This window comes from Prionailurus viverrinus, chromosome D3 (assembly GCF_022837055.1).
Source record: "Prionailurus viverrinus isolate Anna chromosome D3, UM_Priviv_1.0, whole genome shotgun sequence".
Taxonomy (NCBI): domain Eukaryota; kingdom Metazoa; phylum Chordata; class Mammalia; order Carnivora; family Felidae; genus Prionailurus; species Prionailurus viverrinus.
In genome coordinates this window covers 89,956,967-90,245,324 of record NC_062572.1, presented here as the reverse complement: position 1 = coordinate 90,245,324, position 288,358 = coordinate 89,956,967, and the positions used below count along the sequence as shown (strand labels likewise).

Here is a 288,358-nt window from a genome sequence, read left to right as displayed (position 1 = left end):
TGGTGAGTTCGAGCCCGGCATCAGGCTCCCTGCTGTGAGTGCAGATCCGACTTTGCACCCTCTGCCCCCCACCCCCACCCCACCCCTCCCCTGCTCTCTCTCTCTTTCTCTCTCAAAAATAAATAAAATTTTAAAAATAAGCCTCATGAGGCATAGATTAACATTACACTTCTGTTTTCTGTATATTAAAGCTTAAATATCAACCAGAAGAAAACCCAACAAAGCAAATACTCCAATGACAAAAAAGAAAAAAAACAAAAAACAAGAAACTACAAAAGATGATCGTTGGCCGGTGAGGAGGAATGTAGTTTACATTCTGGGAGAAGAAAATAAGGAGTCGTAATTTCCTGAAGATAACCAATTAGTTATTGTTGTTGTTGTCGTTTTGTAGGAAGGTCCCCTGAATAAGATTCTCTGGCCACTTCTCTTCCAACTCTCCTGCTTCTCACGTCTTTGTCAGGCTGAGTTATGTCTTCAATAAAACCGCCAATGCATTAAAATTCTAAAGCCATCAGTCACTACCCATGCTTATCATTATTTTTTTTAAACCTCCCAGCAATACCGGAAAACGGTCGCCAAGAGTATATCTACATCCTCTTTGCTAGATCTGGAAAAATCGAGATTTGAATCATGGCCCATCGGCTTGTAACCCGTGTGACCACGGGCTAGTTACCTAACATCTTCATTGCCTCAGGTTCCCCATCTGTAGCAAGATCCTCACGGTGATGACCACAATGGTTGGTTGCGGGGAAATCCAGGATAATAAAGGTAAAATGCTCGGAACAGCATCTGCCAAAAAGCAGCCACTGCGGAAGGGCGGCTGATCAACGTGAGATCAGGTCCGCAGACACAGACGCGTAGGTGGAGGGAGCCAGGAGTTTTGCCCCAAATGGGGATCGAGCTGCCCCCACTGCTGTTCGCACTTGATCTTAGCCAAAAGGCCGAGAAGCGATTGCCCCACTGCTGTTCGGAATGCCGTTATTTGCAAGACACCGAAGACGGCGGCAAATTCAAGCACTTATGTGATGTGTGACTGAACTACGGAATCTGTTTCCATGCATAATGGAGACATATTCCTCTAACTAATTTCCCAGCCATTTTATTGTCTCCAAAGAAAGGTGAAAATGCGTGACACTCTAGAAAACCCACAGATGCCATCTATTTGGAAGCTGAAGACCCGAGGCCTAAGAAACGTTTGCTCTCTTTTTCTCTTCTGAGCATCCGCCTCCAGCTTAGGGAGTGAGTGGGATGTTACAGCAAATTTTACTTTCTTTAGGGGACACAAGGGCAGGAGCTCTTCTCATGAATACAAAGGAGGATAAGAACTGTATGGGTGGAATCTCATGCTGACTACCCGGAATAGAATCTGCCTGGGCCAATCAGCATTATCCTGGTGTTAGGGTAAATCATGTGAAATGTTTACCCCACGAAAGGATGCGGGCACACAAAAAGTTGTGGCGATAACCTATAAACAAACCCGTAATGACTCAGACTAAGGAAGTCCACACCCCTTATCATGATCTAAAAATTCCTGTGGGATTTGGGTCCCTGCCTATCATTACAAACTCATTTATTTATTTATTTATTTATTTATTTATTTATTTATTTAAAGTGTTTATTTATTTTGAGAGAGAGAGAGAGAGAGAGAGAGAGCAGTGGAGGGGCAAGAGAGAGAGAGAGAGAGAGAGAATCCCAAATAGGCTCCGTTATGTCGGCGCAGAGCCGGATGCGGGGCTCAGACTCGTGAACCATGAGCTCATGACCTGAGCCGAAATCAAGAGTCAGACGCTGAACTGACGGAGCCACCCAGGCATCTCTGCAAACTTGTATCCACTCAGTCCACTCTAGAACAATGGTTGTCTTATTAGATTTGGGGTGCTTTTTTTTTCTTTTATCTTATTAAATTTTCTTTTTTACTATTTATTTATTTTTGCCAGAGAGAGACAGAGCATGGGCAGGGAGGGGCAGAGAGAGACGGAGACACAGACTCGGAAGCGGGCTCCAGGCTCCGAGCTGTCAGCACAGAGCCCGACGCGGGGCTCCAACCCACGAACCACGAGATCGTGACCTGAGCCAAAGTTGGACGCTCAACCGACTGAGCCACCCAGGTGTCCCTTGGGTGTTTTTTGGGTTTTTTTTTTTGAAACATGTTAATGTCATTGTAACCTTAGCATCCCTGTTCTTACTCCTATTCCTGGAAGGTTTTTCTCCGGGACCCTCAGAAGTATTTATTCTTTTTCTTACTTTATTCAGGTTGTCGCTGAGATTCAAGCTGAAACAGTGCAGCTCTAAGTAAACATTTCTGTTACCTTGGGGTCAGTTACATGCACGGACACCACGTTGTGTGCAAGGCCACGATGGCAGTTTCAACTTCTGTGAGCCCACAGCTCGTGGTGCCCACAGAAGCATCATGGGCAGGGGAGGCACATTCAAGTCCATTTTCTGTGTCTTTCAGGGTCACCCCCAAAAGGTTCTGTAGTGGTACAGCTTTCCACATTCAGGTGGTGCTCATGTGTCCCAGAGACCCCTCTGTGAACCGGGCTCAAGTTTGTTCCCTGGTCATTGGTGGTCAAGATACCACCGGTGGCCCCAGGTCTGGATTGAAGCAGAAGAGGCAATTTCCCCAGGGCTGATGCTGAAGGAGCCTGCGTCACCTGCTCTTACACCGTGATCGTACCTTCTGGATTAGCCTGAGCTGGATATGTTATACATCGTGTCCGTTTGATAATAGATTGCTGCTTTACCCCCCAAATGTCTGGCTAGATGGGCCAGATGACAGCCAGTTCATGATGGAAGCTCAACTCACATGGTCACCTGATAGCCTAGGGGGGAGTGTTCAGTTTCTACAAGGCCAAACGCTGTTTCTCAAAAAGGAAAAGCTACTTTCAGAAGAGGGCACAGATTTCCTCCAGAATCTGAGAGGTCTGTGTGGTGGTTCTAGAATTGGTGCTTGCCGGGGACTCCAGACAAAGGCCCTGTTTGTCATGGACGCCGGGAGCATCATTGGCCCTTGTTGGAGGGCAGGACCGCTTGTACTGGGACCTGACATGCTGCACAGCCCGTCCTGCTTGGGGGCCCATTTGGGGCAGGCAGTCTTATGGGCTATTCTGTGCACAGGTCGAAGTAACGCTCCTATAGGGCAGATCAGATGTTGCCTCTACATTCGTATCTTAACTTTTTTAAGTTTATTTATTTATTTTGAGAGAGAGAGAGAGAGAGAGAGGGAGAAAACACGAGTGAGGGAGGGGCAGAGAGAGAGAGAGAGAGAGAGAATCCCAAGCAGGCTCCACACCACCAGCACAGAACCTAATGGAAGGCTTGAACTCATGAATGGTGAGATCCTGACCTGAGCTGGAACAAAGAGTCAGACCCTTAACCAACTGAGCCACCCAGACATCCCTCTCATATCTTCATTTTTTAAAAATGTGACACGTTGTAGGCATTCTACAAAAAAAAAAATTATTGTAAAGCATACAGAATTTGGAAGTGTGTGCCTCCAGAAAATACACAATAGTGCTGAAATGGCAACTTTAAAAACCCAAAGATCCCTTCCAATAGTAAAATTGTATAATTCCATAAATTATTTTTGTTTCTAAGATATTATTTTCAAAATCATGTATTATTGACAAAACACACTGTTCTGTATATATTCTTTGTTTTTATAAATGGTTAACAAGTATATTTAAAGTAGGATATTAAAGGTCATTTAGATCACAAAGACTTGTGTTTTTTCCTGGCAGGAATTTTTCTTGAATGAACAGCAGAGAATTTTTTTAAGTCTGTGTTTTTTTCTTTTAATGTTTATTTGTGTATTTATTATAATTTTTTTTAGTTATTTATTTTGAGAGAGAGAGAAAGAGAGAGAGAGCAAGAGACAGAGAAAATCCTAAGCAGGCTCCGGGTTGACAGCCTGACGTGGGGCTCAAACCCACAAACCATGAAATTATGCCCTGAACCAAAATCGAGAGTTGGACACTTAATTGACTGAGCCACTACAGGGGCCCTAAGTTTGTTTTAAAGCAGATAATAACTGAAAAAGTATATATATTAAATATATATTATATTAGGATAAGTGATTACTTTTCCCAAATTTAAAAGTCTATAGATTTTCCAGGAGGAACCTGTAGGTGTTCAAAGTTATATACTTACAAATAATATTTAAAAAATTTATTTTTTATGCAGTGTCTCAAGAAAGCAACACTTTTACGATGTATGCACCAGGTTCATGATGTAAATATGTCATACAAGTAAAATACTTACACATTATATGATGAAATAATCATTTAGAATGAACTGATTCCTTAATAAAATACACATATACCACCATTGAAAATGATTATTTGAAATTCATGCTATGTCACTGAATTTTCAAAAGTCGAATTCACCAACAGAGTTGAACCCAACGTAAAGCTCAATGGTCACGACTTCTGAGCTTAACTGAAACATTTAAAAATGTACAAGAGGGAGAAGCACCTGGGTGACTCAGTTGGTTAAGTGCCTGACTCTTGATTTCGGCTCAGGTCATGCTCTCACTGTTTGTGGGTTTGAGCCCCGTGTCAGGCTCCGCATTGACAATGCAGAGCCTGCTTGGGATCCTCTCTCTCTCCCTCACTCTCTCTGCCCCTCCCCTACTTATCTTCTCCCTCTCTCTCTCTCTCTCTCTCTCTCAAAATAAATACGTAAATAAAAGAAAATTTAAGATGTACAAGAAGGAATTCAGACTCTTAGGACCTCTGCAAACAGGCACCAAACGGGTGGACCTCATCTATAGAATTTTGCCCATCCTATCTGCTACTTCCTGTGCCGAAGATGTTCAATATGCATTAATGAAGTGAATGGATATAGTCTTCACGCACCATGACCCACGAAACGGCCCCTCCTTATGCTCTGTGTTCCCCTCCCTCCACCCCGCCTTATCCCTCACCCACCGCAAAGCTGGTCCACTCCTGAACAGAAGTGCTTACTTCGCCGTCCGGCCCACCATGTGCCCTCCCCGTGTCTCTCGTCACTCATCGGACTCAGCTGTCTTGCTGTCGTTCACTCGGTGCCGCTAGCTTTATCTTATCTCTGCAGTCATACATACGCACCGCCAGCCAAGTGTGTAGTCGATGATACATAAATTGTTTGGGTTGTTTGATTGATGTTTACAGACACAGAAAGGTATTTGACTTTTTCGTGTTTACCCTAGGATAAGCTAGCGTAAAAGATTCAGTGTTGCAAAGCACAATGTGAATCACATACCAGAAGCCACATTTTGATTTCAGAGAAGTCATCCTGGAAAACAACTTGCCAAGTGCTCATTTAAAGATTATTTCTTTTAAAAACCGGATTATTCTAGGCTATCCATAATCTTACAATCTAAGAGGAAGCATGCAATGTGGGTATAGGGATAGTGCCAACTTCAGGCAGATACATAAGTGCATGACACTTGTCAGCTTCACCTTTTTGACTCACTTAAAAATCATTTAATATAACTATAAAATTCCATGGAAATTTACCAAAAGCATACTGAAATAGCCATGGTATATTTTTTAAAATATCTAAACAATACCGTAAGTCTTCACCGTGCGGCTCAGGGCCAACCAAGACTTCCGTGGGGTTGGACGGAACACAGCGCCTGCCTCTACCCACCTCTCCCACCAGGTAGACCCACATGGGCTCAGGGCTCGTTTGCTTGGTTGAGCTGCTGAATCCTCCAAATGGTCACTGCTGGACAGAGGAAAAAGAACGGTCTCCCTAGAGAGGGTTTGTGGGTCAAGCTGCATTTCCCAATGCTTCGATTTGTCTCCGGGCCATCTCTTCGACACATCACCTCCTGTCTCTTACACCTGTTCAGCATAACTCTCAGCTGGCACTTTGCTGGTTTGTGTTGCTCCTGTAGGGGAGTAACCAAGCCCTCCTCCATCCTTCCAGAGTTGTGTACCTGTTTATTGTATCTTTTGCCACAGTTATAGTAATTGCGCATAAAGAGTTATTTGGGGATATGAAAGCCCAAACCGGCACCTTGAGGAATCTGCTGAACTCCGGGTATCTTTCTTCGTGTCCCTGCCATGAAAGAGCAAACTCCTCTTCCCAGGATGATTGGAGTCAATGACCCCGGCCGCATACTGATACTTTTAGGTGCCTGATGGCCTACCAGGATGAGGAAGCCAACATGACCGGATGGCAGCCATCACCTGGAATGCTGTGATCATTTGATCATTTGCTCTGTCCCCTGGCACAGCGTGTCTCCCCTGGGAACCAGGACCTGTACAAGCACAGCCTGAATTGGCCAGGACAGGAAGCACGACTTACCCAATGGGCCTCTTCTACCAAAGGTCGTGCTGGCCCGAGATCGGAGTAGACACCACGTCTTCCCAGACAATTGCTCATGGAGTCCCATTTTTCTTATAGAGCAGGTTCCCTGGTCTGAGGTGCTTCTGGGCGAGACCCTGCGACAACAACCAGTCTGAGCACTGGTGCAGTGATGCTGTGCAGCTCCAGAATGTGGCCCATTCTCAGGAAAGACAAACAGTTCCCCTCCAGAGTGGCAAGTGTCTGACACAAAAAGGCTATCATCTCATGGCCGGCTCATTTTCTCCAAGGTTTGTACCTTATCTAGGCTCTGCCTCAGTTTCTGCTGCTGGTTGCTCAGGCTTTCAGCAGTGGCAGTAGCTAAATCCACTTTGGCGAGTAGGTGACCACATTGTTGGGCTCATCCCTGCCCCATGGTCGCTCCATTCGTGGGCAGATGATGCAAGTACAGAGGTGAGGAAGTTTAGAAGGTGGCTGACTTCCAATCAACGAGTTCTCCCATCTAGCTGGCTGCCTGGGCATCTCTTCGGCACTGGATGCTCTCTTGCATGTAACTGATACAAAAAAAATAATAATAATAACCTCAAAAACCTTCCTTTTTGCCTCCCATCTTTCACTATTGTCCTTTCAAGGCTCCGGACAGGCCAGACAAGCCATTCCTCTGTGCAGGAGTGGATGTTTTTCTCGCCTGTGTCTCTTCTCCCAATGGGTAGCAATGTGTACTGCTTACAGTTGGCCTCCTGGGAGAATTTCAGGGTCACCCCTGAATGTAAGGTTAGTGCTAGTCAGGGCGTTTTTGGTCTGAAATAATATATAGAGACCCATTCCTTGGACCAGGCTTAAAATATTTCTTCCTCTGCCAGTTGGTTGAGGTGTGCCTTCCCATCCCCATAAGATCATACGTGTGATAATATCAGCATTCCAGAGGCAGGTAAACATGGGGTTTTGGAACGTTCTTTTGTGTAACTTCCCGTGCCCTTGGGCCTGCTCAAGGTTGATGCAAAAATGTATAATATCCCTTACATGGTGGATTGTTGGCGAGCCTCCCGGCCATCAAGCCTTGTTGGGGGATTCGGCAATAGCCATCTCGTGATGCTGAACACCCTTGGTTAGATCATCATTTGTCACTTCTCAGGTAGGGGTTTAGTCACTATCAGGGCCTAGTAGCTGCCAGGACGTGGTTTGGGAATGGGAAATAGAACTTTCCTGAAGATGGCATGGTCTTGCGGCAGACTCCTAATGGTCTGCAACTGTGGCTTAACTGCCACATGGTGGCCTCATTGTCACCACACAAGAAGGACCACTGGGGCTGCCACACCAAAAGACCCAATTGGCAGATACTTTTGAACTGCAGCCTGAACCTGCTTCAGTCTTTTCTTTCTTTCAGGTCCGCTCAAAATCAGCGGCCTTCCAGGGCGTCTGGGTAGCTCAGTCGATTGACCGTCTGACTCGTGGTTTCAGCCCAGATCATGATCTCACGGTTCTGGGGATCGAGCCCCGTGCCTGGCTCTGTGCAGGTGGCAGGGAGCCTACTTGGGATTATCCCTGTCTCTCTGCCCCTCCCCCACTCTCACTCACTCTCTCTCCCTTATAAAAGAAATAAATAAATTAAAAAAAAGGATCAGCAGCCTTCCAAGTCGTCCAATAAATGGGCAGCGGAAAGTATGCTGTCTCAAGATCGAAGGAGGCCTGCCAAGGGCTGTATTCCTTTCTTAGTGGTAGCTGGGATAAGATGCCATAAGTTGCCATTTAATTCTGATGTGCTCCAGCACGTTCCAGACTACCAGACTCCTAAAAATTTCACTGGTGTGGCAGGTGGACCCTGAATATTCATGTGGTTTCTCTCCTCGTCTTTAGTGCGAGTATGACTCACAAGGGCATCCAGAGTACATTCCACTTCAGGCTTCCATGTCCAAATAAGTGATGAAGGCGAGATTTCTGGCTCTGGCTAAGTGTCAAAGTCAGCAAATACCACTGCCTAAAAGGAACTACAAAATTGGACAAAATTGGTAACAACAACACAGCACTCTGGAAATTGACTAAAGGCAAACAATAACCTAAGAATCTCTAGGGCCTGAAAAAATTCCAAATTTCAGGAAAAGGCAACTGGAGTTTGCGGTACTCTGGCCTGAGGGTGATTCTACACCCTGCCTTCAGCTTGGTGATGCCGAATTTCTGCCGTGGGTACAAGATACTTCTCTGTTAACGTGGGTGGGCTCATCTTTCAGAAGCGGATGATGGCCATACCCAGCAGCTCTGTTCATAGCAGTAACTTCTTAGAGTCAACAAGGGGCAAAGGTTGCCAAATGTTGGGCTCTCTTAGCCTGAGGCTGCCATCTCTTAGCAGAGTCCTGGTGAAGACTGAGCATGTGCATAGCCACAACCAGACAGGCACCAAGATATTACACGTTCCGGGCCAAACCTGAGCAGCATGCATGAGCAGAGGAGACCTGGACCTTGGCTTCTCATCTCATTTTACAATAAAGATACAAGAATTCTTGGCAAAATAGCTTGTTAAAGCGTCGGGGCAGAGAATATACAAGATTAGCCTGGGACACACCAGAAATAAAGAAAGTGCTCCAAATAATGATACTAATAATACAGTAATGAGTGTATGTCAAGGGAAAATGGATCCAACTGACAGAGCTCTCAGTGGATAAAGCTAGAACAATAATGCAATAAGAAATATATTCTTGAATGGTAACCCACAATATAAGATAAATACCCATGAGTCCTTACTGATACAAAAGTGGTAAATAAGTAGATAAATGAGGGAGACAAATTTTCCATGCACGGTTTCAGATTATGTGTGTAGACACCAGGCCTTCGAGGGGGCGGAACATAACTCCTTATCTCTTAAGTGTTGAGTGCACACAGTGATTTCCTTTCAAAGCGCACAGTGTGGGGAGGGACAAGAAGAACAGATTCCTGGTGAGAAATCTGTCAGACACCCTCTCAGGGTTCACGTCAGCAGTGGTCAGGCATGTTGGTAGCGTGAGCTCGTGGGGGATGATGTGATGAGCGCCATCTCTGGTCTTCATCCCCAAGACCCATAACTGGTATTTTACCAAGCAAGCCTCAATTAAAGGATCTAGGCTGCTATAGATACTAGCTGACCTGTAGTCCTCAAAACTGTCAAGGTCATTGAAAACAAGGGAAATCGGGACACTCACTATTTGGAGGAGATGAGGGGCCTTGGTGGTTCAATGTACTGTCATATTCTGCATGGGATCCTGGAATAGGTAAAAATCAAGGGTGTTTGGATAAAGTGAGTCCTTTTGATAACAATGTGTTAGTCTTGGCCTGTTAACTATGAAAAACATATTTTATTATAATGTAAAGTGTTAATGATATAGGAAATAGGATGGGAAGTATATAGAGGTTCTAACTTTTGACATTATTATTGTTTTTTAATTTTTTTAATGTTTATTTATTTTTGAGAGAGACACAGAGTGTGAGTGGGGGAGGGGCAGAGAGAGAGGGAGACACAGAATCCGAAGCAGGCTCCAGGCTCTGAGCTGTCAGCACAGAGCCCGATGTGGGTCTTGAACCCATGAACCACAAAATCATGAGCTGAGCTGAAGTTGGACACTTAACCAACTAAGCTACCTAGGTACCCCTACCTTTTGACGTTATTTAAACCTGAAACTACTCTAAAAAAGTTATTTAAAAAGTAAAAAAAAGAGGGGCATCTGGTGGCTCAGTTGATTAAGCAACTGGCTTTTGATTTCAGCTCAGGTTATGATCTCTTGGTTTGTGACTTTGAGCCCCGCTTTGGGCTTTGTGCTGACAGTGAGGAGCCTGCTTGGGTTTCTCTCGTGTGCTGCCTCTCTCTCTCTCTCTCTCTCAAAATAAATAAATAAACTTAAAAGAATAATAAAGAAATACAGACATGGGGCAGACGTGAGAGCATCCTGTTTTGAATGCCTTATCTATGCAGACACAGTTCCATCCATGGAGGTCAGAAGCCTTACTGGCCGGACACACTGGAGTGCAATTCCGTCCAATCATTGGCTAATTCTTAAAAATTCAGACATAAAATTAAAAATGAGAATCTATATAAACAAAGAAAAAAAAGTGAATGGAAACATCAGGCTGTTTATTACAGAAATACAGAGTTCACTGACTCAGCCCAGGAAGTACTAAACAAAAAGCAGCAGCAACAATTATCAGACTACCTCCCACCTCTCCTTCCTGCCTTCTCTATGCTTTTCCCTTTTCCATTTACTTTTCTGTCTATTCTGTCTTTCCTCCAATACTCCTTATGAGTCAACTATGGTACTTATTATAGAACAGAGAATTTTAAAAAGTGAATAAGGATCTTAGACAAACTAAAGTGTTTTGTTTTTCTCTAAGTGTGTATTCATTGACACAGAGAAATAGACTATTGAAGTATAAAAATATGGAGGGCAGCTTTAATGTTGCCCTTCATTGCCCTTAACCTGTTGGACCCATTGGAGGAGTTCCTTGGCCCAGGGGATGATGAAGGCGATGGCTTTTACCAGCCTAGTGAAGACACGGCAGATACTGAAGGCAGAGAAGAGTCTAAACAGCAACCTAGCAGCTCAAATCCACCACACTCTCATTTCAAACAAAAAATTTGGCTCCAATTAAACTGGCTTATTGCAGTCAGTTGCCTGCTTTTAATTTAAGCCCTGGGGCATCAGCTAATTTAGATGGATGTTAACCAATGCGATAAAGTCCAATTACAAAATGGCAGATATACCCATGACTTACAACTGCGCGCCCGAGGACCTCACATCTAGTAGTAAAAGGAATTCATGAAATGACCACAATACAGTAGGGTCATGGAACATTCCTAAGAGCTATGCAACACAGAAATGAATGGTCCCCCGATAAGTACTTGGGCTTCTCCTTCAGTTCAAACATGAACCTAACTTATTACCATGGGGGCATCGTAACTGCTTGTAGAAACTCAAAAGACAACACATAAATAATCAAGAAGTAGTCATTTCTAGTTGCAGAAGGGATGATTACACAATCTACTCTTTGCCAAACCGAGAGCTTCCATTCACGTTTGCTGATCGTGATAATTCCGCACCTGGTTATCACTGAACACATTTGTTACTCATGAAGGGAAGTATGGCTGCAGGAAGTCCAAGAAGTTAAATGACTTTTCCAGGTCACGTGGCAGGAAGAGAGGGGATTTGAGCCCACACCTGAGAGACCCTAATATTGAGTTCCCTGCCATTGAACCACCATTCTTGGCAACCAGCACAACTCTTGAGTAGAGCTCAAGGAACACACATATTGTACCTACAGGATGCTTGCTTAGCTGTACCGATCAGGGTCCAAGTAGAATGCTGACACCACACAGAGATGTGTGGTGACCTCTGAGAAGACAAAAGCCATCCACGTGGCAGTGCCGTAGAGAGCTACTCCTTAGAAAGTTTAAGAATAAGGAGTGGGGATGGGGAAAAGTAGAGTTTAGAAGTTTGAAAGGCGGCCCCTCTGTATGGGCTACAGATATCTAAAAATGGCTCTATTATAGGCCTACGACCCTCACTCAGGAGCTCACAGGAGGAAGCCCGGCCTATCTGTCAAAGGAATAATGTGGTTTGAAGAGACCAATGCCAAAGCACAAAGCAAAGTCTACCAGGATGGGTTTGAAGCAGAGAGAACTGTAGCTTGATAACCAATAGACTCACTGAGGCTGTATTTCCAGGCCCCCAGATGCCCTTTTTGCAACTGTGAGAAATTCTTCTCATGGGCGCAACTGGCTATGAGTCGCGACCGTTACTGAAATTAACTCATAATCAGGAGCTGCTCGTAGGTAGACATTTTGTTCTCCAAATGCCACGATTTAACAAAAAGAATTCAGAACATAACTGATCTGATACATCATGCATGTTACATTTTATTTATAAAACGATAGTTAATTTTAACCTGCGCCCCAAAATTAGTGCAGGACTGTTGGTATTTTTATCATAGACTCGCAACTAAATATAGTTCCTCTGCTGCAAACTTACATAAAATATTTACTTAAGCATAATTATACCACAAAAGCTTGTTCAAATGCCAGGCTCCTTTGGGAGATTTTCACAGTTGTCTTATAAGTAGACAGGATGGTTAATCATAGTGTAATTACTCTGACCTCAAGCCACATATATCTTTTTATGTATCGTGCTATTTATAACTCATTTTGGCAGATCAGCCTCTCAAATGTATAGGAGCCTATTTAGTAAGATGAATCATCATTATTGTCATCCAGAACAGACATGCCTAAGAGGTAACTCCTGGACTCCACCGAAATGCACAGTACTCTTCTGGAAACACAGAGGACTATAGGGAAGCTCTCAGGCACATCACGAATTCACATTTGTATAGAGGGTAAGTCACACACACATGAACATTAGATTACTCACAGTATGTCATGAGACTCAAATGTATGCCATAATCTGTAAGTGTTATAACAACTGAAAAGAGAGAGAGAGAAATTCCCTACGGGACTCAGCGAAGTAGAAAGAAGTAGAATTTGAGTTTGACCTTGGAGAATCATTGGCCTGTGCTCTCTTCCCCCACCCTCGCCGAGCACTGAACTAGCACTGGCTCAGACCACGTTAGCTGTCTCTCCCAACATTCTCTTGAGTTCTGCGGCGGGGCTGGGGGTTGCCTTGCTGGTCGCTGAATATCTAGTTTGTTTGAATGAGCAGAATCCAAACATTTTGTGGGGAGGCAGTGAATCACACAGTAGTGAAGAAAGGTCAGTTGCTTGTGTTCTTGCTCGGAGTGCCCCCAGGAAAACAGGCATGCAAACGAAAAGGACCTTGTGCTACCCACGAAGGGACACTACCCACCTGTTCCCAAGACAGAAGAAACACTCTCCCAAGCCAAGGAAACTGCCACCTAGACTGTCAGTTCCGCGAGTCTTCAAAGTTGTTTCACGCAGAAAACCACCACTGTGATCAAGATGCAGGGGGCGCCTGGGTGGTTCAATCAGTCCGACTCCGGCTCAGGTCATGACCTCGTGGCTCGAGAGTTTGAGCCCCGCGTCCAGCTCACTGCTGTGGGCACAAAGCCCGCTTCGGAATCTCTGTGTCCCTCTCTCTCTGTCCCTCCTCCATTTGTGCGTGCACTTGTGCTCTCTCTCTGTCTCTCTCTCTCAAAAATAAACATTAAAAAAAGGTGCAGAGTATTTCCATCACCCCCAAAAGATGCCCCAGGTCCCTTGGCAGTCTGCCCTCCCTCTGTCCTCAGCCACAGGCAACCACTGTTTTCCTTTCCATTGTTACAGATGAGTTCATGTTTCATAAAAATGATATCATATGTTGCAGGACACGTGCATGATTTGGTGACTGGTTTCTCTCACGCAGCAAAAGGCTTTTGAGTTTCGTCCATTTTGTTTCAGGCATCAGTAGCTGGTTTCTTTTGATTGCTGAGTAGTATTTGTGATATTATAGTTTATAATAAGAAATACACATTTGGTCTTCGTCCTTTCTGACGCAGGGCTCTTAAAAACCCTGGAATCTTCTAAGTGGTGAGAGCGATAAAGGTGTCTTTTTTTCTGTTAATGCGGTGACTTTTGAATGGGGGCTGGTTCCCAGAGAAGTCAACCCTGTGATTAGTGGATTGCAGTTCTCAGTTCTACTCTGACCTGTGGGGAAGGGCCAGGGGCCAGGGGTTGGATCAATTGGCAATGGCCAATTTAATCAATCGTGTCTGTGTAATGAATCCCAAAGGGCAAGGTCCAGAGATTTTCTGAGCTGGTGAACACAGGGAGATTCAGACAGAGTGGTGCTTCCGGCCAGCTTCTGTTCCTTCCCACATACCTGCCCCTGAGCATCTCCGCCTGGCTGTGCCTGACTTACATCCTTTAATAAACTGGTCATCTCGTGAGTAAAATGTTTCTCTGAATTCTGTGAGCCACTCTAGCAAACTCACCAAACCCAAGGAGGGATCATCGGAACCTTCAATCTACAGCCACTTCATCAGATCCCCTGGTGACAACCTGGGCTTGTGATTGGCATCTGAACCGAGGGGAGTGTTCTGGAACTAAGCCCTCAACCTGTGGGATCTGATGCTGTCTCTGGGGAGTGTCGGCATTGAGTGGAATGGTAAGACACCCAGTTGGTGTCCCGGAATTGCTGGATGGTGTAGGAAAAACACCCTCATAAATACGACTCGGTACCAGGATTTTCGTATTCAGTTGTACGGGTTGTTTGTCTATTCAATTACTGATGGATATCGGCGTCGTTTCCAGTTTTGAGCTATTACGCAGAAGGCTACTGTGAACCTTTTACTGTACATCTTTGTGGACATGACAGTTTTCGTCTCTTTCGAGTAGATGCAGCTCTTTCTTCTTTATGGCATTATTGTTTTGGGCCACTTGGTTATAGAGGTGGAATTGGTCTCTAACCCATTTAGTTATGTGTCGTAAAAGGTAAAGCTGATAAGCTATGGATGAATGTATAAAATTACACTTTCCTCTTCGATTATTTAAATGATTTTATGTTTGTTTATTTTTAAGTGTTTTTTATTATTTTCAGATGACCAAAGAAGCTATTCACTGATAAGGGCAACTGGTCTACGTAATCGGACTGCCTTATAAACTGACAACCGATTTTTTTTTTTAACGTTTATTTATTTTTGGGACAGAGAGAGACAGAGCATGAATGGGGGAGGGGCAGAGAGAGAGGGAGACACAGAATTGGAAACAGCCTCCAGGCTCTGAGCCATCAGCCCAGAGCCTGACGCGGGGCTCGAACTCACGGACCGCAAGATCGTGACCTGGCTGAAGCCGGACGCTTAACCGACTGCGCCACCCAGGCGCCCCAGTGACAACCGATTTTAAACTGAGTTTTGAATAAAAAGCATCTCAGGAGGTAGTTAGGGCACACAGTAGTCTAACTCCACAGCTGGCCAAGCTGTGAGTAATATCAGACCTCATCTGAAGTGATAATATACGCAAACTGTTGTGTCTCAAGTCAGGCATTGCTTGGAACATATTGTAACTATTAAAACATTTGCTTCAGACAACAACCAGAGGTAGGTATTTTTATTTCAGATAAGGAAAATGAGGCATTAGGATGTGAAGTAATTTGCCCGACATCACAAAGCCAGTAAGCAGCAGGCTTCGGGGGACAGTGGGGAACTCTATCCAAGCTGTCTTTTCCGGAGGCCACACACCCATTCTTCAGTGACTTTACTAAACTTTGCTGATTGAAGGAAGGAATCATGACTTATCTCTCTGTATCTCCAGTGCCTACTAGATTGACTAGACATTCAATAAATATAACATAGTATGCTTTAATAACTCAAAAGTTTTCTAATATAAAGCTCTTGTAAAAAAAATTGATCTTTTTTTTGTATTTCATTAACATTTTCAAATAACATTACTCATCATACATATTTTTTTAATTTGTGGGTTTTTTTAAGTTTATCTATTTATTTGTGGGTAGGGGGATCAGAGAGAGAGGAAGAGAGAGAATCCCAAGCAGGCTCCCCACTGTCAGTGCAGAGCCCGATGCTGGGCTCGAACCCATGATCCATGAGATCATGACACCGAGCCGAAATCAAGAGTTGGACGCTTAAGTGACTGAGCCACCCGTGCACCCTGCGGATCATATTTTTTTAGCTCGTTTTTTTTGACAAACACATGAGTCAGCAGATCTCTCTCAGAAATAAGTAGACTGTAGGCTATGTGGACTCTCTCCATCCATGATGATTTACATCCCAGGAAAACAGCCTTCAAGGTGTCCGATCGACCCCAGCTATTTGTACAGAGCAGACAGGTTTGCTCTGAGGTCTGAAAACCTAACTCCGTTCGTTCGGTTGAATTCCGCATATACTCAGCTTTTACCTCTCCTTTTGGGATTAAAAAAGAAAAAAAGTTAGAGAAAAAAGGAACCAAAGTTTAAAAGAACAGAAGGCGCCTCACATTGAGGAACCGCTATCCCCAGGAAATTTCTATTTGTGGGCCAGGGTTTGCTCTGCCAGGAATAGATGATGCAGTAGTGGAACCAAGTGACTCTAACCTACTGGCAGTGCTCAGGAGGCATAATGGAGGCGAGATTCCCAGGTCCCCTCTCGCGGGCTCACGGAAGCCTTTGATGCCCCTGGGGCTGCTGTTGTCTGGTTTCTACAGGTGGTCCAGAAGGATTTCCAATGGACCGCATCTCTGAGTGGTTTACACTCACTTGAGTCAAGTTGCTTTCACCTCCTCACTCTGATCTTACCCCCAGGAAAAGAAAAGCCTTACAATCACTGCCACGCGAGTCTAGCTCTCTGAGGGGAACGGTGTGCAAGAGGAGCCAGGATTCTGGTCCATGGGTGAAGCTTAGGCCATGATGAAGCGGTAACTCAAGGACAAATAACCCATCGATCCTCATCCTGTTAAATGATTTGCTGCCTACTTTCAACCCCCCCCCCCCCTTATTTACATTATCTCAGGCTGAGCAAGATATTGGATTCGAATTACAACTCAGAATGAGAGAGATACTGAGATCAGGGAAGGGATGTATCTGTTCATTGAAAACTACTGTTGCTGCCTGCCCACCATGACTCTGCTGGGAAATGGAACCAAATGGAAGGCTGAAAGTGCTGCCTGGAATGCACACCCATCACCATGTTCCTTTGAAGTGGGTTATGGGGACAGTTGACCCACATTCATTCTTCACTAACGTAGGGAAGGAGAAGCTATTCTTTATAAAACAAATTCAGTTAAAATAATAAAGATTAGCGGTCCCTGGGTGGCTTAGTCGGTTAACAATCTGACTGTCGGTTTTGACTCAGGTCATGATCTCATGGTTCATGAGTTTGAGGCCCACATTGGGCTGTGCTGACCGTGTGAAGCCTGCTTTGGGGTTCTCTCCCTGTCTCTCTGTCCCTTCCCTGCCCTCTCTCTCTCTCTCTCTCTCTGTCAAAAAATGAATAAACTAATAAAAAAAAGATTAAAAACTTTCAAAATGATAGAGCACCATATAAATGTAGGAAATTTAATATAACTCTACCACATATTGTAAATATAGAGCAGAAATTAAACAAGAATTGCTTTTTTCTTTCCTAGTTCCTAATCTCCACTTCCATTCTGAATTATGTGACAAGTTAAACATCATGTTTGGTCTTAAAAAGCGTGAATAAAAGGGGGTTTGAAATAGCAATCAAATCATTTAAAAGTATGGAGATTGAGGGGTTATTTGTCCTTGAGTTAATTAGCCACCGTTGCCTAAAATTTCATCTATAAATGGAAATGTCAGCGTTCTTTGTGTTTCAATTACATTTTTTCTTGATTTCCAGGCCCCCTGGGTGGCTCAGTCGGCTGAGCATCTGACTTCGGCTCAGGCCGCGATCTCACAGTTCCTGAGTTCGAGCCCCGCGTCGGGCTCTGTGTTGACAGCTCAGAGCCTGGAGCCTGCTTCGGATTCTGTGTCAACCTCTCCTCTCTGCCCCTCCCCTGCTCGCACTCTGTGTCTCTCTCTTTCAAAAAAAATAAATAAACATGAAAACAAATCTTTTTTTAATTTCTTCTTGATTTCCACAGGTTGTAATTTTTTTCAGTGTTTTGTATTACTAAAAAGTCTATTACACTGACAATATTGATTTTAATATTTCTCCCTTAGACTTATAACTGTGTATGTGACGGGTAATGCTCACAGTTGCAAACCCAATAATTTATTGATAAATACATGGTACTCTTCAAAGACTAATTAATATTTCAGTAAAATAACATTTATAGCCTTGTATTAAAATATTAACACTAAAATGCTGAATTATAGAACTGGTTATTTTTTTCAAGATTTTCTATACGAACACACAGAAATGGGCAATATAAATACTGAACGCCACAAAATTAAACTTTGATCTAAATTAGACAGTGTGTTGGGGCACCTGGATGGCTCAGTCACATAAATATCTGACTTCAGCTAGGGCATGATCTCGCAGGTTGTGGGTTCGAGACCCGTGTCGGGCTCTGTGCTGACAGCTCGGATCCTGGAGCTGCTTCAGATTCTCTGCCCCCCTCCCTCCATCTCTCTCTGTCCCTTGCCCACTCGCACTCGATCTCTCCCTGTCTCTCGAAACTAAACATTAAAAATAAATAAATTATCAGTGTGTCGCCACACAGCTGAACTTTTCAAAAAGTAAGTGATTTTAGAGGTGCCTCCGTGGCACGGTTGGTTAAGTGTCTGCTCTTGATTTTGGCTCAGGCCATGATCTCACTGTTCATGAGTTCAAACCCCATGTTGGGCTCTGTGCTGACAGTGTGGAGGCTGCTTGGAATTCTCTCTCTCCCTCTCTCTCTGCCCCTTCCCCACTCACGCTCACTCATTCTCTCTCTCTCTCTCTCTCTCTCTCTCAAAGAAATAAACTTTAAATTTTTTTTTTAGCGTTTTTATTTATTTTTGGGACAGAGAGAGACAGAGCATGAACGGGGGAGGGGCAGAGAGAGAGGGAGACACAGGATCGGAAACAGGCTCCAGGCTCTGAGCCATCAGCCCAGAGCCTGATGTGGGGCTTGAACTCACAGACCGCAAGATCGTGACCTGGCTGAAGTCGGACGCTTAACCGACTGCGCCACCCAGGCACCCCACAAAGAAATAAACTTTAAAAAAAAATAAGTGACGCTATATGGAGAAAACAGGTTAGCCTGGGAAAAAACCACTTTAAAAGTGATATCTAGGAGTCATGAGAGGGGAGAAAAATCGCATAGTCAAGAAACCACATGTGAGCGTGATGGACTCAAGCTGCATCTTCAAGAAACCTAAACTTTGGATGGAAGAGGAAGAGAAAGCAAATTCTAGGGGAGTGGAATGGTTTGCACCAAATATGGAAACAAGAGACCGTAGCCTGTGCCTGGCACCTTTGGACAGCCTTTTTGGCCAGAGAATGGATTTCACTCGGGAGCATAGAGACAAATAAAGTTGAAAAGTTAGGTTATATGCTCTTGTTTTTAATTACAATAAGACTCTTCTGGCATCATACAAAACGGCCTATTTCTCTGCATGGTTGCAAGGCCGTTTTGGAAGCTAACGTGAAAACGCTTTGTCCCGGGACCACTCAGTGTCTCCTTTTCACTTATTTCTTCCTGGGTAACAGAGCACAGGCTGCAGGGGAAAGAACAGCCATAGAAACACGACTGGGCTAGGGAATGGGAAAATGGGAAAATGTCTCTCAAGTTTACGAATCGATGCCAGAAGAGAGAAGATATTTTTATGATACTTTAGTCTAAATGACATTTGCTCTGGGTATCCGTTGGTAACCAGATGCCTTTCTGTCTATGCCGGCTTTTGAAACTTCCTTTATGACACTTATCCCAATGTGCTGGGTAAATGTCCTTTTCCCGGTCTGTGTTTCTTCCTAGATGTCTATCGAATGAAAACCACAAAATGTAAGTGATGTGAAAAGGAGAAAAGGGAGTTTTCGCTCCACTTCCGAAAAGAAGAACAAAGACCCTGGTAGGAAAGACCCTGCTTATCAAAAAGACTCCAAATGCTCCTTCACTTCCTCCCAGCCTTCCTGGAAGGTGGGTTTTCACCCTGTCGCCAGTTCGGAAATGGGTTGTGCCTGGTGATGCCATCATTTTGGGGCCAAGGGATTAAAAATCCAGTATTTTCCTCCTGTTTCTCTTCTCTTCCAGCAGTGCCTGTAAGAGGTCTTGGGACAAGGAGATGATGAGTCTTAAGATAGAAATAACCCACACATCTGTGAACGTTGCCGAACCCACGAGAGAGTGTGTAAGGGTGAGAAATAGTCACTGTTGTGTTTAACCAATGAGATTTTGTGGCTTGAGTGTTGCAGCATTAATTATTCTGAAGGGCATGCATAGGTTCCTAACCGGTTTAATGCTGGTTTCTCATGCTTCATTCTGAAGAATATTTCGAGTCTTGTTTAAGGCCAAAATAAAGGTTTGCTGAAATGTAAAGTTGCTGGAGAAATTAATGTTTAATTGTTAAGTACCACCTCGCCATCACTTGCACAAAGAGAATAATTATAATCAAAGGGAACCTAAATTTAAAGGTCAAGGCCGAAAATAAACCCATCGGAGGAGACATTTACACGAAGATCATGCAGCCAATATCATACGGGTAAATTGAGATCTTGAACTTCTAATACTCTGCACGTGTCACATAAGTAAACAACAAATAAATCAGCCCTTCAATAATTCACTATGCAGCAATTCCCGTTGATTTGTTCTATGCGTGTTCAAAATATTTTTTGATGTAAATGTAGCCATTATCCACAGTGTATATCACTACTTTTTTTTCCCCACAAAAGCCCTTGAATACGGCTATCGCATTGGAATTGGATTCTCTCGTTTCGATTTCTTTTTTAATTTACATTCAAGTTCGTTAGCATTCAGCACAATCATGATTTCAGGAGTAGATTCCGGTGACCCGTCCTCTCTGCATAACACCCAGTTCGCATCCCAACAAGTGTCCTCCTCTGAATGGGATTCTTTAGATAGTTCTGGCAAGTACATGCAGAGAAGAAATTGGTTTTTGTTTGTTTGTTTGTGTTATTTATTTATTTATTTTTAGAGAGACAGAGAGAGTGCAAAGAGGGGAGGGTCAGGGGAGAGGGAGAGAGAGAATCTCAAGCAGGCTTCACACCCAGCACAGAGCCCGGCGCAGGGCTGGATCTCACCAACCGCGATACCGTGACCTGAGCTGAAATCAAGAGTCAGATGCTTCACCGACTGAGCCACCCAGGCGCCCGGAGGAGGAATTGTTTTATAAACCTGACGTGTTTTTCCAACGTAGCTGCATTACTTTCGAGTAAAAGGTTTGCTTTTGAGAAAAACGGGGTCATCAGCGCCGTGCGAAGAAAACTATTCATGCCAGAGTTTACTAATCAAAACAAAACAAGCAACCAGGTCCCCCTCTCCACCCTGCCACTGGCAAGAAACCCAACCAGACCAAAAAAAACGTGTTCTCTGGAGTACATTAAGAAATACTCTAAAAATCATACGAGGAAATTACTATCGTTTCTCCACCATTATGCTAATTGATATAGCTGTAATCGTTAAACATGATTCCCATGTGACTTTACCGAAAATCGCAAGTAGAACAAGGCTGTAAGATCCAAGGGGCTGTGCAGAAAACGTTAACACAGCAGGCCCAGCAGGACCCTCCAGAGGTCTCCTCCTGCTTGGCCCTCGGATGCTGTCGGGGGATGTGGATTTCAGGAAAGCTCCCCCCACCATTCCTCAATGAGGGTGGTTCACTGGTCCGAAACTTTTTATACAAATAATACGTCTTATGTTGAAACTGTTTTCCTTCTGAGAGTAGGGGATTTTGGCCCTTGCCAGCAGAGGGTGTCTACGTGATGGGCCCCCAGGAACCACCCCGGGTGTGAATCTCCAAGGAGCTTCCTGTGTAGACATTACCTGTGTTGTCTCCTCTCGTGGCTGAGGTTCAGAGCATTCCATAGGGAGGACTCTAAGAGACTTGCACCTGTTTTCTCTCGGATTTTGTCCCAAGTGCCTTTTCCCTTTCTTGATTCTTCTTTGTGTCTTTTCACGGTAATAAATCATAACCATGAATATGAGGATATGTGGAGCCCTACGACTCCTCTGAGGGACCCCCCAACACAGTGACAGAAATTGTTAAACTCGTGCATCTGTCTGTGTGCTTATTTCTGTTAGTTCTCGTGTACTTACTCATCTGGAAATAGATGGAAGTTCTGTGAATAAAGAATGAAACGTTCACAGAAAAATAAGACATAATTTATATGGCTTCTGAAAAATAAGGTATGTACAAAACAATAAATAGAAGTCACAGTTAGGGTTCAAGCTACACATTTGTCTTTAAAATAAACATAAAGGTCTTATTTCATATATCAACTTGTGGTTTTATAATTCTACAAGCAATTACTCTGCTGGAAAAAATGTTTTATAAATATCAAAAGAACAAGGATTGGTTTATAATTCATTTTCAAAATATCCTCATGTGCGTGGGCAATTTCCAAGCTTTTATTTTGCCCACTTCATCTCGTAGCTTACAGGTGCCATAGTCAACTTATTAATTGTATTACAAATTTCTTTAAATCAAAGGAACTGCTATTTTGACTTCAAATGCTTGGTGTCCTTTTTGGCTTTATTTAACTATAATCTACAAATTTGAACTTTGACTTTTGAGTGACTGAAAGACGTAAAAGAATTAGCAAAAATGTGTTACTCATCATCCGTTTCTATCACCACATTTTCAGGAGAAAGTTAAAGAGATGCTGACTGATAGGATTGCTCTAAACCTATTCCACGCTGTCGCGTTTTTATGGCTGGTTGGTTATTTTTAATTGTACGTTATGGAGATTTTATTTGCATTTCAGCTGGCAAGTTCCTTAAGTGAAGAACTTTGAGGTATTTTTTATGAATATCACCCGGAATTAAATTAGAAGTACTCAACTAATATTTTAGGTTGTTATTCTAGTAGTGACTTCATATCACATGTTCCAAGGGACATCAGAGCTGTCGACCATGAGAAATTAGACAGAAGGGACTATCGTAGACCAGTCCATCCTGAGAGCAAGAGCACAACCTTGCAGAGTAGGACACTCTCTCATAAGGGCGATAATGTGGGTGGACAGGGGGTGGGTTGGTAGATGGAAAATTGATGGTTGTAGTTATTAGACTCAATTTGCAAGACTCCTGAAAATTTCCTGTACCTTCTTTTTGGTTCTCACGTTACTTTGCTTCTGCATTTTCTGGTTCGTCCATGAGTGACCCATCCATGGTCGTGACTCTGGACCATTTCTTGAATTTAGCAACTACTATCCTACTCTATCTCGGCAGGGCCTTGGGCCCAAGCAGAACCAACGTGCTGGAGCTTTGAAACATCACCGAGTCCCCAGAGCACGTGAAGTTGGATTTCTCCGGACTTACCCACCGCCCAGCGAGCCTCAGGGACTACAGTCAGCAGTTCTAGTGCACTGGAAATTTGAGTTAAGGACGACGGTCGGCCCCATCTCCAGGCACTCTGATTTAATTCCAAGGCCTGGCTGAGGATAGGCATTTGTAAAGCCTCTCCAGGTTCTGGGGATGTATAACCAGGAGGAGCCTTGATAGACAGGGTGATCACAAAGCTTGCTGCTCTGATCAGCTTTCTCTAGCAACTGTTGGAGAAATGTGTGCGTGGTAAAGCAGCTTAAGGCTTAGGAGAAGAAGTGACAGAAAGGCAGATCTCCGAGCACACAGTAGCCAGTGGGGAACGGGGAGATGAAGTGATCTGCGCAGCAGTGACGGGCGCAGGCGTGCTGGGCAGGTGCATGGCTCTCGACGAACTTTGGCCTCACTGGCTGTGGGATCCTCAGACTTCAGGTCCCACATCTACCCATCAAGCGAGGGTAATACTACTTTCCTCTCAGGTTTGTTGTAAGAGTTAAAAGAGATCAATAAGCGTGAGTATTAGTCTGTAAAATAATCAGTGTTTACACCAAACATCAGTTAGGAATGAGTATAGATGTAACGTAATGCTCTAACTCAGTACCTGCGTTCAGAGGACTAGAGTCTGCGTCCTCGGCCTGTTGCAGAGCTGTGGGATTTTAAGTGTGTACCTCAGCCTACCTAAATTTCATTCTTTCTGCCAACAGGTATCACAGGTGTCCTATGAATAAGACCTGAGATATGCATGCTGAGTGTTTATTACCGAACCCCTCACCTGCTACTGGCTGGGTGAGGAAGCTGTCCTTGTTATTTGTATGTGCCCATGACATCGCCTATAATATAGCTTCTGACAATGTCATCATTATCGACAGCCTAAAGCCCAATGCCTTAAAATCCAAGATTATTTTCGCCATGTTGAGGAATAAAAACTGTAAGAATCAAAGTAACTATTTTTCCGCGCTGTTCCTTTATTTAAGATTTCGTGCTCATCAAATTGGAAAGAGTAATGCCATTCCTCTATCTGAATACAGGGTGGCGAAGTTCACAGAACCTTAGCATGATGCCGAATGCTTGTAACTGTGAACTCCTTTAGTGTGGGAAGGAAGCCTGAGCTAAGTCGGAGCTCCGTGTCCCGTGGGGGAACATTGTGGATATGCCCGCAGACGTTGTATTTCGTTTCCTACTGTGTAAAAAGTTAACGTAATTTTACCTAAAACCATAAACCTCAGGTAACCTGATACAAATTACCTTTTAAAACTTGTGGTAAGAGAATGAATAACAAATAAGATGCGTGCTAATGATATTAATACACAAAACATATTTCAACAATACGAAAAGGGATGTTGACATGTGTAAATGACCATATGAATGAATGGCACGCATAATTCTCGATTTGTGGAAAAATGCTGCTTATTCTCTTCGAATATGATAACCACCCCCCCATATTTTCTAAGAAAAATGATTATCCTTGGAAATATAGTTTTTGTATCATATTCTTTTCATTTTTGTCCAGCTCAGTCCATCTCACAAAGCTTCAAAATATGTCATTTTATTTCAAAGTAAACAAATGTATGCTTACCTATTCACCTTGTAATTATTACAGAAATTACCATTTTTTGCATAAATTTAAAAAAGCAATGACCATATACTAACACATCCTATCCATTGAGAAAGGAAAAATCACTGAACAACTAGAATTTCTTCTTTAATGAAATTAATATTGCACTACCATTATTTTGATTATTAATCAATTATCAGTGATTGTCAGCATCTTAAAATTCAGTAAAGGCTAGTGGAAGGGTGAGGAACATGGCATAGTACCCCTAAGAATTGGATTTAAATCTTGCTTCTCTCAAAGATAAATGTCAACACCGTTTACTTATTTTTAAACCAAATTTCTTAAATGTTTATTTATTTTTGAGATAGAGAGAGACAGTGCAGTTGGGGAAGAGCAGAGAGGGAGGGAGACACAGAATCTGAAGCAGGTTCCAGACTCCGAGCTGTCAGCACAGAGCCCGACGCGGGGCTCGAACTCACCAACTGCGAGATCATGACCTGAGCCAAAGTCGGTCGAATGACTGAGCCACCCAGGTGCCTTTATATCAACACCTTTTAAAAGCAGTTGCTTTTGTGAACATCAGTGTACATATTTGTAAAGTGTGAGAACTGACCTTGTTCTGTGAAGTGTCTTCCAATAAATAAATCGTTTAATGCAGTTCAGAAAACAGTGAGTAAATATCAGCCATTTATTATGATAAGGCCAGTAGTTTAAGCTTCCTCTTCATATTCAATTGGTCAAGCAATTAGCAATATTTAAGCAATCATTCACCTGTACCAAACAATTTTATATAGAAAAGGGACCTGTCTTTTAATAAGAAAAATAATTTATGATTAAAGCAACCACTCATAAGAAATCTGCTTAGTAAATTTAAGTTTTCTAAATTTTTATTTTTCCTTATGTGCTCACAATTTCAATAAAGTGTATAGTGTCTCTCATGTATTTGACTTCCTAAACACATATTATTTTTCGTTTCTCATATGCCATTATGTAATATCTAATTTGCGTTGTATAATGGTCTATGAAAGATTCCCAGACTAACACTCATCGTATGCCTCGGGATAAATTGTTCTGGAAATGATTCCCAGTTCCTATTTTCTGGATGCTCACTGAGCACAGTGTTGACAATCCTCAGCGTCTTTTTCATTCATCAGTACTCAGCAGTTGAAAGCAGTGATACCCCTGGACGTATTGGTCAAAAATCCCTTTCCAGAAAGACCTAAAATTCATCAGTCACATGGGAATTTAACACAATAATGGATATTATTTTCCTATGTTACTACTTGCTTATATTTCCTAATGCAAAAGTAAGATTATTATGGGTAGTAAACTAACAACGAATAAGAAGAGTGGCTCATTGACCTATTTTAGATTGTTTTTATAAGAAAAATATTTTAAAACATTATCTCCGGCTCTAGAAGACCAGCATTCCCACCAATAACAACTAGAAGAACTGTGAAGGTGACCTTAAGAATCTGTTTAAAGGCATCTGAGCCTGACCAGGGCAGCGCTGATATTAGGGTTAATGTCATAGAGGGAAAGGGTCCCAACTTAGGCAACACTTTTGCCTTTGGGGTATTTGCTGATGTTAAGTAACAGTTGACACTGAGTAGAGCGTTTAGTAATCTCAAGAAGCAGTGTTGGGAGCACAGAAAGATGGAATTCAGGAATCCACAAGGAGCATGTACCTCAATAAGCATACCACACTTTTAGTTTGGATCCAGTAATGACTGCAATGTAAGAATAAAAGCAAACCTGGTAAGCCAGTTCTCATAAAAACTCAAAGCTACTTTTAATTAGCCGAATTCTTACTTGGTACATGATGATCTGCCCTTATTCTGACTGTTTGCTGTAGATGTATAATTCCTTCTCTGAGCGAAAATAACCACGCCTAGATTCTTAAATGATCTTTATAATTTTTCAGACACAACCATTATTCATTGGGAAATAGCAATGCACAAGAAATTCAAGAGTTGGCTAAAATCAAAAATAAAGATAACGGTATAAAAAGACCCATAGGACATCACAATATTGCAATTATCAATAACTTAATCATGAGTAATCTAGAATGTCAGGAGAGAATAAAACACTATGAAAAATGATCAAGAGAAATTCTACAAGTGAAAAAACATAAAAACATAAGTTAAGTCAATCAGTAGTTTTAATACTAGTTTAGACACCCTCGGAGAGAGGAATAGTAAACAAGAGATAAGTCAGAAGAAAACACGCACATCGAGGAATAGAGATAAAAGCCTGAAATATACAGAAAGAAACGGAAGGTAAAAATTGAGTATAACAAAAAAGATCTCAAACAACTGTGTTTGGAATTTGAAGAAAGAGGAGAGAGAAGAAATGAGATCAAAGCAATATTTGGAGACGTAATGAATGAAATTTTTCCTCCCAAATATTAAAAACTCCACATGAAGCTCTATAACCCCAAGCACTGTAAATATAAAGAAAACAAAGAATCCTAAAAGCATCTACAGAAAGACTGCCTTCAAAGAACAGGCGACTTCTCAACAGATAGAGGAAACTGAAGGAAATGGATAGATCAAAGTACCTCAAAGACGAAAACATTGTCAATTCAAAATTCTATACGTGGCAAAACTGTCCTCAAAAAAGGAAGTAAAAATGAGGATTAATGAACAGCAGACTTGCCTTAAAAGAAGAAAAGAGTTCTTCAGAAAGAAGAAAAATGATCCCAGATGGAGGTATGGATATGAAACAAAGAATACAGGGACACTTGGGTGGCTCAGTCAGTCAAGTATCTGTCTCTTGATTTCATCTCAGGTCATGATCTCAGGGTCGTGGGATCTAGCCCCATGTTGGGCTCCGTGCTATAAAGATAGAAGGTGAAAATAAACATATTGCAAAAGATGTAAGTTGCAAATATGAACCAAAGGAAAGCTGGGAACACTATGCAAACAACAAATTCAGTATTCTTTAATTTCTTTAACATATATTTAGTTTTGAGAGACAGAGAGAAACCGAGCACAAGTGCGGGAGGGGCAGAGAGAGAGGGAGACACAGAATCCGAAGCAGGCTCCAGGCTCTGAGCTGTCAGCACAGAGCCTGACACGGAGCTCGAACCCACCAACCAGGAGATCATGAGCGAGCTGAAGTCAGATGCTTTTACAGACTGAACCACCCAGGTGTCTACAAACTCAGTATTCTTTAAGAAGAGAGATATTATTGAGATCGAGACAGTTCAAAATATGAAAGGATCAATACATCAGAACCAGGTAAGAAGTCTAAATGTGTTTGCATCTAGTAATATAGCCACCTGAAATTAAAGGTATCTGAGCAAGTGACTCGTCAACTTTAAAATGGAATTTTGTGTAATTGTGCTAAACTACAATTTAACCTTTTGACTACCTCTAATCTAATACTGCAGGAAAAGAATCATTCATCCGTTTCAGTGACTGTCAACTAATGAAACAATTTGAAAAAAATTAAAGTCGATGAAGTTCATATCATTTCTCCTTCCGTTCTATAGTTGCGACCCTGTGCAGAAATTTTCATTATGCCGTCATTTTAATAACATAGCGATGCTTTCTGTGGGATGTAGACTCTCTGCCACTATTGTTTCTAGTATATAAAAATAACTAATATTAAAGATAATAAAATTAAAAGCAATTTCTGTATTGTGTCTACAGTTTCAATTATAGGGAGGTTTTGAGAGATTTTTAAAAGTTACTTAGTGGGGTGGCTATGTTCATTAAACCTTGTCAAGGATGATTTATTTTCTTTTTTAAAAAAAATTTTTTTTGTAACCTTTATTTATTTTTGAGGCAGAGAGAGGCAGAGCATGAACGGGGGAGGGTCAGAGAGAGAGGGAGACACAGAATCTGAAACAGGCTCCAGGCTCTGAGCCATCAGCACAGAGCCCGACGCGGGGCTTGAACTTATGAACCACGAGATCATGACCTGAGCCGAAGTCGGACGCTTAACCGACTGAGCCACCCAGGTGCCCCAAGGATGATTTATTTTCATGCTAGAAAGATTTCAGTCAGGAAGTTATGAACTGTTATGCAAATTGTAGATCAGTAACGTTTACCGAAGACGATAGTAAGAGAATATGGACACGCCCTCCTGGTGTCTCTTGTTATTCATTGCACAGATTTTAGTGCCACACTGTGCTCCAGGCAGGGGTCTTGGGCTGTCAAGACCTCGCCCCTGTGGCCCATCTGGACTTGCCTGACTTCAGACCTTGACCTCCTCTCTTCTGTCACGGGACTTATGCAGTCTCGTGCTGGATAGCTAGTTTTGTAGCTGGCACATAAACTATGACTTTTTAGAGGTCTATAGGTTTGAAACATACTTTTCAAGTTATAATTTCAAGTATTAAATATTCTACCCTCTTAAAATAGTGATTCATAAAGAAAATAATGATAAAAATGCTGTTAATTTTAAGATGTTAACAGATTTTTCACACCCAAAATGCTCATAACCATTTTTTAATAGATATTCAGTGATTTCAGTGAGTGGTGGTGTCACTTCATTGTCCGTTACTTTGGTTATGAATAAAATGCTGTTTTCCGTTGATATATTGATATATTATCAATTTCTTTTGCTAGGCATTGAAAGAAACAAACATGAGAGAGAAACATGAATCAGCACTTGACTTGGTCCAATCAAATAAAAGGCTCTCCTCCCAAAGTTATGCTTTGATTATTGTTCAGTGACATAAAGTGAACTTTCCAGAAGTTTTTGCAGAACATGGTAGAAATGCATTTCCACGCTGCCAAAATAAGGGCGGCAATTCTTTCTTTGCTTATTTGTTTATTACATAGAATAGGTGGTAACACACCTTGTATGATTTTAGCGACCTTATTAAGCAATAATATTTTACCTTCTTTCTTTTTCTTGGATATTCCTATAGACTAACGCCTCATTCCTTTGTTTAAAGAGTTCGCATTCTCTGTAAAAAGTAGTCTGCATGTGTGTGTTGAGTGTGGTGTGATTCATACAAAGAGAAAAAAGAGAGATGCCGTATATTTTCTACACACACTGAATTTAATTTGAGACGAGTTAACATACACAAGCACGGCTTCTCAAAGTTCTGAATGGGCACCTCCAGTATGTCTGGGGACCCTAGGCTGTAAGAACCCATGGTAAAAAAAAAAGCCCACAGAAATCATTTGTACACCTTTCTTTAATCATAAAATTAGTGAGAATCTGTTATTGCTTTGATACTTTTTATTTTCCACTACATACAAACATATTTTTTGTTGTTTCCTATACACTTAAAAGAAGAACTCAATATTATTTGTTTAGTCTTTGAAAGAACAGAAACCATTAATGTGATGCTCATTGGCTTATAAATATCTAATTGTAGTGTTTTTTTGCAGTCAATTTTACATTTATACTTATTTATTAATGTTTTTGGGGGGGCTGAAATTCTTTTGGGGGAAACTCTGAGCAAATTAAAACTGCTACACTTTAATAGGAAATATATAGCCATATGGCGGACAACCATGCGAAATGACTCATGGTCAATTATAACAAGGATGTGACACATGGTCCTACTTACAAAAAGATAACAGGATTATTTTCCAAGTTGTGGTATTTGAAACTGAAATTGAAGAAGAGCGGAAAAGAAGTGAGATGTAGATTTTAATCAGTCATTAAAGAGTTATATTTGGGATGATTCGAATGCTATATATAGTACAGAACCCAACTTAGAATCAGTCTGCAGGTCTCTTCGTCATGCGTTTAATGAGTTTCTCTGGGTTCTTTGTTGATGGTAATGCTCATGTAGCTACAGAATGATAACAAAATGGCAGCTGTCATTGGAAACGGTCTTTTGAGTTTTTATCATCTCTTACGCAGTTGGAACGTGAGGGCTCTTTCAGTCCAGATCACCTGCTACTGGCCACAATTCTTTTTGCGGCCCTACTGAATAAAAACAGAGCAAAAAGCTAACATATGCTTTCTTCTTCTTCTTCTTCTTCTTCTTCTTCTTCTTCTTCTTTTCCAGGAACAACATCACCTTGTACAAGTCTGTATATTCAAAGCCATGGATCCGTCATTTTTTCTAAGAATGCCATAAAATTATCAAGTTATGTTATAATGATGACTCTGTTCAACTCATCACGACACCGAAAGAAGGAGCATATTGATGAAAATGCTAAGAACGTATCAACCAAGACCAAGATCAAGTGCAATGAATGGAGCGCATGTCATTTAAATACATGGCAGATATTTATACGGAGGGCCTCCTACCTGTAGGTAGAGGGGAGACACGTGTGATCAAGACAGCTCCTATAAAAGAGAACAATTTTCAATCATAGAATAGAATAGAAATTCCAGGCTTCAGAAGACATAAATAAAAGAATGTTCCCTAAAGAAGGTTAACTTTAAGACAGATAATTAGTGAAGAGTAATAATTAGCCGAGGGAAGAGGGTAACAGTGGGATGGGAACCAACTGAGGCTCTGGTACAAGTTTTATAATAGCGTTAGTCATAATGATAATAGCTAAAACTTACATACCACCTACAATATATACTGGGTGTTTTTTAAGTACTTTTCTTAAGTTATCTTACCTAGTGCTCACGAAACTTTATGAAGGAAGGTACTATTACTGCATCCATATTGTGGATAAGGAAGCTAAAGCCCAGAGATGTTAATTAACCTCCACAAATCACACAGCTAATATTTGGTGGAGCCAGGAGTCTTACTGAGTCTTACTATGGCCATTGTCTTAAAGCAGAAACCTTTCTGGAGTGTCAAAAAACCTTTAATCATGACACCTGTTGGGGTACCTGGGTGGCTCAGTCGGTTAAGCGTCCGACTTCAGCTCATGTCACAATCTCGCGGTCCGTGAGTTCGAGCCCCAGGTCAGGCTCTGCGTTGACAGCTCGGAGCCTGGAGCCTGCTTCGGATTTCTCTCTCTCTCTCTCTCTGGCCCTCCCCCGCTTGTGCTCTGTCTCCTGAAAATAAATAATAAAAAAACGTTAAAGGTTTAAAAAAAGACACATATATATCCCTCCTTTGTCATGAGAAGGCACATTTCCAATAAAATCTTGCTTTTTATGCTAGTTTCAAACGTTTCATGTATTTATATTGTTTTTATTATCTGTATACCAATAATAATTATGATACAACAGTTCAGAAGAAAAAATTAATAATTTAGGGTCACAAGAAGATTTTAAATTGTGTGTATATATACATATGTATATGTATATATACACACATAAGTGGAAAGATACTATGGATGTTGAGTGAAATATTTTTAGAAATCAAAGCATACTATATTAGGATGGGATACTGTGGGGGAGGTGAAATACATTCAGAAGTTCAGAGAGGAGAATGCAATGATGTAAAATTCATAGCTGTTAATGAGGGTATTTTATTCTTTTTTTTTTAAATGGACTCTGGTGAGCATTGAATGACATTGGTGTTTATAATCTATAGCATATATTTAGGTGAGATAAAGTAGCTGTGGTTCTTAATGGCATCTTTTACAATATTACAAAATACATCCTTTATAACTATTTAAACTCGTGATGAAAACCTAAGATGCCGATTTAAAATGAGAGGTGAGGGGCACCTGGGTGGCTCAGTCAGTCCAGCACCCGACTTCAGCTCAGGTCATGACCTTGTGGTTCATGGGTTCAAGCCCCATGTCGGGATCTGTGCTGACAGCTCAGAGCCTGGAGCTGCTTTGGAATCTGTGACTCCCTCTCTCTCTGCCCCTCCCCTGCTTATGCTCTGTCTCTCTCTGTCTCTCAAAAATAAATAAACACTTAAAGAAAAAAAGAGAGAGGTGATACTCAAGAACTTAGTAAAAAGAAAAAACAAAACACAAAAAGATGTGCTTTCTCTCCCAAACGTGGAAATTATGTTCTTCCTGCCTCTTTCCTTCACACTGAGGAAAAACGAGATGCCCTCCCATGTGGCCCCATCCAAGGGAAGGTCACAAATCACCAACCAGCAGGTGTTAGGAAGAACGAATTGCTTGTGAAGTTACAGGTATGAGAAATTAATTGAAAAATGGTTAAATTACGAAATGTTTTGGATGCCTGTATCTTTGCAGGACACATTCAGGTTCTTAGGAATGATTCACGTGCGCTCTTGGGACATTTTAGCAAATATGTTTTCAGAAGAAAAGACCCAGGCTAGACCTGTTCTCCCTTTCCTTTTCACTTAAGTTCAGCAGTGGAAGTCACTTAGGAAAAGTGTTTGGAAACGTATCTTCTGAGATTGTCAGGAGCTTCAGAATGTCCGAGGTCTGGCCAGCTGCCACGGCAGTGTTCCCGATTCAGATGAAAACGAGTTATGTAGGAGGCGCTAACCCAGGGTGACTTGGGAATGCTAATTATGTCAAATTGGGGGCTCCGGAGAGTTAAGTACACTCTACAAGCCCCTGTCAGGGTGACACATCTGTCAATTTGCTTTATGCCATAATTCTAGAAGTTATTGTTGCTTTCCAACCGTGCAAAACTTTGTCTGTGTTTGTTCCTTTCACCCTGCCTCATGGCGGAGAGAGGGACTAATCCCCAGAGAATGGAAACGCTTCTCCAAGACACTGTCTTTTTATGTTTTCCCACGTGTACCTTAGGTGAAAACAAAACTAGACAAAAAAAAGAAAGGTAAAAACTTGAAAGTTCAGATTTCAAACTTTCTGAAAGCAAAAGTGAGCCTCCGCCTGGCGTGGGATTGACAAAGGACGCTCTGAGAAGGAGACAGCAGCATCGGGGTCACCTGGAATGTGTTCACAACACAAATTCTAGGGCCCAGAACGACTGAGTTAAAGTCTCTGGAGGGGCGCCTGGGTGGCTCGGTCGATTAAGTGTGGGACTCTTGGTTTCAGCTGAGGTCACGATCTGATCTTGAGGTTTTGTGAGTTCGAGCCCCACGTGGGGCTCTGCGCAGCCAGTGTGGAGCCTGCTTGGGATTCTCTCTTTCTCTCCCTCTCTGCCCCTTCCCCGCTCCTGCTATCTCTGTCTCTGTCAAAATAAATAAAGAAAGTTAAAAAAAAAAAAAAGTCTCTGGGGTGGGGCCCAGAAGTGGGTGTTTTCGCCAGCCCTCCACACGAATCAGATACACACTGAATTTTGGGAACTGCGGGGCTGGAGTAATGCCCCGGCTCGTCTGAGAGATCAAAGCCTGGTTTGAATCCCAGCCCCGGCACTCACTGTACACAGGGCATCTGCTCATTTACTTTTCTCCTCACAGTCTCAGTTTGATACCCATACATTGCACAGGATATTGACTAAGATGACATTCTTACAGAGAAGAAGGGGCAAAACACCTCTTAGAAGGTACTGTTTGCTTCTCAGTCCCGGAAACCGAAGTGCCATACGATGGGAGGGGGGAAAATGGAAAATATTTGGAGCCTTAGGACAGCAGACACTGTTAGCAGAGCCAGATTTGGGCTGACATACGCATCGTGAGAAAGAGAGTTGCTCCTGCTGGCTGTTTTTCACAGATCGCCAGCAACCCACCCACCCATGCTAAAGGAGTGGTAAGTTTCCCAAAATCGAGCCTGGCGAGTTTTCCCAACCTGTCAGGTGTGTCCCCTGAAAACCACATGGAGATGAATGGAGCTTCAACGTGTTGTGAGCATTTAACATTCACTGCTCATCCCATGTGCTTGTCGTAAAGAGCACTGAATCAGTTAAATTAGTGACTATTTTGGAGTGGTGAGTCAGTGTGGGAGTCTAACAGCTATTCTCTGTTAGTGACTGTTAATTTTAAGAGAAAATGTCCCCTTTTTGGAACAAACAAACGATGTTTTCAGAGACAAGACGTTGAGGAGATGGGATGTCTCTTCTGTCCTGAAGGGAGAGCTTCCCAAATCAACCTGGTGTCCTTCAGGAATGCACGCAGAGAACCCATCAGAGAAGCTTCCTTATGACTCTAGCTAATATTTGACCTGCCTGCTCTCACCCTCCCTTTCCCTCCTTTATTTTTCCTTATAGCATCGATCGATCGATATCTGACCTTTGAAATATGCATTGCCAGATACGTGAGTTCTACAAAGAAAGGATTCTGCGTGTTTGTTCACTGCTGTATCCTCCGCACTTAGAAACGTGCCTCAATATAGTGGCTGCTCAATAAACAAATATTTGTTGGGTGAATGAATTATTCTCTTTGCTATTTTCATCACTATATGATCATCAACACACATTTTCAATATAGTTTTTCATCAGAAGCTAAATGTCCTTGCCCCTTAAGTTCTATTTTGAACAGCAACGATTCCAATAACTACATTATCAGAAGCCTATCGTCCCTATGCGATGAAGAGTTAAGTATCCCTTCTTAGCTAGAATTTAACACTGCAGGCCATTTTCCTTTCTCTTTTTAAAAAATGTTTTTAACGTTTATTTACTTTTGAGAGAGAGACAGAGAGCGAGTGAGCAGGGGAGAGACAGAGAGAAGAGACACAGATTCCGAAGCAGGCTCCAGGCACAGAGTCCGATGCGGGACCGGAATCCACGAACCATGAGATTGTGACCCGAGCCCAAGTCAGACGCTTCAGTGACTGAGACACCCAGGGCCCCATTTTCCTTTCTATCGGAAGCACTACAAAACAGCGACTTAAGACTTAGGCCTCTGTTTCCATGTCATTCTTTTCTTTTCATGTTCGACATTTAAAACATAGCGAATGAAAGTACGCGATGACACTTGAAAATACAGGAGAAGAAGATTGTTTAGCTTGCTATGGTAAATTTCGATTTGGAATAAGAAAAACAAAAGAAAGTCAGCAATCCACAGAGCTTGCAGGGGAAAAATGATTGAGAGGAAGTGCAGAGAATAGAGTAAGGCATCAATTTGCTTTTGCAACCTCTGTGACAGGACAGTCAGGAATGCCAAGAGCAAACGAGGAAGAACCCAGAGAGCGACAGAAGAGTGCCCTGGAACTAGAAGCTCCTGCAGGAGGTGTGGGGTGTGGGGCGGGGGATCTGCCCCCCCCCCCCAGCCACCCCAGGGTGAACGGAAATCTTGGGCTCCTTCAGAAACGTATTCATGTGGTATTTCTTGAAAAAAGCAACCACAGCCTATCACTGCTCTCAAGCAGCTCAGGAAAGAAGAAACTATCAAGGATTATATTTATGGTTCTGCAGCCTGAGAAAAGTTGAAACGATTTTAAAGGAACAAAATCTGGGAGAAAATAAAGACACGAGCTTTCTGATTTTACGTCAACAAACGACCGAAGGGAGACTAGTTCTCATTTCTTTTTCAAGTAGTTCTGTAGAATTTGTCACTGATCTTCTTCCCAGTTTCTACTGTATTTTTTCAAGAATACTGTCAATAGGCCATACGTGCAGGACGATCGGAATGGGGAATCAAAGGCGTGGGGGAGATAACTCTGGGCCATTGCCCACAGATTCCGGTGTCACCAACAATTCTGTGGTGGAATTGGGAGGACAGGTGAGGTCATCAGGTCAGGGGTCAGGAGGAGGGGCTTCCCGAGCTGGAATATCCCACCCATTGCCTGAGCCACTAGATTTATAGGCAAGATTGTACATTATGTGTTATGATCTGAAAGGTCTTAATTAGGGAGACTTTTCGCATCACTTCTCATGGACAAAATCTTGGGTTTGATTACAGTGTGACTAGGGTATTACTCTAAATCATGCCCTCCCTTAGAAGGTACGATCTGGGTTTCCACAGTGTGACCTCTAGCCTGCAAGAGCCCTAGGACACACACTCCTGTGCACGGATGGTATTTTATGATGGAAGCTTTTATGCATCCTTTTCATTGACAATTCCTTCAATTGAATTTAAACAGTGTTTAGATTGGCAGATGCCTTGAATGCCGCAAGCTTAATTACCAATGCTGTTTATCCTCAGTGTCTTCTGGTTTGAGAATCTTCATTCATCTGAAAAGGAATATTTTGAACGTGTTATTCCATCCTTTCATTCATAAGGAAGAAGCAAGAAAACCCCTGCTGAATAAAGTAGATTCGTCCAAGAAAAAGTCACACAATATCTAAAAACTTGTGAAGGTATTTTGGGCAGATTGGCATGTATGAGCCAGTCGTCCACGGAGCCTCTGGGCAAAATCCATAGAAACCAACACGTAAACACCCATCAATCATAATTTATTTCCGTTTGAATTCGTTAAATTTGTATGAAAGTAGCGAAATATATATTAAGCAAAAACTACGGTTATATGCACACGGGGACAACTCACATTGTAGAATTAGTACTCAAGAAATAGCCATCTAGACCTTTGTCAGTAAAATGGAAATTCGAAGAAAACTTAGATATTGTAGAAATATTTTCTCAAAGGGAGGAGAAAAGTGAGAACACAAAATTTCTTCTAAAATAAAATTTTTATTCGGTCTAGATATTTAATGTTGACTTTGATTGTTCTCTATCTCTCTCCTTCAACACCATCTTTTTTAAAAAAATGTTTTAATGTTTATTTTTGGGAGAGAGACGGAGTATGAGTGGGGTAGCGGCAGAGAGAGAGGGAGACATAGAATCAGAAACAGGCTCCAGGCTCTGAGCTGTCAGCACACAGCCTGGCATGGGGCTTGAACTCACAGACTGTGAGATCATGGCTGGAGTTGAAGTTGGACGCTTTACTGACTGAGACCCCCAGGAGCCCCTCCTTCAACAGCATCTTAATATCAACTCCCAATAACGTTTGAGCTAATAACGAGAAGTATCTCCTAAGGGAATAAACCTAAACTGGCATCCTACAACATTATTGCAAATGATATTTGATTCCAATATTTGGTCTTCAAGGTCATATTTATTTGAATATTAAGTTTCGGTATTCATACCATAATATGGTCATTTAAATCTATGGGGAAAAGATGGGTTATTCAATAAATATTGTGATAATAAGGAAGCCAGTTAGAGAAGAATAGCAATGGATCAGAAGTTTACAACTTCTACCAAAATAGATTCCAAAGGGATTAATTATGTGGAAGAAAAACAAAACAAATCATAAAGCACTAAAAGAAAATATAGATTATGCAAAATTTGGCATATGGAAGATCTTTGTAAGCATGAAACAGAAATCAAGAATCACGCACACACACACACACACACACACACACACACACAAGACACATAGAGGTGGTTCCCTAAAATATTGTGATATTCCGCATGGCAAAACGCTATCACAAATATAAAAGAAAGTAAAGATGATAATGATGAAAATCACTTGTGTCTATCATGGCACCATAAACTTTGTATTCCTAAATATCAATAATAATAATTAAAGATAAATAAACCAATAGGAAAATGAGGAAAGGAATGGTCAGAGGTTTCTTCAAACAGGAATGACTTTTAATCAACACAAAATATTATTAATCTCATTGATCGTAAGGAAAAAGAAGCTGAAAAGCACAATAAGATAATATTTTTTCTAGCAGTTAAAAGAGATCAAACGGTTTGGTAACTATTGGCAAAATGTGAGGAAAGAGGCATTCTCATATTCCATATTAGTTATTAAGAGATAATTAAGAAAACAACCAACCAAGAAAACCACAAAATGCAGTGGATTTAAAAAGATCGATGTTTATTTCTCTATTTTGGCAATGTCCACCCATCTCAGGGTCTTTGTGCAGCTCCCCTCCATGAAGTCATTAAGAGACCCAGGTTTATTCCATAGAATTGCTCAGCCATCCCCTGGGAAGACATTCATCCATCCATCTCTGTATAATGTAAGATGGATTGTCGCTCTTTCTGCATTCTGATAGAATGGGGGAGAGAGGGGCAAGTTTTAGGGTTCACGATTCCCTTCCAGTCCCTACCCAGGACTTTCCCCACTTTGTGCCTGATAGGAGGAAAAAGATAGTCATTAGAGAACCAAATTGATGACAGGTAGTCCCAGGGATTCGCTGAATGTAGTGAAACACTTGTTTCCACGGGAATATGTCTGGACCCCTTGACCACAAGTAGAAGGGAAGATAGTGAGTAAGTGTGATGAGTGTTTCCTCTCCTACACTTGGGTTTGACCTGGGAACGTTAAGGCAGCATAGCCTCGAGCTGCTTGGGCCCGTGTACCGTCAGGTCCTGATGACCAGCTGCTACGTGACCAGAATCAGTTTATCAAATTAGACTCACAGGAATCTGACATTTTGCTGAGGGCAACATTAACTAATGGTTTCAAAGCCTGAATTCACAAGACACAAAGGAAAGATCTGAAACCATCAACTGAGCTCTCCAAGGTCCTTTCTCACCACCTTGACATCCTTTGGTCTTGAAGAACACGAAAGGTCCCTAAGCAAGTTGTGCAGTTTCTATTACTTATATGGATGAGAGTTATTTTGTTATGAAAACATTTTCTACTCAGTTATGCAACTGCTGTAAACTCATGTGATATTTTCCAAGGAACTATGCTCCCTCGACCCTCAGAATGCAGAGGGTTTATCGCAAGTAATTCTAGACAACCAGGTATATCCTGCTTACAGTGCTTCAAAGATAAGCGGTCATAATAGCAAACACTTGTTATCTTCTTGCTGGAATATCTGATAATACGATGTTGACAAGCAAATAGTTCACTCACCTTTTTTCTTTCTTGGGGGCTTCCCACTGGTAATGGGAGAGAATAAAGCACAGAATTGCTGCTTAATCTTTTCCATCTCAGATGTCCATATCTAAATATTGTCACTTGTCTCAAAAATGCCCCCTACAATATTCTGATCCTCATGATCCACACATGACATTTCGTTTTCATGTCTCTTTATTTTGCCCAACTCTCTAGAAGTCTCTGATTTTTTTTTTTTGGCTTTTGTGAGAATAACATCTTTATGAAGTTCACATTGTTTATCCTACAGAATCGCCTACCTTCTAAATTTCTCTGCTTTGTCTTTTTTTTTCGTCAATATAGAACACAATTAAAACATTCTTGACAAGAAAACTATGCATTACTACCTATATTATGCTATGCACATTTTTACTTTTTTATTTCCAAATTACTTATTACCAGTCATTATTGATAGGATGCAGGGCTAATGCTACTCATCGACTGATGAGTTAAATTGTTAACACCATGAATTAACTGTGCCTTGAGAATTTAGTCATTAGTACAAAAGAAAAACTCTAAGGGACATGACTTTCACATGCATCTAAATGCTTCATTGGAAGCATGATTACTTAGATATGCAGCTTTTCTCAGAACCGGGAATTCTCGTCTCTGAATCTAAACAGATTCTGGATTGATAAAGCAGTGGAAAAATGACCTACTTAGGGTGAGTATTGACTACAGCTGGTGCCATTCAAAGTTTGATTTGCATCTCCTGTTTTCAAGAAGATAAACAAATGATTGCTTCTTTCTTATCTATATAGTTCTTGGAGTCTAAAATCCAGATCAAGGTTTGTATAACCTTCTGTAGAATACTTTATTGATTCTGTGAACATGTTGGGTGCCTAGGGGGTGTCATGAGTGGCTATTTTATGACCTTATCATTTTACTAAACTCTCAGATAAATTTCTTGGTGATATTTATATCATGGCCATTCCTCTTGATATAAAAAAACATTTATTTGCCTCTTTATTGAAATTTCACTGTACACTTCTAAACTGAATGTGATTCTCATCGATTTCTGTCCTTTTTTGTAAGTGAACTCTTTGCGGTAGAGTGCTGGGTAATTTCTTCTTAAGACTATAACTTTGTACATAATACCAGTTGGCGTTAGTTTGATATTGAAAGGTTTTCCATATTTGTAAATTTAACAATATTTTCCATTGGAAAATGTTAGCATCTTACACCCATACTTCAGGAGGGTCCTTTACCCTTAATATTATTGAGTCCTTTAACTTCTCAGGAGTGTATCCAACACGCTTTTATAATACTTCATATTTTCTCAATATGAGACCAAAACTGGAAAGTACTTGAAGATGCCCATATATCTTTCCATGTCAAATCAGCATTTTCTGATTATTAAAAATGAGTAAAATATATTGTGTACTACATTGACATTGATTATAGTCATTCATACAGATGACAAGACATTAGATGATTATTAATTCCAGCAATAATAATTGTTTTGTAACCAAGAGTGAATTTGCATAGTTGGAATAGGTACTGGGCGTCTTTCTGTTGAAATGCAACAAAAAGAATATTGGGGAGAAATACAATTATTTTAAGTCATAGAAAATGAAATGCTAGAAAATCATATTTCAATAGCTTTAGAGAGAACGATGCTTCTTACTTAAGAACACTATCTTAAGGCATAATTTCTATCATTAAAAAAATTAAACTTTGATCAGCTATAAAAATATTTCTGGAAATAAGTGACATCTTGTTTATTTCTACACTAGCATCCACTGAAAAGAACTTGTGATGTTGGCAACTTTCAAGAATAAAAGAGCCCACTGGTAGGGTATGGTAACAGGTGAAGCGGACAGGGAAACATTAGAAGAATGTGAGTATAACTCCTATTTTGAGATAATTCACAGAATAAAGAATGACTGTCTCTACTAAGGGTTAAAGAATGGAGTGTTTTTAACCTGCAACCAAAAGAAAAATGTCCACTTGAATCTCACAGTCCTTCACATTATTACAGGTGACTGTCACAGTATAATTTAATAAACACTCTCAAGATTATGTCTAGGCACATACACTCTTTAGGGAAAAGGTGAGTAAAGTTGTATTATTAGATTATTTATTATTAGCATAACTATTTAAGTTTATTCCATTCCATTTTTATTTTCTAAGACTTATTAATCAACACACATTTAGCATCTAAAAGCTAAGCACTAACATAAAACTTGATGAAATAAAGAATATTATGTAGGTCATATCTTTAGTTTGATATTTGATTTAGTCCCAAATGCTCTTGTGTTTGAAATGAGTTGTCACAGGATTAAGCCAATCACAACAGGTTAAACTCATTTTTGCTTAAGTTTTCCAATACTTGAGTTTGAGTGTGGTAATAATTATAAAATGTATGTAATTTTACTAATGTGTTCTATGTATTCTATAAAATTTTATGATCCATTTGTTTAGATATTGGTGATACAGATTTGGGTTAACATTTAATTGATATATTTTCTGTGCTATTTTTTTATTTTAGTGAGAGGGAGAGAGTGTGTGTGCTGGGGAGAGCAGGGAAGAGAAAGAGAGAGAGAGAGAGAGAAAGAGAGAGAGAGAGAGAGAGAGAGAGAGAGAGAGAGAGAGAGAATCTCAAGTAGGTTCCACACTCAGTTCAGATCCTGACATGGGACTCAATCCCACAACCCTGGGATCATGACCTGAGCCAAAATCAAGAGTCAGACGCTCAAATGACTGAGCCGCCCGGGCGTGCCTATATGCTATTTAGCACATGTATTCACTATAAATTAGGTAAAATATTTTTTCTAGCTCAAAATAATGTTTATTATAAAATAAATCTTATATCCTGAAACTTCTGTCTTCCTGGTATCCAAATAAAACTGAGGGGACCCATGAACACAAGTCCCACTGACTATCAGAGCCTGATGACCCAGGGACCTGTCCCTTGGATGGAAGCACAGAAATTGTGGTACAGATCTAGGCAGGGTGGACACATCCTTTCTCAGACTGAGTAGGATTTTTATTTGAGAATAGACTCCTACTCATTCTACCACTTTGCTTATTAAATGGGACATTCTGTTGCTCTTTTCAAAAACCAGGCACCATCAATTTCTGAACTGAATGGACTTTGCTACAGTCTTGGGAAATTTCTCCTGATCATATTGATTGCCCTACTCTGATAGTCTCTTCCCAGTTTTCCTACAGCCTCTTGTCAAATCCAAATTCAGTCTGTTTCCCTGCTTCTTCTCTGCAGTAGGTTTCTAAAATTTTTTTATATATTTTTAAATGTTTTTATTTATTTTTGAGACAGAGAGAGACAGAGCATAAGCAGGGGAGGGGCAGAGAGAGAGAGGGAGACACAGAATCCGAAGCAGGTTCCAGGCTCTGAGCTGTCAGCACAGAGCCTGAAGCAGGGCTCGAACTCACAGACTGTGAGATCATGACCTGAGCCGAAGTCGGACACTTAACTGACTGAGCCACCCAGACTCCCCTACAGATTTCTAAGTTTTAAGGTCTCTAGGTCTTCAACTTGAAATATAATAACTGTATAGATTGAGTAATAGCAGATAGTAGAGTTTACTAGACCAACAAGCATTCCATAGATTGCTGCTTGATATGTGTGGGCGACAGCCAGATGGGTTCTGCCCTTGACTGTTTATTATAATATTTTATCATTTACTTGTTAGGATATAAAACGCCAGTTAAAGAAATATATCAATAGTGCAAAGCGAGGAGGCTGTCATGAAGAATGGCTACAGAAGTATTTACAATGGACTTTGAAAAACTATAATGAAAGACCAAAACAAGAAATACAAAATGGAAGAGGGGAAAAAAGTCCAATCTTGAGTATAAGTGTGTGCGTACGTGTGTGTTTAAGGAAGAAGCATTGCAAGATTGAGACAGTGGATTCTGAAGTTAAATAGAACTGGGATCACATCAGTGAAATAATCACTATTTCTCTCATGAGTTTGGTCAATTATTTATTTCCTAAGACGCAGTTTCCTGTTTCCTAAATGGAAATGTGAAGATTAAACAGGATGATATGCATAAAGTGCTTAGCGTAGAGCATAACACGAAGTAATCACTGCAGAGATATCGGTGGGTATTATCACCGTCACCATTATCAGTGTATGGAAGAGAATGAAATTAAAATCAATTCATTAAACAAAGGCTGGATTAATAGTTAATCGCAAGCATAATACGAGCTGCCGAGAGAGGTGAGTCAGTTGTACGCTACTTATCAGAAAAAATATAGCTACCTCAAGGCTGGTAAACAACCTCTGTTAGCTCATGGCTGGTGCTTCTCGAACCTGGATGTGCACATGAATCACCTGGGAATCGGAGCACATCAGACGCTTGCATAGACCTGGGTGAAGAAGTCTGAGACTCTACATGCCAACTTCTTAGCGGGTGTTGACGCTGCTGGCTGTGGACATTAGCAAGAACTGGTATGGAGCGTATGTTTCACGCTAATTGCCAAATTTGAGGAAAAATGATACTCTTTTGAGGATATTCTTTCAAGGAAAGTGATGAAGGAAATGAAAGATTAGGAATGGGTTCGTATTACAGAAGTAATCGAAGGCACTGGCTGTAACAGCCTAGAAGTTAATTTTCCTTAAATTATGTGAAAAGCATTACAAATAACTTATTAAATCTTCTTTAAAAAGTGCTTTTTCCTGGGGCACCTGAGTGGCTCAGTCGGTTAAGCATCCGACTTTGGCTCAGGTCACGATCTCACAGTTTGTGGGTTTGAGGCCCACATTTGGCTCTGAGCTGACAGCTCAGAGCCTGAAGCCTGCTTTGGACACTGTGTCTCCCTCTCTCTCTCCCCTCTCCCACTCACACTGTGTGTCTCTCTCTCTCAAAAATAAATAAACATTAAAAAAAAATTTTAAGTGTTTTTCCCCCATCTCCCACATTTTTGAGGAATAGGAAACTTGCAGGGACTTTAAAATACGAATTTATGCTACTTAGCAAATGTCACACATGAAAGTGCCAGAATTGATTAATTATATGCTCTATTTTGCTAATGTCATCTAGTAAGCTAAAGGTCTAAAGTGAATTTTATAGCACTATCAGCAATAGTCAAAGTATGGAAAGAGCCCAAATGTCCATCAACTGACAAATGGATAAAGAAGATGTGGTATATATATATATATATATATATATATATATATATACACAATGGAATATTATTCGGTGATGAAAAAGAATGAAATCTTGCCATTTGTAACGATGTGGTTGGAACTAGAGTGCAATATGCTAAGCAAAATAAGTCAGTCAGAGAAAGACAAATATATGATTTCATTCATATGTGGAATTTAAGAAACAAAACATGAATATACAGGAAGGGAAGCAAAAACAAAACAAAAACAAAGACAGAGACAAACCATAATAGATTCTTAAATACAGAGAACAAACTGAGGCTGCTGGTGGGGTGTTGGGTGGGGAGATGGGCTAAGTGGGGGATGGGCATTAAGGAGGGCTCTAGTTGGGATGAGTGCTGGGTGTTATACATAATTGATGAATCACTAAATTCTCTTCCTGAAACCATTATACTATACGTTAACCCACTTGGATTTAAATTTTAAAATACGGACTTTGGGAAAGAGAGAAAGAATGAAAGAAAAAAAGAATGAAAAAAGGAAGAAGAAAGAAAGAAAGAAAGAAAGAAAGAAAGAAGGAAGGAAGGGAGGGAGGAAGGAAGAGAGAAGTAAAGAAAAAAAGAAAAAATTACTGAAAAAATAAAGGTCTAAAGTTAATTTTAAATATTCATTAAACAGTCTATGATATATACATCATTGGTTTTCCCTGGAAATTCCATAAAATAGTCTGCATTTGAAAATTCACACAAGTGTATACACAAGTATATATATATAAATATCTACTTATGATATAATAAATAAAGCATAAGCAAATAAAAACTGATTTATGAAACTAGCTACTGTAAGAGATAAACTGAATATTCTAGAAAAGCAAAGATACAACATAAATTAAATTTTGTAACAGTGAACTAAACTGAAAAAAATCCATTAAGATTCTAAGAGTCAGATATACGGTCAGGTTCTTTTTTTTTAAGTTTATTTATTTATTTTGAGACACAGAGGGAGAGAGAGACAGAGCACAGGAACAGGGGAAGGGCAGCAGTGAAGGAGAGAGAGGCTCCCAAGCAGCCTCAGCTACCAGCGAAGAGCCTGATGTGGGGCTTGAACCCACGAACCATGAGATCATGACCTGAGCCAAAGTCAAGAGTCGAATGCTTAACCAACTGAGCTACCCAGGTGGCCACATTCTGTATCATAGTTATTTCATTTCTCAGAATAATTTGTCGTGCTTTATTCCCAAAATAATATTAGCTGTTTTCATTATTATAATTAATAGTGGTTCTAAATCTACAAAATAAATAACTATAACTACAAGTAGTGGATTATAAACAAACGACCATCTGATAACCCCTCGTTCTTTTAAATTGCTCTGAATGAAACACCAAATTTCAAAATTGTTGGCTTATTATGATGCTGCCTCGTTTTCATATTGGTTTTCTGTTTCCCTGCCAGAATCACTATTAAATAGATTGCAAGTAACACTAATAATAGTATTTACTTCGTTGAAGTTACCGAATTATGTAATTAATTAAAAAAATGGGGATCCAAATGCGCGTGCGTGCGTGCACGTGCGTGTGTCTGTGTTGAGTTTGATTTTCTTAAAATGTTTCGATATTGCCAGCATTATTCAGATTTCGACGTGGGCGGGTGGCAGGGACAATAAGAATCTTTGCCCATAGTCAGCATTCTCTCTTTCCAAAAAACTGTGGCAAAAAACAAAACCCAAAAAACAAAAAACACAGGAAGAATATGAAGGGGGAAGCATTTGAAGAGCCTAAAATGTGTGGGCATCATTCTGTGCATGAGAGGTTAGAAATAAAAGAGAACAATTATGTTAAATTTTAATTTTTCCGTCAGATATCAAATTAAGCAGTGATGCTTTAATTATCTACGAAAACAATTCTAAAAATAGTGCTCAGAGCCCATGAACTGCGACATATACTGGGCATCCTTGTCTTCGTAGTATTGTCACATGCTAGATTGCACCCTCGATGTTGTCACTGGCTGAGATAAGGTGGTAGCCTGTAAAAAGGGTGCAAATTAGGAAAGCAAGAACTTTAAACGTCCTCTTGAAAGTGGAATCTTTCAGGGGCACCTGGGTGGCTCAGTCACTTACGCTTCTGACTCCTGCTTTCAGCTCAGGTCACGATCTCACTGTTTGTCAGAACGAGCCCCGCATGGGGCTCTGTGCTGACAGTGCAGAGCCTGCTTGGGATTCTCTCTTTTCTTCTCTCTTTGCCCCTCCCCTGATCCTGCTCATGCTCTCTCTCTCTCTCTCTCTCAAAATAAACAAAATAAATATTTTTAAAAACTATAATGGAATCTTCCAATTCTGGATCATACTGAGGCTCTTGGAGAATACGGCATTTAAGAGGCAATAACTGCACACGAAATACGACCTTACTGACTTCCTGCTGACCGGAGTAGGTTGGTCTTCTGCCTCGTTGTGTGTGCTTTGCTTTGTAATTTGATACAAGGCAGTGGACAAATTCGTACTGTTCCCTTCCCTTCATGGCTCATCACGCTGGAGTCGGGTGAATCACGGAGGGTTGTCCCAGCTTTCTTTGGTGGCTCGAAACCTGACATGATAGCTAGGTCAGCGAAAAGCTTGTGACTACACAGGGGGAACAGTGGTCGGAGAACTTTGCTGTGAACCCAGGCTCATCACGGAATATATCCCAGGACTCAGTGAAGGTAGGGATGCACACTTTAAACACCCGTTAGTCTCCTCGAATCCACACGTGGTGGCGTTAATGCAGGGAGGCCCATGCTGCGGAGCGCTGACACTCACTTTAGAAGAAATACCTAAGAAAGGGAGTGACGGAGCTCTCCAGGACCAGCGAACGACGAAAATAGAAAGTCTCCTGACGTCCAGGTTTCAGAACATCTTTGGAAGTACGAAGACGACTTAGGTAAGCCACATTTCCTATAATGCCCTCTCAGGAAATGGTCATTCCTATAATGACCTCTCATGTATCTGGCAGGGCCAGATACATGAGGTGGGAGTTCAGAATAATGGAAACGATGCTAATTCTGTCCACTTCCCATATTGTAAAGGAACAGCAAAATAGCAGCGACTGACTGGTTGAAAGGTCCCGAACATTCTTTGAGGAGAATGAGAACAACACCTTTAATATCAAGATAACTCACCCTTAAATATACTGCTGTATACAGCGCGAGGATGTCACTAAAAATATGGGAAAAGAATCCGTAGATACAACTGCCTTTCTTATTTTACTGCAGTTTGAAATTGTCACACTTTGAAACGGCATTCATTCCGGTCTAAGAAATTAATTTGTATTTGGTGCTTGCTCAGTTAGCTTGTAGGTATAGACCTGAAACACAGAAGATGTACGCAGGGCCCGTAAGTGCCTGAATGCTGGGTCACTGGTCCTGAGAAAGGTCACAGTGACTTTGCCCGGACAAGTAGATGTTACGCTTCTGTCTCAGTACTTAGAATTTACCTCTTTCATCATCCAAAGTGGATACACTCTGATGAGATATTCTTTCCCGTTGACACGATCTTAGGAAATCTGTTCTAAATTTAGATGGAATTCTAGCGTCAGATTGAATGATGAAAACATAATTTCTCCTCTTGTATCACATTTGAAAGACCGATTCATTGAAATACAGCTTCCGCCCCAGGTTTTTACAAGTAGAGACAAAGCTTCCATCTAGGTTTTTCAAAAGCAAAACGATTTTGCTTCCAATGCACGCGAGTTTTATAGCGTGCAACATGAATACGTCATTTTTGGATGACTGTTCCCTCTCTGACCATTACAGCTGTGACTTCCTTTTCTGCAGTCGGAAGTGCTATGTGGGAAAAGTGTTCTAGTTTTTAAAAATTAGTTGTTATTTTGTCGGCTAAACAACTGAATTTTCTTCTGTATTTCACAGACCTTCCAAAACCATTTCTTAGATTTTATAGCAAAATATTTATAGTAAGAAGAAAACGTATTAAAAGGGAAATGGATGTTGAGAAACTTAACAGAAGACCTTGCGGGAGGGGAAGGGGGACAAAAACGTTACAGAGAGGGAGGGAGGCAAACCATAAGAGACCCTTAAATCCTGAGAACAAACTGAGGGTTGATGAGGGGTGGGGGGAGAGGGGAAAGTGGGTGACGGGGATTGAGGAGGGCACTTGTTGGGATGAGCACTGGGTATTGTACGGAAACCAATCTGACCAAAAATTATGTGACAAAAGGGAAATGTGAAAGACATAATAAGGGAAATGATAAAAATAAACCTATTGAAGAGATTCTAAACAGTTTTCACAATTACTTGAAGAATTACTCCTTACTATTTTAAATGTAGACAGTTTAATATTTCCCATTCTGTTTTGTTTTATTTAAATATCTATATAACATCATCATGTTTGTAGTCCATTTTGTGAATGCACACACATTTTAAGCTTGATTATAGGGATTTATCAAGAATCAGAATGGTCTAAATGCAATGTGGCATCCTGGACTGAGTCCTGGATGGAAAAATAAAAGGCGTTAATGGGGGGAGGTCCTGAAATGCAAATTCAGCATGGCCTAGAGTTGGCAATAGTGAGACTTGTTGGTTTCCTGTTGTGACGAGTGTAACTGCTACTGTCAACATCAGGAGACACTGGACTAGGGGCTGATAACGACTCTCTGTATTACTTTTGCAGCTTTTCTGTAAATCTAAAATTATTCCCGAGTAAATTTTTTAATTTTATTTATTTAAAAAAAAACTTAATGTTTATTTTTGAGAGACAGAGACAGAACACAAGTAGGGGAGGGGCAGAGAGAGAGGAAGACACAGAATCCGAAGCAGGCTCCAGGCTCCGAGCTGTCAACACAGAGCCGGACACGGGGCTCGAACTCACGGACCCGACCGCGACATCGTGACCTGAGCCGAAGTCGGACTCTCAACCGACTGAGCCACCCAGGTGCCATGTAAATTTTGTATTTTAAAACTATAACCCCTCAACCACATATTTCTATCCTCTATAATGGAAACTGCAATTATTGTGTTAATAACCTGCCCTTTTTTATAATTTGTAGGAGACCGAATATTAATTACAATTAAAATCTGCTTATAATATTTCCTTGAAAAATAGTGGTAAAAATTAGGGTTTATTTTCTCATCCTGGTAAACTGTGCCATCGTGGTGGCGGTAATGAAGATGAGTTTATTAATAATGATGAGTCATGTTCATGCTTTCATTTGTTTAGAGGATTGCATTTTCTATTTAATGCCTTTTAGAATACGTTTTTGGATCCTTATGACAGTGATCCATTAAAGGCCAATAAGTGAAAAAATGTTATTCTCTAAGAAAATAGACAACCCCATACTTCAAATACGAGCGTCAGGATCATTGATTTGGATGCTTCGCGGCTACATGAAGTTATCGCGAAGATTGTTCCCTTAGATCACACGTTGCTACCACAGAATGGTTTATGGGCTACATCCACCCACCAGACAAATAAAAAATTAGCAACATTTGTCACAGATAATGCACTCTATTCACCAGATGCTAAAGAGATAAATCCACTCAGCAGATTTTGAATTCATAATGGCCATCTTCTATTCAACGCACTGTCTGGCAGGAAATAGACACAGATTTAAAAGTTCAGTGACTTTACAGCCAAAACACAAGGGACACATCTGCTTTTACTGACAATATTTCCCAAATCTGAAGGTAAATATCTGAAGATATTTACCTTCAGATCAGGACTAGGTAGTAATCAGATATGGACTGAAAGTTTGAGGAACTAGGGCATTTTGTTAAAAAAACAAAAACAAAAACAAAAACTTGTGTAAGAATGTTAATAACAAATTAATTCATGACGACCCTGAACTGGAAACAACCCAAATGTACATCAACATGTCAATGAGTAAACAAATTATTGTGTATTCATACAATAGAACTAGGCCGTTATTATGAACATTCAAGCTGCCATGAAAAGCAGAGAATAGTGAGATCTCTAACAAAACAGAGAAATAGGTTTGGGATGGGGGAGAAAGATGTTCAGTTCAACTTGAAATCTGTCAGACAGACTCCAAAGCAGAGGAAATACAAAGAATAGAATCCCCGCCTTTATTGTTTAATGGAAACCAGGCTTATCAAGAAGCTGATTCTCTAGGTTTATTGGGCATATTAATTTAAAATAATAATATATTTTTAAATGACTTTCTCATGACCAGGGAACTCTTAGTAAGTGCATAGTAGTGAAGAGCAATCCATTAGCATTTATAATTGTTTTAATTGAGACGGCAATATTCTGAATCTCAGAAGTAATTATTTGTTGGACTGCTTCTTAATTTTATTAACATACTGTTTGGTCCATAGGAAAAGAATGCATAAGACAAAATGCTATGTATTTTGGATTACTTATGCAGAATATATTGAGTAGATTGGATTGTAATTGTTAGGTACAAGGGCATACTGTGCACTCAAACATAAAAATCATAACATCTACATTTGTGTACTTGAGTCTAAAATAAAAATGGCGTAGAAAGGAGAAAGTATGGGTAGAAAGATATCTGACCTCACTTAACATTAACAATTTAATGATGCTGAATTTTATCCTGACCAGGACTTTAAAATATCTGTAATTCTCTATTGCAAGCCTCCTCCCCTGGAGTAAAGAGCCTTTCATCTGTGAACACGTATCTTTGACTGAATTCTGAATGTTTTCACTGACACACTCGCTCTGTCTCAATGCTCAACCTTCTGTGGAATAAGTAATTCAATTAGAATCCTGCCCTGTAGGCTACTAAAAGTCTTATTAATAGATAGAATAAACATATTTAGAACTGAACGTCTCTTAAGGGAAGCAACTATTACATATACTTGATACACTTAAAAATATTAAAAATAACTACATTAATTTCAATGATGATGGTTCCTGTCAAAATTCACATTGTGACTTTCATGAATGCATCTCACAGTCCCACCTGCTAGACGATATAGTGTCATAAACTTAAGGAGGCTATTGAACGTAATTGTTAGTATGTAGATAGTAGCATTTTTGACAAATGCTCAGAGTTGTAAAGTGTCTATTATGTTTAGACACAAAGAATATAGAATAGATTTGCTTTATATTCTGATAATGTTTGTTACTGGTTTTAAGACTATACTGTTTCCATAGTTACAGCAAGAAGCTCAAAACCCCTTTTTTCCCTGTAAAGTGCTAAAGGATAACTTTACAATACGCTCATAGAATGCGACATTCACTGAACACGCTATCATATAAATACAGGTTTTATTTTACTGTCAGGCCACACTATATCACACGTGAAATTATGAGCAGGAATTTTTGGCACTGAAAATGAATAATGCTTAATGTGTTCGGGGTTCTCATCAAAACAAGTGAAAGGAAGGGGAGAGACATAAAATAACTCTTAGCTTACTTGATTTTGTTCTATTACTACAATTATGCAATTTCATTTTCACTCATGGCACTCAAAGTCACCCATTTGCTTATCCAAGTCAGTGCTTGAAAATTAGAATGAAGTTGCAGTTTCCTACATCAATGGAGGCCCATTGTGACTTCGAAACAGTAAACATTTGACGGAAGCTTCTGGAATGGAGGTCCTCTCTCCTCCCATTTCCACCTCACAAGTCTCTGGGTCGAGATGAACCATCCACTCTCCTTCCATCACCTAATTCTGTTCATCATGCTCACGTCACTTATGTCTTCAGCCCTTTCTTTGCGCACTGAGAGGGCAAAGGTGACAGAGAAGGACTGACCTCTCCCCAGCCCAATGGGCAAGTGAGCAAGACAGGAGCTCGGGCAGTGAACAAAGCTGCACGTGCACAGAGAAGTGTGAGCTTTACAAAAGCATGATTCTAGAACCTTGCCAGCCATCTGTTTATTTTATTTTATTTAAAATTTTTTTTTAACGTTTATTTATTTTTGAGACAGACAGAGACAGAGAATGAACAGGGAAAGGTCAGAGAGAAGGAGACACAGAATCTGAAATGGGCTCCAGCCTCTGAGCTGTCAGCACAGAGCCCGACGCGGGGCTCGAACTCACGGACCGTGAAATCATGACCTGAGCCGAAGTCGGTCGCTTAACAGACTAAGCCACCCAGGCGCCCCATCTGTTTATTTTAATGAATGCCTCCATTAGAGAGGCACGTATAGAAATTAACAAGCCAAGAAGCACCTTTCCCCAAACACCAGTGGCTGAGAATTATTGTTCTTGGACTTTTTGATTTCCAGGTTGCACGTGCAGTTTCAGAACAAGATGGACGCATTGGCAGCGGTTACGACTTTGACGAGTAACCGAATCAGCCAACTCTTCCTAAACCACCTGCTACCCGTGCCTGCCTGAAGTCATCTCCCTGCTTCAGCGTCTGATGGCTTAAATACACTGGTCATCTGTGGCACTGTGATGTCCTATGAACCGGTTCAGTATGATTTTTCATTAATGAAAAAAGAAATATGGTCTCCAGTTACCCCTTTCATTTTCCTGAGGTTAGGAGACTTTGTTCTCAATTTAAAACCGAATTCTGTTATCAATATTCCTTGGAAATTCTACTTAATTAAAATGCTCGAGTCATAAAATTTGCCAAATAAAAACTTAGTTAGGTTTTTCAATTAACTGCGTTTAATTAGAACTATATAATATGGAGTGGATTTGCTTGTGTACCTTTTTGTAATCAAAGAAGTTGGGGTTTGGTCAAAATAAAGAGAACATTTAAAAAGTAATGGATATCAGTAGAATAAAATGTGCTTCATTCCAAATTAAGTTCTCCTCTGGCTGACACAACAAAGGGAAAAAGCCTCACCTTCTTGGGTAGTTTGTCAAGAACGCGTTTCCAGGGCTCCGGTATGCGGCCACCTAAAGCCGACACAGAGTGGCTGTGGCTCAAGCCATGAGGTGGTTTTGTGTCTGTGCCCGGTGCAAACCCGTGTTACCAGGCGTTTTCAGGGCACAGACTTGGAAAACAAAAAGCCAGCATGTAAATCATGTGATTTATCAATTTTCTTTTCTTCGGGTCAAAAAGACAAAATAATTTCTACTAGCGTTCAGTAACACAGCAACAAGATTCTACCCCAGTCTTTAAAAAGAAAGACAATAAAATGTGCCTTTGGGAAAACTCTGTGATCAAGGTCTGTCATCTGCATTTCTCTTTAAGGTCCTGGTAATTATTTTCAAGGATGTGGACAACAGTCATGTCAGAAGATCATCCCCGGTTGAAAGCATGCTTCTTTCCATGCAAATCACATTCGTGACAAAACATATGGGAATAGAATGTCCTGAAGTCAGCTGTGGCATTCCACGTTTGTAGTCATAGATTAATATTTATAAATTTGCACTCGGAAACGTTTCGTGCTCATAAAATCCTGATTTGGGGGGTAAAACACTTCTTTTGATGTTGTTCCAACTATAGCGAGAAGAATAGAGGCATATATTTTCGATCTGGAGACTTCAAGTGAGTGCTTGATCTGAACCACAGGCAATCTGGCGAATCTAGGCATTTTACAGGACAAGAGAACACGGCTCAACGAAGCTCATGGCTTGACCTGGGTCAAAGGGAGGGCAAGACACGTAGACACCCACAGGCTGAAGGAATGTTCACTACTTTGCCTTAACCGGGCAAGATGTTTATTTGCTTCCTGTTGGATTTATTTCCATTATTTTTTCAGTTGGATTAATACATTATAAGCTTCTCTATTCAGGTGATACCAGCTGCTATAGCCCAAACCAGAGCAGAAGGGTAACTATCGCCCACGTAAAGTCCAACTGGTGACTGTCGTAAGTCGCCTTTTCTGGAAGCAGAGGCGAGATGCCCTGTGGAACGAGGGCTATTTATTAGGGGTTGATAACTGTGGGTACCAGAGAGGAAATGGTAAGCAAGGCGGCTTAGAGGGGAAAGGCACAGTACAGTGTAGATCCCATAAAGCCTCAGCCAAGCCCATGGGACGTTCTGGAGCATAACCCGCCGGCCAGAGTTGGCCTGAAGGTTTAATTGGTTGCAGTACACCCGGGTGAAGCAGCTAGTGAGGTACTGAGACACATCCTGAAGGAGCTGACATCTGGATATTATCTGCTGATGGCGTCCTGTCTCCCGATGGAACAGAAAATCATAGATTTGACAGATGGCGTGTAACGGAGGCCCTAGCGATTGGGGTCATGGCTGTAATAGTGTTCCGTGATTCTCCAGCACCTGCCCTTTGTCTCTAGGGACCAGGATGGTCAGTAGTAGTTAAACAGCAATATATTGGAGCTCTGAATCATCGAGCTCAGGATGGCAAAGGGTTTCTGTAAAGGATCACATAGTAAATATTTTAGGCTTTCTTTTTAAAGTCTATTTATTCATTTTGAGAGAGAGTGAGAGTGCAGGTGTGAGTGGGGGAGGGCCAGAGAGAGAGGGAGAGAGAGAATCTTAAACAGGCTCAGCGCTGTCAGCGTAGAGCCCCACAGGGTGCTTGATCTCATAAACTGTGAGATCATGACCACAGCCAAAATCAAGAGTCCGATGCTTAAATGACTGAGCCACCCAGGCACACCTATTTGGGGATTTTTCAGCCAACTCTGATTTCTGTGACATATTCTTCTTGTCGTTTGGTTCCAGGATCCTCTGAAATCATAAAAAATTATTTTTAGGATATAAGCCATACGATAATAGGTTATAGTTTGGATTTGGCCCACAGGCTCTAGTTTGCTTGCCTCTGATTGATATTCTTTTTTTTCTAATTTATTTTTTTAATTTACTTTAAAGAGAGAGAGAGTGTGTGTGAGCAGGGAGAGGGACAGAGAGAGCGGGAGAATCATAAGCAAGCTCCACAGTCAGCATGGAGCCCAAGTAGGGCTCGATCTCATGACTCTGAGATCATGACCTGAGATGAATTCAAGAGTCATAAGCTCAACTGACTGAGCCACCCAAGTGCCCCTATTTTTTTAAAGGTGGCTCTGATTTCTTTCACCCTCCACTCCCCCCAGTGCAGCACAGTTTTGAGTCACTACCTTGGCTGAGGGCAAAGGGACAGTATCACAGGCTTCTTCTTGGCCCTCCCATGATGAGTGACATTTGTTACCTGGCTCTCATGTGCCCCATTCTAACAGGGGTCATGAATATACCTGGGGTCTTCAGATAATAACCTCAACCTGGAACCTGTGTCCAACAGTCCTCACAATGGTTTGAAGTACTCTTTTCTCGGTGTTATGGGTTGAACTGTGTCCTCCCAGTATTTATAAGTTGAAATACTAGCCCCCAGTATTTCAGATGTGACCTTAATTGGAAACAGGTCATTGCCAACGCAGTCATTAAGATGAGGCTATCCTGGAAAGGGTGGGCTTTAATCTGACTGGTGTCCGTATAAAACAAGATTTAGACCCAGACAAAAACCTAGAACGAGTCATGTGAACATGAAGGAAGCGTTTGGGGTGCTGTTTCTATAAGCTGAAGAACACTAAAACTTGCCAGCAAGCTCCCAGAAGCTGAGGGAGGGGCCTGGAGCAGATTCTCCCTCATGACTCAGAAGGAGCCAATCCAGGGTCCTCTGGGCACCTAGTTGGTTAAGCATCAGACTCTGGTTTTGGCTCAGGTCATGGTCTTGTGGGTGGTGGGTGGGTTTGAGCCCTCCATCAGGCTTTACACTGATAGCTCAGAGCCTGCTTGGGATTCTCTCTCTCTCTCCCTCTCTCTCTCTCTCTCTCTCTCTCTCTCTCTGCCCCTCCTCTGCTCACATGTGCACTCTCACTCTCAAATAATTAAAACAAAACAAAACAAAACAAACAAACAAAAAGGAGTCAACCATGCCTATACCTTCATCTGAGACTTCTAGCCTCCAGAGCTGTGAGAGAATAATTTTATCTTGTTTAAGCTGCCTCGTTATAGCAGCCTTTAGAAACTAATACACCTGGAACTCATTCATCCATGGAGATGACTGGAGGGCCCCTGGCTGAAGGACAGAAGAAGCATTGCCAAGTGGCATGTTGAGTCCTTCCTTCTGGAGACATGGCCCCCCTTCAGTCAGTGGGTTCGTTCAGAAACCTGGCTCGGGTCCAGAAATGGAGCAACAGATTTGGGCATTTGGGGGGACTTTCAGCATCCTGGGCATATCTCCTTGATGTCCTCTGACAGTACAAACTCAGCAGTACCCTGCTGACTTCCCACCCAAGGTGTTCTTAGCGTTGCTGGGTTCTATTAATTAGCTCCATAACTTTCAGTGGATTAGCCTTCTTTCCCGTTCTCGTTCCATCATGATGATGGTGATGCTCTATCCACTTGTCTTCTTTTGTTGTAGGGTCCCGTCCTGTTATCTCCGTTGCTATCAGTGTGCATAATTTTGCAGTGCCCTCTCTTGCCACGTGCCCTGGCGTAAGGAGGAGGGCTACAAATAAACATTTGCAGATGCTGGCGCCCTTGTCACCAGCTCATTCCTCATGAAGGGACTGAGCTGATAGTTAATGGCAGGCCTTTTGGACTATGTTGTGGATAGGGCCCCCCTGCAGGTCACACACAGTACACTCACGCTGTCGTGCCCGTATACCTCAGCCTTTCCATTCATTGGCCAGCATCTGCTATGTGATTCTGGCATTTCGACTTCACTTAGGGCCGGAGATGCACAGTACAAAGAAGGGTGGACATTCATCCAGGCTGAAAAGAGGAGAATTAACCGAAAGTCTTTATATACAATTGTAGACTCATTCCCTGCACTCATGCACAGATTTTTGCATGTCTGGCGTCTGTCTTCCTTCCTAGTCCCCAAGGAGATCCAAGCTTTCATCCCTGGAGAAATTAAGTTTCCTTAGTAGAAGAGTAATCCGTAGTCTAGAATTTGGTTATCTCTCAGCGTAATTATATCTAGCTTGCTTCCAATCATTCGTAAGCAAATCTGACAATGGACAAGTCTTATAAATGTACCCGAATTTCCCACTATCTTTTAATCACATTACTCTTTAAAAATATAAAACAAAATATGCACAAACAGATACTTGAGAAAGGCTCCACATTGAAGTACACACTGAGGTTTCTACCAAGATGAATAAAAATAAAATCAACTAAATATACCAAGGTGAAATCTCATAAAATTTAAGATAATCAGGAATAATGAGAATATTCTGAATGCTTCCAGAAATAAAAATGCTGTTAAATTACACAAGAAAGTGTTTCAGAATTTTTTCCCTTTTACTTCTCATTTTCAGTACCGGACTCGAAATACTTTCAAAATGTGAAAGAAAAAATGTTTTCAATCTAAAATGTTATACCTCACAAAACTATCAATTAAATGAAAGTCAAATAAGAGACTTTCCAGTCATGGAGGAACTGAACAATTTCTTCCCTTTGCAAGCTTTTCTCAGGAAATTATATGACAAAACATTTCAGCCAAACAAAATATTATTATTATCATTTTTTAATGTAATTTGTTGTCAAGTTGGCTAACATACATTATATATACAGTATGCTCTTGGTTTTGGGGGTAGATACCCATGATTCATTGCAACACCCAGCGCTTAATGCAACAGGTACCTCCTCAATGCCCGTCACCCTTCCCCTCTCCCCGCCACCCCCATCCACACTCAGTTTGTTCTGTGTATTTGAGAGTCTCTTATGGTTTGCCTCCCTCTCTGTTTGAAACTATTTTTTCCCCTTCCCTTCCCCTGTGGTCTTCTGTTAAATTTCTCAATTCCGCATGTGAGTGAAAACATATGACATCTGTCTTTCTCTGACTGACTTATTTCACACAGTACAATGCACTCCAGTTCCATCCATGTGTTGCAAATGGCAGGATTTCATTTTTTCTCATTGCCAAGTAGTATTCCATTGTATGTATAAACCGCATCTTCTTTCTCCATTCATCAGTTGACGGACATTTGGGCTCTTTGCCTAATTTGTCAGCCAAACAAAGTATTAAGCTAAAAAGTGTTGGATCTGCTGTATCAGTTAGGTCACTTTTCACCTTCTAAAAAAGTATTATTTATTTATTTATTTATATTATTTTTAATATATAATTAATATATAATATATATTATTTATATTATTTATTTTGAAAGAAACAGAGAGAGAGGAAGAGAGAGAGAGAAAGAGAGAGCAAGCACAGGATGAGGAGAGAAAGAATCCCAAGCAGCTCACGCTGTCAGCGCAGAGCCTCGTGCAAGGCTCAAACCCACAAACCGTGAGATCATAACCTGAGCTGAAACCAAGAGTTGGATGCTCAATCAACTGAGTCACCCAGGCACCCCAAGGTCACTTTTCATTTTAAATATCTGAACACCAATAATAAACTATCACAAGCAAATAACAATAACAACAGCAGCAGCAACAATAACGATAACAATAATAATAATGGAATGGGTCTTCTTTACTCATTTGCATAACAATTTAGGGTCAAGGGTGGTGTTGGTCTCAAACAACGCTTTCCAGAAGTGGTTGCCTCCATCTTTTAGGCCACTCCTCTACCTGTTGTCTCAATTCTCTCTTCCTTTGACTGCAAGAGAATGTGACAGATCCAGACACATCCCCTAGTCTGATGTTCAGAGGAGAAAAGAGAGCTTCCCCCCCGCCCCCCGCCAACACAATAATAATAATATAAAGCCTCATCACCCTTCTTGGCCCAAAGTGGTTACTCCAGCAAAACTGCATTAAGAAGAATTAGTTAAACAGCTTAACCTGTTCAGAATCCACCTCTTGTTCTGAAAGTCATTTTCAGTGAAATCACATTTTCTGAGAGCGGGATAAGGCGATTCCCCCAAAAGATTTTATGGATGCTGACAGAGCGACAGATACCGAATACCCACTACACTGAAGAGACAAGAAATAGTGCGTTGAAGAACAAATGAGTGAGGGCTAGAAGAGGGAGCGTTTAGATTAGAGATTACCAAGCATCAGTCGGGAGCTGGCAGAGAGAACATTTAGTTTAGAGATTACCAGGGAACAAAATGTAATTCCACTAGAACACTCGCTAGGTTAAACGTTTTAAAAATAATTTTGTCAGGAAGAGGACATTACAGTAAGAAAAAGTCAAAAACTCCAGTGAAAAACAAAATTTCTAAGGGAGAGGAATATAATCATGGCTCACCCTTTGACTTTGGAGTGAACAGCATTTACAGGATCATTGGATCGTCTACACAGTGGATATTCATTTTTATTTCAGTAAATATACTACAAAGCTCACCCAAGGATGAAGCAGGGTGAAGATTATAGATAAATCTTTAGCTGCCATAACAAGAAGTAAATAGATTGCGTCTCCCTTTGAGAACTTAAGATACAATAGACTACGTAACTTCACAGATATGGGTGTTACCACCCGAATGAAAAGGTAAAGGATGAAAACTCAGTTGCCAGGGAGGGAAAGAGGGAAAAAGGAAAAGAGGAGGGAGTTCTTTTTCAGTAAAAGTCTTTCAAGATTATGGGTTTTTTTTTGTCCCTATCCATATGTTATTTGGGAAAAATTAGCTTTGTGAAGAGAAGTTCAAGGCGTCTCTATTTGTCCAATGCCAACTCCAGAATCGCAGACTCTTCTAAGTTAAGAATTATTCACTGTTATTTCAAGTCTTCAATAATCTGTACATTTGTGTGTTTCCTTAGATTTACTTTTCTGAACAAAATACAGCCAAGAACCAATTTGGAAACACAACAGCCTTTTTCTTTCTTGCATTCCTCTAACACCAACTTCTTCCCACGGGTTGGTATTGTCACTGGCCCAAAGTTTGTACAGCTCAAGTTTGGATGTCATAGATCAACAGCTGAGCATAGGAAGTAAGGTGGATAACTGGGGGGTGTGAGCATCATATCCATGTGGTCCCTGGTGGCTTCTTCTCTCGGCTACAAAATGACATACCCAGTCTTGCCATTCACTTTCCCCCCAGATACTAGGAATTGTCTTTAGGTAACAGTGACAGAAAAAGAAAACAAAAAAAGGTTTATCTGCTCGTTTTCCTACAATTTGAATAGCTTTACATGAACAAAACCAGCAACCTTGAATGAGAAAATAGGGATGTGTTACTTCGCAGAAAGAAGCATACGACTTGTGGGGGAATATAAAAGACGGGAGAGAGAGGGGGAGTGTCTTGCGTCCTGCTGATGCCCCACCTGTTTCTGGCGAGCACCCGTCTGTGAGTACCTCTGTGAGTACCGCAGCCTGTCTTAGTCCTTCCTGGTGGGATCCTTCTCCCCCTCCACCTGCTCTGCTTCTCCAGGCACCTGTTTCCTCTCCCACCAAGTCTCTACCACCCCCGACCTGTGCCAATGACTTTATTCAGGGGTATTTTTGCTATTTGATAATTCTTGAAACTGGCTTAGGGAAAGGGTTATGGGGGAAGAATGGCGTGACTTCCGGAATTTCTAGCTGCAAACTATGCATTCGGCACTTTGTTTTTCTGCTACCCGGTCCTTTTTTCTATAAATGTCATGGGGTGCTTCTAAAAGTACCAGTATATTTGAACCGATTTTTCATCACACATATTGAATTTTAGTACAAACAAATTGAGACACGATTTTAAAAGCTGCAGAATCAGAATCAAAATTTTAGTGTGTGTTAGAGAAAATCATTGTGCGTTTTAACTGAAAAGTAAAATGACTTAAACAATATCGGTATAGATTAATCACTTACTAGAAATTCTGGAGGTAATTTCAACAGCCCAGAGATACCATCAAAGAGGTTCTTTCTATACTACCAACTTTAGTATATTGACATTAGCCTTAAGCTTGTCCCCTCCTGGTCAAAGTGGCCATGTGGCCATGTCTTTACACGTCCCAGGAGGCATCCTTGTAAAAGATTTATATGAGAAAGCTCACACTTGCTGTGAGTTTGCCTCTAGGCTGGTATAATACGTTAAAAAATAATAGGTTATCATATCTTATTGTTCAATATTGAGTCCTATAAAACAGTATTTATCAAGAGCCAACTAAGATACAGAGACGACGTTTTAGCTCTTAAAATAGACAAGTAATATGGGGCGCCTGGGTGGCTCACTAGGTTAAGCATCTGACTTCGGCTCAGGTCACCATTATCTTGTGGTTTATGAGTTCGAGCCCTGCACCTGGCTCTCTGCTATATTAGCTGAGAGCCCACTTCAGATCCTCTGCCCCTCCCGCACTCTCTCTCTCTCTCTCTCTCTAAATAGTAAACACAAAGTAAATAAAATAAAATAAAATAAAATAAGATAAAGTAATAAAATAAAATAAGCAAATAAATATAGAAATTCTTTCTCATATAAAGAATATTTTGATTCATTCAAATCTCCAAACTTAGGTCTCACTCTCAAAATATTTCTTTTTTTTTTTTAACATTTATTTATTTTTGAGACAGAGAGAGACAGAGCATGAATGGGGGAGGGGCAGAGAGAGAGGGAGACACAGAATCGGAAGCAGTCTCCAGGCTCTGAGCCATCAGCCCAGAGCCCGACGCGGGGCTCCAACTCACGGACCGCGAGATCGTGACCTGAGCCGAAGTCGGACGCTCAACCGACTGAGCCACCCAGGCGCCCCTCAAAATATTTCTAAATGGCAACTCTAGTAATTTCTTATCATGTCAATACTCTGTTCATTAACTTAGCCATTATTTCATTTACACACTAATATTTAGTTATTCAATTACACAAGTCGTAACATAGTGCAGAGGCCGCAGTATCTAATGTTTAAATGTATGGATTCTGCAGCAAAATCGCCCATGCTTGAATCCACTCGTTGGTATATAATACAATCTCGCTGTGCCTTAGTTTTGCTATCTGGAAAAAATGAATAAAATGCACATACCTCATGGGGTTATCCTTTTTATATGAATTACCATATGCAAATTGCTTAGGAGACTGCATGGCTCCCAATAATTTCTCAAGAATAATTATTATTTAGTTAAATGCAAATAAAAATAGTACTGAAGGAAAAGACACCCTGGTTTCATAATTGCAATATTTAATTGTTTCTGTATGATTGAAAGGCACAGGCATCAAAAGCAAAAATAGACAAGGGCAATTACGCCAAACAACAAAGCTTGTGCATTGTGCAGGAAACCGTCAGCAGAGTGAAAAGGCAGACGCGTGACCTAGAAAATATTTGCAAACGACATACCGGATAAGGGGTTAAGATGTACAATACGTACGAAATTCCTACACGTAACAGCAAAGAAATAAACAACGACCACAGCAGAACCCACGGCCAAGCAAATAACCTGATTCAAATGGGCAAAAAACTTGAGTTGACAGTTCTCCAAAGAAAACGTGCACATGGCCGACAGATATATGGAAAGATGCTCAACGTCACTCATCAGGGAAACGTAAATTCAAACCACAATGAGCTATCACCTCACACCTGGTAGGCTGGCCACCATCAAAGAAGCAAACAAACAAAAACTGGAAAATAAGAAGTGTGGTAAGGATGGGGGTATAACCCGGAACTTCTGAACAGTGTTGGTGGGAATAGAAAACTGTGCAGCCCCTGTGAAAGACAGGATAGAGTGTCCTCACAAAATTAAGAAGTGATCCAGCCATTTAACTTCTGGATATTTACCCGAAAGAACGGAGATCAAGATTTTGAAGAAATACTTGCACTCCCACATTCACTGCAACGTTATCTGCAATAACTAAGTATTGAAAGCAACCTGGGTGTCCATCAATAGATAAGCGGATGAAAAAAAAAATGGGATTTATACGCACAATGGAATATTAGGCAGCCTTAAAAACAAGATACATCCTGCTCATATGTGCTAACATAGGTGATTTTGAGGACATTATGCTGAATGAAATAAACCAGAGACGGACAAATACTGCGTAATTTCATCGACATGAGGCTCCTAGAACAGTCACTGCCATAGAAGCAGAAAGGATAACTGGAGACGTCAGGGGCTGGGGGAATGCAAACGGGGAGTGACTGCTGGCCAGGTGTGGAGTATCAGTCGTGCAAGATGAAAAAGTTCTGGATATGTGTCCTGCAGCAATGTGCGTAAAAATAACAATATTGCACCGTTCACTTAAACTTTTGTTGGAAGGTAGGCTTCATGTAATGTGTTTTTACCGCAATTAAAAAAAAAAAAAGTCAGTTCAATCCATTCAACCCCAGAAAAACTGAGTTTGCTTTGGGTACGTATACCACGCAATCTAACAATCAGCTGAAGATCTGACTCTCTATTTTCTGCTTCTACTCGGGGCAGGACAGCATCCCGAAAGCCTGGGCTCCGTGCTGCTGTTCCTTGCTGTCCAACGTGACCGGAATGAGATTTCATCAGACAAAATTGCTTTAAAGCATATTGTATCAATCTGGACTCCTTTCTTGTGCAAATGACAATAAATCAATGTAAACTGACTTTTGCCAAACTGGACTTATTGACTCGTAAAACTGAAAAGCCCAGGAGTAGTACTTTAGACACAATTTAATCCAGAAGCTCAAATTATTTGGAATAATTTGTTTCTGCTCTGCCCCCCCCCCCTTTTTTTTTTCTTGCTCTTGGCTTTTTTCCTGAGCTTCCTTCTCATTCTCAGGCTCATGTCCTCCTTTCTGGCAGCTGTCCCACCCTGAAAGTGTGCATGCTTCTTTCCTAGCACATCTGTATTATCTTATATACTACAGGCAGATAGTAGGTTGGTACATGATTATCATTCTTGAGTAGCGCAGTAGGTTCACTAAGACTCAACAGACAACATAACCATATTCATAAAGACCTAAGCTAAGCATCCATTTGGCTCCTGGTCCGTTTGGACTAATGGATTCAATCTGAATATTTAACAGAAATAGTGTCATTATATCTCACTGTCTTGATCGCATGTTCACCCCTGACCAGTGACTCTGGCCACAGAATTTACTGCATTTGTTGGCTGACCTTACATCATCCTGTAGCCCTGGAGGCAGGAGCGGAATGATAGATTTTTATGGGTTATACGGTCTGAGCAAAATGCAGACTTGTTAGATTTTAATAATCCCTTTGAAAACTGTGTTCCGTCTTCCATTTCTAGTCTCCGAATTCTGCTTAGAGTGATGGGCCTGTATTTTGCACTTAGTATTCTAGAAGAGCAGACTTTCTTCTCAAGCACCTCTAGCCATATGTATGTCGTTGCAAATCCTGAGTTGTGTGCCTAAAATAAAAGAATATGAGTCAAAGGTATATACCAAGAATAAATCATAAAAAATCCTTATTGCTAAGGGTAACAAGAACAATGTGTTCCATCTTTAAATTAATATATAGATGGTCTAAGGAAAGGCAAATCCTTCATTTCAGAAAGATGGATAGTATGGTACTTGAAAGTAAATTCTAGATAGATAAAAATAAGGCATTAAATTCCAACATGAACATTTAATATTTATTTTCTGTCTGTCATCTGTTTATCTAATCTATTTTCATTTTTTGAATGCCTTTTTCCTATTTTGGGGGGGGCAAAATTATAACCCTTTTATTCTTTTTGAAGGTAAAAAAAGTGATACACTATTTGTATCGCTGGGTAATTCAGCTGGCCTACGTTTTGTAAAATATACCCTTTGGCTGTAAGAAGTGTTACTTTAGCACTGCACGTCCACACTTCATGAATCAATCTGACCTTCTCTCACTGCCTTGCAAATCTACTCTCTGTGTATTCAACACAGAAGCTTCTTGAAAAAGAAAATAGGAACTCAAAGAGAAGAGACTTTATTTAAGAGCTACACTCTTCCCTTGAGGACTTTGTCATTTGAAAAAAAATAATTTGGGAGAAACTCCAAAATACAAACAAAGAGATTAATTGTTGCGACCACAAATTTGCACAAATAATATATTTGACATAAATCTGACTATCCCCCTGAATTCTCTCAAATCATCCTTAATATGTGTTGTAGACTTCGATAGCGGTCACATCTATTACAGATAACTTTCCTTTTTTTAGTGTTGAGAAAAAATTTTGTATTGAGTGTAAGATTTCAGGAGGAAGCTCCTTGGTAGCTACATGATGTCACGAGGGATGCTTCATTCAAATTTGGAAATAAATTTCTTTTGCAGAGCGAAGGGAGAGAACTGGGTATAAATCTAGCAGGCTATGCACTCAGTGAACAAAAATATGACTAGCTTTCTTTGATTATTTCTGAACTCAGTTTAACCCTCAAACTCTAATATTTGCTCAAATGTAGGAAAGCAGTTATTTTCCATCCTGAAGATAACACGATCACTTATAATTGAAACTTCACTTCCCCCTTCCCCTCGTTGATTCTAGACCAATGATGAGGTTCAAGGATCAGCACGTCCTAATTGGGGAAGTCCTGTCATTGTTTTGAGAGGAACAGAATTATTAGCAAGACCTGGGAATTAATGAGCAGGTGCCAGGCTGGGGACAAATTATAAATATCAATAAGGCAATTTTGATATGAAGGAACTTTCCCGTGACTCAGAATTGAATGATTTGACAAGGACACCTGAAGCAAGTACGGATAATAAACTACTGGAATGTTCCCTTGAAGCCTCGAAGAAAAGAATGGCTTGCGATGAGTCACCTGGGGATGCTGCTTTCAAGGGTGGGTAGCACCCTCAAGATCCATTCACAGATTCTGCTAATCGCGTTTGTCTCAGAACAGGGACAAGACTTCCCCAGTGAAGCCACGCTGAGACCTTAACCTAGTAACTGACCTACAATTGGTGAAGGGAGACGAGGTCAGACCTTGAGAAAGCAAGTATCAACCTCGTGGCATTTGCCAGGAGGTAAGGAATGACCGCCCATCAGTGGAGTATTTGTTACTATATGGTCAGTGAATGATTCAAATCCAGAATCCCATTCTAAGAATCTGCCTCCTTGGAACACTTTGGATACCAAAAGCACTGTTTTCTTTCCCTTTCCCTGGGAAAAAACAAACAGACAAAACAAACAAACAAAAACAACCTCTGGGTTAAGACCCTATATGTAAGTGGTTATTTTATTTATTTTTAAGTTTTTTTTTTAACACTTATTTATTTTTGAGAGAGAGAGGGAGCGTGAGCAGTGGAGGGACAGAGAGAGGGAGACAGAGGATCCAAAGCAGGCTCTTTGCTGTGAGCGAAAAACCCAATGCGGGGCTTGAACTCACAAACCGTGAGCTCATGACCTGAGCTGAAATCAAGAGTCAGCCTCTTAACTGACTGAGCCACCCAGGCCCCCTTGTACATAAGTGGTTATTTTAATTTTTTTTTTTTCAACGTTTTTTATTTATTTTTTTGGGACAGAGAGAGGCAGAGCATGAACGGGGGAGGGGCAGAGAGAGAGGGAGACACAGAATCAGAAACAGGCTCCAGGCTCCGAGCCATCCGCCCAGAGCCTGACGCGGGGCTCGAACTCACGGACCGCGAGATCGTGACCTGGCTGAAGTCGGACGCTTAACCGACTGCGCCACCCAGGCGCCCCCATAAGTGGTTATTTTAGAGGTTCTTCTAGGAATTATTGTCAGGGTGTTGGGCACTTAGGCTTGGAAACGAAAGAAGCCACGTAAGTGTGTGTTATCCAACAAGCCGCTGCTGAGGGCAGCTCGTCCTTAATCCTGCTGGTAAGTCCGGAAGCCAAGGTCAAACACTTTGGGATTGCACTACAGGATGGGTGAAGGAGACCAGCTCCTAACAGTCATTGTTTGAAGGTTGCTTTCACCTGTCCCTGCTGACAGGTACTCAAGAGTGAGCTTCCCAGAGGCAGCTCGTAGAAAAGCCATTTGCAGGTGCTGGCTGTGCGAGAGGTAGGCTGGGAGAATGCTTCCTCAAACGTTTGCCTTTGAGGTTGTACTCTGACTTTGTCCATTTCATCTTGGTTTTCAAATTGGTTTGTATGTGGCTGTTCATAATATTCTCTGGCTTCTTTTCCATTTTTATTTTTCTCCTTCTCGTTATTTGCGTTGTTTATATGCCTCTTATTTCCTTTCTTGCTCTTGACCAATCTTATCAGAGACTTATCTGTTGAATATGGTTTTTCAAAGAACTAGAATTTGGATTTAATAATCATCCTGACTCTTTTGGTCTATTTCACTGATTTCTAGCATTTTCTTTGTTATTTCTGTCTTTTTTTCCTTTGAGCATACAGTGTTTTATATCTAGGCTTTTTTTGTTTTTGTTTTGGTATTAGAAACCCCATTTTCTTCTAAACCTTGCTGTATAGCAACCCACAGGTTTAGAGATTTGTCTCTACCCTGGTCATGAAGTTCTAGATTTTGATCTTTCCCTCATAATTTCATCTTTAATCTTAGAGCCAGGCATTAAATGGAAATAATTTTATTGTCGTTGGTATTATTGTTTTGGTTTCCAGACATGTGACATGAAACTATACTCTGGATATTAGTTTCTATGTTATTGTATTCTGATAGTAGGTCTGTATGCTTATTCGTTCAACTTACCAGTTTTGTTTTTTTGCATAGGATGTATTTATTTTTAATAAACGTGTAATAGGAGTTTAAAATGTGTTTATTTTTAAGGGCACCCGGGTGGCTCAGTCGATGAAGCATCTGACTCTTGATTATGGCTCAGGTCATGTTCTCACAGGTTGACAGGTTGTTGAGATTGAGCCCCACATCGGGCTCTGTGTCGACAGTGTGGAGCCTGCTTGGGATTCTCTCTCCCTGTCTCTCTGCCCTGCACCCCTACCTGTGCTCTCTCTCTCAGAATAATTTAAAAACTTTTAATAAGTAAATAAATAAATAGTATTTATTTTTGTTGAATTAAAACTTCTGCTCATATCAAATACATTGACCTTATATTCATATGTTCTCAATCTTTGCTAACTTTAGATATATTTGATCAGTTTCTAAGAGGATTGTGGTAAGGATTTTCCAGTGCAATTATTATTTAATATAATTGTCTCACCGTTTTTTCATTTAGCCTTTTTAAGAAAATGTTAATCTGAGGCTATATTTTAGCTGCATATATGTTCAGGAACATTGTATCAGTTTGCCATACTCTTTTTCCTGTAAATACATAACATTTTTTCCTTCCAGATGTTTATTTTGCTTTGATTCTATTTGCTGAAAATTAAAATTGACATCCAGTATACATATTTGACTGGGATGCCTTTTGCTAATCATTTATTCTATGTCTATAAACTATGTGAAATATTTCCCTTACAGATACGTTGCTGATGGATTTTATTTTAGTTGATAAAATTTGATATCGAATCAGAAACACTCCTTTCCCTGATATGTTTAACCCTCATAGGCTTATAGTAAACTATAATCTAAATAATTATTGTAAATCTATTATAATTATAGTGTTCTTTTGCTTTCTTGCTTTATTTATTTAGTTATTTATCTGTTTTCACTTACATCTTCCATTGGATGGGTTGAATACTTCTTCACCGACGTGAACATTTTTGGGTCGAATACTTCTTAACTGACATGAACCTTTTATATTTTTTACTCATATAGTGATTGCCTCTATTTTTATTTATTTAGAGTTATGGTCATGTTCCCTACCAATGGCTTGTGATATTCAATATCTCTATTTCTTATCCAAACCAGACAGGAAACTCAGAATACACTTAAACTCTCTGTTCTTCCCATCTTCCCCCATACACAATATATGTCAATTGCTCATTTAGAGAACAATAAATTTTCCTAAGACTTTCCTCACCTTTACTTCCATACTGCAATATATCCTCCTGAAGTCATTATTCTTCTTGCTATAACACATCCTTTATGTGTTCTTCAAAACTGAGTATGCTAAAAATATCTTTCTTTTCCCTCTTGAATTAAAGCAACAGTTTAAATGCAGAGAGCTTCCTTTAAACCTGACCGCACAGCTCTATTGACTTTCTGTACCCAGTGTTACTTTTCAAAAGAACGCTATGAAGATAACCCCACTTCTCTGAAGTGATCTATGTTTGTTTCTGTTGAGCTGTGTTTTTGTTTTCTTTTTCTTTTCTGTATAATCTTTGAGAATCTTCTCTTATATTTGATTTTATTAAATGTTATTATTGGAATTCAAGTTGTTTATTTTTTTCTCCAGAAAAATGCTGTTCAGTACTTAGATGTGTTCTTGGTTTGAGGTCTGACAGCACTCTTTAATTATGTTATTATTAACTTCAAACACTTCTCATATTTTGTCATTTCTTAACCCTTCTTTCACTCTGAGATGTATGCATAACCTTACATATCTCTCCTCCATATCTATTAACATTTTCTTGATGCCTTCCAGGAAAGTACTTCAACTTTGATCATATCAATATATTCATTATTTTTTTTAACATTTCAACAATGATCACTGTTATACCCAGTATTTCCAAAGTCTTCTCCTTCTGTGTCAGTTATCTACCGCCATAAAACAAAGCAGTTCAGAGCCTAGTGGCTTAAAATAATAATCAATTTATTAACACATGGTTTCATGGTTAGCAGTTTATACCGGCCTCAGCTGAGTGGTTTTTCAGCTGGTGTTATCTGAAGTCATTCATTCAACTGGTGGATCAGCCAGTGTTGGATCGTCTAAGATGATCTCGCGCAGATGTCCTCGAGATGGCTCCGGCAGTTGGCTGGGGGTTTGGTGTTCTAGCAGCCTTCACTGGGATGGCTCATCCATGTTCCGGGTGGTATCATTCTTCACGAGGCTGTCAGTGTTCTCCAATGGTGGTGAAAGACTTCTCATCGACAGAAAGTTGAGCCCGAATTTGTAAGCACTTGCTTAGTCTCTGCTCATAACATGTTTGCCAACGTCTCATTAGCTAAAGTGAGTCACCAGATTGGATTGGTGGAGAAATGAACTCCAACATCTTTATGGGGGGAGGATCACCATCATATTTTAAAGGACTGTGTGGAGAGGGAGGAAGGAATTATGGTAGCCATGTATGAGAATGCTCTACTGCACCTTTGTAACTTCTTAAAGTTTTCAATAACCTTCCCTTACGGTGAGCACCTTTCCTTACACTGGTCTAAGTATTATATCTTGTCTTTCTTTCGGAGTGCTTACACAAAGTCATTTGTTATTTTCTTGGGAGTAGCAGCTGTCTTGATATGATACTTATTAAAGAAAAAGCAAACACCCAAGTCCTAGTTTGTTCTTCTCCACCTGAGTTTAGGGGCTGGGAGTTTGGAGTATGTCTCAGGACAGGAAAGCTCTAACGTTTTCACCTTGATTTCCCGATCTCTTGCTCAGTCTTTATACGTAAATCAATCTAATTTTGAAGCAACTCTGTATGTTACCCTTCCTGACTCACAGGTGAGGGAAATAGGCTAAGAGAGTTTAAATAATTTGGATGCATCTACTAATTGACAGATCTGGCATTGTAGACAGAAGTTCCTGACTCCAATCTTCTTAACTGGCACATGTCACATTTAAACACTAAAAATCTTATTAAGGCATTGCCATTTCTTCTAACAGAAGAAACTCCTGATATTATTTAGCGTGGTCGTCCGTAAGGTGTATCCACCTGCTTTCTCTTTTTGGTCCATGTGTGTGTCTGTATGAATGAATATTACTCATTTGTTCCAGTAGGACTTGAAAACAGCTCAGTCAATGATCTCTGCCATCGCCACTTTTTACCTTCTGTGTGCCAAGGCTTTTGATTTCCCTATTGGTGTTTTCTACGATGCACCTGCTGTTTATATTAATTGCTCTTTGAATTCTTTTTTTTTTTTTTTCTTCAAGAGTAACCTTCACGGACACAGGCTCAGCAGTGGCGGCTCTGGGGGCATGCCTACTCCGGCTGGAGTGAGTAAGTGGGACAATGGTAGAAAACACGAGGGCCTTCCTTTGAGCTCAGGTGAAACAATTCAAATTGAACAGCGAGGTTAGTTTTTGTTTTTGTTTTTCCCTGTGAGCAAGAAGATCTGGGATTCCAACAGTTACCACCTTACAGATAAAGCAACGCTGTGGAAATCACTGCACTTCCTTTGGCCTCATTTTCTGCATTTTCATTTCATTTTATTTTATTTAAAATAAATAATAAAATTATTTTGAGAGAGGGAGAGTGCAAGTGGGGGAGAGGGGTAGAGAGAGAACCCCACACAGGCTCCCTGCTCAGTGTGGAGTCCTACTTGGGGTTCCATCCCAAAACGCTGGCTGAAATCATGAGTCCATCACTCGGCTGACTGAGTCACCCAGGCACCCCCATTTTTTATTTATTTTTCTTTTTCAAATTTTGTTTAATGTTTATTTATTTTTGAGACAGAGGGAGACAGAGCACGAGTAGGGGAGGGGCAGAGAGAGAGGGAGACACAGAATTCGAAGCAGGCCCCGGGCTCTGAGCTGCCAGCACAGGGCCCGGTGCGGGGCTCGAACTCACAAACCGTGAGATCCTGACCTGAGCCGAAGTCAGATGCGCAACCGACTGAGCCACCCAGGTGCCCCCAGGCACCCCCATTTTTAAGGAGAAGATCAAGCATTGCTAACTCACATGCATATAAAGCCTAGACAAATAAGCCTTACCAATTCTAACTCTATCTTGAATCCCAAATAGTCAAAACTGGTGTCATAACAGTGTCGACAGACGCACAACTATGTTAGCGACAATGGAAAAGTTGTGCAGATATTCCCTACCTACTGTCTGGGAGTAGTTGAGAAGGGCAGAGATTGCAGTGAGTTATCAATTGTTCATTTGAATTACAATGGCTGCTGATGTTGGGAATGCTGGTGAATTGTGGTCTAATCAGGACTTTTAAGTGAAGTAAGGATTATTAAGAATTGGAACTAATAATGGGGCAACTGAGTGGCTCAGTCAGTTAAGCATCAGACCCTTCATGTCAGCTCAGGTCATGATCTCAGGGCTTGTGAGCTCAAGCCCCACATCAGCTCTGCCCTGGAGGTGTGGAACCTGCTTGGGATTCTCTCTCTCCTCTCTCTCTGCCTCTTTCTCTCTCAAAACTAAACAAATAAACATTAAAAAAAAAGAGTTGGAATTAATAAAGAATTGGAATTAATAAAATACATAATTCAACAGTATCCACTTATAAACTTTGACCAAAAGAACTCTGCTGTGCTTTTTATTTATTTTTATTGTATTTTAAAAAGTTTATTTATTTATTAGGGAGACAGAGAGAAAGGGAGAGAGAGAGAGAGAGAGAGAGCGAGCATGGGAGCAGGGGAGGAGCAAAGAGAGAGGGAGACACAGAATCCGAAGCAGGCTCCAGGCTCCCAGCTGTCAGCACCGAGCCCTTTGAAGGGCTCGAACCCAGAAACCGTGAGATCATGACCTGAGCCAAAGTCAGACACTTAAGGACTGAGCCACCCAGGTGCCCGGCTATGCTTTTTATTTACAAATTAAAAGGATTTTACTTTATTTCTTTGAATTTTTTCAATGTTTATTTATTTTTGAGAGACAGAGAATGAGCAGGGGAGGAACAGAGAGAGAGGGAGACACAGAATCTGAAGCAGGCTCCAGGCTCTGAGCTGTCAGCACAGAGCCCGACACGGGGCTCGAACCCACGAACCATGAGATCATGACCTGAGCCAAGTCAGTCGCTTAACTGACCGAGCCACCCAGGCGCCCCCAAATTAAAATAATTTTAACTGAGTCCTCTTTGATGCTAACTCAGTTATTACTCAGTTATTACTCAGATATTACTCAGTTCTCATACTCTGACCTTGTGGGAATGCCTGGTTCCTGTAATGCCAAACATGTCACCCACCTTATGGTATCTAAGTGAAACCTAAAATCAAACATCCGTTTAATACTCAAATTTGTATCCGATGCATATAGGACAATCCTTGCTGGTCAGTGCTTTCCCTTCCCTGTCTGTTCCTTTGCCAAAGGCCCGGCGCTGGGCCAACCACGGAGTTAAGACCGCTCTCAGCGCCCCTCGGAATGTTTCTACTTTATATCATTTCCAACCAGCTCTCCTTTCCTTCTCCTCCGTGAGAAGGTATCCTTCTAGAAGAACTGTGGCTGTGGCGAAGGCATGCATGGCGCACAGCCAGTCATAACTACAAGAAAGCCTTGATTTCTACGAGAAATACATTGAAAAATTAGCTATGTACGTCGATTAGAAAACTATTTTTGAAGATTTTTATTTCCAATGATACATTTACTAAAAAGCGTCAACTGCATTTCCCCTTGGTGTTTTTAAACGATCATAACCATCACTGCTTGGCAAAAATGTGGTTGCAGTATCACTCCTTTCTTAAAATTTTTTTTGCAACTCAGCCTGCCCTAAAACTGGGGGAAAGAGCTATTTCACATTTTTGTTCTTGTCTTACAAAAGGAAATGAAAATGTGTGGGATGTTTCCTTATACATGTTGAGTATAAAAGCGGCTGGGCAGTCAAGGAAAGAAGGTTACATGACTTTGCTATTATATATATCTTAAAAAAAACAGTATTTTTCATTCAGCATTCATTTCCACGCACAGAAGCTTGTTTCACTCTTCAGAATTATTTCATGAGTCAGACATAAGTCCTGTCCTAGCCTAACGTTCAGGGTTATTTTCAACGAGCAAATGTTGGTTTTTATTATCTTCTAAAAATCACCTAATAACACTCACTAAATCATCATCATAATATGACATGCCCTAAATAAGCAAAGGAAATAAACGAAGGTGATGCTATTGAGTTATATAATTAAGAATACAAAAATGGTATGGCCACATAAGCAATCGTCCCCTATCCTTCTCATTTAGTAACTTTAAGTGAAACTTTGTATTCCTTAATGGAGGTTTTTTTTCATAAAATATAGACATTTTCTCCAGCTTAATTTACATCATAGGGCTAAATTCCTTTTTCCACTACAGGTGGTTTTCTCCCCAGACTAACAGTGAGCGTACTCTGTGCATAACTCAGGACGATGGCGATGTATCTTTCTATCTCAGGATGCATCTTTATAAAAGTTCTTTTTGTTTGTGCCGATCTACAGAACCCTAGCTACTAATTAGGCTGCCGATTGTTTACAAAATCTTGATGTTATTTTTATAAGCCACTGTCAACTAACATTAATCAGGAGGAAAAGAGAGTTTTTCTAAATTTTAGCATAGACTGGTGGATCGTGGAGTTATTTCTATTCGCCTCACATTTCCCCCAACAGAGATAAGAATAACACATTGTTCCCGGAGCACGACTATCATTTAAAATGAAACAACGTAGACAATGACCACGCATCTGTTAAGTACTGATGAAAATTGGTTGAATAATGAGGTGCTCTGATAATTCTCACCCACAAGAGGCTAATATTCGTGAGGTATCTGACAATACAGTGTATTCATGCTTCTAATAAGACCAACTTTTATTTCTCGCGTCATGTTCGTAAGATATCCTGTCTGGTTTAAATATAAGGTTTTAATGATTTTAACTCTCTTCTTTATTATGAAGATTTTCTACTCATGATATATTTACAGGCTGTTGAAGGGAAATACGGCTTCCAATGTTGCTTGAAACAAGTTTCACGTTGGAGGATGGCGGATAGCTTTTAAAGATATTTCAATATTTGGCAGCAAATGATTTATTAATACAAGTTTCGGTAAACTAATGCTATGATGTGTAGATTGTTGATTTAATAAAATGGAAAAAAAAACAGCTTTACATAACTACGTAAATAAATTTAAATAACTTCTTTAAAATAAAATTACATAACACAGAGTGGGTCAGAAGTGCTATTTTATTCCAGTTATTTCTGTAACCTCACCTGTTACAGCCCTAGAAAAACAACCTTAAGGATGCTAATACTGCAGACGAATTAATGGAAGAGTCCTGGAGCGTCTGGAGTTTTATAATTTTCTTTTTTTTTTTTTTTTTAAATTTTTTTTTTCAACGTTTATTTATTTTTGGGACAGAGAGAGACAGAGCATGAACTGGGGAGGGGCAGAGAGAGAGGGAGACACAGAATCAGAAACAGGCTCCAGGCTCTGAGCCATCAGCCCAGAGCCTGACGCGGGGCTCGAACTCACGGACCGCGAGATCATGACCTGGCTGAAGTCGGACGCTTAACCGACTGCGCCACCCAGGCGCCCCTAGAGTTTTATAATTTTCTATACAGAACCACGAGCATGCGGACAGAATCAGAGAAAGTGCCCTCCTCCAATTCTTTTAAGGGTTCTGGGAATCTTTCTTAACCATTCATTGTGATAAGGTGTAAGGGCAAGGAAGCCAATGTCACCTTAACTGAGTTCAAAAAGTATGAATTCTACCTTATGTTCTATACGTGGCCTCTATTTGGATGCTAACTTAGAAGGACTGTGGCAAGCACCCTCTTCCGGGCCAGCCCATTTAACTTTACGAAATCGATCAGTTTATAACCACTCCCTTTCAAAATGATCATGTCTTGAAATCTGACCATATGTGTGCATGACCTTCCTTGGAGAAGCTGAACTTTCCCCATCTGTTGGTGTTTCTCAGAAAGACAAGCCTGGTGGGTCTCCATTAGGGAAGGAACATTACTTGGCAAGTGGTGGGTCTCAAAAGTGAGAAGGCGATTTGCCAAGAGAGCAGAATGTGGTGGGTAGTTAAAAGTCTTTCTGTGTGTCTCTGTAGGAAAATGAAGAGAACTTTCAAGGAAAAGTTGCAGCCACAGCCCGGGAGGATCAGGGCCATGGTGCAAAGGCCACATCATCATCTATTTCAGTCTCTGGGTAAGTGAACAGAGGACCTGGTCCAGGACATGCCCTCAGCACTGAGGCCACAGAAAAGGGAGCTCTCAGCCCCAGACACTTCCCCAGGGAGGACTGAAGCTCATAAATCAAAGAGGCCCTTATTTCTGAGAACTTGACTTCAAACACAGACATATTGGCGCTAGGTTATGCAGAGGAATGAGACAATGTATAAAAAGTCTGGATCTCCAGCACCCCGCCTCGATTTTGTTTGTTTGTTTGTTTGTTTCTTCTTTTGGGATTTCCTTCCTGAATTTCCTGCAAGAACCACTTGTCTAGCAAAATTTCGGTGGCCACTTCCTTGGCCCAGTAACAAAATCTGGGTCCTAGGAAACCGGTCACGGGCACAGAGGATGAAACACGTTAGACATTCTTGAGTGGATGGATTTTAGCAAAGACCAAGGTTCTGTTCTCTTATCTTCAACAGGCAACTGAGAATACAGTGGTTTCCCTGTAGGTATTTTTTTTTAACGTTGTTACTGTTTTATGGAATTGTTTTATCACTCTCCTAAAGAAAGCATATCTTGTGGATGCGAAACAGAATTGCCATCCCCTCTGAAAGGTGTCAACATTCCCTTCTCAACGTGCAGCGTTGACCATTTTTCCAGCACCCTCCCCCACCACCGGGCCCCTGAACCTTTGTCATTTTATTCACAAACCTACTAGCCTCTGGAACCGGCTGCTGGTCGCCCGCTGGTCGCTTGCGCTGCTTTGCAGTTGGGACGTTTCTTCCTCAACTCCACTCCCATCCACTCCCCACCCCCCGCGCTGCCACAATGTCACTCCTGGGCCCAATGACTCCCGCGGGGCCTTCTTCCCGCTTGGCCTCTAGACCCTTTACAGGTACGCACGTGGCCGCATCCACCCCGGGTTGGTGGGGGGCGCTCCTCCTCCTGGCTCCCCGTCCCTCTGCTCACTCCTTGCCCTTTGCTCCAGCTCCCAGCCCGCCCAGTGGAGTTGGGTCTCCGCGCAGTCTCTGTCCGTCTGTCTGTCTGTCTGTCGCTCCAGATCTCCGTTCCCGCCTGCCCCAGCTGCCCACCGTTCACTGACTGGATGGAAACACACAGACGCACGCGCACACACACCTTTTACCCACTTTTACCCTCGTCGGGGACTTGCAGCCGCCTGGAATCCAGAGACCAGAAGCTCGGTGCAGGGTGTCTCGGAGGTGGCGTCTGGGCTCGGGGAGCCTCCTCCCCCCGGACTCGGGGGTCGCCTCGCCGTCCCCCCCCGCTCCCCCCGCCCCCCCAGTCCCCTCCCCTCGCGGCCGCGGCGCCGGGGGCAGGCGGGCCGGGCGCAGGCACCGCCGCCGGCACGCACGCCCCCACGTGGGCGGCCCCGGGCCGCAGCAGCAGCAGCAGCAGCAGCAGCAGCAGCAGCAGCAGGTGCCGCGAGGTGGAGGCCGGGCCGGGAGCCCCGCGGCGGCCGCAGTCCGGCGCCCTCGCTCTCCAGCTCCCGGTCTCCCGGCCCTCTCCTCTCTCCTCGGCCTTCTGAGCCGGTCCCAGCCCTCGCGGCTCCGCGCCTCTCCCCCTTAGTTCTTCCTACCCCGTCTGCCCACCGCCGCCGTCCCCAGCCGGAGCCCCCAGGCCGCACGGGGAGGGGAGCGGGGGCCGGGGTGCCGCGGCCCGGGGGCCGGGACCGCCGAGGCGGCGGCCGGGAGTGGGGGTGGGGGTGGGGGTGGCGGCCGGCCCCGGGGTAGCCGCGAGGTCCGGCCGGCGGCCGTGGTGGCGCGGACAGTCCGCAGCGGCCGGGGAGGGCGGGACGCGGCCGGCGGGGACGGGGAGGTGCCGCGGCGGCCGGGGAGGGACTCCCCCTGCCTCCCGCGCGCCCCGGCCCTCCGTGGGGCCGCCCGCCGTTTGCTGTTCCTTCTCGTGCGTTTATTCGCATTTTACAAGCTGGGGCTTTCCCGGAGCTGTTTCCCCAGCAACTCTGTCCCCCCCCACCCCCCGCCCCCCGAGTTTAACGCGCCGCGCGCGCGCGCGCATCTGTGCCGGTAGAGGTAGGGTAGGAGGTGTTCTGCGTTTGCCTGGGGGGGTTTTAAATATCTTGGGGAAGAGGAAGGTGTCTTCGCAGAAGCCGTTCGGTGCGGGCGACCTCCGCATCAGGCCGGGCGATTAACCGCGAAACTTTTACGGCTGCCTTTGCCGCCGGCGCGCCCCTGCCCGCTCTCCCCGCCTGTGAGCGAGCGCAGCGCGTGGCAAAAGCCTTCCCCCCCGACCCCTGATCAGAGAGGGAACCCGCTTGCTCTGGGCAGATGCAGTGTAAGGGGTGGGAGACACCCCAGCTGCGATTTCCAACCCTTGAAAAGTGGTAACCGAACCCCAAAGGGAATTTTCCCGCGGTGGCCCCTCCCCCTGGCTCGCCTTGGATGGGGCCTCGGGATCCAGCTCGGGATTTGCCTGCTCCCTCCGGGGCCCCTCGGCCGGGGCTGGCGGAGTGACGGCTCCCAGCCCGGTCCTCCCCCCCTCCCTCCCCCCCCCCCCCCCCGAGGATCCGAGCGGGTGTGATGTCCTTGCAGCCGCCGCCGCCGCCCCATTCCGCCGCGCACCAGCCCCGGGGGCGCCGGCCGCGCGGTGCTGCCCAGTTCTGCCCCGGCGCCGGGCTTCCCAGAGGGTCGCGCAGCCCACGGCTATGACTCAGGCGCCCACTTGGTAACTCTGCCATCTTCCTGCTCCTTTCCCCCTCCCTCCCTTCCCCGCCCCCTCGGCCACCCCCCCCCCCCGCTCCCCTCCGCCACCCTCACGCCCTCCTCCCAGACGCCCACCCACCCGCTCAGCTCTCCGCAAGATCGCAGAGGTGGCGCGGAGCCCGGCGAGCCGATGACGGACCCCTTCCTCCTGTCTTCAATGCCTCAGTGGAAGATCCCCAAGGGCTGGAGAGAGGAGGGCTGCCGCTGGACATCCTCCCGGAGAGGTTGCTCCGACCTGCTGCTCGGGGTGTATGAAACCGGGGACTGAGCGAGCCCCAGCCGCCGCCGCCGCCCGCCCCGTCGCTGCCGTCGGACTGGACTGGCCCCCGCCTCGCCGCGCCCGCCGCCCGGCCCCGGCCCCGGCCCCGGTCCCGGCCCGGGCGCCCCGGGGCTCGCCCCGCGCCCGCCGCCGCCCGCGCGCCGACTGCCCGCGCGTCCTCCTGACAGCTGCGGCGGCGGCGATGATGCAAAGGAGGAGGGTGCTGCCGCCGGCGGTGCTGATGGTGGCGATCGGCGCCCGGGTGTGATGCGAGCGTCATGGTGGGGATGCTGGCTTCGCGGCGGTGAGACAGCGAGCGAGCGCGAGCGCGAGCCAGGGGCGGAGGACGCCGGAATTCGGATCTGGCTGCTGTGTGGGCTCGGATCTCTCTCCCCTCCCCTCTCCCCCCCCCCCCTCCGTTCGGTTCTCGGTTGGCACACTGAAAATCCCCCGACTCCGTCCTCTCCCGACCACTGGAAGTCTTCCCGTCTCTAAATGGAATTAGTGGAGATCGGAGCCTCTGGTGTAAGGAACAGACATGATCTATGGACGCAGTTTGTTTCACAGTGAGTACCTTTCCCGCCGCCGCGCGGGGCCACTCGCCGTCCCTCCTCCCGCCCGCCTCCTCCCTCGTGGCCGAACGCGCAGGGAAAAGCCTCGCCGCCGCACTCCGGCCGGACCCCGCAGTCCGCGCGAGTCCGGGCACCTGTAAACTTTCTGGCTTGCGGCACGGCCGGCCGGGGGCGTGGGGGCGGCGCGCGGCCGGTGGTCGCTGGGTCTCAGACTCTGCGGAGGAAAAGGAGCCTTTGGGTCTGCGGGGACGTCCCGGGGGCGGAGGCGAGCACGTGCGGGCGCGGCCGGGAGCGGGCCCGGGTGCGGGCGCAGGTGGGAGGGGGCGGCGCGCGGGGCTGCCAGCCGGGGGGGGGGGGGGGGTGCAGGGAATCGCCCTCTTCCCGGGGCTTCTGGAGCTCCGCGGGCCCACGTTTCCACTCCAGGAGGTAGTGCAGGGTGCACCTGAGCGCGGCGCTTGCGGGGAGGGCGAGGGCCAGCCTCAACTCCTGTGGCCCCCAAGACCTCTCGGGGTGCGTTCTCGGGGTAGCGCGTGCAGTGGAGGGGAAAATGGCCTCGGAAGGCATGGAGCAAGCGGCGATAGGAGAGAAACGTGCGGTGGGAATTTGTTATTAACAAGCAAGGATTCCGGTGCGAATCCTGTGCGACGCAGTTAAAAGCCCGGCTTTGTGGACGCGTTAGGCACAGTACTTGCTCCAACGTGTGATTCCACCACAACAGGAAAAGCAAAGTAAAGACACAGGGCGCGTACAGCCTGATATTGATGGCTGTGCACCTGCGTGTCTGCGTGTGTATAGAATCATGGCAAGTTAAAATAAGAGAGTCTATCTATCTATCTATCTATATTTTTTTCTGTTTAAACAGACAACAGCTAATGTTTCACTCTAAAAGATGACCAAGCAGAAGCACAAAGTAATAAAATTGATGTACTTTCTCAAATACTAATAAAAAGGCCTACTGCTTTTCCTGGAATAATCTTAAAACGTAAATTTATAAGCCCCTGCCAGCGTGCTTCGGTTGAGGAAATCGCTGTGAATGATACTCTCCCTGCCCCCAATTCATTTTTAAGCGGAGATGCGATTATACACCTAATGGAACTTAGAGATTTTAGGCCACTGGGCAGAAAATAAATAACAGCGATGAAGTGAGGAGGAAAGAGCAGACCTTATGAGGACCAGATTGTTTCATTACTTTTCTAGCTTCCGGTTTTACAAAAATGTTGAGCCACTCAAGATGTGCCAGTAAAACAAAAGTTCGGGTTTCAAACGGTCCTTTGCAGATTTACTCTTGTTGCAGTAAATAAAACCGAAAAATGGGCTCAATAAAATGCTTCTAGAAGTCACCTTCCTCAAAGTAAGAATCTATTTCTGGGTAATACCAAATATTAAGTCAACGTGAAGGTTAGAAGGAATTAATTTCTTCGCTTAGAAGATGCTGAGGACAGGGGTTACTTGATGGGACAGTACCTTTTTATAAGAAACGTGTTTATCCTGCTGCCCAGTGCCCCTGATTCACATTCATCCGTTTTCTCCTGTGCCCCTCCCCCACCTGACAAAAGATTGGCCTGAGTATTTATTTTCTAAAATACAACAACACTGGCAGTGCGTTCTGGTCCCTCTTGGCCCTCATTGTTTGCCTTTTCAGACTTTCCCCTGGCTTACGCTCTTCCTTCAGAGATGCTAGCAAAGCCGTTCTTGAAGGGCAGTCTGGACACAATGCGGGTCCTGAAATCCTACTGTAAGGTGGCATTAGTAGATGACAGCATCGCCTCCGAAGTCTTGAGGTGCACATTTGCAGTTCAGGTCCCATCCAGTCTTAACTTGCATCAGTTCTGGGCACTGACTGTCCTGACTTGTACATTTGTAACCAGTTGGGGCATGTTCTGAGTTAGCTTGGAACAGTGAGCAGTAATAAACTTAATATGCTTTGGTATTATTTGAGCTTTCTGGTGTTATCGAATATGATCATCTCAGTGTATATTAATATGATCTCTTTCTCGTTTTTCTTTTCTGTTTCAGTTGTAGCAAGTTTAATCATCTTCCATTTGTCTGGGGCGACCAAGAAAGGAACAGGTGTGTTTTGGGGGGTAAACGCAGTGGAGGACCTCTAGTTATTTATGTTTCCCTATTTTTCTCATATTCTTAATATTCCAGAATATCTGAACATTTTATAGTGTGTCTAATTGATTGATTTTGACTAAGACAACATTTCAAAAGTAATTTACTAATGGATACTATAAGAATGTCCTCTCTATTTTTAGTCTTATAGAAAATTGGATGATGCCTCTTGTTTTCATTTTTTACAGAGAAGCAAACCACCTCAGAAACTCAGAAGTCAGTGCAGTGTGGGACTTGGACAAAACATGCAGAGGGAGGTATTTTTACCTCTCCCAACTACCCCAGCAAGTACCCCCCTGACCGAGAGTGCATCTACATCATAGAAGGTAAGGGGCAAAGAATCAGGGCTGGGGAGAGCTCTGAGCCAGACCTGGCCATCTCTATGCTTTGGGCGGACAGAATGCCCCAAGACATCACAAAGATTGGTTTTCGGGACCACTCACATAAATATCTCTTCAAGAATCAAGAAACTGTAAAATGTGGAATCAAGCTAATTATTGAAATTATTAGTAATGGCTTAAGATAAGTAGAGTCTGGCAAATAAAAGCAAATCAATAACAGTTAATTTTGCAGTTGGTTTAATTGATCCAGAATTCTAAATTAGTGGAATGGAGGCACAGGTTGGCATAATATTGCCTAACGTACAATGGTTTTGGAAACTAGTATTTCATTGGCTAACAGTTAGTAGAATAACCTGTACAGTTGTTAGTGTTTCGTTAATAAAGCACAAAAAAGATATTTATGTCAAAAATAAATCTATAATCATGGTCCCAAACAATCTGAATGATAGTTGCCTTAATTTGTGCTAACAAGTGACATTATCATACTTTAATGCCAAAGTCAGGATTCCGAATTATGATGCTTCTTCTCATCATTCTCTTTCCTGACTCAAAAGATAAATAGTGCTGAAAAAGAGATTCATTTCTCTTCGAACATTTCCAATTTCCATTACCCTCGTTGACACCACTCGATTAAGTACAGCTTTCTAAAATAAATGATTATTTCGTCTCGTGATGAAGATTTCAATATCACAAGTGTGAATACCTAATAGCCCCAAACCTGCAACCCTTCCCGCCCGCACAGGCACAGACAGATTGGTCTACCTTAATGAAAAAGACAGTATATGTTCAATATCTGCTTCTAAATGAGGGGCATATTCATTTGGTAGATGTTTCAGAGAAGAGGCTTTCTATTTAACCGCTTTCAAGAACTTCTATCTAGAGGGGCACCTGGGTGGCTCAGTCGGTTAGGCGGCCGACTTCGGCTCAGGTCATGAGTTCGAGCCCCGCGTCGGGCTCTGTGCTGACCGCTCAGAGCCTGGAGCCTGTTTCAGATTCTGTGTCCCCCTCTCTCTGACCCTCCCCCGCTCATGCTCTGTCTCTCTCTGTCTCACAAATAAATAAACGTTAAAAAAGAACAAAAAAAAAGGACTTCTATCTAGAAACGATTCTTTTATCTTTTTGTAACTTTTAAGCTAAGGATATTGCCCTTCTTTCTCCTTCTTGTGTGTGAGGTTGAACTTTTAGCAAAGATGCACTGCACTCCACGAAGAAGGAAAGAGACTCAGCTCTGATCATGAAGGCTAAAACTGAGAAATCTGGGCTCCGGCAGTTTTATTCCTCAGATGATTGATAGAAAAGGAAATTGAAATATGGAAATTCTGGGTTAGACTTAGTTGTTCCCTTTATCAAGGTAGTATTACCTATCTATTATGTGTATATGTGCATGTATGCATAGATATGTATATAAAATTTTCAAAGACCTTATCGTAGGGTAAAACATTTAATCCTAGGGAGTAAGTATTGTTTTTTTTTTTTTTTTGTCCTCATTTTATAGACAAGGAAACAGGCACAGAGGGGTTAAATGTCTTGGTTAAATTCACCTAATTCGTGTTTTGAAGAATCAGTATTTTAAAACTTCGCATTGTTAAAAAGAATAAAATCAATGACTTCTCTCATTTAAAGGATTAATTCGGAGGGAAAGTTTCGCGTATTAATTGTGCTTTCATGCCTATTAAAAAACATTGCTCGCATTTCAATCTCATGCACATAGTCACATTCATTCCTAGTTATGTCAAGGACAAAACTCACAGTTGGGAAGTGGATAGAAGCTCCCGTGGCTATTGGTTATATTTCTACACCCTTTTTGAGGTACTCTATCCTAGCCATGGTTTTCCGTCCATGCATTTATTTAACAGGTATTTTTTGAACAACTACTAAGAAGTAGCCACTCTTCTAGGCACAGTGTAGAGAGCCTTTAACAAAACAACCACGGTTCTTGCCTGTGGAACTTATAATATGGTCTGGTGACCATGCCCCTTCCAGTCAAAGATCTGAAGGCACCCGCCCCCCCCAAACTAGCAGTGTTCGTTCGGAATAGGAGAAAGAAGACGAGGCTACAAGGGGGAGCAGGTGTTTTCACTCAGTTTTGTAAAACTTCCAGGAGAGAATTCTCTGTACAGAATGGCAGGTGCAGATGTGCTGAGATGTGGTGTGATTGGGACCCACAGGGAGAATCGCGTGGGCTTCTGCGTAGGGTGAGGGGAGCGGCAGTGAAGAGGGGCTCAGGAGGCAGAGGGTCTCAGAGAAGGAGAACTTGGCACTCCATTGGCTCCACCCATGGACGTTGGAACATTAATATTCTAGACAGTGGGATGTCACTGAAATAAATTACATGGAGAATGAACCCGCCCTTTGGGGCAAGTAACTGAAGGAAAAGAAGCAAGCAGGAACTATTGTGAAAGCCCAAGTAAACCATAGGAAAAGCCTGACCCGCGCAAGTTATGTTGGCTGTGGCACCAAAGGAAGACATGAGAGGTATTTAGGAAACTGAGTTGTGAGCGGCTGGAGGTAGGGATGGGAGATAGGAAATCCCAGGACGATTCCAAAGTGTTTGGCTTGGAGACATATTGATGGAGGTAAAGGATACGGGTGGAGAAGGAGTGTTTAAAGGAAAATTAATGGGCTCCTTTTTGGTGTTTATGGAGATGCCTCATAAAGACATTGGGTATATGAGTTTTCAGCTCACTGGAGAGCTCTTTGCTGAAAATAGATATTTAGAGGTCATAAATATAGACTGTGGTTGAGGCTCTTAGTATGAATGAAATGATCCAGAGAGAGCATTTGGAGCACTGTTTTTTTTTCTTTTTTAAATCTTTCAGAAAATACCGATGCCCGGGTCTGCCCCCAAGAACTCTGGCTTAGTTGGTCTTTGCTGGAGCTGCAGGTAGCATTATGTTGCGATAGCTCTCCATTGGGATGCAATGGCCCCAGAGCACTGGTCTAGAAAGAGCAGAAAGAAGATAAGAGAATAGTCTTCTGAAAAACAGCGTGTAAGGGATGGGAGAGTAAAGGAAAGGATGACAGGGAGGCGGTGAAGGACAAGCCAGGGAGATGGACCGGAGACGAGGCGAAAGAGGCCTCAGTACCTAGTGCAGGTGACATTTCAGGAAGAAGGGAGAAGCCGAGGTGCCAGTTGTGACGGCAAACAAACCTGAGGTAAAAGCGAACACATCTATTGCGTGAGGCCCCTGAGACGCTGTTAGGGAGACACTTTAGGAGGTGTGCACTCAGTGCCCTAGCAGGCGTGGGGGCTGGCTCCCAGCGGACGGAGGTGTGGGTGTGGGTGGTGTTGATGGACCCAAGGTGGAAAGGCAGTTACTTTCTTTGTCTCTCCGTCTTCTTGCAGCGGGGGCAGACTGTCATACTTAATTCTGAAAAGAAGAGCCTGTTCTGTAGGAAAAGGTGCCTTGAAAGTACAAGAGAGGGCTCAATGATTGGCTAAGTTTCTGGAGGTAAGGTGAGGTTCTGGTAAACGCAGGTGGCGTCCCAGTCACAGAGAGGAAGACTCCTCGCATGGATCTCAGGTTGTCCTAGAATTCCCTCCAATCAGAGGCCATGTTCTGTACCTATGTTCAGGTGAAAGCGCCCAGATTTTTCACCGTGCCCAATGACACGGTAAGACTTCTCGAAAAGGAACTTCCGAGTTACATACCAGATGACTTGCAGAAGATGTTACAGAGAAAGGCAGCCGTGAATTGAGAGATTTGAAGGGAAAGAACATGTAAGTGTAGGGAGTTGGACTTAGCTTCCAATGGCTTACGTGCACCATAAGCCGTTGTCTTGAACTACAACCACGTGCTCTTTGTCTGTTTGTTTGTTTGTTTATAAGTAGGCTCCATGCCCTGTGTGGAGCCCAGTGCAGGGCTTGAACTCAGGAACCTGAGTTCAAGCCCAGTGCAGGGCTTGAACTCAGGACCCTGAGTTCAAGACATGAGCTGATATCAGGAGTCGGACGCTTAACCGACTGAACCACTCAGGAGCCCCTATGACGTACTTCTTTTTAAAACGTTATTTTACTGCCTTCTAAAATTCAGTTAGTGGGATTTCGTATATGAGCGCGTGTGGTTGACATCCGCGTGATGGACCACAGGAAAGTGAACTGTCCGCGTGTAGTCCTGCCTAGGGAAAGCCATAACGCTGGTATGTGTCCTGATGGAACATTGAGAGGTTTGTTCATCCACGTTGGAGGGAACTTAAGTGACGATGAAAATGAAGGAAATGTAAGTGAATTCGTGTCCGATGACCGTGCATTTCTTAATAGCGAAAAATAGATGGATATTTGTTGATCAACAGATTTTTATTAAGTAAGTTAGCACAGGGCTGCTCTCTTTGCTTTAAGGTTCCCTAGCCATACATTATTCACATCGAAAGGAAATATCCTATATCCTGAAATTGTTTATTTCCTTAGGAAACGTATATTGGCTTGCCAGAGAGGAAATAAACCAGCAGGCACATTCTATAAGATGGTAATAGGTATAAATGTTATACTGAATGCTAATTCGTATATGGGTCCAGTGTCTTAAGCCTTTGCCTTTTTTTTTAAAATTTTTTTTTTAATGTTTATTTTATTATTTTTGAGACAGAGAGAGACAGGGCATGAATGGGGGAGGGGCAGAGAGAGAGGGAGACACAGAATCGGAAGCAGGCTCCAGGCTCTGAGCCATCAGCCCAGAGCCCGACGTGGGGCTCGAACTCACAGACCGCGAGATCGTGACCTGAGCCGAAGTCGGACGCTTAACCAACTGAGCCACCCAGGCGCCCCTAGCCTTTGCCTTTTTGTGATTGAACTAATAACCTTGAAGGGAAAAAACATAGTTTTCCAAGTGATGTCTTAGGATAGTTTCCAATTCATAGATTAAAAAAAAAATCACTGGAACTTCATCAAATCTGTCATTAGGTAGTACTACATTTGTTGCCCTTTGCGAATCTATGTTAGTGGTAGATAAAATCATCCCTGGTTTTGCCGGTAAGAGCAGTAAATGTCTCTTTTCAATGTCCAAAGACTCATAAACATTTTTAGAGATTAAAAATAATCCCCAAAAGAGTCTTAAAACACGCATTGACCTTTAACCAAATGAGCTTCAGTTTTATCCTCGGGGATCATCAGGGTTATATTTTATTCTGGAAGTCTCTAATTTCCAAGTCATCGTGTGTCTCAGTTCTCTATAAATTTTTGACATCCGTGCACACAAGGCTTTAATTTTAAAGCCATCAAGGGTGATATTCAATACATATTTAAGAACTGGTGTGGTGGGGACAGCAGTCGTTCGGAATGATTACCGACCACATGGGGATCAGGCCTTCCTTGTGCCAGGTCTTAACTTTGAAGTTTCTGGAGGGTGTTGGTCCCCGAAGAGGGCCACATGGCAGGGAAACACTCAAAGGACTCGAGGCAACAGCTGTTTACTAACTAGGATAAATATGTGCGGATATTTCGACAACTGTTATGGCCATTCTGGGGTATCCTGGCTGAATATCAATCTGGAGTGCCAGGATTTTGAGCTGTTTTGGACATGACAAGGGAGGAATGGAAGGGTGCTAGCAAATGCATTCATGTAGAGGTTTATAGAGCCACTGGCCCTCTGAGGCTCTTCCTAAGAGAGCTATCAAAACGGTTATGAAGATAAGCTCGTTTACTCTTCTGCCCCAAAGAGGTATTTTTTTCTTTTTTCTTTTCTTTTCTTTTTCTTTTTCTTTCTTTTTCTTTTTTTTTTTTTTTTTTTTTTTTTGAGAAATCCTCAATGATAAGTACTGCGCTGAGTGCCGAAATACGAAGGTGAATAGATTTTTGGCTTTCGTGAGTAGATTTAGAGAGATGGTTCTTTACAGCAAGAGTTTCCTACACAAACAGGAGTTGGCGAAATTGGGAGACCGATACTCCAGAAAGTGGTAAAATACACGAAAGTCTGAAAGAGCATGAGGCCTTTGAAAACACCCTGTGCCTCAAGCGGCCTCAGCTTGGGCTGTGTCTGGAGGGGAAGGTCCTGGAGGAGTGAAGTGTAGGACCCATAAAGGTCCTGCATGTCAAGTGCACTGATCTTTTTTCCTGTAGCTGATAGAGAGTTGCTGAATAAGTTTAAACCTGCGGGTGCCGTGGTAAGGTTTGTGCTATAGAAAAACTACTCTTAATATCTTCGTATGTGCGCTTGGGTGCAATCGATACATCTCCCTGGGACTTTTCGAATGTTTGGATAACTCTGTGCTGAACAATTCTTAAGTGGTTTTTGACCTCAAAACTGGATACTTCGGCAAATATGGGAAAAGTGAAAGAAAGAGGTCTTTCTGTTTACTAAGCCCGATGGTAGTGGTCTTTCACAAAAGCACGGTGATCATCGGGTCTGTGTTAGATATCTAAACGGTCATTTTGTGTCTGAATAATACTTTGTGCAACATCATCAGTTTTAAGGAGCATCCCTGAGACATGCTTACGGGAACGTTTTCCCTTAGAACGCTAACTATGACAGACTTGCTTTGTGCTCCCATGATGTCAGACTCAGACTTTGATAGAAGATGTACAGATAAAATTGGAAGTCGCGTCACAGAAATCAAACTAAAGACTTAAAAAACGGCCTCCTAGACATACTCTTTCCTTTTTTTTCAGCTGCCCCAAGACAGTGCATTGAACTTTACTTTGATGAAAAGTACTCTATTGAGCCGTCTTGGGAGTGCAAATTTGATCATATTGAAGTTCGAGATGGACCTTTCGGATTTTCTCCAATAATTGGACGTTTTTGTGGACAACAAAACCCACCTGTAATAAAATCCAGTGGAAGATTTCTATGGATTAAATTTTTCGCTGATGGAGAGCTGGAATCTATGGGATTTTCAGCTCGATACAATTTCACACCTGGTAAGTAAGGGTTTGTTTGTTTGTTTGTTTGTTTGTTTGTTTTTTCATACGATTATTTTTCTCTTCCTTAGTTTTTTGTCCTCATAGTAGAAGAACATTTGTAAGACGGCTTCATAGGTGTTCAAAGAATTTTCTAGTTCTATTCAACATCACACCTACAGTGCTTTCTCTTTTCATTTTGTAAGGAAATGAAATTTCCTGAACGGAAAATAAATTTTCCTTAAAATTTAGCCTCCACTAGAGGTGAAGTGTAGTGACTCAGGGGTCTGTATGATCATCAGGAGCACAGTTAATTAAATGGACTTCCATTATGCTGAAATGTGTAATTTGAGAGGTGACTGGTAATAAAGAAACTAATTACAGTATACATTGAATCCCTATAAACTTGAAAAGACAATTGTAGTGTAAAATGTATCCATCTAAATGATCTTTGGAGAACCTGAATAAAAAATTCTTTTGTTCTGAAAATTATAATTTTTAAGGCAAATGGATCTTAGCATAAAGCAGTCTAATCCCTTTTTAGAAATGCAAATTCCTAACAGTTGTGATGAAAGCCAGAGGCCCTTAGCAGCCAAATATTCATTTGCTGCAGACATTATCCGTCATTATATAATTATTCATCCTGGGTCCATTTTCCTTTTCACCTGCTAATATTAAAAAAAAAAAAAAGTCTATGATGTTGACTGGCTCACTTGATGATGAGTTGTCATTTATTACAATAAAAATTGGTTATTACCTTTTTAAATTGCAGCGTCAGGCTGAAGCGATTTGAGATTTGATGAAGTAGAGTCCTTTTTTTTTTTTAATGGAAAGATGACTCAAACTTACCTGAAGCGCATTATTTCTATATGATTGCATATATTTTTAGTTTGTGTGGGTTGCTTTACTGAGGCGGTAACAGGCATAGGTGACATTGGAAGATGCGTAAAATTTGTTGGAGTTTCTATTCCATGTTACACAGGTAACGTTACGAGCAGGGTTCTGCTGCTCAGGTTAAGCGCTACCACTTTAAAAATAATTAATATGAGATTAATGATGACTTTCGTTATGATATTATGGTTTATGTCGACTAGGTCATGTATTGATAGCGTTGTACGTATCGACCTCAAGCATTAGGAATGTTTTTATAGTATCACTAAGAGATATTGTGGTTTTGATTGTGCTTTGTTGATACTGGATCCTTCACAGAAAGCAGGAGTATTTCACCCTGGCGATCAGACTAGCTTGATGTGCTCCAAAAAGTTGCAGACGCCGAGATTACTTTAACTAGTGCTTGAGTGGTGAATGGAAATACATTTTTTTTTTTCTTAACGGATAATTTTGGGTATAGCCAGGACTTAAAGATAGCTCTAGGTTTTTGTACGTTATATTTTCATCCTGGGATTGGAGATCAGGGGGATAGTGTCTAGGACTTAAGACTCAGGTTGTATAAAGTTGTCGGGTCCACTTTATCAGCGTAAGCGAGGCTATCCACATTTCTAGCTCTGCCGGAGATAACATAAATGGCGGAGCCCAGTCTGCTTTTCCAAGGGTTTTAAAAAGCCACTGTGTTCCCTGTGCAATGTTCTTTGTGCCTTGTTTCTGTAGAGCCCCTTTTACTTGATCTGTATACAAAAGGGGATTTCACTGCCATGAAGGACTGGATCAGAAAGGAACGAAAGGGGATGGTTCCATGAAATTGAGGATGAGTTACGGATGGACCGAGGCTTCTGTTTCCACTCAGATAAAGGAGAGCAAACTAAGGGCAGGGGGAGGCGCACACTTGGCATATGAAGGAGCAGTAGGACCATAAAAGGGAGACGTGTAGAACTTCCGTGACTGCAGACTCTGACGTTCCGTGGCCCAAGGCCATTGCCTGAGTGGCACCGTCATCTGCTACTCATTCCAGAAAGAGCCAGTATTGAGGAAGCCAATTAGTTAATGAAAGAGGAAGGGGGCAGGGATTAGTAATCATTTAGACAGCGTTTAGGGAATAGGGGGTCAGGCAGGCTTCAGTTGAATCTGGGTTAATTTGGACTGGGGACGATGCTTTAAGTGGCGATTTGGCGAAACGAAAGCCATAGAGTTCCTGAAGTCAACGTCATGACTTAAAGTCGAAAGCCTTGCCGCAATCACCAAGGCATCCAAATGGACCACGAGTTGGAGGGGAGAGCCCCGCCCACCAGGTCACTTGCAGAGCTGGACCCCAGCACAGCTGTGAGGAACACTGGTTTGGGGACACCATCTGGCCTCAGCCCTGGCTTTCTTATTTCTGGCTTGCTGTAAACTGTGGACATGATCCTTAATGTTCGGTGCCTCAGTATTTCAGTCGATAAAATAGGGACAGTACTGACCACCTGTTTTTTGGATTGCTTGAACACTGGCCGCCTGCCAACCCATGGATCCTTGTGGATTTTTCACTTCAAATACGAGATCTCAACTATCAGTAGCTATCGTTTTTATTAATTTGATCATGTGTTCTTTAAGAACAAGGTAGGGGTTGGCATCGTTTATTGGGAGAACAAGTATCCCCGAATTTTTCATTTCCAACTGCCCTTTCTCTGCTTTGGGGAGTGAATGTGCGAAACTAGTACCTGTAAGATGTTACTTTTCCTTGTTAGCTTGTTTATGTGGGTCTAGGCCTCCTTGTGGGGGTTATAGTTATGCGTGATGGCAAGTCATCAAAATCGTCAAAGAAGAAATAGCAGTGGGAAGGCCAGGTGGTCTTTATTATTGTTATGAATTTACTCCGATCTGGAATCTCAGTCTTAATTTATAGTCTCAGAAAGTTGAAGTCAACACACTGAGAATGTACTCACATTTAGGAATTAATCATATCAACCAAGCTAAAAAGGCGGAATATGCGTATGTCTGTGTACACGTTGGTACACACACACACACACACACACACACACACGTACACATGTGTAAAAATATATGCCTTTTTAATAAGAATGCTTCAAATCACACAGCCCAGTTTTTCTTGTAAGCAAACATACACACATGCGGTCCAGTTTATAATCAGAAGATTGTGTAGTGAGTGTGGGATGCAAATATTAAAGCTTAATTATATAAATGCCTGTTGAATCGCTCCCAGCTAAGGTACTTGATGATTTATCTTGGTAGCATGGAGAGATTTTTCAGGGGTGCTCCACATCTCAGACCACCATGGGCTAGCTCCCCTGTTCTGTCTCTGCTTTCATCCTGCTGGAGTGGGACGCGAGTTTGTGTCAGCTCTTGTTTCAAAATTTGTGTCTATTTCTTAATATCTGAGTCTCTGACTTTTCTTCCTATACGGCTTTAAAAAAAAAAACAACCTTTTAGTTTGGGACTCTTATGTTCCTAGTAGCTCTGCTTCTGGACTAGTGGTGGATGGGAGCTAGCTACCTGCAGGTCATGTGTGGATATGCAGTGTAGGAGGGCAGAGCCAGGGACGATTCCATGGAAACATTCTTAAAGGGGGTATTTCCGGGGCACCCGGGTGGCTCAGTCAGTTGAGCATCAGACTCATGATCTTGGCTCAGGTCATGATCCCAGGGTCTTCAGATCGAGCCCCGCGTTGGGCTCAGTGCTGATTGAGCAGAGCCTGCTTGGGATTCTCTCCCTCTCTCTCTCTCTCTCTCTCTCTCTCTCTCTCTCTCTCTTGCTCTCTCTCTCCCTCTGTCCCTCTCTCTCTTTCACACTCTGTCTTTCCTTAAAAAAAAAGGGCAGGGGGTATTTCCTATATCTCGTGACACATTGAACTAGTCCTCACTTTTTATTTCATGGATTATGGCTACTTTTGGATACTGTGTCAGTGCCCAGGCCACAGGGCACTGATGAGTCACCTAGGGAGTAGTCGAGCACGCATAGGGTGGTGAGGGTGGGCAACATGACACAGGAGTCGGCTGAGTCTGGTCCTGGGTTCTGCAGAAACCAGGGACAAGGGTGAGGCCTGGAGAAGGGCAAAGGGGCCTCACTGATACTCTCCCACTTCTGAGAAGAGGGATGAGTTCAGAATCCCTGAAAATGTTAAAAGCCACATGATGGGAAGTTTGGTAGCCCACAGATAATTTAGTGAGAAAACATAGAAAAGTGCTCATAGTAATAAAATGACATCGTTTTCTCATCTTATAGGACATTTTTTTTAATCTTAAAGATTTAAATCAAATGTCCTGCAGAAAAATGAATAATGATTAGCCTAGGTGGGGGGTGGAGAAGAACGAGGAAGAATTGAACGAGCCCAGATGGAGATACAGTGAAAATTTATTAGCACTATTATTAACACTTTCATTTTTGAAAAGGAGGCTGTATTTTTTGGTACTACTTAGACAAATACAAGTACTCAAGCTAAAAAAAAAAAAAAGAGACAATACTGTAGTTGGTAATTTTTAAATGAGTTTTCAGAGCAGAGGAATACCCTTTCTGTGTAATCCACATTTTTTTAACTCAAACTGAGAATGCTTTCCGCGTAGAAAAGAATTCTCCCTTAACAGTACAGCCAGCTGCCTACATGCTTCAGTGTTCTTTACCCCTGGAAAATATAAACAAAGGAGAAACCTGTAACATCTGCTCTGTGCCCAGCCCAGTAGCATTAGGAGGGACTTTATTCAATCTTAAGGAAGAAAAACATGCAGGATGCTATCTCTTGGGGAAAGTAATCCTTCCAATCTCTATTTAGGAGCAACTATCTTTTGTGAGCTTTGAACTTTCCTTTCTAGTGGAGACATTTTCTGCTAATCACAAGCATATAATGTAATGTTTGTGAAATCTTCCTCTTTTGCCGATCTTTTTTTCTGAGCTGGTTTTATGAAACACACCCTCTACATGCCCTATGAGAGAGGTGCGGTAGTCAGGTGCTGCCATGGAAGGGAGTGGTGTTGTTAAATATATTGCAATTATTGTAATACTTTGTACTTAAACAGAAGCTTTCATCTGAGAGCTCAGAGTGTTTGAGGAACATTCTGCCCAATTCCTAGCTTCCTCTTAGACTCCAAGCCGATTGACATCAAAGGCAATGGAAAGGACGCAGTGCAGTGCAGTGATTTAAACTGAGTGCTCTAAGATTTCTACGCATGTTCAATGAAATATATTATTAGGTAAAATATTGTCATGGACTCGATGTTATTTTAATTATCCAGTGTGGTGCTTTTCTTCTTATTTGAAATGTGAATGCATGTGTGAGTATTAGCCATATCGACAGCTCCTAAATTTTCTTCTCTACATAATCAGAGTTCTGATACATGGTTTGGTAAGAAAGAAAAAAAAAAAAGGAAGTGCTTACATCTATTTATCTATATCATTTTCTCAACAACTGAATTTTACTTTTGCAGTAAGAGCTGCAAGAATAAAAGGCTGAAGTTGAAAGGAGGACTTGATTTGATTAATACAAGGTTGAATGAGTTTAGATCAGATAGCATTGTGTGGTCTTTCTATTATATTTACACTGTAGACCCGAAATAGTCTAAATTCAGCACAGCAAAGGCTGTCAGACAGAAAAGTTATGAAACAGAGTCACAGTTCCTCTTTTATTTTACTGAGGTACCATTGGCATGTAACATTGTGTTAATTTCAGATGTATATCATAATGATTTGATATTTGTATACACTGGGAAATGATGATGATAAGACTAATTTCCCTGTCACCATATACAGTTATATAATATGCAATACATTATTATTGACTACTGTCCCCGTGGTATACATTACATCCCTATGACTCATTTATTGTATGACTGGAAGTTCATACCTCTTGATCCCCTTCTCAAATGTCACCCCCCCCAAAGCCCCTCCCCATCCGCCCCCCACCCCGGCAACCATTAATTTGTCCTTTGCTTCTGTGAGTTGGGTTTTATTTTATTTTATTGTGTTTTTTTTTGAATCCACACATAAGTGAAATCATACAGTATTTGTCTTTCTGTGTCTGATTTACTTCACATAGGATAATGTCCTTAAGGTCCATTAATGTTATTACAAATGGCAAGATCTCATTCTTTTTATGGCTGAGTAGTATTCCACTGTGTGTGTGTGTGTGTGTGTGTGTGTGTGTGTGTGTGTGTGAGTATTTGAATTCATCTTCTTTATGACATACATAATTTTATAATGTTATATATACATGTATACACACACACATATATACAATCTTCTTTATCCATTCATTCACTGATGGACACTTAGGTTGTTTCCATTTCTTGCCTATTATAATCAATGCTGCAAGGAACATAGAGGTGTATATGTTTTCAAATTAGTGTTTTTGTTTTCTTTGAATAACAAAGCTATGAATAGCATAGCTAGATCATAATGGTAGTTCTATTTTTAGTTCTTTTTTTAGTTTTAGTTCTATTTTTAGTTTTTTGAGGAACCTCCATACTTTTTGCCACAGAGGCTGAACCAATTTATATTCCTGTCAACACCAACTGTTTTTATTTCTTATCTTTTGGATAATAGCAAGTCTTGGAGATGTGAGATGCTATCCCATGGTGGTTTGGATTTGCGTTTCCCTGATAATTAGTGACGTTGGACATCTTTTTATGTTGGCCATCTGTATGTCTTCTTTGGAAAAATGTCTCTTCAGATCCTCTGCCCATGTAAAAAAATCAGATTATTTGTTTTTTGTTATTGAGTTGTATGATCTCTTTTTTTTTTTTTTTTAATTTTTTTTTTCAACGTTTATTTATTTTTGGGACAGAGAGAGACAGAGCATGAACAGGGGAGGGGCAGAGAGAGAGGGAGACACAGAATCGGAAACAGGCTCCAGGCTCCGAGCCATCAGCCCAGAGCCTGACGCGGGGCTCGAACTCACGGACCGCAAGATCGTGACCTGGCTGAAGTCGGACGCTTAACCGACTGCGCCACCCAGGCGCCCCTAAGTTGTATGATCTCTTTATATATTTTGTATATTAACCCTTTATCAGATACATGATTTGAAAATAGCTTCTCCTAACCCAGAGCTTGCTTTTTTATGTTGTTGATGGTTACTTTACTGTGCAGAAGGTTTTTCGTTTGATACAATTCCATTTGTTTATTTTTGCCTTTGTTGCCATTGCCTTTGGAGTCAGAGCCAAAAAAAAAAAATCACCAAAGATTATGTCAAGGGGTTTACTACCTATGTTTTATTCTAGGAGGTTGTATGATTTCTGGGCATATATTTGAGTCTGTAATCCATTTTGAACCACTTTTGGTGTGTGGTGTGAGAGAAGGGTCCAGTTGCTTTCCTGTGTGTGGCTGTCCCATTTTCCCAGCACCATTTATTGAAGGGACTGTCCTTTCCCCATTGTATATTCTTGCCTCTGTCATAAGTTAATTGACTGTATATGTGTGAGTTTATTTCTGGGCTCTCTGTTCTGTTTCTTGATCTGTGTGTCTGTTTCTATGCCGACGCTATGTTGTTTTGATTACTATAGCTTTGTAATGCAGTTTGAAATTAAGGACTGTGGTGCCTTCAGCTTTGTTTTTATTCTCAAGATTTCTTGGGCTATTTGGGACCTTTGTGGTTCATAGGAATTTTAGGATTCTGTGTTCTCTTTCTCTGAAAAATGCCAGTGGGATTTTGATAAGGAGTTTATTGAATGGATAGGTTACTTCGGCTGATACGGATATTTTAACAATATAAGTTATTCCAATCCATAAGCACAGAATATCTTTCCATTTATTTGTGTCTTCAGTTTGTTTCATCAATGTCTTGTACTTTTCAGTGTACAGGGCTTTCACCTCCTTGGATAAATTAATTCCTAGCTATTTTTTTGAAGCAATTATGAAGGGTTTTTTTTTCTTAATTTATCTTTCTGACAGTGTGTTGTTGGTGTATAAAAATGCAACAGATTTTGTTATTAAGTTTGTATGCTGTGACTTTACTATGTTCATTAATTAGTTCTAACGGTTTTTTGGTGGAGTTTTCAGCACTTTCCGTGTATACAATTATGTTGCCCTCCAGTAGTGACAGTTTCATTTCTTCCTTTCCAATTCGGATGCCTTTTATTTCTTTTTTTGCTCCACATAAGACTTCCAACACAATGTTGAATAAAAATGGAAAGAGTGGGCCTTCTTGTCCTGTTCCCAATCTTACAGGAAAGGCTTTTGGCTTTTAACCATCGAGTATGATGTTAGCCGTGGGTTTGTCATATAGAGCTTTTAGTATGTTGATGTACATTCCCTCTTTACTTGCTTTGTTAAGAGATTTTTTTTAAATTTTTTTTTAACGTTTATTTATTTTTGAGACAGAGAGAGACAGAGCATGAACGGGGGAGGGTCAGAGAGAGGGAGACACAGAATCTGAAACAGGCTCCAGGCTCTGAGCTGTCAGCACAGAGCCCGACGCGGGGCTTGAACTCACGGACCGCGAGATCATGACCTGAGCCGAAGTCGGCCGCTTAACCGACTGAGCCACCCAGGCGCCCCGTTAAGAGATTTTATCATAAGTGGATGTTGCATTTTGTCATGTGCTTTTTCTGCATCTTTTTGAGATGATCATATAATTTTTATGCTTTATTTTGTTAATGTGGTGAATTATATGGATTGGTTTGTGGACATCGAACCATCCTTACAACCCTGGGATAAATCTCGCTTGGGCATGTTATATACCGATCATTTTTACTTAATTCAGTTTGCTAATATTTTGTTGAGGATTTTGCACTTGTGTTCATCAGGGATAATGACTTTTAATTTTTTCTTTCTTTCTCTTTGTTTCTTTCTTTCTTTGTTTCCTTGTTTCTTTGTTCCCTTCCTTCCTTCCTTCCTTCCTTCCTTCCTCCCTCCCTCCCTCTGTTCCTCCCTCTTCTTTCTTTCTTTCTTTCTTTCTTTCTTTCTTTCTTTCCTCCTTTTTTTTTTCTTTTGTGGGGTGTCCTAGTCTCGTTTTGATTTTAGGGTAATACTGGCCTCATAAAATCAGTTAGCATTTCCTCCTCTTCAATTTTTTGGAAGATAGATATAAAATCTTCTTTGAATGTTTAGTAGAATTCACCATGTGGTCTTGGATCTTCCTTCATTGAGAGGTTTTTGATTACTGATTCCCTCTCCTTGCTAGTGATTGGTCAATACAGATTTTTTACTTCATGATTCCATCTTGGAAGACTGTATGTTTTTAGGAATTTATCCATTTCTTCTAGGGTGCCCAATTTGTTGGTGTATGACTATGCACGGTAGTCTTTTATGATCTTTTGTATTTCTTTGGTCACTTGTAATTTCCCCTTTCATTTCAGATTTTTATTTGAGCCCTCATTCTTTTTTCTGTGTGAGTAGAGTTAAAGGTTGATCTATTTAGTTTGTCTTTTCAAAGAACTAGCTCCCAGAAACGATTGCTCTTTTCTCTGGTCTTTTTAGTCTTTATTTCATTTATTTCTACCCTGATTCTATTATTTCCTTTCTTCTGCTAATGTGGGGCTTCATTTGATCTTCTTTTTCTAGTTCTTTAGGCGTAACATTAGATTGGTTATTTGAAATTTTTCTTTTTTAAAAATTTTTTAATGCTCTATTTATTTTTGAGAGAGAGAGAGACAGAATGTGAGTGGGTTAGGGGCAGAGAGAGAGGGAGACACAGAAGCTGAAGCAGGACACAGCACAGAGCCATCAGCACAGAGCCCGATGCGGGGCTTGAACTCATGAACCGCGAGATCATGACCTGGACTCCCAACCGACTGAGCCCCCCAGGCGCCCCTGAAATTTCTCTTGTTTCTTAAAATAGGCCTGAATTGCCATGAGCTCTTAGAACTGCTCTTACTGCATCCAATTGAATTTGGTAAGTTGTATTTTCATGTTCATTTGTCGCAAGGTAGTTTTCGATTTCTTTTTTTGACCCATCGTTGTTCAGTAGCATGCTGTTTAATCGCCTCGTGTCTGTGATTTTTCCAGTTTTCTTTCTGTGATTGATTTTCGGCTTCATACATTTTGGGTCAGAAAAGATGCTTGATTTGTTTTTAATCTTCTTAAATTTATTGAGACCTGTTTTGTTGATCTTTTCTATTCTTTGCTTCTTTTCTTGTTCTCTTCTGTTGCGGCTCCATGTCTTTCTGTGGTGGGATGCTCAGATTTCATTCTTAGCATCTTTCGTGGCTCTGTAGGTTTTTGCCTTGTGATTACCGTGAAACGTACATATCAGTTCATAGGTACCAGTCTATTTTAAGTTGAGAGCAAGCTGAGTTTGAATGCATCCTGAAGCTCTATGTGTATACTCTTCTCTATGCTTTGTGTTTTTGATGTCACATTTTACATCTTTTTATTTTCTGTATCCCTTACCTAATGGTTGTAGTTATGGTTATTCCTACTACTTTTGTCTTCTAACCTTCATGCTAACTTTGTAAGTCGTCTATGGCTTTTAGTTTTACCAGTAAGGTTTTTAATTTTATGGTTTTTTGCTACTAATTAACGCTATTCATTTTCTGCTTAAAGAAGTCCCTTTAACATTTCTTACAAGGCCAATTTAGTGGTGGTGAACTCTCTTAGTTTTTAAGGAAAACTTGGTATCTCTCCCTCAATTCGGAATGATAGCCTTGCTGGATAGAGTGTTCCTGGTTAGAAGTTCTTTGCTTTCAGTACTTTGAACAGAACATGACAGGCTCTTCTGGCCTACAAAGTTTCTGCTGAAAAATCTGTGGGTAGTTTTGCAGACATTCCCTTGTATGTGATAAGTTGTTTTCTCTTGCTGCTTCTGAGATTCTTTCTTATCTTTTACTTTTGAGATGTAACTATGATGTGTCATGGTGTTGATCTCTTTGGGATCATCTTATTTGGAATTCTCTGGGACTCCTGGACCTGGATGTCTGTTTCTTACAGCCCTTTGGGCCTCTTGGATGTAAGCCCCGTTGATTTTTAAAGCCAGATGTTTCGGAGGCTCATCTCTGCAGTGCAGGTCCCAGCGGCTGGGATGCCTGATGTAGGGCTCAGGCTTCGTGTTCCTCAGTGATACATCCTGTATCTGTGAGATTCCTCCTGCTTGTGCATTGCTGTGCTTGGGGGGTTTTGGGTGAAATCATATCTCTGCTGCTTCTACCTTTCTTAATATGGCCTCTTTATCCTCTATTGTGGAGGACCTGTCCCAGTACTTTTCAGGTCTTTTTCAGAGAGAATTGTTCTGTATGTGACTGTCGACTTGATGTGTCCCTGGGAGAGGTGAGTTCAGGGTGTCGTATGACATCATCTTGAACCACATCTCACATTTTTTTTGGGGGGGGGTGCTTATTTTTTAAGAAATCGAATTTACAACTTGCGAGTCACAGAAGTGACAAAAATTTTAAGTGTGTAATGGGTCCCAGGATATTCGTGCGGGGGGAGTTTTACCCCTCCCTCGCTCCCACCTAGCCCATGACTTGGTTAATCTGATCTGCACAATACAGGGGTTAGGGGGAAGAATGAGGAATGAAGAGAGAGACAAAATGCTGTTTGGGCTCGGTGGGTGTTCAGGAGAGAAGTTGAGAGTGGGAGAGAGGATTTCCAGGATTAGCTGCCATCTGTGCAGAGAATACTGGAAGCAGTAACAAAGGAGAAGGAAGACTTTTACGAAGTTTCCTGTACAGAAAGAACGACTTCTTCCACTTCGTTCCTGGAGAGGCAGAGAAAAACGTGTTAAGTTGTTTATATTTATTTAGGGGTTAGTTGCTGGCACATGATTTTGAACATGGTACCTCTGGGACTGGACCGTGTGGAGACTCAGGCGTATTTCTGTTGGAGATGTTTCTTTTCTTTAGATCTGCAAGACTCCTTGGAATTCACCTCATTCTGCCTTTTCGTTTCGTAGATGAAGATACCAAAGGTCTTGATAAAATCTGCTGCCCAGGTTGATGACTCTGTGTAGAGGTTAAGTTACTCCTTGTTTGTCTATTATATAACAATTATGCTGATGCACCTTCTTCAAAGGGTAGAGATTATGACTTTAATTACATCACATACTGCAAGCACTTTTAGTACCGTTATAGTAGGAAGTTTAATTAAGGGGGAATACTGCATCCCTCACATTTTACCAGGAACCAGTGCTTGGATTTAAAAATCCATCTTTTTCGTGCTGTCTAAAATGTCTTTCAATGCACAATGACCCAAGAGACCCTGAACGAGTTGCCTCTGCCCCCTCTACCTGCATGAAAGACACTGCCCTTTCCACCCATCTGAGCCTGAAGTGTGTGATTCATTTCCTGTGCTCGAATATCTGCGATGACTGACATGCTCAGTTGCGTGCAGAATGCTCTCATGACTTGAAATCTGAGGCCCACAAGCTAAATACTCCAGGGAGATCTTCAGTGTCTCTCTCCCAGGGCTCCCACAATTCTTCTCGTTCCTAATGCTTGTCTCGTTGACCTTGTCTTGTAAAGCTAGTTGGTTCCAGGCATCGGCACCATTATTTCTCTGGGGCTGCTGTATACAGTTGTGCACATTAAGGACCCTCAGTTGAAGGAGAAGGAAGGGCAGATCCCACTTACATTCAGACACCTAGGGGCAGAGCTGTGTCCTGAAATCAATTCCACTTATTAATTTGCACAAAGGCCTCATAGGGACTGGCTGAGGCCATGCCTCAATCGAGCGTAGCATTACCTCTGTACCCACACAGTAGTCCCAACGTCAAAGGACCAGCCTCCACCTTTCACTTAAATAGTCCTAGAGACTATTTTCTAGAGCTAAATCTTATCATTTAAGCAAGGGGAACATTTAAAACACAGAGCGAAAGGAAGAAATAACGCATATGTTTTCTCTCCATTTTGCATTGTCACGGCTTGGGGAGAGGCAGGGTGTGTCTGTAGTCGCTCAGCTTCTTGGTAATCTAGAAAACTCTACCATTTAACTTACCATTGTATATTAAGAAGTATGCATTTCAGATTCCAAACGTCTGATGTATTTTGCCTAAGAAAATATTATTACCTAATTTTTTAAACATTTTCTTTCATAACAATTTGTAGTTTGAAGCTTATTGTTATTTTATTTTTGTGCAAAAAATCAAGGAATTTTCAGGACAGCAACCCAGCATTATTAGTTTCTGGACCAAAAGTGTCTCCTTATTTTAGAATTTTTATGCCATTATAGCTCCTTATGTATAGCTCATGCAACTAGTTTTTACATTATTTTTTAAGTCTATTTATTTATTTATTGAGAGAGAGAGAGAGAGAGAGAGAGAGAGAGAGAGACCGTGAGCAGGGTAGGGCCAGAGAGAGAGAGGGAGAGAGAATCTCAAGTAGGCTTTGTGCTATCAGCAGAGAGCCCAACGCCAGGCTCAACGTCACGAACCCTTGAGGTCACGACCTGAGCCAAAGTCAAGAGTCCGACATTTAATCGACTGAGCCACCCAGGTGTCCCTCATGCAGCTGTTCTTGGAGTGAATGCACAGAATAACAGTTTGCACCAGGCTGTATTTGCCGTTACATTTATTCAGCAAATGTGCTGTAAAAATGCAGTAAATATAAGATACATATACTTGTATATGTACATATACTTGTATCTTAAGATACATATGCCTGTAGAAATTCAGTATATACAAGGCTCTATCTTCCATACAATGAGTTTATAGTTTATAAGAAAACAAAAATCAGATAGACTGTAGTAGACAGAGTCATGTCCCTATCTCCTCCTCCCTCCAAAAAGAGATGTTTATGACCTAATCCCTGGAATCTGTGAATATATTTGGTTACTTGGCAATGGGAATCAAGATAATAGATTGGATCAAGGATACAAAGATTACTTTAATACAGGGACATTAACTTGGATTATCTGGGAGGGCCTGGTATAATCACCGAAGTTTTCAGCGTGAAAGAGGGAGGCTGAAAAGTCAGTGTCAGAGCCATGTGATGGAAGAAAGAATCCAATGCCATTTCCGGCCTTAAAGGTGCAGGAAAGGCCCATCAGCCAAGGAGTGTGGGAGCCTCTAAAAACTGGAAAAGGCAAGGAATGGATTTTCCCCTCGAGCCTGCAGAAAGGAAAAAAAGGCTTTGCCGTCACATGGATTTCAACCCAGTGAGACTCATTTTCGATTTTTGACATTCAGAACTGTAACACAATACATCTGTGTTGTTGAAATCTCTAAGTTCATAGTAGTTTGTTACATCAGCGGTGGAAACAGATAGAGATGTCATGCCTGAGAGGAGAATGCTGCTGTACAAACTCATCTGAAAAAATGTGGACGTGGTTTTGCAACTGGGCAGTGAGCAAAAGCTGGGAGAATTTCGAGGAGAAGCATGATAGGAAAAGCTTCTCTTGCCTTAAACAGACTGTTAAGAGGTGCATGGATAACAACTCGGCCAAGGAGGACTCACACGGAAATGAAGAGTATTGCACATAAAGCATATGTGCCTTAAGGAATACGTACGTCATCATAAGCAAACTGCTGGTTGAAACACCGATGTTCAAGGTGCCAATCTTGAGGACTCGGAAGGAAATGAGGAAGGTGTCCTTGGAAACAGGAGGAATAGAATTTCTTGTCGTGTTGAGTCAGAGAGATTAGCAGAATTGTGTCCTGGGGTCCTATGGAGAGCAGGACTTGGGTATTTAACTGAGGAGATCTCCAAGCAAAGTGTTGAAGGTTCAGCCTGGTTTCTTCCTTCTCGTGCTTTAGGAAAACACAAGAGGGAAGAGACTGTTTCAAGAACGAACTTTTAAACCAAAAGTAATTGAGGCTTAATGACTTGCTAGGTTACGAGCAATTCCAAAATGAAGAGATTCACTGCCTATTGAAATTTAGGGCATCTTGGGTTGGGGTTGGAAAAACATGCCGTAGGGAGAAAAACGAAGGTATGGCTGGGCAACCTTTTGCTAACCCTGTGGAAAGATAAAAACATCAAAACATTCAGTCTCATAAAAGGCTCTTTCAAATGATTAAGTGTGTGACTCATAAATCTCTTCAGTCATCTCAGCAAAGCCAAAAATAGAGATGGGATTATCTAGAAAAGACCTGTGGAGGAGACTCTTGGCTAATAGAGTGAATCTCGTGAATAAACAGGAGACCCATGAGGTGGTTGAAAATGTTACATCAGCAGAAACGGTGCCATCTTGAACTTCAGGTCTTGAGGCGGGATGAAATGAAAGGAAATGGTCAGTTCCCCAAATATCTACAGGTGAGAGACGGGCTGATAAAACTCCTCAGCTACACACGTTCTACTTTCCATGAAAAAGGAAGGCTGATTCAGATGGACGGCCCCAAGCCCAGAGCATGGAGACTTGAGCCCAGAGGTAGAGTTAAGAAACACAGAGGATAATTTCCAGGCCCTTGAAGCTAAGTGGAATTTTTCATATGGATTTCATGGTTGCTTGGGACTGTTGGAATTCCTTTTCCTTTCATTTTCTCCCTTTTTGAAAAGAAATGTCTATAAATGTTACTGTATGTCTCCCTCACCATTGTGTTTTTGGAACGAGTAAGATGTTTCTTCTTGAGTTCAAGGTTCACAGATAGAATGTATACCCAGTGCCTCATCCGTACCTGACTGAAATGATGCAGGTGTTGAGCTGCTGGGATTTGGACTTTGAGTTGATGCTATAATGGGCTGAAACTTTTGGGTGTCTTGGGATGGGATGAATGTATTTTGCATGTGGGATGGACTTGAATCTTGGTGGGCCACAAGTTAGACCATGATAAGAAGAATAATGGCCCACAAAGGTGCCTACATCCAGAAATCTGGAACCTGAGAATATGGTGTGTTACATGGCAAAGGGAAATTAAGGTTGTGGATAGAATTAAAGTTGCGAATCAGCTGATCCAAAGATAGGGAAATTATCTCAGATGATCTGGATGGGTCCACTGTAATCATAAGGGTCCTTCCATACAGAAGAGGGAGGTGGAAGAATTGGTGTTGGAGTGATATAATGCTCATGAGGAAGACTCAAGTGGCCATTGTTGGCTCTGAAGGTGGAAGGTGTCCGTGAGCCAAGGAATGTGGAAATCCTCTAGAAGCTGAAAAAGGCAAGGAACGGATTCTCTCCTAGAGCGTGCGGCAAAGGAACACAGCCCTGCCAACACGTTGATGTTAACTCAGTAAGATCCATTTCAGACTTGACATCCAGAGCTATAAGATGAGAAATATGTGTTGAAGACACTAAGTTTGTGATAATTTGTTACGGGAGCAAAAGGAAACCAATAATTTAGCAAGTCACTAATTTTTTCAAAAGGTGTTTTGGAATTTGGGAAGTGATAACCGAAAGTACGCAAAGGGAGGGCACCTGGCTGGCTCAGTGGGAAGATCATGTGACTCTTGATCCCGGGGTTGTTAAGTTCAAGCCCCATGTTGGGTGCTGAGATCACTTAAAAATAAAATCTTGAAAGAAAGGAAGTAAGTAAGCGATGTAAGAATTCACTGTCGAGATGAAGGACGTAGTACTTTTTGATTCTATCAGTTCAAAATTTTAAAATACATTTTGGTCAAAATGCAGACTACCCAAGCCTTTCCGCTTGACTTTCCTACACACAAATTGATACTCTGTTTTTATGTGGATGTATCCATGTGTGTGTGTGTGTGTGTGTGTGTGTGTGTGTGTGTATGTGAATGCCATCTTTATGCATAAATATGGCTGAAACCCCAACAAAATAATGACTTGCAACCCTTCCCAAAGATGTGCATGGGATGGTGGTATTTTTGTTGGTGGTAATAATAGCTATTTGTAGAACCTGGCACTCTTGAAGCCTCTGCCTCTTCACGGTGTATCTGCCTGATGTCTCTGCTTCAAAAGGGCTGCGCTGTCTGTTCCTGCTTGCTCCGCTGGCCGGCTTCCCACCATTTCCACGGCTGTGCTGAGATGCTTGAAATTCTGCTTCAGTACATCCTTATGGCATTTTCCCTTCCCAGCGACTCCCAGACACTTCACTTCCACTAGACTACCACAAAGAATTACAGAGTGATTATAATCCAGTAGGACTCTCCACCATCAGCAAGGCACGTACCCACCAAAGAACGAAATTTGACTTCTTTAAGCAGGAAGACGTATTAGTCATAAATATGTCACTTCTGTTCTGTTCTCCGTTGATCATAACCCAAATCAGAAGACTGTGTTATTCCCTGGGAACGTCTCTTCTGAAATTTGCACTTCAAAGCCCCAAGGAGGTTCTCTAAGTGATTCAGAGAGAAGAGTGATACAGAAATCGGTACTACCTTAACACCGCCCAGATGCTATTATGCCTGCTGATGCAGTCAGAGGGGAAAGTGTAGCACATTTGGCGGGCAAACAAAGTGGAATTGGTAGAATGGCCAGTGGCTGTGCTGGTGGAACTAAGAAAGAAGACGGTTGTCATGACGATGATGGGTAAAGTCTGAAGTTGAGGGTCTCCCCGGGCATTGTGGTGAATTCAACTTTGCAGAGACCTTCTGCCATAGATCACTGGTGAACTGGTGAGAAAAGCATTCCCGGTTTTGGTTGCAGGTGTATTTTACTTCCTTTTACCGATAGTTTGCAAAGTGTATTTCTATCTCCCTTTCACATTAAAAAGAAAACGATTGTCTGAAAAGTAATACAGCCATGCTTCTTTCTTGCTGACAACTGTTTTTACCTTTTGTATTATTTGTTATTTTCTTGGATTCTTCCTCTGCTTCTGCCTATCACCCAGTCTTTCTAGCTTTTTTTGTTTTGTTTTGTTTTGTTTTGTTTTGTTTTGTTTTCCATTTACCTGCAGTGGCTGTGTACCTCTTTCCTTGACCTCTCCCTGGCGAATGTGTCTCCCAGTTCGTTTTACCTAACCCCTTCTCTAGGCTGTCGAGTCTCTGGGCTCTGTATTGTCCTTCTTGACCTGCTGGCCCCATCTGTATTTATTTATTTATTTATTTATTTATTTATTTATTTATTTATTTAATATCCTGGTTTCCTTCCACATTTTCTAGAAAAAAAAATCCGGATACTATTTCCATCTGAACTGTTTATGAACCCTTAATAGAGGAGAAATGTAGCAATTATACAAATAAATATGGTAGTTAGTTTTCTGTTCGAAATGTCAGGGTTGGCATTTATGTTCATGGTGCTAAGCTTTTTGCTGCCGAGCTCGAATTAGATACAGTTTTTCATTTAACAGCAACTTACATGTTCTATTCTAGAACATAAAGTAATCCACAATAAAAACCAACGTTCTGTTAAGGTAAAGCTGCTCAAAAAATGTGATTTGGTATGGGATGCCTGGGTGATTCAGTAGATTAAGTGTCTGTCTCTCAGTTTCACCTCAGGTCGTGCTCTCATGGTTTTGTGAGTTCGAGCCCCAGGTGGGGGTCTGTGCTGACAGTGTGGAGCCTGCTTGGGAGTCTCTCTCTCTCCCTCTCTCTCTGCCCTTCCCCTGCTCATGCTTTGTCTGTCTCTCTCAAAATAAATAAGTAAAAGTCAAATTTTTTAGAAATGTGATTTGGTATGTTTTTCTGATTATCTTTGGATGAAATATTCCTTTATGCCTAAAAGTATCCATGTTCTAGAGAAGTTCCTCTCTGGTTTCAAACTGTTTTCAATGTAACTTACATTTCTTCATCAGGGAAAAAAATTACTAATAATTGAAGCTGTCATTTTAATGCATATTGAACTAAAAAGAATTTATTTGGGGTCTTTCTCTTAAAATATATCGGAAGCTACTCATTTCCTTTCAAAGACTATTAGCAACATGCCAAATCATTGCCATAGTCTATTTGTAATATGTCTTTAGTTTTCCATTTCTTCCTAAATCCATTTTTATCAGTTTTTTCATAATTTCATACAGCATATGAACTTGCGTGTATGTCTATACAAAAAATAGTTTTACGAAACATGGTCATAGTGCTAGACTATTATCTGAGTTCAAATTCTTGCAGTTTGCTTAATCTCTTAGCTGCAGTGTCCTCATGAGATCGCATTTGACCCATTATCATTATAGATTTTGCTACCTAAGGATACTGTCAAAATACTGACATTACTTCTCCCATGGCGTGATACTCCTCAAGATCACATCTAAACCCCTGGTTTATTATTTCATTATTCCTTATTTCACAGATTAATTCAATGACAATAAAAGATTACTGACCCTGACCCATAATTGGTCCACACGTGCCCTATCCTAAATACTGAGACATGAGATTAAGATTCAGATTCTATTTTCATGGAGCTTGCGGTGTACTTGAGAAATAATATTTATACCCAATGCGATGAATGCCATGGATAAGTAGGGGAGCCACTCGACGTGACATGAGCCATAGCTCCATCATGCCCCTGTAGACTTCATTACAGCAACATTCCTTCTCTCTGTTAATATCCAACTTCTTAAAAGGAAGAACTTTGGTGTGCCCCTTTAAATTTCCAGTGCCTTATCAGCGCCTAGCATTCACTGACACTGACATTTATATGAACGAAATACCCAGATGTGTTACTGAATGAATGAGTGAATGAGTGGAGGTGAGTAATCCAGGAAGGTAGGGGTAAGACACCAGGTACAGGAAAGTTGGTAAACTGTATAGCAGGTATTCAGACCCTTCAGAAAGTGGACGTGTGACTTGGAAAGGAGAAGAGTTGAGATGAGATCAGCAGAATAATCTGATTCGGATACTGAAGGCTCTGTAAGCTGTGTCCGTGGACACAAACACAACTTCAGGAGAAGTGAGAAATGTACTACTACTTTAAATCGAATCACAGTGGATGGATGGAGTAGACAGAGAAAAGAAGACCAGAAAATGAAGATAAAACAATGCAGGCACTGCAAGTAGGACATTGCGAGAGCCAAGAAGGGAGTAGTGTGTGGGACGCTATAACGGAAGAGCAAATTTGAAGTGAGTAAGATTTAGAGACACATCAGGTGTGCATGAGTGAGAGCCGTGGACATGACTGAGGGCGCTATCCTCCGTGATTCGGTGATGGGTTTTATCATAACTGATGTTGGAGACTAAAATTATAGGAAACGGTACGTTTGCTTTTAAAGGTATCCAAAGAGAGATACCAGCATGGTGTCCTTGAGGACGCGATGCACACGCTGTTGGCAATTTAGAACCGGACCAAGGAAGAGCAGCCAGGGAGGGTGAAGACAGCTGATCAGGGAACTAAGTGCAGATATGACGTCCGCATATTACAGTGGAACTTAAGATGAGTTTGAGCCGATACTCTCCTCGAGGTAAATTAGAACACAAAACTGAGTATTTGGGAATGTTAGATGCTATTCAGTCGTGACCTCTTTCTTATGGATAGTTTCAGCAGGTTATCAACTGGAACCAGTTTGTCTGTGGGTATAGTTGGACCTGAGGGATAGTTTTTATTTTGGGAGGAAGGAAGGGAAGAGTACTTCTTTTGTCCCATGCTTGGAGCTTTCCCACCGGTGGGGACTTCTTCCTGAATTATGGAGAGAGGTACTTCTAGGAGACTGGTTAGACAAAGCAGACTTATCTGGGATATGTCTGAAAGGTGCGGAGGTAGACATGAGCCATGGTGCCTATTAGATGAGCAGGTGTAATGACATTTGGTTTTTCTTCTCATATGACTTTGCCGTACTTCCTTTTAGGAGCGACCTCATTTGTTCATACTTCCTTTTGAAAATATACTATCTCTATTATGAGGATGATTGCAGGTGTTCTGCAAAATTTGAAGAAATACATTTGGTCCAACTTAACAGAATGGGGGGGTATGGTGGTGGGGAAAAGGGAAAAGAAGAGAGTCACTTTTCTCTTTTCATTGAGTTATTTTCTTCTTATTCAGCCAATATTTGCTACTTTATCTGTTGCTTGATTTTCTCTGTTGGGATTTACACTGATTACGATTGCAAGCTATAACAATGTAAAATGGCATTGACTACAATTTAGATGGTTGGGCTAAAATGGGGAACTGTTTTGCAAAATATTCTCATATATATATCCTACATATTTACAGGAAAAAAATAGCTTTTTTCTTATGAAAAGTGTTTGTTTTTTTTTTACTAGGTAAAACACCTTCCTCCCAGATTTCTCTATGACATTATCCAGCATAACAATATATGATAAATGCAGTCATTCAAAATTAATTCCAATGAAATAATGGTATAATTAGGTGGTGATTCTTGCTTTCTACTATCTTATTATAAGATATCCATCTTAATAAAAATAATGAATTATTGAGTTCCTCTTATATGTCAGGCATTGTTCAAAGCACTTTGCTTGCATGATCCCATTTGATTTTTACAGGTATTATATCATTGCCATTCTTCTCTTGGATTTTTGAAAAAAAAAGATTAAAAATGTTCAAATATTGTGCTCAAGGTCATCTCCCTAGCAAAGCTGAGACTTGGATACAAGAAGTGTATATATTTAGGTATTAGTCCCCACTGTCAACAAATTATGTATTTGCTTCAGGGCTTAACTTCTCAAAAATATTGATTTTTTTTCACCTTTTGTAATTTTATTGTGGAGTTTTGAGATGTTTTTGGTGATCGTAGAATTTCTCTTTTCATTAGAGTCTAACATCTTTCATACAGCAGCAGTATTTTCCTCCTGTATCATAATTAAGCAAAACATTTGCCCTGTATTTTTAAAATTGTAATTATAACATTTTAACATCATTGGCATAATCATCATCATCATCATCATCATATTAGTCACAAATATTAGTAATCAAGAATAATAATATCACTGCTTATAATTTATGTTATGAGTTCATTTTAAGCCCCTAAAAATAATATTCATATTGTTCAAGTACATTGTAATGCATATTTGCCATAGAAAATGGCTAATTCACTCCATCCATGTGTTGTCAGCTAGTAAAAATATAGGGAATGACAATTTCAAATGCTGAAATAATAATGGATGTCAGCCATATTTATTTCCCTCTGCAGGTGCTGCTTTATATTTCTTTGTACTTTGCAAGACAGTTGTGCAGCGATTTCAAACTTAGAGAAAAATTACAAGTACAAACTATCTTCCTTCCCCTTCCAAACCTTTGCTCTCTATATTTTATTCATTTTATTAAGTGGGAAAATAGCCTCAATCAGCTTTCCCTTTTTATTAAACTTCAGAGAGAGCTCCATATGTTTTCTGTCTGTTGCACTTTCTTGACCCTGAATGTCAAAAGTGGTACAGCCCCTGTTAGTGGTGGCAGGTGGGAGTGCCCTGTGACACAGTTAGAAGAACACAGCTTTTGTGCCAGCTGGGCTGAGGCTAAGACTTTAGATCTGGGAAATCTGACAACAGTCTTGGGCAGTTGGTGAGCTTGGGTTTACCCTGCAGTTAGGATACCATCCAGCTACTAATGAAAACAAAACAATTAGCCCCCCCGCGCTTGAGATTTCTTGTCCGCCGAGCGCTTGTTACAATGACTATTTGATCCAGTTTTGCAAGGACTAAGTAAGATAATCTATGTGTAACCCAATTGATAGGATACTTTGCAGCTTCTCTCGCGTTGGGCATGATCGTAGATTGTTGGAAACCATTTCATCGCTCCGTACCCAAGCCACAAACATCGTGGCAAAGTCACTGATCCGCAGTGCAAAATTTGCTAAAGGTTTTTCAAGGAGCTGGGTTGGGTAATTATTTCGGATAGCAAAAAGCCGATTTCCTAAATGTTTTCTTGAAGTATCTACTTCCCCTCCAAATACTCTTTTCCTCTCCTTAGCTCAGATTGTATCTTTCAGTAAGTCTGATTCAGATTCTCCCTCCCAAGTCCTTCCCCTCCATCCTTTTGATGATCAAGACAACAGCCAGAAGAACTGTCACCGAACAGGAGGCTGTCAACCCTTAAAGAACCAACAACCATTGTTCCCTAAAGGTAGGCTGATGGTAGGGGTGAGGAAGGGGCACCCTTCTTTGGAAAACGGTTCCTTCCTTGCCCTGGCCTCTAAGAATTAGCAGGCACACTGCGAAAGGTAGTTAATAACCTCATGTTAACTGTACTACAGTCACCTTTCATCTGCTCTGCCTGTGTCTACCAAGCCCTTCATTACTGTCCCACTGTGACCACATCTTGTGTCCGCCATTCGGCCCTTAAACCCCTAAGCAAACACCGATCTCACCAGCAAATTTACCTTCCTTTAAACTGACATCAGTCTCGGTCTTATATCTATATTACTGGTGAAATCCCAGAGTGTAATTTCTAAGAAGCTCCTTGTTTTTTTTTTTTTCCCCCTTCACCTTTGAATTTGCTGTTGGAGCAAACTCAGATTCCTTTTTGGGGTTACATAATGCACGTTTGTGGAAAATTTTTTTAGGCCGCTAGTAGACTTTCTGAGATCTTTCTAAATCATCCTCAGTAATTATTCCCCTGTTGCTTGTATCATTAGAAGAATGATCCTTGAAATATGAAATGCTGGACCAGCACCGAAAAATGCATTTGTTGGGTTGCGTGCCTTTAATTGGCTCTCTGATATTATGTTCAATGGCTTCCAGATCTAGGGTAATAACTGTACACACAGAAATGGAATGTTACTAGACCGAAGATGCCTACTTTAGAGACATTCTTGCTTCCTGTGAGAATAAAAGGCAAAAGCTGAGCATCAAGAAGGAGAATTGCATTTAGTCCGCTCATAGCTTTTAGTTTTGCATTTTCTTACCTCCATCTGCCATGCTTCCCTCCCCTTGTCCATGTGGAGAATTCATCTTAGAATCCGACCTGGTGTCTCTTTCAGGCAGATATTTATTCTGAGCTCCTGTCCTGGCTGGAGAATGGCCCTATAAACTAGTCTCTACGGATGAGGAATTGCACTCACCCAGATAGGGCAACCTGCATTTTAAATGGCAACTTACACCTTATAGGCAGAAGGACAAAGTGGGAAGAGTTTGCAGGAAAAGAAACAACTTCTGGCTCTGAGGGCATGGAAGGTCCATTGCTCATAGACGGCACTCATTAACCGGTGCTCCTTTAGCACCTGCTCTGTGTTAGGCACAGGAAATGACAGATAACAGAGGCTGCCACCGTCCTCCAGGAGTGGGACATAAACAGACACGTGCTGTCAGGGCGAATGCAAAGGGCTATGGCTGAATTCAAAACAGAAATAGCTTAATAATAACCTTTCTTGAATATGCTTGGACACTGGAGCCTCAGAAACAAAATTAACCTTTCCCCCTTCTCTGTTCCTTTAATGTGGATAATATCTCTCTGTTTACACTCTCTGTATCCCTTAGGGAGAGTGTGTACTTTTTTGTGTGTGAAAAGAAGTTAAAGAAGTAGGCATTTTAAAGGCATTGGAGGTGTTCTGGTAAGATGAGGGAAGGTTATCTCCCCTTGAAGGCACTTACGTAACACCCAGGTCCGATGGGCCCTGGACTGAGAGCACGCCGTGTGACCTTGGGCAAGTTCTTCATCCATTCTGGTCTCTATTTGCTCATTTATAAAAGGAGTTCATAGAACTTGATGTCATCCAAGCCTGTTGGAGCTCTCACATTCTAAAATTGTAGAATCAGTCCTATGCCATCAAAAATGGTTTTAGCCACATTGATCGCCTGAGTTTGCAAAACAAATTTGCATCGTGTCCCCTGTTCCTCTGTTTTATAGGGGAGCAGGTTGAACTTTGGAACATGTCTTAGTCCGTTCAGTCTGCTAGAGCAAAATGTCACAGACTGGGCAGCCTATAAACAACAGAAGTTTATTGCTCACGCTTCTGGAGCCTGGAAGGCCAAGATCAAGCCACTGGCGTATTGAGTATCTGGTGAGAACCAACTTCTTGGTCCACAGACAACACCTCCTCATGGCGTCCTCACATGGAGAAGGGAAAAGGCAGTTTTCTGGGGTCCCTTTAAAGGGGAAGCTGACCCCATTGTCGAGGGCTCTGCCCTCAGGACTGAATCCCATTCCAGAGGGCCCACCACCTAATACTATCATCTTGGGGATTAGGTTTCCAGTAAAGGAATCTGGGGTCGGGACGGGGGCGGGGCACAAACCTTCAGTCTATAGGCGAGCGGTTAAGTGCCTTGTACATGCTAAGGTCCCATGAACTGGAGGGGCTGACAATGACAGCCACCACTGCTAGCTCTAAATTCTACACGGTTTCTTTTTATTCAAATAAGGAGACAACAGATTCAGATCCTTCACTTCCTATCCCCAGCAGAACTCCGTGGTACACAGCATCAATACAAGAGCTCTGCGATAAGGCAATTATTTTATTTACTCCCTTTTGACATTATAGTAACAGAAATGTCCATTTGTTAAAGGTCCTGTGTCAGTACTTGGCGGAACAGTAGAAAAAAATAATAGTAACAATAGGCGAATCCGTTTAGGTCCTCCCTGCATTGTTGCCTTTAACCTCCACGACAACCCTAAGAACTTCAGCATTGTTGCGGACAAAACAGGATATAATTTTTTCCTGTTGCCTGCAAATTGCAGTCAGAACCTTACAGTTGAGAAAAATAGGTCAGGAAAAACTTTTAAATCCTAAAGACAACTGTTGGATCTCTTCCCACGGAACTTCAGTGACCAAGATTGTGGTTTGTATTTCACCCACAACTTGCCAACAGTCCTTGCTAAGTAGAAACCTGAAGCTCCATAACGTCTCAGAGTAGGAGCATTTTTATACTGGTTGGGGATTCTCTAAGAAAACCAGTCTTAGAAACTGTGGGTTCCCACAGGAAGTGAGGCTAGGACCTTGTCACATGCGGATGAACTGGCCCAGGGTGACTGGAGAGTTCCGGGACCCCTGTGCCCAGGAGTTTGGAGCATATGTAAGCAAAAGGAATGCTGTCTGCTTTCTACCTGAAGAACCTCATAGGCTAGAGTCTGGCTGGAGCAGCTTGTGATGGAAGCAGAGATGTCGGAGGGAAGAGGGTCACCCCTGCACTCCCCCTTCTTGGCGTAGCGAGAACGTATGCTTCCCCGGGCCAGGTGGTCCCTGCCCAGCCAGGTGGCATGTGAGGGAGGCCAAATCTAGTGGAGTTGCAAGAATTGTTTCAAGGAACGATCAAAGAGGATAAGTTGGAGAAGAGTCCAAACTGCTCAGGAAACTGTGACCTCTGCGTGAGAACCATTCTTTAAATTAAATGCCTCCCTTTCACAGCGATTCATCAACAGTCAAGAGAGGGCTCCAGATTTCAACAGCTAAACATATGAACTTCTCCTTTTCCTTTAACCTGCCCCTCAGCCAGGCGGTTGCAGAGGATGGGAGGGGTGAAGGAACTAGGAAGAAAGAAGGACCTGTCTCCCTTCTCCCTCTGCAGGGTTTTCGTAGAGACACGTGTTAGGGACGGAGATGGGGGAGAGATGATGTTTTGGTGATGTGCACAACTATTGGATTTTCGACAGCTGAAATATCAAGAAATCGAGTCTTAAGGAGAGTAGCAGGAAATTTCTTAGAAATTCAAAGGCTGTAGGAGCCTCCCAAGCTCTCGTTTGCTCACAGGGAATGGAAATTCTCCATCAGTCAAAGGCTAGAGTTGGAAATAAAGTAAAGTAAGATTATTCCTTTTTTTTTGTTTTAAGCCTCATAGATACAAACCTAGCAAATCAGTTAGGTATTTGTATTCCTCTATTAGAAAGAAGAAAATGGAAGCTTAACAAAAGTTGCAAAATGTACCCAGCACCAGTCAGTTTGCAAATTACAGCAGAAAAATTAAAGACCCGTGCGGTCAGACCCTAACTCCTATGCAGTGCTCACTTTGTAACCTAAAATGACGAACGACACTTCCAGATATCTTCACAGTAAGGAAGAACAATACTCCGACTCCGTTGTTCCTTTACCGGGTAACGCAATGCTTGTTTATTCTTAATCCAGGTGACTTGGTATGCTTTCATTTATCCTACTGCACTTTCCCTGGAGATCCAATTCTGCGTTCAGAACTACTTACTAGGCATCCTTTAAATGTTTGCTAGACGTTGTGCTTGATGTCCCAACTTGGGCTCATTGGCTCCACACCCCCGGTGAACACCACACGCTGAACGTTTCCCGAGCCAAGTTCTCTCTGTGATTGCTCAACAGCACTACGGTTCACCCAGAAACTCAAGTCCACGTTGTATGAAGCACGTTTGATTTTCTCTTTCCTACTCACTAAGTCCTCATCTCTCACTGAAATGAAGTCGTGGAAGGTGAGGGAGTCGGAACAAGTCTACGCATACCTTGGAACAACATAATAAGCATTTTAGTGTAAGTCCTAAGAAAATGAGTAAGTGTTGAAAGTTTAGCAATATGGGAGTGGCATAATTTTATCTGTATTTGAAAAGATTATTCTGGCTCTCAGGTCTACTTGGTAAACTTTTGTTGGTTTATAGGGACATACGCGTCGTGTAAGTTTAAGGTATACATTGCATTGGTTGATACATTTCTACCTTGATCACTGATGACCCCCATGGTCTTATCTGATGCCTCCATCACCTCACGTGGTTATCATTTCTTTTCTGTGGTGAGAACATTGAGAAATCATTTCTAAATACTGCCTCCTGGGTAATTGCTTTCTCTTTTCAGCTTCCCTCTTCCTGTCTCAAGGCAGAGAGGAATCCTTACATTACCTTCCAGTCTGTGCGTGTGTGTGTGTGTGTGTGTGTGTGTGCGTGCACAAGCACCTATATCTTTCTCTTGCTCTCTCACATTGCATTGTAATTACCTATTTACATAATTTTTCTCCCACTAAACTGTGAGATTCATAAGGAAGTAAGTGAGTCACATTTGTGTTCCAAACATTAGCTATAGTGTCAACATATGGAAGAATGTACTTCAAGTATTATCTCCTCCTCACCCATTTACTTCCCAACGCACTGCTGTTTTCACTTGCCTGCCCCATTTCCTCTTCAAACTCAGCAATGTCCTTATGTCCTTCTCAGAAAACTATGTTTTTCTTCTGCGTTTCATATTTGGGGTCGTGACGCTGCCAACCGTGGTCCATCGAGCAGCGAACTGTGATTACCCACCATTCTTCTCTCTCCTTTACCCCCACATTCTGCAAAAATGCCTTCTGACGACTTACTGAATCTGTATCTTACCCCATCTCAACACCAATTGCAGGCGCTCCTATTTTTTTTTTACCTGGCTTGTTAGAACAGATCTTGCGCTTGTGTTCCTACTTCAGGATCACCCGTCCCATAATACCCAAACATCTGCTAGAATGGGCTTCCTAAAATTCACACCTGATCCTGAAGCTGGCCTAGTTAAAGTCCTTTATTGGCAGCTCTCTGCCTGCAGAATAAAATAGAAACTCTTTAGCAGAACATATAGCATGTTTTGTGGTCTCCAACTGCCCCAGGGCTGGACTTTGGGCATCTTGACCCACACTCACAACACCCAATGGACCACCAGTTGTGCCACTGACAACACTGTTGCTCTATCTAGAAAGTTCCATTTAGCAAATTCCAACTCCTAGCTTAAAGTCCATGTGAAGACCACCCTCCTCTGTGAGGTACTTTATAAAAAGTTTATAAAGTTAATGCTTATCCCTACTCTGGCATTTGTGATCTTTCTATTATAATGGTAGAGTAGTGACCTCCCCACACTGCCCGCCCAGCTTATTGTGAGTTCTTCAGCTTGAAAATTACGCCTTCGTTCTTTTTCCTTAGTTTTTACCAGCACTACCTGAGCATTGCCATATATTGATCATATTTTCACTCAAACAATATACCAGTAAAAACTCAAGGTAATATTTCATTTCTCTAGTCAATGAGAAAGTTGGAGATGATTTCAGGGCCACAAATAAGCACATAAATACATTAATGAGTTAGAAAACACAGATTTTTCTCTGTCTTCAACTTCGTTATGATCTGAACAACAATGTCAATGAAATTGACAACTAAGTTTTCTTCAGTACTTCTGTATCACTCATAAAGAAGTTATGTTCAGAAGAGTTGATTAACTTAAAAATATATAACTTAAAATAGAATTTGGGGCTCGGGCCCACATATTTTTTCCATGTTTTATTGCCTAGCATAGCCTGTGTTTACGTGAACATCGATAATAATAAATACTAAAGCTCTGGCACAAAGTCACCCATACTTAGATCCTCTTAACTGGGGTTCTAAAGATTTTGCTAAAGATTTTGCTACAACAGGATGTAAGCTGTGGTTCAGAAGGAAGTGTCTCACCTCAGAGAGTCTGGTTAAAATTCAGCTCCACAAGTCGGTACCCAGGTGACCTTTGGAGACCTTCAGATCCCTCACCTATAAAGTGGGAGCCACATTAAGCTTATCAGGTTACAGTGACAATGTAACAAGTAAGGGGCATGCAGAGTTTTCAGAACATCGTATGGAATATAAGCATTTATTACAATGGTTATTCTTCTCCAGATTTGGTGTAAACACCTGAATCTTCAATGACTATTTGGGCAAGAAGCATGATTAGATCTGTCTCCAGAGCAGGAAGAAATTTTTCTAGTGGGATCTTTTAGTCGTAAGCTAAGTGCAACCTACAAATTATTGTGTATTCAATCAGTGATTATCCTGTCTTATTTTTCCCTGTTTTGATTTTATATATCAAAATTAACTTGGTGGTTGTCATGGCCACCGAAGAAACAGAACTGAAGGAAGGGAAGTGTGATAATACAGTAACTTTTTGTTTACCCTCAGAAGCTTTTTACCACCTTTGCCGTATTTTTCTCAGATTCCTTGCCATTAATCATCACAAGGGCAGCTCTCCTTGCATTTTACCCTGTTGAGAGAAAATGTTCTACTTCTCTCATAAAGTATTTCTTCCTAAATCTTCCTACCTTGGTGACCTATCTTTGCTTTAAATTCTTGTACCATTCCCCTTATGGACTCTACCCCCACATTTGGTAATAGTGTTTATTGCATGTAGATGTGTTAAATATTCCTAGGTAGGTTTAACATCCTTTGTTCTGAGGCTGTATCTTATTCAGTGCCCACCATGGGTCTTTTGGAATCAATATATACACAATGATTATGGGTTTATGACTAAAGAAAATAAAGTGGAATAAATACTTAATTTTTTCAATTAATAATAATTATGTACATTAGACAATGTTCACACTATCCAAGAGTATTTCTAATATTTTATTTTATTCTATTTTATTTTATTTTATTTTATTTTATTTTATTTTATTTTATTTTACTTTACTTTATTTTACTTTTACTTTAGTTTCAAGATACCAGCCTTATAAATCATACATTAGAAAATCGAATAGCATAGTATCACTTGCTAACAAAAATATAGCAATATTAAAAACAGCTTTTATTACCCTACTACATCAGTAAAGATGTACGTATAAACACCAGAACTGCAAAGTTTTAAATGGAAGACTGAATTATAATAAACCATAGATGAGCCTATGCATTACTAACAGCCTGTGGAAGTGAGAGCAGCAGGCAGAATATATTAGGTTAGTCTAGTCACACATCAGTCCCTTGGATGACACTAGGAAGCCAGAAGATGTTGCGTAACAGGACTTACGAACATTAACTGCCAGATGTTACCCACGAGCTCCAGAGACAGAGTTCTGAGATCTGCTTAGTGCAGTGTATGGGTTCATAAAAGCCTAAGGAAGACTATGCAGCCATTTCTTAATTCTTTTGCAGTATGATTTAGAAGTGGCCGTTCCTGAAGAATAAATATAAGTAAATAAAATCTGAAGGGTTTATATTCCCCTGAATGAAACTTGATCTTTATGAGGGTGATGCAAATCTCTCTAATTGCAGGCCTCAGATTTATTAACTATGGAAACAGTAGCGTTTCTCCTAAAAATATTTTGCGTCATCCTGGAATTTCTGTGATGTCGTGAAATATTTTTAAGTGAGTTTTAGGGACCGCATTTTTATTTGATTTTCTAAAAATTACAGAACACTCTACGTTGCATCAAAGTTAGGAATAAGCACATTGGAGAGCTAGCAGACATTTTAAAGCTATCACCCGGTTCATCTGTCAGTTATTTATTGGTTCATGTGCCTGGCACCGGAGGTAACAAATAAATAAAACCGAGAACCTGCTCATACCCTCCCTGGCGAGAGGGGGTACAATGTGATATGTCATAATAAAGGTAACATGTAGTCTTTAGGAAGTAAGACACCCTGAACTCTGATGACGCCAAGCGGTAGAGAAACATGGAGGACGTAACACCGTATCTGATCTCGAGGCATTTAGAAGAATCACTGTGAGGAAGGTATGAACCAGGCTTGCAGGCTCTAGGACTGCAATGCCCAAAGACAGAGACGTTATCATTGCTTTTCTACCAAAGACATTGCAAGTGATTTGGCTTGGTTGAAATAAAGGCCGTGCACAAAAACATAACGAGTGATGTGTTTGGAAAAGTTATCCAAGATGAAAGTCCGTATTTGCCACGCTGACGTATTTGAATTTAGTCACGAAACAGTGGAAACCACCAAAATGTTTTATATATGGATGTGAGCGTAGTTGAAACAGAAACACCGCCAGATCACAAGATAGTTCGTTGGACGAGGCTGCAGTTGTTTATGAATTGGGACGCTGTAAAAGGTGTCCAGGTGAATGAATATCGGTTCCAGTGGTAGCCCAGGAAGTGAACAGGAAAGATGTAGCTTCTAGTGTTATGATGATCTTAAAATTTATAGCATGTGTTTTCTTTTTTTTCAGTCTATTTATTTATTGACTTTGAGAGATACAGAGACAGCGTGACTGGGGGAGGGACAGAGAGAGAGAGGAGAGAGAGAGAGAGAGAGAGAGAGAGAGAATCCCAAGCAGGCCCTGTGCTGCCAGCGCAGAGCCCGATGGTGGGCTCAAACCCACGAAGCCGTGAGATCATGACCTGAGCTGAAACCAGCAGCCAGATGCTTAACTGCCTGAGCCACCCAGGTGCCCCTATAATATATGCTTTCTGAATATATGTAAGGAGGAGACAGTGAATTACTTCAGTTTGAGATGCCATTGGAATTCGGAAGTGGAGTAATCCGGTGTCTTTTGTCATCTGACACACCAGCCCGCAAGTCTCTGAAGAAATAGATCATTTTTAATTCATTGTTGTTTGTTGCTCCTGGGTTTGAACAGAGTTTCACATTACAAGGCGATCCAGCCAGGGGCGTCCTGTCAGGTCTTGGCATGGAGTTGGTAGTAAAAACCATGGGTGTGGACAGCATTGCTCATCAGAGAAATGCCAAGAAAGATAAAGGCAGAACATTTGAATGGATATACTAGCAAGGGATGAGGCAGGCCGCTGGTAGACGGGCCAAAAGTCAACAGTCAACAGGGTGGCTAGTGGGTGTCAGGGCAAAGGGAGCTTCAGGTGGGACAGTAGGGGTCCTGGAAACCAAGGGAAAGAGACGTATTCAAGTCACGTCAGTTTGCAATGGAGAAAATGGAATACGATTATCAATGCGATTTTAAGGTTACAAGAAGTTATTGATATTCCTACTAAATACAGTGTCCTCCCGGTGGTTAAGGTAGAATTCAGACTGCTGAGAACTCAGCCATGGATGACACTGAGGGCTGGAACCTGAAAGTGCAGGAACCTCACTACCACCCCGCCCCCGGAACCTTGTCTGTGAAAGCAATAGTGTGATGGCAAGAAGGGAGAGGGGGCAGGTGGTTGAGTTTGAGAGGTGGTGCAGAGTCAAGGGGACGCTTTTAAATTGCACTTTTTGTCCTTTCTTTATGCAGATCTTGTTTCCACAAGGGATTAGCTTCAAGATAGGTTTCCTTATGCCTGGCTTCTACCTGGTGAAACCCACCTGCCCCCCGGCCCCTGCCACCCCCAAAATAAAATGTGCTCCTGAAAAACTTCCTCAGTCTTCCTTATTATACCGACTCAGGGAGGGGTTGCAAGCCAACTCTCAGAGCCCGGGACCCTTGCTATTTTCATCACATTTATTACTTCTTGCTTGGGATCCTTATTTAGATGCCCCAGTCCCTTCCAGTGCCCGGTAGAGGTGACAGAACAGTAGTTTTCTGAAGACACACGTGGTGCTAGCGATGTCTCTGGTTCCCACCTCGCTGCAGCCACCCTTTCTGACGTTCGGACACCGTCCAGGCTGCTGAGAGTGTGGACGCCGACAGCTCGTTTTTGCCAATTCTAGCAACACCGCCTCCGCCCTCTCTCGCCTCCGCCAACACAGCACTCTCCCAAGTCCCTGGATGCCTTATACTCCGCATATGATGGCATGATGAAACACTAGGTTTTTTGGTACTTCCTTTGATTTCAGCTGTGTGTGTACATCTGGAGACTGCATTGAGGCAATCTCAGAGACCTACACCATGACCTTCCGAGTCACCCGTCTTCTTGATATGTGCGCCCTGAAGTCTCTCTTTTCTTGCAGTGAGATTTATTTACTCCCCCTGTGGGTACGCTTCAAATAGATTCAGAAATGTCTTGCCCTGCCTGGGCCAATCCTAGGGTAATGTCTTTTAGGCTCAAGCTGGAGCGCGGCAACGTTTATCCCTGCATATGGACATACTGCCTTTAGAGCTGCAAGGATGTGATAGAACAGGACAGCGAGCGGCGCTCTTTTGTTCCCAGCTAAAGCGCCCTGGTGCGGGCAGGGTTTGAGAGAAACTGGCCAAACTCTTTGTTCCAATTCTGTTTTTTAGATCCAAACATTTGTTTCTTAGTCAACTTTCCGGCCGAGGAGCAAATAATTTGCTTGTATTTCGAAAAGTAAACATCTGCTAGGGTAAAATAAACGTAGGTCCGTGTTAACCACTACAGTAGAAGCTGGATGTTCAAATCCGCATCTCGGCTTCACCGACTTGAATACGGCAGGTGTGTTGGGAATGGGCTAGAACTGAAAATCTAGCAGTGATGATAATAACAAATGACCTCGTAGTAGGACTTCGTAACTTGTTCGAGTGTCTTAGTTATCTTGGACGCTATATTCTTCCACCAAAAAAGAGAGCGAGAGAGAGCATGAGCTGGTCACATTTCATTAAAGAAAATCGCTGTTGGGGTTTTTGTTGGTCTATAGATTGACTCCAGGAGAGCTAGCATCATTCGTATGTTTAGTGTTGTGTTTAATGAACATGGTGTGTGCTGTGTCTCTCCATTTATTTCAGTCATCACACCTGGTGCCTTTCACTACCATTCAGGAAGTCTTTTAAAATCTCTTGACCTCTCCCTTTTCATTTTTGCACGAATGGCAGTATTCAGCTTCTAAGGGAAATTAATTTTTTGCCATTAACTTTTCATTTAAATTGTATTCTGATCAGAAAATGTGGAGTGTTCCTTGTTACCATTTTGTTTACTGATCGTTCCTGCATTTGAGACTGTTCTTGGATCTTTTTTTTTTTTTTGCTTTTGGAACTACCTCAAGATTTCCTTTAAGACCAACCTCTTAGAGATCAAATCCCTCAGTGTTTACTTACTCTCTAAATATCTTCATTTCCCTCTTCATCCTTGAAAGATCCTTTTGCTCACTGACAATTCTAGGTTGACAGGTATTTTTCCCCGGCTCTTGGTAGATATTATTTGACTGTCTGTTGACTTGTGTTTTTGCCATTGGAATGTCTGCTATCATTCTGTCACTTCCCTTAATTGACGTGGCCTTTCTTTCTGCCTCTTCAAGGTTTCCTCTTCATCTTCTGCTTTGTGATTTCGTTGCCATGTCTGTAGGCATGGATTTCTTTGTGTTTCTTTTTTTTTTTTTTTTCCCATGGAAGATATTCTACTTCTGAGATCAATGGCTGCATATTTTCACCAGCTCTCAGGAATTTGTAGCTATTCTTTCTTTAAATATTGCCAAATGTCAATTCTGTTCTTTAACAACGTTGTATATGGAAATTCCATTTTTGATCTCTTTGTTGTTGTATTTTTTTATAATTTCTTATTGTCCGCTTAGTTTTGAAGATTCCACTCCTGAAAATGTTGCACACATATCCGTAAAAAGTATATTCTGTATTTGATGACTCCAGACTCTAGTGATCCCCCCTTTTATTGTAAGCTCTTGTTCTTTAGATCTATTCCCATTAATGTGTGCTAATTTGGGGGAAAGTTTCCTCCAAGGATGACCCGGTGTTCTTCTGCTTTGTTTCTCCCCATAGCAGAAGAGAACATTGGGCCAGTCCCATTTCAGGATACCCCCAGAAGTGTCGGTACAGAAAAGGTGCCCAGGCCTGGCTTCCTTGTGTTCTTTTCCAAAGTTCAAAATCCCCACAGAGGTGTTGCTGGAAGAACCACGTATCAGAGATCACCTGTTTCAGGATGCCCTGACATTCAGACCATTTTCCTACACTCCTGTTCCCCGAATTCCCTCCTCCTCTGGATCTGTCTGCCTGTTCTGGATTCCAGGTGTTTTTTTCTCCCAGCTACTGACGGCTAGTCCAGCCCAGGATCCAAGCATAAGAGGGGCTCAGCTGTTGGTTTTAGGATTGTTTGGGGCTGAGAGTCCTACTGTGCCTACCGAGACCGGTGAGGCCTCCGTAAGTGTGACTGGCAGGGCTTCTGTTAGGGAAGTGTGTCTGCATGAGTGCGTGCACATGTGTGTGTGGACATGTCCATGGTGCATGTGTGTGCATACGTGTGTGTGTGGTGCTTCTCAGAACTCCCAGTCACTAGTATTACAAGACACAGAAGCCCTCAGAGTTATTTTCAAATATGGTAAAACCTTGGATTGCGAGTGACTTGTTCTGTATGTTTCTCAAGATGAGCAAAGGTTTCTGATATATTTTAACTTGATATCGACGAGCGATGTCTTGCACTACGAAGTACGCGATGCCGAACATCACATGATCACAACTGACCCAGTGGTTCTTGAAATTCGCTTTGTTATACAAGCGCTTTGAATTACCAGCATGTTTCTGGAACGAATTATGCTTGCAAACCAAGATTTTGCTGTAATTATTTTATTATGAATATATTAAAGATCAAGAGAATATAAAAGGACTAAATATAAAATTCTACCAACCTACTACTGAGCCTTTACAAATATGGGAAAGTTTCCATGAAATAGATAACTCACAAATTTGAGAACAAAATAGTAACTACTAACGTTACAGAGATAACAGTCTACCGTTTCCAAACCATCAAAGAATAAAACGGGAAACAAATCTTATAAATCAAAAGAAAACAGGAAAATAAGAAAAAGGAAATGAGACAAAAAACTAGGGTTAGGTGAACACAAAATATGGTTGTAAAAATAAACCCAGATGCTTCACTAGTCAATATAAATGTAAATAGAATAAACTCTCCAATTAAGAAAACAAAACGGGGCGAAGTGGATTCCACTAAGGAAAAATGTCAGGACCATAATACTTACAAAAACACACCTTACCTTAAAATATACCTGCCTACGTGCAGGAGGGCTGAAAATCAAGGAATATAAAAAGATAGACATTAACTAAAAGAAAACCATCTACTTCTGATCTCTTTCCATGGATGTTACCATTGGCTTATGAGTCCATGGCTGGAGATTTCTTACTGGTTAGAACTTCCACAAGAACATTTGACAGCTTTTCTTGTTCTGTTATTCTAAAATTGAGATGTAATTTTGTTTTTAATCCCAAATCTCTTTTATGATCACTTAAGTTGCTTTCTAGTCCAAGAAACGAAATAGATACTTCAGAGCTATTCTCATCTTATGACGTCCTCCGTAGTTAATGAGTATTTCTCAGAACATTTGCTATTGTTCAAAAGGGATATATAATTCATCTGTACCAAGTATACAGAGCCAGGTAATTATAAATTCAATTTGAGATCATAATTTTAATATTGAGGCTCACAAAAACCTCGTGAGAAAAGCAACACATTAATAGTAGAACGCCATGGAAATATAATTAAAAATAGAGTTACCTTCAGCTATGTCCCTGCCCATGATTTGAGTTCATTAGTTCTTTAACAATTATTGCATGGGTACCCGCTAAATGTTCGGAATTCTGAGAACTATATTTACGGAGATGAAAACAAACTGGAAAACTCTACCCACTTTCAAAGTTCATATCTAATCCATTAGAAGTTCAGGATGAATAAACATTATTACTGTAGAACAAAATGCTGTAATACAGACATAAAATTGTATAATAAAGTCAAGCCCTTGTTCCCAAAAGAGTTTTTTCCACATAGCAGCCAGAGTGATCTTTGAAAAATATAGCCAGACAAAGTTACTCCTCCATACATCCGTCTACTGGTTCTTTTTTTTCGATAAGAGTTCTTCATTTGCTAAGCTCCTCTTTGGTGAAGGGCAAGAGAGTAAATATTTTGGGGTCACACCATTTCTGTGGCATTTATTCAGCTCTGCCCTTGTGGCAGTCAAGCAGCCCCAGATAGGGCAGGAATGAGTGGGCATAGAATGTTCCAGTAAAACTTATTGATGGACTAGAAGCTTTTTTGGAAGATCCTTTTTTTTTTTTTGGAGGGAGAGAGGTTGGAAAATTGTTGCTACTGCTGATTTTGCTTCCAGAAACCTGAGAGTGTAAGCAAATTTGATAATTTATAAAACAGCTGACAGAACCATGGAAGTCTTTACAAGTCTTCAACTTTTATTCCTCTGGCAGTCCGTATTGTTTTGATAACAGTAGCACAATTATTCTCTACGTTGCAGTTACAAGATGCATAAAACTCAGGGGTAGAAAAATGTCACTCTATTTCATAACTAAAATTATGTTCTGGACTCTGAGGTCACAGTTGTGCTTGACGGTTGTCAACCTTCCGGCGAGGTTTCTTTCTTTCTTTCTTTTTTTTAAGTCATATTCAAGATTCAGCCCAATTCTTTTTGATGTACTTTCTGCAGATGGCTTCTGCTCTCTGCTCCATTTCCCCACGTCCTGCAAAGGGGACATAAGGGCGGCAGCGGTCCTGCTGTCATTTTCTGTGCTGTGGCATGCAGCTGTCACCATTGCAATCTGAACAGTGCTCTTGGTTGTCCCCTGGTTGGCTCGCCTCCATAGCACCCTGGAAAGCCTGCAGCCTCCTGGCGTCATGAGCCTAGGGGAGTCAGGCCCCCTCTTCCAGTCCACTGACTCACTCGTGCGCCACAGTCCCCCTGGTGCCCACCCCACCCAGACCCCCGGCCCCTGAGACTGGAGTCCTAGCCAAGCTCTCAGAGAACTCCTGCCATCCTCTCTGTGTCTGTGGGTCACATACAAATTCCCCGGCAGCTGTGAGAATCCAGCGTTGGGTAAAGACCCTTGCCCCTCCCCTCAGGGGCTCACTCCTTCTCGATCGGATCCCTGCAAGTGAATATCAGCTCCTCCACTCCTCCCCTCTCTTCCTCTACCTCCACGGGGACAATTTAGAAGACTCACAGGATGCCAGCAGGGCAAAGTCCAGGAGGTAACTGAGGTGGGCAGTGAGTTAACTGCCCTGTGACTGCCTCACACGTCTCCCATTATAATTCCTTCATACTAAATCTTAGTATGCTCCACTTTAACTGTGGAGCAAATAAGACCATGGGCTCTGCCTACAGACTCAGGTTCCTGCTTTGCCACCTGTTTGCAGCATGATCTTCGCCAATCCTCTCGGTAACCTGAGGTCTCACTTTCTTCAACTTTAAAAATTAGGATGATAACTGCCCTCCGAGAGAGGCATCCCTTTGAGGATTAATGAGATCATCAATGTTAAAGTTCCTACCCAGGACCTGGCATATAGTAAGACCTTGCTAAATATTATATGATTCTTCTGAGATATTCCTACACGTTTATTGATTTATCTAAAAGGAGGACATAAAGGGCAAAGTAAGCTCATCTCCAGGAGACGACCAGTAAGGAGCTGGGGAAATGATCGGATGTAGTGCGCATCAGCCAGGGGAAGCTGTTTCAGGATCAGGAAGCGCAGGGGGACCTAAGGCTGTTTCCTAGGCAGGAGGTGGGCAGGAGAGGGATGTAGGGCAGATCATGAAGGGCTCTGTGCCATCAGTACACACACACATATACAGGGTATATAATACTGATACGTGTATGGATTTATAAGGAGTTGGGTTACATGATCATGGAGTCTGAGAAATCCAAAGATCTACAGCCCACAAGCTGATGCCTAAGAGAGCTGATGGTTTAGCTCCAGTCTGTATCCACCGATCTGGGAACCAGGACAGCCACTGGCACAGTTATAGTCCAGAGCAGGCAGGCTCGTGACTCAAGAAGAGCCAGTTTTTCAGTTCGAGTCCAAAGGCAGAAAACTGTTGCCTAAGCCCAGCAGTGTGGCGGGAGCTCTCCCCTCTGGTTTCCCTTTTTGTTCTATTCTGGAATTCACTTAATCAGTGGGTAAGGCTCGCCCACATTAGCGAGGGCAGTCTTTTTACTCTGCTTACAGATTCAGAGATTAATTTCATCCAGAAATAACCTCAAAGAGATACTCAGAATAATGTGTGGCCAAACGTCTGGGCACTCTGTGGCCCAGTCAAGTTAACACCATCCTACATGTTTTCAAAGCTGTGGCAAGGAGGTCAGATGTCTGGTGAACAAAGGGCACTACCAGGAGGAGAATGAATGGGCCGGGGTGGAAAGAGGCACCGAGTTCTATTGCCTAGAGAGGTAAAGGTGGCAAAGGGGAAAGCGGGTCTGTGTATTCTGTAATTGATTTTGCTTTCCAGTCTGCCTGGTGGTTTGCTGCATGTTAATCTCCTTGTTTAATTGCCCCACATTGAGGCGCATTGTAATGCTGAAGGTGAAACATGAGAAATAGGAGCTTATGAAGTTTAATTCTCATACATATATTGTTATTCTTTTTTGAAATATAAAAGATCGTTTATCCTTCTCTTATTGTCTGCATACAAATTAAATGATCATTAATGGACTATCCATACATCAGAAAGCCTCTTTAAAATTTTTTAGAGTAGCTTATGAATTTGAATTTTTCCACTTATGTGGCTTTAATGTAAAATGTAGTCTTTCCTTCTAGTACAAGAGCAAAAATAGAAACCTTTTAGTCTTTCTGGCCCCAGAGTATCGCCATCTACATGTTTGAGCTTCAGTTGCATGTGTCTCTCACCAGTAAAATAAATTTTGAAATACAGACTGAGAATATTTAAATCGAATGAGCTAAGAAAAATTAGGTCCTGATATAGTATTTAAATCCATGTCCTAAATACAGTCTTTGTCACATCAAATAGAATTCAAAATTAATTTTATGTATTTAAAGAAAAATGTATACATTTTCACTTTCCGCATATTTTATTTAGAAATCGATCTATACGTAACATCGTTGCCTTTGCCTAAGATTATTTTATGTTTGCTGCATGTCTCATTGAAAATTTTCATGATCAGAATTTCAGTGTTTAAGGAAGGAATTTTAACATGCGTATGAAGGAATGAAAGTACAATTATATTATACCTTTTAATGTGTTCAAACATTTTAAATGAGCCTCTTTTTTTAATTAATTAATTTCTTTTTTTAATACGAAATTTATTGTCAAATTGGTTTCCATACAGCACCCAGGGCTCCTCCCAACAGGTGCTCTCCTCCATGCCCATCCCCCCACTTTTCCCTCCCCCCCACCCCCCCATCCACCCTCAGTTTATTCTCGGTTTTTAAGAGTCTGTTATGGTTTGACTCTCTCCCTCTCTAACTTTATCTCTTCTCGGCCTTTTGGCTACGATCGAGTGTAGTATCTGTTCTTATCAGTTTAAATGAGCCTCTTTAAATCCAGATTTCTTTATATATTTTAGTGTTTGCATTCCTAAGACGAATTAAACGCTTTATGGCCAGGACAAAATTTAGGAATGTTACGGAAATATCTCATTTTGAAATAAACCCAGTATTGATGTCCAATGTTTTTGAAATCATAGCATCATTTAATTTTAAAATATTAATCAATTCTCAAAATTTCAGCAAACATAACAGCCCTTCAGAAGCTTGTCTGTTTCTGTAAAGCAGCCACATCCAATATAAGAATTAACTAGTGTTTGTGATAAGTGCATATATGTCACTGGATTGGAACGTGGCACAGTTTTATGTAGCGGGACCTCTCTTATCTCTGCTGGCTGGATGTGATTGCCACATGATTCCTGAGGCCTTACGTTAACACTCTCCAGGATAGTTCTCAACACAAGTGGGGAAGAACATTGAGAGACAAAGAAAAGGGGAGAAAATAAGGAGAAAGGAAGATGAGAAGGAGCAGGGAGAAAGAGGAGGAGTGATTTAGATGGACTGTGACTTCGTAAGTGGATGGCAGATGGAAAATAAATGGAAGAAAGGACAACGCAGTGGAGTTTATGCAAAAACATTTCCATCTAAGCTAGTGGAAAAATGGAATTCATTACAGAGGCATGTGTGTGTTTTAGAAATAGAAAAAAAATATATACATATATATATACACACACATATATAGGCATGTATATATATATATAACCACACTTCCATTTTTATATTTTTAGCTAATTTTTACTTTTCTGTGCTATTAATACTGGAAAATTATACATATAATTGCAATAGCTATCATGGGCGTTTCAAAAGAATGTATTACCTATTTTCTTTGTTTGATAGATAAACAATAAAATGTTTTTTGTAAAGTTATGGTAATAAGGTATACGTTTTTCCCCCAAATTGTAATACAAGTATTTTTATCAAGTCAGTCATAACATCTCAATTAGCCAGGGGTATTCCACGATTAAAAAAAATGCCTCGTGTTTAATTTTTAAAATCTGAAAATACTAGCTGAATAAGGTCTTGATTACTACAAAATAGGCTTAAAATGTTAAAAAGGAGTACTTTGCTCTGAAGATCAAACCGTCTATTTTTATTTTGAGGAAGAAGTTCACGAGAAGCGGCTACACTCTTTCCAGCATGCTTTTGCCACACAAGGATTTGAGCCGTCCATAGCGGAATGTCCTAAATTCCTCCCCGTGACTTAATACTGTTTCTTAAATATGGAGGAGCCTGTTGCCAGAGGCAGAATCCAGCATATATGCTCTTGTCAATATTTTCCTTAATATCCTCAAGTTGCGAGAGACAAGCGCCTGAGAGAATTTATATTTCTGCTTGAAAATGTTACTGATTTCAGGAGTCTTCTAAAAGTGAATAGATGGTGGGACCAAGTCCATTGTATGTGGTTTTCCTGCTAATTTCCAAACAATTACTGCTAACTATATTGATACCCTTTTAGTTTTGTTTTTGATCACTGTGTGATATTTCTGATTAACAATTACTACTAAAAATCAAGAAGTACAAAGGTTGGATTTTCTTACTGCGGGGCCAGTCAAAGGCTAATGTTATTTAAGACGCATGCCAGAAAGATCGATAGCTCAGTGGGCAACATCTTTATCAGCTCACATTGCAATTCTCAGGAAGGATGCATTGCATGGCTACTTACATGGCTATTGACACGGCCAAGTCCTCACTGGCCGTTGGTCCGAGATAGTATTTCCTTGCTCTGGGGTTTCCCTATAGTTCACAATATGAGAACTGACTTCCATTAGAGCAAACAAGAGACAGAGAGAGAGAGAGAGAGAGAGAGAGAGAGAGAGAGAGATGGGAAAGGGTGGAAAAGGAGAGAACAAGATGGAAGCCACTGTCTCTCTAGCAAATTTTGGAAGTAACGTTCCATTGTTATTGCCGGAAATGAGTCACTATTTGTTAGAAGTGAGCTACGGGTGTAGCTCACACTGCAGGGGAGGCAGTTACACCAAGGACATGAATACTATCAAGGGTGGGGGGTACGTGCAGGGCATTCTTAGAGGCTACTTACTGCATGGTGTTTGAATGTCTGTATGTAGGGTTCATAGATCACTAATCTTTGGTATTTGTATCAACCTTTTGGAATGAAAAGAACAAACACAAAGGTCTGTAGTTTAGTGCATTAAAACAATAACAATGTACATCCCTCGCATTTTTGTTGGCTAATTGGTTCCTCTGCTTCATGTGATGATGGCCTGAGCACTGAGTTGGTTCAGTGTCCTCACTTCCATGCCAAGCAGTTGGTGTTGGCCATAAGCTGGGAATTCAGCTGCGGCTGTTGCCTGGGGAGACCTGGTTCTCTTCCATGTGGCTTTTCCATGTAGTCTGTTGACTTTGCTCTCAGTATGTTTGCTGGGCTCTGTAAGAGGGAACAACCCAAGAGTGAGTGCTTCGAGGAAGGAAGTAGACACTGCTGGTCTGTTAACATCTAGCTTCAGAAGTCCAGGATGGCACACATTTCTGAGTGCAGGGGCCACCTCAGGTTCAAAGGGAGGGCACATAACGTCCACCTCTTGATGGGCGACTGTCATCTCTATAACTGGAGAAGAACAATTCTGCTGGAGAGCATCTTTGAAGATTGGCTACCTCAGTGTGACCCCTGGCTGTAACTATCCACGTACTTGCCACAAGCTAAAGGTGCTCACCCCATTCAGGAGCCTCCAAGTGTCACCTCTTATGACATAACTTGAAGCCTCGTATCCCGTCATCTATATATTGGGTCCAAGTGCACATGACACGGCGTGTCAGCACCCCACTGGCACAGCTGTTCAGATGCAGCTCCCTGGGTGGCCAGACCTGTAAACTAAAAACTCACGTTATCTGTGCTCCTGTCCATCCCACCCTCCCACCCAACGTGCAACAGTGAGACCCTTATGGAAAACCATAATTAGAAACCTCCCATTAGAAAGAGGAATCTCGGGAGGCTCACAGTACTGTCATTCATAGTAATTCTAGAATCCAGCCTGACATGAGTTACCATTTCTTATGATTGGCAGCAGGAAATTTTCCTTGTTTGGGGCTCTTTCCCCTTGGGTGCCTGCAGTGGCTTTGGACTCTGGGCTCGGAGCTCTGATTTTGGAGGCTTCCTTCCCCCTCAAAGCAGCCCATGTTCTCAGGGAGTAGGCTTGTCGGCGTCCTTCCTGACTAGAGGAGGTTAGCACCCTGGAGGCCTCTTTCCATTTTGAAGTTTCTCTGCCCCTTTGAATCAAAGCTGGTATAAGAGTCAGCAGGACTTTGAGGTTTACTGTGTCACACAACATGATCCACTCCAGCTTGCTTTGGGGAAATGTGCTTAAGATCCTCTGAGACAGCTGCCGAGCTGAGGAGTCACCTGAGGTGCCCCTTCTCTCTGCAGTTAACCAACAGTCACAGAACTGTTCCGCTCTCCCACAAAGGAGAGGGTCCACTGTCGGCACTCTGGATTGATTGCCCCCAACTTTGATTTTACTTCTAGAATAATTTTCAAGTTGGAGAAGTAAGAAATAGACAAATGATAATGGAGTCCTGAGTTGGCAAAGCCTCCCCTTGATTCTGATGAAAAGTTCCTGTCACATTGATCTGTATCTGTACCTTATCATATGCACCTAAGAGAAAGCATTTGACACTCAGCTTTTTTTCTAGAAATCGCCTCAGTGAAACCCCCAAGTTCATGGACTGCATTGCCATTTTCCGTGTTACCCAGGCAACAGTGTCGCCACATGTTCCACCATGAAATAACACGGGTGTCTGTAAAAGTCCAGTAAGATTTTTCTAAGTGTTCTTCCAGTCACCATTGGTAATTTTCTCAAGGGGTTTCTGACCTCCAACTGACTACCCAGTTCCAAAGCAGAAAATGGAATTCTTTTTCAGTGGAGGAGTAACAATGTCCATTACCATCAGCAGTGGACGAGAGCTTTCATCCCACACCCTCACAAAAACTTGATGTCAATCTTAATCTGTGTTTCTGATTAGTAACTGTGTAATGGGATGACATAGTTGTGTTAATTATTGTCCAATTGTTGATTATTAAAAAGATTAAGTAGCTTATATTATGTTCCTGGACACCTGGATTCTTTCTTGAGTGAAATACCTGTTCAGAACTCTTGTCCATTTTATATTATGTTGTCTCTCACATACTGTCAGTCTGTAGATACTCTGGATATTAGGATTTGAATATGTGTTGATAATATCTTCTTGCATGTGTGACTCGAGTTGGCACTCACCTTCTAGCATGCTGCATACATCATTCCAGTGTCTTCTGGATTCTGTTGAATACAAATGTTAGTTCCTTTGAAGAACCTGCTTTTCTTTTTCTTGGGCTGTTTTAAATATGTTCTGTCTCTCAACAGCTTTTAAAACTGAATAAATTGTCTCTTTAAATATTGTATGCCCTCCATTTTCTTCTCTTTTTATAAATCTGGTATGATTAGCATCTCCCACTCTGCCTTGTTTTTTGCTCCCACCCAAAAGTGGTATGTGGGGTCATATGGTGATTATATTTTTAATTTTTTTAGGAACTGCCATAGTGTTTTCCATAGGCACTGTACCACTTTACCTTCTCACCAACAGTGCACAGGAGATTTGGTTACTTCACCACCTCACCAACGCTTGTCATTTCTATTTTATTGATAGTAGCCATTCTAATGGGTATGAGGTGATATCTCATTGTAGTTTCGTTTGCTTTTCCCTAATGATGAATGTGTGATATTGAGCATCTTCTCATGTGTTTATTAGCTATTTGTATATCTTCTTTGGAGAAAGGTCTTTTCAAGTCATTTGTCCTTTTTTGAATCGTGGGTTGTTGTTTTTTTGTTGGTGGTGTTGTTGCATTTTAGGACTTCTCTACCCATTCTGGACATTAGTCCCTTATCAGATACCTGCTTTGCAAATATTTGCCTCATTCAGTAGATTGACTTTTTATTCTGTTGATATTCTTTTGATGCATAAATTTTTTCGAGTTTCATGAAGGCCAATTTGTTTATTTTTTTTCTCTTGTTTCCTGTGCCTTTGGTATCATATCCAAGAAATCTTTGCCAAAGTCAGTGTCATCAAGATTTTAACCAATGTTTCCTTCTTAGAGTTTTATAGGTTTAGGTCTCACATGTAGGTCTTTGATGTATTTGACTTAATTTTTGTACATGCTAGATAAAGGTCCAAATCCACTATTTTGCACATGAATATTGAGTTTTCCCAGAACCAGTTGCTGAAAACACGGCCCTTCCAACATTAAATGTCTTGGCACCATTGGCAAAAATCACGTGACCATAGATGAGAGGATTTCTTTCTTTCTTGTGTGTCACTTTAGCTCAAATATTATACACAAAGCACTGGACAGAAGGGGGGCTAAGGCAAAGAGACTGGCTAGGATTCTGGTACCCTAAGGTGAAGAAGGCCAGGAGTAAGAAGACCATGGTAGACTGGAAAGGGAGATTAGTAGTGAGACATTTTACAAAGACTATTTGAGAGCTCTTGGTATATTTTTTTTTTTTTTGGTGAAAGCAAAAGTGTGAAGGAGTCAAGTTAATTTTGTTTTAGAAGTTTTCAGCTCAGGTAATCAGGAGAAGTCTAGTGATGGATAAAATGAAAAGTCTCGAGGAATAAAATTGATAGAATCCCCCATTAATTACACTCGCTGACTAAACAAGAGAGACCTAATTCTCTGCTTTCAACTTAAGAATTATGATATTGATTTGTATTGCTTTAGACCATTACTTGGGGGAAATCTTGCATTATTTTCATACCTCTTAATGAAATAGCTTTAGTTCTCTTATATTTGAATGACAGAAAAATGAGCAAAAAGAATGCAGATTTATCAAGTGTCTCAATAAACCGCTGAGTCTTTAACTGCAGTTTCAGGGGGAAGTGAAACATTTAAGGTTTGGTAACATAGCACCAGCTCTACAGTTACACAAATATTTTTTAAATGCCAATGGAAAGAGATGTCAGTACAGCACTATTAAATGTTCTAAGACTTACATTTCAATAGACACATCGAGTTGTGTTTGACCTAGGCCGGAAACATGGATTCTTTTTTATGCTTTTAATGTTTTATTTATTTTTGAGAGAGAGAGAGAGACAGAGCATGAGTGGGGAGGGGCAGAGAGAGAGGGAGACCCAGAATCTGAAACAGGCTTCAGGCTCTGAGCTGTCAGCACAGAGCCCGACGCGGGGCTCGAACTCACAAACTGTGAGGTCATGACCTGAGCCAAAGTCGGACACTTAACCAACTGAGCCACCCAGGTGCCCCTGGAAACGTGTTTGATTCTTGCAACCCTTAGATGACAGATTTGGGTCCAAGTGGACCCTGACAGTCCAGCTCTGTCTGGAGACCCCACATCTGTAATTCTTTCCGGTCCCCAAGACGGAGGCTAAACTTTCGAGAAATAATTCTTTCTCAGAGGCCGAGGAATTTAAGAAGCCGTAGTCTAATTTTCTTCACATGGGTTCAGAACTTGTGTTGACTGATCCCTTGTGTTCTCAAGTGAAATGCTCATTAAAAACCACCGGTTTCAGCCACTCATTCGAACCTTAGGAATTGCTGTGATATTGGAGAAATTAGTTCCAGGGGGACGAAAAGAAATGCAAGAAATGCAGATGAAATGATTCAGGATTTTTGTTTTTGTGACTGTTTAACCCCCCTATACTTAAATGGACCGAAGTTACCTGCTAATGAAGAAGGAAGTACATAGTGGGCTCTCCAGTTCTGAGACAGGTGCATGCATCTAGAAGTCTCTGAAATCTCCAGCTGTGATACTAGGTATAATGCTTTTTGTAAATGGATTCATACATATTCAAATGAGCTCAATTCTACCATTATCTAAAACTAGGGTATAGATTCTGAGCTAAATTGACATAAAAGGGCTTTTTATACCTAGTATATGTTGTCATATGTTAAAGGAAAAGTGGATGTCTGGGCATTTACTGGGTATCTGTCCTTATTTTGATATTTGTAAATATGCATCAGGAACTGCATTATGAGTTTTCTGCAGGGATTCTCCATCTTACCTCAGGCATCTGAGGAAACGAGAGTAATTCTTCATGAACCCCAAAGCTAAGATGCTTTCTACTAGAAATAAGTACAATATGCAGAATAGACAGTGAGGTTACACGGTGGGATTTGACCTGTAAATATGGTTTTAGAGCAACAATAATATTTTAGGCATGTTTTAAAAAGTCTTGAAAAGTTTAGGTATTACTATATCCATTTAACCACCCAGGAGCTAAAATTCTGAAGTGTACATGAACAGAATAACGTATAGAGCACTTTAGGAAATCTGTATCTTATCCGTTACCTGGCTCATTTTCGTAAGTTCTCTGCTTTGGACAGTTGATATTTCTACCCTAATTTATTAGAAAAGAGGCAGTTGATAACCTTAGAAGGTAGAATTCACTCAGGAATCGGTGCTGCCTCACACAGGTTTAGCATCATTCAATGTTTCTGGTGAATTCTTCCTCATGAAATTCCTATTTGACCTCCTCTCTGATGTTTTGTATGTTTCAGTTTTGCTTTTAGGGTCGTTTCCTCTAACATAATATGGTTTCAGAGGGTTTTTCTTCCATGTTTTACTGCCTCACTGGAAAATCATTTTGGGTCCTCTTAACCTCAGTCACCCCACATGATGCGTCGCGCACACGTGGCTTTTAGAAGAAGTGCGTGGCTGGGTTTTGTGGGTTCAAAGTGCAGAAGGATGGCTAGAGTTCACTGATTCTGACCTGGGTCAACCCCCCTTGGGGGTTAAAACTAGGACACGCTTCCTTTCGAAGACAGAACATAGTAGCTCCAACTCTTCGTCCGGATGGGCGACAGTTCGTGCTGTTATGTCATCCCCTGAGCATCCCCAGGACGGATCAGGGGATGAATCACGCATGCTCTCATGAGAATCTCGTGGCAGGGCCAGCGCTTGGCATTTTGCATTTGTTCTTTCCCCCTCCCAGCCCCGCTATGGCTCCGCTTGCCCATGTGCCCTGCTAGCCCCTGGCATAAAAACTCCACAGTCCTTGCCAAGGGCACCAACAGAGGACGCTCCCACGGTCTCCAACTAGAGGCCATTCCAGCTCCATTTAGAACCGGCTAAGGCTCATCAAATCGAGTGGAAGCACGAGAAGTCTTGTCTTGAAGCTACACGTGCACGGCTTGCTCACCTTTATTCCGTCCGCGGCATCTTTAGTTAGCTGTCACTTACAAGGCTTTCTCACGATACTTGCATTGCTATTTTCAAAAAAGATTTGGGAAAACGTAACTTTTTCTCGCCAACGTATTTTTTTTTTCACTTTCAGTGACAATTTGTTTAGCTTACAGTGACACAGCGGGATAAAAGAGGCTGATGCGAGGATAATGCCATCCCCTAGCATGCACACACACACACACACACACAACTTGTGGTGCCACCCGCACGTTCAATTCTTGGCATGTCGGAGCCAGGAATATCTTCCTCCTCGGTAGCCGAGTATCACACCTGCTAGCCCGGGCCCAAACTCTCAAGTTCACGCATAAGACGTCATTTCCTGCTCCTCTCTCGTAGGTTTGAGCCTCAGAGGCAAGTGCCATACTCCCTGTCATAGTATTTGCTCCAAACTCTCCTATGGTCAAGAATCCTGTCCCTCCCTGATTACTATGAAATAACATTTTTTTTGGAAAAAGTTATTTTATTTTCATAGAGTTGACACACAAGGTGACATTCGTTCCCTGTGTACAACACAGTGATTCGACTTCTGTATATGCTATGCCACACTCACCTTCGGCGTAACTATCACCTGTCACCGTACAGCTCTCTTACGGCCTCATCCACTGTACTTGCTCTGCTGTACCTTTTGTTCCTGTGACGTATTCGTTCCAGACCCGGAAGCCTGTATCTCCCCTGTGCGTACTGATAAGCATTGCTGAGTGTTGGGAAAACCGGAAACGTGAAGTAACTGAGAAAGAAGAGGGCGTTGGGGGTGTTCATTTGCTGGGAGGGTCAGCATTTGTTGTGCCAGCAAGAAATGCCCTATTACACCAGATCTATGAAAAAGATGGCTCGAAAGATGGACTCATTTATCTGAGGTTTCATGTGATTTAGGAGGTACTTAGCTGGATGAGCGAACAGGGGCTTCTGGGAGAATTCGGGGGGCGGGCGTTGCTAATGATCAAGAACTTGCCTGGTTTCCTTTGCATTCAATATGGAAACACCAAACGCGTTTTGGACAATTGAGGATTTTTTTTTTAATTGCCTTCATTACTGTTTTGCTTTTCTGAAGATTTCTTCTTCCCTTCATCCTGCAGTTTTTTTTTTTTGTTGTTATTCTACATGGCCAATGCATTTTCCCCATAGAAGAATATTGCTGTCTTGTGGCTATCTATCAAAAACAAACCTTGCAAAAGCCTGTTTAACGCGAGCGCGAGCAAAATCAATATTCTTTGCATACATTTTGTAAAAGAGAATTCTGTCTTCTCAACTTATTTAAAACTGTGAATACAAGCATCGTGAGAAAGTTTCCTGTTACAGCTTAATAAGTAAAATGAGGAAACAAAACTTCTGCACAAGCCATGCAAATATCGGTAATGTATTAAAGGGCTTGTAAAATCCTTTCCTGAAATTCTTCAGGTTTCCATTTCTAAATCCCATATATGAGTAAATTTTATGTTAAACCGGAAGTCATGATATGCAAACTCTGTGCCCACCTTACAACCCTTGGGAAGAGAAACTCTATTGTGAAGTTGTAACTGCCAGCCTCATACTTATCGATAACAGTAACCTTGGGAAATGCTTAAAATATTATACTATGGATTCTCTGTTAAAGCAATGTTGCTTCTAGACAAGACTGAAAGGAATCAGATTATTAAAATAATATGTTGATGTAAGCTATTTTAGTACTGCACTGTCAAGATTTTTTGCAATTGCTTTTAAAAATGGCATCTTAAATTCAGTTAACTGATTGCAAAAACTACAAAGTCAGTATTTTTCAATCTTGAGGAGGAAACAGGGAGCCAACGCTGAGATGGGTCACAGACAAGGAGGGAATGCTAGAGACAGTGACCTGGCCATTGGAGTGGCAGTTAGTTTCCATACGAGAGCCGATTGAATGCAGATATACCCACAGATATTACAGGACTTTCCAAAGTAAATAGACGTGGAGACATTATATAGCTTATGACAGAATTCAGGATGTGTGAAATTATGGAAGCTTGAGGGAAATACTTTCTCCAAGATGATCCTGTTGGGGAGTTGAGCTGTGCCTTGCAAAACATGTCAAAGTATCGAAGTTGTGTTTTATAATCAGAGGGTTTTATAGTTCTATTTACATGGCCAGGTCAGGCAATTACATTCTTCCATAAACTGTTGTTAGAGGAATACCACTGTGTTTTGTGATATAATGGCATCCATGAGCTGGAAAAAGCCTAGACCAACCACATTTTCAGCTCAGGAAAAATACGTTCCAGACGTATTGAATGATTGGTTTAACATTGTACGTTAGCTATAAAACTTCTAGGTTTCAGCTCGAAACAAGTTGCATTTTCTATAGTAATTGAACCTCCATTTTGTTCATTTATAAGATGAATATGACTCTGATTTGACTCAGTTGTAGTCTAATCGGGTAAATATTCATTTACTGAAAGTCCGTCTACAATCTGGCTGGCATTGTAGAAATCTCTTTCGAGTATGAAATAAATGCGTCGCATGGCCCCGAGTTAATAAATTGCAATTTCGAGTTTTGTTGCAAGAAGGCGTTGACCCACGATACAAAGGTGGGGTTGGCCAAGACAGAAGTTCTGCAATATTTTGGTCTTAAAACATCTGTCCTCTCGGGAAACAACTGAAGACTTCATAGGGCTTTGGCTCATACGGCTGTGTCATTCAATGCTCATTACAGTAGAAATTCAAGCTAATAGCATTTTAAATTTCTATTTATTAATTCACAGAAAAATTACACTAATAAACCTATTCTGTGTTATTTTAAAAGCATTTTAACAGCATCGATTGAAATTAAAATATTCATTAATAAATATTAAAATAATACTTAGAAGAATTACATTGCTTTACGTTTCTGGAATTCTGTTTAATGTGTGGCTTCTCAGAAGACAGCTGGATCCTCAACATCTGCTTGTTCATTAAATGTGTTGCATTGCGTTCTTAGGGTTGAAGTATATGAAGAAAATTCAGTCTCACGAGATAATGTAGCTGAAAAAGAGAAGAGTGTTTTCAAAGACTTTTCAGGTAGATTCTACCTCAAACCTCAGAAAGTGACAGCTCCTTAAAGGTTAGTTGTAGTGAGGAATGTGAAACCGTATCAGTGATTTTTTTTTGTATTCTGTTACATTAATATCTGTCTTTTTTTTACCCATGCCTGAGTTTTTAACATTTGACAGTTAGTGGATCACTGTTTTACAGATCTTCCAAATGTTGACCCAGTCCATCGTTGCACACCAAAAATTATCTTTGCACATTTGGTCAACAGTCACATTTGAAAATGCTTTAAGTATTGAGAAGCTGTCGGAAGCCCAGTGATGGATACGATTTTCTTTGCTGGAAGCTTGAATTTTATCATTGGCAGTAAATATTATCAGTTGTTTTCCTTAAAGTCAACAGATTCACTATGTTCGTTCTGCAGAAAAGACAGGCCCTTAAAATTTTAGATTAAAAACAGTGGCAATTTTTAGTGCTTTGTCAAGGAGATTTTGAAATAAAACAGTTCTTTGCCCGCACAAAGGTGTAATGATGAGTTATACAACGAATACGAATGGCTGTGGTTTGGTACCATTGTCTTGAATCCTGCTAAGGCATCAGAAGTTTTATTTACCATTGCGTTTGCAATGTCAATGCAAATGTCAACACAGATGTTCCAGCATCACTCAGAACATTCAAAAGTTTGCTAACAACTGGAATATTTCAGCACGATTTGTATTTGTTGGCAAGCAGCTACTTAGGAGGCCTTTGGTGATTGGTTCACGCTGACGCTGATGAATTCGAGCAAAAGCAGCGGCTCAACCATGTCTGAACATCTACTTGTTACCCAGAAGTAAAATTCTGTCGACAAGGTATTAACTCTTTCTTCTCGTGTAAGGCTAAAACTTTAAATCTCCAGGTGATTGTGTGGTTAGAAAGCAGTAGAGTCTGCTGACTTCTTTCTTTCCTGACTATTCAGCCAGTAGATATTCAGCAGTGGTCGCTTTGCATTGCTTCCCGAGGCCCCTCATGTCTCGTGTGATTTGTCATGATTTCATTTATTATGTACAGCTTTCCCTTTTAATCTGGAGTAGACCTCTCCTCTTCATGAGTAAGATATTTCTTCGGAATATTAGTGTCATCCTTTTCTCCAGTTTTAGACGTAGACCATGGAATGGTGGTGGAGAAAGTCAGCCTCTCGGTCTCCTTCATCTCTGGCAAATGTCCCTCCTCACGGGAAGAAGAATATTACAAATATATTTCTTTTATTTCAGGGGAAATATTGAATTTCAGAATATTCATACATTTAGATACAGTTTTTAAAACTAGAAAAAAAATTTAAATATTTTTACACATATACGTAATTCTAAAATAGGACAGAAAATGTCCTGAATTTTGGTTGTGCTTCCATATAAGTTCAAGACGTAATTCTAGATTTCTTTTTTTTTAATTTTCTTTTAACGTTTATTTATTTTTGAGAGAGAGAGACAGAGCGTGAGTGGGGGAGGGGCAGAGAGAGAGGGAGACACAGAATCCGAAGCAGGCTCCAGGCTCTGACCTGTCAGCACAGAGCCCGACGTGGGGCTCAAACTCACGAACCGCGAGATCATGCCCTGAGCCGAAGTTGGACGCCCAACCGACTGAGCCACCCAGGCGCCCCAAGACGTAATTCTAGATTTCAATATAACAACGTATTGGACAAAAATCAGGTTGCAGAGATTACAGCAGGGAAAATTAAAGCTAGCCCAATAAAATCCTTGAGAATAAACGGGATTAATCTCTGAAAATGTACATCACTTATAGCCTAAACCCACTACCTTAGAGTGTTCTTGAAAACACAGGCAAATATTTTAGTAACCATAATAGTGATGATGTCATCACATATCATGTCTGGAAACTGCCATACATTCCCGAGAAACTGAGAATGTGGAACGGTAACATTTTAGCAGTAGTATGAACATAGTTTGACTTTTGCGGTAGAATAAAAAATCGAAAAGCTCAGTGATCTCAGGTAACTGAAGTTAATTCTTGCTTCTGTGGTCTAATCAGAGTCAAGGAAGAGGCAGTACAACACATCTTCTTCCAGGAGCTGAAGCTGGTACAATTCCTCACCTTCACTGGGTGGCTTTTGAGGTGGACCGTGGGAGACGGAAGAGGGATTTTTTTTCCGGTAGTTTTTATGAGCTCAGCCTTCAAGTGAAGTTCAGACACTTTGTCCACATTTCATTGGGCAGAACTTGGTTCCACCGCTACCCACAACTGCAAGGGAGGGTGGGGGGGAACGGAGTCAGCTGGGTGCCTAGAAAGAGATTTGGGTTTGGTTTAGTAGAGATTATTCTCTCAAATAGCACCTAATTTGATAATTTACTGTGAGACCCTCTGGGAAAGATGTAGTTATACGTGTAGTAAGTATGTCAACAGTATAAGAAAATCAACCTCATATTAAGTAACTATTTTTTTATATATACACAAAGAAATACGTTAGATTCAACCATATTTATGGGGCACCCACCATGTTCAAGCAATGTTCTAGGTCTTGGAGAGAGAGAGAGGAACAACAGGTAAGAAGTCCCTCAGAGGGTGTGCTTTGTTATAGTCTGGTGGGAGGAGATGGCCAATAGAAAAGCAAACAAATAGAGGTGTCTGGGTAGCTTGTGGGTTAAGCGTCTGACGCTTGATTTACACTCAGGTCATCATCTCAAGGTTCCTGAGTTCAAGACCTGCCTTGGGCTCTACGCTAACAGCGCAGAGCCTGCTTGGGATTCTCTCTCTCTCTCTCTCTCTCTCTCTCTCTGCCCCTTCCCCACATGCTCTTTGCTCTCTTTCGAAATAAATTTTAAAAAGCTTAAAAAAAAGAAAAGTAAATAGTAAAACAACAGTGGATTTTGATCAAAGAAGTGGTGAAGGGAGAAAAGAAAGTGAGAGGCAGGGCTACTTTGGAGAGGTTCATCCAGGAAGGATTTCCTGAGAAAACAACACTCCAGTCATGAGATGAAGAAGGAGAAAGATCCACCCACGGGGTGGTAGTTGGGGGGGGGACAGTACAGGCAAGGAAGAGAGGCAGGTCACGTACTGGAGGAACAGGAAGTGTTGATGTGTCTTGAGAGGAGACAGCAAAGTCAAGAGCAGGCAGTGCATTGGGCCAGGGGGTCAGGGGCAAGGGCACATGGAGAATTACAGTCCTTTCAAAACAGCTGTGAATTTGTTCCATGGGCAATGGAATGTCAGGTGAGTATCACGATTTGATTTATGTTTTCCAAAGCTTATTCGGATTGCTTAGTGGAGAACGGATTTGGGGAGATCCTGGGTAGAAGATGGCTTTCCAAGTCTAGCTTCGTTGTGCTTCTGCATAATAATTTCTGTCATTGCCTCCAAACAACTTGGGACCAAAAAATCAGTTTTCGTGTTCTTAAATTCAGTCTAGGCTGCTTTAAAAAATTATTGTGTTGTTTATTTTCTGTGTATTTTGCAGGTCATGGGGGCCATCTGTTATTGTCACTGTGAAATTACTGATGGCTAACTCGAATGAAAGCGCAGAAACGATTTTTTTCCTAAAGTTTTTTTTCTTCCCCCCCATTTTTTTTTAACCATCAGCACTCTCACCATTAATACAAAGACAAAAATAAATTTTCAACTCCCAGAACTGGCATTTCTCTCAACGTTGCCCGACATGAGTTATAAAAATGACAAATGTTAGCCTTCAAACCAGAAAAATAGAATACCAACTACCCTTCCACAAGAATCACAAGAACAGCCACACAAGGCTGAAACATTGTAATCAATGATGACGATTATTAAGCATTATGCAAAATAGTAAAACCAATATAATGAATAATAAAGAATCTGGATAACTGAGGTGGGCAAGGTTGGTGTAAAAATAAGGAAAGATATTTGGTGTCTTCAATACCAAGAATACAGCTTAATGGTGACAACCAATCTGAGTAATTCTGTACAAAACATAGTTCTTTTATGGTACAAAGTAGATAATAAATATACATTTTTAAAGAATAACCAAATATCCATTAATTTAGACGAGGGAAAAAAATTACTTGGGGGTATCCTGATCCAAACTGACTAGATCATCGTCATTTCTGCTTCTTTCATAAAGATTGCAAATACTTCTTCTTCCCTCCTTCCTTCTCTCTTTTCCTTTTTCTTTCTTTTCTCCCTCCTTTCCTCCCTTCTGTCCTTCCCTTTCTCTTTCTTTCTTTTCTTTCTTCTAAAAGGTAAGAGGACTGTTTTCAAAATAATTATACAAAGGAATTTATATCTTGATTCAAAATGTTGGGGCGCCTGGGTGGCTCAGTCGGTTGGGCAGCCGACTTCGGCTCAGGTCATGATCTCGCAGTCTGTGAGTTCGAGCCCCGCGTCGGGCTCTGTGCCGACAGCTCAGAGCCTGGAGCCTGTTTCAGATTCTGTGTCTCCCTCTCTCTGACCCTCCCCCGTTCATGCTCTGTCTCTCTCTGTCTCAGAAATAAATAAATGTTAAAAAAAAATTTAAAAAAAAACCCAAAATGTATTACCACATTATAATTCTGTTCTACCATAAACTATGTCTAAATAGTTGACATAACTAAATTGTAGCCTGGCTAATCCAGGCCGTTTAGTTTCAGCATATCAGTACACATTACTGTTTAACAAAACTAGGAAAAAAAACCGTAATGAAGATAAGTACGGTAATACAGTCAGCCTGAAGCCATGGGCCTCGTGTATCCAAGGATAGACACATACAAAGAAGTGCCCTTGGATACACACAGACATCTATGCACACACAGCCTTGATATCCAGAAATAATTGCCTCCTGAGAGTTGCTACCCTTTCATATTTCAGTCCTCGACTGTTGATGAGCAGTGTCTCCCAACATATTTCTAACTTTATAAGATTTTTAATTTATAGCCAATACCATAGTAGTAAAAAGAAATGAAATGTCAAAGTCACCTTTTAACTTGGAGACCATGTGTCTCCAAGAAAAATCATAGCCTTCATGCCTTTACCCATAAGTTAAGGAAAATCCAACTCAAAGTGACAGGTTATAAGGACGTACATTGTTGCAAAAAGCAAAAGGTCCAGAGAAGTGTGACTATGGAGTAGTTGAAGAGGGTGCACCAGCGAGATCCATAAGGACTCATGGTTCTCCATGGTTCCATTCTGCTCAGCCTTAAGAGTTAGCATCTTCTCACATTAGTGCCTGTCAACCTCATAAGCTGACCACCATGCATGACCCCAGCGGGTCCCCGTACAAACCAGACCATGAATGTGAGCCAGAAAACTAAATACACCCTGTTTCTTTTTGTTCTCGAAGAAACTTTCCTCAGAAGCTTTCCACTAGGCTCACCATTGTATTTCACTGGTTGCATACTAACCTCAAAATCAATTTCAGGATATGGAATCAAGACCACCGTTCTTGGCCTATAACAAGTAGGCCGGTTCTGAGACTCGTGATAAATCAAGCTTCCCCCAAGTACATGAGCAGACAAGGACACATACCTGGTCCTGGGGACCTGGTGTGAGGGGAAAGGCAGGGAGAGAGCCGGGGTTGAGGAGGCACGGCAGACTACTGAGAAAAACTTGGGGAAATCAGACAAAATGACCGTATGTGTCAGCGATGGAAGTTTATTCAAAGCCTCACTTACCTATGGATACGTTTTGCAAAAACAACCAGTGTCCGATTGTGGAGTCCGAAGCGGTGAGCAGTATTTCCATTTGACGATTGCATGAAGAGTGGCCTTGGAAGGTCTTGAAAAGTGGCTTCTTGCGTATTGACGAAAAACCCTGTGGTAATAGTTCGGTTTTATAAATTAACATTTCGGTCTTAACATTACCATGCAGGCGTTTATTCGGCCACTTAATCTATTTCTTGGCAGATTCCTGAATAATGTAATGGTGTATTACTCAACATTGTTTTAAGTAATAAATGCAGAATAAGACTAATTATCTTTTTCTCAATTTTTAAGATCCTGACTTTAAGGACCTTGGCGTTTTGAAACCATTACCAGGTTGGTAACGTAGATATTCAATAATGTTCAGAGGTCTCTATTTTCTGCTCTGAAATATACTTTTGGTTTATTATTCAAGCTCCATTTCTGTATGTTTGTTTGGCATTTCGTTATTTAGCATGTGAGTTTGAGATGGGCGGCCCAGAAGGAATTGTGGAGTCTGTACAGATTATGAAGGAAGGCAAAGCTTCTGCCAGCGAGGCCGTGGATTGCAAGTGGTACATCCGGGCACCTCCACGATCCAAGGTCAGTCTTAAGGGGAAAACAGATTCGACGGTCAGCTTGGGAAGCGTCTGCAACATGCGCGGCCTTTAACCCACTGGACGCGCTTAGTAGGTTTCAGAGTGCAATCATAAGCTGTCATTTTTCTTTCGGTTTTGAAACGCAACCTGTCTTTCCCCATCCAAGGAAACTTTCGATGTCGTAAATAACATGGAGAGGGTGCTGAAGAGGGCATTTGATCACCTGCCCAAGAGGCTCTAATGTAACTGCCCCCCGCTGAAAAATGGATTGAAATGCTATCTGTAAGCTAAGATTCTAAGTATAATTACACATACGCTTTTACTGTCAGTATCTACACTCTGTTCTTGTTTTAACCTAAAATCCTATCTTTGGAAGAAATTGCCCAAGATTTGTAAAATCACGTATCTCTGGCATATAAAATACCTTATGATAAGGCTGGGGGTCTGTGCCCAGGCAAAGAGACCAGCCAGGTCTTCACCTCCTCTTACCCTCCTTTCTCTCTCTCTCTTTTTTTTGAAAAATTTTTAATGTTTATTTATTTTTGAGAGAGAGACACATGGTCTGAGTGGGGAGGGGCAGAGAGAGGGAGACATAGAATCCGAAGCAGGCTCCAGTCTCCGAGCTGTCAGCACAAGAGCCTGATGCAGGGCTCAAACTCCTAGATCGCCGGATCATGACATGAGCCAAAGTTGGACACCCGACCAGCTGAGCCACCCAGGCGCCCGTATCACGCTTCTTTCGATTGTCGTTATGAAAAAGTATTGCTGCGTTACCAGATCCTCCAATTTTTTCATAATGTGGCAGGAGTTGGAATTTTATGTAGGTTACCTTGAGTTTCAAATGCTGGCAATACTTTCTTAAAATTGTTAATGTATATGTTATGAAATTAAGTATATTAGAGGTCAGATTCAAACCCAGGCCACTATTTTGGAAATACTTCTTTAGAACAACCATATTTATCCTACTATTAAGATATGAAGAAATACTGGGAATGATTTTGTGTCAGTCACTATCATAGGTGGAGACTGTCGATTATTTGCTTATCCTCCTCTCTTTATTGTTATTCCTCGGTTATATTGTTTCAACCAAGCATTATTGATTTATTGGGTTTGTAGTTGACTATTTATTGAGCTTGAAACAGTTGGTTATTTCGTTAATAGATTTAGTGGCTCTGTAACATCTCGAGCACCACGCTGGAGAAATGAAAAAAGCATGTCGGCCACTGTCCTCATGCTTCCAGTTTAATTCTTAGACAAATATGTAACCAACTAATCCAAGGAATGAGACAGGCTTGTTGAGGTATTTATAAGGTGTAGTAGAGAGCGGGAGAAGTGTGTGTATACCTCGGAAGGTAAGTCACACGTGGAATCAAATTCCGCCAGGGTCCACTGAAGTTTAATGAAAAACAATATTGTATCAGGTAGACAAGGTGGGAGGGCTCTCTAGGTAGAGGGAATAACCATCAGGGTCATAGAATCATAGGACAGTGAGCTTTTTTTAGGAATTGAGTCATTGAATGTGACCAAGTAGAACATGAGTATGGAGGTGGATGGTGAGTCTTTAAGTCAAAGGGCTCTGTAGGAACCCTAAAGAACTTGGATTCACCCCACTAGCATTAGTGATACACGCAAGAGTGTGAAGCAGGAAAATGGTGTGATCAGATTTGCATTCTGGAAAGGTAGGTTTTCCTTGTGAAGTAGCGACAGAAGACTGAACATTACAGGCAGAAGACTCAGTAGGAAGATGTGGCAGTGATCCCCACGGTGGTGATGATCTCCATGGTGGAGGTGATCCCCATGGTGGAGGTGATCCCTATGGTTGAGGTTGAACTCCACAGTGGAGGTGATCCCCACGGTTGAGGTGATCCCCATGGTGGAAGTGATCTCCACGGTGGAGGTGATCCCCATGGTTGATGTGATCCCCATGGTGGAGGTTGATCCCATGGTGGTGGTGATCCCCATGGTGGAGGTTGATCCCCACGGTGGAGGTAATCCCCATGGTGGAGGTTGATCCCCACGGTGGAGGTTGATCCCCACGGTAGAGGTGATCCTCACGGTGGAGGTTGATCCCCACGGTGGAGGTAATCCCCACGGTGGAGGTTGATCTCCACGGTTGAGGTGATCCCCACAGTGGAGGTGATGCCCACCTCTGGTGGCTGGTTGTGACAGTAGACAGGTAAAGGGAATAGTCACGATAGAAAAAGGAGAATTTGGTGGCTGGCTATCCAGGATGAGGGGAAAATAGAGTGATCTTGAGGAAGCGTGTTGGCTTTCTTCACTTGACTTTCCTGTCAATGTGTCTCTGGGGTCTGCGTGCAGTGTGAACGTGCCAGCACCCTCTCCCCAGACTTCCAGTTACAGAGATTCAGAGCCGTGCTCCGCTTCCAGTCTTTCCACCAGCAGGTCTCTTTGCATTTGTACAAATCTTTGAAAACGTTTGTTGTATTATGAAGAAAGACACAGTGATCCCTCCTTAAAAAAAAAAAAAAAAAAAAAAAAAAAAACCAAGGCTGTTCGCAACATAAAAGGCAATCCCCTGCCTGGATTCTAAGGGAGCTAGATTGCTGTCTTACATAATCTGTGGGTTCACATGCAAATGCTATTCATTTTTCTTAAACTCTATGAATGAAAGATTAGAAAAAAAATTTTTTTCCAGCTGGAAACATTTGAGCCCCACCTCATTGTTGTTCCCGGCATCTTTGTCCCTGGAGTGTTAAAGAGAGGGTTTTTATGGGAGTGTAAACACACATCGTTTTTTTTTTCCCCCGGCTGGTAAATAGGCTGTCTTTTGTACAATTCCAGAGTAACAATACCCAGTGTACCTGTCTGTTACAGAATTTGGCATTCTGTGACCCAAAGGGGAAGCCGCCTGCAGAGTTAGACAAAGATGACTCTATTGTGACAGGCTTTCTCTGTGAAATTAAAGGTGATAGGATAGGAAGTGGCTTTGAATAACCGTGGAGAAAAGCAAGAATATGACTGCCTATGTGGGCTTTCTGTTGTTGCAGAGTTCCTAGCAGCTTGTGAGACTAGACTGTCAAAGCACAAGTTAAACTTGAAGTGGCCCGTGGTGAATTTTTGAATGATAACTGGGGATTGAAACATAGTTGCACAATGCAGGTGCTAATAAATAGCTCACTGGGGTTCTACTAAAACGTATATCAAGTACTTACATTGCTTCTCAGACTTTTTGACAAATAGAAAATAGTAACACAGATGATCACCTTTAATTAGAAGGTGATTCATCCAGATGCCTTAGAATTTGGCATGCTAGAGCCAGAAAGAACATTGGAAATCAGCTACTGATTGGCTCATTTAAAGGTGAATAACCTAAGACAGGATAATGAAGTCTTACCTGGGGTTAAGAGTGGAATCCAGAGATGTCTCTGTAGATGTCTCTGTAGATTCTAGAACAAGAATGGCCACAGGGTGTTATGGCTTTGTGTTCTGGATCCGGTACAGAAAAGAACCAACAGGGAAGAATGTTGGATGATCACAACAGGGTACCTATTTGAATGTTAATTCCGTGAAGGCTGGGCCTTCTTTAGATACTTAGTACCAAGCCAAATGACTGTCATTCAGTTAAAACTCAGAATAAAACAACAAACTGATGTGCATCTAGAAAAATGGATGTGGTAGCCATCTTCAGACATTTAAAGGACTGTCGTAGGACAGACGAACAGGCAGGTAAGGGTTAATCTGCAGTGTTTCAAGTATTACAATTTATTTGAATGCTCAAAGCTGGAAAAAGAATAGCTTTTGATTCAGTACAAACAGGGTTTCTGCTTTTGGTTTTAATAATGGAGCTGCCCCAAAATCAAATCCATAAGAAGAATCCAAATAAAGTTTAGCAGAAATTTTGTACAATAATGTTAAAGTCAGGTAATTTTTTGGCCCAGGTAACATTAAACTCCTTTCAAGATCAAAACGTGATGAGTCTCTGATAAGTGCCCAAATATTTGGTTTGTTAGTACAGAGCTAAGGCGAGATTTCCGTATCCTGACTCCCGGTCTGGTGTGATGTCACAAAACCACACTATTTGGGGGAAATTGTCAAACTTGTTAAGACAGGAAAAGAAATAAGTCAAACACTTATAAAAGTACAGCGGTGAAGATAATTAACTTAACAATTAAGGTGTTGGGACAATAAAACTCTAGCTTTTAGTAATCACCCATCATTTAAAACTTCACATTAGTGTTTAATGTGTTGTCATGTGACTCAAAAATGTTTTAAAGAAAATTAGCATTAAATAAACAGGAAAACTTGACAATTATAGTAAGTCAATATTTTATAGTGAAGTTGCTTTAAAGTTAATTATATGATGAACTTAATTGTAGGCAGAATCTTAGATACGACAACCGAGGATTTCCAGCCCCGTCGGTGGAACTGTGAATATAAAATATCACATACCTGATTATGTTAAACTACCTGGCAAAGGGGATTGTGCTGAAGCAATTAAGGCTACCACTCAGTTGGCTTGGGTTAATTAAAAGAGAGTTTATCCAAGTGAGCCTAATCTAATCACATGAGCCCTTTAAAAGCTGGATTTTCTCTGGCTGTCGGCAGAAGGGAAAGTCAGAGGAACTAAGAACGCTGTCTAAGAGCTAAAAGTGGTCCCTGGTAACTGGTCATCGAGAAAACAGGGACCTTGGTCCTAGAATGGCAAGCAGGTGGGTTTTCAGCCTCATATGCCCTTAGCAGAGAACACAGGCCAGCCCACAATTACTTCTGCCCTACAGACTCAGAGATCCAAAACGGGTCTTGAGTAAAGTTGCTCTATTTCTGGTAACTTGTTATGGGGCAAGGAGAAAACTAACACGAGAGATGAAAGGTAGTAACTATCCTTGATTACAGTGATAAGATTTAGGGTTCTGAAGACTGAGTCTGACTTGATTATCTCCAAAAACGGAAACAAAATTGGGTAAACACAACGAAAACCACCCTTGGACCTGTTAGGACTCCACCCGGTTTTCGAGGGAAATCTCAGTTTCGCACTGTCAGATTTTGGAGACGGACTTTAAGTGCTTTGATACTCGCTCGTACATGCCAGAAAAATCGCCTTGATATTCGTATCAGCACTTGTTGTAGGGTGTGTCTTTTCAACAATTCAGCAAAGCGTATGATGTTCTGATGTTCTCCTCCAAATACAGGGGATGCTGCTACATTCCGAATTCATGGGATGTCGTATCTAAAATGATAAGGCTGGCATGTCCGGCCACAAATAAGACAGCAAGCTCAGAAGCCCCAGGCTACACACTTTTCCTTAAGAATGTGGCTTTCTTTATCAAAGTGGAAAGTAGTTCTGAAACCATGGACAGCGTTTCTCAGACCGTAGTGTATTTAAAGTGTATTTTCATGGAGAAAGCTGTTCTGGGAAGTCTTAAATAATTGCCCCAAACAGTGTTTGTGTTCTGCATATCCTTGTGACACGAGGGGAGGGACCAGGTTGAAAGGCTGGTATTAAATGTTTGTTTGTAAATATTATTCCTTAGTAAATTGTTAGCTAGAGTTATTTGCTTCAAGTGCACAAAAGGGATTCTGTTTCCCATATTAGTGTGATTTGGAAGCCAGATATTACTAGAAATTACTTATGTGCTCTGAACCCCCTCTGGTCCTGTTCAATAAATCACTTTGTCAGCTCAAACTCTTGGTGATTGATTAGAAAGAAGAATGCATCAAAATGATTCACTGAGAGGAGATGGTAATCTGACTATTTTACTGGGGTTATATATGATTCTGTTTATCATTTCCCCTTTTTCTCAGCAGAGAGACTAAAGAACTTTCTGTAGTTTTCTACCTTAAATAAAAACCGTGACATTCTTTCCCTTGGTGATCTTATGGCCCAAACCTTAGGCTGGCAAGATACCATTTAAGTCATAATATAAGGAAGGCTGTGAGATGATGTATCCTAGAGCTGGTGTGGAGAAGCACGATCGCTTTTCTGGCTAATGACATTGGCTTTTGCCCCAACAGCTCTGCCCCCAGTAAAGGTAATAACCGCTGGCATGTTTTACTTCTTTTCTTAAATGATTAAGAAAAATGAAGTTAAAAAATAATGGAATGCTCCAGAAGGGAATATATAAAAATCCAGTGACTAATTGTTCACTTCCTCCAGAAATAGTATTCTGTCTACTAAGAATGGCCTTTAAATAGAAAAAAGGGGCTTAGATTTCTGTCACTCCATTTCATGTAAGAATACACATCAGTCACCTCGCATGGAAAATGTGGAAACGCTCTAGAGCTGTAAAATGAGAAACTATGGGCTGAATATGCAAATTGCCTTTCGAACAAGAGCAGTGCTTTTCTGTAAACCAATCTTTTTAAGAAAATTTAAGACAGCCATTTATTTCAGAGGGACCCATTTGTTTTCTGTGACTCTCTGGATTTTATCTGGATTTGCCAGATAAAACTCTCCAGTTTTTATCTGGATTTGCCAACGTGTTTCCGAGCCCCTGTAGGAGAATGGAAAACAGTTTGGTTTTGCTTGCTCAGTTATTTGTTTTATTGGTGTTTGCTTTCTTTAACTTTGTGACTTTCTTTCTGGGCTATAAGTCTGTGATAATTAAAAAAAAAAATTATAGGAGTCTGTGCAGTGCAGTGAGAAGTAGCAAATGTCCAGCAGACCTGCGTTCAGTACCAACGACTTACCTAAGGGCCTGGGTCACTGTGAGAAAGTGACTTGGCTGTACCCCCCCCCCCACCCCCTGATCTCGGCCTTTTCATTTTAAAATGGCTGCAGCAAGTGTATGTTGTTACTGAGAGATTTGAGTGAAATCATGCGTCAGCGCGATGTCATAGGTTATTGCCAGTACACGATGCAAATAATAAATTAGCAATTTAAGCCGGGCTTCTACATGCAGCGTCAGAAAGATACTCGAAATAGTTGTTCAGTTCTATTAGGCCACTGACTCATTCAACCTGGAAACAGCAGGCTCTCAACTATCTGTCTTCCTTAAATTAGTCAAACGATTAATTCCTTCTTTCTGTGGGCATAGTGTTCGGTTTTTATAGCTCTGGAAGGACACTGGAGGGAAGGGTTACTTTACAAGACACTCCAAAGGATCTTTTCACCTCCCCTACTCAGTATTTCCTCCTATCGGTAACTATGCATATTTACGATTCTAATTGCAAATGCTTTTGAGGGCCAATAGACTCGGTTGGGTTGACCGTATGGTACTTGAAGATTAAAATACGTATTTGGTTTTTTGTTGCATTTGGCAAGTTTATCACCTTATAAGAAAGAATGTCTAGATTTTACAGGTATTTATATTTTTATAGTGCTCTCAATTTGCTTCCTGTAGTCAGGATGGGGGGATGAAGTGCAGTGTAAAGAGCTGTAGAACAAGGAGTAAGTATTTTATTCCTATTGAAGGTTCCCACGTTGATTTACTTCTATCCCTTGAGCAGCTTTTTTGTATCCTTCGCTCCAGCTTCATGGTCAAGGTCATCAGAAACACCCAACACCTTTTTATAAATCCACGTGGAAACTCATAAAACAAAGCAGTTAGGAAAACCCTGGAAGGTTTAACATTCCCAGGTATGCCTGGTTCAAGGAGACATTTTGGCGTTTCCCGGATGGCTTTCGGGAATGTAATCATTTGGTCGGGAAAAGTGAGTCCTAGATGGGTTACCTGAGTAACAGTTGACCTTCTGATAAAATAAAGTACAACGCCACCGGGAAGGAGGAACGTGCAAGGTTTTTTAGGACGTATGTATTATGTTTGTAGTCACGGCAATTAAAGTTAACATCAAAGTGTCTGGAAATTTTAGATTAGCTCGAACTGTGATGTTACAGACCGCCTGTGTATGTGAAAACCTCACCGAGCAAAGCATCGTAAAACTCGAGTGCCTTCCAGTGTTTCTCAATTTTTGTCCATTTCTCCCTATTTCTCTGTTGTTCTTCCTCAAATTTATAGGAGTATTTCCGGACTTGGGAACTCCCATTTTATGTTCAGTCAGTTCTCCCTAATGAGCCTGTAAAAAACTGTCTGTGGTTTTCTGACAGTTCAGAGTTGTATTAAAAATACCTTGTTTGGGGAATTTTTGCGTATGATTTCCTACTGCAAGAAATAAAAGGCCAATTATTCTGCATAATTATTAGTTACAGCCCTTAAAACAGTCGGGTATACAGGGACGCAATCAATAGTTGCTGGGTACTGAAATAAGTGAAGTCAATGACAAAATAGAACTTTCCAGTCAGTCAGTCAGTCAGTCAGTCAGTCATTCACAGGCACATCCCCTCAGGAACTTTGATGGAGTGCCTCGTATATACAACACATGGATCGACACTTTGAATACAAAAAGGTACACCTCTGCCCCAGCTTTTTGGGAGCACGTGGGTTAGTGACACTAAAGTTTCATAGAACCGGTAACTAAAGCTTATAATACATTCAGAATAATATTTTATCATAGAGGATGTAGAGAATAATTCTACCATGGCTGGAGAGTGGGGGCACTTGAATATTCGGCACCGGTGTGTAAAAAAATATCAGGAAGAGGTTGGTAGGCAGAAAATAGGGATGGTCATTTTTGTGTAACTAATGTCATAGGCATAAAGGATGGCATTTTGTAAAGTAAGTGTGAAATATTCAGACAGAAGAAGAAGAATTTGCCCGTTCATGATTTTTAAGCTTTTTTATTTTTTTTTTATTTTTTTTTTTTTAAATTTTTTTTTCAACTTTTATTTATTTTTGGGACAGAGAGAAACAGAGCATGAACGGGGGAGGGGCAGAGAGAGAGGGAGACACAGAATCGGAAACAGGCTCCAGGCTCTGAGCCATCAGCCCAGAGCCTGACGCGGGGCTCGAACCCACGGACCGCGAGATCGTGACCTGGCTGAAGTCGGACGCTTAACCGACTGCGCCACCCAGGCGCCCCGAGCTTTTTTAAAAAAAATTATAATTATTTGGAAGTCAGTTAAAGATTGTAGTAGGATTGTTAACTTTGTTTCTTAGAAATATAACTTTGGGGGCACCTGGATGGCTCAGTAGGTTGAGCGTCCGACTTCGTTTGGGGTAATGATCTCACAGTCTGTGAGTTCGAGCCCCGCATCGGGCTCTGTGCTGACAGCTCAGGGCCTGGAGCCCGCTTCAGATTCTGTGTCTCCCTCTCTCTCTGCCCCGCCCCCACTCATGCTCAGTCTCTCTCTCTCTCTCTGTTAAAAATAAATAAACATTAAAAAAAAAGAAATAAATAAAACTTTGACTGGGCCGGACTGTGGGAATGAACTGGAAAGTAAGAACCTAGGACATATCCAGGGCCGGCAGGAGACTGCTGAAATATCATAGACCTGTCAGAGATGGAAAACAACCATTCTGAAGGTGAAATTAATAAAGTTCAGTACCCCATTCAGTAAGAACATTGAGGACAAAAGAGAAATTTCTTTTAATTTGAAACATTGAAACTTTTAAATTTAGGGCAGACATACTGAATCTGAGAAAGTTTTGTTTTATGGGATTCAGAGTTTATGAAGAAATGAGCAAAATGAATATAGAGATGGAAGCGATTTATTTGTAGGTGAACGCGTGTCTTTGGTTTACATCCATACCGCATTAATGACAGAAGGGTATAGAAGAGGAACTCTCCCATACATAGCCTTCCGTGTTAGAAAACACTTAGTCACTTAGTAAGTATTTGTGAGGATGCCTTCTGTATTTCAGAACTATTCCAGATATCCCTGTCACAGAGCACAGATCGTTTTTTTTTTTTCTTTATATCACTTCTTTTGCTGAGACATTACATCCTGGTGTCATGGTTTCATTGACACATATTTTCAACACTGAGCCTCACTCTTTTGTTCACTGTTGTGTCCCCAGGGCCCTTAACAGTGTCTGGGACAAAGTCAAAGGCCAGGGTGTAGGTAATGCCAAACTGATGGCGTGCATGGACAGATGACTTCTTTTCAAACTTATCTGTAGCTAAATTAACTGCTTGTGATTTTTTAATGTCCATCGGAACAGAGTCAAATAATATCTGTTGATCATAAAACAGCATCATCGGCAGCAGCGTTCTATTGTGGAAGGGTCAGAGCCTTGGGAGTTAGAGAGACCCCGTCTGATCTCCAGTTTATACCCGCGGAGTCTTAGTTTCATCATCTGAATAGGACGATAAAACTTTGTAGAGTAGTTGGGAGTATTTAAAAATAATCTACGGTGTAGGTTGCATGGGACATTGTTACCCATTAAATGTTAATTTAATTTTTATTTATGCGGACTTAATTAAATGGCTTTGCCTCTATGTTGTGGTGAGAATAATCATAGATTAGCGCCCTTTCTTTAAATTTTTTTTAACATGCTCTACTTGAAAAATGAAGCAATGTGGTTATGGGAAGGGATTTAAACAAAGTGAAATCAGAGACTATCTTTCGACACCATTTCTGTTTCCTTTACTATTAATTCAAACAAGTTATTATCCTACATGTATGTCCATGAAGAAAGGGAAATAACACTTGAAAAAAATACTAAGCACGGTTTGATGTTAGTTGTACATCTTTATTTCCTGCTATCCCCAGGAGAAAAATCCTGAGACTGAGTATAATCAAGACTGCCTTGTGAGACTAGAGAGAGAGGCTGGTACTCACTGAACTACTTGCGTGTTTCGATCTGCGGAAATGACCGCGGCTTTGTTGTTACTTTACAGATCTACCTACGTTTCTTGGACTACGAGATGCAGAATTCCAATGAATGCAAAAGGAACTTTGTGGCCGTGTATGATGGGAGCAGTTCCGTGGGGGACCTCAAGGCTAAGTTCTGCAGCACCGTGGCCAATGACGTCATGCTCCGCACAGGTCTTGGGGTCATCCGCATGTGGGCCGATGAGGGCAGTCGAAACAGCAGATTTCAGATGCTGTTCACATCCTTCCAAGAACGTAAGATTCTCTGCACTTGACTGTTTGTCCTTCACGTATGTCATATGATGCAAGTCTCATAAGCCGCTAATGGTGTTTTGTCCATGCAGCGTAAGCACAGTGGGGTGCGTTGTAACAAGGTGTTAATAACACTGAGATTCCCTTTCCTTCATTCTGATCCAGCGACGGGAGAGAGTTACCTATTACATTCGGCTTCCTTGTTTTAGCATACGCATGATAGCCTTGGTTAAGACAGTTCCCGCGTCGACTGGGAAATGAGGATTTTGTTTGTCTCTGGTTTAGCTCTTACGAAGCGTCTGGAACTTCAGCAGCTTCTGATGAAGTTTGAGTTTAAGTCTTAAAAACCTGCATAAAAATATTTGGTAGGTTCTCTTTAGTAAGCTTCTCTTGCAATTCCATTTATTGCAAATAGGTTTGAGACGACCGAGTTCCCATTAAAGTAAGCAAAGAGAGAGAATTGCTTGGGAGGAGAGTAAACAGAAAAAGTTTCAGAAAATATTTAAAATGGCACCACGGGTGATACCCAGAGTTATGTGCAAACCGCAGCAATTTTAGAAAATTATGTTCTAACAAATAATGAGTCACATTAATAGATATATTTGGAATGTTCTTTAGAAACCCTGAATAATTCATGTTTAATAAATTTATACAAATGAAAAAAAAATAATCCTGAAAAATTCCGCTTTAGGAAATCAGCAGCCTGTATTTTGAAACTATATATTTATAAATAGAAAAAATAGTTTTGAAATCGCCAGAATTTCTCAGTGATTGGCACAGCATCCAATATTTTTTCAATTCATAAATATGAAATATATTAGACAATTCTTTCATGTAGTGAATAGGTTTGGCTTTAAATTCCTGTCTGATTACCCAGTTGGAGAATTCTGGGACCCTGGAAGTGGCAAACGTCTCAGTCTTTGTCAATCTTGATTCCACCGTGGAGTGCATTATCTTTCCTGGGATTACTGCAGATTGAAACAGCATGTTGCTCTCGTGTCCTCATTTCAACAGTTGATCAAAATGTTAGAGGTAGTGCATTTTTATGTCAGGAAGATATTGGGCCAAAAAAAAATCTTGTCATTTTCTTGGTTAGAGTGGGAAGAAATTCAGACCACAAGGTCAGCCCATTTGGTGTCCTTGCTGATTACCCCACTGTCACCAATAGGTTTTGCCTTTGGTGGGAGGGGGGGTTAAAGGTACTTATTTGATATTCTTATCAATCTTGGGTGATAATATGTTGAAAACTCGTATTTCATTTAAAAGATACACATAAGGAAGGGCTAGCTAATATGTTAGATAATATAATCAATTTTTTTTAAAAGATCACAAAAATCTATTTTTATCAACAGGATACCGTAAAATGCAATGGGGATAAAAATGAAAAAATACATCCTTAGGTTTCAAGTATCAACTAAAACAACGATAGTATAGAAGAGCCCTTCCTCCTAGGACTTCCTAAAGTTTTATTTCATTCAAACACAGTATGAGCTAAAGCTTGTTTTTTTGTTTGTTTTTTTTAACAATTGGCAAAAAATATCTTTTGCAGTATTAGCTTCTATGAAGGAAAGGTAGGTAAACAACTCAAAGAAGGTAGGCTCTTGGGGAGCCTCACTGGTCAAACTGTAGATTGCAGCACCTATTCTGTTGTGGGTATTGTTAATAAGGAAGATCATCCATGGGAAGTGGCTGGCCAGGATGCAGAAGCAACTAGAATCATGAGACAAAGTCAAAGGAAGAGCGGCATAGTTTATCTGAGAGATTTTGTTGTTGTTTTGTTCTAAATGTGGTCACTACCTGAGACTTATGCTGGTGATACGGATTGATGTCTGGAAGGTGAGATTTGTTTGTTAAATTGTAGGGAAACGTTGGAGCGATACTTAGGAAAAACGTGTAGCTCACAGGATGTGTGGTATTCCCAAACTGAATGGATTCCTGTAGAGGGTACAGGCTCTGGCTAGGTGGCAGTCAGTCTGCAAATGGGTCACCAGGTGGTGTGAATGGTGTAGGGGAATGTCTGAGTTTTGTAGGGAACAAACTGGTAAACTTCACTGATCCCGTTCAACTCTAACACTGATTGAGTTCCATGAGTCTTTGGGATCCTGCTGGTACAAGAAATGGTGCATTATGTCATACTGTGCAGATGCCATTGGAAGTATTTCTATTTGAGCTGAAAGGAAGAGTTTTCATGCAGGTATGTAAACCATCTCTAGAAGTCCTTCAAGCGGGTGGACCTTTCAAAGTTGAATCCAGAAAAAACATGGCATCCGTCCTCCATAGGAGGAAAGCACCCCAATTTTTATGTTCCTGCACAGTGGACGGCTTATCACGGTCACGTCAGTGACAGGTGGTACAGTAGCATTCTCTGTGTTTAGCTCATAAAGTTTACACTGGCTTTGATTAGAACAAATTTATCGTCCATGTCATGTTTCCTCTGTAGCTTTTTGATATTTTGCATTGTATTGCTTTATTTTTGGCTGAAACTGGTTGGACTTCAACCATGACATGCCAAGGATCAAAGGCATTGTGTGATGACGTGTGTGGGTATGGACCAAGCCTTTCTGTATCAAAGTCAAAGTATTCCAGATAAGAGATGAAAATTTCAAAACAACAAGAAATGAACTTCCATCAGTGCTAATACTTCGGTGATGCTACTGAGTGGCTTAGGTCATTTTAAGGACTTTAATGAGGAAATAAAGGAGCTCTATTTGTGGCGTTTCAAGTTCCCCAAATGGTATTGTTCTAGTCCATATTGGTGGCTAAGAAAGTATTTTGCATCGCCTTTTTGTTTTCTTGATGATGATAGGTATAACATTTATATAGCATATATATCATATATGTAAACATAGTTTATATGTAATATACTCTCTTATTTATATTATGTAATCCATATATAATATTAATAATATACATGCCTCTAATCTTACTCCATACACATCCACACACATATGGAGTGAAAACTATTGGTGTGAAATCAACGACCAGCTTTGTCTTACTCAAATAATAAGAAACCACTTTGACATTTTTCTTGGTTCTTAGCATTTATTAGGCAGTATGCCCAGTGCAGCGTTGAGAAGTGCTTACAGCACATTCAACAATATTCTAATATATGTCAAAAGGTCTCATGTTGGGACCATACGATGTAGTTTTTTGAGTAGAGTTGACACCCAATGTTCCATTAGTTTCAGGTGGACAACTTAGTGATTTGACAAGTTTGTCCGTGATGCTATGCTCACCACAAGTGTAGGTCCCCTCTGCCCTACTACAGCACTGTCACAATATCAATGACTCTGTTCCTTATGTTCTGCCTTTTAGTCCTGTGACTTACTCAGTCCATAACTGAAAACCTGCATCTCCCCCCCTTCTTCTCCCATTTTGTCAATCCCCCCAACCCATCCCCTCTGGCGACTATCAGTTCATTCTCTGTACGTATAGGTCTGATTCTGGTTTTTGTTTGTTATATTTTTAGATGTTAAAGGAGAGCTCAGGGACTGTCTCTTCTAATCCCAAACATTTTGTGAATTCAGACAGAATAAGAAAAGATCCAGGGAAGGGAACTGACTTTCCCTGCGCACCCAAAACTCCATGCTTAGTATTGAACAGTCCCATGGCAAGGATTGGAGACCTGATTCTGAAGCTCATAAGTTCTCTTGTGGATGACTTTGTCACTTGTAAGGAATGGACAGAGCTCCCATTTTCTAAAGATGATGAATGATAAAGATGACGATAACAATAGGGAACACTTCTACATCAGTCATATAGCTCAGGCATGTCAATACTGGTTTATGTGCTTTTCAGCCTGAATTTTGATGCCTCTGTCCTATCTGCTGTGCCTTCTGTCTACATGTTGCACAAACATGCTATAATCCTACAGTACTCCACTTTCCTATGCCCTAGACTCAAGTAAAATTATAACCAGGGACTTCTGCTCTGGAACATACTAAGCTAGAGACTAATGGATGCTAAACTGGTGCTGATTTGTTACACATCAATGGGCAACTACTGCAGGTTTTGGTACCGAAAGTGAGGTGTCGCCCTAACAAATGTCTAAAATGTGGAAGCGGCACGGGATCAGGCAGTGGTCATAGGTTGGTCGCATTTTTGAGAGGAGCATGCCAGAAAAGGCCTGCATTGCGTTAGATGGGCAGAATAAATGTGGACTCCGAGGGCTGCTGGGGAGGGCTGGGACGGAACCGGGGGAAGGAAATCGTTGTTTTGCCGTGGCGGAAAGCTCAGAGAAATTGTCCTGCAGGACCTGCTGAGGGACCAACACTGGCTACGTGACTAAGTAAATTACTGCAGAGAGTGTTGAAGGCATAGCCTGGCATCTCTTGCTGCTTGCACTAGCTGGCGAGAGGGAAGAAGCAAATCGAGGGGAGAACCCATGAGCAAAAAGCAATCAGGACCCGAAGGTTTTGAAAACTGCCAGCCTCTCCAGGTGGCAGAGATGTTAAAAGTCAGAAGTGACCGCCAAACGCATGGCAGGGGATGAGGCTGAATGTGTGACCAGATAGCCTCTGCTAAATCACCAGAGACAGCAGAAGAGCACAGTGTCGGGAACAGAAGGGCCCTTTCCGGAGGTTGGAGGTGTGCCTCACAGATCTTCCAGACTGGAGGGCATCCAGGAGGACTAGGGCGCTGACCCTCAGCCACCTCAGCAGGACCCATGGGGAGAGACAGGATTGCATCAGAGACTTTGGGTGAGCATCTGTCTGAGAGCAAAACCCAGTGAATTTCAAGTCAGGGCCACGGGCTTCTTGAGAAGACCACTTCAGCAGAAACTCTTTTGGTTTGGGCTGAAAGAGGCAGAGTACCGATGAAGAGACATCGTCAGAACCCCCAAGTTCTTGTGGCATGGAGCCATCAGATAAAAGTGCCCAACTGCAAACGTATGTCACCATTCATAGAAAGGAAGAGTGACAGCACAGCACCACGAGCCTGGAGGGTGAAGCCCACAGCGACAGAGGGTTTTTCCTAGAAATGGAAACATAGTACCAAGAAATCCAGCATTTGCCCTGCTGGACTTCAAAACTATCATGGATCAGAGACTCCCATTTACTCTCCATTCTCCCTATTTCCAACCAGACTCTCTATACCCATGATGCTGTGCCTCTCCCACCATTGTGTGATGGAGTGTTGGGACAGGTGATTCGTCTCTTTGGTTCTGGGGTTTAATGGGGGGAGGAAAAATGGTCTCTTGGGGCTACGGTCTAGACTCCTATAAGGGCTGAACCCAGGAGCCTCTTCTGTACCACATTTAGATGGCTTAGGTGTGAGGTTTGGGACTTTGAGTCAGTGCTGTAGTGCGGTGATACTCACGGGAGCCGTGAGAAAGGGAGAATCTATTTTGCATCCATGACAAGAGTGAGTCACTGGGAGCCAACAAGTGCTCAATGATAGGCAGTGATGACCCCAACATTTCCACCTTTTGGTGTATAGAGCTTATACATACCTCTCCGCTGAGTGCAGGAAGAATCTGAACATCATGGAATGTCACTCCGTGATCATGTTACATTTCGTGGCAAAAGGGATTTTGCATGAGTAGTTACGGTCCCTAATCAGTTGACTCTGAATTAATCAAAAGGGAAACTGTCCTGGCGGGGCTGAGTATACACAAAAAATACTGGTAATAGTCTTTAAGCCCTTTTAAAAGAAGGTCTAAAAGGCACGAATGCAAGAAGTCAGAGGCATTCTAACCTGTAGCAAATACTCCTGCTGGAATTTACGGAGCACGCTGCTGTCACCGACTTTGAGTCTGGAGTTCTCTCGTGCAGCAAAAGAGCGGACGCAGAATTGAATATGAGAGAGGCTAATGTCGGGGAGGAGACAAGAGTCCTGAGCAAGGGTCCTGTTTCTGTTTTATTAGGATCAGAAGGCTTACATATGTGACAGACATGCAGAAAGAGACAATACAACAGTGATCATTAACTCGTGTGTGAGAGAAAAGGGGTTTTGATGGTATGTGGTGTTAGGGGTCAGGGTCAAGACAACGTCCTGGTGGTGAGAAGATGGCCATTTACTGCAGGCACCGGGCACCGTGTCTATTTTAACTTTTCTAGGGGCTTAGACAGATAGAGGGTGCCACCTCACTAACACGGCACTTTTTCTCACTAATTTGCCCTGGGCACTTTCGCCCTGTAGCTGCTTTCCCCTCTATGCTTTGTTTTATTTCACGATTAATCCTGGGCTCTTTTGCCCTGGTGCAGTGACTTTCCGACTCTATCTGTTTTCGGACACTTTCATCCTGTGGTGACTCCCCCCCACAAGCCTTGTTAACCCATTGGTGCAAGCTCAGAGAATTCTTAAACTTACTCCCCACACATTGCCACGTTGTAGAGAAGACCATGTGGCAGAGCATGGGGGTAGGCTTTGGGAGCCGAGAATGTTGCCCATCTGAGAGCCAGGGAGAAAGGGGGAGCCTCAGTCCAGCGACCCAAGAGACTGAGTGCTCCCAATGACCTGAATGTAAGGCGGTAAGGTTGTAGTAATTTGTTACTTCGCAATAGAAAACCAAAACACATTCCTGTTGTAACAATATACACTTTGGAAGGCCATAGATAATCCAGATGTCAATCTGTATATGTCACTTACATATATTAACTGATACATTATGATTTATTAACTGGTTCCGTGCTTTTTCTAGATTTGGTAGTTGAGGAGATGCACCAAGGTAGAATTGTAGGAAAGATATAAAAAACAATCACTCTAACATCAGCTTGACCCTGAAAGTAGAGTGACCACTATGTTATTAACCTAGGCATCAGTGTTTTTTTCTTTTTGATACTTACTCGTAATCCCTCCATTCGCCATTTTGTTCCTTCATCTAATGCGTAAGCACCCAACCGCTGATGGCCCAGAGATGAATGGGATGTTCGGTCCTCTTATGGTGCTACCGCACTCATTCAAACTGAATGAGCGTGTGACTCACTCCAGAACATGTTCATTTACATCTGGTACTCTGTTCCACCCCGTCACCATGTACTTCCTCATTGACTTTAGTAAACTATCCACTGAAACACTGTACTTTAAAAAGCCTTCTCTTTTCTCATAGGGTCTTTTTTTCCTCTCTCTCCAGCATTTGTTTACATTAGTAGGATCTTTGCTCTTTGGCCACAGTGAGCGATTATTATTTCACCGTTTAGTTTTATTATTGTTTCTTGTCTGGAGCATATTTTGGCATGCCGTCTGTCTCTTGTGTCCACAATTTACATTCTGTCCACCGGAGTGCACATGCCCAACTTTGCAAGATACAAGTAAAATTGTTCTGTGACCTCAATAAACTAAATTTGGTGGATCCTAAGGGTGAAAAGCTGCAGAGATGTTTGATTAGAAGCGTCCAAGTGCACTGAGCTCGGGAGCTCTCTGAGAATACACACCAAAACATATTGATGATCATCAACTCACAACAATAATGTTTCATTTGCTCTCTAGAAAAATCAAGCCCCAACACAGTTACAAGTTTGGGGTAAATGATAAGATCCAAAGGCATGGTGTTTTCCTGCATTTCACCCAGGAGAGAAAATGACCTTCATTAGAGGAAGCCATGCTGCTGATTGTAAACTGCTGTTTTAATGTAGAGATCTCCATGCCTCACTGTTAAGAGTTGGTGCGTTTTGAAACATTGAAGACTACTTTGTTAATACAGGAAATATTTACTTATATCTGTCATACAGCTGCATAAATACCAGATGGCATATATAGAAATATCAGTACGACGCAGAATATGCTGGCAAATTTGCTGCACATGTGTCCTATTTTGGCACCTGTTTCTAAAGTAGACATAAAACACTGTGTGGCTAGGGGATGTATCATATATAAAAGCACCAAAAGTAAGATAGGCGTTAATATAAAAACATAATTAAAATAAAAAAGGAAAAGCTGAATTGAATAATTGGCAACATAAACAGCAGGGTAAATATTCTTAACTATGAAGAGTAAAGATTGGAGTGCCCGGGTGGCTCAGTCAGCGGGGTGTCCAATTTCGGCTCAGGTCACGATCTCACAGTTCGTGAGTTCGAGCCCTGCGTCGGGCTCTGTGCTGACAGCTCAGAGCCTGGAGCCTGCTCCGGATTCTGTGTCTCCCTCTCTCTGTGTGTCCCTCCCCTGCTTGTGCGCGCGCTCTCTCCCTCTCTCTCAAAAATAAATAAAATTAAAAAAATTTTAAAAAGAATAAAGATTGTGTAAGACAATTTGAGAAAGTTATATAAGCCAATGAGAAGAAAATGGGGCAAATAAAGTAAAAAATTAATTCATAGAGAAGCAGAAATGGCCTGTTGGTATAGGAAACATACACTGGTCTGTGTTAGTAAACAAAGAGATGCAAATTCCAGTAGGAATCAGGCCTGTTTTTATCTATTCAGTTGTTCAAAAATATAGCAATAATAAAATACCCAGTTTTGTAGATGGTGTGAGAACGAGAATATATGCATGCTTTCTTCTGTTGATCTGAAACTTAATCTAAACATATATGTATATATTAGTGATAAGTATGTTTAAAAGGATTCAACCAATGAAAATTAAGTGGCTTGGTTAAATGCTTCTTGGAACCTGTACATATTCTTTGAACTCTTTAGACGCTGTGTTAGAATGATACAAACATTGAGCTATGTGAAAAAAAACAAAATTCTCAAAGCAAATATCAAACAAAACACACATAAAAGTATATCGTAAGTATATGTGATAAATATTTAATATAGAGTGTCTGCTATATATGTAATGCATGTGTGTAGAAGGCAATTCATTTAAGGTAGCAATAGTGATTAATTTTAGGTGTCGAGGTTTTTTGATCTTCAGTGTTTTATGATTTTTCTACAATGAACAGTTATTGTTTTGGTAAACATTTTTTTTAAAAGCAATAAATATAACTTTGATATGACTTTCTAAAGAAATGTATTAAATCCAAGAAAACAAGAATATAGATGTTCTTTTCTATGTTGGGAAAATCAAGACACATCTATGATGTCAGGAAATGATAACTAATCAATAGAGTTTTCTGGGAGGTGGTAATTATACCAACAGGTGAGGATAGGTCACTATCTAATGACCTATTCTTTCAGACTAAATAATCACCATGGTTTACACTAGAATTTCTCCACGTTTTACCCTCAAGACACTCACCTGATGGCTTGTTTATGACATGACAGGTGCTGATGGCTAAGCCTATGTTTTTCTAATGTCCTTGGAGCACTAGAGGTGACATCAGTCCTTCCTCTGGGTGCCATGAGTGAATCTTTGAGTTTGCTCTAATTTTAAATGATGTCAGTAGTTAGAAAATGTTGCTCTTGACCATTTCATAGCAAATCGTGACTTATGACTTGCAGGGTGTTCTAGTCAAAAGCCATTGGCTACTCATGTCAGAGATCTCACTCTTTTCCCAATTCGGCCTTTCCCGCCCCTGTTGCAGTGTTGTGTGGCCATAGTTTCATCTACAGGGGCTGGTGGATCGTGTTCTGATTCCTCTGAGAAATTAGCTACTGGTGTAAATAGGGACATTGGCTTCATTCCTATTGCTGTTCCAACAGCACATTTAGTGCTTAAATCAACAAAAAATGTATTATTTGAAATAGATGTCACTGGGTTGAAACCATGGTGTCAACAGGGCCACTGTCTTGAGAGGCTGTAGTGAAGCATGCATTTCCTCACCTGTCCTAGTTTCTAGAGCTGTGCTCTTCCCATTGAGTGGGTTATATAGCTCCTTCTCCTTCAAAGCCAGCAAGGTCACCTTTTGTCTCTCTTGTATTCCTTGTTATATATCACATTCTGTCCCTTGGAGCTCCTCCTTTCCTCTGTAAATATGCCTGTGATTACATTGGCCCCTCCTGGATAATCCAGAATAATCTCCACATTTTGAAGCCCATAATCACATCTGCAAAGTCTCTTTTGCATATCAAGTAACGTTCACAAATTCGGGGCATTAGGATGTGGGCATCTTTGGGAGCTATTATTCAGCTTACCACAGTAGGTTTGCTGTTCTTATTCTGTTTTTGTTTGTTTGTTTTTATTAAATTGATAAACTCTTCACCTAAAATTATGAAAAATAAAGTTTATTGGACTCGAAGACCAAACGTACACAATGCCAGATGGTAATGGTATCTCTAAATACATGGCCCTTTCATGCCCTACTACTGAATATGTATTCTTCTATATAATGAAATTATTTAAAAGTTGAATGTTTTTATTACTACAGGAAAAGTACAAGAAGAGAATGTATCATAAATATATAAATATATAATTTTGGCATGCATGTATGTGTTTTGAATTCTAAAATTAATGTTAAGCATTTTTCAAAACAAAATTACAGATCATTTCAAAAAAGTGTTTTGGGCCCCTGGGTGGCTCAGTTGGTTAAGCTTCCGACTTCAGCTCAGGTCATGATCTCTAAATCGATGGGTTTGAGCCCTGCATCGGGCTCCGTGCTGATGGCTCAGGGCCTGGAGCCTGCTTCGGATGCTGTGACTCCCTGTCTTTCGGTCCCTCCCTTGCTCTCTCTCTCTCTCTCAAAATAAACATTAAAAGAATTTTTAAAGTGTTTTAATTGATAAAAAAAATCAAAATAGTATGAAAATATATGAAAGAGTACCCATTTGGTGACAGTCAGTTAATTTCTCTCTTTTCTTATCTATAACACCTTGACTTTAAGCCTCAGTTTCTTTTCCAGAAAATGAAGGAGAGGGTATAGAGTAGCTGTGAGTTTTAAATATATGTGTTCAAAACAGAGCTAATGGTAAATGGTTGGTGATAACTATTGTGTCCATTAATGGGATACCAACATACTGAAACCTTTATAGTCAGGAGTTTCTTACTTTCAATATAATGAGAATTTTGAGCAAGGGATAATGATATAAAATTGTATAGTCTGCCAAGGACCTACCCTTCCTTCCTCTTAAGCATGTGATTGAGTCCGGTTGTACCATAAAGAGGATAACTATCAGAAATATTTTAATGTTGGAAGTAATACTTGGCTCAAATTCCTTTTTTTAAAGTATGTCTATAGATTTATAGGCTGGTGGAATAATTAAAATTTAAAATCAATTTTCTTGAATGATTTTTTAGACCAAAATATTTGTCTTCCTTTAAATAATGTTGATTTCCATGTGTATGTGTTGAATTACTTAGAAAATATTTGCAGAATTTTCAACGAACTTTTTATTTATTTTTTTGAGAGAGAGAGGAGGCAGTGCAGAGGGAGAATAAGAATCCCAAGCAGGCTCCACACCCAACACAGCCCGAGGTCGGGCTTCACCTCATGACCGCAAGATTGTGACCTGAGCTGAAATCAAGAGTGGGACGCTTAGCCAACTGAGCCACCCAGGCACCCCCCCATCAAAATGTTTTGATCAATGTTGTCTTGGTGAGGTTGTCAGTCTGCCAGAGATGTTGTGGACAAGAATAAAGGCAGCAAATTCCTTGTAGTTTTTGGCAGGATCCTTGGGGATAACATGTATTGATCTCTTTGATTCTCAGTTTACAGCTGTTGTAGTTTATGTCTATCACTGGAAGTAGATTGCGGGTACTTGTATGGAGACAGAAAATGATTATTCTGACTTGTTAGCCTTTGAACTAGGAGGATCACAAAGTTGAGGCTATGATGGCCCATTCATTTTCTCCACCCTAATCTTTATTTCCCTCAGTTCCCGCTTTGGGGACTTGGCACTTACAAAAATGAAACCAAATCTAGTGACTTTAACGGAACAGCATGTCTCAACCAGCTAACTTATAGACATGTACACCAGTCATGAAAACAAACCCTGAGATCCATGTCTGAGTACTGGTAATAATCAGACTACAGACCCCAAGGAAATGCAATATCCCCCTTATGGTAATTGTAGACCTACCTAATTAGGGACGATGAATAAATCATCATGTAGCTGACCCAAGGCAGACATAATTATAGTATACAAATACATGTTCATCCTTGGGATCAAATAGAATGGATAAGATCACGATGTGTCTCATGTCCTATGTGAGGAAAGAAATGATCTCTATCTATGGAATATAATTTTCTCATGAAGATGCTTTTTCTTTTTTTAATATGCTGTCTTTTTGGGACAGTAGCAATATGCAATTCTAGCAGAAAGATTGGGGGAATCTAATAAATGTGAGTGGGATTAAATTGAAATTTGTGAATAGATTTTCTTGTATTTAAAAAAGAGATTAAAATTCATCTTAATAATTCGAGATCTTTTGACAGATAACTAAGTCACATTGGAACATAGAGTTTTGGAGGCAGATATTGATCTTTCAAAAAAAATATATGAAGATGATAAAGGAGATGAAGAGAAGAGGCACAAATCTATTTCTGGCCTGAAATCTGGTCAGCATTTTTCAAATAAAATGTCATTTTCTCTAATTGCATAGCCTGAAGGCCATTTTAAGTTTAAAATATGGTGGCAGAGGAAATTTTTCCATTTATTTGGGGGAAAACAAAACATTTGTTTTGGGGACAATTCGGATGGCCAAATATATTTATTTTTTTCCATTATATTTTTCTGGAATTAGAATATCTTGATTCAAACGTAACAAGCTAGACACTTTTCAATCCAGTTTTTGAAGGCTTTGAATTCCTACTCAGATGCTTACTCATAACTGATATCTCTGACGTGTTAGCTATTTTCTTCCATTAAATTCATTAAAAAAGTTTAGTTATTTCTTAGAAATTGAAATCTGGCCATTTGCAGCAACGTGGATGGAACTGGAGGGTATTATGCTAAGTGAAATAAGTCAGGCAGAGAAAGACAGATACCATATGTTTTCACTCATATGTGGATCTTGAGAAACTTAACAGAAGACCAGGGGGGAAGGGAAGTGGGAAAAAAAATGTTACAGAGAGAAAGGGAGGCAAACCATAAAAGACTCTTAAGTACTGAGAACAAACTGAGGGTTGATGGTGGGTGGGGGAGAGGAGAAAGTGGGTGATGTGCATTGAGGAGGGCACTTGTGGGGATGAACACTGGGTGTCGTATGGAAATCAATGTGACAATAAATTGCATTAAAAAATAAAAAAATGAAATGAAAAAATAGAAACTTCTTAAAGCCTCAAAAAATAAAATAAAATCGTTGTCAGAATAGAATGGCAAGATGGCACTCCATGTCTATCTTACTGTTGAAAAAGTTTTGTTCTGATATCTGTCAGTTGGTAGGTATTTATTAAGCACCTCCAAAATGGCATGTGTTTGTTATTCAAAGCCCAAGTTATACAGCAGTGAGCAAGACAGCTCCTTTGCCTTACATTTTTATAAGAGGAGACAAATGATGTACAGAGAAGTGAATTTAAGAAGATAAATTAAAGTCCTAATAAGTATTTGGAAAAACAACAAATTAGACGAACATGATGGAGAAGGGTGTGGATCTCAGTGCGCCATGGTTATGGTGGGTGACATTGGAGTTGAAGAGGTAGCTGAGTTGAGATGTCGGATGAGCACAAGGGGTATTGAGGAGTTTGGCATTCACTCTGTTAAAGAAAGGTTTTGGAGTGTTTTAAACAGGGGTGAGCAATGGTTTGATTTATACTTTTAAATGACCAAATTTCCTTTGGCTGCTCTGTCCATGGATCTGATATAGAAAACCAGGTGTTGAAAAATGGCCATGAGCCACTTGTACCAATGGAGATGGCAACAAGAACTCAGAAGATAAATAGATGGTAGATAGATAGATAGATAGATAGATAGATAGATGATAGAAAATAGATGGATAGGTAATAGATGATAGCTAGCTAGCTAACTAGATAATAGATGGGTAGAGAGATAAGAGATAGATAGAGGATAGATAAATAGATAATAGATCGATAGATAATAGATAGATAATATATGGATAGATAGATAAGAGATAGATAGATAATGGGTAGATAGATAATAGATAAATAGATGGATAGATAGATAGATAGATAGATGATAGATAGATAAGGCTGACACAACTAAAGGCTATTTGGACGTGGGTGTTGAAAGAGAAAAGACTCAAGAAAGACCCTAACCCTTCAGCCTTAGCAGCCTTAATGTTAATAACTCATGGCCCGGGGCGCCTGGGTGGCACAGTCGGTTAAGCGTCCGACTTCAGCTCAGGTCATGATCTCGCGGTCTGTGAGTTCGAGTCCCGTGTCGGGCTCTGGGCTGATGGCTCAGAGCCTGGAGCCTGTTTCCGATTCTGTGTCTCCCTCTCTCTCTGCCCCTCGCCCGTTCATGCTCTGTCTTTCTCTGTCTCAAAAATAAATAAAACGTTAAAAAAAATTAAAAAAAAAATAACTCATGGCCCTTATTAATATCAGGAAAGTGTGCGAGTGGAAGCATGATGTGGGGAAGGGGTAGTTAAAGAGGAGTAAGGTCACCATTGTTTCTGTACCATCTAGCCATGTTTCACTTAAGATGGTACTTAGAATCCCAAGAAGAAGTTATGTCGGGATTTGCTGGTATGGTATAAATCTGGACTTCAGATGGGAGTCAGAGCTGGAAGGGTAAGCCCAGGAGAAAATAGAGTGTCAGAGGCTTTGCAGGCTTTCCAGGATCCCCTGGGATAGAGAAGAGAAGGGGGGCCTCTCATGATTACCCTGGAGACCTGACTGCAGGGTTCTGAGAGGCAGAGGGAAAATCGTCTCTGTCATCTAGATCAATTAAAATTATTAGTGAATAAAAGTAATTGCGTTTCCAAGTGCACTAGATTTTGCTCTTTAGCATAAATTCATTACTTAAATATTTAATGCAGATATGTATCACATTTCCATATTTATGATAAACATAAGCTTTATTTCCATCTCTCAGGCAAAGTGGTAGGCTCTAGAGCATCCAGACTATCAGAAAGTTTTAATAAGTCAATGTCTTCAAGGCTGATAAAAGTTGAATTCTACAAATGAAGCAAGGACGTGTCAATGTACTCTAAGCTGTCTCCTCATCCTGCTGCTGCTCTACACATTCCTGCAACCATTTCCATCCCAACTTCAGATTGGAGAAGTGATGGGAAAGAAAAGTGAGCAGAGGTAGAAGACTCGGTGATGTGGGCGTGTGAGCGTGTGTGTGTGCATGCGGGTGGCAGCACCCACAGAGGCGGTGAACTTTTGACAAACTTCACATTAAACAAATCCGAAGAATCTGAGAGAGGCAAGAAGCCGGAGAATGTGGTTGGAGAGAATGAGATTTGGGTCAGGTGCTGGGAGACACGAGGGAGCATTTGAGCTGTTATTTAGCTGATATTATTATTAAAAGAAAAGTAGGATCAAGCATCACTTCCATTTCCAAATTTTCTTGATGGAGTAGCATGTTCTTTGGCTTTGAACTCACCTACCATTGATTGTTTCATTAGCCACAAAGCACAAGGATGTGAAATATCAGTGTTTCAGAGAGACATCTGCCCGGTTTTATTTTCCATTTTGTTTCAATATTTCCTGAGGGTAGCATTTAGTGGATTTCTGAATTGAAAAAGAATGCAATCAGACAAAACACTAATTTGAAAAGATACGTATACCCCTATGCATATTGCAGCATTATTTACAATAGCCAAGATATGGAAGCAGCCCAAGGGTCCATCAACGGATGAATGGATGGTGGTATGTATATATACAATGGAATATTACTCAGCCATAAAAAAGAATTAAATCTTTCTATTTGCAATGACATGGTTGGATCTAGAGAGTATTATGCTAAGTAAAATGGGCGAATCGGAGAAAGACAAATACTGTGTGTTTTCACTCATGTGTGGAATTTAAAACCAAAACGAATGAATAAAGAAAAGAAGAGACAAACCAAGAAACAGATTTTTAACTGCAGACAGCAAACTAATGCTTTCCAGAGGGGAGATTTGAAATAGGTGGGGATGGGGTGAAATCAGGAAAGGGGATTAAAAGGACACTTATCATGATGAGCACTGAGTAATGTACAGCATTGTTGAATCACTGTATTGTACACCTGAAGCTAATATAACACTGCATGCTAACTGTACTGGAATTTAAAGACAGATGAAAAAAAAAGAAAATAATGATCATAAATAATAATAATAAATAATAAAAAGGAAAGCAGTTAGGGAGACATAACACTAATAAGTGAGAAGGAATTTTAGTGACTTTGGCATTAACAAAAGTTACTGTAAGTTAAAAAAATTAATTACCAAAAGGGAACAAATTTATAAACATGTGGCACAATACTGAAAAATGATCAAATGTTCGTGAATAGACTTTTAACATTACAGCCGATATGTTTTATGATTCTTTATTAAAATTTTAAATGCAGTTTTCTTTACACTTAGTGTTGTGACTGCTATTCTTTCTCTCATCATCCCTTACCTAATTCAGATATGTTCAAAATTATTTTTGTGGTCTCTACTGAAGTTTTTATTGCTTACAGATCAGCAACATATAGGCATAAATGTCTCAGACGCATGTAGGATTTTCAACATCAGAATAGAGTCAAATGCTATTTCAGGAAATCTGGTGCATGCTCGCCACCTAGTGGTGAGAATGGGAACATGTGAGGATTTCAAAACAACCCAAAAGAAGGGAGTGAATTTAGTGAAATACTAAATTCACTCATTAGCTTTAAATATATAGTAAGTTATAGATGTTATGTGAAAACTGCTATGTTACTAGTTAAAATATGAAAGACAGAATAGATTTTTAAGAATACTATTTTTTTCATGAAAAGTTAAAAGATTTTTACCAATTACTATATATATATATATGTGTGTGTGTGTGTGTGTGTACATATATATCTCTACATATTATTTACAATAAAAGCTAAATATATATTTATATATATACATTTATATATATATATACATATTATTTATAATAAAAGCTAAATGTAACTTGTGAATATCCTACAAATAGTCATTGCCACCATTTTGGCTTATTTCCAGTAAAATTTTCCACATGTATCTTTGTGCGTGAGGCTTTTATAATTTACAGTGATCTGTGTCCTCATTTCTCACCCAACTTTATACCTTAGTAATTTCTCATCTTATTCTCTGTTCCCTTCAGAAATAAGAAATCTGTCACCATAATTTTTGAACACTGGGGCAAGACTTCTCAAGATTTTGCTTTTTCTTTTGTTCTGGCTTGTGTATCGAGTGGTAAACTAATGACATTGGAGTCATCTGGATTAAACAAAGTTAAACGGGCTTCGTGGCATAAGAGCTCTGTGAACAAGGGTCCACCAAAAGCCGATGTATGGAAGGAAGAGCACCATAGTTCATCTTACTTACTAATCCACAATACATTTCTTCCCGCTAGAGCAAATGGTTGCATTAAAATTTGTGTTTCCAAAGAATTTATCATGAGATGTTTGGATAAATGTTCACTTACGGTATTTTAAATTGAAATTTCAAGCCTGGATTTAAGGTACCCGTAGATATTCTCGAAACCTGCATCTGTGCATCGTGTTTCTCTGTCCTGAAAATCGTGTCACTCAGTTGCAGGACACTCCTGTCACTTCTGTCCAAACCTCAGTTTATAAGATCACTAGAGACTTCAAAAGAATACGCCTTGATTTCATAGTGGGACCAAAACACCACGATCAGTTCTGCACACTCGCTTTTCTTGCCTTCCAAGATGGCGTCAGAATAGCTCTCTTTACGATTTGGAATTAGAAAATGCATATTATCCTCATGGTCTTGTTTTCCTGCGAATCAAGGAATATCATAACACACATCTAAATCTTCTTCCTGGAAAGTAGTACAAACACTTGTTAAAATCTGCCTTTTATTGAAGTTAGCGAGCAAACAATCATTTTCTGTTACTTTTTTAGAGTTAAAAACTTGAGTGATATTTTACACTGGGCATGGGTGTAGCAAAGGGATATACTTCCCAAGATCTTTAAATAACTTAGCAAGGCTCAGTTTCAGGAATGTCCTGAACATATCTTAGAAAAGTGTCTTACAAACGTAAAAAAAAATTGGGGGGCCTGGGTGGCTCAGTTGGTTGAGCGTCCGACTCTTCGTTTCCACTCAGGTCATGATCTCACGGTTTCACGAGTTCAAGAGAATGCAAGACCTGCTTGGGATTCTCTCTCTCTCCCTCTCTTCCTTCCTTTCCTGCGCTTGCACTCTCAAAATAAATAAATAAACTGAAAAAGAAAAAAAAAAGTTGTCTTTATTGTGTAGTTGCCTATAAAAAGTGGAGACTGTATATAGACTTACTTTTTTTTTTCCTTTTTATAGGTAAATACTAGAGCCACATAGAATCAAAGAGCTTGGAGCTTCAGATTTGTGGTGTATTAGTGACTCTTTTCACATTTAAATACATTACTGAATTCATATGATTGCTTTCGAGAGAGAGAGAGGGATAAACACCTTCATTTCTACAGGTTGTGAGGTTCATTATTTGTATTACCTACCCTTATGTTACTTCATGTAATATTAGAAGCAACTTGAAACCACTTTTTACCTATAGACGGGGGTTGTCCACTGAGCACTCGGGACGGGATGTTTGTAAATGAATGATGGAGGTTGTAGAAGATAACAGCTTGGAGAAAGATATGCTAGGGAAATTTACGAAGATAAATGTCCCCGGACGTTTTTGAGGAAGTGATGTTTCATGACGCATGACTTTATTCCCCAGTCTCTTACGAGTGGGTATGAACTGGGCTGTTGCTGAGGCTGTGCACCCAGCTGTGGCGGTCAGTGTCCATTGGATCTGCCTGGTCGGGTCCCATGAAGAACTGATTGTTACATATTTTAAATCTCACCCCTGCATGTAATAGCTTATAGAGCTATGTGCTACAACCTGTTTCATTATATTATTTCTCTTACAACGTTGTATTAGCTAAAGAACAGCTATGCTTTTTTGTTACACAAGAAGGTAAACACCTCTGTGTAGAACTATTCTTTTTAGAGTCTATTGATTGCACGCTGTTATGTGTGAAACCTCTGCTCCATTCTTTCCAGCCTGCATTCTCATTTGGTGTTGACGAGATCTCTGTGAATGACCGTCCTCACTTCACAAATTAGGGAATGTGTAATATTAGGTCACTGAACTTGTCTATTCTGTATCTCCTTAACATCGTATGTTTTATTGGTTGATTTAATTTTGGCTAATTATTACCGTCATTCAAGAAGAGCTAATGTGTGCTTACTGTAGCTCGGACAACAGTGGTTACGGGTTTTAAAGATCGATCACATTTGATTTTCACGGCTGTGTGTGGTAGTTAAGATTCGCCCCCTGTATAGATGTTACTGAAACCCGGGGATTTTGAGGCACGTTCGCTCAAGGTCACACAACCTGGAAGTGATGGATCTGGGTTTCAGTCTCAGACATTGTGAATCGACGGCTCCTGTGCGATGCTCCCCTGCCGGAGCAGCTGCACGCACAGTTCTAATGCTTGTGTCCATAGGCTGGCACTCTCCTAAGTTCTGTGCGTACTTAAATCGCTTAGGTAAGTGTTATCCTTATCCCCGTTTTACAGATGTGACAACTGGGCCTGTCCTCAGGGATTATCACTCCTTGCAGCCGAGACCCAGCTCTGCCCACAGTAGCATTGTCGGGATCCTTCCGTCCCGTGGTGAAGTGTCTGCAGAACACAGGCGAAGCTTCATCCTAATGCGCAGTCTCCTACATAGGCAAACCAACCAGCCAACAAAAAAAGACTGGTTGCCCGAAGGCGTCCGTACTGGTGCAGGAGGGAGGAGGGAACAGTGAGGCAAGACCCGTTTTTCAGTGTCAGACTATCCATTCTGTGTTACCTGAATGATTTAAATCAGGAGCAACACTGTGCTTGCACACATGACGTTCTGTTGGCCGACTCGAATATTCCACTACTCTCAGTTTCTGTCTTTTTTTTTTTTTCTTAAAATGAAATACTTAGCATTGCATCTGGGTAACGAAATGGTGAGGTTCCATAAACCCTTCCACCGAATCGAGATTGAAAGAGCCGCGGTCATCGTATCTAAGTACACTTTAAAAGCAGTTCAGAGACAAAAAGCCACGAAAATAGTTCCTCCTGTGCCTTTTCTAAAAGCCAACGCGAAGCTGTATTTGCTCTTCCGCTGACAACAGAAAACCTCCTTCCAGAAAGAAGTAGACTCTTTTGATCATGGGAACTGGGCGCGTGAGGTACTCCGAACCGTAAGGATTGTTTCCTCAGCTGCTGCGTTTTTGTGCGTGCATCCCACCCTTCACTTGAGCTTCTTCCAGATAATTTTAGGAAATAAGGAAGCTGGTATTTAAGAGGCAAGAGCTTTTGGCAACGTATACTGAAGTTCTAAGCAGAACCAGTCCTCCGCCAACTGGGAGGATGTGTCTGGGTCAGCAATGGTGAGCGAGCCAAGGAAAGGACACTGAGCTGTAGTCTCTGAGAATATCGCAAATCGGGCTGCCCTTGAAGACCATTCATGGCATGGAGGTTAGCTCTCCACTACTCACCACACCTGTTGGAGTCTTCCGCTTCCTGGGATACTCAGCTAGCACCCTGGCTGGACTTAACCTTTTGCTCGGTAATATTAATCAATTAAACCTCTCTGTTGAATATTTACCATAAGCCTAGGAGCGTTAAACCGTATGAGAGCTTAAAAATGAAAAATTTTTGAAGGCTTTGCCCTTCGTCTCAAAGAACATGTGGGAAAGATGATAAGCATATGCTAACCGCCAAGCTCTGTTTAAAATTATAAGTATAATAGGATTTAAGAAAAAGATAATTTTCTCGGTAGCTTGGAATAATATTTCAAAACTGTACAGATAATACAGTGCAGATATGATTTGGATAACAGAACAGAGAAAGGATATTCCAGGGCAGAGAGGGAGAGAGAGAGAGAGAGAGAGAGAGAGAGAGAGAGAGGGAGAGAGGGAGAGAGAGAAGGAACTGTGTTTGGCCACTGAGCCACAGATAACGGGAGTGTGCTGAGGGTCATAGGAAATAAGGTCAGTATCCAGAGTGTGTCCAGACATCCTTGAAAACACAAGAAGAACATAGCTTGCTTTGGGAGGCAGGAAGTTGCTATTTTCAATAGGAGATAGAAATAGGAATCTTTGATGAACCATTGCATTATTTTTTTTAAGTTTGTTGATTTATTTTGAGAGAGGGGGAGGCCCCGAGAGGGAGAGAGAGAATCCCAAGCAGGCTGTGCGCTGGCAGCATGGAGCCCGACTTGGGGCTCGAACTCGCAAACTGTAAGAGCGTGACCTGAGCTGAAACCAAGAGTCAGACGCTTAACCGACTGAGCCACCCAGGCGCCCTGCAGATCTGCATTTACAGGAGAGAAATATTCAGACGTACAATAACGAGAACACTCTGAAGCCACTATGTTGTATTTTTGGTGTTGTCTATGAAACAACATTTATTTTTGTTCAAGGACTGTAAGTTGTGACACATTTGTTTCTTAGCCGCTGCAAGATTTGCTTTTTTTATCTTTCTTGTTTGCATAGCAATTCTGTAAATACTGGCAAAAGTAACAGAAAAGATAGTCTAGTACCTGCAATAATAGAAAATTTAAAAAGCAAGATGATCCCGGTTAAGTGGCACATTTGCCTGATCATTGGATGAAAAGAAGTGTGTCAGGAATGTGATTTATTGGCCGTCCTGGATTACCTATCCCGTTACCAGTGAAATCGCCAGTATTTAATCATAACTGATACAGGCACATGGATTTGTAGTTTTTTGGGGTTTTTTAAAACTTTTTGTTTAATGTTTATTTTTGAGACAGAGAGAGACAGAGCATGAGCGGGGGAGGGGCAGAGAGAGAGGGAGACACAGAATCCAAAGCAGGCTTCAGGCTCCGAGGTGTCAGCACAGAGCCCGATGTGGGGCTCGAGCTCAGGAACCACGAGATCATGACCTGAGCCGAAGTCAGTCGCTTAACCGACTGAGCCACCCAGGCGCCCCCGGATTTGTAGTTTATAAGAGATGTTGTTCACAAGCAAGAAGCAGCAGAACTACAAACACAACTGCATTTGGAGCATTTGGAATTCACAGTTTGGTGCTCTTACGAGTATTCTATTGTACTTTGTTAAATTACAGAATGCAGAGCCATTTTTATTCACATACTTAAAATTGTAAAATCTAATGCATCCTACTTAATAGTAACTGTACTAATTTTTCCAACTCATCCTGGAAGGGAAGTAAGTATTTGTGCTCTCTTAAAGGTTTTCTTCACTCGGCGGATAAGTGTATTTTCATTTTTTAAGTTTATTTATTTACTTTGAGAGTAGGGGAGGGGCAGAGAGAGAGGGAGAGAGAATCTGCACTGTCAGCTCAGAGCCCGACATGAGGGCTCCCAACTCACGAAGAACTGTGAGATCATGACCTGAGCCAAAATCAAGAGCTGGATGCTTAACCGACTGAGCCACCCAGGTGCCCTGATAACTCTGTTTTCAGTACCACCAGCGTCTCTTAGGACGTGTGTATTTCTTATGGTTTTTTACTAAACCATTTTGCAACCACTCCACTCGCAGAAAACTCCTTTTCGTTCTGTGTGCACAGTTTGACAACATTCATTATCTGCCTAACAGACCATATCTGTTCTGCAAGAGCCATTACGGTTGACTACAGAAATTTAAAATGAGCTCCATAGTAAAGAGCAGATTTTTGCGATAATGCATCAGATCATTAAAGTTTATATTATAACAGGCTTATATGATGTTTAACAAGGCACTAGCCCATGTTAAGCACGATACTTCCTTTTCAAAATGACTACTACGTATTTTCTACCTTTTAATGTGTTTTTTCCCCGAAAATGACTATTACATTTTTTTTTTTAATCTTTTGCCAGACTTTAAGACCATAAAGTCAAACTCTAGCCGAGGAAAGAAGGAACTAGTCTTCTGGAAGCAGGATAGGGGGAAGGGTGTGGAGAGCCAGAAGGAATCCCTTTGCTTGAGTTAGCTACATCTTCACCATGTTTCTGATTTGCAAGACTTGAGTGTGTTTTGTTTGTTTGTTTTGTTTCATTTTGTTTTGTTTTGTATTGTTTTTTGGTTAGGATTTCTCTAAGAGTGTTAAAATACACCAAGTTGCGTTATGCAAATTATTTGTTTGACACTGTGGTTAATATAGCAAATGTACCTAAAAAGGGTAACTTTCTAAAATACCTGTTGATATATAGTCTTGAAGGTGTGAAAATCATTACAACATGACTGTGGTATTTAGACAATACTGATCATTAGTAAATCTTTATTGATCGATTTTCTAACCACTGTAAATTATGTGTTTTGTATCTAATATGCTTTTCTAGGATAGTCATCCTTAAAAGGATCTTAGAACAATTACTGAACAAAAAAAACACGAAACACAGAAATTACATTTAGAAGATATGTGGGATCATTGTGAAGTTAAAAGCACGGTCTGTGAACTATAATCCCTAATTCAGTATTACTCTAGCGACTGATTTTTCTTTTCTTTTTTTTTTTACCGTTTATTTATTATTGAGAGATAGAGAGACACAGAGCGTGAGCAGGGGAGGGGTAGAGAGAGGGGGAGACACAGAATCCGAAGTAGGCTCCAGGCTCTGAGCGGTCATCACAGAGCCCCACGTGGGGCTCGAACTCACAAACCGCGAGATCATGACCTGAGCCGAAGTCGGTCGCCCAACCAACTGAGCCACCCAAGTGCCCCTAGAGACTGATTTTTCTAAACATCCTATTACTCTGATAAAAAAAAAAAAAAGGAATGTATTTTCCTAATATGGAAGTCCTATCTAACCTTATACGTTGCTACATTAAACTTGTACTATTTCTCATATCTTTGTATTGTATACCTTCCGGGCATCCTTCCTTTATCTCCCAGCACCCTAAATGCACATTGTAATCTGGATATCATGGACCATTGTAACATAATGTTACTAGAATGTGTGAAATACGTGAAAGTAGGTTAATTTCATCAATCATGTTGATGGGAATAATATATATTTTTCTTATGTTGTTCAGGATTAGTTTTCTCTTGGTCTGAATTTCCCTGACATTTTTTGTTTTGTTCATTTGTTCAAATAACGCAATAGAGATTTGCTTAATGTCTACTTTCTTCGTTCGTGTTTTGTAAACATATGCTTTACAAAATTATTTCGATATTAATTAATTAAATTAAGACTTTTTGCATAATACAACTAAATTTGTACATACAGAATTCCAGTGTAAAGCATCATGTTATGCATGTAGTGGGCACTTAATTTTCGTTAAATGAATGCAGCAAGTCAAAAACAAAAAAAAAGAACACACCCATATAGATAATGTACTTCATTGTTATCATGGAAACCCTCCTGTGCTAGTTTTACAAGCTAAGCACATCTAGAGAAGGGCCCGCTCTGTTCACAACATGAGAAATAATTACCACAATAGCAACCCCTGAGAATGGAATGTCGGATCGTTTATCTCAATTTGATGGCAAATTATCATTCTCCTCTTTTTGTTTTTCGATTTGCAATCAGAGTGATTTACTACTGAATCACTGTTATAACTTTTTTCTTTGCTTTTTTTTCTTCTTCTTATTTTTAGCTCCCTGTGAAGGCAATACATTCTTCTGCCATAGCAACATGTGTATTAACAATACACTGGTCTGCAATGGACTCCAGAACTGTGTGTATCCTTGGGACGAAAATCATTGTAAAGGTAAAGACCGGTTCTTAAAATTTGCAAAATTCCTCTGCCTGTAGAGTGGGAAGAAGTTTATTACAGTGCTTGGATGTATCAGACTTAAAAATGGACTGTCTATGAACTGTCTCAAGCTTCGTGTGTATTTGGTATTTCATTTGTAAACCTTAGTCTTTGCTTTCACCAGAAGTTTCCTCATTCGTTGATGCATAGTAGAGTATCCTTAACACTGGGATGCTCATTAAAGACATCTCATGAGAGCCTGCAGAGCCATGGAGAGGAAATGAAGCTTCCTAGTGCAGTGTGTTTTTCCTATCAGACCTGGTGCCCTTCATCTCTGCCTGCAACTCTCCCTTATTCCAATGTCTTCATCGGATAGTAAGCACACATTCTAGAGGTCAAGTGCGTTCAAGGAACATTTGTGCTTTCAGGTACTCCCAGCCACTTACCCCGACTTCCAATTTTGCTCCCCAAATGCTTTTCTTCCTTTCCCATGAAAATACCTTCCAGGGCCCCTGCTCCCTTCTCTAGCCTGTCCACAAAGGTCTGTTTACTTGGATAGCAGTCCTCGGCTTGGCTATGAATGTTGTGTGTTTTACCTGAAAATGCCAGGTATATTCTTTTACTCACATTCAATATTACCTGATTGGCAAAGAAAAAGGAACAGGCAATGAACTCTTTCATGTTCAAAGTCCAGTATTGTCTATTAAACCATCTTCTGTGGACAGAAGCAGACAGGCATCGCCACCCTAGCCATGGTTGACGTAGTGAGAAAGGCCCAGCCTCTCAATTATTTTGAGGGTAGGAGTAGGTGATTATTCAAGGAGCCACTTCTGAATGGATGGATAGGAAATTACGTAATTTGTGCAGTAGAATCTTAAATCGGCACTGTTAATGACTGGTAGTCTGAAACTTTATTTGTCTAACGGGATTGGTTCCCACATGTATAGGGACCATTTCACATGAGAGTGGACAGAAGAGAATGTGAACGGATATGCATTATGAGCTTTCAGGTTTCTCTTCTCCAGGTGGCAGAACCACTATTTTGATTTCTGATTCATTCTTTTTTGAAAAGGGATCACACCTTTACAGGTTTGATTGTTGTTACTGGCTCACCTCAGAGACACTGTGGGTTCAGTTCCAGACCACCGCAATAAAGTGAGCCAAACAAATATTTTGGTTTCCTAGTGCATATAAAAGTTGTTTGCACTATTCTGTAGTCTAGTAAGTGTGCGATAGCAATATGTCGGTAGAAACAATGTGCATACCTTAATTAAAAAAAAATACTTTATTTCTTGGGGCGCCTGGGTGGCTCAGTCAGTTAAGTGTCTAACTTCAGCTCAGGTCGTGATCTCATGGGGTGTGGGTTCGAGCCCTGTGTCAGGCTCTGTGCTGGCAGCTCGGAGCCTGAAGCCTGCTTCAGATTCTGTGTCTCCCTCGCTCTCTCCCTCGCTCTCTCTGTCCCCACTCATGCTTTGTCTCTTTTTCAAAAATAAGTAAACATTAAAAAAAATTTTAAAAAGTGCTTTATTGCTAAAAAGTGCTGGCCATCATCAGTCCTTTCAGCGAGTCCAAATCTCTGGTAACAGGTTACCATAATAAATGTAATAATAATGAAAAACTTTGGAATGTTGCAAGAATTATCAAAATGTGACATGGAGGCACGAAGTGAGCAAATGCTGTTGGAAAAATTGTGCTGATAGACTTGCTCGATGCAGGGTTGCCACAGACCTCCAATTTTTAAAAAAAACACATGTCTGTGAAGGACAAGGTGAAGTGCAATAAAACGAGGTATGCCTGTAATTTATTGGAGTTAGTTTCATGTACTAACCTACAGTATGTTCTAAGTAATTCGCTGTGCCCTGGAAAAGAATGCATTTTGCCATTGTTAGGTGAATTGTGCTATAGATGTAGGTTGATAGCACTGTTCGTCTTCCATTTCTGTTTTTATTTCCTACCATGTTTTATCTATTTTTTTTTAATTTTTTTTAACGTTTATTTATTTTTGAGACAGAGAGACAGAGCATGAACGGGGGAGGGTCAGAGAGAGAGGGAGACACAGAATCTGAAACAGGCTCCAGGCTCTGAGCTGTCAGCACAGAGCCCGACGCGGGGCTCGAACTCACGGACCACAAGATCATGACCTGAGCCAAAGTCAGCTGCTTAACCGACTGAGCCACCCAGGCGCCCCATGTTTTATCTGTTTTTAAAAAAATCCTCTGATGATTATGGTTGAACTGCTTCTTTCTTCACTTCTGTAAGCTTTCATTTTATGTATTTTTGAGTTTAGTTGTTGGGTCTGTACATGTTTGAAATTATTGTGCTTTCCTGATGGATTGACCCTTTTATCAATCATTATCAAATGATCTTCTTGTTTTTAATAACTTTTTGCTTTAAAGTACTTTGTCTAATGTTAGCACATCCACTCTAGATTTCTTATAAATACGGTTTGTATTGCAATCTTTTTCCATCCATTGGCCTTTAGTCCATCTATATCTTTGAATGCAAAGTATGCCTTCTATAGACAGGATATAGTTGCATCTCATTTTTTGATCCATTCTGAAAACCTTTGCCTTTTCATTGGATTGTTTAATCCCTTCATATTTCAATGCTGGTATTGATATATAGTTGGATTTACATCGGCCATTGTACTTTCTTTTCCCCTCTGTGTCCCATGTTTTTTTATTCCTCTTTTCTTCTTTATTGCTGTCTTCTGCACCGAGTGAATATATTCCAGTGTACCATTTGAATTCCTTTAGTGATTTTTAATGTATTTTTGGAGCTATTTTCTTAGTGGTTATTTTAGGGGTTATAACATACAGCCTAATTTCCCAAAATATATTGCAGGTTTATACTAATTTAATCCCAATGACATTGCTTATGTAGGTCTGTTCTCTCTTCCTTCTTACCTATTACAATTGTACATATTACTTTTATGTACGTTACAAATCAAAGAATACATCACTGTTGTTACTTTATATAATTTTAGAGCAAGTATGTATTCACATAATTCATTATATAACCCTTTCCTCCTTACCACTTCTCATTCTTTCCTTTGTTTTTTGTGAATTCACATTACCATCTGATGACACTTCCTTATTCCAAGACAGTTTTGCTCCTACTAAACTCACTTGTACTATTAATACCAAATATATTATAAGTTAAAGGCCCAACAGTACAATTTTATGCATATGATATTACTCTTTTAAAAAGTTAAGGGAAGAATGCAGAATATATATTCAACTATACCGTCCTTGGTAGTTATGTATATGATCGCCTTTATCGGCAGTGTTTATTTGCCACTTTAATTCACTTTGTACTTACTTTTCTCACGTAGGTTTGAATTACTGTCTGGAGTTTCTTGGTTTCGGTCCCAAGAATTTCCTTTAATATTTCCTTTACTGCCGTAAATTCTTTCAGCATTAAATTATGTTTATTTCTGTTTACCTGCAGATGTCTATTTCATCTCCATTTTTGAAAGTTCGTCACGCTGGATATTAGATTTCGATCAACAGTTTTTGTTTTGTTTTGTTTTTTGCCTGCAGAGTTTTAAATTTGTCGACCCTCTGCTTTCTGGCCTCCCAAGATTTCTGATGATAAATTACCTGTTAATCTGATTGGGAGTCCTTTCTGTGTGATGAGTTATTTCTCCCTTGCTGCTTTCAAGATTTTCTGTTTCAACATCTTTAATCTCATATGTCAGAGTGTGGGTCTCAATTCATTTATCTTACTTGGAATTTGTTGAAATCCTTGGATTTTAGATTTGTTCATCACATTTAGGAAGTCCTCGCCCTTTATGTATGTGATTATTGTCCTGCACTTTCTTTCTCTCCTTCTTTACTCCCATCCCATGATGTTGGTGCCATTGATGGCTTGTCTTATTTTTCTGAGGCTCTGCCCACTTTCCTGCATCCTTTTTTCTTAGTCTTCTTCAGATTGCATAACGTCCCTTCACCTATCTGCACATTTGCTGTTCTTTTCCTAGTCCAGCTGAAATGTACTGCTGAGTCACTCAAATGCAGTTTTTATTTCTGTGACCATGCCGCTCAACTCTAGATTTTTCACTTTTTTCTTTTTTAGAATTTGTTTCTTTTTTTTTTTAAGTTTTTAAATGTCTATTTATTTTTGAAAGAGGGAGAGACAGAGAGTGAGCAGGGGAGAGCAGAGAGAGAGGTAGACATAGAATCCGAAGCAGGTTCCAGGCTCTGAGCTGTCAGCACAGAGCCCAATGCAGGGCTCGAACTCACAAACCGCAAGATCATGACCTGAGCTGAAGTCGGACGCTCAACCGACTGAGCCACCCAGGCGCCCCTCATAATTTCTGTTTCTTCATTGCTATTCTGCATACAATGAGGATTTCTCCTCGTATTTTCCTTTACCCCTTTAACCATTGTTTCCTTTAGTTCCTTGAACATATTTTATAACAACCGCTTTGCAATCATTTTCTCGTTGTCTGCCTTGTCTGCTGTTTGGCCCTCTCTAAGGCTCTTTAACCCCCATGTATGAATTGCATTTTCCAGTTTCTTTGCATGCCTTGTGATATTTTGTTGAAAACTTCATGTTAGGGGCGCCTGGGTGGCTCAGTCAGCTAAGTGTCCGACTTCGGCTCAGGCATGATCTCACAGTTAGTGGGTTCGAGCCCCGTGTCAGGCTGTGTGCTGACAGCTCAGAGCCAGGAGGCTGCTTTGGATTCTGTCTCCCTCTCTCTCTGCCTCTCCCCTGCTCATGCTCTGTCTCTGTCTCTCAAAAATGAATAAACATTAAAAAAAAGAAAAGAAGATAAAAAAAAGAAAACTTCATGCTAAATAATGTGCTGTAGCAATTCTGGATACTGATTCCTCCCTCCCCGGGGCTTATTGCTACTTCTGTTTTCTCCTTGACTTGTTTGTGAGCACAGACCAGGCTGGCCTGTTTCAGTGACGTCTGTCCTGACGTTCCTCCACGGAGACCATGCCATGGTCTCAGATGGTCCTGGCTTAGTAAGGCTCTCTCTGACCATCCCTTTGCCTGTGCTGTTTTTGTGTCTCTGTTGGTATCACACCCAGCTGTTAGTCTCCACCAAGTGCCAAATGATTGCTCTGTTATTTTGGACAGTTCCCAGGAGTATAAATTGCTCCAAGGTCTGACCCAATTCAATTCCATTCAGTCGTGGGATTAGTCTTTGAGTTCGGCCTTTATGATTTATTCTAAATTACTAGTTATTTTCCTGACATTTTACGTTAAGCTTCTACCCGTTCTCAGGTCTGGCTAGTTGCTACTGAAGAGCTTGATCGTCTCCTCTTAATCGCTTACCAGGGAATGTCTGTTGTTTTGGAGATCCCTAGGCCTGAACTTCTCCACACTGTTCCAAACAATGTAACGTTCTTTGGGGAAAGCTCTGGCGCTCTCTGTTCTTGACTTACCTGTCTTCATGGGCAAAACGTCTGCATTACTGCTCTGAGCGATGGAGGGAGGCAGGGGCCGTGACCTACTTGTCTTGGAGTGACATCCCTACTTTATGAATAGGGTACTGCCCGAGGGTGGTAACCTCTGGCTTATCAGCTTGCCCCTCCAGGCAGACGGACAGACTCTACGAGTGAGCTTGGGCAAGTGGGCTCAGAGACAAGCATTCCCAGCCTGCTGCCCTCCCGTAGAGCTTCCATCCTACCAGTGGGGGCTGAGAGGAGGAATGGAGCCCTTGACAACTCAGCATCTCCTGCCTAGGATAGAGTACCTGCACTAGGGATTCAGGGGGGTGGTGAGAAATGCTAGTGGTTTGCTCCTCCTGGGGAGATACTGCAGCTGTAGAAGGGAAGGCTTAGGAGGAGGAAACTCTGTGCTGTTGTCTGAAACCTCCCTAAGTGTCCATCATGGTGAATTGGGGTGGGGTTGGGAGAAATGGGTTCAAAGGCCAGATTCTCACTGTTCTTAATGAAATTTAGTAAATTTTCTTGAATAAATGTACTTCCATTTGCTCTTTCCATTAAGATAATTTCCAGAAACTATATATATATATATATATATATATATATATATATATATATAGTATTTCCAGATACATTTCCAGATAATTTCCAGACAAAAAAATATATGTGCACATATATTATATTTATTTATTTAAATCACTTTTACCAGTTATGGTTGTTTCACTGGGGAAGAGGCCCATGGAAGACATCATGCCACCATTCCAGAAATTTCTGTCATGAAATCGAATTACCTTTTGATATCAGAATATTGTTGTTATTTTGAGTTCAATTATCCATGTCAGGAATAAATTCGAAACCATATAGGTAAGTCTGCGTTCCCACTAGTGGAGTTTGGGATGTTTCCTTACACCTATGAGAAGGAAAATAATTTACCGTTTTTAACATTACTAATCCATTCCCAAATGTCATGCTGAAGGTCTTGTAAGACCTTCTCCACGCATATATTTATGTTTCAAGTAGGGGTGCTGGGCAGTGGGAGGGCTGTCTCTAAGGCCGGACGATAGGGCCCCTGTGAAAAGCGAAAGGTTTTGTTTCTAAAGATTCGTTTTTGTCACTCGAAGCCTGTAAGAGTCCCATGCTGAGCGTACGTCTTGTTAAAGTTCTCCCTATGCGCCTTGACTACCATATTAATACGCGGTGGATTGTTTCTTGTTTTGTTTGTTGTTTTCACTCTCCTCAACCTGTAGAGAAGAGGAAAGCCAGCCTGCTGGACCAGCTCACCAACACCAGTGGGACTGTCATTGGAGTGACTTCCTGCATTGTGATCATCCTTATTATCATTTCTGTCATTGTGCAGATCAAACAGCCTCGTAAAAAATATGTCCAAAGGAAATCGGACTTTGACCAGACAGTTTTCCAGGAGGTGTTTGAACCTCCCCATTATGAGTTATGCACTCTCAGAGGGACAGGAGCTACAGCTGACTTTGCAGATGTGGCAGAGGACTTTGAAAACTACCACAAACTGCGGAGATCCTCTTCCAAGTGCGTTCACGACCACCACTGTGGGTCCCACGTGTCCAGTACGAAGGGCAGCCGCAGTAACCTCAGCACAAGAGATGCTTCTGTCTTGACGGAGATGCCCCCACAGCCCATCAAACCCCTCATCCCGCCCATGAACAGAAGAAATATCCTCGTCATGAAACACAGCTACTCGCAGGATGCCGCAGATGCCTGTGACATCGACGAGATCGAGGAGGTGCCCACGACGAGTCACAGGCTGTCCCGACACGACAAAGCCGTGCAGCGGTCAGTATCAGTAGATTTTTTGATGACGACTATAACCTGAGGACCAAAATGCCTCCAAGAATATTGTGTTCTAGTCGATCTGCATTTTTCACTCTCTCTTTTTGTTAATGATTCAAACCATAGGATCTCGATTTTTTCCCCTCCTTTTCCTTTCCCGTGTCATCCATAGGCTTCCTGAACCCTGTTTATGTACACATGTGTTTGTGTGTGAGCACACACAGACCAAAGATAGTTCATTTATTCCCACGCGTACATGACATTTACTTCTACCCAGATTAGGGTTTTAATTTCTATCATAAATACGACTTGCTAATTTGCATCCACATGGTCATAAATGTCGCTCTCGTCAACTTTTAATATATTTTCAGATATAAAATGATATTTGGAAGTAATTGCCTTACCAAGATGGTTAACCCATCTTGTTGAATAATTTTAATTAAAAATAACATATTTTGCAGTATGATGTATTATACTTTTTGTATGACAATGAAATTACCGAAATCCTTTTTTTCTACAGATCACATAATACTTACGTTACAAATTGCATATAATAGTATGGTATGCTAAAATACAAAACATTTCTATTTAAATGTAGAGAAAAATAGTAGCAACATTTAATTCATGTTCCTTTTAACAGAAAGATACTATTATCTGTATCGAATTATTAGCCATAAAATTAGTAAAAATTTTGAGGAAAGAAAATTTAATTCAGAAAAAAAAATCGATTTTAAGTCCCCTAATCCAAATTATATATGTTTTCTTTTGCATGTTTACTAGCATTGAGTTTGTTTTATGAATGTACATACTTTTTTAATTCATTAGTGCATCTTAAAACCTAAAATATTTTTAGTTGATTTAGTATTTTTGCATGCTGATGGGAAAAAAACCCTATTTCCACAGTTTTAAGAATTTTTAGGAATGCTTTTAAGTAAGTATTTGTATGAATATTTATTTTTTGTGCAAATATTACTTTGTTGAATGAAATAGCCATAACATTCCAGGTTCTGCCTCATTGGGTCTCTAAGCAAACATGAATCTGAATACAACACAACTAGGGTCTAAAAAGAAAATTCAAGGTAAGCGAATGTCCTTGGTTCCTTCTCCCACCTTGTTGTATTCTGTTTTGTTTTGTTTTGTTGCAGTTGTCTTGTTGATATTTTAAGGAATGTGCTCTTTATTCATAATTTCTTGAGATATATGTTTCGTAATATTTCGTAATCAGAAATATAATGGGTTCAATGCTGATGGAATGATGATTTGTCGTAGACATATCTTTCAAAACATTGTTCACCTGCTTACCATCAAGCATTGTACTACGGTGTTATTAAAATGATGTGAAATCAGGAAGTGAAATTTTACATGTTTTAAAGTTAAAATCCGAAACCTAGTCCACGCTTTTTAAAAAGAGCAGAAGAAATGCAAGTTTTTCATAATAAAAACACTTGAGGATTGGCTCAATATAACCGAAGTCAGTATATAAAGTTGGTAATTTCCTGATTGATTTCATTTGGCAATATTCTACTCAGACTCCTACGCTAAGTATTTGGTGGTACTTATGCAATTTGTGCACTCTTATTTTTGCATGAATACATAGCTTATCTCATCCAAATTAAATGTAGCATGTTATGTCAAAATCTATGAAGTCAAATTTTATGATATAAAATTTGAATGCTTAACAGTGTAAAATGTTCCATTGATACCAGTGGTCTACGTGTACATCTATTTTGTGATCAAAGATCATAGCAGCTTTACTTTTAGCACTTGCTATTCTATATCTATATTAGACTAATCTGTCTCCAATTAAATTTGCTTGACAGCTAAACTCTTCAAAGCGCTTCAAGCCTGTCAACTATTCTTGACTTAGGTGAATGCACTTCCATGCTCTATATTACCTTGATAAATTGATGTATTTGTATGCATTTTTCATTGGGAGAAAATGTTTTAACTGTGTTTTATTTTCAGAGAAGAACTATTTGTACAAAGATGGGGACTGTGAAAAGAAAATTCTATAGTGAATTGTGAAAAGTGGACATATTTCTAAATTCATTTCCACTGCCTTTATCCAATCTTAAGAATTGCAGACATTTGTTATTCCTTCAGCAAGACATCCCCGCTGCACAATGATATGTTCATTTCGTAATTTGGTTGCTGGCCACCAAGTGCTCCTTAGGTTTTAAACACATTTTGAGATTTACTGGAAACTTGAAGAAGAAATTAGTTCCTGATTAAGACTATCCCGATTTTTATTTTCACTGTTAGTTTCACTTTGTTTCCATGTTGTTTTATGTCCTCGTTATATGATTGTACGTTGTGTGATATGTGAAAAATACGATTGTGGATGAACTTTGTGTTACATGTACGTTGTTTTCATTAGATAGACTGCTTGAGAATAGTGCGCTCCTGAGGGATTTTGAACATGCTACAGTTAAGAAGTGAAAATATGGACCATGGACACACCAGCTAGAGGTTTTATGGACTATAACCATCTATTGTTGGATTCTGATTAAACGCAGCCGAAAGTCTTGAGCAAAAATAACTACATTGCAATAATAAACATCTCACTTTTTTGTTGTTGTTCTTTCCCAAATTCCCCCAACTTCCTTTTTGTTCTATATCAAAGGAAGACACTAAGTTTCAGAAATCGTTTTTGAAATCAGGTATTTTACCATTCGTACCCTTCAATAGAAATGTTTTTTGATGAAGCACTTAGCAATATGACTGAATTGGCAGTGTGAGAAACTATCCTGCATGTCAGTACTGAATATTTGAGTTGGAAAAATATCCTTTTTATTAGACACATTGTAAAAAGCATGCATTCTTGAATACTGCTGTTACACTTCCATTTCTTTGTGTCATATGCTTGCTACTTGTAACTTTTGATATAAAGATATATAAAAATGTATAATAATTTCCTAACTTGAGTTAAGAAAAATGTTTTCTTCTATTAGAGTGATAAAAAGAAAAACACCTGACTTAACATAAGTGCTCACTTTATATCAACTCTTTCTACCTGTTAGGCTATATAGGATGTCTTTTAGTATTGAGGCTTACTTCTCTAAAATTTGATCTTGAAAATTTTATGGAATATGTTCTTCTTTTAGAATAGGAAAATCTTTTTAAACGCTTTAAAATCACAGATCCTTCTCTGCCCCCACATTACACCATTCTGAGTTGCTCTCATACTGAGACGCACAAATCCTACCTGAAAGCTTACTAATCATGATGTGTTTAATATAAATAAAGTAAAACCATATGATATATTTACTTGCTGTTGAATTATACACACACTCTATAAACTTTGATTTAGTGAATGGGTACTTTTTAATATCGAGTGTGTATTCTTAGAAAATAAACTTTAAAAATCAGAATTACTATCAATCTGCTTACCAACATCGCCCAAACTGCTGAATTCTATAGGATTCTGTCCTTTGAATAGTAAAGCAATCTAGTCCATCACAGTTCAAACTTTGTGACCCAAGCAGGCTTTACAAACCCATAGATGACTTACTTGCATACCTCCTTATTAGGAATTCAATTTCATATATGCTACAAAAACAATTAAATGGGAAAGAAAATAAAACTTCATGATAGAAACGTTAAAGAATTATCATAGCAATTCTGAATAATCGATGTTGAAAAAAAGTCAATATACATAATCACTTCCATGCATCTGATAAACTAATGAATAGAAAAAAATATCGGACATGATAAAGAAATGTTATTTTTATTGTTTTGCTACATATTTTATACATACTGCTTATGTCACAATGTAGCTTTTATTATTTAACTTGACTGATTTATTTAATCTCAGGCCAACTCTTAGCCCTTTAATTTAAATGTAATGCATCCACAGATTGCTAGCCATGTTTATGTTACTTTTTCTTTTTTAGAAATCTTCATAGGCCCTTTACTATTTGAATGAATAATCTCAAAATTATAATATATATATATATATAATGTATAAGTATATATATATATATATATATATATATATACACATTTATTTATTTATCTCAAGACTTATTTCTAACAGAAAACAAAGGAAAATAAATTAAGTGACCCACTTGCCCTGTAGCTGTCCATAGGCAGCTCTTCCTGAATCTGCAGATGCTTCTGATCTGTTGGTTCACTGCTGAAAAGATCTTTGGACCAGAAATCTGCTAAAGGAGGTTAGCAACAATGAAAAGTCCAACCACACTGAGTAAATTGGTAAAGATGGATTTCTTATGTACATTTAAGGCACAGCAGCTCCAGGGGCAAAATACTTCTAATGAAGAATAGGTCTTTTCGGTGGTCATGCTAAAGATATTTAAAAATGGTTTTGACGAATCAGAAGAGAAGGTAGTGACGATGCTAAGGCTAGGACCTGGAGGCATCCTGTTGGCCCTCGGAATAACCCTGGATGCTGGAGCTTGAGATCGTGGGGGTCCACCATACCTGGGAGGCCCTTGGAGGAGGCTTCTTAAAAGCCACTACTGAAATTTATCAGTATATTAAACACTTCCATTTACTGGCTTATCAGACCCTGTCACCTGAACATCAACCTTCCAGTTTCAATCGGGAGACAGTTGTAGGTAAGGAATGAGATGTTTCAAGACTCTCAAGATGTTTCAAGATGTTTCAAATCCAGTTATTTTAATAAATAATTATGTGTTTTGATAAAGTGAATTTAAAGATTACTTACACAAGTGCTTTATTAATTCCGTAAGATGTTTTCCAAAAGCATAATTGCACACTATATTAGTTAATTTGAAAAGAGCCATTTTCCTTTTATTTCTTATATTTTTGAATTAACTTTCAAACACCAGGAGACATATCCTGATTATATGCAACGCCTGTGAAACCCTGCATTCAGCCTCTTCCTTTTGTCCAAGTGCATTTCACCTGCCTAATTCGAGATGGGTGTGCTGATTGGGAAATACTGTTTGGAGGGGGGGGGGGGCTGATTTTATCTACATGCAATTTCTAGGTATCATATTGCCAGGCAGACTTATGTAATGTTTGATTTTCTATCATTCACTTGCATTTGCTCGGACAATTGAAATGTGGCTATAAACAGAACTGTAGATCAATGTCACTGAACTTTTAAAGGAGAACAGTCCACATTGTGGAAATGCCAGCTTTTCTGTTCTGCATTATTTTTTTCCACTAAAAATATTTTAATGGGTCTGACTCCAAAAACTGCCATTCTTGGTGTTTAATAAAGTTAGGTCTTTGACAAAAGCTGAATGAATATTCACGTAAACTGTTGCATTAATTTTTCTCTATTTTTCCCCTAGGAATTTGGGTTTTTCTCAAATTTGATAGCTTTTTAAAAAACCCCATGAATCGATTTTCCTCGGCTTCAGAATATCATTATAAATGACAGAATCTGATACTGGTTCCTGTTACCTTAATTAAAGTAATGGCGAATAATCTATTGATGTTTTGGTGGTGAAATAAACGATAGCATTTTTATCTTATTATGACGTTTGTCTATTGCAATGATGAAAATGAGTCCTGTCAGATTCCAGCTCTGGAGGGAGGTTAAATAAATAAAGTCTTTAAAATTCTCTAAATGTATATGACTTGGAAAGCGAGTTTCAGTTTTTTCCCACTTTGCTGAAACAAGTTCGTTTTGATATCCTGTCTACTTATGCATTCTTCTTCTCTTTGCTTGTTTCTCTCTGTCAGGCTCATGGCACAGAGGGCCCAGTCGGCCAATGGTTAAGTAGAGAAAGAACAGAAGAATCAGGATTTGAAGTTATTATAAATCTCTTATCCATTTAATTAGTATTTCACCTCCCCCTCTTAAAGGTTGAAAAACAAGTAGCAAAATGGGGCACGTAGGTGGCTCAGTCTGTTAAGCGTCTGACTCTTGATTGCGGCTCAGGTCATGATTTCCAGGTTTTTGAGTTGGAGCCCCAGGTCCGGCCCTGTTCTGGCAGCTCCAAGCTTGTTTGGGATTCTCTCTCCCTCTCTCTGCCCCTCCCCCCTCCTGCTGTCTCTGTCTCTCTCAAAATAAATAAATAAATAAAATTAGGAAAGAAAATAATAGCAAAATAAAATGTACATTGTAAAAGTAGCCAGAGATGTGCTTTTATAATTTTATTCCATAAATCTTATCGCTTTTGTTAACGTAGATGTATCCTTATTTATTTTATTAATGAGTTGTTTAAATTGTACTACAACTTTCTTTAACTGAATAATAACATTCAAGTAAATCTAAGTGTCCTAGAAATACCAAACGTAGGTGACCAATGTCAGACATTCACTATATCTCATCATTTTTTATTGTTGCCTCCAGTTCTGTACTTCTTTGTGCATTATTAAAGAAGTAAATGCCCTCTTAATATGTCTTTCATTCCTCAAAGGTAGGAAATTAAACTCTACCTGCTTCTCACTTAGGTCAGTTACCAGGGTCTAGGGTTGTTTTCTAGAAAATGTTTTATTCCCGCACCAGTATGATTGTACAGTTTACACGGCTTTACATTCATAGTAATTGTGCAGTCAACGTATTCTCATTTGTCCCCAACTCCTAACACATCTCCAAACTCTGAGGCATGCCATTTTTATATTGGTCCATTCTTTGAAAAGTGATTTTTTTGCTCTGCTCCTAATAGTCACAGGTAGAGACACAAAATATAACAGTGAACAGAAAGCACAATGTATAAATTATTTAAAAGGAAGTATTTCTTTTGTATCACACTATAAAATGTGTAGTCTTTAATCACTTTCTTGTGAGTTAAGTTTAACATCAACATAGCCAGGGGCGCCTGGGTGGCTCAGTCGGTTAAGTGTCTAAGTCTTGATTTTGGCTCAGGTCATGATCTCACAGTTTGTGATATGGAGCCCTGTGTTGGGCTCTGTGCTGTTAGAATCTGTGTGGAATTTCCTCTCTCTTCCTCTCTCTGCCCCTTCCCCACTCACACCCTTTCTCTCTCTCTCAAAGTAAATAAAAACCATTAAAAAAAATTAACATCAACATAGCCAGCCTCTTTTGAACTTATACAGTCTATATACTGGGATTTTTCTTAAATGCTTTGGGAATGAAAAAAAAAAGCCGAAATCTATTGGGGAACATAATTATGGAGCTTCATAGAAGGAAGGGTATTTAGAAGAGCTAGATCAAAACAACAAAATGCAAAATTATTTGCCAAGTTTTTCACCTTAAAAAGCTAATTAGTAACCTTCTTCATGATCTTGAATGGAAGATTACACATATTCAATTGTCAAGAGAAGGTAATAAAGACGATGCTTTATGATAAAGAAGTTAGTAGCATATGAGATACACATATCTTCTCAAGGGGATCAAGAGAGGCTTAATGGATGGTTGTCTTTCTAAGCAGCTCTTCAAGGTTGGAGACCATCGAATTAGTGGGGCAGGGAGAGATTTGTGCCTAGAGAAGTTCGAGCAGGGAGCAGTCTTGGGAGGCCAGGTATTCATTTGAGTTAGCTGGAGCGTAGGAGTAGACTAAAGGAGAAACAGTAAATATAGTTGGAAGAGTAGTTTGGCATTTGCGTCATGATTTCTGAGCACGTGTAGTTTCATCTAAAGGAGTTCGTGTTTTTCCCAAGGAGAATGTTTTAATGTTTCATAGCGTGATACGGTTTATGAACTATACTTTAAGTCAAATCCTCCGACAGCAGTGTGCTTGTCCAGTTGAAGGAGACTGGAATAAGTAAAGGGAATCAAGAACAATACAAAAACAAAACACTAAGAAAGAATAAACTGTTGGTAGATATCCAGAAATATCTGTCTTGCTTTTCTATGTCCTGCCATACTTTTTTAAGTTTCAAGATTGTGATTGGCTAACTAACCAACACACTGAGTGCTATATGCTAAACACCCTTCCAAGTGTTTGACAATTAAGCATTCTGTCGGTCATCTTAGCAGTTCCAACACTAATAATAGCAATGCTCGTTGTTATGGCTGTTACTCCACTGTATATAGGAGGACATTGAACACAGTTTTATTAACTTTTCCAAGACCTCACCAAAGGGAGTGATAAATCCAACTCCGACCCAGAGCTGATTAATGCTGGAATCAGCCAGCAATCCTCCCCCATGTGCCTATGGCCCTCGAAGAGTCAACATACATTTTGCCAAAAGTAGTTAATTCATATTCATAGTAACCCCATCGTGTTGGCTTTCCTTCACTGTAAAAATTTATATTATAGCAACTTCTCTCTGCCCTGTAGCATTTAAGGATCAAATGACAATGCATCGGAGGATATTTTGTATATCCTTACGTACGTTATCAAAGTCGTGTGTAAACTTCATCTACAACCGATACAGAACAAATGCATCGTCTGTCAAGAGCAGTAATGGAGGTGATCTCCAGCCCTTCCTGTGTTCACAGTGAGATGATTGACTTCCAGAACCCACTGACTGTTATTCAAGGGAATGACATTTTCTCCGGTGCTTATTCTATCATATCATCTCATTGAACTCCAGAGCTACTAAATGACCCTCAAAGCCCTAGTCATCAAATATGCGCAGAAATACCAACACTTGGAAGAAAATCCTGTTTTCAATGCCAGACAATTTTTGGATATGCATCTGCATGATATAAACAGTGGATAAGCAAGCATGCAGACAGCTATATTGAAAATTACAGTCTCCTAACCACAATTACGATGTATAATGTGATATAATGCGCTAAAAGTCATGAATCCCTTTTCAACAGGGAAAATTCAAAAATCAAATTTTAGGTTCATTTCATCCTACTTATGTGCTCCTAAAAAAAGCTGTTTGAACCCTCCGAGCTCTGGGGCCTTTATCTGTGAAAGAGAGGTGCTATACCTCATGAAAACAGTTGCTGAGACACTTGGAATCAGTTGCGTCCATGAACGAACAACATGAGACCCGTTTTACTAACGTGAGGGCTGTCTGTCCATTTGTGCTTTACCAGTCTGTTCTCCAGAGCAGGAAAAATGTCTCCGATATGTGACACCTTTATAAATCCACGAACCAGCCACTGCTGATGACCCGGGAGTGCTCCGTGTTTGTGATTCCCAAGGGTTTAGTCTTCTCAGGAAAAGACCTCAGCTTTCAAGGCAGTAGTCAACTGACATCAGTGAATGAGGGATCACGAATGATGGGACCAAATGGAAGGAATGTCGTGGTTGGTTGGGCATAATGAGGATGATCATGGAAGAGACACCAACACAGATATGGTATAAATAATATGTTGGGGAACCTGGGGGGCTCAGTCCCTTAAGTGTCTGACTCTTGATTTCAGCTCAGGTCAGGGTCTCACAGTTTCAGGTTTCATGAGTTTGAGGCTCAAGTTGGGCTCTGCGCTGACAGTGGAGAACCTACTTGGGATTCTCTCTCTCTCTCTCTCTCTCTCTCTCTCTCTCTCTCGCCCTCTCTCTCTCTCTGCCCCTCCACCACTCAGACACATGCTCTCTCTCCCTCCCTCCCTCTCTCTCTCTCAAAATAAATAAAAGCACGTAATTGAGAATTGCTAATTTTTAGAATATAAGTGTTTGAAGACAAGCCTCAGGACTGACCAATTTGGGTATCCTTCAAAATAACCGTTAAGTGCGTAGTCAATGTGGGTCTGTTAAATGAGCAAATGAGTAGAAAAATTACACTTAAAAATAAATAAATGTTTTATTTGTCACAGATAAATGTCCTGACCTGACTCCTGGCTTGTATTTATTAGCCCTTCCTTCTAGAAGTTACGGAACTAAGCCAGTTTATAAAGTAAGTCTAAAGAGGGGCACCTGGGTGGCTCAGTCGATTTAAGTGTCTGACTTCAGCTCAGGTCATAATCTCCCGGTTTAGGAGTTTGAGCCCGGCGTTAGGCTCTGTGCGGACAGCTCAGAGCCCGGAGTCTGCTTCGGATTCTGTGTCTCCTTCTGTCTCTGCCCCTCCCCAGCTCGTGCTCGGTCTCTCTCTTAAGAATATATGTTTTTTAAAAGGTTAAGAATAAATAAAAACAAAAGTAAGCCTAAAGAAGTAACATTTAGTAACCATCGTTACAGGCACACTAGCTAAAAAAAACAAACAAAAAAGCTAATTTGAGGTTCTGCTTTCTAAGCAAACACACACACAATACGAATTAAAAAAAAATGGGAAGTTTTAAGAACCCAAACTTAGACTCACATTTAAGTAGAATTGCTTGAAGTATGCATGTATCCAGTATACTTAGGATCCGTGGATCATTCATGATTTTTAACTTCTCACATCTGCTCACTTTATGAATGAAACTGTCTTTTAAAAAATATCACTCTTTAAAACAAGTTTTCCAGGTAGATCATCATCGTTAAGATGGATCTTAGGAACACACTTTCTTATAATACACCCGCCTCACTTTCTGAAAGGACAGTCTTTATGTGTTAAAAAAATAGTAAGTCATTACCTGGTAATCCCAACTATTTTGCAAAATGTTAATGCACCTGGGGCCAAACACTCTCCGTTCATTTTCGATAGCCAAGCTTTCCCCCCGTTTATATGGAGACTTTTACAAATTACGTAGGTATTTTCTGACCAGACCTTTACCCTTCAGTTGCTTGTAAATGGGCATCATTTGTTTAAGGACGGTGCCTGTTGGTGAGCTCTGCTATCTCACCTCCAGTTTGACTGCTCTGAATTACCAGGCCTGGGACGCTGCACACCGGTCGTTTCTTTGCCAGCTGGTCCCCGCTCAGGTCTCCTAACAGAAGGTAGAGGAGGAAGATGGAAAAGCAGCTCGAGACCTCAAGGACTTGAGTCTGAAGGCTGCTCAGGCTTCATATAGCTTATGAACTCGGTGCTACCTCCTAATTCCCTGTCTGTTTTCTCGACCTTTCAAGCTGTGCAACAGATTCCTTTTATCACACTCCCTCTTGATGTACCCGGTCTGTTTTCTGTTTTCCTGGCCGGAGGATTCTGATGAATTTTAACTGGCATGTTGGTCCTTGCTACGAGCATTTGAAAATTCTGCCCCGAGATTCTTGTGCTTAGCTTTTGAGATCTTGTCTAGTTCCATTTCACACACTGGCTAAATTATTTCTGAAATATTAGTTTTATAGCATGAGCTCTTAAAATTGATACGACGATCATGCCTATGTTTATAATGAACAGGTGTTCCTTTTCATAGGGTGGGTAGTCCTCAATTCCTGTTGAGATAAGGGGTGGGGGAGACATTTGTAGTGACAAGACCTTGACATGAAAACGTTATGGATCCTCTTGAATTTATATTCCAGACCTAGCCAGCTCCGGGCAACTTCTTAACTCGTTTATGCGCACCATAATCAATTCTGGTGTATCCTTACAGTTTACTTTCTTCTTCAGGAATAAAGTGGGTTTTTTGTTTGTTTGTTTGTTTGCTTGCTTGCTTTTTGTTTTTGTTTTGTTTTTGTTTTTGTTTTCCAAATGCTTGGGCAGTTTTGGCCTACTGGCACCTTCAAGAGAGCCTAGAGACCCTGTTCTGGTGTATTAGAAGTTTCAGGGCATTTCCGAGGAGGGCTAATAATTGAAATTCTAACGAATCAGCCACAGAACTTGCAAAGTGAAAATTTTATAACTTCAGTCTTTCACAGGGAGTGCCTTTGAATCTAATCACCTGGCGGTAAGAATTCTAATCTGAGTCAACCACCCTCAGACTTTCATCTCAAGGGAACGGGGAGACAACTAAATGTGGCTGATAGGTGAACTGAGTAATTTTGACTCAGTCTGTGGTCTATTTAATTGCAATTTTCTGCAGTTCGTGAATATACAGGAGAAAAGATCCATTTTTCTGGCTTAATCATATGAAACCGTAGCTTGTTATGATAAACTAATTTCGTGCAGAAAATATTCTTGATGCCATTTAAATTTGGATTTTTACCAGAACACTCACATGTGTTTATCTCAGTGGAGTGACAACCAGCAAAACAGTAGCTATGCATTAAAGTATTAAAAAAGTCACCATTGGCAAATATTCAGCTTGCATGGAACACTGTCCTAAGTATCTTACAGGTATTTACACAGTTAATTCTCATAACAACCTTATAAGCTAGATATTATTAGCTTTATTGTACAGATGAGAAAATGAGGTCCAAAGAAGTTAAATATCATTGCCAAGATCATGTAACTAATACATTATGAGGCCCGGATTTAAACTTTGGAAGTCTGGATACAAAATCCGTGGTCTTTTTTTGTTTTTTAAATGATTTGTTGTTTATTTATTTTTAGAGAGAGAGAAAACAAACAGGGGAGGGGCCGAGAGAGAGAGAGAGAGAGAGAGAGAGAGTGTCCCAAGCAGGCTCTGAGTTGTCAACTCTTAATCGCATGACCTGAGCTGAAACCAAGAATCAGACGCCTAACTGAGTGAACCATCCAGGTGCCCCTAGAATCCATAGTCTTGACTGTTCATCAAATTACTTCTCAGTGATTTCCCATTTATTAATTTTAATAAATGGGAAGAAAGATATTAGTCACTGATTTCAATCCACTCTTTCTAACCTAGTGAGCACAGAAACAGGAGAGAGAAGGAATAGACGACAGAGATAACAGAATCAATTCTGCTTGAACGCATTCTTTAGGAATTCCTGGGGAGATACTGGAGACCTGTCATGGACAATCTCTACGTACAAAACCGTTTTAGTGTGATGCACCTGGTCTGTCGAGGTTGCTTTTAGTAAATAAATTTAGAGTTTATGGATTTATAGCACGAGGCCTGCTAAAACTGTTAGAGTCAGCACGTGACTATCTCAGTAGTAAATGACAATGTTTCGTAACTAAAATATCTCACTTTGTACAAGCGATGGCTTACATGCAACACTTCGAGAGCTCCTGTGTGTAAATGGTATTGAGGTTCTCGCGCCGCAGCTAGAAAGGACCCGGTGAGTTGGGTTTGTATACCCAGCTTCCACATACATCGCCTTCAATGCAAAATTACCTCTGTTCTTTGAATTATGGGTAAATTTTGATTCTGTGAGAGATATGTGATTCTTGTAAGTCTGACTTGAAAGTCTGACTTGTTTGCTTTATCGCGGACTTTCCTCCAGTTGAAGTCTTGTGGAATTCAGAGTTCATTGCTGAAGCTGTATGCTTGTTTGGCTTGACTTGGTGGTTGTCATGAGTCCTGTTAATGTATTCAACAAACACACCAGGAGCAACAGCCGTTCATTCAATAAATATTTATTGTATCCATACTAGGTTCATGGAGCTGTTTGAGTCACCAAACAGAAAAGATATTCACTCTTTTATGTCATGTAATCTAGGTGAAGGAAACAAAATAAAGAACAAAGAAAAGCAATAACAATAAAAATCCTGTGGCCTGTTGTGCATGTACCTTGAAAGAAAAATAAGGCATATTAGGGGTTAAGTGTTGAGATACAGGTTTGGCATTTCATGCAGAAGAGACATGACCAGGCTCTCTGAGAATGTGACGTTTGGCCAAAATCTTAATGGAGTAAAACGGACGCGTCAGTATCTGAGGGAAGAGATTTTCGGGCAGAAGGAGTGTACTGGCTATGGTTGAGAAGATGCTGTGGTGGGAAAAGAGGGGGAGAGAGAAGGCAGGAGCCATCAAGGGTGGAGTGGCCAGGATTGAGATCAGTTAGGGGCAATGAGGATTTTGTTCTGACTGAAATGGGAAGCCACTGGAGGGTTTTGTCAGGGTCACAACATGGCTGCTTTCCCTGCTCTGCTCTGTCTGCTGGGTTGAGAAAAGCCTGTAAAGGAGCAAGGGGGGAGGTCATTGAGAACAGGAGGACATCACTAGTGCAGGTGGTGCATGAAACAGGTGTGGCATATCTGTCAGGGTGCAGAGTCAGGAAAACCAAAGCCACTATCCATATCCCGGGAATTAAAATGCATCTAGGAATTAAGGGCTTATATAAGCTTTGGAAAACCCAAGGAGCAAAGGTCAGAGAAGCTTCCCCAAAGGTCTTTAGCCTGCTGATGCCTAGAAGATCCTGAAATTCTCAAGATTCTCTGGAAAACGCCACGAAATTATGTAAGTCTACAGATAGTTCTGAAGAACATGCCTGCACATATGTGGGTATCATACATGCCCATGAGTCTGGCTGTGCGTGCCTTTGGAGAATAATGGCCTCCTCATCTTTTCCGTCAGTAGAATCTCTCATGAGTGCTCATCAGTGACAAATCCTATCATTAATTTGTACTTTCTAAAATTCCTTGACCTGGAATTATTACCTGCTTATAGTATTGCTTTCAAAGTCGTTTTCTTTTTGTATGTCATTATTCCTCAATGCCTTGGTAGAGAGGAGAGGTAAATACTGTATGGTGACACTCTGTCCTCTGGACGTAGTTCACCCCAATGAATTTCATTATGAAATAGTTAACTTGCTGATTTTTATATCATTCTTTCCTACCCGTATATCAGCTTTTTGAGGAAAGCAGAGATCCTTTTCATTTTTGTATCCCCGGAAGATAGCACCTTCCTGGAATATCCTGGATGCATAATCAATACTTTTTGTTTGAATGGAAAACTTTTCCATAATAAAAGGAATCATCATAGGACAAATTGAATGCTAACACACTGAGAGAATTGATATGGACAAGTAGAGACGCGTGTAGTAAAGAGATATACACCATTCAAGAGAAATTATCCATACAAAATTACAATTCAAATTTGAGTGAATTTGTGAAGGAAGTATAGGAAATAAAGAAATGTGAAGAGCAGGAAAATATATAAGAAGCAAGATTTTTTTTTTTTTAAATAAAGTATACAGGACATAGCTAGGCTTAAAACAACTCCGGATTATTTTGAGTATACCATTTCATTTTTTCTGCTTTTTTTTATTATTATTAATTATTATTGTTATTATTTTCATCAGGGAATCTTTCAACTATTCATGACTGACTTGGGAAGAAAAGATTAGAGATTTATATTCTCAAGGCTTGCCAAGTATAATTGAATTGATATGCTTGTATTTTTTTCAGATGCCATTACACTTTTGGTGCAATACTTTGTAAATAGACAGCTCAATCTTCTTGTCAAGTTCTGAAAGGACATATCTAAGGACTATCCAAGAAAACATTTTGGAGATTGTGCTTACTAAAAAAAAAAAAAAAAAAAAAAAAAAAAAAAAATGCAATCCCAGCAAAATCCCTTTAGAACTGGACTTGATCCTGTTGTTTTCCATGGAGCACTCTCAATTTACCTGATGGTCCCGGGCAGGTTAGAACATGGCAGAAGCTGGAGCTCAGTCACAGCAAAGGCAAGCGAAACCACACATCTGTTAGGAGAGTCTGGTTTTCAACAACAGACACTTAGTTTTCTCATGTTTTAGAGTAAACATTCATCATGAAAATGGCAAGTTGCTACGAGTAAGATAAGGTTAACTATAAAGAGGATTCTTGGACACACATTGTTTTGTTTAACTGTATCCTGACTGTCATTCTGAAGGAAGATGTTATTACATTCTTCATCTTACAGGTGAGTAACCTGAATCTTAAAGGAAGTCAACCGATTTACCCAGTTCGCAGAGCCAGTAGATGGAGGGACTCCCAGACCCTAACCTAGGATTCCTACTGACATACTCATTTTCTCTCAAAGTACTGACTTTATATACTGAGCCCCAGAGATGTGCTAATGCTTGATACACATTTTCCAGTTCAACCCTCAGAATCACATTATAGGGGTGGGGGAGGGTTGGTTGGTAAACAGCCCGTGCTTTTTCTGAGGGGAATCGATGCTCGGTGACTCTCAGTGACCAATGCCAAAGAAAGAATTTAAAACCATTTGGAAGGCAAAAGCAAAGCAAAACAAAACAAAATCAAAACAAAAAACCAATAATATGTATACAACCTCATCTCTAGGAAAGCTGTTTTCCCCCAGCATCAGAAGTTATTTATTTGGTTTCTGTTCGTAGGAATGATGTTGGGTTGTCTGTTCTTAAAGAAGCACCACCAATCTTCTCTACTGGGACTGGAAACTAGGTCTCCAAGTCTCCCTTCCTTCTCTGGCTCTGGGTTAGAGTTTGTCAGTGACAGACACTCACAAAGGATTTAAGGGGAAGACGGAGTGGAAGCCATTCTTCTCAGGAGGTCTTGGGGGGCAGATGCAGCGGCTTCTTGGCCACACCCACGAACTCCCAGTTCTCCATTGTGGTGACCAGACATGGAAGCTTCTACGTGTCTGTGAGCTCTGGCTTCTGTCCAGTCCCCGTGCTGCGGTCAACTGTCCTCAGGGACTGCTTCTCCAGTCCTTCAGCTACTGCCTTCCAGACTTTTACAAGCCATCTCCTCTCACATCTGTGGAATCCCCAACTCCCATCTTAAATTCCTTATTCTTAAAATGCTCTAGAAATTCTATTTCCCTGACTGAACCCAGGCTAACACAGGTGGAAGGTTGGTACTGGGGCCTAATCCCAAGTGCGTGATCATCAGTAAAGGTGCAGTATTTCCCTTCTGAAAGAAACAAAGAATGGCCGCTCAGTGGAACACACTGGAAATTGTAGAAATAATGTATACTGCAGTAAGTTCACTTAATTCTACCTAGTCGACTGTGAAGGGGAGGGAATGATAGAAGTCATCAGAGAAATAATTAACATGTGCAAATAAGCCTGTGGAAATGATAAGGTGAATGTTTACCTAATTCTTTTACCAGTCAAGTATAGTGGCCTTGGGAGGAGAGGAATAACATGTATTGGCTTTGATATAAGTGGGTTGCACACACATGTGCAAAAGGATTTTGACATCATAAGAGCAAAAATAGGAACCGTGTTCTCAATATCGAGAAATGAGACGAAGGATATAATGTGTTGATAATGATAGTGGTAGATTATATATTGACTATATTTTTAAAAGCCTGTACTCTAGAAAATGTACTTTCCTTTTTACCGTTAACATGGCTACCATTTGTTGTGTCTATACAAGGTTTGAGCCCATTGAGTTTGTAAGAAATTACATATTTTTTTGTGTGATAGGCAATGTAGTACAAGCATATGAAAATAACATGTTCAGGTAAGCATATGATTTAACAGCCTGGATTGTTAAGTCGTGGATCATAAAGATAAGGTCTTAGTGCACACCAAGGAGCAGCATATTAAAACTATATACGATGGAAAAAAACCAGTTTCTTGTGTGCAGGGTATACAAAACTAAAACATAAAATGATGGTACTGTCACTGATGCTGTCATAAAGATTAATGCAGAGGAAACCTTTTGAAAACGAAATATGCTATTAAATGTTCATTATGAGATTCGGCCCCATCTATCAGTATCCACTAAATAAAGATTAACAGCCTTCTCTCTACTACAGATGTTACTTATTCTGTCTTGGTCTCAGATAAAAGAATCTTTATCCATAACACTGCTGCAAATTTCTCATTGAAAGGAATCAAGACAATACACAAATACATTATGTGACTCTTAACAATCTGATCGAAATAGTTACAGACAGTATTTTGTTTGACACAAGTGAATACTAATTTGTGAATTCAAAATATGACTTATTTAGTATAATATCTTCAAAAGAGCAAGAAGAAAAACTAGGTCTGTAATGCAGTAAATGTGTAGTGAGCCTTTCACACAGTGTCGCAAAGAACGTATCTGGAGCCGATTGCCAATTAAGAATGTCACTTGGGGTGACAGCAAAGACGCCTGGTTTCAGCGTCTTTCACCTGAAATGTTCAGTCTCTTGCAATTATCATGAGTGGTGATGAATTGCACAAACGTCCAAGAGGAACCTTACCTGGTGGTGTTTGCCTTCACATATGTTCAACGTCATGCCAACTTTTAATGTAGAAACCTAACAAATAAAAAGAATTGTCTCAGAAAATAAAATTGTTACTGTGTTTTTATGAGACTTCTGTCATGGCTACTGGATTTTATAGCTTCTACAATATCCACTTTCCCTTGTTGCGTGACCTTCATTTTGGCTGAAACACCACCCATTACTGGTCTGCAGTCAATTCTCAGTACCTGTACCCCTATATTCCTGTTGGGGGTGCTCATCACCCATGTTCCTCAACGCAACCCCCCCTCCCCCACTGAGGTAAACATTACTCCAAGCATTACTCAACAAGTAGTGTAGGAAACAATCATCCCTCTAGATGGAAAATTCCACGGAGAGCAAGAGCTATGTTTTGTTTAATTACCTCCCCATATACAGTATCCAATATAGCTCCAGGAATATAGTAAGCTATCAATGTACATTTGGTGAACGAATATATATAAATGATGTGGATAAAATATTTTTAAATAATAATTGATGTTTAGTTTCTGTTCTTTCCCTCCCTTCCTTCCTTCCCTCCTTCCTTCCCTCCCTCTTTCCCTCCTTCCTTCCTTCCCTCCTTCCTTCCTTCCTGTTTTCTTGCTTTCTTCTTCATATCAAGGGCCTTGTAGCTTCCAGCATCAGGACATTTTTCTTTTAAAATAGTCATCTTGGCAGGAGTGAGATGTGACCCATGAACTCAATGGCTCATACAAACAAACATTTCTTTCTTGCACATCAGACGCGGTGGGTTGGGGCCTTCAGCTCCCCTCCCCATGTTTCTCATTCTGAAGCCCGTCTGGAGGAGATGCTTTTGTTGAGGATATGTGGTTCCTATTGGGAAGAAAAAAAACAAGAGAATTGGAAGAAATTCAAACGACATTTTTGATGCTTCTGCTTGGTCTTGATTCATGCCACATTTGCTCACCTTCCACTGGCCAAGCCTGTAACGTGGCCAGACCCAGAATCAGTGGGGAGGGACATAAAATATCTTCCAAAGAAAGGGGAAGCAAATCTTTGGAAACAACAATACAATCCACCTTACCTGTCTATAAAATTGCTCCTGTAAAGTAAGTAGGTTTCAGAAAGTAACCCCCATTTTAAGTGTGACTTCCAAGGACCAGGATTTGTTATTCAAAATGCTTAGTTAAAATTGCATAAATTAGAAAGTTCTTTGGCAACAAACACTGAATTCGAGGTGTACAATTTAACTATCTGTGACCTTTGTAAGTTTCACAGTCACCAGCCGTCTCTGAATCTTTGCGTCAGGGTAGGTAACAAACTGAACTAAAATATCTACCTTATAAAGTTTTCATGCACATTATATAATAACATGTAAAAAAAAAAGTCCAAGGGCAGCTCCAGATTTAGAGCAGCACCTCACCCCTCTTCTCCTCTCTCTAAAATGTCCTTATGCTGGAAGAAACACTTAGTTTCACTGCTTTGCCCCATACCTGTTGGCTTCCTGAAATCTGCTTTCTCTTGGCATCTTTCACAAGAACACACCTAAGCTATGTGGCATCAACTGGCTTAGATATTGACGGCTGGGGTTGTGTTCTCCACCTCCAGGGCTCGGGGTTCAGCTGGTGTCTGTATCCAACCTCAGGCAATATATTATCACAACATACAGTATTTGGTATAAATAAAGGAGGAGTTTTGTTTTTCCTTTTTAACTCTAGAGATCTGCTAGGTCACTGTCATTCCTTCCGTCTCTTGCTGTACCCTTCAGAAGAAAGGCATTGAGAGACTTATGTAAGAATATAGTTTCTGGCAGCAGGAAACTCAACTTTTCAATTTTATTCTTGAAGAAGAATCTCTCTTCTCTCCCGCCCACATGCTTTTAAAACATCTCAGAATAAAGTTACTGTTTGTGCTGTCTTCCAACTCGAATAATCTGACAGATTGCTTCTGAAAGAAATCTTAAGTTAAATCAAAATACGAAACTTTAATTAACAAATATAAGCAATGCTGTACATATGGATTTTGCCTAAAATCATGACAATTTCCTCTGTTTGTCAGGCCCTTGGTCAAAGTCAAGAGTGTTTGTTAGTTTGACTTTGGACTAGCAACAACAAACGATAAATATTTATAGAGCTATGTAAAGTGTTACAATGTACATGTATAATTACATATGTATATTTTATACATATATAACAGCTTAGCGATAAAGTTATTTAATGGGGCTCACGGGAAACTGTCTCATTTTTGTATTTCAGAGAATATTTGTCCACTCACTCAATCATGCCTTCATACATTAAATCGGCTTTTATAAAGTACGAGCTCTGTACTAGACTCTTCTGCTGAGACCTAGAAATGTAGGTATAATCATTCATAGTCTCATGAGGAAGACACAGAAGTAGAGGATTACAGTACCATAGATTCAAGCTACATAGATATATAAGTGTACTTATATTTATATTGCATAATATAGTAAATATTCTCATATACTCATACACACATATACATATACCTACATATATATATATATATATATATATATATATACACACACACACACTCATAAATTGAGTATTGTGAAAACAGTAGTTTCCTGAGAAAATGAAAAACGTATGTTCCTATATGCCTGAAGTTGGCCTTTTTTTCTTTTTTTTTAAATACACATTGCCTTCTTGTGACATCATAATGACAAACTTCCATGGCAGAGGTAAGATTCAAATGCAGTTTGCCTGGCCACGAACCCTGTGTCCCTTAAGTGGCTCTTAAGCAGGCAGTCAAAGGAAACCATTAGAGGCTGTCAAGGCCTTTCCAAGAAGAAGGGCTGCTGTCACTGGTTGTAAATGGGGAGCAGTTTGTCCCAGGAGGGGAGATGAGACAGTAAGTCGAGACCAGGTTGTCCGCTGTTCATCATGACGGTCTTGCTCAGGTTATCTTCTTGCAAATTAATATATTCACTAACTGTTCGCTCTTGCAACTCAAACTTTGCTGAGCACCATGCCACATCTGGGGAGACAATGATGAACAAAAGATGGCGGATCTCTGACTTTGAGAAGCTCAACACCCCTAGCAGAGAAGAAAGGCATCGAGTATTCACCCAAACCATTGCAAGACGATGGGGAGAATGAGATCAGATTCTTGGAAGGCTGATGTGAGAGAAAACACCTGTTAAGTTTAATTAGTCTGAACCAGTTGAATCTCAGTGATGCTCTTGGCCTCTGAATATGGAAATCATCAAAATTTCTGTCACTTGCCAGGAAGAGTTGTCCAGATCCCTTTTCAAATTAGCCACGTGCCATTAATCCCGCCCTCACCCCCACCCCCACCTCTTGTCCTGTAAACAGGACAAGGGCCTTTGAATGTTTCTTTTAGTTTCAATCAGTTCAGACTACAGTTGACCAACTTTCAACAAAAAGAATCCCTCTTTAAGTATCTTGGAAGTTTCCCTGGTTCTTCCTTTCTCAGTCACTACGTGTATTATTTCCCACTAATTGCCATTGCTGACATTCAGACATTTAAATTTTCTAACTGGACATCCTAGATTAATGCACCTTCCTTTTGATGAAGAACATTCTGACCTCAATATTTCATTGGTGCAAAATTGTCATTTCAGAGACTCAGTTTGCATTATAATAATTTCTGTTTTAACCCAAGGTCTTTGGTATTTTCTTGCCTCCTTCTTCCTCCAGACTGACTTTTGGCAATCCCTTAGGAAGTTCATTGTCTTTTCTGCATGCCGGAACATGCCTGACTTTATCAGTGTGGTGTGGCCACTCTGCTCTATTCCGCTCCCAGAAACTTGAATTCATGTATCATAGCACACCACTGCAATGACAGTTTTGTTGGTTATTTTTCTTCAGTGTATTTCAATATGTGAGACAAAGGATGGTCCTATTTGTATTTTATCACTAGAATCCAGTAAAATGGCCCATGCAGATTATGTCCAATAAGTGTTTATGGAATTTATCAGCAAATTTCTTCCACCCCCGTGTTAAGACAAAATTTTACTAAGTATTCTACTCATGATTCCTTGCATGTCTCTTCCAAAATTGCTCTCTTTGTGTGAATAATTATCTTACCTTATGTATGAGTAGACACTTTGTCAGTTAACCCATCTGAACTGCATTACCATGAGGGAGGGAGTGGTTGGGTCTATTTGTTTTTTCTGTCATAAAAGTTTCCCAAGAATTAGGTGGACACGCTGAGGTTTTTAATATCTTTCGGAACCTGGGGATTAAAGCAGTATCCTTCAGGAGAAATAGCAGAGTAAATTTAAATGAAACATTCTTCCTTAAATAACTAAAGTGTTAACCAATATTAATTATACTAATTATAGTATTCATTCTATAAAGATGATTAGGGTCTTGGGGGTGATAATGAAAATATGTAGTTTTAGAGAATGCAGATTTCAGGGGACAGATGAGGCAACATAGTAAAACTTTAATATAAGAGCACAATGAAGTCCTAATTCCTTATTAATTTCTATTTTCTTTAACTCCTTAAAGTATTAAGCTAATTTATTTTATATTTTGGCGACTTATTTATGGACAAATGGAACTGTAATAGATATAGAGATAACTTCTTACCTTTTTTCTTCTTTTTTTACTTGAGAGAGAGAGAGAGCATGAGCAGAGGGAGGGGCAGAGACAGAGAGAGAGAGAGAGAGAGAGAGAGAGAGAGAGAATCTTAAGCCATCTCTACTATCAACGTGGAGCCCAACGGGGGGCTGGATCCCATGAACCTGGGATCATGACTTGAGCCAAAATCAAGAGCTGGACACAACCGACTGAGCCTCCCAGGTGCCCCGGTATGAAGGTTACTACTTTCTTTAGCATGAGTAAAAGAGCAGTGATCACTTTTAATTAATTTACACTGGTAAGCATAGTTTTCTTGTATTGATCATTTATCACACTTTTTCATTTGTACCCCACCACCAAACAAAATGCTGTGGTCCCGACACTGCGATCATCAGGGTTAACCCATGTTACTACCACAGATATTTCATATACATTTCTATATATGAAATATATAGAGATCACCTGGAGGGTTACCGCAGGTACCGTTACCAATATTCTCTTACAAGTGATTGGAGTGATCTGATGGCTAAACCTGCCTGTGAGTGACTCTAATTAGTGACCATCAAGGTGGCGCTCAGTATTGTCTAGACATACACTGACATTTTTACATTTCTTTTGTTTTTCAGTCTTTGCCCAAACCGCACTCCCTTCTCAGTCTTCTTTGTGAATGACAATAACTGGAAGCAAAGGGGAGAAAGTCTCTGCCGTCTGATAAAAGGAAACTACATCAAATGACGTACACAGCGTAAAGTAACCCGGGAGTCATCTGGTTCAAACCACTGGCTTTCCAGATGAGAAACTGAAAGCCAGGAAATTCCAATTACTTCCCGAAGGTCTTTCAACAGATCAGAGAATACGACCTCATCCTTCCAATCGCCAGTTCAGTGCTGTTTGCAGAATGCCCCGCACAGCCTATTGAGTGAACTGTGTCAGGCAGAAACAAGATAGACCTAATGCATCTGCAAAGCAGATTTCACTTTCCGAGACAGTATCTTAGTCGATACTAACGACATAGGAAAAGGGAAAACATTGTCTCTTTAAAAAAGAAAAAAGAAATACCAGGTCTCTTCAGTCAGAATGTTGTGGAATTTAATGATTTCTTGAAATACGCTGTAGGTGGAGAACCCGGAGGGGGCCAGAGGTAAAGTAAGTTGCAGCCACGTTGGCATACTAATTACCAAACCGGTTGACACAGAGCCTCAGGTATCGCTATTGTCACAGCAGATAAAACACATCCTTTTGGCTTGTGAAGATTTTGGAGTCCTTTCATGAAACCAGATGGGTTCTAATGAATGCGGTAACGGTACACAGGCCTACGTCTTTTTATTCCTAACTGGCAGCCTGAGATCCATTTGGGATTTACCTAATGAGTCTACCCCGGGAAACTACCCTTTGCATTAATTAGCTCTATGGGCTGAACAGGGGGAACACACAGAGGGCTGTTAAAATTGAGGAGACAATGGCAAACTCTCAGTTCTTTGGACGCGTAGCCTTTTTAAATACGAAAGTTGTTTTTATACAAAGGAATGATATTCCCGGCACCCTGGAGAGTTGCCCAGCCTTGAGAGTGTGGCCAAGAACATTCCCCCTTTTTCTTCATGACAGGATCTCAGTTTTGTTTGCAGCACCCGTGAGCCCCATGGAGTGTTCACCTCCTCGCGTAGGCGGGGCCACGTGAACGAGCTCTAGTCAATGACGCCCAGGTATGTCTGCCGAGTGTGGCTTCTGCGGACGCCATGGTTTGGGGGCCAAAAAGGAATCAAGTCACTCTTCGCTTTTACTTTCGCTTCTGTCCGTTTGGACGGTCGACATAGTGAAGGTGAAGCGGTTATTTGGATTTTATAAGGAAGAAGTCTCCATGATGAGGATGGCCGAGCAGAAGAATACACAGGGCCCAAGACAGGTTGGCCTCACGTACGCATGTACCTCTCTTGGCTGGCCACTGACATTAAACATCCCTGTCCCTATTTGGCTAATCCCTGATATCCCAAGCCCCAGGGGGGGTCGAAGCTGTCTCTAAAATGTTTTTGTCAATTAAGTAAAGGAAAGACAGACTTTAAGAGTCACCTTTGCTTGCACGACATGAGTTTGCTTCTTTTCCTGAAAAGATAGGGGAAAAAAGTCCAGCCTCTCACTCTTGACCGGCATACCCACAGTCTACTCACACAGAGCATTTGTGTGCCCCAAACACCCAAGGATCATAGGAAAGGTTGCCTGCCGTTCAACCCCAATATACAGTCAAAATCACTTAGTAGAGATTTTTTTTTAACATTTATTTATTTTTGAGACACAGAGAGACAGAGAAGGAGCAGGGGAGGAACAGAGAGAGAGGGAGACACAGAATTCGAAGCAGGCTCCAGGCTCTGAGCTGTCAGCACAGATGGACATGGGGCTCGAACCCCACCAACTGGGAGATCATGACCTGAGCCGAAGTCAGTTGCTTAACCGACTGAGCCACCCAGGCGCCCCTAAAATCACATAGTAGAAATTTTTAATTTGGTGCGCCTTTCTGGACCCTGCAAAAATAGACATTTTCTTGACAATTTTTCCATGTGATGCCTAGGGTCCTAGCCCCTCTCTGAATCTTCTCTGCAGTCCTCAAGTGCCACTTTTATGTTTTTATGTAACTTCTGTTTGAAACTTAAAAGCAATTCTCTCTTTTTTATCTCCCCAGCAATAGTCTGACTTTTTCTTTTGAGGCCATCGTACCAACACAAGGCTGCCTTTCTTCCTCAACCATGTTTTAAAGTATTTTGTATTTGTTTGCTCGTATTTTTTTAGAAAACTTTTTATGTTGTTTTGCTAAGAAGAATATCGGTGTCGGCTATTAAAACATATGGATTGCTTTCACTTTGCTGTAAGTAAAGGAAGAAACGATGTAGATATCCATACTGATGTGGACTTATGTCTAGTTTTATATTTATAAGAATGACCATCTATGTGGGCGCTATTAATTAAATTTCTACTTCGGAGGGCGGATAAAGTCTTTAGAAATGTCTTCGGAAATATCAGCCGAATCTCAGAAGCTGTTGAAGAGGCAGCTAGTGTTGCAAAGTGGGAAAATCAGACGGTCTGGCAGGCACTTTGGCGTTCTGTGACCATTTCTATGTCTGCATCTCCCTGAGTTTCCATCTATTAAATAGAAATAAGACACTGCGGTCATCATGTGGCTTTGAAGATTAATGGTACTGTGAATATAGGCTACATGAGACAAGAATTGCTGGGAAATGGTAGAGTCCTTGATTTTCTGTTGAGAAAGAAAATCCATCTTAATGTGTAGATTGCAGACTCCATAATTTTTTTTAACTAAAAGTTGATCTGAGTTTTCCTAATGGCGGTTTGCCTTCGATTTCTTCTCAGTATCTATTCTATTGAGTGTTAATTCAGGCAATGAGCTCATTATCCCAGATAGGAGCACGTTACTATCTGGTGATTACAGCCCATGACACAACAGGCAATGAGTACTCTACAATCAACTCAAAATAGGGTTTTCTGGCATGGCAAATGCCTCACACAACGGGCCACCGGCAGCACCCCCTGCAGTGTGGCTCAGGATGACTCACTTTCAAGTATTTCCTTTTTTTGCAAGCCAAATCATCTGCACATAGTTAACGTGAGAGAAAACGGGTGGAAAGAGGTGGTTAGTGTTGGAGCTTGGAATACAGCTGAAGATCATTACCTGAAATTAGCCCTCACCAGCCCACAGAGAGACCAAGGAGAAAACCAGGGAGGTTTCCTGTTTAGATTCCAGAGCGTATACAAGCATGTGGTGTGAATACCTATTACTCGATCCCTCTGGGAGGGTTGAGCTTTTATACTTCAGAATCGGCGTCAAGACCATGTTGAGAATACAGAAAGGAGAAATGCATTTGCCTTCTCCTGTTTCTTTGCCAGAAACCACACTATCAAATAATACATGAGAATAGGGAAATGTTTGTGATGCCTTTTAATTTCTTTGACAAAGAAAATGCCAGTTTCAGCATGAAATTCTTATCTACGTCTCTGACTGGGTAAGATCTTTTTTTTCCTTCACTTCCCAATTATTTTGGCATGAGATATAGAGTTGTCTGTATCTGAGGGGTGGATATTGCTCTAGGAAAACGATTTTGGATTGAAAACGTCCTTGATGTAAGTAACTCACATCTCTGTGTTCTTATTAGAGCTCTGTTCACCATGCAGGTTGTCTCTTTCCAATCCCAGAAAAACACGCTGAAACGACATACAGAAAATATAGCGAAATATATGAACACCATTTATTATTTCATGACTAATTTCCTAAAAGCTGTACTTTACAGCCATGTGTTAGGTGAAATCAAATAATGCAACGTTGTGCAGATATAACTGATCTCTTTTTGAGTCAGGAGCTCCTGATGGCACTTTTACCAAAATGACTTTTATAATATTTAAAACCTACGTTGTAAGATACGATAAAAAATGTATTGGCATAGTTTATTGATCTCTTTAAAGTATTAGGTGTGAGACTTTCATAGATCTTTAAAAAATATATTTTTAGGAGGGTTGAAATTGAGTTATTACTTAAATATACTTGAATATAAAAAAATAGTGCGATCGTTTAAGTGTTTTTTCCAATAGTGACAGTTTATTAAGTGCTTCCTCTATAACAGGAATTGTGCTCATTGAGTTATAGGAATTCTCCTGACACTCACTGCAACCCTGTGAAATGAATATTATTATTTTTCCCATTTTAAAGATCAAGGTTCTGAAGCTTAAAGAGATTGAGAGTCTTGCCAAAGGCAAGTTGACTGGGTTGGACCCATACCTGTTTAACAACAAAGCTTGTATTATTAATGATATGGATGTTCTTCTAAAACATTCTGCCAATGTTTATATCCTTATTTCTTTTCAATACAAGACTTTTATCTCTAGGCTTCCAGCGAATACTCTTAGGATTTTAAAAACAGTTTCTGGGGGCACCTAGATGGCTTAGTCAGTTAAACATCCAACTCTTGATTTCAGGTCAGGTTCTTGATCTCACGGATCGGTTCATGAGTTCAGGTCCCAAGTCGGCACAGGGCCTGCTTGGGATTCTCTGTCTCCCTCGCTCTCTGCCCCTCCCCCACTGGATTGCCCACTCTGGCTCACTCTCTGTCTCTGTCTCAAAAATAAATAAACATTAAAAAAATTAAAAAAAAATCGTTTCTGAAGTTTATGTAATAAGAGCATGGCATTAAAGTACTTCTCTTTGGTTCAAACAATCTAATCCTACAGAGACACATCATTGACTCTGTGTTCAAAATGGCGTGCTTCATAGGACTGCCATTGTAGAATTCTTCATGTGATGACCTTGACCCTTCTGCCTTAAATCCATGCATTCCTGTTTGAAGAGAAGATCCTAGGACAGGGGTCTGTGATTGTCACTCTCCTCCTCTCACTTAAAAGCTGTTAAGTGCCTTTGTGCCTAATGAGACATTTGGGTTTTGCATCTGGTCCTATTGGTGATTTGGGGTTTTCCAGGCTAAAAACATATCGTGAAGTTAGTAAGCCTAAAATTTAAGCTAGGCTTGACAATAACATCCTTAGGAGCCTTTAGCTTTATCACTGACTCCAGTTCCCCATCTAGAAAATGGAAACCATAATATTTAGCTGAACCACAGTGGGATGTTGTGAATGGCTAATTACAAGGATTCAGCTTATTGAAGTTGTAGATAATTGCTAAGCATCTTTTTAACCTCTGCTCTGCACTGCCAGAGGGATAGAGGCAATGAGCAAATGGGTTTCTTCCATTCTAAGTGTTTGATCATTAGAGTTTGAACATCTGCACAAGAATGTACTTGTTGGTGAAAATCAAGCAGAATGGAACGTGTCACTACAATAAAAGGGGCTGATGGGCTCAAAATAGGGCATCCACCTTTGAATATCCGCTCTAGTAGGTCCTACACAATCTTTCCCCTGCTTCCTGGCATCCGTCTTTCATCTACTCCACATCTACCAGAACGGGCTCCTCGCTGTTCCTCAAAGGGCAAAGCCCTGCTATTTTGCCTGGTAAGCGCTTCCCCACGACATCCACAGTGTTGGCTCACTGACTCAAGTTCTCTGCTCACCTGTCATCCTGACAGAGATGACCTCCATGGGCTCTCCGTCTAAAAAGCCCTGCTCTATTATCTTTTGCCCCTACAGTCCTCCCCAGTCTTCCACCCCCAGTCTTTAGTCCGTTATGCTGCCTTATTTTTTATAGTGATCACAGTCCTTCGCACATTATATTTGGTTGTTTGTTCTCTGTCATCTTGTTCTATGGAGGTAAGTTCTGTGAGAACAGGGGATTTTGTATGTTTTGCTGATTACTGTATTCTCAACACCAAAAGGGTGCTTGGAATATTTTAAGCAGTCACTAAGTGCGTGGTGACTAAGTGGATAAACGTATGGGGAATATTTCTGCATTATATATTCTTCAGTCTTTATTTCCCAAGTGTCTGTTTCCAATAATCATTAATGTGGTCTACTTTTGATTTTTTGTCACTTATAAGGCAGAGGAAAATCTTATCCTTCAGGAAGTCTTGAAAGCAACTTAAAACTCCCCAAAATCAAACCCTTAATTTACTATATAAACACCAAAAGAGAGGGCAACAGAAATATGTGTCTTTGATCTAACATTAGTTTTTCATGTAGTTTTATCATCATATGCATCTGAAATTATTTTAAACTTTCTGTGGCATACTTAATCTAGTGTAGACCGAGGTTCTGAAAGAACCGAGTTCCAATCTGAATGAGACATTTACCAACTGAGTGTTGCTTGTGCTACAAATTCCGGGATAATAATGCCTACTTATATATATTTTTCTCATGTGAGTTGGTTACATAAGATCATTCTAAGACATCTAACAAAATTACTAATGTATATTGGGATCTAATATGTGTTAGTTTTCCTTCTTCACAGAGCAAGATACATAAATCTTTATTTACCCAGGAAACCAGGCATATGTTTCAAATATCTGTTTTTTCTCCTTTCAAAGACTGGCTACGTCACCTCTGGGTACTCTTCAGATCTTTCTGCTGTTGATGAAGCTCTGAAAGGCTCCTTCTTCAAGCTCTTACTTCTTCATTCTTGTGGCTCTTTTTCTACTTTTTCAGTATTTGAACTTTATTACTTGAACTTCCTGTCCTCCAACAATCGCATCAGTGTTGGCGTTTCTAAAGATTCTGTTGTTGTTCCTTCACTCCCCTTTCCATAAATGTTCTCCAAATGATTTTGTCCATTTTCTTCTTTTTACTATAACCCACATGCTAATGAGTCCCAAGCCCAGCCATCTAAGATTCAGGCTCCTATTTTCAAGCAGTGCCCTGCTAGCTCTGTATTGATGATGCCTCTAATAACGTTGAAAAGTGGAAAAGTTTTTGCTCCCTAGTGAAGTTGGTCTTTTTGCCATATTTGCGTGATAATTGGGTGGGGAAGAAGTAGGAAAAGGGAGAAGACAGAGCTGAGTTCTGGTTACTAGTTAATGTGGCAGCAACAAATGAGAGGAGGGGGTGACAGAAATGCCCTGACTCTCAAATACGGTGTTGGTTACCCAGACAAATAACTTTACAGAGAAAGTGGGCAGGTGCTACTTTAAGGTAGCTTTAAGTTAACATCAACAGAGATTGATTCAAATCAAACTTGGATACGACACAACGAAAAGAACACATTATCCCCCCCCCTTTTTTTTTTGCTTCTCAGATGCATAAACTGAGTCAAATCATATAAAGACAAGAGATAAACCAACGTGAAAAGACATTCTAGAAGATAACTAGCTGGTAATTTTTGAAAGTGTCAAAGTTGAAGAAAGGTTGAGAAAGAGACATGATTTTAAGGCATGGTTTTGATCTGGATCGTTTTGCTATAAAGAATGCTGTTGAAGTCATATTTCCTTTGTAGACCTCAGTTTTTCCTTCTGCAAAATGAATGGCTTGGGTTAGTTTTCAAAAATGACAGCTGATGTTTATCAAGTGCTTAGTCTACCCTAGGTACACGCACACACACACACACACACACACACACACACACACACACAAATGCTATTGGAACAATTGGAAAAATTTGAACTGGGTCTAAGGATGATATTGTAGTAATGTCCCCATTTTTGTTTCTTACTTTTAATTTGCCATATTGTGATTAGATAGGGGAAGGCCCCGATTGTAGGAAATACACACTCACTGTAATATTTGGGATGATGGACAACATGTTGGCTACTTTTTCTGAAATGGTTTTGGGGAAAAAAAGATGTTTGTCTTGTACTTGCAATTTTTCTGTAAAGCTTGAGATTGTTTCAAAGTCAAGATAATTTTTAAAAATATATAGAGAGTTTTCCTAAATGTCAGATAACAATTGGAAGATAAAAGCTATATAGCAACTTAATCAGAATTATATCTCTAAATGGTTGTGCTGGCAGCTCTGTGGAAAGTATATGTGGAGAGTGGGAGAGTGGAAGGATTGTAACACTCTTGGAATGTGACTTTTGGGGAAAGATACAGTAAGGTTCCCTACTGGAAGGACACATTGCAAAATAGCCGCCCATCCTCCAAGCTGAGATGGTTCCAGGCCAATCTCTCAAAGTGCATGCCTATATAGAGAGTCCCTGAGAAATGCAAACCAGATGGAAAGCTATAGCAGCTGTCTACACAATAGGTGATAAGTGGCTGTAGGGGAAGATGACTTCCAGATATATTTTGGAAATTGGATAGATAGAACAGGCTGAAAGATTTGGTCAAGGAAAAGAGAGGACTCAAGAATGACTCATGCGGTTTTAGCCTGTAACTCCAGCAATGGCTTAGTGGGGTATCACTTATACGTGGAGAAGAGGGATGAGCAATTTGGGGAGAAAAATCAAGAATTCATATCTTGTTACGAGTAGGCAATTCACTAAAGAAGAAACTCAATGATCGACACCTACAGATTAATATCCCACTTCATTAGTATTCAGAAAGTAAACAAAACATCGAAGCATTTTTGACCTGTGAGACAAGCAAAATCTTTTTCTTTCAAATTTGATTTCTATTATTGATGTTTTGGGTACAGAAACAGGTTCTTTTTACACTGATAGTAGGCAGATAAATTGGAAAAGCCTTAATGGAGAGAAAATATGGCTCTAATAGAAAGTCAATAATTCATGCTTTCTGAAAAAAGCAATTCTACTTTTATAAAGTCACCCGAATGAAATTACTAAGGATGTGAAAAAAAATGTTTAGCTATAAAGATCGTTCCTCTAATGTAGCTTTAAATACAAAAAAAATATCCACTACCTTATTCCTACTATCCATATAATAGGATGCTATTCATTTGCGGTAAACAGAAGAACTGGTCCTTTTTTTCTGGAGTTTCCAGTGTGTTAATATAAAAACTGGCCCTGAGATCCCCAGCCTTAACATTACCTGTCCCTGATAGAAGCCAGGATGAAGCTGTGAGAGAACGACTAAGAGGTGGTCAGGTTTTCCTTCAAAGGCGTCATCACCCATTAGGGACCCCAGTAAAGATTGCCTTCTGAGTACCTGGGATGGAAAAAAAAAAAAAAGAGGTGGGGGAGTGAGGGAGGGGGAGAGAGAGGGAAAGAGAGATTTCTTCTTTTTACCTTCCCAAACCAAGTGTGATGGGATGCAGAAAACTATGGACATGAAGGTTTCTGCCAACAAAACAAAAATGACAAAAACCAAAAACACAGGCTAAACACCCTGCCGCCTGCAGAAAAATATCATTTGGAGGTGGCCTGCTTTCCAAAGAAACCAGGCAAGTAAGGTAAATGTGGCTCGAACCGATCCTACTGAAGGAGTCATCTTCAAAGTTTCTCCTATTGGGGGTTTGGGAGGCTGGGGTGTTTTGGGGAAAAAAATGTAAAACCACCACATGAGGAAGTACCTACCCCCTACTAAGAAAAAACAAACAAACAAACAAACAAACAAACAATACCAAGAATCTGCTACCAGCTAACACCAATGGTATTTGGTTTCCAAAACCTACAGAAAGGTTCAGGTACGTGATTTGGCTTTTAACACTTTTGCCTCCTTTAGTGAGTGAGGAGACGCGGACTCTATTAGGTACCCCAAATCTTAGTGGCTTAACACACCATAATCTTGTGCAGATCTGAGGGGAGGGGCTGTTCAAGTCCTGGTGGTCTTCGAGGGCCCAGGGGTCTCCCTGGAGCATCCGCAGTCAGCTCAGAGGGCCCGGTGGATGGCTGACATCTCTCTACTTGCACCCCATTGGCTGTGCTCAGTTACATGGTCCCGCGGGAGGGAGGGGATGTGGTCCAAGGTTTTGGTGAGCTGGTCCTGCCTGCTTCCATGCTTCCTCTCTAGCTGGGCCCTGGGACCCAGAGGAGCCAGAGGCAGCATAGGGAGTTGGGGGAGAGAAAGGAACAGAAATAGGATAAAAAAGGCAAGTTCCTCTTCTCCCACTGCACCTTAGATATCACCTGGGAGCAGAGATGAGGGGGCAGACTTTGAGCTGGGTGATAGCTGGATTTTTAAATAACTGAAAACAAGATAATTGTAAAAAAGAAAATTAACTGGAAAAGTTCTAATATCATCTCTATACGGAGCAGGGAGGAGAGAGCAAACAGCTTCAAGACAGAGGTTAAATAAAAAAATGTTCCTCCTTTTGAGGCACACAATTCAACCCAATTAATTAACTGGTGACATTGTTGCTTCCATATGCTGACATATAATGCTGCCATTAAAAATTATGTTGCCTGTTTATATTGTATTTGCATGGAAGAACATTCTTGATGAACTATATTAGAAAACAAGTAATGTTATAAGATCATACTTTTGCAAGATAAGTGTATGGAATTTACAGTATAGGCATCAGTATATGCATATATGTGTGTATAATTTGCACACATAATTTCCATGGAAAGGATAAGACTAGTCATGTCTGGATCATGGCATTTACAGTAATCAAACATTTTTCTCTTTAGATTATGTGTTTACTAATTTTTAGGTGCCTGTCCTGACTTCAGGAAGGGAAGAATAAAAATAAGGATGACATTGTGCAATAAACAGTAACAAGTGAAGTTATAAAAATATGTTTGATGTCTACCTACCACATACGCCTTGATTCTGTCTTAACTATTGTCTATATTTTATGATTTTTTTTTCAGTCTTATGAACGTGCGACATTAGCGATGATAATAAGTAAGCCGAAACCAATAAGGATATTTGCCTTTAGATAAATAACATTTTCCGTGAATCTTTTATCTCAACCAATCTCATTATACATCTTTCATTTTTTATAGTTTCTCTTACTCTAGTAAACATGAAATAAGAATTGCAAGACTTATTTAATAACAGATGTTTCTGCGGTTGGAAAAAACAGCATCCCTCACAATTTTGTGTGGCATTACAGGAAGTTGTGGACACCCTTTCTAGCAGTAGGGGGCACCAAGGTCTTTGCCTTGTAGCACACAGAAAGCGCCAATTCCATGGTCTTGGCCAGAGGAAAAATAGTCAGCTTTCCAAGTGTAGCCAACCCTCAGGACTCAGTAATTTTCCACAAACACACACTTCTTCAGCCAACACAAGCTCCTTCACGTGGTCTGTGGTCTGTGTTCTGCTCCCAGAGGGTTTACGGCATCAGAGTTACTGGTCTCTCAGAGTAACACTAGCGGCTACTCAAATTCAAATTAGAAGTGTGGCCATCTATTCACTGGCTTGGTCTTGATGTCCTTTTCTTTTTTATTGGTAGCCCAACCTACTTTTATTTGTGAGTCTGTCCTACTTGTTGACACAGAGTATTGAGAGATTTTACTGGATAAGATTTAAGAAGGCTGCATTACTACTGTGGAGTCTAATTCATGATCTAAATTCAGTGTGCTACTGTTATTACGATCAAAAGTCAGTTGATTTGCTAACTGATTATTGGCATCCAATGGACATGGGGATACTGTGCCTCGATTCTATGAAATTCCAACTAGGGAGCAATAATAGAGTAGGTATCACATTCTAGGCTCTCCAGTTTTTTTATATTTTCACTGGAATGGTATTGTGCACTTAAGATATCAGGATCTACCACATCACATCTAAATCTATATCTATATGTTCCTTATGACCAATCAAAGCTGGAGCCATAGAGTCCGTTATTCCCAGGTATAGTTACTAATTATTTTGTTCTTTAGGATTGCATTGAATGTGTAGATTGTTTTGGGTGGTATTGACATTTTGACAAGATTTATTCTTCCAATCCATGAACATGGGATGTTTTTCCATGTCTTTGTGTCTTCTTCAATTTCTTTCATACGTTTTCTATAGCTTTCAGCATACAGATCTTTTACCTCTTTGTTTAGGTTTATTCCTAGGTATTTTATGGCTCCTGGTGCAATTGTAAATGGGAGTGATTTCTTGATTTCCCTTTCTGTTGCTTCATTATTAGTGCAAAGAAATGCAACTGACTTCTGTACATTGGCTTCGTATCCTGCAATTTTGCTGAATTCATGTATCAGTTCTAGCAGCTTTTTGGTGGAGACTTTCAGGTGTTCCCTGAAGAGTATCATGTCATCTGCAAAGAGTGAAAGTTTGACTCCTTCTTCGCCAGTTTACATGCCTTTTATTTCATTTTGTTGTCTGATTGCTGAGGCTGGGACTTCCAACACTACGTTAAACAACAGTGGTGAGAGTGGACATCCCTGTTATGTACCTGACCTCAAACACAAAGGCCTCAGTTTTTCCCCATTGAGGATGATATTAGGTGTGGGCTTTTCACATATGGCTTTGATGACATTGAAGTATGTTCCTTCTATCCTGACATTCTTGAGGATTTTCATTTTGTTCTTTAAACTGAAATATCAATACTACTATAATATTTAAGAGAATGATGAGTTTATACACACATTTTTTTAATGTTTATTTATTTTTGAGATGGCCAGCACGAGTCGAGGAGGGGTGGGGGTGGGGATAGAGGGCCCAAGGAGGGCTCTGCGCTGACAGCAGGAAGCTGATGTGGGGTTTGAACCCACAGATATGAGATCATGACCCGAGCTGCAGTCAGATGCTCAACCAACTGAGCCAACCAGGTGCCCCTAGTGGGTTTATATTTTTAAGTCAGTTGATCTAGTCACAAACAAAAATAAGCGTCCTCTATTTAAAAGTTAAAACTGTGCCAAACTTTTGGGAAAGTGCAATTTTCCTGAAATCTCAATTCAATAATTTCTAAGAAATTTAGTTCTGTCGTGACAGCTCTGAGAATGGAAACTGTCTTTTGCAAATATTAAATCCCATACCTGGCTTTATGCAATGCCATACCCTGAAATCTTCGGCACATATCAAGTGGTGTTTCAAAAGCACGCAGGGAAATCACTGTTTGCAGGACTCAGATGATGAACTTTCTCTTAATGTGACCAACTGCTGTCTAAGTTACCCCCTCAGCTAAATTTAGATTTGGTTAAACCTTGAGTTTCCTGTCACGGTAACCCAAAATAGTTTATAGTATTATTCTGGAGGCTGGCTGTTACCAACCTCCAGAACTTGTTCAAGGTCATCTGAAACTCTTGAAAATGGTGAAAAGTCACCATGTTGAATGTTTGTTTGTTTGTTTTTTTAACTACAAGGTAGTTCCCAAACATGGTACCCGAGTGGGATGTAGCCAGGATGCTTCTGTGTCAACGTTCAATGTTGGCATCGCCTTCCACACGGCTGAGCTTCGCAGAACAAGTGGCATTGGCGTCGGCGCTTAACCTGGTGGAGGTAATGCTGCTGGAGAGCAGTGAGGAGGAATGATCTGAGCAAGGAAACAAGGCGCAGAAAGGTGGAGTTGACAAGGCGGGTATCTTGTTCAGGCCACCATCTTTATTACATGGTGTGCCTGGGGCCAGATGGGGGAGGGCCTTGGAGCCAGGCGAAGGGATTTACACTTTTTATTTGTGGGCAGTTGGAAGACAAGGAAGGTCATGCATGAGAAGCAATGTGAACAGGAGACCAGAGCAGCGGGACTGGGAAGCAAGAGGGTTGTTCTGCTTGCTGTTTGTGAGATGGCTTTGAAAAGGCCAAGTCTGGATGTGTGGAACCAATTAGAAAGCACTATAAGAATAACAGCAGCCCTGTGTGCTCACACTTAGGTGTTGAGGGTATGTTTTCACATGTTGTAAAGTTAATTCTCTGTGGTAGTTCAGCCCTGAGGAAACAGAGGGGCCAGAGGAGTCTTAAATGCTCGCAAAAGACAGCGGTGTCAGTAAATGGCCCCGCGGGGGTGAGGACAGAGGCCCGGGACTCAGCGCCAAACCCCGGCTCAGCTCTGTGGTCGGGGGGCCAGCACCTGCCACCCCGTGGGCAGGCCAGCGGCATCCACCTTTCTGCGTGTCCCCAACGGCCTTGTGTGTCAGTCGGAGAGATGTAGTCTTGTGCATAAAAATCGGAAAAAAAAAAAAATCAGAGCTCTGTTCGGAGAAAGCAATTTGCGGAGAAGGATAAGCAGTCTGATCAGAAATAAATTGCGAACCGGTAGAAGCAGTTTCTATGATCAACTCTGCTACCGACTTGCCGTGACTTTGCGTAAATTGCTGAATTGTGTGATTTCCCCATGTGGAAAATAAAGAGCCAAATGAGTTTTGAGGACCCTCTAGCTTCAGAGATTCAGCTTATATTTCACATTGAAAGTATCTGCCTCAAGGCGCTAATACGTTGTTCAGTTTCCCAATAAACTACTTTCCAATAAATGGACCGCCTAAGGCAATTTGCATAATAGTCTCTCTCTTTCTCGCCCTCTCTCTCCATCTTTTTTTTTCTCTCTCTCTCCCCATTTCCTCATTTTAGATTCATGCTATACTAACGTTACGCTAATTACCCTATCTGTTGCTCTGACGCCTGACTCGATTGGTCACGTACGTCACAATCCTCCTCTTGTCCTATTGTCTCAGCTGAATTATGGGAGTTTTCACTTGCCAAGTGGGCGTGGGGGCAAGGGCAGGGCCATGGCGCCCTTGGAGAGGGCTCCCAGGAGAAGACATTTCATTGGCATGGCTCCTGCTGAGACTCCACAGTTGTCTTTCTTCATGGAGCAGCTGGCTGGTGAAGTTGTGTATTTTGCTGATGGATCTGATGCGTAGTTTGAAGTCTGTTTATACCTGTCAGTGGGTTTTATAACATCTCCCTTATGGTTTACATCAACAGTATTAAGTAGAGTTCATGGTGTTCATCTGCTGTTGGTGTTCAATAGCGGATGGCATTTTGATTCTTTATTGTCACCTAACAATTACGAGAAGGGTTTTAAGGTCCCTTTCACAGGAACTAATGAATTGCGGAGGGAGCTATCCAGATCGCAGGGTCACATCGATTTGCCAGAACTTTGTGTTTCACGTGAAACAACCCTGTCATCATTCCCTCTGATATTACATGCAAAAGAAAAAAAAAATTATAAATCCCTGCCAGTGTGTTAACTCAGTGTTTTCAAATGTTTTGCCAGATGGCTAGAAAGTACCTCAATTGCCTTTCTTTCTCTTTGAGGCTGAATTGTCCTTATTGGCTTCAGGGTTGTGGAATGAAATCTCTGTTGTTTCTCTAAACAATAAAGCCCTTCACGAGAGGAAGCTGTTTCTAATTTAAAGAAAAGTAAGTACATTTGGTAAAAGCCTACATACCTACGGCGTCTACCAAGGACTTGTAAATGGAATGACTTCTCTAAGTACAGGAGACATTTGTGGGCTTTCCGTTGAATTCTCCTTGGTGCAGACGATAATAAAACATTCAAAGCACTACAGAAACTAGCGCATTAATTAATGGCCATTATTATTACTAATTACTGAAAACGTACTTGAAAACCATGTACAATCACATCACAATATTAAGAAACCGATATGCTGTGACAGAGACACTAATTCAACCTTCGCTTCTGTTGTAAATCTGAGTTTATTGGCTTTCTTTTTAATCCTCTAGGGATCATTCTCTAAATCCTATGAATATATTTGGTTCAGTGTATTTGTATTTTCATTGAGTTCAAAGTACTTTTTTTATTACCCTTGAGACTTCCCAATTGACCTAAGGAAGATTTAGAGGTACATCGTTCCGTTTCCAAGAGTTTGGAGATTTTCCTAGTTCTTTGTGTTATTGATTTACAGCTCGGTTCCACTGTGGCCAAGGAGCACCTTGCCTATGATTTCAATTGCTTCCAATATCCTGAGGTTTGTTTTCTGACTCAGGATGTGGTCTACCTTGGTAAACGTGCCACGGGCACTTGAAAAGAGTGTGAATCCCATTGTTGTTTGAAGTGTTCTGGAATTATGGATTGGTCCTCTTGGCTGACGGTGTTGTTGGGTTCTTCTCTACCTTTGCTGATTTTCTGTATACTGTTCTGTGAATTGTTTAGAGCCAGGTGCTGGTCTCCAACTGGAAGTGTGGAGTTGCCTATCTCTCCCTGTAATTCTGTCCGTCCCTGCCCGATTACCATATTCTGCAGCTCTGTTTTTTGCACACACTCATTTGGGGTTGCTATGACTACTTCTTGGTGGATCGTTATGTAAAGTCCTTTTCTGTCCCTGGCAATTTTCTTTACCCTGAAGTCAATGCTAACTGATTTCAATAGAGCTACCGCTGCTCTCTTTTCGTTAATGTTTGCAGGGTAGAAGTTTTTCCATCCTTTGATTTTTAACCTACCCATATTATTTTTGAAGTGGGTTTCTTATAAACAGCTTATAGTTGGATCGGGTTTCTTTGTTTACTTTTAGCGTTCGGTTGTTTATTTTGCTTTGCTTCGCTTTTTTTATACGTTCATTTTGCAGATCTCTGTATTTCATTTGGTATATTTAGACCATTCAAATATAATTGTACCTATGGATATCTTTGTTCTTATGTCTGCCATTTTGTGTTTTTCTTTCAGGTTGCTCTGTCTGTTTTTCATTTACCGGCCTTTCTGGGAGCTACCTAAAGAATTTTTAGAATTAAATTTTTTTTTAACGTTTATTTATTTTTGAGACAGAGAGAGGCAGAGCACGAACGGCGGGGGGGGGGCAGAGAGAGAGGGAGACACAGAATCCGAAACAGGCTCCAGGCTCCGAGCTGTCCGCACAGAGCCCGACGCGCGGCTCGAACTCACGGACCGTGAGATCATGACCTGAGCCGAAGTCAGAAGCTTAACCGACCGAGCCACCCAAGTGCCCCAAGAAATTTTAGAAGTAAAGAAAAAAGAATTTTTAGAATTTATTTCAATTTATCCATATAGCATTTGGGTAGATCTTTGTGTATAACTTCGAGTGTTTGCTCTACGATTATGTAACTCTAACAATTCAGTGTACTCTTGACATTTTACCAGTTTGAGGAAATAGAGCAATTTTTACTTATCTTTGTGTTCCTGTGCTCTTTCCTATTTGTAATAGAACTGTCTTAAATATTTCATATACATGTATTGAAAACCACATAAGGCACATAAGGTGTTATGTTTTTCTTTCACCATCAAATGTAATACAGAAAACCCAAGTGGAGAAGGAAGTCTGTTGTATTTACCCATATTTGTGCTTCCTGTATCCTTCCTTTCTTCCTGATTCCACAGTTGGTTCTCGGTCACTTCAGCCATTTCTAGAGTTGCTGCCACACATACTGTGAGTTTTCTCCATCTGCAAGTATCTGGACTCCCCTTCCACGACTGAAGGGTATTTTCACTGAATATGGAATTTGAGGAGGAGAACCCTTTCCTTTCATCACTTAAAAACCTATGTCTTGATGAGAAATTCCCTGTTGTTGGAAATCTCCCCCCCACCCCCTTGGTAAGATGTTGTTCACTACTTCAACATTTCTTCTTTGTCCCAGGTTCTCATAAATTTGACTATGATGTAACTTGAGGTGGGTTTCTTCAGGTTCATACTGTTTATGGTTCCCACCGCTTCTCGAATCCATAGGTTTATGTCTTTGGCCAAATTTGGGAACTAGGTAGCCATTATTTTTCAGCTACTTTTCCAGTGGTGCCCCTCCCCCCAGCTCCATCCAGGACTCCCATGGTGCATGGTCTAGGTCTTGTGCTGTAAGCACCCTGTCACTCATGCTCCACGTGTTTTCTTCAGTCAGCTTCCGTATTTTTTACATAACAGGCATCATATCGTATTCTGTCTTCAAGTTCACTGGCTTCCTTCTGTTACTCCATTCTATTTTCGAGCTGATCCATTGAGCTTTTTGTCTCACTGTATTTTACAGATCTAAAAGGTCCGCTTGTTTCATCTTTGTATCTTCTCTTTCCTTCCTGAAATCTTCCAACTTTTCCTCTCACTTGTGCTTGCAGTGTGGAAACATTTCAGTCGTGTCTTCTTTCAACTCCTTGCACATAATTCCAGCACCTGTATCATTTTGGGGTTTGGAATCTTTTGGTTATCTTCTCATTTAAATTGAGTTGTTTGTGGTTCTTGGTATGACGAGTGACTTTCAATGCAACTGGGACATTGTGAGTATTATATTGAGATACTCTGAGTCTTATTTCCATCATCTCTTTTTGCTGCTTCTCTCCTCACACCCCTCAGCCAGGAGAAGGGACCAACACCTCTTTACTGCCAGGGGGGTTAGAAGCCCAGGTTTGCAGTTCAGTCTCTGTTAACACTGAGGGGGAGGGGTGGGAATGGACTGTCTTACTCCATTTCCCTATTAGACCCTCAGTGTCTGGGAGGGATAGGGGCACCTGGTTGATGCTCCACGCTTGGCTGCTAGCCTTAAGGGGAGTGGAGGGGTTGGCCTCCTTCCTGCCAGGCACTAGTCCATTGGTAATAGAGCCCGGCAGGGAGGTGAAGGGGCATCTCATGACTGCTGGTAGGACTGGAAGTCCCGGATTTCCATGTGAGGGCACCTCGTTATTGCCCTGATGACACTGTCCAATGTGGAGCTTGGAACCTGGGGAAATCAGAAATCTAAACTCCTTATTCCCTTTTAATGATAGTGATGGAATGAGACCTCATTTTTTCTTGTGGTATTCGCTGGGGTAGAGAGATTACCGTCTAAAATGTTCTTTCTTCCGAGGACACCCTTTTCTAAATCCTCGAGCCAGAGACAATAGGCTGTTTCGACTGTGCTCATTCGGGTTTCTTGTTTGCTGTAGAATTCTTCAGCTTCACAAGTGGTTTATATGAGCCCAAAGGCAACCCAGCAACTCAGTTAAACTCCTTCCTTGAGTTTCAAGGTCACTAGTTGGTCCCCCTTCTTCTACCTTGCAACGTTTCCTTGTGTTTTCTTTATATATAAGGTTCAGAGTTTTGTTAAGTGCTTAGCAGAAGGAAGAGGAGGGAGAGTCCCATCTCTCCCAAAGCCGAGGTCCCCTATATGATTCCTTTAATGAAACACGTCTACAAGGCATGACATTCCCGTTAATTTATCAAAAAGGGAGAATGTCTATTTGTTGACAATTCAGGAAGCTCATGGTGTTATCTGCTCACAGCCAGCAGTGAAGACAGAGCAACAAGGCCCTTCAGAGCCCGGGATGGCATTGTTGCTAAGGGATAGCAAACATTTATAGGGACTGAGTCACAGAGGAAATGAATCGGGGGACCTCTTACATTAGAATAATAGGCTCACATCACCCCCGCAAATACTCATCCTCATGGTCCATGAGGGTAAACACGACTGATGTAAAATCGAGAGGGGTGAAGAGCAGAGAATACATTTTTGATCAAGACATCGTCATGGTGATAACGATTATGATTACATTGTGACGAATTCCCACTTGCTCTGAAACCGCTTCCAGTAACTTCAAACAGGAGGACTAGACAAAAACTGTACCCAGTTGTGACACTCATTGTGAATCACGCTCTGCTGTGCTATTCTTGCTTGGATAACAGTTTAGTGCATGTTGTTTCATACTTTAAAGCAGAAATGTGCAGTTTGTGTAGCATCGAAATTTTAGCCCACTTCTTTTACTGAAAAAAGGTTGATATAATTTGGAGACTTCAACATTGCCATAGCTAGCATCAATATTATTTTATAGTAGAGGAATGTCGGTTTCATCAAGAGTAATTGAATATCTAGGTTTTGTGCAGTAACATTCAATATTCATGATCTAGAGGCTCTTGGTTCACTGAGTTCCTGTGGTTGCTTTGTATTACTGTTGATAAGGGTATTTCTGTGGGCAGAGTGGACAAGAATTAAAGAAGGCTTTCAAAGAGGTGTTACTTTATTTATTTAATTTGAAAGACAGATGGTGAGCAAAATCATATTTGTTTGTTTGTTTGTTTCAGAGTTAGGAGGATCTTATGGGATCCAAACCATCCCCCTAACATAAGATAGATAACAAATTTTTATTTTTATATACACTTCCTGAGAAGATGAGTTCAAAAATTTAGCAATTAGGGGCACCCGGGTGGCTCAGTCAAGTAAGTGTCTGACTTCGGCCCAGGTCATGATCTCACAGTTCATGAGTTCAAACCCTGTGTCAGGCTCTGTGCTGACAGCTCAGAGCCTGGAGCCTGCTTCAGATTCTGTGTCTCCCTCTCTCTCTGTCCCTCCCCTGCTCACTGTCTGTCTCTCAAAAATAACATTAAAAAATTTTTAAACATTAGCAATTACAATAAACTTTGTTGAAGTCAAGGTAAACTATTTAAGTGATTCTCATACAAATTATTTGATTTCTGAACCCATATAGATGTGAGGAATATGAACACCAAAGCTATACGGGACTCAGATATGGCAATGAACTCATTTAGGAGCAAGAGCACAGTTATTCTATGTCACGGAAAGAGCGTGACTCGGGAGGGAGGCAGACTAGAGTTTGAATTTCCATCGGGGATGTCTGATTCTCACTTAGCCTCCATCATGTTTGTTGCCTCTCTTAGAATATGGGGAGAAGGATTATGGGTTCTATAGATCTGAGCGATGAGGAATATCCTTCTTTGGGGGAAGAACACTCCGAAGCCTTTTTTCCCTCTATAGTCTTACTCACCCTTTAGTGGCAGCTAACGTAAAGGGAACAGCACTTCAGGAGAACAACTTCCTACCCGGCTCTCAAGACTCATTTTACTCAATTAAAGGAAAATCACAGCTGTTCCTCTGCAGCTGCTGCCAGATGCTTTCTGCCAAGGGAAACAGTAGCAGGAAGTTAAACTAGATCAAATCATCTGAGGCTTGCTGCGGAAATGAACGGTACACTTGGCCTTTCCAGAACACTGTTGGGTCTACCCACGTCCTTTTCCAAAGTGGAACTAGAGACTGCAAACACCTGGGCATACAGGGCATCCCTTTCCTAAGCCTTTGGTTAGCACCAATCATAACTGAAGGCTCCACCCACCTTGGCCCTCATTGGAAACATTCTCCTATTCTATTTAAAGTTGGATGTAAAGAAATTAAAATAAAAACAAATGTATATGTCAACAGTATGGAAATATTTCCCTAATGATGACATGATGTGCAATTGATTTTCAGAAACACTCAAAGCTGAGGGAAGAAAAAGTGTCACTAAATAGCTATAGACAACTCTCTTAAAAACAAATTATATATATATATATATATATATATAGCCTGCAGTTTCTAGATTCTTGGGAAAGTATAAGAGAGACATCTACTGGAGAGAAGAGGCCATAGCTTGTTTATCAGATGAATGTTCAGTTTCAGGGAGATAATAACACAACTATATTCCCATTGCCCTAAGATTTTATACCATAGACTTCCGAGATGAACACGTTACCATAGTTATGAAGATTCACTTATGAAAATGTGTGAACACCATATGCTCAGAGAAGGCTAAGTTTAATTCAGAAGCTGAATACAGAAACCACTTGGGTAAATCAAACATCTAAATATATTATATATAAATATATATATATATATATATATACACATATATATACATATATATATATGAAATTTAAACAATGATGGATTTTTTTGTGAAATACTTTTATTTAAAAAATTAAAACATTTCTATAAACTATATACCAAATCAGAGGCACTATTATATTATAAACTAGAAAACTAATGTCTCTTAGAAATTGAACTAGCACAGCGTTATAACTTAAAACATTACAGCTTGGTACAGGCCAGAAGTTGGAAGTAGACAAAAAAAATTAAGTACTGCTTTGAAGTAATACAGGAAAAAGGCTAGCAGAGATACACAGATGACAACTGAACGGTTTCTAGAACATAATAAAAGCACGAGTTTCAGGTCCTGCTCCACTGTGGCTGCGGACGAACAGTGTCAAGAGGTTGAAAGTCACGTAAAATTCACTGGAAGCTGAGTTGCACCAAAGCCACAACAAGTCCTGATTGGTCTAAATCAGCTTGGACTAACTCTCCATGCAGGTTAGCCTGGGTGTGTGCTGGGGACCTTGTATTAGTCTTGTAGATACACAAAATACAAATCTTTTCAGTATTCTCACGGATACTGGGTCTTAGTTCTGGGTGTAGGATGGGGATTTACACCACAGAAATTTATGTATCACAGTTTGGAGCCAGGGAAGTGCAAGACCAAGGAGCCAGATGATTGAGTTCCTTGTGAGAACCCTCTTCCTGGTTTTCACGAGAGGCCTTCTTACTCACATAGTCGAGAGAAAAAAAAAAAAAATCTCTTCTCTTCCTTTATTGCAAAGGCATTCATCCTGCCATGATGGCCCCATCCTCGTTACCTGATCTAACCCTAATTGCCTCCCAAAGGTCTCACCTCCAAATAACATTGCACAGGGGATTAGGATTGAATGCATGAAAAATTAACAATACTGCATTGTGACTTAAAAAAAATGTCAGAGTAGGTCTCCCATTTAGTGCTCTTACCACAAAAGAGGAGAGGCATAGGGAAACTTTGGGAGGTGATGGGTAGATTTATTACCTAAAGTGTGAAGACGGGTTGGCAGGGGAACACATGGGTCCAAACTCATCAAATTATACGTCTTTAAGGTGGAAGTTCTGTCAGTTATACATCAAAAAGGCTGTTAATAAAACAATCGTGTTTCTTATTAAGATTGTTTAAAAACAGAATGGTAAAGGAGGCTTTATATATTTGGACTCCTAAGGAGTCAACACAGAAGTTAATTAATTAAACTAAACTGTAGTTTCTTCTTTTAGAAGTTTACTGCGATGCTTGCTGATAAAACGACATGAGTGTTCTGTTCAAAGCTGGAAAGATCTGAGATATCAGCTTACTCTCGAGGCAACAAATTATTTGGGGATAGATAAATGATAGATACATAGATACACAGATAGACATCAGAATCGTTCTGGTTCTATTGGGAAAGATTATTGTGGACCCCTATCCCTGTATGTGTCGACAGCATGCCGTGCCAAGAAAACCTTAGATTAGATTGATGGAGGAATAGAATCTGGAAGGAATAATGAAAGGTTGACACACTTCTTATCACATGATATCTGGAGACTACACCGACGCTACTCAGGCAGAGAGATGAGCTGGGGCCAAAGAGCAGTGACCAGGAAGAAGCTAAATCCTGTGTCCCATAAGGAATACTTGAAGGTCACCTCAGTGAAGCATCCGACTTGATTTCAGCTCAGGTCATGATCCCAGGGTTGTGGGATTGAGCTGCGTGTCAGGCTCTGTGTTAAGTGTAGAGCCTGCTTAGGATTCTCTCTTTCCCTCTCCTTCTTTCCCCTGCTCACACACTCTCTCTCTTACAAAAAAAAAAAAAAAAAAAAAAAACAAGAAAGAAAAAAAGAAAAGAAATAACATTTGAAAGTACAGTGAGTGTTTAGGCTGAAGGACAACAGTGTTAGGAAGATTGGCTAGTTACCACGTACGTCAGATGGTACTTAATTCATATGTGAGTAGACGTAGAAATGAGGGAATATATAGGGCGAATAATTCAAGTTTGAAATAAAGAAACGTTTTCCGAGAAAGTTACCTAAAGGAAAAGTAACTTTTTCTCTTGGAAGATACCATTTATGTAATAAACGTTTGTTAAATATCCATGATTACGTATAATTTCCCATCAACTACAGCGTTAAATTGTGTCTCAGGAAGTCCGATGCAGCGCGCTCTTTGGAACAGTTTGGAGACAGACCTCCGGCTGGTCCACGGAGCAATGATGAGACATGGGAATGATGAAAGCGAGCGTTCATTGAGATGGCCTGTTTGCTGTCTCGGAGCACTTCCTACAGGCACCTCCTTCCTCGATGCCCCTGACCCACGTGACCCCGACATCTGCGGTGTGGCTGTCACTGTCCTACAAACGGAAAAGAAACACGTGCAAAACTTGCATGCAGCTTGCTATTTCCTGGCGGGACCGGGGAGGTGGGAATACCCTTTCAGACAATAATCCAAAGGCATCCACACACATAAACAGGAGCGCCGAAATGAATTTGCTGATTTATGCAAAAGTACTCAACACCCACAGGACGAGAAGTGTAATGTGGGCAACATCTTTCCCAATAGTAGAAATTAATTGGCTCTCCACCTAATAAAGTCCATTTGAATATGAATGAAAAAAGAATTATTATCGTTACCTTCAGTTTTCTACAGCTCAAAGAGGTATAAAGTAGCATAGCCAAAAAAAAAAAAAAAAAAAAAAAAAAAAAAGAAAAAAGAAAAAAGAAAAGAAAAGAGACAGAAAGGTTCGGAAACTTACAGGATCAGATAACTTCTAAGGTCCGCTGGATGCTTCACTATTTCTTTAAAAGAACCCAAAGTAATCTCTCTGCACATTTTAAAGTCTTCGAAATACTTTTGGGGAATAACCTAATCAGGGTGTCACAAGGATAGAGCATTAAAAATAATTTTATACCCGAGATCACTCTGTGATGTTTGAATGTATCTTTAAAGGGACTCAAAGAAATAAATGACATTGTTACAACACATCACATTCCATTCCTGTCTCTCTGAGCCACATTGTTCAACACGTTCATAAAGACAATAAAATAGGAATAAAATTGTGCCCGCCCTACTTCATTCTAGCAAGACGTGGTGCTAACACGCACGTCTATGAAATACTTGAAAATGAAAGACTTCATCTATCTCATGTTGAGAATCCCGTCTAATGAGTTTGCTTTTTATGTCTAACAATTCATAAAACATATAGTTTTGTTTTTCGATATGTTTTTGCTAACAATAATTGTAACAATGAGTTAATCTAAAATAAATGTTAGCCCAATGCCTTTTGAAGGCAGAGAATTTTAAAAATTAAATGGGTATGCTCAATTTTGTGGCACAGACATATGGCAGGACATTCCGTGAAACATGTTACAAACATTCTGCGGTAGAAGTGGGAAGAACATATAGATTCAAGGAGAAACTGGTCAATATAAAGATGTTGGCTTTTACGGAAGAGCTGGTTTATGGGGCGCCTGGGTGGCTCAGTCGGTTAAGTGTCTGACTTCCGCTCAGGTCATGATCTTGAAGTTCATGGGTTCAAGCCCCGAGTTGGGCTCTGTGCTGACAGCTTGGAGCCTGGAGCCTGCATTGGATTCTCTCGTCTCCTTGTCTGTCTGCCCCTCCCCAACCCATGCTCGGTCTCTCTCTCTCCCTCAAAAGTAAATAAGCATTCATTCTTTTTTAATAAAGAAGAGCTGGCTCCAGTGTATTTTAAATGGCTCGTGCTGAATATTAAATTGCCACAATATTTAGATTTCATTGAATACTTGCAAAGGATTACATAACAACTTTATTTTACATTGTGCAAATATACTTTATTGCTGCATTTTGTCCTTTACCACAATGTAGATTATAATGAAAAATTATGGACATCTATTTCAAGAGATATGAGAGGACCCTGGTTTTTTAAAAATGTAAAAAGGAGTAAAGGAACAACCACCAAAAAAAAAAAAAAAAGCAAGGACTGTGCTTGATAAACGAATGAATGTGGATTTGGGAGCAAAGCTGGTAGTCACCCACCAGCACCAGCATCTTGGTCACTAGGACACTGTGAATGGGTCTGCGTCTCTCCCTACGTATCATTCTTAGATACGTATTTTGGGAACACTTAGCTTTTTCAAGATTGCTGTGATTGCTTTGACACACCTCAATACACCATTCTCCTACCCTGTTATCGAGTATATTCTTCAACATGCAGCCAGAATAATTTTTTAAATTTTTTTTTTCAACGTTTATTTATTTTTGGGACAGAGAGAGACAGAGCATGAACGGGGGAGGGGCCGAGAGAGAGGGAGACACAGAATCGGAAACAGGCTCCAGGCTCCGAGCCGTCAGCCCAGAGCCCGACGCGGGGCTCGAACTCCCGGACCGCGAGATCGTGACCTGGCTGAAGTCGGACGCTTAACCGACTGCGCCACCCAGGCGCCCCCAGAATAATTTTTTAGTGAAGACAAATGTTATTACCTTTTTTTTTTTTTAAAGCTTTCCAGGGCTATTGGCACAGAGACCGCCAGAATTCACCTGCCTGGGTCGACAACCTACGACCCCAAACCGCCCCCCCCTTCTCCTCTACCCTCACTTCTTTCCAGCCCACCCCTCTCTTCCACTTCCCAGGGTCCTACCGACTCCTTCCCTCTGGACCGGTGCTCACGCTGCCCTCCTCCCGCCCACCCCCAGTCCTCATCAGCGCCTTCCCATCACATTGCGGGTCAAGTCTGTCTGCTTGGGATAATTCTTCCCTGATCAGCAGGCTACAACAGGCCCCCAATTTTACCTTCCCAGCATCCCCCATGTTTACTTGTACCGCCTTTCATGGGTGTTGTAAAGTACATTTGTGGAATGATTTGATTACCTTTAATCTCTGTGAGTTCCGTGAAGGCAGGAATTAATACATTTGCACACCATGTTATACCAGAATCTGCTTCACTGCCTAGAGTAGAGTAACCATTCAACACTTCAGGAAATACAATGAATGACTATTTTATCAGACACAATCTACCTAGAGGAGGAAAAGCAGAGAATTTAGAAATGGCCACTACGTTCTGGAAAACAGTGTGGAGGTTCATCAAAAAATTAAAAATAGAATTACCCTATGACCCAGCAACTGTACTACTAGGAATTTATCCAAGAGATACAGGAGTGCTGATTCGAAGGGGCACATGCACCCCAATATTTTTAGCAGCGCTATCAACCATAGCCAAATTATGGAAAGAGCCAAAATGTCCACTAAGTGATGAATGGATAAAGAAGATGTGGTCTATATCTGTATCTATATCTATATCTATATCTGTATCTATATCTATATCATCTATATCTACGCAGTGGAATATTACCTGGTGATGAAAAAGAATGAAATCTTGCCATTCGCACCAAGATTCGGATGGAACTGGAGGGTATTATGCTAAGTGAAATAAGTCAGTCAGAGAAAGGCATATTTCATATGATGTCACGCATGTGGAATTTGAGAAATTTAACAGATGAACACAGTGGAAGGAAAGGAAAAATAAGATAAAAACAGCGAGGGAAGCAAACCATAAGAGACTCTTAAGTACAGAGAACAAACTGAGGGTTGATGGGGGTGGCTGGTGGGGTGTTGGGTTAAATGGGTGACGGGCATTTAAGCAGGACCCTCTTAGGGATGAGCACTGGGTGTCATATGTAAGACATGAATCACTAATTTCCACCCCTGAAGCTAACACCACACTGTACATTAACTAACCTTTTTAAAAAAAAAAAGGAAAAAAAAAGACAAAAGCTATTTTTTCCAAAATGTATAATTATCTGTTAAAATGAAAGACAATAAATATATGAATTATAATAAATATATAACAATTATTCCTAAATTTATAATTATAAAGACAAGCTTTTTAATTTAATTTTTGCACATTTATGAAACAAATATTTTTATGAAAATTAAACTATTTGCAATTCTCATTAAAAAAAAATAAGAAGGATGCCTGGGTGGGTCAGTCGGTTAAGCATCTGACTTCAGCTCGGGTCATGATCTCGTGGTGCAGGCCATGAGTTCGAGCCCCACGTCAGGCTCTCTGCTGACGGCTCAGAGCCTGGAGCCTGCTTCCCATTCTGTATCTCCTTCTCTCTCTGCCCATCCCCCACTCAGGCTCTGTCTCTGTCTCTCGAAAATAAATACACATTAAAAGAAATTTTAAAAAAAGGCCACGCAACTTGGTGCAATTTCACACAGATAGTTGTGCACTGATGAGTCAAGAAATAGTGCCTTTAGTACATTTTAGAATTGATTTTAGACACAACCTTGAATACAATTTTGAGGCCAATAGCTGATCCACTGTGACATCTGACCCCATCGGTGAGCCCCCGGAATGGCTGTCACAGCCTAGGCTACTAGTTCAAGTTAAGACTTCGGTCAGTCACCTTCTCTGTCTAGGTTTCCTCAGTTTCCCCATTTGTAAAATCAGCATTATATCGGATCTGTATGATGTGTGTAAGTTCTACAATTGAGGGAAATAGGAGGCACAAACTTTCACACAAATGTTAACAGCTGTATAGCGTATTCAAACTGACGGCCACAGTGACAAAGTGCAGCACATGGGGACAGAGAAGTCCTCGAAGCCGGTTGCCTTTCAGGAGGAATGAACCAGGCAGACAGATGGAGAGCAGAGAACATAGAGAGGGAGAGCCAAGATTTTGAAGACATGATGCTTTTTCTCATTAAAAAAAAAGCAAGAAAGCAAGAGGGAGAGAGAGAAAGAAAGAAAGAAAGAAAGAGGAAGAAAGAAAGAAAGAAAGAAAGAAAGAAAGAAAGAAAGAAAGAAAAAGAAAGAAAATACAAGAAAAGAGACAGAATTCAAAGCAGACAAGTTGGGGCCAGGGTCAGGCAAACTGCCCAAAGCAGTTTCCATAAATATAAACAAAAGCACACAGAACAGAACAAAAACAAGCCAATATAGACAAATTCAACTTGAAAAGCAGTTGCAATATACCAACGGTATCCGGAAAGCAATTTATTTTTTCTCCTTGTTCTGGTAGAATAGTTCAGAATTCAGATGGATTGTGAAATGATCTTTATTTCTATTGTTTAAGAAGACGTCTCCATTTATATAAATAAACATATACTGAAGGGGCCAGTGGCCCCATTGAGTGAGTGTCCCCGTGTCCATTAATCCTTCTCAAGGAAATCGAGCTGCTTCCCCCGGCAGCCAGAAAGACTCCCCATCATGACCTCCGACAGCCTCCACTGGGGAGGTACAGTAGCTCAGGTTATTGTGTCCTGTAACCCCCAGCTCTCCTGAGAACGTAACTGTACACACTTTCACATGGATAATTGTGCACTGAGTCAAAAAATAGTTCCTTTAGTATGTTTTACAAGTAATTTTAGGCATAACCTCAGAAACAATTTTGAGGCCAATAGTTAAGCTACAGTGACATTTGCCCATGATGAGATATCTCTCCGTCCCTGCCAACTCCCTCCCTCCTCACCTACGAAAAGCAAGCAGCTATTTCAAAGACTGAGAGCTTTCCAGGTGGAAACGGCCTTATTGGAACCGAAGGGGAGTTTAATATATTTGCAGAACTGGGACATCGCTGTCCCCTTCAGTGAATGTCAGAGAAGGTAACAGGCTGAAATGTTTGACATCCCTCGTCTGATGGAAGGGGACATGGCCGGGTGATGGCTGAAGGTTCACTGTCCCCTCCAGCTTCAGGATTCAGTAAAATCCTTAATCAAAAAGTGGGTTGTCTATGTCAACTTGGAGTGATAGAAGCGTGTGTGTGTGTGTGTGTGTGTGTGTGTGTGTGTTGCTTTTGCACTTTTGAAAAATGCATTATGTGAGGCTTCCGTAATATCTAGGAAGAAGGATTTGCACATTTATCAGATAAGCACCAACCATCATTTCTAGTTACGACAAAGTGATCAGGGCCTATTAGCAGCGTGTTCCCCCCTGGGGACGGCTTCCGCAGAGTCCTGCCTGGGATGCACGGGAGGGGGCAGGAGATACAGGGACATGCCATCCCCTCCTCCCCCACGTCCCCAGCTCCCTGCCCTTTCTGCCACCTTCTGTTCTGCTTTCCGAGGTCTTCTCGTACCTGTTGGCTGTCTCGTGCACGGGGATTCTTACTGGTAAGAGGGGGAAACTGGGCCGAATGTGGTTACTTCACCTTTTCTCAGAACTGATCAATGTGCTTTTGAAACACAGTTATGTTCAAATTTTCTGTCCAACTATTGAGAATTAAGCGCACATTTTAATGAGCAAAATCCAGTGTCAAAAAGGGAGTAGGCAATTGGATACGATGATTTATGGAATAACAGGAGTTATTTTAAATAGCTCATGGAAACATCATGAAATATATTCACTTTGAAAGCAGCGACGAGATCGCTTCAAACGCTGACAAGCCCACATCTGTGCTTTCTGGTTTCTGTTCGCTTACTGGAAATCCTGTCTTTGAGCCAAATCTTTATATCTCCCTTTGAGGCTGAGTGGCTGTCAAACTGAAAAGATGCAAGGATGTCTGTAGGGGAAAAGGAAAACAAAAACAAAAACCCCAAACAACAAAGATTAAAACCTTTTGATGAGACATCTGGGTCACAGTGCACGGTCTCCCCCCGGGGACAATTCCTAGGGACTTTTGAGGACATAAGTGTAATAGAAAAGTTAGCTCTACTTGGGAGCCTCTAAAGTTTGTTGGGGCAAATGCGGCTACTGGAAGAGAACCCAGTGTGTGGACCAGCTGGGGACACAGGTCAGGGACACCTGGGCACTGCCTCGGTTTACCGCGTGGATGATGATGTTACTCTTGTGGTTGCCACATTAATGTAAGAAATAGGAGAGCCGGGGGCCCCTGGGTGGCTCCGTCAGGTTATGCCTCCGACTTCTCATTTTGGCTTAGGTCACGATCCTGATGGGATTTTGGAGTGATGGGGGTCCGGCGTCGACGGCCAAGAGAGAATTCTTGAGTCATGTTTGGTTCTTCAATAAAACCACAGGGACGGGACTTGTGTGCAGGAAGAGCTGCCTTGTAAGTGTGAAGGGTGACCGTTTCTAATAAACTATGGAGTTGGGGGTGATGAAGTCCAGAGGAAGTTTCTGAAAGGGATTTTCATATGCTAAAGAAGACTCACAGATTACTGGAGGCCTAGTTGTTGTCAAACTAAGGTTGTTTTTCCCTCTAGCAAAGCATTATCATGAAGCCAGTAGAGGCTTTCTGGACATCAGGCTATTGGTAAGATTGCTTGTTCTTGTAAATTGCTAAGATATTTGTAAACTGATGGAGACTCCAGTCCTGTGATTCTGTCAGTTCAACCACTTATTTTCTGTCCTTGGGCAGCCAGGAGCGCCTGAGGGACATCACACATGTCCCACCCTGGGGGTGGGGTGTTGTTCGCTTGTGCTTTGCCCTCCGCTGGCCTTAGGTTCCCTCATCAATCTCACGGTTCATGAGTCTGAGCCTCAACTTGTCTCTGTACTGACGGTGTGAAGGCTGCTTGAGATTCTCTCTCTCTCTGTGTTTCTCTCTGACCTTTCCCCCCATTCTCTCTCTCTCTCTCTTTCAAAATAAATAAATAAACTTAAAACAAAAAAGAAATCGACAGCCTGATGCTCAGATAACACTTAGGTTGAAAAGTCAGCTGACCTTAAGATAGGGAAATCATCCCCCAGGAGGGGCCCAGGGTGATCAGGTGAGCCCTGAAAATTGGAAGTGAGTGGGGGACAGGCCTCAGGAAAGTCGGTGGGGATAGGGGCTGGCCGAGAGGATAGGTGGCAGAGACTTGCTTCCTGCAGGATCCCTGTGGCCCCGAACTCCGGCGGGCAACTCTACGAGCTGAGAATGACCCCAGCCAGAGCTGACAAAGAAGCCACCTGGATGGTCCTAAAACCACAGGGAACGGAGTTCTGCGAACGACCTGAACGAGATTAAAAGGAGATTGCCCCCCGGGGGCTCCAGAAAGCCAATACCTTGATCTTTGCCATTCGAGACTCAGAGCAGACAGCAAGCTGAGCCGTCTGTACCCAGACTTGTGCTTTTTTTGCAGAACGGGAAGTGGGTGGTTGCAGAAGGTGACCTGAGGGAGCAGTGCAGCGGCCGGACCACACCGTGTCACTGCTCAGTCGCCAGCAGACGCAGGACCCCTTCTTGCTCCCGCTTCTCCTGGAGCTGGTGCCACGTGAGGCGAAGGGAGGCTCCATTCAAGACAGACACTTGACCTCTGCCTGTGTGGCCAGGGACGGGCACCTCACTCACTTTTCTCTGTCTACAGCATCAGTCTGCACAGCAGGTGTATCCTGATCGGCAGTAAGACAAGTCTCTCCCAGCCCAGTTTTAGCCCTTTTGGGGGTAAAACACCAGCCACGTGAGATGTTCTGTCGAGGTCCCAGAAAGGGTGCTCGTCGGCCTGTCACCGTCCTTAGAAGCACCCGTGATCCCTCTGGTGGAAGGAAAAGAACTGAAAATCCCGGCTCCCCTGTGCTGGTCTCTGGCTGCACAAGCCTCCCGACGGTCTGATCTGGCCATCGAGGCCCTGCCGACCTGTGAAGGGGGGACAGGTCCTCTCCCGGACGCTAGGATCCTGCAGGCAAACCTAGAACTGCGGCGGGGACAGGCCTGCCCCCAACGATCCGCTCGCATCGGGGCAGTCGTGGGGGTGTGGGGCCCGGCGAGTGGCACCCCCGGGGGATCCGTCTCTGCACGTCTTTGCGCGCGACCTCCTCGCTGCGCCCCTCCGAGGGAGACTTCCCGAATGACACCGCAGTCTGGGGTGGGGGGCTCTCCCTGCCCGGACCTCCCTCCCTCCCGCCTCACTTTCAGACCTGCCTCTGGCCCGAGGTCTTCGCTGCCTCCTCGGCTCCCTGTGCCCTTGGTGTTTCACAGGCATCCCCCTCCCCCACCATCAACCTCCTCCCACTTCTAATTCCTTGGTGTGCGCTTCCTGGAGGCCCCCGCTGGCACCAGCGTTTCGGGGGCGATGCTGGTTCTGCCGTTCAATGCTCGTGGGGTTTGCAAGGTCTTCCTGCCTCTGCACGGGACACAGCTGTGTCCCCCACGTGCGCCTCTGGGACCCTAAGGCATGTAGCGACACCTAGTGCTTTCTTGTGATGGTGTGAGTGCTCTCTGATCCTTTTAATGACTTCCCTTTCTTTTTCTGTCCAAGGCAGCCTCCTTCTATGTCTGTCGCTGGCAACCAAGGATCCGCACGGGGAAACCATCCCCAACGCACTGTCCAAACTCTGACAGAAATCTGTTCAGAGGGCGTTCAATGATGTCATAAAAGGCAGAAGCCTATTTGTAGGTACCTCCTATGAGAAATCCAATGAGTTGACTGCTACCTTGTGGAGGGAAGGCTCGAAGAGATTCACATGGGAAGATAGGACTCCAGGGTGTAAAGACAGGTGAACTTGGGTCTGCGAACAGGAGGGTGCACGATCAGTAAGGGCAGCTCCTGGCTTAGGGAGGCTGCCAACTCTGCTTTGGGACCGCCGTGTTTTCAGACCTTGCCTGGTTCAGACGTTTTGTTCCAAAGGTACCTTACCTCCACAGATGAGCTTGGCTTTGTCTTAGAGATAGTCTCTTCTAAAAATAGTTGTCAGATGTGAAACTGTGTTTTCATCACCATTTGAAAGTTTAGTAATACATCAGGGCCACCATATTCCTTGGGTCTCAGGAACCATTATGTATTTGTAATCTTTTTTAAAGTTTGTTTATTTTGAGAGAGAGAGACAGAGAGACAGAGAGTGAGCACGAGTTGAGAAGGGCCAGAGAGAGAGGGAGAGAGAAAGAAAGAATCCCAAGCAGGCTCTGCACTGTTAGCACAGAGCCTGACGCAGGGGTCGAATTCACGATCCACAAGATCATGATCTGAGCCGAAACCAAGAGTCAGATGCTTAACCGACTGAGCCCCCCAGGTGCCCCGCACTGTGATCTTGAACTCCTTTCGTGAGACTTGCCCCCCAGTACCAGCGTATTGATTGTAAGGCTGCAAGGTCCTCGCTTCTCAGTTCGCCAGACTTTGTCACAAACCCTGTCTCACTCACTCATCACAGTGTCAGATAAGCCAGTCCCCAGCAGTGATGAGGACGCTAAAGGTGCTCTGAGGTTAATTGACTTGACCAAGATCACAAAGCTCATAAATGGAGCAACTGAGATCCAAAATTAGGTGTCTTTATTGTAAATATTGTTTGTCTTCTGGGAGAATATGCTGATTTTCTCACTGCGTGTTATTCTAGGTGGAACGCATTTCTGGATTTGGAATGAGTTAAGTCTAAGTACATGGTGAGTTTTTTGAGAATACGCTTCGATGAAGAAACTACATTCTACTTTTCTTATAATTTCTTATTCCCAAAGTAATTTTTTTTTTGGCTGGCAAGATATGATGATACAGAAGTGATTCATGAAGAAGTGATGGGAGGTCACTCCTTCTTCCCTTCTTTTCTATATGCAAAATTGAAGGGGGCACTCGACTATATCTATATATATAAAGCTTATCTCTATATATAAAGTCTCTGTCTATATACTGTATCTATAGAAATAGATACAAACATATATATTCCTGTTTTATAGATATAGATACAAATATATCTATTCCTATATATATATATGTATATATAACTTATATATGTATATATATAAAACATATATATAGCTTATATATGTGTATATATACATATATAACACCTATATATATACACACACACATATATATAAAGTTGGCATGATTTCTTCAAATGATATGTTAAAAATTATATAAATTGCTTTATTAAAAAACCCTCCTGATGGTCCCAGAGCTGTATTTTGATAGTATAGTTCTCAAGTGGCCCTATTATCATGCAGAGAAACTTCCATCAAGAGTTTTGAAATTCGGAGACCTCAGAATTTCAGAGTGCAGTCTCACGGCCTCCCCGTGGGCCGTGGACGCCCTGGGCACGGTGCACCTGAACGACGCGGTGTGACCCCCGCGGGCCACCTCCTTCACGGGTTCTCCCTCGCGTGTGTGTTGCGAGCGTGCTCCCCTAAGGTAAGGTGCGTGACATTCTCCATATGGTCAATTGCCCTGCACCGCTGGCCGCCTGGGAGGGTGAGGCTGCACGGGGCCTCGGGCCTGGGTGAAACTCACCCTCGTGCCCTTCCTCCGGTGCCATGCGAGGTGCGGGCCGGACAGGCCCTGGCCTCTGCCAGCGCTTAGGGTACTTTCGTCATCCTCCGGCAGGATCCAGCGCGGCGGGCTTCGTGTCTCACCGTGTCAGCCTCTTGGGCCCCAAGTTTCCAGACGGTCGCTGACGTGCTTCTGCTTTTTTTTCTGCTTCAAGGTTTGCTCGAGGTGAACACCACTTGAAATATCTCCGATGCAAACTATCACATGGCTCGAATTTATTAGAGATGCAGACCTGTGGGGGCGCCTGGGGGGGGGGGGCGGCTCAGTTCGTTGAGCATCGGACTTTGTTTGGCTCAGGTCATGATCTCGATTTTGTGGGGACCCCGCGTCGGGCTCTGTGCTGACGGCCCCCGAGCCTGGAACCTGCTGCGGATTCCGTGTCTCCCTCTCTCTCTGGCCCTCCCCGCATTCATGCTCTTTCTCTCTCAAAACTAAACATTAAAAACAAGAAATGCAGACTTGTGAAGGAAGGATTACTGGTTTATTAAAATGATAGTAATGTAAATTATTTAGGAGAGTTTCAAATGGGCTGCAATTGTGCAAACAAGAGTGTATTTTCAATTCTTTCAAAAGTCTTCCCAGGAAGAGAGAGGCCAGAGGCTCTGCAAGGTGAGTGGTGGTAGTACCTCAAGGCCACCACTAGAGGAGGCTAGAGACCCACACCGACTCCCATAGAAAAGACTCCGGACACAATGCACAGAGGTCCTAAACTCTCGCTTTGATTGCTGGGTCTCATCCGGTGAACCAGCATTCTAGAACCGTTTGCTGATTTTTTTTTTTTTAATGTGACGAAGAGCCACAAATACCATTATTGTATGTCAACGCCTGCCCCTTCCCTCTCTGCCTCCGGTGACGGAGGGGTAGAACCTGGATGACAAGTAAAGGCAAAAGTGCCCCCCGCGCTTGCAAGCAGATGCCTCCCCTCCCCCGCTCCGCTCCCAGCCCCTCCGGATATCGATCGCAAGTAAAATAAAATGCAATATTAATTGCGAAATACATGTCGGCATCCTGTTTCCAAATCACATTAAAAATTCATGGCGAGCTTCTGGTTTGTTGATGCATTAACTTTTCGTAATTACGAAAAAAAATTATAATCGACTTTTTGTTTTTTTTCGCGTGTAGGTGATGGAGCGGCGAGGGCGCTGCAGGCAGATTGCACCCCTTTGGGGTGCGGTGCCTGTGCGTGCGGGTGGGTGCACGACCGGACCCGGCAGGCGAGGGGCAGCTAGGAAGCAGCGTCCGCGCAGGCCTGGGAGGGTGCACCTGCTGCCCCACCCCTGCGGCCTCCAGGCCGATGCGCTTCGGCCCATTAAGCACTGCGGTGGGGTCTTGGAAACGTCAGCTTATTTTACGCTTCTCGGAAGAGTTTAAGGCAATAATTATTTCAGAAGTTAATTGGAGTCAATGGAGATGTACTCTTAATGGATTATCGTTTAACCCAGATTGCCTCTTTTACTTATTCCTGTTATTTTCTTTATTGCTCTATTTGTTGGAAGGACTGACATGAGCCCGTGAAGGTGCCGAGTGCTGCTTCTGGCGTCGCTGAGTGCTCTCTATTCTCTAGATTGTGGGATTTCCGTGTCCTGCAGGTCCTTATTTGCTTACGGAGAGATGGTTTTGCCTGTTCACAATGTCTGTGCGTCGTGGCTGAGTTTATCGCTTTCATTGTGGGTTGAAATCAACTGTCATCTAAAGGGACCAACTGTGGGGACACATGGAGAGATTTTGTTTTTCTGTAAAAATGATATTGAGTGGTTTTGAAAAGATTGATAGGAATGGATGGGGGGGGGGAAGTTCTGTTTATGCAGGAGTAAGAGATTTAAAAGATTGAAGAAAACATAAAATTTCATTCTGATTCTGCAATCAGATTGTTTCACAATTCTGCAGATTCCTGCAGAAACTGAAAGTCGTCCAACATGCCACAGGGCTCTTATTTAGTCAAGATAGACCGACCAGACTCTACTAGGGGTCAAGCAAGCAAGGTCAAGTGCAAGCAAGCATAGGGGTCTGTTTTAAAATGGGCACAGTATATTTAATTTTTTTTTTCCTGTCTTTGTTCTTCAAAAGATGAAATTAGCTTCTTTGTGAGTCACTCTCTGCTGGATTGTGGAAAACTTTTAAATTTACTTTTTTTTTTTTTGAGATTTAGTCTGTTCCAATTACACAGTCATTTCATGATTGAAAGTTGATTAAATAAGTTTCAGCTTCCTGCCATGGTTTCTCTGCTCTCCCAGCTTCCTTTCTTTCCTGCAATTTTCCTGAGGGAGGTGGTGTCCTCCCAGGGGTCCTGACAAGAGGAGGACAGGGTCCTCACTGCCTTAGGGCTCTGTGTACATGTACCTTCTTCCTTGGGTTACCCACACCACAGTCCATGGGGCCACACTCCTCACAAGGACACACTCCTCTCCATGGTCATGATCCCCTTGATCTCATATTCCTCTGGTTCCTCTCCTCAATTTCGAGGCTTTTGTGTCCTTCCTGTGATGGAAGCAGCTATGCATATATAGACTGAATCACCCTTTGTCGTGGCTCAGGTACCACTTTGAAAGCCAGAGGTCAGCATGGATTCTTTACAGAGGGGGATATCCACCTTCTTTTTGAAAGAAGGAATATGTCATCCCTGATAGCTAGAGGATCATAGCAACAATATTTAACGGAATATTGTTTAATGGAAAACAATTCAAAAAGGAGATTTTCTGCTGTCTTTAACAGTCAAGGATTAGAGAGGGACTATATTAAGACTGAAACCAAATTACCAGAAACAAACAAGGGCAAATCCCTTGTGTTTCCCATGTACTAGTCTTTTGAGTTTGAAGAGGGAAGCCAGAGCGGTAACAGGTGGGAAGAAATGTAAGTAAGTAACGTGGTCCTGATTTTACAAACCTTTTTTTGTTCATTTGTTTGTTTCAGGGCTCTCCCTGTAGTGTTCTCAGGAATGAATAACTAAAGATTGTTTCTTTAAAAGCAGGAGGCTAAGAGAAATTATAAAGTAAGCCTAGCAGTATGGGTGCTTCCGTTGGAGATTGGAGTTCATCTATTTGTCACTGTTGTGATTTCAGAGCTATTTAAATACAGTTCTTTAGAACAGGGCGCTATACGAGGTGTGGAAGGAAGGAAGTAACCTTCACCTGGCATAGAGGCCACTCAGGAAGAAGTCTTTGGGCTGTTATCCCTTTAATTCTGCTCTTGATATGACAGGAAGGCTTAGTTCCTAAATGTGCTATTAATTAGTGTAGAAGTGTATAATTGCTCCTTGGTATTGGCTCCCGTAGTGATTCCCGATTTGTCTGTTTTGACTGGGGGGGGGGGGGGGGGGCAAGAGCATTGTCAACGTTGGTTTCTTTGAGTTCTTCATCTTATTCTAATGAAAAGATCTGAAATCTTCTTCCTAAGCTAATGTATTCTCTTCTACGGTCTTACCGAAAAAGAGAGAGGAAAAAAGAAACACAAAAGAGCAGAAAATATTAGTCTCCCTTCGATACATTGTGACTGTTTGCACCAAACAGCTCGCCTGCTTTGACTAGGTATTCTCAGAACCGTAGTTTAGTGCCTCTTTTTTTTTTCCCCAAAACATGTTGGGTAGTCATCATATCACCTGATTCTTGGTGCCATTGTTTAAGTACAGTGACTGACGTAGAGAGGAACTCAGTGCATCCCATTAGTAGAATTTCGTGTTGAAAATATTAAAAGTAAAACTGTCCTTTATGTCCTATACTTTTATGTATATTATGTATTACTACATAATATAAATAACTGACCAACGAAAATGCATTCGAGTAGGGATCAGCCCCCACCTCAGAAGACGAGACGAGGTAATTTGATGATAAGAAGTCCAATATCATGACCTCATACGATGAAGAAATAATTCTATGGACAGAGACTTCCTGTCTGTAGTACCAATCTCATATTACGTAAAGATGGCTTGGAATTTAGATGATAAATTAATCCTTTTATCCCTATAAATTTTTTCTGGCTGCAGAGATACATTGTCCAAAAATTCTAGAAGAAACAACAACGAACCGTTTTCCTGGGCAGATATATCCAAAATGATTAAGTGGAGGACCGATAAACTATAATTTCCTATTCCTGTTGACCCCGTGCTCAACAACATCTGTGTCCAGCTGCCCCTGACGTATCCCACAGAATGGGCAATCACCCTTACTTTGGAATTTTCTTGGCATGCCTTCAGCATATCAGTATTTCTGGATTTGCCAGGGTCAATCCCACGTGGCCTTCGGAAACACAGGACTCCGTATGCAGAAATGTGTGTGTAGCTACCAAAGCCAATGGGGCTTTGACGTTCACATGATATCTCTTAATTTACCGCCCCCCCCCCCCAGCACTGCAGGAGCCCAGCAGAGCATAAGGAAAGATGCGGCACGGGTGAGATATTTGTGTGTCCATCTCAGCGTCTTCTCTTAAGGCATCCTGAAGAATTCTGATGCCCAATTATTCCAGGAACTGAGGCCCAGAAGTGGAAAACTTTAATTGTTTCTCCAAACTGAGAAGCCACTTGAACAGCAGAATCAATTCCAAAGTAATTACTCTTCCTCCGGGTATCTCTTTAAAGTTTATCTAGTGTTTAAAAAAAAAAAATACACTCCTTGAACTTGAGGTGGCACCTGTGAATTGAAGTTGAGAATCAAAAGAATGTCTTTTTCTCTAGGTAACCGCGGGTTATCTCCCTGGGAAAGCTGAACCACAATGAGAAGCAGAATTGTTTTCAAACAGATTCCACAGTTAATGTCATCAGTGTGTTAGTGTGGAACTTGCATACTGAGCTCAACTGCTCAGGACGCGGAAAGAAGTGATAGAGGCTTGATGAAAAGTTTATCTTTACATTTTTCAGGGAAACAAGCTTTCATTTACTTGACCGGGGTTTCCTAGGAATTTTTAAATAAATCAGTATCATGCACAGTTGTAGGATTCACTGGCTATGTGTGCTCCCCAAAACCTAATCTCATCTCCCCAAAGCTCATATGTAGCCAGTATTAATCATGAGCCAGAACGTCGTGGCAGATGCGAGAGGCAACACAATGGCGAGAAGCACCCACATTGTAGTCAGAATAAAGCTCTCCCATAATGGCATGTGGTCCATGAGTGCTGTGAGCTTCAGAAGGAAATAAAGGTGTTTATGTTGGAGAATTATTGAGAAAGAGGGTTGGTTCTCTACCCACTGTTGACCAAGTTCCTCAGAGGAATGATCAGACTTGTAAGTAGGTTTGGGGAACCTGGGAGCAAAGAGGTGCTTTTGCTTTTCCGGCAGAATATCTGAGAAGAAGGTGGAACCCCAGTGTAGAAAGTGCCCACGATTTATCCAGGCAGCTGGATCATAAATTGCCCCACAGAGGTCCCCTTGTGTCACAAGTGAGCCATTGGATGCATCCCGTGTCACGTGGATGAGTGTGTAGAGAGGAGAGGCCTCACATGCAGATTCTACTGATGGCCCAGCAGCACCTGAGAAGGCCATTGAATGAAGACCAGATGCCACTGAAGACCAGGAGGTCCCCAGGGAGGCCATGGAACAGAGATTGACCATGAGGAACAGAAGGTTGCCTCCCAGAAATTAACACCCACGGTGCTTGGGCAAAACGAAGCCCCTTAGAGACCACAGAATGGATTCCCGGCATCTCCAAACAGTCCATGTCACTGGGGTGCCTGGGTGGCTCAGTCGGTTAAGCTTCTGACTTCAGCTCAGGTCATGATCTCACAGCTTTTGGGTTCGAGCCCCATGTCTGGCTCTGTGCTGACAGCTCAGAGCCTGGAGCCTGCTTCCGATTCTTTCTCCCTCTCTCACTGCCCTTCCCTTTCTCTCTATCTCTCTCCCTCTCTCTCTCTCTCTCCTTCTCTCTCTCTCTCTCAAAGTAAATAAATAAACATTAAAAAAAAGAACCCACAGAATGGAGAACATTCCCAAAGCTTCAAGATTCAGTTTATGACAACTAGAGAACAAAGGTTGATTTAAGAAAAATAAACTTTTGATATATACATCAACAGCTATATCTTTGGACACATGAGTTGATGATTTGATATCTGTATTCAGGATACACATTATTAAGAGAAAATAGAAAATGCTGTGTGAACATAATAAAAAGTCTGTTTTTGATGACGTGACCATTGACCATCTCTCTGATTAGTCAGTCTCAAGAAAAAAAAAAGGTAGAGACAAGTTATTCAGATAAAGGGTAGAAGAGAAAAGTCTTCTCTGAAGAGGGAGGTGTGGCTTACAGGAAGATGTGGAGTAGGGGTGAAGGGTGAGGGGGCTCAGGATGGATGAGTGCAGGGTGGCAAACCCAGCAGAGGGCGCATGGCTGCTGGAGGCCAGGTCGGGCCACTTGTCCCCCAAAATGAAGCAGGCATCAGTTTTCTCCTAAGTGAAATGGTGGAAAGGATCCCAGCAGGGAAGTGACATGCTCAGATTTATGTGTTAAGAATCCTCCATGGCTGTGTGACGAAGAGATTGGAATTCGTACAAGAATGCAATCAGGGGAACCTGTTAGGAGGTTGATAAAACAGTGGCTTTGGAATGACAGTGGTTTTGACCAGGGCTCTCTGCTCAAGGCAAACTTGGACTTGGTCATGCGCTGAATGGGATCCCGAGATGCTTTTCAGCTTGAGCACCTGGGTGGGTGCAGACGGGGTCTCCTAAGATGGTGGGCTGGTGGGGCCACGGGTAGGAAGGCAAGGATTCCTTCTGGATGGATTCAGTGTGAGATGCCCATGGACCAGGAGTCACTGAATTTAAGAGGCAAGGTTTAAATCTCTACCCACAACATAAGACCAGCAATGCCAACACCAACTGAACATTCAGACTTTGCGTTTACATGTATTCCTCTCCCTGGGGCTGTGTTTGACTCGGAAACGTTCAGAATTTATCTATGCAACTATGAAATCACTACTTTCCTGATATACTTTCCTTTATATTAAAAATCAACATGGCCCTACAAATGTGAGCCAGTGTACTTATTTAATTATTTTTAAAGGTGACTACATAATTCCATTTTGACCCATTATGGATAACTTGATCGCTAGCGCCATGAAAACAAATATATCTTGGATTTTTGTTTGGTTTGTTTGTTTCCTCAGATTCTCCAGTAATACAACTGTTGCTCTCATGGACTTCACTGGTAAATGTTGGATCCATATTTGCAAAGAAGAAGGTAAAGTTTAAAAAGTGCCACAGACATCTTGGGGCACCTGGTGGCTCAGTCGGTTAAACATCTGATTCTTCTTATCAGTTCAGGTCATGATTTTGCGATTGTGAGATCGAGCACAGTGTGGGGCTCCACGCTGAGTGTGGAGCCTGCTTGGGGTTCTCTCTCTCTCTGTCTCTGTCTCTCTCTCGCCCTGCTTGGGATTCTCCTCTCTCTGTCCTGATAGCACCCTCTCTCTTTCTCTCTTAAAATAAATGAACTTAAAGTGGTGCAGACATTCAATGCCCAGACCTTGGTTTCTAACTGTCATTTTCTAACATTCACCACTTGTTTTTAAGACTCCCTGGAGAAAGGATAGATTCTAAGGCTGGAGCAGAAAATGCAGAAGACGAGCCATATATATGGATGCGGAACATGACAGAAGCGTATAGGAGCCAACGTGAAAAGTGTTCCCAAGTGGCCAAAGCTGGACCAATTTGAGCAAAAACATAAACGGACAGAAACGATGTGAAATGTATTGGATTATAACACAAAGAATTAAACAAAATAGATCCATACTTATATACGTCAATGATTGAATGAATGAATGCAAAAAAATATGAAGGAATGAACAGATAAATACATAAGTGAAGAAGCGACTAATCTCCCTGACGAACGGTCCAAGTTCATGAATACAGGATACAAGTTAGAAAGAGAAAGTGCTGTCATAACTGCTCTAGGCAGTGTCAGTGATGAATGCTGACCTTTGTGGACAGAACTTGAAGGGGAAACTAGACACCTACACGCACTCCAGCTACCTTCCCCAAATATTTATCAATCACTGTGGCGGTTTTAACACGTCTGACCATAAATTCTCCAAAACGGAGAGCTTTCCTCCGCTCCCCTTGAATGTGGGCTGTATTTAGAGACTCTCTGCTCAGGAACAGACGACGCAAAGAAAAAAGTAGTAACTGTTAGAGGAGACAACATTAAGCAGGCGCGCAACATGACCATCACGGTTATCTGTCCTGTCGATATCATTCTCGCCTCCTGATACGATTCGAAGAGAGGAGCATGTCACCCCTGCGTCATTCTTATCCCAAAACATAACCTCCGCCCAACGTCTAGGAGAAAGCATGAAGTAGACCCACATTGGGGGATATTCTCCAAAACACCTGGTAAGCACTCTTCAAAAGACTCCGGGTCACAAAAACCCCGGAAAGACAGAGAAATGTCCTGGGTTAGGCCATTCTAAAGAGGCCACACGAGTAATGCAAAATGGGGTTCTGGTTGGGATCCTGGAAAAGAAGAAAGATGTTAGTGGGAAAAACTGGGAAATCTGAACAAAAGCCCACACCACTGTGAGGTTGTTGTATCAGTTTCCAATTTCTGATAAATGCACTCTGGCCATGTAAGATGTTAATGTCAGAAGACACTGGGTCAAGGGGAGCCAGGAACTGGACTGTTTTTTTTTTTTGCAACTGTTTGGGAAATCTAAGCTTATTTCAAAATAAAACTACTGAGATGAAAATCAGTGTTTGGAACCGGGATTTTTCTAGATTCCCACAGCCCAGGAGCTGACGAGAAAGAAAGATGTTGGAGGCTGTTCTTATGAAAAAAAAAAAAAAAGTATAGATTCCTTTTTTTATTCTTTTGTTGGCGTGGCTACGGTCCCTCACAATGGCTTTTGGAGGTGAGAGGCCTGAGAAAATTGAAACTTAAAAGCTTAAGTTATGGGAAACTGAAACCTAACCAAGCTTAACCAGCTTGTTCCGCTTCTGTACAATTGCTCGGCATGCCCATGTATTCCTGATCAATCATTATTGCCTGGCACATCCGTATATTCTTGATCAACCATTGTTACTTGGCACATCCGTGTACTCCTGATCAATCATTGTTGCTTGGCACATCCGTGTATTCCTGATCAATCATTGTGATACCCGTACCCCCGGTTGTGGTCTGACCTAAAGGCAGGAACCAATCGAATACTGTTAAGTGTCCAACTTTAAACACCAACCAATCACAGCTCTGTAACTGTGGAAAATTCCTGATTTCCCCATGACTTGTTTGTACCTGTCTATAAAAGGGGTGTAAAAACCTCTCTCAGGGCCTCTTGGCGTCACCGGCAACGGGGGCGCAGAGGTCCAGGTTCGAACCTGCAATAAATGACCCTTGCTGCTTAGCTTTGACTCTGGACTCTGGTGGTTCGTTTTTGGGGGTCTCTTAGACTCTGGGCGTTTCAGAGGCTGTTTGACGTAGTGTGGCCTTGTGTGTGAACAGGCTGCGGGCATTCGAAGTAGTCGGAACAGAAGAATTGTGTGCATGGGGCTTGGCTCCTACTGCTTCTGCGATGTGTGACTCCACTGGCTCATGAGCAGATGGTGTGGAATAGAAGCTATTCGTAAACAGGGACCTGCCAGTCTCGGCAAGCTCGTCTTCCAAGTCGCTAACAGCTTTTGTCCGAATCCACCAAACGGGGGTGAGAAATGCCTCTGAAATCATCATGAGAACGGAAATCCTAGGTCTTTCATCCGCAGCAAATTATCTCCCTTTCACTTGTCTCTGCTTCTCAGTAGCACTTAGCAGCCTCGCTGATGTCTCCTTCCTGGAACAGGCTTCTCGTTACTTCTTTCTGAGACCCTGTTCGGTACACTTGCCCGGCTCGCCCAGCTCCCTGGCTGCACTTGCTCGGCTCCTCCCCCCACCCCCCCCTCCCCCTCCCGGCGCCTCCCTGCCGCAGCCCAGGGGACTCTGCTCCCCTCCATGGGCACCCACCCCAGCAGGGGGTTCCCTTGTCCCTGGAGTTAAATACCCCTCCACGTGAGGTCCGGAAGCCGAGGGGTTCCAGGCCAGCAGACTTGCGCATCTGACCAAACTTAGTTGGTCCCACAGGATGCCTTCCTTGGTTTTGTGACCAAATGTGGCAGATCCTGGGTACCCGTTTTGTGTAAGCAAGTGCTCAAATTCCTCTTCAGAGAATCCTCCTCTCTACTCCCCTCCTGATCACTGTCTCCTGATTCTTTACATTTATTCCGAGAACATCTCACCACCTGCCATACCATATGTGTATTCATCCTTCTTTTGCTGTTTTCCCCGTCGACATATAAGTCTCCCGAGGGCAGGCATTTTGTCTTGCTCACCTCTTAAATCCCAGCATCTAGAACAACGTCTGCAACGTAAGAGACGTCCAAGATCTATTTGTCCAGTGAATAAATGTAAATGAACACGTGAAGGCATGCGGGCAATAAAAGTATGAATGGATCAATGAATCAAAGTCCTCAACTTTGTTTGTTTGAATCTATAATGAGCATGACCTTTCTAACCCCTATGTATCTTGGGTATCTTGCACTTGGTATGCAAATGTATCTTGCACTTGGGTATACAGTGTTATGTTAGGGAGCTCAGAGAATCACATCATGATTTGGGATATTTCTATGCTTAATGATCACGATCTTTAGAATGCCCCAACCAGTGACATTTCTCTGGAGTCAGTTGCCTCAGTGAGACAACTTCCTTCTTCATTGTATCCTATAACATGATATCCTTCGTGAAGCTTTTTGATTCTGTCATGTGTAGTCATCACTCTTTTAAAACCCGGCACAACGTGATTGTTGTGTTTATCGCTGAATTATAATTATTATAATCGTTTGTCAATATTTCTGTCTCCACAAACGGACTTGAACTGTTTTAAGATCAGAAACCATGTTATTGATTTTTTATTGAGGATCCTAGCAGAATGTCTACTGTGTGTTGAATTGATCCAACCCTCAAGGTAACTTTGTCTGTGGTCTCTTAGGTGGGAAGGCTCACGGCAACCGTCGTGTGAGATAATTCACTGGTGTTGGGGCAGGAAGCATTAGAGCTTCTCTTAATATTTGTTTTCAGTGCCATTATTTAAAATTTTCTATTTTGCATGCAATTTGTAATATCAAGTATATCTATCCTAGGACACGTTTCATTAGTCATTTCTAACGCGTAGGTTGCGAGTGGTTGCTCTATTGTTTTTTCTGACAGAGTCATGAACATAATCGAAGGGTTTGGAGCCACTCGAATAGACTGGGTCAATGACCTTGTCCAGACCCAGCCAGCGTGTGATATGGGGTGGGGTCCCATTACAAGTCACACCCACATTCCAAGAGCTGGACCCTGGCTGGCTTTGGGTGGGTCTCATTCTCTTTTTCGTCTTTCAGAATGTCTCTTGATTTCTCAGCGTGCTGGCAGACAAACCCATGAGATGTTTTGTCTGTGTTGTTCACCACGTGCCCACACACTTTCAGTCATGATCTATCCTGCCATCGTTCCCAGGCCAACACTCACTGTCCCAGAGCTGGGGACTGGGCCTTACTCTTGCCATCACTCACGCTCATAGGCTCCAGACACCGTGTCAATGTTGCTATCAATGGACAGAGATTCAAAAACCACAGTCTCTGGGGAGTCAGACGGGTTCTGGGTTCTGTCTGTCCGGACATGAGGAGATGGGCACAGCCGAGACTGCCCCCTACACACGCTCCACTGGCTCGTTCACAACACCACCCAGTTTTAAAAAGGGGCAAGGGTGAAGTCAGCTAAGGGACTATCTTCTCCATTCCCTTCCAAGTAGATATGTATCTATGTGAGAAACTTTTAGCTAATTCAATGTAGGTGAAAGCATTGTTTACGACATCAAGAAAGACGAGTTTAAAAGAGGCTGAACCGTATGGAGTGTGCCTCCTTTTGTCCTTTATCTTTCTCATCCTAAAGCTGGGATAATAGTTGTAATGGCTAGAAATCCAGTAGCCATCTTGTGTCATGAGTTGATCTGAAGGATAGAAACAAGTTCTGGGATGGTTGTGTGGAACAACCACAGTGTGGTCCTAAATAAGTTGTGGGAATCTCCATACTAATCATAGATTGCCTATATCTGGATCTCTCTTACACGTGGGGTAGAAATTTATCTTATGTTTGGCCATTTTATTGCATTTTATTTTTCTGATAAATGCAACAGCACCTAAGCCTGTTACTGGGTTGGAAAGGCACGCCATATATGTACTCTCAAATACCTCTTCGTAAATCCAGCCCGTTCAGCTTTTTAGTGTGTCCTTGTTTCCTGCAGCCCACCCAAGTTGCTTTCCTGTGTTCATCTCACTTACCAGAAGGATGCCCCGCTCCCCAAAACAAGCAATAATTAAAACATAGTGAGGTCTCAATTCATACGATGCCCAGGGATAGAGAGAGAGAGGAAAAGGAAGGAAGGAAGGAAAGAAGGAAGGAAGGAAGGAAGGAGAATCTAAAATGTATTTTATTAATTGAACTGAACACTTAGAGTTTGTGTGTCTGTGTGTGCATATGCATTAAAAATCCCATGTCTAGACAAAGAAAATGTGAGCAGTTAAGAAATTCAAAAAGCATAGCTAGCAAACAAAATGCATAGCGATGAGGGTTTTGTCAGTTTTGGTTTTTCTTTTGGTTGTTTGGTGCCTGTTTACGTTGTAGGAACTGCTGCTTCTTCGTGAAGTTTCTCCCTCCTTAGGGCAGAGTATGAGCCAGGTCACTCCGCTAGAAATCAACCCTAGGTCTGGAGAAAATGAAGACAATGCTTGTTTTCTCCAGCAGGCAGGAACGGAATTGAAGAGAAACCGATTTTTCTAGCTGCCGTACAGGGCTCTTGTGTTAAATCTGGGGAAGTATTTATTTTTATTCCATCACACTGTGACGACTATTGGTGAAACGGATCCAGCCAGTGAATGAGAGAAAGAAAAAAAAAAGGAAGTTATGTTGATCATGTCACTGAATGTACGGGAAGGAAAGGAAGCCCATCTTTATAGTAACCGCGCAGGGTCTGGTGCGATTGCCCTGCCAAGGAGCCGGGCAGACTGCTGTGTTGGATCGCGAAGAAGATGCTGACTTTCACACGCCCCAAAGTGTTAAAGCAAAAGTAGGCTTCAGAAATGTTCGGAAACGCATCTCTTTAGAATATGCAAGATTTAGACAGAAAGCTCAAAGCATCGGCATGTCCCTGAATTGATGAGCGGTTGACAAATGTGGTATATCCATACAGTGATGTCATATTTGCAATCAAAAGAATAAAGCTCTTTTTGTTTATTTTTTTAATGTTTGTATATTCTTGAGAGAGGGAGAGAGAGCCAGAGTGTGAGCAGAGGAGGGGCAGAGAGAGAGAGGAAGACACAGGATCTGAAGCAGGATGCAGGCTCTGAGCTGTGGACACAGAGCCCGAGGTGGGGCTCGAAACCTGGAGCGTGATCCTGACCTGCGCCAAAGTCGGGCGCTGAACCAGCTGAGCCACCCAGGTGCCCCAGAAGGGTGAAGTTCTGATTCATACAACATGAGCGAGCCCCAAAAACATTACGCTGAGTGATGGAGGCAAGACACAAGAGATCGTAAATTGCAGGACACCCTTTATCTGCGGTGCCAACTGGGGCTTGAGACAGGAAGAAGATTTGGGTCGTGTGGGGCTGACGGGTAGGAGAAATGGGAGGGACACGAGGGAGGTATGGGGTTTCCTTTCGGGGGTGATGAAAACGAAAACAACTTATAAACCTTAAAAAAATAATTTTTAAAGGGGTCCCTGGGTGGCTCAGTTGGTTAAGCATCCGACTGGCTCAGGTCATGATCTCATGGTTTGTGAGTTTAATCCCCGCATCGGGCTCTGTGCTGATGGCTCGGAGCCTGGAGCCTGCTTCGGATTCTGTGTCTCCCTCTCTCTCTCTGCCCCTCCTCTGCTCGCTCTCTCTCTCAAAAACAAATAAACATTAAAGAAATGCTTTTTAAAGAAAACAAAAGGAAAACAACTTGGATTTTGTGATGGTCACACTACTCCGTGGGTGCCCGAAGAAACACAGGCTTGTATATTTTTAAGGAGGTAAATGTTTGGGCATGTAAATTGTTTCTGAATAATGTTGTTAAAAATAGGGAAAAGGAGACAGAAAATATCTTTGAACAATGTAAGACCAACCTCTTGAAATAAAAGTCAATTTTTTTTCCCGTATCAGAAATGAACTGCGCCTCATTTGTTGTGGGGGACTTGTGTCATCAGACTATAAAGCAATGATATGGTGGCTGCATATAGCCATCTAAATTATGCAGTCTGGCTAAGTCCATGGTTACAAAATGACACAGCAAATCTTTTCCTATGGAACAGTAAGTCCATTTTAAAATAACACATTTATGCTTAATTTAATAAGAGTGTCTTTTTAGGGGATAAGTACCAAAAACCCAAGTTAACCTAAATATGCACAATTCAGCACAAATGGAAATATATTTATGTAAGTTACATATGAATTATTCAGTGTTCAGACACCAATCTTATTTTGCATGAAATTACATTGATAGAGGCTACCCGATCCTGACACAAATTAAACATTTGCCGAGTCTGACCCTCTCTTTCCTCCCCGCCCTGAATGGGGATTAGGGGATGACCTTCATTATACATCGTCAGTTCTTTCCATTTTCCCGAAAATGGCAGATAATAAACCCTGCCTGAGGCTATTACTTTAAAGGACATCAACTGAATATCATTATGTCTATCTGCAGGGTGCTCTTGTGGGTAATCTGGGGCATGAAGAAACGCCCAAAACATTTGCCCTCAAAGATCTTAACTTCTGGTTGGAGAGAGGTTATTGACCAATAAGACGTAAAGAACCATTGACAGAGGATGACCCCCCCCCCTTCCATGATGCCCAAGTGTGTGTCTTTGAAGTGGCCTGATGTTTATTTTCAGTCGGAAAAGACCCTGAAATTATACAAGTGGAATTAAGCTCGAGGAACCTGTACAATATAAATACAATCACATTGTCAGCTACAGTTTTGATATGCATAATTAACCGTTTCCGCTGTTTTCCTAGTCTACCTGGGTTTTTAAGATCTCTGTGGCTCTTTCCGAGGCCCCAAGTCAATGGGAAATCATTTTAGAAAGCGATCCACTCTCCTTCCACTCTTCAAGTTTGGACTGACTTTCCGTCACTAAGCTCTTCGCCACGGAATTGATCTTAGAATAACTGATAGGGGACAGCGGTGGGGGGAGACAGTCTGCCCATGTTGGATTCTAGCCCAAACTTCTATTAGCGTACTAATTTCTCACACTGTTTTTTTTTTTTCTCTCTCTCTCTTTATCTTTATTTCTTTCTGGCCACTGGCGCAGATGTTCTAGTTGTTTGTCTTTGGGCCCTCTGTGTTCGGTGACATTGCCTCTGTCCTCCTGTCCTGTGATGGTCTAGCGTTTTGGGGGAAGAGAGCTAGCGTTCTTCAGGTGATTATAATTCTTCCCATCAGACCCGGAAGATGCTTGTGTATCTCCACCTCTCCTCCCTGCCTCGTCCCATCATCTCAATCCATAGTCTGCTATATCCATTTTGGTTTCCAAGATTACAGACAATTACCTTGCGTGTATTCTCCCTAACGTTTACCGAAACCTTTAAAATACATGCTGAGTCTGGGCGCTTGGGTGGCTCAGTCAGTAGAGCGTCAGACTCTTGATCTCGGCTCGGGTCATGACCTCACAGTTCAGGAGTTCGAGCCCTGCGTCAGGTGCACTGCTGTCAGCGTGGAGCCCACTTTGGATCCTCTGTCCCCCTCTGTCTCTGCCCCTCACCTGCTCTCACTCTCTCTCTCTCAAGAATAAATAAGACATAAAAAAAAATACATGCTGAGTGAGTCGGGTGAATTCTGAGCGCACCAGTCACCTAGTCAACGTCACGATAAAACTCTACTGGGCACCAACGCTGTAAGAAATACATTGCAAAAGACGCTGGGATTTATGAACCACTCCAGCACGGCCAAAAGAGTGGACCAGGGTCTCGGGCGCAGCCTGGACGGTGCACATGCACCTGCAGCCGCCGTCTGACCGTTGCCGTCCGGGATCACCGGCGGTGAGCAGGAGCGGGGAAAATGTCCTGCGTCTGACTTCTCGTCTTCCCAGATTTTCCAACCCACGCCGGCCTCTGTGGCCTCCCTCCTCTCCCGGGCCACTATGGATCCATTTTGGTGACAATTAACAGCAATGCCATCTGAAATTCTCTACAAAGGGGGTGAGGGAGGGGAGATTTGGAAGTGGCAAGTACTTACCCGGAGGAAATCAAAGGCGCTCGGGAGTGTGTTTTACAGGCAGTGGACACACAAAGAGTTAGGGTCTCCGTGTCAGGTTTAAAGGAGCCAGGGACGTTTTCCTACTTTGAGATGCAAGGCCGGTGTCAGGACCTCAGAGGTGCTGGTCATTCTTCCCCGGTCCCCGAGAATGTGAAGCCAGCTCCTTTATGAGGAAGTTCAAGCCTCCCTTCATGAGAGTGAAAAATCAACATTCACGATTTGGAAGCCGGGTAGCTGAGGTTTAGCAGCCTGGTGTTCGTGGCTGGAGGTCCACGTTGCTAAGTGGCTGCGTGAGCAGGTGGACAGAAGCCAGACCAGCTGCAGCCCCGGCGCAGGGCTCGTTTGCAGAAGCCAGGAAGCAAAACTGTCAGCGGAAGCAACACTGTGCATCTCCCAAGCCCAAGAAGTGGACAGGAACGTACCTCTGACCCCCTGCCCCCTCCCCCGCCGCCATGCATGTCATCGTGTAAATGATCTAACCCGTGAGCCATCTAGTGCCACGTCCTCTGTTAGATGAGTGAGAGCTCTGACGCCCGAAGACTTGTCTGCCGACCTTGCTAAACACGTCCCGGGTTTGAGGCTTGTGATGTCTGTTCGCTGTTGGAGCACTTTTCGGAATCCTCTGCGTCTGCAGAATCCTTTAAGGACCGACTTAATACATATTTATTGAATCCATTCTATATGCACGACATTCAGAGCATGTTGTACTGGGGATATATCCATGCCTCTGTCAAAAACCTACTTACATTAACTTATATGCCCCAAGGAGATATGGTACAGCTTTTCATATTCTCCACTTGATTAGTCTCTCTTGTAAGCCCCCTGATGTAAGCGCCCCCGATCGGTGCTGGAGGGATTAAGACAGCCTCGTGGTCGCTTTCCATGTTCACAGGTCCCTTCGCACAAGTGATTTGACATTTGACGTCAGGGATGATGTCAGTCAGATAACGTGGCCCCTTTGTTAACGCTCAGTCTTTCCCGGTTCTGTCTCTTCCACCTTCTCTCCAAAATGGGGTCTGGTGAGAAAGTGGTACTGTGGGCTCAGGGCACTCGAGGGGGGACGTCTTGTTGGTTTGGGGGTGGGTGCTGTTGGGATCCACCAAGCAGCGCTTCTGATCTGCTTACGTTTCCTGATCTCTGCTGACGTCCTCTGACCGTGACTTGCTCAGGACACAGCCTTCCTCTCGCACGGGTCCCTGCACATCTTTCGTCTTGTAGGTGACAACATGTGATTGCGACTCTCATTTATCTCTGGCTCGAAGTCAACCCTGAAGACGTTTCCTTCTTGTCTATTCTACCCCCCTCCCCCGCCCCCCACACACAGCTACTGGGAGCATCAACTGAGAGGCTTTGGAGAACTTCAGGATCCTTTCTGCCCCACAGGGGACTGATGTGTTTTCTCTGTCCGGCCAGGCTGTGCTGTCACAAGGGAAGCAACGTCCCATCCACATTGGTGCAAGGTCGCCATGGTGTGGTGTCACCTGCGAGATCCATGAATGCGCCGTGGTCAATGGTCTTCCTCGGTTTTCAGGTCTCTGTCTAAACCGCATACCTGCTGTTGTGGTTTCAAAGCAGGTCTACAGATTCTTTGAGATTCCTTCCGCAGACCGCGGTATTTAACCTTCTTCCACTGCAGATGCGTCATCCTTAATAACTCTTGTCTGGTAAGTTGACACCTTACTTTTCAGGCTGGCCAGCCCAAGAGAAACTGTTTCCACCTCTGCTCTCTTTCTTATCCTTTCTCCATCTCCCTCTCTCTTTCTGTCTCTCTCTCCATCTCCCGCTCTCCCTCCGTCCCTCCTTCACACATGAGCCACTGTGTAAGAGGTCCAGCTACCATGAATTAATCGGACTGGAGTTAGAGAGAAATGGGTGATGGGCCTCCGCTGCCCCCTCCCACCTGTTGGGGTCTTCCTGCCCTGTGAAGAGGCCGGTGAACCAGCCTTCTGATGACTTTAGCCCCCCTGTAGGGTTGACTCTGCTGACACATTGAGGGGAGCCCGGCCAGGCTGCACATTCGAGCTCTGGTAAGGGGACTGCATTTCTGGGTGGCACATAACAAACCCACCACAACTGGCTCGCACCTTCGCCCGCCTCCGCCCCCCATCCCCAGGACTTGCGCTAGAGAGGGAAGAGCAGCATCTCCATACCTCAGCCCTACTTTCTCCTGGGGAGTCTCCAGCCAGTCCTTTCTCAGACCCCCCCCCCCACCTGAAGGTGTATGCTTTCTATCTCCTCCTCAGGTCTGGCTGAAGTTTTTCCTTCCTCGAGTCTACGATGAAGTTAGCAAAGCCTGCCATTTGGTCCATTAAATAGGAGGTAATTAGCAGGACCATGGATGAACGTGTAGCTCCCTTTCAACAAAACTCAGCTTTCAAGATTGTTGTCTAGTGTGGGATTCAAAAAAAGTCTTCTTTAGGTCTCAAAGCAGATCTGTAGCTCCTTTGGTCAATACCAGATTCTCTTTCCCTGGGATCTTCCAGCTCTTTGCTTAGCCAAGGGGAGAAAAGGTAACACAAGCAAAGGCAGCATAAAGAGGAAATGAGGACCCACCATGTCATCAGACCTAAAATAGCATCCGGATTAGACACAGAAGCATAAGACATATTCCTTGTCCTTGAAAATCTCTTGAGTTATTTCCAGAAGCAAGAAACAAATACCAAAAAAAGAAAACACACACACACTGAAAGCTCCTTGTATTGTTAGTTTCCAAATGAGTGATGCAGACAGTGCTTGCATATTCAGTGGGTGAGATCACTGGGGATTGTAGCTACTGAAGACGGTTCGGGGGCAGGACTTGAAGTGGTTTCCAAAGACAGGCAGGAAGACAGGGTGGTGGAGTGGGGAGAGTGCCTGGGTAGGGGAGGCGGCATGGCAGGGACTCTGCATCGGGCAAGCAAGACGAGCCTGTAGCACACGGCTGACATTGAGAGACGCACCTGTGTGTATGTTCAAGGTGGCCAGAGGACATTCGGAGCAGTGAGTAGTAGTTTTGAATCCGCAGCCAAGGAATTCGAGCGTTACTTTGGGGGTATAACTGGGATCCGGCAAAAGATTTTGAGCAGGAAGATGCCATGATCTGCACGGTAATTTAGAAATCTCATTCTACGCCTGGTACCTAAGAGGAGTTGGAGTGCTCAAAGCTAGGTAGGAGAATCCAAGAGAGGGAGGTTATGTTGCAATATATGTAAAGCCCTTAAGGCATAGTATGGCAGGTTGAAACTGTTCGATTAATCTTAGGTATATTGTAGGTATTATCAATTTTGTTCTTACCAGAAGAGGGAAAGTGGACTCTTAAAGGTGATGGCCACGAATCTGGATTTGAAAGAATTAGTTGAATCTGGTGAGTGGACGCTCGAAGTGCGTATTAGGAAAACAGAGCAGCAAGAAAATAGTGGAAATGATAAAGTGCAATGCCTGTTGAGAAACTACCTGGGAATCTGTTTGGTTCAAAGATCGATTGAGGGTGCACAAATTAAAAACTCTGTCTGGGGTCAAATCACCAGATGTCTTCAATATTCTGAGAAATAAGATAGAATAATAATAATAATAACAATAATAATAATAATAATGTCTTAATATATGCCATATTGTATACCAAACACTGAGTAAGGGATATTGTTACACTATTAACAACGAAGGAATTCAGGCCAGTCACAAATCTAAAAGGTGGTATATGTAGTATTCAAACATGGCTCTGTCTGATTGAGTCTGCATTTTAATTATTCCTTTCCTACTACTTTAGGTTTTAGTAACTCCAAAAGAAGCCAATAAAGGCTGTAGAGCAGGAATGCAACACACACAGAACAATGATTTAGGAAGATTCTGCTGGCTCTAGTGAGTTGGATGATTAATTTGATAGAAATTAGAAGCTGGAGCCCAGCGAACAGGGTTCCTGCACTATTGGGTGCAGGTATCGAGGACTTGAACCATGATGGGCATCACGGGAGAAGTATGTCCAGGGTAGATACAAATAGGAGATCGGAAATCAAAGGCAATGGTGATGTTTCAAAGCACGGTAAGGTGCTGATAACAATATTCAGTAAAAGAGATATAATATAGGAGAAAAATGTAGATTATTAGTTTCTGGGAGGAAGGGATGGAAGGGGAAGGGTCGGCGGTGACCTTGATTTTGAATGTGCCTTCGTTTAAGTGGTTATTTTTGGCAACATGATGGAAATGTGTCAACTTCAACAGTCGGGAACGCAAAAGATAGGTAGGAAGCAGAGAGTGATCTACAGAGAGCCTTTGAAAACGGCTAGCGGCATTCCAGGTAAAGTGAACATATGTAGCATTGGACGAATAAAATCGACTCAAGATGGGTGACATGAGCTACTTTTCATAAATATTTCTCCAAGTAACCCAACTTAGAAGCCATCATTCAGCGTTCTGATAATAGAACTAGGTAGTTTTCTAGATGTCAGTAAGAGGTCAGGTGTCTTTTCTTACAAAAGCATCTCGATTCCAAGTGTGACTAAATGAAGACAAAGCTGTGCTTTTGGCAATGGGAAGAGATCTAGCGCAAGGAAGTCTTATAATGAGGAACACTTACCGGGTGACTGGTAGGCAACCCTGAGTTAGGAGGTTGGATCCTGAGGATTTGTCAGTATCACGCCAGAGACGTCTGGCAGAAAGAAAATTGCCTGATGCTAATGACTAGTCCTGATATCTAGATAAAAATTGCTGTAAAATAGAAAAATGTGACTCGTCTACTACCATAGCTTGATGTTTCTCTTAAAAATCACCGAACGTCTTTTCCCTTGACTCTAATAGCAAACGCTCAGTCATTATTTTGCTCTCCTTGGGGGACGGGATGGTGTTACTGGTCACTCAGCCATCAAAAAAACTACCATGAATCCACAAACGAGGAAGCTTTCTTCCTTGGGTTGTGATGGTCTCTAGGAAATGGATAAAAACGAGGATAAGAAAGGTGCATGCAGCAAGCCAGGCGCTAAACTTAGGAGTACACAGAGAAGCAAATGCCCCTGGAAGCAAACCCTTTTTTTTTTCAACGTTTATTTATTTTTGGGACAGAGAGAGACAGAGCATGAACGGGGGAGGGGCAGAGAGAGAGGGAGACACAGAATCGGAAACAGGCTCCAGGCTCCGAGCCATCAGCCCAGAGCCTGACGCGGGGCTCGAACTCACGGACCGCGAGATGGTGACCTGGCTGAAGTCGGACGCTTAACCGACTGCGCCACCCAGGCGCCCCTGGAAGCAAATCCTTAAAACGTATTTGGCCATCTTTTCTTATAGCTTTTTCTTGAGACATAACATACACGTGATAGCACAACCACGATTTAAATCTTTGTAGTACATAAGATTGCCAATTGGGTGAAGGTGGAATGTATGGAGAGAGAGGGAAAGGAGTTAAAATTCATAACCTCGGAAAAGACTGGCACTATCAGGGGATGAAAATGGGTTTGGATCCACCAAAAGATAGAAGGTGCAATTAGAGAAGAGCGTAAGAAAATTCTCACATCACAGCAGCCAAGGCAAGAAATCATTTGTAGGTCAAGTGCTGCACAGGATAATGTTGCAGACAGAAAAATTAAAATCATTGAGTTTTGTCGGGGAAAAAAATGGAGAAGAAAACCGTAAAAAGCAGTTGGGTAGAGGGTCAGAGACATAAACCAGATTTTAAAGGCGTCTAAGGCATTGAGGACATAAAGAGTCGCGATGGTGGTCGATTTTTTGCAGAAGTTGGATGTGGAGAATTAGGTAAAATATGAAACGGTGCCCTGTATCCACGGAGAGGGTCATGCAGGAGTGGGTGGCTCAGAGGGGAAGGCATAGGTACATGCACAACTCGGCAAGGGAGGCACAGGCTGATTCTTTCCCCAGGGCGGATAGCCACATAGTTTCCCCAAATATAAATTGTACTTTACAACTGATGCTGTTGTAGGAGATGTCCTTATTCTGGGAGAATGCTTCTTGGAATTGCATTTTTAAAAGTAGAGATCTATAAAATGTTATGACAACTTCTTGAACAAATGTCACATTTTGAATGTTCATAGCCAGCGTTCCTATTTCCACAATCTTCCCCATGTCAGGATATTTTATTCTAGCAAATTCTGCATTGCAGGGAATGGAGTGATAAATGTCAGTTTCTTAACTGTATTAAATGGGATTCTCCACATCCCCTTGCTGCTTTGCAGATGATAGTTTGAGTCATTAGCTAGGGCTTATCATGAAAAAACTGGATCATTGGAGTGGCAGGTGAGAGTTTTACAAATAGCAGATCAATTCGAGTGCCTTTTCCTCAATCTTTGTTTTTCTCAGCAGCCCTGTATTATATGACACTCTAAATGACTGACTCTCCTTGAATACACTCTTCCCAAGAATTTCGCTTTCTCACTTGCTGACTTCACCTCTTCCTTGGAATCAGAATGTTCTTTTTTGTTCTTCTAAAATGTCTCCTCCCTTTCGCTTCTTCCCTGGTTGGGATTTATTGCACCCCATTTTCTCTTTTTTTCCCAAGATATTTTCCATCGATATCCCATCCAATCTGGTATCTATCACATTTATATGAGTTGTTCTTATGTTTTATAAACACGTTCTTTTCTTTTTTGTAGAGCTTTCCAAATTTTATTGTAAAGTTCATCATTGCTTCAACATGCACATGTATAAAGCTCAAGTATATTACCAAAAATGTAAGGAAAAAGCATAATGTATTTGATCACATAAAAACGTTAAAACGACCATGGTTCTATAATATCATAAGCAAATGACAATTTAGGAAAATATTTATACTAAAATGATCAAAAAAGGATTTATTCTTCAGAGTCTCTTATAAGCGTATTTTGACCAACACCCTAGTAAAAAGAATGGACACGAACTTACGATCCATCAAAGAAAAATGTAAATAGCATTAAAGAAATAAAAATGATAAATATTCTTGCCCATTAGTCTTAAAACTGCACCATTTAAACTGAGTGAGAAATATATACTCTCATCAAATAAGCCAAGATGAATTAACATTAATACTCAGCGTAATAAATATTACCGAGGAGCACTATTCTTTAATATAAAATGCAAAATTAGTGGCAGGCTTTCCAAAGAAAAAGATTTCTCAAGAGACTTAAAAATATTTCTAATCGCTTACTTAGTATTTCATATTTCTAGGTTTCGAGTCTAAAGAGTAAAATCATCTGTTCACCCCAAGACTTAGACGTCGGGAATTTTCCGTCGCTAACACTGCTCTCATTATGCCACCCCTCCAAAAGCAACATTCGCTGTGATCCCACTACAAATGCTAAGTGGCCATGGCTTGCGTGCCTGCCCTGATGCGGGCCACCTCATTGCCCATGTCATGCTCACATACCCCAACACCACAATAACTTTGCCTGTGTCGTATCAGCTACACAAGAGACATAAACCTGCTCTGTCTGCGCAACGCGCGGTAACTCTATCAAGAATCCTTAATGACGCACGTGTGTATGCTGACGTGGGCAGGTCCTCCACCTCTCCCCAAGCCCATGATGGGGCTGCCCCCAGCACAAAGATGTTGCCGGAGCTTACCACGCATAAATAAGAGTGTCTAGACTCTCTAGAAACAAAGAGAATGACAGTCAAAGTATATGCAATTGTCCAAGTATCCCAGATTATTCTGTTTTGATGCCATAGGTTTAAAATACCAGGTCTCACGTACAGTCAGTAAGAGTTCATGCAATCATGTTTGTCCACTGGGTTCCTCTCACTCTGTGAGATCAATATGAAGCCTACATAGCACCTGTCACTAGTTTATTGTCTGAAACATCTGTCATCCAGCAGGTACCAGGCTCCGCCCTTCTCCTGGTCCTTGGAAGCCGTCCTTTGTTGCACACGCATACACACACACAGACACACACACAGGCAATATAAGCTAATGATTAGAAGAGTATCAGTTGGGCTCAGGGCCACATTTTTCAAATTAAAATCACTCACCTTTGGAAAAAAATGGCAAGTTGACTCTTACGTGACAAGGTCATGACATGATACATTCCTTAAAACTTCCATTTAAAAAAAAACTTCCTTGTTGAATGGCAATGCGGTTGCGTATTGCGTTGTTATGATTTCGGAGTCACCTGTTTTACAACTTAAGTGAAGTCGTTCTACCTGGGGGTGGATTCGTTCACACTGAGAAGGCTGCGTCACGATGATGTGGTCAACATTGTTGTGCTACTGAGTGCTTTACCCATAAGAATGTGAAGCGTGACGATGAGGTAATGGACACCGGAACTTTAAATACCAAGAGCTCGTGAGGGTGATCAGTCTGGGCAAGGCTACCGTTGGCTGATATAAAAAGCACTTCGAAGACCTTGGGACTTCAGCTCCTGCCTTGGCAAGGCTATTCCCGCTGGCAACAGTGAAAACCATGCAGAGGCCCCATGGAGGGGACCATCTTGCCTGCCAAACCCGGCACGGTGGATACCCTCGCATCCTCCTCTCGCCACGTGGGTCTTGGCTTCGCGACGGGCAGCTGGTCGTCCGCTCTTGGTTGGCAAAGTGACCCTTCAGAGAAGAGGTACCCCGGAAAGGCACACCTCAGCTAATTTGGGATTTTCTTTCTTCCGTTTCCCCTCTGCCTGGCACAGCGGTGCGGTTAACCTATCGCTCCTTTGGAGTGTGCTATTTCTTTGTTGGCTTATTAAGAGACGTTATTCCGTATGCCAGTGGCTTGTGAAATATTCTTGTAAACTCTAATGCCCACGGTGAACCTGTGTTAAATGGCTGGCAAAAATAGTCTCAGTCTGTGAGCATAATTTGCCATGAACAAAACAAATGTCTACAAATAATGAGCTGGGCTCGCAACTGAGTCTTCAAAATGAAACACGGGCTCTGGAAACGCTAGAAGCCTGGTCTCAAAGCCCGGTATGTTTCAAGCGCTCTAACAACGGGCCTCAGAAGCAGAGGACAGAGAGGTCTCGATCTTGCCGTGAAACATCAATCGGGCATCGCACGCTGGAGAAACTTCCGTCTCTCTCAACATTCTCAAAATACCGCAGAATGTTAGTTGCTGGCACCCAATATTGCTTGCTTCGGGTTAGTGTAATACCCTGTTGCTAAATACTGCTTCGGTAACTCTATTGATAGCCGTGGATGCTGCTGTGATTAAAAAAAAAAATGTCCAGGATTTCCTGTTGTGGCATGGGAGATTATGTGGCATATGCCATTTGGAGAAAGCACTGCTAGAACAACATATTTCAGTACTGCTTATCCCTTGGCAAGTCTAAAATAGATATGTGGGAAATAGCAGATGATTCACGGACCGTCTGAAATTTCGTCACCAGCATAAATGTAGTAAGACTGTACAACAGGTCATCGCGTCCGCCGGTGGGGAGAGCGGCCCGTAACTAGGCTGGCTACTCCTAAGCGAAGTTAGATATAAAAATGGAATAAATGGTATTTATTTGGCAACTCTCCTCCAGATCTGCTGGGGTATATTTTCATTTCCTGAGAGTACTGGAAGGAAAGGGAGGTGCGGGCTAGAGGGAACTGAAGCATTTTGTCCTAGAAGAAGTCAGCTCCTGAAGAGTGTGGGCTCAACACAAAGGAGATGTAATAACTAAGAACTAAACGTAACCCAAATACTTATACCTGTTTTCTTAATAATATACCTTCCTTTAGGGGCGCCTGGGTGGCCCAGTAGGTTAAGTGTCCAACTTCAGCTCAGGTCATGGTCTCATAGTTTGCGAGTTCGAGCCCTGTGTTGGGCTCTGTGCTGACCGCTCAGGGAATGGAGCCTGCTTTGGACTCTGTGTTTCCCTCTCTCTCTGCCCCTCCCCTGCTCACACTCTGTCTCTCTCTCTCTCTCTCTCTCAAAACTAAATAAACATTAAAAAAAATAATACTATGCATTCGAACCTACTGGAAGACACAGGTTGTTTGGCAGATCAATGTATTTCAGGGACATTCCTTTGGCTTATGTATATTATGTGTATATAATCACATATCATATCATATCTGATGTGTATGTGTACTTGCATATAATGGCATGTATGTCTCGTCTATGCAGTCACATACTATGTTATGTATATTGTGCAGGAACACCTACGCCAGCCTGTCTCACCAATTCTCCAAGATTTGCTATCATAGCGACCTTGCCCTGCTCTTTTCCCTCCTAGAACGTTCCTTTCTTTGATCTTCCCACCGCAGCTCCACGGATCCTTCTCATCTCATCTCGGCCGCCTTCTCCTGACCGTGGTGTCCAACGCATTCCAGTCTTTCTGTCTCCTCGCCCTTTCATTTCTGCTTCGTTCATAGCTCATGCCACGATTCCAGATGATCTTAGTTGTGGATCCGATTTCTCTCTGATGCCCTTCTCCCCCACTTCTCCCCGGGAATGAAAGCTCCCTGAGAGTAAGCGCCTGATCTCAAGGGGTAACCAAGGCGTGCCTGGCAACAGCAGCCACTTAATACATACGCGTTGACCTCATTGAATGGAGTCTATTTATCAGCCTCCCACTTCCCCCCAGGGAAAAATAACACATAACGTGGGCTCTCACAGAGCCACAGTTATCGTGTTGACAAGAAAAGTCTTCCTGTCACGGGAGCTGTTCATTCAAATGTGACATGTAGCACACTGCTGTCACTTTCTATTCACACCAGGCTGGGTGCCCGAAAGAACCACCAGCTGCTGGCATGTCAGGGCTGTGGCTTGGCTCAGAAAATGTAATCAGAGTCTCAAGAGTTTTTCGTTCACTGTCATCACGTTGACTGCTTAACAATCTGATTCTTTGCAAACTTATTCTTTCAGCGAAGAAGTCCCTGGCGACCAGGTCCTACGCTATACTACGTGAGGACTGATTTTTATTTCTTTCACGGCACAGACGCCAGACTTTGAGATGCGCACAGGTATTTAAATTGATCACAGCACAATGTTTGTCTTCCAGAAGACACAAACATCTGGGGAACATATACTATGGTTTGTCAGAGCCGCTAGAGTTCACAGTCCAGGGAAAGGAGAGAAAAGTCCCCGTCCCCACTCGCTAGCTGGTCACCCCAAGATTTTTCTCTCATTGCAGCTGATCCTGGTCAGGATTTATGCACCTTCAATGGGATAAATATTTCAGATATTTTTTTTTTCGTATGAATAGAAACCTATGTGACTGAATCTTAACCAAACTTTAGATGGGAAAATTCAAGGCCGATGTTGGGGTCATAGTGAGAATGATCAGAGTTACAAAACTTCAGAAGAACCTTTGATGCTGGAAGTTTACAAATGTAACGTTGCTCCTTGTCAGGACAGGAAGTAAAAATACCTTCCATTTCAGATAGGAGGCATGCGGTTCATTTTCCTATTTGCAATGGAATTTCATCTAAACTTTCATCACGGACAGTTTCTCAAACTAAATGTGAAACCAGGGTGGTGGGGTTTCTATTGCTTTTGGGGGGAATGAGAAGGCAGAGCTACCCAGACAATATGTGTTTACCTCCAGGGGACAGAGGCTCCTGGGGTGGAGGGAGCTGTCATGTGAATGTCTGTATGTTGTGAACGCTGAGAGCAGATTTGTGCCTGGTTGACGAAATGACCCACAGTAGGTGAGGACACAGGCAAATCCCCCATTTACAGGCCACTTTGCCCTCTGGAGCAGAATCGCCTATCAGACGCTTAGTAATTAATTTTGTTTGTCATTTTATTGGCCACATAATATTACATTACTGTGCTGTGACTCGTTAAATAATCAATTCTGCCGTGCTGTATAACCTGTACTGGGTCAGGGAAAACAGATGCCTGTTTATATAAAAATAACAGAATGTGGGATATTTTTTTCAGGACCTACATACCTGGTATTTGAATACCTTGAGAAATATGTCCTTTAGATACTATTCTATCTTGCAACAGAAACAAATAAATAAGTTTGAGTTTGGAAAATATAAATTATACGTATTAATAGAATAGATACCCCCTGGATATTTCTGATGTGAACGTTTTATTTAAAAACTTCTAAGATGGGAAAAAAATGTGATTTTTCTTTGTAAACAGTGGACATCAAACTTTAAAAATAAATTACCCATTTGACTCAAAATAAAACTACATATCTTTCTCTTTTTTTCTGCTTTGAAATAATTTGCCAGCATGAGGATATTGTCATCGCTTATAGAGACATTTATTGTTTCTCTTCCGCTTTCTTTCCTTTCCCATGGAAATACACAAAGATAAATGGCAATGATTACTGACTTTGGTTTCTGATTTGACAGGATCGAGGGTAGTTTGAGATGTTGTTTCTTTGAAATGATACCCTAGGAGATTCATTTTGAATAGGGCCTTTCCATCAAACCCAGTTGGATTTTTGAAAGATAAATATCTGAGTCTCTCGAGTATTGTTTTCTTGCCCTCTCTTAGCTTCGTACTTGTTTGCTGGTTTTAAAATAATTAGGGTTGAAAAATAAAATAAAATAAAATAAAATAAAATAAAACAATAAAATAAAATAAAATATTAAGGCTGATAATTTTTCTGAATATGGCTGCCATATATATATATATTTTTATAAAGTGTTATTATAAAATCAGTTGGCTTAAGGAAATGAAATGAAAAACCAGAATGGAAGGAAAATCATAATGTACTGAAATACGGATGTGCGCCCGAAAAGAATTGGCTTGTCTTGAAAAGAACAACCATGGTCAGGTTTTCTTCCTCTCCTCAGCTGGATATCCGAAATCTTTGAAAGCAAACATTCTAGGTCAACAGAAGTGATAAGGAAGAAAGATATTCTGGCCTACTTCCCCAGCCACTCCTCACGTCCCAGACAGACCAAAACTACCAAAGTTACTGGTAGTCCTAGTAACTACCAAAATGTATGTGAATAAGCTGTAAGATTTTTTGAGAGTAACTAAAGGCTATCACTTTGTAAAAATACCTCATGACCACAGGAGGCCACTGTAACTGCAGTTATGACTCCCTGTTAACAGCCTGCCTTGCAAAATAACATAGAGTTCTTGTGAATCCACAGTTCGACTGTTCCTCTTCAAGGTTCCTAAAGCATCTGTTTATACCTCTTGTACAACATTTCTCATATAACATCGTCAAATACTTCCCTACACAGACATCACACCCCTTTATTGTAAGCCCTCGAGTCTTGTTTCTTTCCATAGGCCCAGGAAAGATATACTGTATATGGTACTCAGTCTACGTGAAAGGGACAAATGAATGACTAAGCGACTCATGATTAGCAGATGGCAGGTTTTAAAAATCAGCTTTGGGGCACCTGGGTGGCTCAGTCAATTAAGTGTCCAACTTTGGCTCAGGTCATGATCTCACGGTTCGTGGGTTCAAGCCCCATTTAGTTTCTGTGCTGACAGCTCAGAGCTTGGAGCCTGCTTCAGATTCTGTGTCTCCCTGTCTCTCTGCCCCTCTCTCCCTCTCTCTCTCTCCCTCTCTCTCCCTTTCTCTCCCTCAAAAATAAACATTAAAAAAATTCTTTCAATAAAATAAAATAAAAATTAGCTTCAGTTACATTCTGATTTAATCATCAGTGAGGTCTTATCTAATATGTCTGAGTACACCCCGGACCACACATATGACAGATTCCCTCACATAGTAGGTAAAAATTCCATGGTATTCAATTGAATGAAATTTGCTCTTCCTGTTTTCCGGTGAATTGTCTTCCTCTTCTTTGAAGACCCAGACCCTTACCCCCTTTGCCCTCGCTCAGGAAGTCACGTGAGCCCCGACTGTCCAGGAGGCTCGTATGTTGGAGTATGCACAAAATTAAATTCGCATTTTTCCCTGTTGTTAGTCTGTCTTATATCAATCGAATTTTTAGGCCAACCAGAGAACCTAGAAGGGAGAAGACAAAAGTTGTTTTTTCCTCAACAGGATGATAATGAAGAAACATTACTGGCAATAAGCCTAATTTTAATTCAGAAAGAAGTATTTTAGTCCTATCAAAATCATCAATCATGTCATAATATTATTCCCCTACAATACATATGTAATGGTTGTAAGCTTCTGATTCAAACTGCATCCCTAGCACATTGTGTAATGTCTAAATTTGTGCAAGTTTGAACTGCATATCCTGAATGAATTTCAGATGGAAATTTGTAGCTCTATTGTTGGTGAGATATTTTGAGGAGAGCTGGCATATGGCAAGGGTGCCAGGCTTGATGAGAGATGGATTTTGACAAACGGTGGTCCTGACATTCTAGTTCTATGACTTCTGCTCCAAGATTTGCATAAATAAGCCAATTGTGATCTCCTATGCTCACATTTCTTTAGTAACAGGGATGGAGAAATTAGGAGAGTCATACATTCCGTGGCCTGCACATGTTTTCCAAGTACACAATTTCAGAAAATGCTTTCTAAAGCTGGAGTGGGTTTTGAAACAAATAGCTATACTAGTTCAGATTAAATACACACACACACACACACACACACACACACGTCTTTCTTATGTAATAACTATAGAATACTTTTATCGTCTGTTCTGGTTTAGGGGTTGATGGCCCCCAAATGTGTCAGTTTGCCATATTGGTTATTTTAAATTAAAATTACTGAAGAAACAGGGCTAAAAGGACACTCTGACCCTGTTTTGTCTCCCTCAAAGTAAGAAATAAATCTCTCATGTGGAAGGCACCCTCATTGTTCCAGGAGGCAAAGAGATATATTTATTACCAAAGACATGGAATTCAGGGCTGAGAAGGCTGAATAAACAGAACTTGTTACTTCTTCACTAATATGCTACCCCAAGTACAAACTTCTTTGTCTTACCAATTCTTCACAGACATATTATTTGTCTAAAAGTTATAAAAGCTGCTTGTTCTGGTCACTTCTTTGAGTCTCATGTTTTCGTGAGCTCCTATATGTACAAAAGTAAATTTCTATTACTCCTGTGAATCTTGTCTTATGTCAATTGAATTATTAGATGAGCCAAAGAACCTAAAAGGGAAGAGGGAAAAAGTTTTCTTCCCCTACCGTTGTTTCAATGTTGTAATTAACAAACTTTAGAAAGTTGAATCGGGACCATATAATTTAAACCAACACTCGGGATCAAAGCAAAATGATACATTCTTTTTAGGTTGTTTTCTCCTTTTTATCCAAAGCACAAGTGCCATAAATAGCACCTGAGTTGATCTATTCCCATAAGAAGGCAGATATAGATTAGTGTAGAACTTTCCAGTTGCTAGGAAACAGAAATACCCATTAAAAAAAAAAAAAGAGCAGTCTCTTCACTAAAGAAGTTTGCAAAGCATCTAATCTCCTTGTTAGTATGTTTGTGTCACAGAGGCCCTCCACAGGAAAGCATATTTTCCCGATTTCCTTGTAGAAAGGAACAAGTATCCTATTATTAGATAGGTAACAATTTCTTGGAGTTCCTACAAAATCTTTAGTTTTAAAGCAGAAACAGTTTCATAACAACTCTTACTTTTCTGTGCTGGAGAATTCAATGAGAACTATTTTCACACAGCAATGGCTTGTATTAATTTCAGAATAGGAATGGATCTGTTGTTACGTGTTTGAGTGGAGTAGAGTAATTTTAGTGTAAGGCTGTCTTCTTCAGGTCCATGTGAAAGAAGACAGCGAAAGAATTCGACAGATATCAAAATGATTGTAGAGGACAGAAGAGCTCATGTTTTTAAAGAACACTGGACTCCAAAGGAGAAGACTTTGCATTATAATCAGAACTGCCAACAAGCTGAGTGTCCTTGCATCAGTCCCTTGAACGCTGAACCTCAATTCTCTCATCTAAATACCTAAAAGTCTGTGTGTGCACGTGTGCGCACATGTGTGTGTGTGTGTGTGTGTGTGCACATGCCTGTGTGTCAGCTGGAGCGGAAGGTGTTCATCAATTCCGTTACTTCTTCCTTCTACGATGGTTCATTGAGAATTTCCTGTAACCGGGCACTATGCTAGGAAAATTCAGGTTTAAAAAAAGTCCTGGACTGCAGAAAGGTCACAGAGTAATGGAAGAGATAAGCAAGAAGCCAGCAGTTGAAATACTGGGGTGCAATTGCAAAGCTAGGAGAAAGAACCAGGCTAGTCGCAATGTTTCCCTCAGTGTCTGGTGCACCGAAGTCGTTCTCTGAGCCAGGTAAGCTCCCTGTCCTACCTTATATCCCTAGTGCCTCTGTCTAGACGCCATGCGATAATTTATCTTGTGGTATCAAAAGTGATGACCAGGGTGGGGGTGTAGTCCTCTAGGGGATTAACAATCTTGTCAGGGACAGAATCTTAGCGTGTGAACCTTTTGTAATGGAATGCACACATTTTCAGCTTATGGGATTAGATCCTTCCAGTGTATCTGAAGTTATATCATGTAAGATTTCATTTCCCTTTTCTAGCAATAGTCATTTGGATGCTAACTTTATCACTTCCAGGGCGATATCTTTTGCTTCAGAGACAGGTGACTTGGTTCAAATGGATTTCCAGTATCTCCGGAATCTGATATTAAAAAACGCGGTATCAGAAATACTTGGATATATGTGGAGGTGTTTATTCTAACTGCTAAAGATGATGAAAGCATCTAGGCAACGATATGTTCTTTAATATATCTTCCATTCTGCTCTTTAAATACTGTGACCTAGCTGGTATTTTACACGATCCTAGAGAAAAAAGGAGTAAAGTTGCCAGAGAAGTATCGATACCTTCTAGGCTTTGAGAGTCTCGACATAGAATTTGCAAGCAATAATTTTTCTTGCTTCAATTTCAAAGAATTAGAATTGATCCAAATCAGCAGTAATCAACAGGTGCACAATTAAAGTTAAATGTGTTCTTCCCGCCTCACTTAGCATCTCTGGAATGTTTTTATTTATTTTATTTTATATTTTATATTTTATTTTATATTTTTGGTAGGTATGTTTTTAGAGAACAATGTAATCTGTCCTTTTTCTTTTGCCTAGTGCAGTCACCAGGACATCTTTTGTTTATTTTCATTATTTTTTAAAATTAATGTACTTCCTTTTTCTCCTCTTCTTTGCTTTCTTTACCCTCTGTTTTCTCTAAAGGAAGACGCCAGCAAGAGCCTAATATTGTGTCTAATTTTTGGTATTTTAGTTTCTGGTACATGACGGTAAATTTTTGGTCCCACACACGTGTGTGCGGGTGTATGTGTTTTAATGCGGTCTCTGATTTTATAAAGCAAGCCAGAGCGGAAGAATTAGCTGGCATTTCATATTCTGCTAATTTGTTTGCGTAGTTAACACACTTAAGCATGTATTGATTTGTTTTGTTATTAATTGATAATGAGGTATTGATTTTGTTATGCTCAAATGGAGAGCCGATGGATTGTTGCCTAAATTTGCAGGACTTTATAAGCTACATGTATAAATATAGTAGATGGTTGAATGGTCCTCACTCCTCTGCTGGCAAGTGGAAAGCCTAATTTCATAAGGCAAATGCGGTCATTTTCTTGGTCTAAGAGGTACATTCATGAGGTCAGGTCCCGGATTCAATTCCACTTCAATTAGCCCTGCCCCATTCCATTGCCATGGGCTGAATTTTTAAGTTTAGGTTTCCATCCAACAACTAAATCTGTGCACAGGCCAAAGGGGAAATAATGAACATGTGTGGATGGATCCATAAAAACTCATCACAAGTTAGGAAGTAAAAAGTAGTTTATGAAATAGGGACCAGAAAAGGGCTGAACAGTGAGCAAATTGGCTGATTGCCAGAGCCAGCAGGATATTTGAGAGTGCTAGCCAGGTGTTTCAGAAGAGCCAGGGCCTGCTCCCAAATGCAGAAGACCACAGAGGACAGGGTGATGTGCTATGGACGTCCTTGTCAATGAAGGACCCTTTGTTCTAGGCATCATCAAGGCTGTTGACATGGATCTTTGGCACTGAGGTCTTCCAACGTTGCCTGAGCCACAGAGAGTTGCCTCTCTCCCTCCACCCCTGAGGATCTCACCCTTCCATGGGGGCAGCCTGAATTCAGTTAACTGATTATTGAGAGGGAGAGAGAGACAAAGGCATGGCCAACTCTATTCAAATCTGGACACTTCTGAAGGGGCATTCTAGCTGCAGAGCACCCTGTGGGGGTCAGCTCCAGCTGTGGGTGGTCCTGGATGACAGCCCAATTTCTCTCTCAGCCCAAATTTCTTCCTTCCACACCCTCCTGCAGACAGTGAACCCAAGGGTACCCTTTAATACACATTCTATGGCCTACACTCCAGTACAGAGACTACCTTCTGGGAAACCTGACTGGGGCAAAGATATTTTTGTTTTCTATCTAATGTCAGGAATGACTTCATAATATTCAGGTCACATAATATGCAGGACACTTTCCTTAAAAAGTATGAATAATTTCAAGATGGCAAGGCAGGGCATTAAAGCAAGTGTGGGATCTTCTGAGTGCATGGCCTGTGGGAGGACACAGGTCCCACCCACACCCATGAAACCAGCCCTATTTAAGTAGAAATGACTCTTTTCATCAAGAATTTAGAGACAATAGGGGCATCAGTCTAGCTCAGTTGTAGAGCGTTCAACTCTTATCTCAAAGTTGTGGGTTTGAACCCCATATTGGGTGTAGTGATTACTTAAAAAATAAAATCTTTTTTTAAAAAGACGGTAGAGACTATAAAACCATACTTCTGAAGATTTACTGGGACAGATGATACGAAGATAACAATATAATAGTTTTAGAACCATGGAAATAGAATCTTTGTAATAAATAGTAGACATTAGGCATTTTATAAAATAATTTGACAAGAAACATAATTTCACTAATTTATGGAAAAAAAATAGACCAGCAATGGCTGAAGCAATAAATATATTGGATTAGAATGACTTCCATTTAAAATTTTGACCACTGGGGCCCCTGGGTGGTTCAGTTGGTTAAGCGTCTAACTTTGGCTCAGGTCATGATTTCATGGTTCATGAGTTTGAGCCCCTTGTGGGGCTCTGTGCTGACCATGCTGAGCCTGCTTGGGATTCTCTCTCTCTCTCTCTCTCTCTCTCTCTCTCTCTCTCTGCCACTCCCCCATTTCTGTTCTCTCTACAAATAAATAGATAAACTTAAAAAAATAAAATAAAATGTTGACTTTTGAGCACCTATAGCACAAAAGAATGAAATCACTTATATTTCTAGAAAGGCTCTGATCTTATGCAAGCCAATATGACAACTGTTGCTAATATGTGCAAGGTTTTGTCCCATGTGTTTTGCCTGCATTTATACATTAGGTGTTATCCCAGCCCCCAACCAGCCCCACATTGAGCGTTGTCTTTCCAATTCTACAGGTGAGGCAACTGAGGCAGAGAAAGGAATGCAAAATCATGCAAGTCAGAAAGGTAAGAATTTGATCAGTGGAAATCTTCCTCCATCATCTTTTTCAAATCCTACACCATACGAAGATGAAAATCATTCACAGCATAGAACTTGAACAATAACAAAAGAAGGTAATCCACACTGGAATTGTCTAGAGTCCATTCTCTCAGGTTTGCCTTGCTGAAGAGTGATCCAACTTCTGATGGAAAGAGTTTGGAGATCAATAGACACCCTGGAGTGTGTAATGTAATAATAGGTTTCCTGTTGATGAATGCGCACGTACATTCACTCAACATCCCGTGTACATTGAAGACTGGACAGAAGATTAACAACCTCTGTAAGGTTGCATTCCGCAGGGCAGATTTACTCCTTCTCGATTCACTCTCTTGTTAGCTACGTGGAGTCTGAAGTCTAAACATCCTTCCCTTGGCCTCACAGTCCCGTGGATCGTTAGAGATAATTCCTGAGACTTAGTGGACAACAGTGGACACTCGCAATCAGGATGCCAGTGTCTGAGGGATGAGTGAAAGCAGGAAGGACAGATCCCTTTGGGAATGGAATTTGACCAGGCCTAATCCTGTCAGGACCTACCAAGCAAAAACACCTTACAAAAATATTAAAAAGCATTACCTTACCACAAATGATGACATTACGGGTCTCTTGTATAAATATAAAGCATTTTTTGATCATTTTCTTTTAAAAAAAACCTCTCCTAGAAAATAACTATTCTACTGTTTGTGCTATACTACATTTGCTTTAAAAATTCAAAATGTATCCAGAATGTATTTACTCAACCATTCCGCTGTTGATTGGCATTGGGGTAGATGTCAGCTGCCGTGGGTGTTCTTATCCGTAGTCTTTTGATGACTAATGGTACATGCCTTTGAATATTCCCCATTTCTACACAATGGAATACTCTACAACACTAAGAATTAGTCAACTGTAACCGTGTGCAACTAAGTGGATGAATCGCACAAGAACAATGTCAAGTGGAAAATGCCAGACACAAAAGAACACTCCCTGTATGAGTCAATTTGTATAAAGCTTATACACAGCTGGGATGATTGAGTGGTGTTAGAAGCCAAGATCTGGAGGACGATGAAGAACCCTCATGTTCAGATGAAACCACACAAAGCAGGAGATCTGGAGGAGATCGGATAAAAGTCATAAGTCAGTCTCTGGCCTTTCTGAGAACTAGCGGTCAGCAAAGCAGACTCCCTATTTGCTAATTTGCCTTCTGTCTGGCTTCCCCTGCATCACAAGCCTGACTTCTTTTTCACCCACTGAGGATTGGTGATAAGTGTTCACACGTGTTTATAGCTAAGGAAAATTTTTACTTGATATCACTAAAATAGCTCCCGACGTGACTCATCTCTGAAATTCTACCAGTCCTGATATTACAAATTATCTTTTCTTTGGTTTATGACCTTATGCCCTACTAATGAAAAACTCTCCAGGAGTAGTAACAAATCACAACCTCTTGAGGGCACAGATAATTCTCATTCTTCTTTGTGAGTACAATGTTATGCATGTGCCTTATATCAGTTTTGATCAACAAAAAAATAAAAGAGTAAAAAAAGTAAACATTTGCTAAACATGAGAGAGATCCTCAGTCGTTACATGCTGACACGAATGAATTCTTCAATATTCTTACCTCAGAGGTATTTTCTATCAGAGGCACAAGAGAGAGGAGTCTTTGTGGTCACTGGACCACGAAGATGGGACATCATGTAAGCTGGAGAGCGGAGATAAGTGATGGAGATGTAGACTGAAAATGTGAACATAAATTGCGTTTTCCATACAACTTTGCCAAGAAATAGCCTCGACCTTAATGCATCCCAAATCACAGTAAAACAAAATATTTAGTGGTCCGTCCAGGAGCCAAGGCAATCTATAATTTTTGTACCACCTCGGACTCATTTATTTATGAATCTATTCATTTATTTAAGAAATAACTGGTCCACCGGCACTGTTACCAAGAATTTTGTTGCCCATAACTGATACAAGAATGAACAAAAGGCAGGTATGGTTTAGGTACCCCCAGAGCTTAACTATCTAGGGTAAGGGAATTGGAGGAATTGTACAGATAAAAATAAAATTTCAGCAGTGGCAAATGCTAAGAAGGAAAGGAACCAGAGCTTCTGAGAATACGTAACGGGGCCATTTGATCCAGTCTAGGGAATTTCAGACACTCATCGCTGAGCTACAACAATTTTCAAGATTTTGCCACATTTGTTTCATCCCTTTATTTTTTAAATCTTATTTGCTGAAACACGTCCAGTGTCATGTACATTATTTACTACATGTCTCTTAAAAATACGCTGCTAAGGGGCGCCTGGGTGGCTTAGCCTGTTAAGCGTCTGACTCTTGGTTTCTGCTCAGGTCATGGTCTCGTGGTTCGTGAGTTTGAACCCCGCATCAGGCTCTGCGCTGACAGTGCTGAACCTCCTTGGGACTCTGTCTCTCTCCCTCTCTCTGTTCCTCCCCCCAATTGTGCACACATTCTCTCTCCTCTCTCCCCAACTAAATAAATAAACTTAAACAGTTTTAAAAATATGCTCTCATGTCTAATGTAAATGATACACCTAATGTAATAAGGCCTAATAAAAGTATCATTCATAATATAATAATTTTTATGCATATCTAATACAGAATTCACAATAAATTTGCATTCAAAATAAAACTATCTTTTTAGAATGTGTTTATTTGAAGGAGGATTCAAAGTCCTCACTTTGCTGCTGCTGCTGCTGATTTCTTTTTCGGTCATGCCACTGATGTGCTGCGTAAACCGAATTGTTTTCTAAAATAGCTCATATTCTGGATTTATCAGCTTTGTTTCTTGGGGTCGCCTAACTTGTTCTCTTACCCACATTTTGCTCACAAGTTCAAGTTAGCTTTCAAGAACTCATAGGGTTGGCCATTTTGGCAAGGATATTTTCACGGCGATGTGAAAGTGCTTCATTTCCAATCACATCAGGGTCCACGTTTAGTGATGCTCGGGTGGTTTTGTGAGTTCAAGTGGTTGACAGGTTGATTCCTTCCCTGGGAAGCCCAGTACCAAATGTTCCTTTAATTTTGGGGATGGACTTCACATGCCTGAATTTTTATTAAGTGTTGAAAAATGGCCACTTCCTAATTTTGTCACTCCTGTCCCACGTAATAGGCAGAATTCTTCCGTAAAGTACGTTTGCAAATAAACTGTATCTGTTTGGATATCATAAAACCTAGTGTATACAGAAAAGGCTTACTTATTTCCCTCATTGATCTGATTTTTTGAGGAAGATGAGATATGCTTGTTTCCAACAGTGCCCAAAATGTTCTTATTGAGGCTGCCTTGCTGGATTTCTGTCCACGTCTGTCTTATCTAAATGCCGATATGGGTTTGGATTATGTGATACATTTCAACAAATGGCATTTTTCTCTTTTGATATTTAATTCTTGCAATTTTAGGCCACAGGCATCTCATCGTGTTGGCTTCCTTGTCATTAGGCTTTCTTGTCATTTGGCATTACCACTTGTGTGTTTCCTACACGACACTTGGGCTTGGCCACTTCTCTGAGGATCCCTGGTTCTTCACGGTGGGGAATGGTATTTAGAAACCATCTTCTGAGTGTGGAGGTGCTCAGTACTCTTCCATTGGCATTGTGTCTAGGTTCTCCTGGAGACAGACTTAAGACAGCCTATTTTTAGAGATTAAAATAAATTGGGATTTCATTTATCTACTTCCAATTCAATCAGATTTTTAAGTAACTATCAGATTTTTAAGTAACAGCTCTGAGTTTTATATCAGTGGATTTTCTCCTGCACACGTACAAAATAGATCTATAACAATCCCGACATCATTATTGAATTGCTGATCCACAGTTACACCTGCAAAATAGTTTCAAAATAATCTCAAACTATTACTATTTATACTTATACTAAAAAACAAAGTCTAAATTTAAAATTAAATTTAAGTGTGTGTGTGTGTGTGTGTGTGTGTGTATGTGTGTGTGTTTGTAGTTCTATTCATCTTTACAAACCTACCATTGTGGATACATAACCTTGGTGTTCCTGCATTACTTAAAATGATTCTAACTATGTTCATTTCTTTTTTTTTATTTATTTAAATTCGATTTAGTTAACATACAGTGTAGTCTTGGTTCCAGGAGTAGAACCTAGTGAATTATCTCTCGCTTATGACACCCAGGGCTCATCCCCAAAAATGCCTTCCTTAATGCCCATCACCCATTTATCCCATCACCCATCCACCTGCCTCCATCAACCCTTAGTTTGTTCTTCGTATCTAAGAGTCTTTTATGGTTTGCCTCCCTCTCTGTTTTTATCTTATTTTTCCTTCCCTTTCCTTATGTTCTTCTGTTTTGTTTCCTAAATTCCACATATGAGTGAGATCATATGATATTTGTCTTTCTCTGATTGACTTATTTAATTCAGCATAATATTTTCTAATTCCATCCACGTTATTGCAAATGGCAAGATTTCATTCTTTTTCATCATCACATAGTATTCCTTTCTGTGTGTGTGTGTGTGTGTACACACACCACATTTTCTTTATCCATTCATCAGTCGATGGACATTTGGGCTCTTTCCATACTTTGACTATTGTTGATAGCACTGCTATAAACGTTGGAGTGCACGCGGCCGTTCAAATCAGCATATTTGTATCCTTTGAATAAATACCTAGTAGTCCAATTGCTGGGTAATAGGGTAGTTTTAATTTTAATTTTTTGAGGCATCTCTATACTGTTTTCCAGAGTAGCTGCACCCGTCTGCATTCCCACGAGCAGTGCAAAGGGTTCCCCTTTTCCCACATCCTCACCAACATCTGTCATTTCCTGATTTCTGATTTTCTGCCATTCTGACAGGCGTGAGGTGGTATCTCATTGTGGGTTTGATTCGTATCTCACAAGCTTCAACATTCATTTGTGGGTTGATTTTTTATTCTGAGAGATTGCTTTCCTTTCATTTAACTTCATTTTTAAATATGTGAACCATTTAAACTTTTTGAAGTTACAACAATATAAGATGCATTGAGGAATATTTTTTGCTTCTCTATCGTCTCCATTTTCTTTCCTACTATGACTTATAGGTAATAGTTTTTATAGTTTTGGATTTGTTCTTGGAGTGTTTCTTTCTTTTCTTAATGTTTATTTATTTTTATTTTGAGTGAGAGAGAGACAGAGAGAGAGAGAACCAGCAGGGGAGGGGTAGAGAGAGAGAGGGAGAGAGAGAACCGGCAGGGGAGGGGTAGAGAGAGAGGGAGAGAGGGAATCCCAAGCAAGCTCCTCACTGTCGGTGCAGAACCAGATTCAGGGCTTGTTCTCATCAACCATGAGATCAGCACCTGAGCCAGAACCAGCTGAGCCCCCCCAGGTACCCCAGTGTTTCATTTTATAAGTATAACCAATTTCAGATATCTAGTTTTCCACCTTGCTTACAAACGTAACATATTTTATATATACATATAATTTGGCAAACTAAAGTGTGGAAAGGAGTAAGACAGATATAATGTAACTAAAAAAAAAAACCTGTTTCCTAAGACAATGAAGATAAATAGCAATCATTGAAAAGATATGAGGCATGCTACATCATACTGGGACAAGATTCACAGGCATTACCTTGGAAGTTATTTTATAAAAAAATATTTAAAAAAATCCAATTATAGGATTACATGTTTGTTGCTGCTGCATAATACCGTGACTTTAAGAAGAGGAACACAGCTGGTACTTGGTTCAGGACAGCCCAATTTATTTCTACTTGTCTGGTATGAAAACACATGCAGTCACTTATAAACAACCTCAGCTTGCCTTTGACTCATGGGTAGAACTTGCTTGAACTAGTTCCATGAATAGACCAAGCTATTTGGAACAGAGACTACATAGGGTAGAGTTGTGAGATTTTACATATATATATGTATATATATATATATAAAACACGTGTGTGTGTGTGTGTGTGTGTGTGTGTATAAAGCTAATTTAAAGCAATATTGTAAATTTACTTATATGTCACATACAACAATTAGGATAACCCAGTAATTACCAATTTTTCTCCATCAGCAGTTGGAAAATGGCACAAAGATATGTTTTAGGAGCAATAATCTAGTGGTTCTACTTAGTGTGGGTGTGAAGAGGTAAATTGAGTATTTTTTTAATTTAAAAAAATTTTTTAACGTTTATTTATTTTTGAGACAGAGAGAGACAGAGCATGAACGGGGGAGGGGCAGAGAGAGAGAGGGAGACACAGAATCGGAAACAGGCTCCAGGCTCTGAGCGGTCAGCACAGAGCCCGACACGGGGCTCGAACTCACGGACCGCGAGATAGTGACCTGAGCCGAAGTCGGACGCTTAACCGACTGAGCCACCCAGGAGCCCCAGTATTTTTTTTTAATCATAATACAAGGATCAGCTGATGGAGACATAGGTGCATGTCTGCGATAGCTGCAAACTTTTTGCGTCAGGAACAAGGAAGGTCTCAATTTAGAGAGAGGGAGAGAGGAGTTTGACTCTTGAACCCTACCGAGCTTCTCCCCCAGCCCGAGTTACTCTTAGACTTAATTGGACAGAGGCTGGCGACTAAGTACTAAATACATAAAGGCGATGTGACACAGCTGGCTGTTCCTTTCCAGATTCTAGATCAGCTTGTCATCCCTTTGACATCCAGACTCCTGGCTGCTATTTTCCAGCAAATTTTGAGATAATTGCTTTATATGAGCCAGAAAGTATGCTTCCCAAATCATCCCCATATCCTTAACAAAGGGTGGTAAAAATCCTCCTGGTAGTCGACACGATTTTACCAACCCACTTCACGTTCTTGGGATCATTCTGAGGCTGGAAAAGCAATTTTTGCTTTCTTTGCCTGTCTCAAGCTTATTTTTCTAAGCCTGCTTCCAATTACCATCCGCCCCAACACTAGTTTCATACCAGCCTCTTTTGGTAATTGACCACTTTTTATTCAAGTTTCCTTTTCCCCATGTTGCAAGGTGAGCTGCACAGTGCCGGCTCAGTGATGAACTATCTCACCAATGTTAAGCATTCGTGATAATATTGCGGCATACCAAGCATGATCATGCACGAGATAATTAAGGAGATGATTTCAATCCGGGTATGGCGATAGGGAGTGGAACATCTCAAAAAAAGGGGAGGAGATGGGGTTCTATGAAATAAGGGAATTCTGAGGGAGAGTGGAAGTGATTCTTTTGTCAGAATCTCATCTGAGGATGCTGTGGTCCTTCGTGATTAGCCATTTTACTGAGTAAGAAAGGATGGGGGATTTTTTCTATGTTTATTTATTTTGAGAGAGAGAGAGAGAGAGAGAGAGAGAGAGAGAGGGAGAGTATGGG

At 41.3% G+C, this 288,358-nt stretch overlaps 1 protein-coding gene and 1 pseudogene across 1 annotated transcript; both read left to right on the top strand.

The window, feature by feature from the left end:
- The first annotated feature begins 79,139 nt into the window (after window positions 1–79,139).
- NETO1 (neuropilin and tolloid like 1) lies at window positions 79,140–189,699 on the top strand. The gene is made up of 10 exons (XM_047828268.1): window positions 79,140–79,167; window positions 81,190–81,243; window positions 81,477–81,614; window positions 88,231–88,479; window positions 145,789–145,830; window positions 145,949–146,076; window positions 156,711–156,939; window positions 181,331–181,444; window positions 188,079–188,637; window positions 189,639–189,699. The coding sequence occupies exons 1-10, from the start codon at window positions 79,140–79,142 to the stop codon at window positions 189,697–189,699; spliced, it is 1,602 nt and encodes a 533-aa protein (XP_047684224.1).
- On the top strand, window positions 128,609–128,736 carry LOC125149761 (uncharacterized; annotated as a pseudogene).
- Window positions 189,700–288,358: the final 98,659 nt, after the last annotated feature.

Bases quoted from the DNA above. Each gene is read 5' to 3' on its own strand.
- NETO1 (XM_047828268.1), top strand. From the start codon at position 79,140: ATGATCTATGGACGCAGTTTGTTTCACA. The intron at 81,615-88,230 runs GTAAGGGGCAAA...CTTTTTTTTCAG, and splicing joins GTGCATCTACATCATAGAAG to CTGCCCCAAGACAGTGCATT. The intron at 146,077-156,710 runs GTCAGTCTTAAG...GTTACTTTACAG, and splicing joins GGGCACCTCCACGATCCAAG to ATCTACCTACGTTTCTTGGA.